This window comes from Bos indicus x Bos taurus, chromosome 15 (assembly GCF_003369695.1).
Source record: "Bos indicus x Bos taurus breed Angus x Brahman F1 hybrid chromosome 15, Bos_hybrid_MaternalHap_v2.0, whole genome shotgun sequence".
NCBI lineage: Eukaryota > Metazoa > Chordata > Mammalia > Artiodactyla > Bovidae > Bos > Bos indicus x Bos taurus.
Window position 1 is genome coordinate 52,008,078 of NC_040090.1, and position 288,358 is coordinate 52,296,435.

The 288,358-nt window shown below is 45.8% G+C and overlaps 1 protein-coding gene and 1 pseudogene across 1 annotated transcript; both read right to left on the reverse strand.

Moving 5' to 3' along the window:
* Positions 1–67,876: 67,876 nt before the first annotated feature.
* SORL1 (sortilin related receptor 1) lies at positions 67,877–237,767 on the reverse strand. The gene is made up of 48 exons (XM_027563453.1): positions 237,389–237,767; positions 219,785–219,901; positions 211,640–211,765; positions 203,392–203,553; positions 201,700–201,767; positions 195,253–195,433; positions 183,251–183,352; positions 182,072–182,241; positions 173,737–173,929; positions 171,096–171,213; positions 170,812–170,885; positions 165,207–165,295; positions 152,527–152,705; positions 150,597–150,783; positions 147,365–147,493; positions 146,462–146,547; positions 141,750–141,922; positions 140,578–140,709; positions 137,025–137,116; positions 135,115–135,361; positions 134,294–134,432; positions 128,375–128,548; positions 126,006–126,119; positions 121,649–121,771; positions 119,132–119,251; positions 113,503–113,628; positions 109,712–109,819; positions 108,422–108,553; positions 107,455–107,586; positions 106,355–106,489; positions 105,412–105,567; positions 103,224–103,373; positions 101,422–101,553; positions 100,096–100,222; positions 99,764–99,933; positions 97,153–97,265; positions 96,797–96,901; positions 95,920–95,992; positions 92,120–92,202; positions 89,797–89,893; positions 87,317–87,501; positions 83,771–83,890; positions 82,652–82,816; positions 81,196–81,370; positions 80,088–80,194; positions 76,289–76,481; positions 73,305–73,517; positions 67,877–71,937 (listed from the first exon to the last, which is right to left on the reverse strand). The coding sequence occupies exons 1-48, from the start codon at positions 237,662–237,664 to the stop codon at positions 71,870–71,872; spliced, it is 6,636 nt and encodes a 2,211-aa protein (XP_027419254.1). The 5' UTR covers positions 237,665–237,767; the 3' UTR covers positions 67,877–71,869.
* A 36,665-nt stretch (positions 237,768–274,432) lies between these two features.
* On the reverse strand, positions 274,433–274,954 carry LOC113905113 (annotated as a pseudogene).
* Between the last annotated feature and the right edge of the window lie 13,404 nt (positions 274,955–288,358).

Genomic DNA, 288,358 nt, shown 5'->3' on the forward strand with positions numbered 1-288,358 from the left:
TAGGGTTAGAAGAGAAATAATTTCCTTTGCCCCTCAGAAAACCCTGTGATATCAGGTAAATTAGGCTGAGTTCAGCTTTTCTGGTTTACTGTCAATATATTGAGTATCTTTAGAATCCTGCTTTGTTCTCAACAATGCCTGACATCTTCTGGCAGCAGATTTGGGGATTGAAATGATAAATCACAATACCCAGCACGGTTCTATTTCACAAATGAATATGTCTATTTTGATATAAACAACTCATTCATTCATTCAGAGAGAATCATAAGGGCCAAGGATGATACTACAATCTGAGGATAAACGGGATGGGAAGGACAGGAAAGGAGGAGTATTTGACATTCTTTACTGTTTCTAGTTTTTTTGTGGTTGTTGTTCACCAAAGTCAAATGTATATTTTTTCTTATTTCCTCTACTTACTCCTTTGCCAACTCACCAAACTCTCATAAAGATAAGATCCATGCCCAGAACATCACAGATAACAGCAGAGGCTCACAGAGCAACAAATTCAGGTCCACTTGTGGCTCCTTTCAAGTTCAGGAGGGCGTGGCATTGGCTCTGGCCAGTCGCCATCTTGCCCAGTGACCTACAAGCTCAGGAATCTGATCAGGCCACTTTGCAGAGGCTGTCCACGCCACCAACTGCCCATCAGTTTCTGTTCTGACAGCCAAGAACCAGAACAAAAGAAGTGAAATGCCAGCAGCTTTCAGTCTCCTCACTCGATTCGATGGCCTTCTTGTTTTTTTACCTCCCAGATCTATTTCGGGAACTGTTTAACCAAAAGAAGCTGATTCTCTCAAACTGCCTCTTCTTAACCCTTAGGAAGACAAAGGCTCTCACCGTTTTCTGCTTGCACGGAGTGGAGGATGAGAAATAACTCTAGATTCACCAGTACAGGTGGCAGCCACTACCACCTAATAATCATTACAATTCCTTACGGCAGTGCCACACATTTCAAAGTGTTTCCATCTGCACAATAAAATCTCATAAGAGACAGGAAACACAGGCAGTATTATTGGCAGGAGGCAAAGAATCTGAATCTAGGTATAGGTAAGTAAGTATAAATAAATAAATTGGTATATATCAGCCCTGCCCAGACATAGAACATGAGGCACACATAAAAGTTACAAATTTTCCAGTAGCCACATAACAAAGAGAAACAGGTGAAATTAATTTTAATGTTTTTGCTGTAACCCAACATTTTAAAATTATCACTGCATCATGAAATCAATATACAAATTTTAACACGCTACTTTGGCCTCTTTTGTACTAAGTCTTGGAAATCTGTTGTGTGTTTTATCACTAGAAGACGGCTGAATTTGGACTAGCCCCATTTCAAGTACGTAATAACCGCATGTGGCTGATGACTCCCATATAGGACAGCTCACAGATGTAGCCAAAGGGAGAAAGCTAAGATGGCAGGTGCTAGTGCAAATCCAGTGGAATCTATTTAAAAGGGAAACTGGGTTGTGGAAGTGTTTCACCAGAAAAGGTGCTGAGGAAAGCCAGCATCAGCCCAATATGTGGAATCCAGCATCACGGGAAACCCAGAAAAACAGTGTCTGGCCATAAGTAATAGAAGCAAGGACTTCCCTGGTGGCTCAGTTGTAAAGAACCTGCCTGCCAGCGCAGAAGACACAGGATGTGGGTTTGTGACTCCCTGATCCCTGGCTCAGGAAGATCTCCTCGAGGAGGAAATGGCAACCCACTCCAGTATTTTTGCCTGGAAAATTCCATGGACTGGGGAGCCTGGCAGGGTCGCAAAAGAGTCAGGAACAACTTAGCAACTGAACAACAATAGAAGCAAGGTCTGGAAAGGTTAGGGAGAAGTGCTCCCTCCAGGAGGGAAGCAGGAGCAGACATACGGGGGGGCGGGGGGGGGGGACGGTGCTTATAAACCCCCATCAATGAGAAACCAGCTCCACAATAATTTTAAACCACAGTGAGCCCTGACAGGAAACTGACCTAGTAAACCAGACAAATTACTACTGCAGCCGGCCCTGCCTGCTCTCACCCCATCCTCCCCCCACCCCACCGTGAAATTCGAGCTTTTTGGATGCTTCTGCTCAGCTTTCTGGAGGGTAAGAGAGGGAAAGCACACAGAGAGTCTGTGAGAGCTCAGACAGCCCAAGCCACAAGCCCTGGAGGTCTAGGTCATCTGTCTGAGAGCAAGTACTGGTGTGTGCTTTTGATCTCAACTTGCTGGGTGTCCCTGAACTGGTTGGTTCCCCCTCTGACCTCTCAGTTATTAGGAAGTGCCCATCATAATGCCTGATCATGGGACTTTCCTGGTGGTCCAGTGGCTAAGATTCGCACTCACAATGCAGGAGGCACAGGTTCAGTCCTCGGTCAGGGAACTGGATCCCACATGCCACAACTGAGACCCAGCACAGCCAAATAAATAAAGATTTAAAAGATAAATAAAATAATGTCTGGTCATCTGGGACCACATCTGTTCAGGACAGTGAGTTCTCTGGTAGCAAAAATCATTTGTTGCCATACTATGTGAGCTACCTTTGGATAAAAAGGCCTGTGGTGGTCACACTGGAACTCTTGGGACTTGATTCCTGGCAAGGAGACCAGAGGGACATGGGAGAAACCACTGGCAAATGAAAATTTTAATATAAAATCTAAAACTTGGGATCTTCTGAGAAAATAGATTTGGGAGGCATCAGCAAGCCAAATGGATAAGAAATAGTCTCTGGGGCTGCAGTTTACTCCACCTCTGTCTTCAGGGTAGATAGGAAGCCTGTGCACCTGCTGGATGATTACAAACAACAAACTGCAAACTCAGACAAAAGTGGAGTCCCATCAGTCTTAAAACAGAGCACTTGGGATTATTCAAATAGCATGAACCTGCTCAGTTTGGAGCAGTCCCAGCACCTCTCTGAACCCCAGTATGTGTCTACAACACAAGTTAAGATGCCCTCTGCCTCCAGTGTCCTCTGAATCTGAGTCCTCTGTATATTCTGTCTGTGCCACAGGCTCTTAAACAGACACTAAAGGGACAAGTCAGCACATTCCATGCAGGACAGCAAGGGGACTCAGTGATCACTTTGTCCTGATGCTTGCTCAAAATGCCAAGGTGCTCAGATCCATCCTATGGGAAGGACCAGGGAGGCAGGCGCATGCTGGAGCAGCACAGAGTGGAAAAGAAGGAGCCCCATCATTTAGCTTCCCTGGTGGCTCCGATGGTAAAGAATCTGCCTGCAATCAGGATACCTGGGTTCAATCCCTGGGTCAGGAAGATCCCCTGGAGAAGGCCATGGCAGCCCACTCCAGTATTCTTGCCTGGAGAATTCCATGGACAGAGGAGCCTGGAGGGCGACAGTCCATGGGTCACAAAGAGTCAGATGCAACTGAGTGACTAACACACACACACTCACGTCATTTAGAGAGCTCTGGACCTTCGCTGATTCAGGTACGGCTGCACCCCCACCCCCTCCCCCGGCTTCTACTTGCACCTGGGTCTTGAGCGCCAGTGCTGGGCTCCTTCCAGTCCATTTCTGTCCCCTCGATCTGTGGAATTTCTCAAACGCTCCAGATTTTCTGGCTGGTTTAACAGCCTTATGGAGGGGTTAAAATCTCAAATTTAAACTGTCAAAGCTGTTTAGGGTCAAACAAAGCCTCAATGATCTAACTGAATACAGGTTCCTCTCAAAGATGCAACTGTACACCATCATCATTTGGTTTTTGCACACTCCCCCTTTTCTGTTGATGCTAAGAAACCTTGACAATATCCTAGAAGGCAACTACACATGCAATGAAAATAAAGTCAACGTAATTTCTTAGCAATACCTCATGCTCTAGTTCACTTCAGTCAGGGGAGGTCAAAACAGCGATTCCTGAAGGGACCTGCTAACATAACCTGCCGAGACCAGGCTGGGAGAGGCTGTCAGGACACCCACATTTCTCTTGTATCTTCACCCTGATTGCTGATATAAAACTGAGTGGTTTTCTTGAATCTCTGAGCCTCCATTTCACTATTTGTAAAATGGAGAAAGCAGCTTATTTTCTGCCTAGCAAACTGTATCAATAATCCAATACTGGAAAACCTTGAATTGGGAGGGAAAAACAGCAGAATAATAAGGACTGTGTTAGACATATATATATTCTTTTTCATATTCTTTCCATTATGGTTTATCACAGGTTATTGAACATAACTCCCTGTTCTATACAACAGGATCTTGTTTATCCATCCTATGGAGAATAATTTGCATCTACTAATCCTAACTCACAATCTTTGCTGTACAGCGAAAATTACACACAACACTGTGTATCAACTATACTTCAACAAAAATTTAAATACATATATAAAAATAAGAAGGGCTGTGATAGGATTATAGATGGATTTTTTTCTCTATCCTTTATTTTCCAACAGTTTTGAAATTTGATTATACTAAAGAAAATTTTTAATTTAGTGTAAAACTTAACATAAAGTAACTTGAAATTGATGAACTCCATGTGAGGGCAAACTGCAGTCAATTCTTAATTATCCTGTGTCACTGAATCACAGAGTATTTTGTCTATACTCCATTTTTTAAATCCAAGTGGGACTCCCCCTGGTCACTAAGAACCCCTCTGTGGTTGCCTTAATCAATGCACTCATCAAAAAATGTAGATGTATGTAATATTTATATTGGGAAACTGTAAACTCAGCATTGTGGAAAACACTTGGGAAATATGAAGGGCTCTGGTCTTGCCCTGTCACAAAGATGTTAGGAAAATAAGACTAATATGTGACAAAATATTGTACAAGTGACCAAACTGTGGCTACGACTAAAGAGCCAGGCTGCAGGGAACAAACTCTAGAGATAAATGAATACCCAAGGTGACCAATGCCAATGTTACGGAAAATTGGGACTAAGCGAAACCTTGAAAAATAGATCATATCTATCTGTGAGATAGAAAGGAGAGGGGAGAGTCCTGGGAGAAAAAACAATGAAACAGGGAAGAAAACTAGTATTTGCTGACACCTACAATCCAAAGGGCATTGTTGTAGGTACTTCACTAAGTAATCTGGTGGATTCCATACAGACAGCATGGGAGGAAGTCTCTCAGTAACCCCATTGGCCAGACAAGCAAACTGAGCCTCCATCATTGTGCTCTGTTCATGGGATAATACAGAAACCTGCCTGATTATAGGTGGCAGGTGTGCCTGGTGACATAATGGAGCATACCCTAGAAGAAAGAGGGGCCAGATGATAGAATTATGCCTTCATTATAGCAGTCACAAGCCAACATGCCTACTCATAACTGGAGACAGCTGGTGTGACTAAGGAATTGAAACAGGGTGAAATATTTTTCTGCTTTACTCTCTGGTATGACCACATTTCACTTTAACCTTTGAAAATGCAGCTTCCAAATTGAGATGTGTTATGAGTATGAAACACATGCTGAATTTGAAACACTGCATGTGAGAAAGGAATGTAAAATAATTCATGAATAATTTTTAAGATTGATTAAATGTTAAAATAAGAATGTTTTATATACACTAGGGTAAAATAATATATGGTAATAAAAACATTTCATTTATTTCTTTTCATGCTTTTAATATGGCTGCTAGAAAATCTTAAGTTACAAATGTGACTCTCATTTCATACAGTGTGGTAGCACTGACACAGAGCTTTGAAACCCTGAGCATCAGTAAAATACATGTTAGATGCCACATTTTTCTTTTAGTGTTAGCCTGAGCTAACATTCCCTTGGATTATAAATTAAAATATTCTCCCAGTGATTTTAATTGCCTCATGTTTAGGATCACATGTAATTTTTTTCATATATTACACTTTGCAAAGAAAGCATTTTCACACATACTATGTGAAGCCCTACATCTCTGTGATGAGATAGAGCAAGTGAAATTGTCCCTATTACAGAGCAGGACACCAAGCCCAGTTAATCCATTTGCTAGTGAAGGGCAGAGAGGGTTTCAGCAGTTTCAGCACCAATTTCTCATCTTTCCTTGGCCAGAGGCTACCTTAATACCCCCTTGTCCCCATCACTCTCACTTGCAAATCCCTGGGAGGCCTCCCCAAGCAGTAATATTGCTCAACAAAGGAGCCCAGGTGGACTTCTAGGACGTTTTCTGTGCTGTGCTTAGTCGCTCAGTCATGTCCGACTCTTTATGACCCCATGGACTGTAGCCCACCAGGCTTCTCTGTCCATGGGATTCTCCAGGCAAGAATACTGGAGTGGGTGGTCTATCCCTTCTCCAGGGAATCTGCCCAACCCAGGAGTCGAATCCGGGTTTCCTGCTTTACAGGCAGATTCTTTACCAGCAGAACTACCAGGGAAGCCCAAGGACATTTTCTACCAACACAAAATGTAGCGATGCATTAACTCTCAGTATGCAAGAACTATTACAGTCTCTGCGCCTCAGGTGCCAGCCTTCTGGATGCTCATATATGGATATACAACCAGCTGCATGTCCATCCCCTGTGACTCCAGCAGGCATCTGGGAGCTGGCGGTACTGCTTCAACAGGCTGTTCAGACAAGTGCTCTCAGACGGCGAGAAACCACCAGCACCATGTGTCTCTCTTCTCTCACGCTAAGTAAACTGGCAACTTACCCAAGACCTGCTCTGATGTGCACAACAGCCTCCTGACTTCTGAAGCTCTGATTGCTTACCCAGCTCTCTGTCTCCCACAGCACCCTATTGATAATTCCTGGCACAACAGACAGGTTTAACAAAGGTCTACTTTGACAGGTGGTGGACAGAGTAAAGTCAGCAGCTTTAAAAATTTTTTTTTTACTAATTTTGTTATGTTTGGCTGTGCTGGGCCTTCGTTGCTGCATGAGAGCTTTCTCTATGTGTAGAGAGCAAGGGCTACTTTCCAGTTGTGGTACACGGGCTTCTCATTGCGGTGGCTTCTCTTATCACACAGCATAGGCTCTAGGGCTTGTGGCCTTGCAGCTTGCCAGCTCTAGAGAGCAGTCTCCGTAGTTGTGGTGCATGGGCTTAGTTGCTCTATGGCATGTGGGATCAAACCCATGTCCCCTGCATTGGCAGGAGGATTCTTATCCACTGTACCATTAGGGAAGTCCAGCAGCTTCTTTCTAATGCAAATCCAGGGAGGCTCTGTGGTTCAAAGGAGGTTAAGAGTAGCCATGTTGGTTACTGATCCAAAGTATATGTTTTGAAGCTAGATGGGAGCTTGAGCCAAGGTTCTCATTTAGCTGCTTGGTGCCTGTGTGACTTTGGGTAGGTGGCAAACCTTTCTGAGCTTCATTTCCCTATTATTAAGATGGGGATGATAATAATGGTTGGAGTTGGTACCTATGGCTGCAGAGGTAAGGTAGGGCTCCAATCTAGCTGGTACTCTTATCACCAGGCCACGTACCATGGTTTAAGGCAGTGTGGGCTAGAAAAGAGGGTCACCATTCTTCAAACTACTCCATCTTGATAGTGGAGATGCTATCTGTCCATTGAGCCTGAGCCTGCAAGTCTACCCAGACAGGAGGTCTTTTTACTGTTGTGAAAATTCACTGTCCTATATGATACAGGGAGTACTTGGTCAGAAATGGCCATCTCTCAGGATGCCATCATTCAGGGTCTGATGAAACATTTTCCGCATTTGATGTCATGGAAAGGAGATGACAGACTGGGGCTCACAGCCTGGTTCACCCATTTCATTTGTGTCTGCTGAGCTTCTGTTTCTCACTTGTAAGACCGGGACAAGAATAAAATAGGACTTCTGTGAGAATGCCAGCAAAGGGTCAATGGTAAAGTGGTGGGCATATGGCAGCCTTGTGATCATTTTGAATGACCTTCCCACTTGCTGAGAGAGAGGGGGAGAGGGAAGGCTCAGGGGAGAGGAGCTGGACCATCACACTGATCTCCCTGACTTAGTCTCCTTTACTGATTCTTGATTCCTATGCTACCAGCCATCTGTGGACAGTCTGGAGGCTTACGACCTTGTGTTTGTCCATTAGAGAAGTCATCTACTAGCTGGGCTTCAATCTCTACATCTTTGCACATGGTGCCCAACTGTCTCCTTGACTGTAGTCACTCGAGTCGTAGCCACATTTCTTGAACTGTCTGCTAGGTGTTTTCATCTGGGAGATCAATCAGCTCATATTAAATTCAACTTGGGCAGAAACATATTGACCATCTTCCTTCCAAACTCTCCAAATATCCTCCTCTCTTCTTTATCCACTGGTGACCTTGATCCTTATTTCACTGAGGAAGCAGCAATCAAAACAGAACTTCTACAAGTCCCACCACCAAATCTACTAACCTAGTTGTACCCGCGGGAGAAGGCACTGGCACCCCACTCCAATACTGTTGCCTGGAAAATCCCATGGACGGAGGAGCCTGGTGGGCTGCAGTCCATGGGGTCGCTAAGAGTCGGACATGACTGAGCGACTTCACTTTCACTTTTCCCTTTCATGCATTGGAGAAGGAAATGGCAACCCACTCCAGTGTTCTTGCCTGGAGAATCCCATGGATGGAGAAGCCTGGTAGGTTGCAGTCCATGGGGTTGCACAGAGTTGGACACGACTGAAGCGACTTAGCAGCAGCAGCAGCAGTTGTACCCGCAATCACATCATTGCCTGGAACAGCAGCATCCCCATTATCTGTGGGGTAAACATTCCAAGACCACAGTGGATGCTTGAAACCATGAATTCTACCAAACCCTGTACATACTATGTTTTTCCTATACATACATACCTATGATAAAATGTAACTTACAAGTTAGGTACAGTAAGAGATTAATAACAATAATACAGAAAATATACAACAGACTATAATAAAAGTTACGTGGATGTGGTCTCTCTCTGTCTCAAAATATCTTCCTGGACTGTCCTCACCTTTTCTGTGATGACACAGAAACACATCTGTATGATGAGATGAAGCAAGACGAATGAGGTAGGTGTTGTGAAGCAGCATCAGGCTGCTCTTGACCTGAGGCTACATCAGGAGGAGGACCATCTGCTCTAGGTGAATCTGGATCATCAGTCATGACAATATTGAGGTCAGATGTCAAGAACAGACTGTGTCAATGTCAGGGATCCCAGGTAGGATGGAGTGGGATGGCCTAAGATGTCATCATCCTACTCAGAATGGTGTGCAACTTAAAACTTCTGAACTGTTTATGTCTGGAATTTTTCTATTTGAGATTTCTAGACCATAGTTGACCATGGATAACTGAAACCACGAAAAGCAAACCTTCAGATGGTGGTGGGATGGAGGGGACTACGGTATCTTTCTTACCATAGTGAATTATCCCTGCTCCTGTCTCCCAGGACAGCCCTTTCAGTTCCCATCCTTCATCAATCCTGTCCTCTCTCCTTAATATTTCCTTCTCAAATGGACTGTTATCATCCCCTTAACCTATAAACTTATCAACAAATCCCCTTCCCATTAAAAACTCCCTTGACCCCACATCACGCCCATTCCTCTGCTCTTTCCTAACAGACATTCTCAAAATAATTGGCATCTGTGTTGTCTCTACTCTTCCCTCATTTTTTTTTTCTAGAATCAACTTCTACTAGGCTTTTTGGTCACCATCATCCAAGAGAATTGTTCTTGTCACCAAGGACCTCCAAATGGTCAAATCTAGTGGCAACTTCTAGTCCTCACATTACTTAAGACTGGCATTTGACATAATTAATTGCTCTTTCTTGAAACGCTTTTTTCATCTGGCCTCTACCATGGATCTCCCTCGAATCCCTCCAGTTCGTTGTCTATTCTTGCTCAGGTTTCTTTGCTGGTTCTTCATCATCTTCTCGACCTCCCAATCTTAGAACACATGGTTCTTTTTCTCTTTTCACTCTCCTGGTAATCTCATCCAGCCTTGTGGATTTAAAAGCTATCTAGATACCAAAAACTCCAAAAATTGCATTTGCAGGTTAGAATGCATCTCAAAACTGCACAAATTCACACATACAACTGCCTACTTGATATTTTTTCTTACTAGTCTCAAATTTAATACATCCACTTTAGACACAACTTCCAACACACACACATGCCTGCTTTTCCCTGAAATATCTCCATTTCAGTTTGTCAAGCCAGAAATCTTACAGATAACCTTGACATCTCTCCATCTCTTATACCTAAAATCCAAATCATCAATTCTACTTTCAAAAACTATTCAGAAGGTAATTCTTAACAGTTCTGTCACTATCACCCTAATCTAAGCCACCATCCTGTGTTCCTATCTGCACATTAGCGTAATAACTTCCAACAAGATTCCCGGCTTCTCCCACTAAAGTTTATCTTCCCCACAGCAGACAGAAAGATGCCGTCAATATAAGTCAGATCATAACACTCTCCTGTTCATACCTTCCAATGGCTTCCCCTCAGCACAAAATTCAAGGTCCTTTCCATGACCTACTAGCTTCCACATAACCTCCAGAGAAGTTCCTGCTACACGTTTCTGATTTCAAGGTCATTGCCTGTACTACAATCTCCTGGCCACATGTATGACCTCCTTGCTGTTCTGCAAATATGCCATGCCGATGCCAACCTCAAATCCATTCTATTTGCAGCTCTCACTCCCTGCAGGGTCATAGAGAGCTGTATGGCCTGCCCCCTCCCTGGTTTCTCTCCCCAAAGGCCAACTTGTCAAAGAGGTTCCCCCTGATTGCTTTATACAAATAATACACATCAGACCATCATTCTTTTATTCCTTACTGGACTATTTTCTCCAACATACACCCACCACCATTTGACATGTTATATGCACATTTGTTTTTTTCTTTTTATCTTTTTATTGAAGGATAATTGCTTTACAGAATTTTGTTGTTTTCTGTCAAACGTCAACATGAATCAGCCACAGGTATACATATATCCCCTCCCTTTTGAATCTTCCTTCCATCTTCTGCCCCATCGCACCCCTCTAGGTTGATACAGAGCCCCTGTTTGAGTTTCCTGAGCCATACAGCAAATTCCCATTGGCTATCTATTTTACATATGGTGATGTAAGTTTCCATGTTACTCTTTCCATCCATCTCACCCTCTACTCCCCTCTCCCTATGTCCATAAGTCTATTCTCTATGTCTGTTTCTCCATTAGGGCTTCCCTGGTGGCTCAGAGGTTAAAACATCTGCCTGCATTGTGGGAGACCTGGGTTCAATCCCTGGGTTGGAAAGATCCCATTTCTCCATTGCTGCCCTGTGAATAAATTCTTCAGTACCATTTTTCTAGATTCTGTATATGTGCATTAGAATATGATATTTAGCTTTCTCTTTCTGACTCCCTTCACTCTGTATAACAGGTTCTAGGTTCATCCACCTCATCAGAACTGACTCAAATGTGTTCCTTTTATGCTTGAGTAATATTCCATTGTGTGTATGTACCACAACTTCTTTATCCATTCATCTGTCAATGGAGATCTAGGTTGCTTCCATGTTCTAGCTATTGCAGATAGTGCTGCAATTAACAATGGGATATAAGTGTCTTTTTCAATTTTGGTTTGCTCAGGGTATATGCCTAGGAGTGGGATTGCTGGGTCATATGGTGGTTTTACTCCTAGATTTTAAGGAATCTCCATGCTGTCTTCCATAGTGACTGTATCAGTTTATGTTCCCACCGACAGTGCAAGAGTGTTCTCTTTTCTCCACAACATCTCCAGCATTTATTGTTTGTGGACTTTTTGATGATAGCCATTCTGACTGGTGTGAGGTGATATCTCATTGTGGTTTTGATTTGCATTTCTCTAATAATGAGCGATGTTGAGCATATTTTCATGTATTTGTTAGCCTGTAGAGTTGGACACGACTGAGTGACTTCACTTTCACTTTTCACCTTCATGCATTGGAGAAGGAAATGGCAACCCACTCCAGTGTTCTTGCCTGGAGAATCCCAGGGACAGGGGAGCCTGGTGGGCTGCCATCTATGGGGTCACACAGTCGGACATGACTGAAGTGACTTAGCAGCAGCAGCATACCTTCTTTGGAGAAATATCTGTTTAGGTCTTTTTCCCACTTTGGGGTTGGGTTGTTTGTTTTTCTGGCATTGAGTTGTAAGAGCTGCTTGTGTATTTTGGAAATTAATCCTTTGTCAGTTGTTCCCCTTGCTATTATTTTCTCCCATTCTGAGGGTTGTCTTTTCACCTTGCTTATAGTTTCCTTTGCTGTGCAGAAGCTTATAAGTTTAATCAGGTGCCACTTGTTTACATTTGTTTTTATTTCCGTTACTCTAGGAGGTGAGTCATAGAGGATCTTGCTTTGATTTATCTTATCAATTGTTCTATGTTTTCCTCTAAGAGTTTTATAGTTTCTGGTCTTACATTTAGGTCTTCCTTCCATTTTGACTTTATCTTTGGGTATGGTGTTAAGAAGTGTGCTAATTTCATTCTTTTATATGTAGCTGTCAACTCTTCCCAGCACCATTTATTGAAGAGGCTGTCTTTGCCCCATTGTATATTCTTGCCTCCTTTGCCAAAAATAAGGTTCCCATAGGTGCATGGGTTTATTTCTGGGCTGCCTATCTTGTTCCATTGGTCTATATTTCTGTTTTTGTGCCAGTACCATACTGTCTTGATGACTGTAGCTTTGTAGTGTAATCTGAAGTCAGGAAAGTTGATTCCTCCTGCTCCATTCTTCTGAAGACTGCTTTGGCTATTTGGGATCTTTTGTGTTTCCATGTGAATTGTTAAAATTTTTGTTCTAGTTCTGTGAAAAATGCCATTGGTAATTTGATAGGGATTGCATTGAATCTGTAGACTGGATTTGGTAATATAGTCATTTTCACAATATTGATTCTTCCTACCCAGGAACACGGAAGGGTTATGTTGTCTGCTTATGTTGCTCCATCTGCTTATGTTTTTGATTTCTTTATAAATTTTAGTGTCTTATAAATTTTCTGTGTACAGCTTGTCTTCTTAGGTAAGTTTATTCCTAGATGTTTAATTCTTTGTGTTGCAATGGTGAATGGGATTGATTCCTTAATTTCTCTTTCTGATTTTTCATTGTTAGTATGTAGAAATGTAAGGGATTTCTGCATATTGATTTTGTATCCTGCAACTTTGCTAACTTCACTGATTAGCTCTAGCAATTTTTGATACTATCTTTAGGGTTTTCTATGTACAGGATCACGTCATCTGCAAACAATGAGAGCTTTACTTCTTCTTTTCTGTTCTGGATTCCTTTTATTTCTTTTTCTTCTCTGATGGCTATAGCTAGGATTTTCAAAACTATGTTGAATAATAATGGTGAAAGTGGACACCCTTGTCTTGTTCCTGATCTTAGGGGGAATGTTTTCAGTTTTTCACCATTGACAATGATGTTTGCTGTAGGCTTATCATATATGGCCTTTACTATGTTGAGGTAGGTTCCTTATATGCCCATTTTTTGGAAGAGATTTAATAATAAATGGGTGCTGAATTTTGTGAAAGGTTTTTTTCTGCATCTATTGAGATAATCATGGTTTTTGTCTTTCAATTTGTTAATATGGTGTATCACATTGATTAATTTGCATATATTGAAGAATCCTTGCATTCCTGGAATAAACCCAACTTGATCACGGTGTATGAGCTTTTTGATGTGTTGCTGAATTGTTTGCTAAAATTTTGTTGAGGATTTTTGCATATATGTTCATCAGTGATATTGGCCTATAGTTTTCTTTTTTGTGTTGTCTTTGTCTGATTTTGGTATCAGGGTGATGGTGGCCTCATAGAAAGAGTTTGGAAGTGTTCCTTCCTCTGCAATTTTTGAAAAAATTTAGAAGGATAGGCATTAGCTCTTCTCTAAATGTTTGATAGAATTCTCCTGAGAAGCCGTCTGGTCCTGGGCTTTTGTTTTTTTGGGGAGATTTTTGATCACAGCTTCAATTTCAGTGCTTATAATTGGGTTGTTCATAATTAATGCTTCTTCCTGGTTCAGCCTTGGAAGATTGAACTTTTCTAAGAATCTGTCCATTTCTTCCAGGTGATCCATTTTATGTCCACATTGTTGTCCATAATAGTCTCTTATAATCCCTTCTGTTTCAGCGTTGTCTGTTGTAACCTCTTCTTTTTCATTTCTAATTTTGTTGATTTGATTTTCTTTTTTTCTTGATGAGTCTGGCTAAAGGTTTGTCAATTTTATTTATCTTCTCAAAGAACCAGCTTTTAGTTTTATTAATCTTTACTATTGTTTCTTTCATTTCTTTTTCATTTATTTCTGCTCAGATCTTTAGGATTTCTTTCCTTCTACTAATTTTGGTTGTTTTTTGTTCTTCTTTTTCCAATTGTTTTAGGTGTAAAGTTAGGTTGTCTATTCAATATTTTTCTTGTTTCATGAGGTAGGATTGTATCACTATAAACTTCCCTCTTAGAACTGCTATTGCTGCATCCCATAGGTTTTGAGTTGTCCTGTTTTCATTGTCATTTGATTCTAGAAATTTTTTAATTTCCCTTTTGATTTCTTCATTAACCTGTTGGTTATTTAGAAATGTGTTGTTTAATCTCCATGTGTTTGGGTTTCTTACAATTTTTTTTCTTATAATTGATAGCAAGTCTCATAGCATTGTGGTCGGAGAAGATGCTTGATATGATTTCAATTTTCTTAAATTTACTGAGGCTTGATTTGTAACCCAAGATGTGGTCTATCCTGGAGAATGTTCCATGTGCACTTGAGAAGAAGGTGTATTCTTCTGCATTTGGATAGAATGTCCTAAAGATATCAATGAGATCCATCTCATGTAATGTATCATTTAAGACCTGTGTTTCCTTATTTTGTGTTTTGATGATCTGTCTATTGGTGTGAGTGGAGTGTTAGTCTCCTACTATTATTGTGTTACTGTCAATTTCTCCTTTTATGTCTGTTAGTGTTTTGTCGTATGTATTGAGGTGCTCCTATGTTGAGTACATAGATATTTACAATTGTTATGTCTTCTTCTTGGATTGATCCCTTGATCATTATGTAGTGTCTTTCCTTATCTCTTGTAATCTTTATTTTAAGGTCTATTTTGTCTGATATGAGGATTGCTACTCCAGCTTTCTTTTGCTTCCCACTTGCATGGAATATATTTTTCCATCCCCTCACTTTCAGTCTATATGTGTCTTTAGGTCTGAAGTGGGTTTGTTCCAGACAGCTAAATATGGGTCTTGTATTTATATTCATTCAGCCAGTCTGTGTCTTTTGGTTGGAGCATTTAATCCATTTACATTTAAAGTAATTATTGATATGTATCTTCCTGTTGCCATTGTCTTAATTGTTTGGGGTTGATTTTGTAGATCTTTTTCCTTCTCTTGTATTTCTTAACTGTATAAGTCCCTTTAACATTTGTTGTAAAGCTGGTTTGGTGGTACTGAATTCTCTTAACTTTTGCTTGTCTGAAAAGCTTTTTATTTCTCCATCAATTTTGAATGAGATCCTTGCCAAGTACAGTAATCTTGGTTGTAGATTTTTCCTTTTCAGTACTTTAAATATATCCTGCCATTCCCTTCTGGCCTGCAGAGTTTTTGCTGAAGTGTTAAGTGTATAGGGTTTCCCTTGAATGATACTTGTTGCTTCTCCCTGGCTGCTTTTAATATTCTTTCTTCGTGTTTAGTCTTTGCTAGTTTGATTGGTATGTGTCTTGGCGTATTTCTCCTTGGGTTTATCCTTTATGGGACTCTGCCTCTTGGACTTGATTGACTATTTCCTTTTCTATGCTGGGGAAATTTTCAACTATAATCTCTTCAAAAATTTTCTCATACTCTTTCTTTTTCTCTTCTTCTTCTAGGAGCCCTATAATTCGAATGTTGGTGCATTTGATATTGTCCCAGAGGTCTCTGAGAGTATCCTCAGTTCTTTTCATTCTTTTTTTTACTTTATTTTGCTCTTCAGAAGTTATTTCCACCATTTTATCTTCCAGCTCATTGATTCGTTCTTCTGTTTCAGATATTCTGCTATTGATTCCTTCTCGAGTATTTTTAATTTCAGTAGTTGTGTTGTCTCTGCATGTTTATTCTTTAATTCTTCTAGGTCTTTGTTAAATTGATTCTTGCATTTTCTCCATTTTCTTTCCAAGGTTTTTGATCATCTTTACTATCATTATTCTGAATTTTTTTTCAGGTAGTTGGCTTATTTTCTCTTCATTTATTTGAACTTCTGTGTTTCTAGTTTGCTCCTTCATTTGTGTAGTATTTCTCTGCCTTTTCATTATTTTTTTTTTAACTTATTGTGTTTGAGGTCTCCTTTTCCCAGGCTTCAAGGTTGAATTCTTTCTTCCCTTTGGTTTCTGCCCTCCTAAGGTTGGTCCAGTGGTTTGTGCAAGCTTCGTATAGGGTAAGTTTGTGCTGAGTTTTTGTTTGTTTGTTTGTTTTTCCTCTTAAGGCCAAGGCTGAGTGAGGTGGTGATCCTGTCTGCTGATGATTGGGTTTGTATTTTTGTTTTGTTTGTTGTTTAGATGAGGCGTCCTGCACAGGGTGCTACTGGTGGGTGGGTGATGCCGGGTCTTGTATTCCAGTGGTTTCCTTTGTGTGAGTTTTCACCATTTGATACCCCCTCGGGTTAGTTCTCTAGAAGTCTAGGGTTGTGGAGTCAGTGCTTCCACTCCACAGGCTCAGGGCTTGATCTCTGGTCAGGAACGAAAATTCCACAAGTGGTTTGTTATGGCATTAAGTGAAATTAAAACAAATATCCAAAAACAAGAAACCAAAGATGAACCCCAAATGGCAGTTACAAAATCAGGCAAATAATAATTAAAATAATGGAATATACACATATACATAAATACCAACGAGCAAAAGTCAAACCAGTCCAACAAATATAAAGTAAAATAGATTGACTTGGGAACAAAGGAAATAAAAAATTATATTTACCAGTTAAGAACAAAACTAAAGCACAAACTGGAAAACAAAAGTAAAGCAAGGTGCCAAGTAGAGAATAAAGCAATGAAAATAAAATTAACAAATATGTTGAGAGGAAAGTAAAGAAAGAAAAGGAAGAATAAATATGCAAAGTTAAATAGAGGTAGATGAAGAAGATTTATATACACTTAAGATTAACTGCAAGGAAAAGAACATAGCAAAGGCAAACAAAGGAATAAATGTAGAAAAATATAATAGGTTTTTAAAAATTAAAACTTAAAATTATAGAAAAAAGGAAAAAACCATGAAAGAAGAAAGAAAAAAGGAAAACTCCACAGAACTGCAAAAGCCCAATGTAGAGGTAGAGGTTTACAAAAACAATAAAAAGTGTGACTGAATATACACATATACATATATACCCATAAGCAAAATCAAAACAGCCCAAGAAAAATAAAATACAATAGACTGACCCAGTGAACAAAGGGAACCAAAAATTATGTCTACAGAACAAAACTAACTAAAGCACAAGCTGGAAAACAAAACTAAAGCAAGGTGTCAAGTGGGGAACAAAGCAATGAAAATAAAATTAACAAATATGTTGAGAGGAAAGGAAAGAAAAATGAAAGAAAGAAGAGATATGCAAAGTTAAATAGAGATAGATAAAGAAGATTTATATATATTAAAGATTTAATTGCAAGGGTAAAAGAACAGTAGGAAAAGCAAACAAAGGGATAAATGTAGGAAAAATAATAATAGGTTTAAAAAATTAAAATTAAAAAAAGAGAAACAACAACAAAAAAAGGAAAACTCCCCAGAACTATAAAAGCCCAATATAGAGGCAGAGGTTTATAACAATAAAAAATGTGACTGAGAAAAAAAATTAAATTAAAAAAAAACAAACTTAAAAGCTTAATTAGATTTCATAGTGCCAATAAAATTGACAAATACAACGGGGTGGGGGTAGGGAGGAAAGAAAAGGGAAAAAAAATCCAAAAGAATCTACAGAGCAAAACATAAGAATAAGTCAAAACATAAGAATAATAAATGTTTTTCTTGAGTCACTGCTGTCAGAGTCCTTTCCCTCACTGGGAGTCACAGTCCACCTCACCTCCCTAGAATGCCCTCTAACCCTGTGCTGATCTCTGGACCTGCTATGGGGGCAACTCAGATTCTAATCTAGTCCTACCCCTCTGTGTTCTTGCCTCCATTGTCCACAGCTATCAGAACTAGTGTGTTTTCTTTTGTGGGAGCTCTCAATGACCTTTTAAATATTCCATAGACACAGAGTCTGCCTAGTTGACTATGTGGATATAATCTGCAGCTTGTACAGCTGGTGGGAAGGTTTTGGGTCTTTTTCCTTAGCCACACTGTCCCTGGGTTTCAACTGTGGTTTTATTTCCACCTCTGCATATGTGTCATCCACTGGGGTTTGCTCCTGAGGCTGCCCTGGAGGACTTGGGTTTGCCCCTGTGTGGGCCAGGTGTAGAGGTGGTGCAGCTGCTTGGGTCACAGGGGTTCTGGCAGCACCAGATACTCAGGGGAGTTGGTGGCTAGGGTAGCAGGAAATATAGTGCTCTAGAAGGGTATGGCAACCAGTATTGGCCAATACGCTCCAGTATGCTTGCCTGGAGAACAGCCCTCCCTGACAGAGAAGCCTGGCAGGCCGCAGTCTACAGGGTCACAAAGAGTTGGACACTACCGAAGTGACCGTGTGTACCTAGACACAAGATTTTTTCCCTGTGGCAGCACTGCCCCAGTGAGAGTTGACCATGAAGGTGGCGCAGCTGCTTGGCTTGTGGGGACCCTGGCAGCACCAAGTGTGCACGGACACGGACTGCCTCTGCCCCAGGAGTTATGGCCCTATCAGAGTCTTTTTTCCAGCCTCTTGTAGCTGGTGATCAGAAGGCCTCTTTGGCCAGTCTTTCTCCATAGCTCTGCCCATACAGGCATTTAGAGGGCTTCCTTGCCTGAGGTCCTTCTCTGTTGTTTGACGTCAGGCACATAGAGGGGGCCCCCCTGGCTAGGGTCCTACTCTGTATTTTGGCGTGTCAGGCACTGAAACAGGCACCCTGGGTGGGGTCCTACTCTATAGTTCAGTGCATCAGGCCTTTGATAGGGCTTCCCTGGTGGCTCAGCTGGTAAAGAATCTGCCTGCAATGCAGGAGACCTGGGTTCAATCCCTGGGTTGGGAAGATCCCCTGGAGAAGGGAAAGGCTACCCACTCCAGTATTCTGGCCTGGAGAATTCCATGGACTGTATAGTCCATGGGGTCACAAAGAGTCAGGCACGACTGAGTGACTTTCACTTCACTTTCAGGCCAGCCTCTCTATTGTTTAGCTGCCAAGGCTGGCGTGTCAGGGTAGAGAGGCTATGGTGATGGCTCCACCCATTGTGACTCAGCAGTATCACCTTGCTTCCATGACTGCCTGGCTTTTCTCCACAGGCATTTCCCGCCACAATCTCCTCCCTCACATCCCTTCCATACATCTCTCCACACTCAACAGTGGCCCTTGCCCAGGAATTGCTCCACAAACCCTAAATTCCAGCTCCCAGCTACTGCGCTTTCCAGAGGATCTGCATCCCTGTCTGGGGTATATATGGCTGTGCCAAGGACTGTCTGATTCTCACTCTATCTAGGCTGCCACAGATCAGCTGTTTCATTCTCAGCCTTAAATACCTCTCCTCTGACTCAGACAACTGCCCCAGTGTGGGGATCGGACCCCTACTTCAGTTCCCCCACCTTCCGAGGGCAGGTCCAATCCTATGAACACTCCTGTTTTTCCCCCTAGCTCCTTTGTCCTACCGAGTTTTGCGTGGGTCTATATATTCTTTTCCTCTGGTCAGGTACTCCTGTCCACTCTCAGCTGGTGTTCTGCGTGCGCTTCTGTGTCTGAAGGTGTATTCCTGATGTATCCGTGGAGAGAGATATACTCCAGGTCCACCTACTCCTCTGCCATCTTGTTCTCTCTCCCCATGTGATTCCTTTCAGTTGGGTGTCCCAGCTGGCCCAGTGGGAAAGAATCTGCTTGCCGATGCAGGAGATGCAAGAGACATAGGTTCAATCCCTGGGTCGGGAATATCCTCTGGAGGATGAAATGGCAACCCAGTTCACTATTCTTGCCTGGAAATCCCATGGACAGAGGAGCCAGGTGGGCTACAGTCCATGGGGTCGCAAAGAGTCAGGCACAACTGAGCACACACACACACTTCTCCTACTAGAATTTAAGCTCTGTGAGAGTAGAGGCTTTGCTTCTGCTCACTGCTGTATCCTCACACATATTAACTGATTAAGAAGTGTTTTTAAATGTTTATTTATTTGGTCCTAGTTGTGGCACCTGGGCTCTTCGTTGCAGGGCTTGGGCTTTTCTCTAGTTGTGGCATGCAGGCTTAGCTGCCCCTTGGCATATGGGATCTTAGTTCTCCAACCAGGGATTGGACCCATGCACCCTGCATTGGAAGGCAGATTCCTACCTAATGGGCCACTAGAGAAGTCCCAAGAATTTTAAGAATTGTTTTAATGTGTCACATTATTTATAACTCATCCTAGTCCATAAATAATGAGGGTGATGCCATGGACTATAGCCCACCAGGCTCCTCTGTCCATGGAATTCTCTAGGCAGGAATACTGGAGTGGGTAGCCATTTCCTTCTCCAGGAGATTTTGACTACACTAAAGCCTTTGACTGTGTGGATTACAACAAACTGTAGAAAATTCTTCAAGAGATGGGAATACCAGACCACCTGACCTGCCTCCTGAGAAACCTGTATGCAGGTCAGGAAGCAACAGTTAGAACCAGACACGGAACAATGAACTGGTTCCAAATTGGGAAAGGAGTATGTCAAGGCTGTATACTGTCACCCTGCTTATTTAACTTATATGCAGATTACATCATGCAAAATGCCAGGCTGGATGAAGCACAATCTGGAATCAAGATTGCCCGGAGAAATATCAATAACCTCAGATATGCAGATGACACCAACTGTATGGCAGAAAGCAAAGAGGAACTAAAGAGCCTCTTGATGAAAGTGAAAGAGAACAGTAGAAAAGCTAACTTAAAATTCAGCATTCAACAAACTAAGATCATGGCATCCAGTCCCATCACTTCATGGCAAATAGATGTGAAAACAATGACAGACTATTTTCTTGGGCTCCAAAATCACTGTGGATGGTGACTGAAGCCACAAAATTAAAAAACACTTCCTCCTTGGAAAGAAAGTTATGACAAACCTAGACAGCATATTAAAAAGCTGAGACATCACTTTGCCAACAAAGGTCCGTATGGTCAAATCTATGGTTTTTTCCAGTAGTCATGCACAGATGTGAAAGTTGGACACAAAGAAGACTGAGCACCAAAACATTGATTCTTTCAAATTGTGGTGCTGGAGAAGACTCTTGAGAGTCCCTTGGACAGCAAGGAGACCAAACAAGTCAATCCTAAGGGAAATCAACCCTGAATATTCATTGGAAGGACTGATGCTGAAGCTCCAATACTTTGGCCACCTGATGTGAAGACTCACTGGAAAAGGCCCTGATGATGGGAAAGATTGAAAGCAGGAGGAGAAGGGGGCAACAGAGGAGGAGATGGTTGGATGACATCACCAAATCAATGGACATGAGTTTGAGCAAACTCCAGCAAATAGTGAAGGACAGGGAAACCTGGCAGGCTGCAGTCCACAGGGTCACAAAGGGTCAGACACAACTTAACAACTGAACAACAAGACCATGAATGTTGCCCATAACACTTTGAGGATCCTTCACATACTACAGGACAAACTTGAAACTTAACTTAGCTTTTATGGCCCACCATGATCTAGTGATGCCTACCTCATGGTCTCCCCTTCTCTATATGCATCTCTCCCTGCCTCAGAATATGACTTTCTCCTGCCTGCTTCTGCTTATACTGTTCTTCACTCTCTTGGGACACCTTCTCTCATCTACTTCCCAAAATCTACCCACCCTTCAAAGTCTAGATCAACCCCACTTCTCTTTCAAGGACTCTTCTAATCATGCTACCCAAAATGAATAGCCTCTGCTCTGTCTTCCCATTGGCATTAGTCATTTGGCATTTAGCACACCCTTGTGTGCTTGCATTCCTACAAGGGACATTCACTTGTAGGGTTTCCCAGGTGATACAGTGGTAAAGAGTCCACCTGCCAATGCAGGAGATGTGGATTCGATCCTTGGGTTGAGAAGATCCCAAGGATCTTGGGAGTAGGAAATGGCAACTCACTCCAGTATTCTTGCCTGGTAAATTCCATGGACAGAGGACCCTGACAGTCTACAGTCCACAGGGTCACAAAAGAATCAGACATGACTGAACACACACACAGCTTGATATTCACTTATTATTATTTGATAGTTATCTCATCAAATCTCTATTATATATTAGTGATACTCTCTTTCCATGCTTACAGTTGATCAATTTGATCTATTTGTCTATGTTATAAACCCTTTGGGGAAGAAAATTAAGATTTTTAACCTTATTTGACTGGTCTGTGAATATATATGTATGTCTATATACATATATGTATAAATCAAAAAGAATGTGGCCTGTTTCATGCCTCTGTATTGTTATACATATTGTTCCATTAGCCTGGAATGCCCTTGCTCCAGCTCTTATTATTCCCATCTGTCAGGCAAATTCTTCTTCATCTTTAAATAGAGGAGTTAGGCTGATCTGTCCTTACTCTGGGTCTCCTCTGCCTCTAACATATTGCTCTTGTCTGGGTCTCACGATTTTCTTGTCTGTCTTGTTTGGTGAATGACTTCCCCTCCTAAAACCACTAACAATAATATTCTATGGTATATTTAAGTACTTTCCATTCTTCACAAGAAAAGCACTAATTAAATCCATGCAGGTGTTGTACTCATTGTTTTGCCAAATATATCCATGAACTTTAAATGCACATTCTCATAATTAGTTCCTTATGTATCCAAAATGTTTCCTCTTTTTTTACCCTCACAACATCCATCTGAAGTTACCATGAAACATCCCCATGTTGCATTTGAATTAATGAGTTCCACAGTTTTGTGTCCCTGTTGCTGTCTTACATACTGTTCCGCTTGCCTGCAATGCCTTAAGACTAGAAAGAGATGGAGTGAATTAATCAGTAGAACATACTCCATAAACACTAAAATCCCCCATATTGCTGCTCATATTTGCCATTCCTTGGGTATCGCAAATGATATTTAGAAGTAAAGAAGAATTAAGAAGCTTGATTATAATACAAATTCTGAGAAATCATGAAGATTGAGAAAGGTGATGCTAAGGATAACGTACAGTGGCTAATCTGGCATTTTCTAAGCAAACTACCTTGATTTGAATTCCAGCTCCACCTTTTTCTATTTGAGTCCCTTGGGTGTTATCTTATATATCTTATTCTCAATTCCTTTGTCTAGTGTCTACCTAGTAAAGATAACAGAAGAAATTGATAGCATTGTGATGAATAAAAAAGATAATGTACATAAAATACTTAACATGCTGCCTGGCACAAAGTAAGCATTCTATAAATAAACTCATGCTATTTATAAATATTATTATATCAAAAGACTAGAAATAGACAAATATTTTCATAATTGAAAAGAAAAATTCTGGAAACAGCTTAATAGTAAACATCATATAGGCAGAATCCTCAAAAATATTATTAAATAATAAAGAGAAAGGTTAGGCTAGTGTTCATTATGACTAAGTCCACTAATCTTGTTTCCTAGTTGAAAAGGATTATTAGAACAATTGTGTACTAATGAATGTGCTGTATCTTCATTTTTTGTAATGTTTTATACTTTTGGTCATTTCTTTAAAAGAATACATACAAAATGAGAATTCTTTTATGTAACCTGGTTAAAAACGTATCAATTGCCCTCCTATGGTAAATAACTAGAAAACTAGACAAAAGCAAAGAAAACTGTCATTTTCAGACATTAGAAAAGAGGCAGTGCTTGATTGTGATCCCTAAGAAAAGACATACAAGCTAGACGAGTCCTGTGGTAAGCTAGGCATTCTGTCTGAAATCATTTTCAAGGTCGAGGTATGGAGAGAAGCAGCTCAAGCAAAGCACAGTAGTCTTGCTGAACTGAGGAGATAGAGATCAGAGTTTCAATAGATTGAAGTAGCTAGAATTTGTGGAATAGAATACCGTAGAAAAGGAATCTAAGAAGGAAGGAGATCCAGATATTTGCATAGCAATCCTCTTGAGTCTTTCATTAAGTACTAAGCTTCACATGCTCAAGAAGAAATGGTATGAGGTCAGGCAAAGAACAAATACTGATCAGATGAAAGCTAAACTTTCTAGAGTTCACATGAGGCTAGGAGATAGTCAAGTTCCAACCAGCCCCCGTGGAGAAAATGTGTTGATTCTTGGGGACGTTCAATAGATACTGAGAATGGTCATAACTTAGCTATGGTTAAATTATCCCATGGATAAATTTTAAAATAAATAAGCCCACTTTTAAAAATTATTTAAAAGGATCAGACTGTTCCACAAGTAACCTAATGGCCTGCCAAAAGAAGATTGACCATTCCTTAAAAGAAAACAATATATAACTGAACACTGTTACAACCACAATCTCCAATACCAGTTGCCCAACACCAAGAATTGCTAGATAAATAACCCATAATCAGTAATATTTTGAAAAATAACAATAAAAATGGTGACAGAATAGACATTAAACAATGCAGGTAGCAGATGAAAACTGTAAAATGGCTAATATGTGTATGTTTGAAGATTTAAAGAAAACATAAAAGTAATGAGATAAATTAAAGATATAAAAAAGAAGCATAATGAAACTTCCAGAGTGGAAAAATATATCTGATATTAAAAATTCATTAAGTGTACTTACTTAATAGCAGATTAAATACTGCAGGGGAAAAAAAGACCAGTGAGCTTTTAGACAAGAAGCAGAAAGAGAACAAAAGATTGAAAAAATTGCTTACAATATCAACTCTGAAGACAATATAAATCAGTCTAACATATGTATAATTGAAAGTCCCACAAAGGGAAGCATAAAAGAATATTTAAATAAATAAGCCAAAATTTACCCAACTTGGTAAAAATTATAAACCCACAGATCCAAAACATCCAACAAAGAGCAAGTAGAAAGGGAAAACATTAAAAATATCATATCAACTGACAAACCACTAATCTCAAAAATATACAAGCAACTCCTACAGCTCAACTCCAGAAAAATAAATGACCCAATCAAAAAATGGGCCAAAGAACTAAATAGACATTTCTCCAAAGAAGACATACAGATGGCTAACAAACACATGAAAAGATGCTCAACATCACTCATTATCAGAGAAATGCAAATCAAGACCACTATGAGGTACCATTCCACACCAGTCAGAATGGCTGCGATCCAAAAGTCTACAAATAATAAATGCTGGAGAGGGTGTGGAGAAAAGGGAACCCTCTTACACTGCTGGTGGGAATGCAAACTAGTACAGCCACTATGGAGAACAGTGTGGAGATTCCTTAAAAAACTGGAAATAGAACTGCCTTATGATCCAGCAATCGCACTGCTGGGCATACACACTGAGGAAGCCAGAAGGGAAAGAGACACGTGTACCCCAATGTTCATCGCAGCACTGTTTATAATAGCCAGGACATGGAAGCAACCTAGATGTCCATCAGAAGATGAATGGATAAGAAAGCTGTGGTACATATACACAATGGAGTATTACTCAGCCATTAAAAAGAATTCATTTGAATCAGTTCTAATGAGGTGGATGAAACTGGAGCCTATTATACAGAGTGAAGTAAGCCAGAAGGAAAAGCACCAATACAGTATACTAACGCATATATATGGAATTTAGAAAGATGATAACAATAACCCTGTGTACGAGACAGCAAAAGAGACACTGATGTATGGAACAGTCTTATGGACTCTGTGGGAGAGGGAGAGGGTGGGAAGATTTGGGAGAATGGCATTGAAACATGTAAAATATCATGTATGAAACGAGATAGCAGTCCAGGTTCAATGCACGATACTGGATGCTTGGGGCTAGTGCACTGGGACGACCCAGAGGGATGGTATGGGGAGGGAGGAGGGAGGAGGGTTCAGGATAGGGAGCACATGTATACCTGTGATGGATTCATTTTGATATTTGGCAAAACTAATACAATTATGTAAAGTTTAAAAATAAAATAAAATTTAAAAAAAATAATAAAAAAAATAAATAAAAATATCATACTGAAACTGCTGTAAATCATAGGTAATGAGAAAATTGCAAAAGCATCCAGAAGAAAAAGATATATCCAAAGGCTGCAGACTTTCCCCAGAAATAATGTAAGCCAGAAGCCAAGTGAATGACACATTTAAAGAAAGTCAATCAATAATTCTTGCCATTAAGGGTTGCCATTCCTTAAAAATAGAAGCAAAATAAAGGCTTTTTTAAAAAAGCTAAAAAAAAAAATGTCACCAGCATATCTGCATTCCAAAAAAATGTTAATGAAATTCAGACTGAAAAAAAAAAATGACACCAGATGAGAACTCAGATCAACATAAAGAAATGAAGAATGCTGAACTAGTAAATGTATAAGTAAACACAAAAATATAGTTAAATAGATTGAATTTAAATTAAAACATTCCCGCAAATAATCTCCAACCTCAGATGATTTCACTGGTGGGTTCTAACAAACCTGTAAGAAATAACCATCTCACAAAAACTTTTTCAGAAAACAGAAAAAGAGGGAACATTTACCAACTCAGTTTACAGGACAGCAATATTGATAATGAAATTGCAGGGGAAAATTTCAAACCAATATCCATCAAAAATATAGACAAAAAACTTGACAAAATATTAGCAAATTGAATTCAGTGATGTATAAAAATAAGTGTGTCATGACTAAATGAGGTGTATATCAAAAATGCAATGTTAACATTTTTAATTGAACCACTAATATCTACAAAAAATAAAGGAAAAAAATTTATAATTGTCTATATTTCTTATAGAATTTGACAAGCAGATTCTAAAATTTATATGGAAATGCCAAGAGTCTTTGATATATATGGTATAATTTTAGATAAAGAACAAAGTTGGAAGATTATATTGGTTTCAGTTTCACTATAAAGTCCCACTAACAATGCAATGCAGGATTGGTGTAAGGATAACCATACAAATCAGTGGAGAATACAGAAGGTCCGGAAATAGACCCACACATTATTTGGTCAGTTGGTTTTTCAACATTTGGGGCAGTTAATTCAAACAACTGAATTACCAAGGTAACTCAATGGAGGAAACAGACTTTTCAAAAACTGGTGTTAGAATAACAGGAATTTGTGCAGAAAATCATAAATCTTGACTTTAACATCACACACAAAAAGGAACTCAGAATCAATCAGAGAAATGATACAAATGTAATTACAAATCAGAAACAGACTCACAGAGAAGGAAATTATGATAGCCAGGGGGAAGGATGGAAGGAAGGGAGAGTTAGGAAGTTTGGGACAGACATGTACACACTGCTATATTTAAAATGGATCACTAGCAAAGACCTACTGTTGGACAGGGAACTCTTCTTGATGTTCTGTGGCAGCCTAGATGGGAGGGGAGTTCAGGGGAGAATGGATACATGCATATGTATAGCTGAGTCGCTCTGCTGAGCACCTGAAAATATTACAGCATTGTTGATGCGCTGTGCGTGCATGTGTGTTCAGTCGTGTTCAACTCTTTGCAACCCCATGGACTGTAGCTCCCCCAGGCTCCTCTGTCCATGGGAGAATACTGGAGTGGGTTGCCACTTCCTTCTCCAATTCATCAGCTACACTCCAATATAAAATAAAAAGTTTAAAAATAATAAATGAATCTGAACCTAAAGCATTCAGAAGAAAAAGACATATTACAACCACAAAACTTTTAGAAGGAAACATGAGAGAAAACTCTTATCACTCTTAGGGTAGCAATAATTTCTCAGGGCAAATAATGTATTCACCATAAAAAATGATATATTACATCCATCAAAATTTTAAATTTCTGCTCAGTTATTTGAAAGACACTGTTAAGAAAATAAAAAGAAAAGCCACAGACTAGGAGATAGCGGTAGATACAGATTTCTCTTTCTTTCTTTCTTTACAGTTTGATATGATGAATACAAACAACCTTTAAAATTTAAAGGTTGGACACAAAATTTAAAAATGGACACAAAAGATTTGAACAGACAATTCACAAATGATGATATATGAATGGCCAGTAAGCTTATGAAGCTCAAAATCATTAGTCATCACCAAAATAAAAATCCACTGTACAATGAGATACCACTACACCCAATAACAGATGTTGCTAAGTGTGTAGAACAACTGGAATGCTCATACATCACTGGTGGAAGCACAAAACAGGACAACTCTTTGGAAAACTGCTTGACAGTTTCACATAAAGTTAAACACACACTTACCTTAAGCCCTAACAATTCCACTCATAGGCATTTACCCAAGAGAAATGCAAGATATATTCATATGAAGACTTGTACAGAAATGTTTGAGACTGATTTAACCACAATATCCAAAATTGGAGATAATTCAAATGTCCATCAACAGATGAATGAATAAATTGTGATAGATTCATATAAGGGACTACTCTTCAGTAATCAAAAAAAAATACTAAACTACTAATATATGCTGCCACACGAACAAATCTCAAATATGTAACACTGAGTAATAATAGCCAGATACAAACAGTACACACTGGATGATTCTACTTATAGGAAATTCTAGAACAAGCAACACTGTACTAATCGGGCTTATGGTTGCCTAGGTCCAAGACGGGTGAAGATTGACTGCAAAGAGACGTGTTAAGTAATGAAAATGTTCTAGACCTTGATGGTGGTGGTGCTGACATGGGTCCATACATTTGTCAAAACTCAAAACTGCCCACTTCAAATGGGTTCATTTTAATGCATGTAACTTACATGTAAGTTATACCTCAATAATGTTGATTTTAAGTAATCAAAAAAGATCATATAAATTGGATTAAAAGTTTTGGACTTTGTCCTCAAACTTGCCTGCTTATGCAGTCTTATATAGCAAGAAATCATGTTTATTATATGGATTGGTGACACATAGTTGGGTGAGTGTCTTGTCTGTCCAAACAATATTCTTTAAGCACCTACTGTATGCTAAGTATTTAAGGCTATAATGGTGAAGGAAAAAAAAATAAGGTTTCTATTCTCATGGTACCATAGTCTTATGGATATTGCTGCTGCTGCTAAGTCACTTCAGTCGTGTCCAGCTCTGTGTGACCCCATAGGCGGCAGCCCACCAGGCTCCCCTGTCCCTGGGATTCTCCAGGCAAGAACACTGGAGTGGATTGCCATTTCCTTCTCCAATGCATGAAAGTGAAAAGTGAAAGTGAAGTCGCTCAGTCGTGTCCGAGGCAGACATTAATTAAATAAGTGGAATGCACAATTTTAAGCTGAAACAAGCTGAACAGCTCTGGGAGAACACACAGAAAGGAACCTGGCTGAGACTAAAGAGGGCAGAAGAGGCTTCCCCAAGGCTCCCATCCAGTTGGGAGCCTGAGGCTGAATGGGTAGAATCTATCTAATGGAAAGGTGCATTTTGCAATAGGAAGTCCCTAAGTGGAGGAAGGAAGCATATTCAAGTGACTAGAGGAAATTACTTGTGAAGAGCCCTAAGAACAAGAGCAACTGTAGAACAAGATGAAGCACAAAAGACAGGGAGCCAGGTCAGAGGACATCCTGAGAACAAAGAAAGCCTCAGAGGGGTCCTGGGCAGGACCAATGAGGCCAGACCCTACAGCAGTGGTCCAGTGTTGACACAGGCATCCAGGTGAGACGACTGAGTCTTATACTCAGTCAATGGCCACAGAAAGGCAGAGGAGTGAGTGTATTTGCTAAATACGAGGCACCAGGTGCAAGTTGGTGCAAGTTGAACTTGGGAGATAAGGGAGAAGGAGAGTTGCTCAGGATGCTAGCCAAGTTTCCACCTTGGACATTTTTAGGGGTGGGAGCATTCTTCACTGAGATGACTACACAAAGGTGAAGAAGCAAATTGAGGGGAGGGTGGAGAAGATGGGAGAAGTGCAGAATCTAAAGTACATGCAAGGACTTCCCTGGTGATCCAGCAGTTAGGAATCTTCCTGCCAATGCTGGAGACAGGAGTTTGATCTCTGGTCCGGAAAGATCCCACATGCCGAAGGGCAGTTAAGCCCGTGCACCCCAACTACTGAGCCCGTACTGGAGAGCCCAGGAGCTGAAACCACTGAGCCCACGTGCTCTAAAGCCCGTGCTCCACAACGAGAGAAGCTCATGTACAACTAGAGAGCAGCCCCTGCTCACCACAACGAAAGAAAACCTACATGCAGCAACAAAGGCCCAGTGCAGCCAAAATCAAATAAACTAATCAAGTTTTTTAAAATCTGAAGTACCTAGAGGACCCTGATATGGGAAGTCCCCACTCCTGGAACTCCCTGAAGTGTGGGAGTGCTGGGCTTAACTGTACTGGGTTATCAGGATAGAATAAATTACCAAAGCCTTTGAGAGTATGAGATCACCAAAGCAGAGGTTGCAGAGAATAGGGCTCAGGATAGAGCCCAGAGGACAACCAGCAGGTAAGACTCAGCCAGAGGAAGCAGATACCACCAAGAACAGCGACTGAAGGAGCACCCAAGAGGTTGGAGAACAGACCAACTTTACACCACAGGAGCCAAGGGTGGGAAAAGAGCTTTTCAAGGAGGATGCAACTGGGGACGGCTCCCTTAACTCAAGGTTCCAGACTCACCCAAGAGGCCAGTGGGAAGGTACTGACATCTCACCTGACTGACTAGGGTTCTAAGCACCTTCCAAGAACCATCTGATTTGATCTCCACAACAGCCACAATGGGTAGCAGCCGAAACAGCACTGCTCTAGCTCTCCTGCCGGAGCCGGAACCAACAAGAGACCCCAGGCTCCCATTCCAGTGCTGCTTCCTCTACTGCCTTCTCCTCCACCCAGTCCAGTCCAACCATCGCTTTCTCCGAACTGCCCCCTCCTCACCCCTGCAATTCTCTGCACCACGGAACGTGTGACACAGACCAAGATATTTGAAGCTCTGGACCTCTGGGTCTCCGTCCTGGCCCGCCCTGAAGCCAGGTGACGCTCAGGCCAGAAGAGCAAGAGGCAGCTGTCCAGTAGGTCCCAGGGAATGAACATCTTTCCTGCAGACACCGGCGCAGCGCCCCGCCCAGCCCCGCCCCTCCAGGACGTGTCATTATTCCACAGTTCGCAGCAGAACTTTAGCTGGAGGAGTTATTATCTCTGCAACGTGTCGGGGGCAGGGGAATGGGGTTGGACAAGGTGGCGGGGGTGAGGGGAGGGTGGTGGGAAGGGGACAGCTCTAGCTCAGCCCGCTGCACTTCCTCCTCTCCCTCGCCATCCTCTCCCTCAGGTTGGCATCCTTCTCTTTCCTTCCCCGGCCTTATATAGTCATGCGGTTTCACAAGCCCCAACGCAGAAAGTCTGCCAACCCCTCTAACCACTCCGCTGCCAAGGCAATGGTAGAGGCGAGCTTCAAACTCCGCATCGGAGCCAGGCACCGAATGTATCTGTTTTCTGCTTCTCCGGCAAGGCGCCCGAGGTGGCCTGGGGGCCCGGGGGCCCTTCCCAGTTCATGCCACAGGCACCACATAGATGCTTACAGGACACTGGGATGGTGGGGGTGGGGGTGGGGGGAGGACCTTGGGCCGCGGAGCAAGCGGTGCACTTGGACACCTGCAGGTGCGAACCTCCGCCCTCTCCCTCTCCCCGCCGAGCGCCGCTGCGGCTCTTTGTGTCTGCGGCTCTGCGCTAGACTGGGTGGGGTGGGCAAACCGGAAGCGGCAAATCAGCGTCTGGGTCTTGAAAAATGCCTCGAAGGGTGGACATTTTCATTAGAAACCCTCGCACATTTGGAGAGAACAAGTCTGCCTGCCCAGAGGCCTTCCCCTCCCGGGCCCCCCTCTTTCCTCCCCCGGCCCACTCCCTATCGCCTAGCCTCCCCCTCGGCGGTCATCTGGATCTCGTTGTTCTTGCATTTCCCCAGCTGCCTGTCTGCATTTGCAACCGTGCACGTGCGCAGACACACCAGTGCTCACCGCACCCACCCTGCGGCCCCCTTACTGACCACCTCACACAGCTCACAGATTCGTAAGGTAATTCCTTCCCTGGCTCCAACCCCCGTAACAGAATGAGCCCTTTATTCCAAAGTAGGAATAGAAAGGGCCTTGGGTGTAGTTAACAGGAGCAAGAGAAGCCACCACGAAGGCTTTGTGTCTGGGAGAGTAGGTGGGCAGTTTCTGTGGTTTGGGATATTTTAATCGCACCCCCCCCCCCAAATATAGTACATGAACAATCTATGTCTCCACTTTGGGGGCTTCCCTTAAGAAGAGGGTTAAAAGGAATGTTCAGAGAACACAGTTAACAAAATGTTTCTCCCTCACTTCACCTAACGGCCTTTTACAACATACAGTTACTGTTCATTAGCTATTTTATAAATGTGAACCCAAGTGCTGAAAAAAGACGCAAAACTCTAGGACGTTGTCGCTTTAAGAATCTAGACTAAAACACCTTAAATGAACTCTGCAGCAGACAGATGAAAAAAAAAAAATAAGTCCCTTCTCTGGCCCTTGCTGCTTTTGCCATTATTCATGATGTAATTTTTCAGGTGTTAGTTTGGCAGAGAAAGATTGGAACTGGGCTTGTTGCTAGGACATGAATGAAGGAGCGGAATCCCATTGGTTCTCTGGGACTTCACAGGAACCAATGGGAATGAAGGGGATGGAGGTGGAGGGGGCGGGGAGTCACACACACACACACAAAAAGACTCTCCGGCTGGACTATTATTATTTGCGATGTTAAAGTGGGGTACTGTAAATTTATGGGGGGAGGCGGTTACGTCTGTTTTAGAGGTGTAGGTGGGTAGTGTTGTCTGAGGGACTAAAGCTGCAGAATGAGCAATTAAGGGGCAGCTTTGTTCACAGTGTCCTGGGTTTCACTAATAGCTCACAGTCACCAGTAGTCTGGAGCAGTATGCAAGCAAGAGCTGGAGTCGGGAGGTGGGAGCGTGGGTGGAGCAGGGCTGCATGCTTTCTTTGGTCTTAATCACCGTTAGGTGAACCCCAAACAACCTTTAGCAATGTAAGTGAAACAGTTTGGTGTAAGTAAAAGGGGGTGGGGGGACAGTCATCACGTTCTCCGCCCAAGGCTTCGGACCTCCCAACCTCCCAAGTCGCTGCCAGGCCTCAGCGCGGGTCTGGTAACAAGCACGTGTAGGCATAGTTCGGCACAGAATGTCACTGGGCATCCAGACCCGGGCTATAAAACATTCACCCACTTAAGCCCTTTGAGTATCAGCCTGCCGGCTAGCAAAGTAAGCAGTTTTGTGTGCCAGTCATTCTCAACTGCTGGATTCTAGGCAGTTCCTTGCAAACCTACGCAGGAAGAAAAGCTTTGATCCCCGCAGGGCCCCTTCTTTCCCTCCATTGACGGCACAGACTTGACAGGCATCCACCTCCCTTGCCATATTCCATTGTCTGGGCTCAGGCTGTAACCCACACCTTTTCTTTAATAAATGTACAGGGTATGCGCTGGGTGACTTGAAACACGCATGCAATAAACTCACTTCTTATTGGGTTACAGACCTAGCCAGTTTATTTACACCCTGGAGGGGGCTCTACATCTTGCCAGATTCCTAACTTCAGAGATTTTGTGGCTGGAATCCAGCAACATAAAAGGATTTCTTCTTGTAATCGGAGGACTTCCTAAGACCACAGGCAGTTTCAACCAATTAACATCTCTGATTGCCAGAGAACATTTTAGGAGACTCAGAAGGACCAGGAGGGTTTTCAACCATAAGCCTTTATTGGATTCATGGCAGGAATTGATCTGATTATTGATTTCTTTCTTGTGGATTTCTGTGACTTCCCAAGATTTGGGGGGAAAGAGGGTGGGACATGAGCAGTAAATGGGAGGAGATAAAACAAAAAGGAAGATTTTTAAACAGGTCTTTTTCTTTCAGCCACACAAATCCCAGTCTCTGCCTCCATCCACCCCTCAGCATTGATAGAGAACACAGCTCCAAGTGCAGACCCTAATTGCAATGCTTCAGGTGACAGGTAGCTTATATGCTTCAGTTCAAAGCCAAAGTGGAGGCTGAATAAATCTGATTTCAAACAGTCAGCATTTCAAAATAAAAGCGTTCAAACTTAAGCCCCAAACAGGAGGCCTCTTTGCAGCCTTTCACCAGGAATCCTGTGAGATGTACTTCAGTCAAGGTCTCAACTCAAATCTCACTTTGTTCTCAGTCCTCGTAAAACCTCAGACTGCTTACAAAGCTGCCCCGCCTGAACCAAGCAGAGGCTCCAGAGACTAGTGCCAGGGAGTGTGAAATGCATGGGAACGAAGTCACAGGCAGCCAGCCCTCACTGAGGGGTGGGGGGCCAGGCAGCCTCCAAGGGGGGACAGAATGTCCCAGAAAAGAACAGGGAAGGTTACATGGTGTCCTCCTTCCTTATATCTCAGTTCACTAATTAATTGGGGGCCCTTTTATATTTATTAGGAAAATGGATAAAAATCATAAAATCTGAGCTCTCCCTTTCATGGAATAAAAAGAGGGGTGGGGAGAAGGGGAGAGGGAAGAAAGAAGGGAGGGAGAGGGAAGAGGGGAGATGGAAGGAGAAATATGGGGCCAGTTAAGCAATCAATATTATAACTCTGTCATTTAAGTAGTACAGACTGTATTCAAGGCCAGGCTCTAATTTCAAGCCTCTGCATATCCAATTTATGTATTATTTCTGCTTTATTGACTATGCCAAAGCCTTTGTCTGTGTGGATCACAATAAACTTGGAAAATTCTGAAAGAGATGGACATACCAGACCACCTGACCTGCCTCTTGAGAAATTTGTATGCAGGTCAGGAAGCAACAGTTAGAACTGGATATGGAACAACAGACTGGTTCCAAATAGGAAAAGGAGTACATCAAGGCTGTATATTGTCACCCTGCTTATTTAACTTATATGCAGAATACATCATGAGAAACACTGGTCTGGAAGAAGCACAAGCTGGAATCAAGATTGCCGGGAGAAATATCAATAACCTCAGATATGCAGATGACACCACCCTAATGGCAGAAAGTGAAGAGTAACTAAAAGACCTCTTGATGAAAGTGAAAGAGGAGGGTGAAAAAGTTGGCTTAAAGCTCAACATTCAGAAAACTAAGATCATGGCATCCGGTCCCATCACTTCATGGCAAATAGATGGGGAAACAGGGGAAACAGTGGCTGACTTCATTTTTCTGGGCCCTAAAATCACTGCAGATGGTGATCACAGCCATGAAATTAAAAGACGCTTGCTCCTTGGAAGGAAAGTTATGACCAACCTAGATAGCATATTCAAAAGCAGACACATCACTTTGTCAACAAAGGTCCATCTAGTCAAGGCTATGGTTTTTCCAGTGGTCATGTATGGATGTGAGAGTTGGACTGTGAAGAAAGCTGAGCACCAAAGAATTGATGCTTTTGAACTGTGGTGTTGGAGAAGACTCTTGAGAGTCCCTTGGACTGCAAGGAGATCCATTCCATCCTAAACCAGTCCATTCTAAAGGAGATCAGTCCTGGGTGTTCGTTGGAGGGACTGATGTTGAAGCTGAAACTGCAATACTTTGGCCACCTGATGCGAAGAGCTGACTCATTGGAAAAGACCCTGATGCTGGGAAATATTGAGGGCCAGAGGAGAAGGGGACGACAGAGGATGAGATGGTTGGATGGCATCACCAACTCAATGGACATGGGTTTGGGTGGACTCCAGGAGTTGGTGATAGACGCCAGGGAGGCCTGGTGTGCTGCGGTTCATAGGGTCACAAAGAGTCGGACATGACTGAGTGACTGAACTGAACTGAAACTCTATATAAGGGCTCCCCAGGTAGTTCACTGATAAAGAATCTGCCTGCCAATGCAGGAGACACAGCTTTGATCCCTGGGTCGGGAAGCACCCTAGGAGAAGGAAATGGCAACCCACTCCAGTATTCTTACCTGAGAAATCCCATGGACAGAGGAGCTTTGCAGGCTACAGTCGATGGGGTCACAAAAGAGTCAGGCACAACTTAGCAACTAAACAACAACATAAGGGCTTCCCAAGGGGCTCAGTGGTAAAGAATCTGCATGCCAATGCAGGAGACATGGTTTCAATCCCTGGGTCGAGAAGATCCCCTAGAGAAGGAAATGGCAACCCATTCTAGTATTCTTGCTTAGGAAATCCCATGGACAGAGGAGCCTGGTGCGCTACAGCCCCTGGGGTTGCAAAACAATTGAACATGACTTGGTGACTAAAACAGCAACTCTATATAAAAGCACTGTTGGGACTTCCCTGGCAGTCCAACAGTTAAGATCCTGTACTTCCATTATTGTAGGGGATTCAAGTTTAATCTCTGGTCAGGGAACTAAGATCTTACATGCCATGAGGTATGGCCAAAAGATAAAAAAATATAAACAATAAAAACTAAAATAAAAGCATTGTCATTCCTTGGTGCAAAGAACTACCAAGGGCCCCTGAAAGTTTAGAGATCTGCTTAGTGACCACCCTCTCCAGTCTGCCTGGATCTGGAGCCTTGAGGGGACATGCCCACTCTGAGCAGGAAAGGACCCTTTACCCACAAACTTCAGCAAGGAGAACATTTTCATTGCCACTGTGTGAACTGTAAGCTAATTATGCTTTCCTGCAAGGGAAGCAAATTATATTGATTGTACAATAAAAGCTATTGTCATTCCCAGTATATTCATCATGACTCAGAAAGATGCAAAAATATTGACTTGCTATTTTTAAATAGCATTTTACTTTTCTCTCCAGACGGCAGTTTTTAAGACACAGAATGACCAGAGATAGTTTAGTTAACCAGTCACAGGGAGTAAATGTGACAGAAGAGATGCGAGTTATGGCTATAACCTAAGCCACCATTTGTGAATGACAGAGCACTCTCAGGGAAGAATACACATCTCAGACGTTACGAAAGAGTTAACCTGGACTATTCCATATATTTAAAAAAAAAAAAGAAAATTCCTGAAAACTCCCAACAGTACCTACAGTAACAAGAAAATAACAAAGCTCACTGACACATCTGAAAAGAAGGTGATTAATTAAAGTAATTAGGCTGCACTGAATTATTAAAATATGAAATCTTCTGTGGGGATGACCAAAAAAGGCAGAACATTTTTACAGTTCAAAAATTAAAACCATATTCCGGTTCATTAGCTGAGATGGGAACTCACACGTTTTAGTCTACAGTCTCATTCACAGATGTGTAAGTGTCTAATATTGCACACCTTTGTAATGGTTCTTGTAAAAATAAAGAAAGAAAACAACAACCTGAATGCAATTATTTGATGGCTTGTAGGGCAGGGGAGATCTTATGAAAGAATGACAACCAGCCTCTCAGGTTTACTTTGAAAATGCCCCCAGGCTTTGAAATGCCAGGTGTGTTGGGGCCTGTGACGAGAGTCAGACCGGGGACAGTGAAGGGCAGCAAGGCACCTCCTGACACATTCCTCAGCTGTGTCTTCAAAGCAGTTGATGTCTCTCTCTTTCCTACTAAATCAAATCAAACTCCTTGGCTTGACATTAAAATCCCTCACCGAGTGATGCTCTTCCCCATCCATCCTGACCCTAGGAGACCGGTTCCAGGTGAGCCAGGCAAATCCCACTACCTCTTCCAAACCAAATTCACTCCTCCTTCTATATCCCAGGTAGCTTGTCCTCTGCCTACAATGTCCTTAATTTCTCTCTGATCCACCCTAGTCACCCCACCTCTCAGAACCTAGCTTCAGGTACCCAGAAGGCCTTCTGCTTTTTTCTCCTAGATCTTCACACACACGACCTAAGCTGTCTATGTGTGCGTGCGTGCTCAGTGGTGTCTGACTCTTTGCAACCCCATGGACTGTAGCCCACTGGGCTCCTCTGTCCATGGGATTTCCCAGGCATGAATACTGGAGTGGGCTGCCATTTCCTTCTCCAGAGGATCTTCCTGACCCAGGAATCAAACTGTGTCTCCTTTGGCTTCTGCATTTTTGGTGGATTCTTTACCACTGAGCACCTGGGAAGCCCAACTTGTCCATGACTTTATTGCAAATCTGATCAAGCCTTGCCCCTGCTTTAAAACCGTCCACGGAACACTCTGCCTTCAGAATAGATGCTCAGGCAAATTTGATCCTCTGAAATCTGGCTCTTGCCTATTCCCCCAACCAGTGGATAGTGGTGGTTACCACTTTGGAGCCAGACTTCCTGGGTGAGGACCCAACTTTGCCATACTCGGGTGTGACCTTGGGTGATTACTTCACATCCTTGAGCCTCAGTTTTGACAAAGGATTATTGAGATGATTACAGACTTAATACATGTGAAGCACTTAGAATGGAACCTGTCATATTCTTGGCACTGCCTGTGTATTTCCTATTACCATTATCATTAATATTATTTCTCCTCCTCACAAATCCTGCCCTCCAGCAAACTCTTCACTGTTCTACTTGGCTTTCCCACCAGCAACCATTGTTTAAAGTCTATCAAAACCTACTAATCCCCAGGCCCCACTCTAATACCATATTCTTCACAATTCTGTCCTGGATTCAGCCCCACTAATCTATCAGGCCTGAATGTCCTCCAGCACATGGTCTGTGTTTCTCTGATGAGGCTTAGCATCACATCACCCACTTTGTATCACAGCTTTGCACAGTAATCGAGGGAAGAGGTTGTGTCTCTCTTAATATCCACTCCCTACCTGTAGCAGAAACTGTTAGCGCTCATCAAATATTCCAGGTGTTCTATGTTTTCCAGCCTCTCTTGCATAATTCTGAGGTCATATGACTAGTTAAGTCAACAAACTATAAGCAAAAGTGGCAGATGTCACTTCTGGGCTGCAGGTTGAAAGCCAGTATGCCTCATCCATTTTTCTCTTCCTTTCCTTGGAAACCCTTAGGTCACATGCCTCCCCAAAGTGCAGCTGCAAGAAGGCAAGCTTCCGTTCATATAGGTCCCTGAAAGACTGCATGGAGCCTTGTCAGATGTGTTACCTGGGCAGGAAATAAACCTTTGTCATGTTAAAGCTCTGAAACGTGGGCTTTGTTGTTTAGTCACTCAAGAGTGTCCGACTCTTTGCGACCCTGTGGACCATAGCCCACCAGGCTCCTCGGTCCATGGGATTTCCCAGGCAAGAATACTGGAGTGGGTAGCCCTTCCCTTCTCCAAGGGATTTTCCTGACCCAGGGATCAAACCCACATCTCCTGCTGCAAGCGGATTCTTTACTACTGTGCCACTTCAGCATAGCCTAACTTAGTCTACTGTACCACCTCCACTTTTCAACACTAGATATGGGAAATTTAGCACATAGTGGGTATATAACATTCAAATGCTGAATTAATAATGTACAAGATGAATACCAGACAACTGACTCTTAGAATGCACACCCTCTGTGGGTTTTCTCTGTTGGCCAAAGAACTTAGCATGGCACTGAACAAGTGCTCAGTAAGACCTGGTGATGAATGAAGGGTCAGCTTCTGTTCACCAGCTCATGAGAATCCACCCCATCTGAAACCAGGGCTCGGTAGTAAGAACCGATTTCTCTGGAACTACTTCTGACTCTATGCCCTGTCGGGGTTTAGTGAGAGGATGGCTGAGCCATGCAGTGACCATCTCAGCTCCAGAGACCACAGTTCTTCAGTCAAGATGAAAAGAGATCACTGCTTTTCAACACATTTTAACCCACAATTCATTAGTCAAGATTTTATTAGGACTTTCGCTAAGCAGTTTATCATACAAACATGCACTTTCTAAACATGAAAGTCTAATGAATATTTCTGAAGATTGCCCCTTTTGTTCCCCCTTTGTGTGCTCTAAGGATTCTGATGCACACTGGATTGATAGAGATGTTGCTGAGCACCTTTAACAGTGCAGTATTCTGCTATGTCCCTCCCAGAAGGATGGATCAGGAATCACATGTGATTGCTCCACCCTCAAAGAACCTCTGCCCTTTAGTGAAACAAAGAGCCAGGTTCAAGTCCCAGATCCACCCAGAGGGTAACTTATCACTTTATGCCTCAGTTACCAGCTGTAAAAAGGAAGGGTAAAAAGGGTTCTCTTTCTTTCCCTTTCCACTAGGATAACAAGGGATGCAATGGGAAAATGGGTTTTCTTTTTGGTTTCTTAACAAAAGCCCCCATTCCCTAGAACATTCATTATAAATATACTGGTCAAAATCTACCTTTTAGGGCTGTCCATATATCCTAGACAGCATATTAAAAAGCAGAGACATCACTTTGCTGACAAAGGTCCATATAGTCAAAGCTATGGTTTTTCTAGTAGTCACGTACAGATGTGAGACCCTAAAAAAAGGCTGAGCACTACAGAATTGATGCTTCTGAATTGTGGTGTTGGATAAGACTCTTGAGAGTCCCTTGGACAACAAGGAGATCAAACTAGTCAATCCTAAAGGAAATCAACCCTGAATATTCACTGGAAGGACTGATGATGAAGCTGAAGCTCAAATACACTGGCCACCTGATGTGAAAAGCTGATTCACTGGAACAGACCCTGATGCTAGGAAAGATTGAGGGCAGGAGGAGAAGGGGCTGACAGAGGATGAGATGGTTGGATGGCATCATTGACACAATAGACATGAGTTTGAGCAAGTTCCAGGAGATGGTGAGGGATAGAGAAGCCTGGCATGCTGCAGTCCATGAGACTGCAAAGAGTCTGATACGACATAGCAACAACATGTCTCTGGATTGTATGTTTTATCTCCCAATGAGCATTTGACACTCAAAAATCTAGGCATCATGGTCCTCTTCATCATCAGAGACATGGAAATTTTTCCCACATAAGCAAAGACTAAGATACAATAAAAGCAACTCAATCCAGAAGGGTAAACTCTGGGGTTTCTCTTTGGGAGTTAAAGAAAAGGCATTAGTTACAAGGAGGCATATTTATTCAGCTCAGCTGGGGCAAGCTTTGCACTCTAGGGTCATGCCACAAAACCAAGATGCCATAAACCCAAAGTCACCTCTTCCACTTGAAATAGGAAAAAAGGCTGAACTTCTTTAGTGGGAGAATCATTCAAGGACAGACATCATCTGGGGTGAGATAAACCAACTAAACCAGGTTCCTTTCTAGAATGTCAGAAGTATATACAGAGTATCCAGTATTCGGGTAATTACCATCATCCTGACTTGGAAAATCCACCCATGGTAGATTAGGCCATGGGTCCCAGGCATCTCTCAACTCTCCATTTAATTGGTTTTTCTCCTGAGCCAGCTGCTCTCGGAGCTAATAAATGCCAGTTTGTCCTATGGGGCATTGCCCCTGAGTGGACAGAACCAGCTTAGAGCTGCCAGGGCCACCAGGATGTCTGACTGCTCTAAAGCCCTACATGGGCAATCAGGACATCTCAGAGGGGAAGGACTGGCTTAAGGCGAGCCCTATCAGCCAGCAGAGATGGGCTCATCAGGTCACTGCTTAAAGTGTAACAGGGAAGCAAAGCTGGTCTCGTGAGCCAGGTGGGAGCCAAGGCTGGTAATTAAGAGGTAAGTGACACTGGAGCCAGTGGGCTGGGAATTAACCAAGCAGATGGTGGAGGTGGAAGAGCAGTTGCTCGGCAGCCAAGTGCCCCTGTGCACAAATGACATCGCTGGTTCAGTGTCCCACCAAGGCTCCGGCTCTCTGACACAGCATTGAAAATGTCTTGCCTCCTGCTGTATGGAGACAGGTCATACCCCCTCCTTCATCTCCCCAAACTCAGGTCAGAAGCAGTGCCTATCTCAGCCATAGAGGTCTCTGCTTAGAGGGCCTCTTATTCTGCTGCTTGATCTTTGACATTTCTTTCCCCCATTCATTAGATGATGAGCAAGTACCAACCATGCGTCTGGCTTTGTGCTCTACCCTAGTGACTCTAAAATAAATAAGACATGATTCCTGCACTCAGGAAGTTCAGTCTACTCAGACAGACAGACAAGGAAACTGTATCATTCAGATGATATGGTTTCCAGGAGAGAAACTTGGCATGGCTGACCCCTGATTTCCTCTGAACACTGTCTTCTCTGGCTCTAAGAATGCCACACTCACCTGCTTTTCCTCCTCAAACCATGGCTCCTCCATCTCAGTTTCCTTTACTAGATCCTATTCCTCCATATCTCTACATCTCAGAAAGTCTCAGCGTGCTTTCCCTAGCCTTCTCCTCCCGTGGGTGCTGTCTGACCTGGTCACTTTAAGTACCATGTACACACTGACAATTCCTGAATGTCCGTCCACATCCAGCCTAGACTTTTCCCCTGAGCTCTATTTTGTACTTGCAGCTGCTCCCTGGCGTGTGTGCTTGGCTGCCTAATAAACATCCCAAACTTTCTTATTATTTACCTATTGATTCCCCTCCCCCAAATCTGCTCCCACCTCCAGCACCAAACCCTCCCTTAATAGATGAAAAAATTCAATTGCTCAAATAGAAAACCCCAAAGTTATCCTTCCTTCTTCCCCAGTCCAACAATAAATCTAGAATAAAATCCACAATCTGCTGCTCCTTATTACCTCTTCTGCTCTTATTCTCATCGTGGCTGTGGACACTATTCCCAGATTATGCATGTATGCAACTTTTTCCATATACTTTCAGAGGTTTCATGGGGAAGGGGTTTATCAATCGATTCCAGGTTAAGAACCCAGGTTATTGGCTGCTACAAAAGATTGTTTCTATCTGTTTAACAGTTTTAGATGTTAAGCTACTTAAGGACAGGAATCCTTCATGTAATTATCTCAGGCCACTTGGCACAGTGCCTCATACGGCTAATCCCTTAATGAAGTCTTTTCAGATATAACATGGAGAAGGAAATTAAGCATCCATCCAATAAATATTTATTGAACATATACCATGTGCAGGACCTGTGCTGGTTGTCGTGAGGTTTACAAAGATTCAGGCAAAACAAGATAAGACAACATAATAATGGCAAGGACAGAAAGGAGAAGCTGCACTTGCAGCTTCAGGGTCCAGCATTAGCAAGATGTAGGGGTGAACAGGACAAGATGGGTTTGTTGAAAATTAAGGCAGTCCAGGGCTTCCTTGATGGCTCAGAGGGTAAAAAATTTGCCTACAATGCAAGAGATCTGGGTTTGATCCCTGGGTTGGGGAGATCTCCTGGAGAAGAAAATGGCAACACACTCCACTATTCTTGCCTGGGAAATCCCTTGGACAGAGGAGCCTCGGGGGGCTACAGTCCGTAGGGTCGCAGAGTCAGACACGACTGAGAGACTAACACTTTCACTTTCAAGGCTGTCCAATGTGGCTGGAACAAAGGGGATTTTACAGGGGCTCAGTGGGGCCGAAGCTGGGAGGTGAAGAGCAGTGGAAAGAACTATCAAGCAGCACGTTCTTATGACTGAGTTGGCAGGAAGGATAATTTGGCACTATTTTTTTAAGTTGGAATATAACTGCTTTGCAATGTTGTGTTAGTTTCTGCCATACAACAGCATGAATCAGCTATAAGTATACATATATCCCCTCCCTCTTCAGCCTCTCTCCACCTTACCTCCCATCCCACCCCTCTAGGTCGTCACAGAGCGCCAAGCTGAGCCCCCTGTGCTACAGCAACTTATGCCACTAGCTGTCTGTTTTACACATGGCAGTGTGCATGTGTCAATACCACTCTCTCAGTTTACCCCACCCTCTCCTCCCCCACTGTGTCCACAAGTCCGTTTTCTATGTCAGTATCTCAAAAAAATATCAAATCATTGAAAGGTTCCATGGAGCCTCCTTTATTGCCCCATTCCCATGTTGCAAGAGGGAATATGGTTTAGGCCAAACCACGTGGAGGGTAGTGGGGCATTGGCGTCCTCACGGAGAGCACTGGAGCATTGAGGCGCTTCGTCATATACGTGTCACAAGTGTGCATCACGGCCTTCCAGCACGACTGCAAGCTCTTTGAGGGTGAGAATAATAAATTATCATTACTGCAGTCTTGAGCACTTACAAAACAATCTGACAAGCATTTATATTTGGGTGCACTGGGCCTTTGCTGCTGTGCACAGGCTTTCCCTGTTCGCAGTTGGGGCAGGGGGTCTGCTCTCCGTTGTGGTGGTTCTCTTGTTGCAGAGCTTGGGCTGTAGGGGACTCCGGCTTCCGTGGTCATGGCACATGTGCTCAGTAGCTGTGGTTCATGATCTTAGTTGCTCCAAGCCACATGGGATCGTACCAGATCAGGGATCAAATACATGTCCCCTGCACTGGCAGGCAGATTCTTAACCACTAGACCACCAGGGAGGCCTGCATGCTTTTTCTTAATCTTTAAACTTGAGAGAGCGGTTATTCTATCCACACTTTGCAAGGAAGAAATTCAAATTGAAAGAAAGAAAGGGAGAAGGAACTCAAGTTATTGAGTATCTACCAAGTACCAGGGTTTGTCACACCTTTCACTTACTCTTCCTTGAAATGCCACAAAATAGTGTGAACATTCCTGACTGACAGGTATAGAAACCGAGGTGCAGAAAAGTTGAAGAACTTGCTGATACAGAAGGTAATACAACCGGTCTACGAGGATGGGGCTGGCCTGCTTACCACTGGCAAGGAGTGCAGGCCAGACATCTAGCAGAATAAATAAATACCTGAATAAATACCTGAATTGGTGGATTTAAGGATGACAGGGTTGATATGGCTTGTGGGGAGCCCCTTCTTTATTACACAAAACACAGAACCTTCTAGAGTCACAGTAACTCAAGAAAAGCCCCCCATAGGAAAATAATCCGGGATATTTGAGCAAAATTAACTTCAAACTTGTCACTCCCTTTCACCTAGAGGCACTGGAGTTCCCATACACAATCTTACCTACCATGTTCCTCTAGCCACTTAGAGAATCCTGCTTGTCTGTCTTTGAATGGGTCTTTACCAAGTGCCCACTGTTTCAACTTTCTGTTCTGATGAACTGCGGACCCTTGGCATCTAAGCCAAGGGAAGAGAAATATCCCAAAATAATGAAAGTAGACCATTTATAGCCTTCTTACCACCAGACCTCTGAATGGCAGACAGAAGAATGGCTGTTTCTGAAGCCAGAGAATTTAGACAGAATATTTCTAAGGGAAAAGGCATCTTGCAAAGTTGAATTTACAGACTCTTCTTTTACGTAGCACCTTTCATTTAAGGTACCCAACTAAATATAATTTCTTATTCCACCCATACTCCTCCTTCCTGGGATCTCCCTCTCTCTACTAATTTATCTGATAGAATCTTAGGGTGAAATCCGTTCTCCAGTCCTACAGAAAGTGGGGGCAGAGATGGGTTACAGATCTAGAGAGCCTTGAGGAGAAGGGTCAGTGTCTAACATTTAATTTCACACTCTCATAGCAGCTGGCACAGTGTCTCATTCATAAGAATCGCTCAGTTAATAAACTGAATTCCACTGAATTGAAGTGACCGAGAATGGCTCTATGTGCAGTACTCAGAAGAGGGTATGGTATGTGATTCTTTGGCCACAGACTTAGTCATCTGTAGGGGGAAGACTCTTGTGCTTCTAGTTTAGGAAGATGGATAAAAAGCTAAGAGGTCTTCTCTGTCTCAGGGTGGAAAACCCTAAGCCAAATCAGGTAGTTAATGGACTTAGTCACCAAAGCTACTTCATGTTGTTCTTCATGAGATTTAAGCTGCTATTGGATCCAGCATGAAACCTTTATTTTCTACAAGAATCCCACAGGCATGGTCAACTCAGTCCTGAATTTAGAAAGCACTGGAGACTCATTGCCTACCTTACAGAGATAGAGCCTGGGGCTAGGGGGTGGGGGGTGGGTATCAGGGATAGAGAGAATATTTTGAAAACAGTAATCAAGGAACCATTGCCAGGACAAAACATACATGCCAACACAATTACCCGCCATCTGTTATAGGGACTAAGGATGGTTATTTAGTGATCAGAACAGACCCCATGGTTCCTGGCCTGGGCTCTTCGTGGAAACTGCTCTGTGTTCTGAAAGTGTTTTTTGTTGTTGTTGTTTTTAATATTTATTTGACTGTGCCAGGGCTTAGTTGCAACACATGAGAATCTTTAGTTGCAGTATATGAGATCTAGTTCCCTGACCGGGGATTGAACCAGGGCCGCCTGCCTTGGGAGTGTGGAGTCTCAGCCTCTGGACCACTAGGGAGGTCCAGAAGTTGGTTCTTTTGACTCTGTGGTGTGTAACAGAGAGGTGAAATGGCCATGCCTCCGTAGATGTGATGACAATGCATTTCCCATACAGACAGAACAGGAATACAACTCTAGTAATCCTCTGATTTCAATTAGTGTTTGTTGTCTATGTGGTGGATCTGCTAGTGAAAAGGGCTGCATGTAAGAGCAAAGTCTGATTACTATGGTTTATGACTCAACTCCTTTCCCAAGCTCTGTGTTGATACAACTTATAATCCCACTGCAGTTTCAAAGGGAGAGTTGATCTCTTTTACATGCATTGGAAAAGCAGCTCCCCAGAGGAACACAACTGGAGATTGTCACTGTCTAAGGAGCCATACTTAAAACTCATACTAATACAAATAAGCCCAGAGATAGAACTTCAATAAGGCATACTCTCTGTGACCTATTTATGGCTGGTCATTCCTACAGAAATCCTCAATTCTCAATTAGATACTCAAATAAGGGACTGATAGTGCAAAAATCTAAAAGGATGCCAATTCAAAGATAGTCCTCTTTGCCCACTGCTTCATCTACTGATTTCTTCATTAAGCATTTACTGAGGACCTACTAAGTGCCAGGCAGTATGCTAAGTCCTAGAGATTCAAACTAAGATGTGGTACTTGCCCTTAAAGAATTCCTGATCTAGTAGGGACAAAGAAAACAATCTCAGCGCAATAAGATAGATACCATATAAAAAACAGGTACATAGATTTGCTGAGAACGTAAGAGGAATACTCTTCTCTTCTGTGGGATTCTTGTAGAAAATAAAGGTTTCATGCTGGAGTTTAATCCATCTGAGTTGGGTCCCTGGCATGAGCTGGGCAGTAGCCAGTCCACTTTCCTGCAGCCATGATCCATGGAGCCAGCAAACCTAGCTAATCTGAAGAAACCAATGAACCCTGAGAATGATGACTGGCTATGGTAGCAAGCAGTTTGAGGCAAGGATTGGGAGCTGAATTGTGCTATCTCTGGACTGAAAATCCAAAAAGGAAACAGATAAGGAGCAAGCGGATTAATTCTAGAGAAAGTAGTTGCAACTGGCTATTGTCAAGAATGGCCTTCCATGCACCTCGCTACATGATCAATGAGCATGAGTGATTGCCAAGAATAGGAAAGAGTTTCTATCTACAGAGGGTGGAGAAAATTTTAGAGTTGAGTCATATATGCTTGTTGTGAAGAATCACTACAAGTTTTGCCACAGAAAATTCATTAATTAGATAACCATGCCGATGCCTGAGAGGTGGCACTAATAGGAAAGAACCCACCTGCCAATGCAGGAGACATAAGAGACACAGGTTCGATCCCTGGGTTGGGATCTCCACCCCTGGAGAAGAGCATGAAAACCCAATCCAGTATTCTTGCCTCGAGAATTCCATGGACAGAGGAGTCTGACAGGCTATGGTACATAGGATCACAAAGGGTTGGACATGACTGAATCAACTTACCACCATGCTGATGCCTATATGGCAAACAGCTGTGGATGTAAGATGAATATATTTCATTTATCTTTTCTTGAGAAGGTCAGATTTGGAATTTTTTCTTATGGCATTCAAGGCCACCTATCTTCTGATATCAATTACTATTTAAATTCCAGGGCATCCCTCACACATTTATTATCTTCCAATTATACTGGATGAAGTTCAGCTTTGTAATTTTGCTTCTATTGTCCTCTCAGCCTAAAATCCCCTCCCTTGCCTCTTTCCTATTGAAACTGTACACACCTTTCTATACCCAACTCAAATTCTACCACAGAAAGAAGACCCCCCCTCACCACCACCAACACCCTAGGGAAAATGAGTGATTCTTCATTCTGGGCTTCCAAGACTCACTCCTTATACCTCCACTGGCCATCCATTCTACTCTGCCTGGGATTAAACACAGTGATTCACATGTCTTTTAGCTCTTGTGTGCTCAGTCACTCAGTCGCATTTGATTCTTTGTGACCCCATGGACTGTAGCCCACCAGGTTCCTCTGTCCGTGGAATTTTCCAGGCAAGAATACTGGTGTGGGTTGTCATTTTTGCCCTTGGTAAAGAATAAATGGTAAGTAAATGATAAAATCCTTACAGACACAGACATTTCTTTTTGGTCTTTTTACTTTTGAAAATTTTTCATCTATAGAAAAATTGAAGAACTCGTCAATGAACATTCAATATACTCTATCCTTGATTTACCAACTGCTAACATTATTGCTCATTTGCCTATTTTTTCCCCTTGAATCATCGGAAGACAAATTGCAAACACAACAACACTCATCCCTAAGTCAGCATGCCTCTAAGGATGAGGACTTTCTCCTATAAAACCACAATACTATGATCACATCTAAAAAATTACCAATAATCCCATTATGCAGTCTACATTCAGATTTCCCTAATTGTCTTGAAAATGTTTTTTATAAGTTTTCCCTCTTGGATCTAGCATCCAAGATCACGTTACATTACATTTCATTATAATGCTTCATTATACACATTACATTTCATTATAATGCTTCCTTGGTCTCTTTTAATCTGGAAGAGTTGCTCTTGGGTATAAGCTTTTCTTACTCTATTTTTTTTTTAACATACTAAGTACTTCATAAATGTTTAATGATACCAGGTGGACAAATGAACCCCAGTGATGCAAGATCTCTGGGTAGTTCCTCCAAGAAGGGACAGAATTCTACTGAAGCGACTTACAAGTGTCCTTTGTGAAATCACCAGGTAGGGGACCAACTCACTGTGTGCCTGTGGCTGCTTATCCTCAGATTTCCATTTTAATCATCATGAACTAGTTCTTAGGCCACTGAAGAAATGGCTCTAGAGTAATTGACTTATGGAGAGAAGAGACTCTGGTCCCTCACATCTGATTAAAGATGGGAGCAGGGATTCCCTGCCTCTCATGGAATGTCAGAGTGAGAAGAGGTCTCAGAGGTGATGTCCAGGAGAGAGAACTCAGGCCCAGAAAGGGCAAGGGCTCCTTCAAGGTCACACAGGGAACCTGCAGCTTCCTTTCTACTTGACCTGGTTACCACTGTGATATCCTGGATCTTTGCCTGTCTTGTTTTCAGTGACTTGTGGTCATTCACTCACCCTACAAGCATCACAGATCTCAGAGTATTCAAGGCACACCTATTCCCTGAAACCTTACCTCAAGGGATGAGTTAGTGATTATTCCTTCCCATGCAAGATGGAGTTATTTCAGAGGGTGCTTGTTGCCCCCAGTGGGGAAAGACTGAGAAGCAAACAACATCATAAACAGTCACAGAGGAGGCTGGCAAGAGACAAGCCCTGGGTCTCAGCAGGGTGAGAGGTGGGACGGCTCTGCATTGGCTTCATCTCTGCCATCTATTTAACCCTAAACATGAGACTGAACTTTCCGAGAGCCCTCTTGCCTCACCCATAAAAACAGATCGCCGCAGAGCAGTTATCACATGACGGCCATTTGCAAGTGTAAATCCCATTTGGAAACATAAGCGATAAAAGAGAGAAATCAGGGTGCAGGTGATTCTCATTTCTAATCTTTTTATTCAAGCCAGAAAAACTGAAAATTTCTCAGAAGTATTTGCTCTTTCCCAGTTTCTTAGAGGCAACAGTGGCACAGGTTTGCGGTGGTCACTGGAGAGTTTCACTGAACAGAGCAAGGTGGCAAGAGTAGGGAGGTGATTGTCTCAGTAACTGGAGGAAGAACTTCCACCATCCCTGAGAAGCCAGAGGCATTATCCAGGGATTCCAGACTTGAACTTGTGTGATCTTTTCTGAACCCCTTAAACTTTCCTTTTAGGAACCTTATCTGTAAACAAAGGAAGTTGGGATAGAATCAGTGATTTTTTTTTTTTTTTTTACTTCCAGGTAGTGTATATTACAATTACAATCATCTGGGGGAGGAGATTTAAAATTATGATGCCTAAAAAAAATTAAATTATGATTCCTGTCTCCCACCTCTTTTCCATTCTGATTTCAACATCTCTGGGGCAGCATCTAGGTGATTCTTAAGCAGCCAGATCTGAGTAGTCTGGATTATAGAACCTCCAAAAGCTGATTCTCAGAAGAGAATAAAGTTAGAGTGGCAGTGGAGAGAAATACTGGAATTTCTCAACTATTATTGGTGTACAAAGACCATGGTAAGTATTGTGCTCACATGGCTGCCTGGCTGGATTATTTCCCCAAGCCGAGCATCTGCTAGGACCGAGTGTGGCTCTTACTACTGACAATTAGCATCTCCCCAGCAACCTGTAGGGACACATGCATTTTCCAAACTGAGAGGAAAAGAGGTGGCAGCTTGGACCTCTAAACATTCTGCTGGTGTTTGCCAGCACTGTGGAGGTCCCACTGGTGGCTCAGCAGTAAAAGAATCTGCCTGCCAATGCAGGAGACATGGGTTCCATCCCTGGATCAGGAAGATCCCCTGGAAAAGGAAATGGCAACCCACTCCAGTATTCTTGCCTGGGAAATCTCACGGACAGAGGAGCCTGGCGGGCTGTATTGCCCATGGGGTCTCAAAGAGTCAGACACGACTTGGAGACTAAACAACAGCAAGAACATCATCATCCTTCCTCTGTCTAATCCAGGCAGTGGGGTGGCCGCTGGAGTGGGGAGGGAGGAAACCCAGGTCCCAGCCACATCTAACAAGATGGCTGATCAGCCTGCCTGCCTGCCGCCAGCACCAGCCACCAGCTTCCGACACGCAGGACACGCAGCATCTGCCAGACGCTTGCTGGCTTTTGATCAGGAGCGTGTCGAGCCTGAGGCCTGCAGGGAATGGCCAGGCTCCCCATAGTCGGCTAGCAGGAAGCTCTCTGCAACCTTGAAAGAGGTACTTGAAGAATCTGAGCACGGATTGAAAAGCAGGGTACAGGCGGGAGGAGGAGGACTGCCCGACAGAGGTTGCCTCCCAAGACCAGGCTATTCCATCTCCACTAAGGGAAGCAAGACACTCTTTCGTGTCTGGTCATCGGAGCAGGATTCCTGAGCTGCCTTGTCACATGTGCTACTCTGCCCCCAGGCACAGTGAGTCTTAGCCTCAACTGACCTGTCTATAAAACCCGAGACCCCCAGAGCAGGTGCCCGGCATCCGGGGTGCTTGACAATGTCTCCAGGGTATGGCAGTGACCGAGTGCAGCAGGGCTGTTTACAAGACACTTGAGGCCTCTGGCAGGTCCCCTGGCCAGACGCCTTCAGGCCGTGCTGCGTTTTCTAACTGGGTCCTCCAGGCCCTTTGGCTGGTGTCCTCAGGCAACCCAGTCTGTGTCCTGAGTTGGTGACTGGGGTGCCCCTCACAGCTGTGTGTTAAAATACAGCCCCCCGCCCCGGCCCCCTTCCTGAGCGGCCAGGCCAAGAGTACGCAGAGGCCCATCCACAGGCCGATAGCTTGTGTTTTGTGTCTCACAATAGCGGCTACGTGATTCGAAGGGCTCTTCTCTTAGAAAACCAAATGCCCACCAGTTCTGCTTATTTGCTCTAACCTTCAAAGAGCCCAGAGGTCCCTTCCTAGTTCAACAAATAAATCCAGTTCCATTCTAGCAGACTTCGACCCACAAAGTTCTATTGTTACGCCTTCCCTGAATTTCCCCTATTCTGTCCCTCTCGGCCACCTCAGCCCCAGGCGGCTCACCCTTCTTTCATTTGGGGGATAAATCAACCTCTGGGTTTTTGTGTGCGTGGGTTTTTTTTTTAATTCTTTCAAAGGGTAAGGAATGTTGACACCCCCTGAAACATGCCTCTGATGTCTGGTTAGACTTCAGACGGCTGTATTTGAACGTGTGCTGACGCAATCGGGCAGATTGGGTTAAACCAAATATTACAATTGCAAGAACTCATCTGGAACTAATAATTTTGAGGCCACCGAAAGTAACAGGGCCCGGCTTTGGGGCTGGCCAGCGGCAGAGACCAGGCCGGGCCGATGCTGCCACCTGCCGGAGGTTCGGGGAACAGGGCGCGCCGCCCCGGCCTTCCTGTTTTGTTCTGGACGCACTGGCTCCCACGCACACGGTCCCCGGCCAGCCAGACCAAGGCTATTTTAAAAAACTAGCGCCTCTCCCCAGCCCTTGCTGTAAAGATAGCTAGACTTGCCGCCCTGGCTTTGTGCTGGGGGCGGTCGGGGGCGGGGGGGCAGTCTCAATTATAGAGCCAGGACTGGCTACAAAGGCAGTTGCAGTTGGAGCCATGCGCCCTTGGATTCAACAGACCTTATGTCAGTGGCTCACTTAGGAGGAAGGCTCGTTCAAGTCAGAATTTTTATTTTGCAGGGGATGAAGGGAACGCACAACTCTGGGTTATGTCGGCACACTGCTGAACTGCAAGTCACATGCCAGATCCAGAAATGATGAAAACATCTGTTTTCGCTTTAGACCAGGGAGGCTCTAGTGGTGGGGAGGGGCGGGGGAGAGAAGGGAAGGGCTTTGCTCACCAGCGCCATCTGCTGAGCCTGGTGTCGAAGCGCATGCATGCCAAGCACAATGCGGGTTGTTGCTCACCCCCGGAAGGGGGAGATCAACAGGTGGAGGGGGGAGGCGGGGGTCTCGGGCTCAGCGATCACTCTCCTCGGCGGACAGCCTTGATTTTGCCCTAGAGACTTTGCAATTCCATATTGCCCTGGAGTGTTCACAACAAAGAGCTTTGTCCCTGGGGACTGCTCTGGGGCAGAAGAAGAGGAAAGAGAAGCAGCAAATGAATTCCCAGGTTGGGAAGGATGGAGGTGAAGGGGGAAGGGAATAAGCTCTTTGGTGGTTTGCAGACAGTAAAATTTGCTGTTCCTTCTGGCTGAAACCTACCAGAACAAAGGAATTGCACCTCGTCTCTAGGAAAACTCCCAAATGTACTCCCCCCCCAGCCGTCCCTCTTCGCTGCCATGGTGGCTTGTACTCTGCATGCTCACAGAGACCGTCCTGGTCAGGCCGGGCACGATCAACCCTTAAACGAGAAATTCATCTAGCCCAGTATGAATGGAGCACTGGGGATGGGCTCTGAATAGAAGCCATACTGACAGCCAAGCCACTGCATTTTTTCACTGTTCAGCAAATATTTACTGCCTGCCTGCTAGGTGCCCGGCACTCACTCACTCAGCACAACTATCTGTCATACAGTTTTTAAAACAATACAAATATGTCAGAGGAAGATGTGTGTTTAATGTCGAGTGAGCGTCCAGGACAATGACAGCTGTGAGTTCAGAGAGGGGAGGGGATTCCAGACCCTCAGTTAACTTTTTCTCAGTGTTTGGGGGCAATTCTGAGAAGTCCCATTCTCCCAGTCATTCCTCCTGTAGTCTAATCCCCTAAATAACTGATTTCAGTTGACATGACCTGGCCTTGACCTCCATTCATCCAGCCGTAAATCCTTCTCTCTAGTTCCTGGGGAGCTCTTTGCCAGAGGACAGCCCTCCTAGGGGACCATCCAAGCTGCATCCTATCACCCGAAATCAGAATCAAGTGGATCCTAGACTTGACTCCCAGGCCATCCTTGGGAGAAGCAAAATTCCAAAATACAACTAGGTGAACAGAGCTTCCCGACAAGACACAGGCTGCAAGGGGATAGTCTACAGGAGACGGAACTTTGATCAAATAGAAAGGTCCAGGTTGGCAGCTCTCATCAAGTCCCTCTACCCCTCTCAACATGCATCTGCTGAAAACACCCTCAGCTCTCTACTGCCTACTTCTGAGGTTTGCAGAAGAGGAAAATCGGCTAATACAGACTGGAATAAATTGTCTGCTTATCTTTTCCGAAACTCCCCAGTTCAAAGGGAAACTGAGGTTCTCTATTAGGGCTCATTCTTTCCTCTTCTTTCATTTCACTTCCAAATAAATATAAAAAAGAACTGCCTTTTGCAAAGTTCATTTGAGCACGAACCAATCTCCCTGCTTGGCGTCTTGCAAATAAACACAGGACTTTCCTTCACCACAATCTGGTGTCAGTAAATTGGCTTTGTTGTACAGCAGGTAAGTGGACCCCAGTTTGGTTCAGTAACACTACCATCTAAGAGGTAAGTCAGAAGAAGGTTCATTTCCATTTCACAGATGGACAAATAACATGAGAACCTCCTCAGTCCTCAGAGATCTTGCCTTACAGTAGCTGCATCTCCAGCGCCCACATCTGTTTCCATGGAACCGAAGTTCTTCAGCGCTTAGGGCCCAAATTCATCCTCAAAACTACCTGCAAGACAACGCCCCCTTGCTCTGGAGATGGAAGAAGCATGCAAATTTTTACAATCAACTTTACTTTTTGTTGCAGGCCTTCAGAGATTAGAACTTGAGACTTTATTTTAGTCTAGTTTGATACTTATCTGCTTTGCACAGTTCTGATGAATTTTTTTTTAAAAATAAACAGGCAATTTGGTCACTGGCCCATAATTCCTTTCTGGACATTTCCCTTGACTTCTTCTCATTTCTACCTGGTTTTGCAACAAGTCTGTGTTTGATCCATGGTGGGGCGGTGGGGGGGAGGGGTGCAGAGGAGCTGGATCTAGAATTTGTTATGCCACAGGGACATCTTTGAGCTCAGAAGTTTGGGTGTTTTGGTAACATTCAGCCAAATAAAATCTCTGAACTAAACTCAAAAAATAAAGTAGAAAAGCTGCAGGTGAAAAGACATGGCACGAAAATAAACAGTAGTCGTTCTCTGCTTTACCAGGTATAAGATGCCAGTCTTCCAAACTATTCTTTCAGTCCTCCCTTTTTCTCGTTATGAAAATAAACTCTACGGCCCCACTTCGCTCCATACATCTCGGTGTGATTCTGTTTGCACAAGAGAAATAACCTTTGTTCAGAGCTCCGCTTTTCTAAGCTGTGCTGAATTCTGCAAGATCACTCTCCACACACAAGATTAGCACCTCCTTGCCAGCTCCAAATAAGACTATCATCCAAAAGCTGCTCTTTTAAATAGAGGCTTCTTTTATGCTTAAATTCCTAAATAAAAGAAACATCCATGCTACTGTTACTCTCCCCAGTTAAATCCGATTTGCAAGATGTGCTGCTCTGCTCAAAAATCTGGGTGTGAGCTGGAGTCTGAGCTCGGGAACACATTTGGGATTCTCCAGTCATTCTCTATCTGGAGAGCCCTCCAGTGGCCAAAAATATACCTGATCTAAACAAAGACCACCAAAGCGACTGGTTACAACAAAGGCGGGGGATGGACATTTGCCTACCATTGAAAAGGCTGCCTGTAAGCCCCACATTTGCCCCATAGAGGTGTGTCTCATTTAAAGAAAGTCAAGACAGGATACCAGCTCACGAATAGAAGATATTTGCATGACAAAAGGATCCTTCAGTCGGTAAAAAAAAAAAAAAAGAGGCAGGTTTGAACTCCATGAAATGACAGCTCCCTCTAATTTCTTTAAGATTCTATTGAATTTGCAGAAAACAGATTGACACGAATTTCCAGAATGCATCTGGGGCATGAAACACACGGTCTATGTGAACTCCATCTGCACTACTCAACCCACCTCACCCCCATTTCCGTGTCTGAAAACCTCATAAACACCCTGACCATGAGACATGGGAGAAAGTGGGGGTCAGATCACCTGGTAAGACCTGAACACTCTGTGCAAGTTCAAGTTCCTCTCTGAGCGCAGAGCTGCCTTTCTGGAGCACTATGAGAAAAACAAGAAGTTGTTCCAGTTGGCTTCCCTCTCGACTTGGAAGGTACTGCTGGTGTTCCAGAAGAGTCCAGAAGCTGCTTTTCTAGAAGCAGGTCTACCACATAATACAATGTCACTGAAACCGAGCACCTCTTGGGTACAAAAGCCCCTCTACACCACACATGTACGTAGACAGACACACACACACACCTGTTTATTATTTGCAGTAATAAAAATAAAAACCTTTCATCTCCTAAGCCTTTGTTGTGTTCCAAAGAGCAGATTCAAGCAATTACGAATTAGGAAAGTGAGGGAATGCAGAAAGGAAGGAAAAGCAGCCAGGAGACAATAATTCAGCGATAAAACAGAGTCCTTAGTTCCTCCTCAAGGGATATGCCTGACATCGAATGCAAGTGTCTGAGTTGTTCTGCGGGAACCCAGGTGGAGGTTGGTGACTGCTTGCTGACCACAAGCACTCAGACCCCAGACTGGCTGGAACCAGAGGGGTGATGATGGAGATTTCTGAAACACAGCCTCTTCCTCACCACCAACCAGTCAGAAGAAAGTCATGCCCCCTGCAGCTCTCACCCCAAATGTTGGCTTTAAAACTCTTCCCTGAAAACCACCAGGGAATTTGGGTCTTTTGAGCATGGGTTGCCTGTTCTCCTTGCTTGGCGTCCCACCATAAACCATTCTCTGCTCCAAGCGCCAACCTATCCGTTTGTCAAGCCTCGCTCTGCTTTGAGCACACAGACGTGGGTTCAACCATATACCCCTCACCCGGAACTCTCCTCCACCCCCGCAGCAGCCGCCCCACCCAACTTACCTCCTCCTGCCACAGACCACAATCTTCACACACTTGGTCTCCCCACACCAGCTGGGCAAACTCCTACTCCTTCACAAGGCCTCGGTCACGTGCCAACTCCACTCGGGCACCTTCCCCAACTTCCCCAACCCTACAGCTGTTCCATCCCCTTCAGTTGCCATAGCATCACGCCCCTGCCTCTCTCACAGCACCAGGCAGTGCTGAGCCCTTCACCTTGTGGATGGCAGAGGGCCTAGCACCTCCTTTGTCTTGACATCCCCAGTGCTTAGCAATGGGTGCTGCAGAGTAGACATGGAGGGGCTGATGTTAATGCCAGAGTCCCCTCCCCAGGGCCACTGCGTGTCACTGCCAGGTGCTGAGAGAGGCAGAGTGGGAGTCCCTCCCTCCCAGTGGAGTGTGCTGGTGATGGAGGACATCCTCCCCTCCCCAGCCTCTCCCTCCAGGTCAGGCACCCACCATCCGCCAGTTCCCCGTCTGCATCCCATCTAGTGGCTTGGGTTATCTCTTTGCACTTTCAGCCGCAGCAGCAAACATTACGGAGCAGCAAGTGTAACCAAATCAAATTTGTGTCCACTCACCTTCCATGCAGTGACGCCCATCCACTGACGCCTGGTTGTGGGGAAGTTAAGCCCCAAAACTCAGGCGGAAAAACTCGAGATCCCCAGTGGCGTTCAAGGAAGGGGTTTTTTTAAGGTAACGTTTGGGGGCGGGGGCTGTAGGGGGCGTGGCTTTCTTCTGATTGGTTGATGGTGCAGGTAACAGTGTGTTATTCAGGGGGTTTTAATCATTAACCTCCTGGTTTCAGTCTTCTGCTTGTGACCAGCAGGTTATCACTCTCTTCCACCTGGGTAGGGGTCTTGCTGCTGCTGCTAAGTTGCTTCAGTCGTGTCCGACTCTGTGCGACCCCATAGACGGCAACCTACCAGGCTCCCCCATCCCTGGGATTTTCCAGGCAAGAACACAGGAGTGGGCTGCCATTTCCTTCTCCAATGCATGAAAGTGAAAAGTGAAAGTGAAGCTGCTCAGTCGTGTCCGACCCTCAGCGACCCCATGGACTGCAGCCTTCCAGGCTCCTCCGTCCATGGGATTTTCCAGGCAAGAGTACTGGAGTAGGGTGCCGTTGCCTTCTCCGGGATAGGGGTCTTAGTCCCTGCTAATCAACTCAAAGATACACATCAGGTTTTGTGTATATTCCTCCAGGAGGAGTTAGGACCCTGCTGAACAATTACCATGACTTTTCTTGCATAACTGATTTTCCTTCGTTTCTGCTTGACCTCACCTCCCTAATTAGTAAGTGCTTAAATCTGCTCTTGGTAACTCAGGAAAGGCCTAGGAAACTAAAGCCTTTTTCTACAAGCAAGAGTCACGGACATGGAGGGCCCCATAGGTTCCTGCCCTTTTTTGATAGCCCTCAATCTCAAGGGGAACAGGGATGGGACAAGAAGAGTAACCGAGTTTTGCGTAGAGACATTAATCATCAACTCGGCAGGGGGAGATGATGTGAGGGGGACTCGGTTTGAAGGAGACTCTGTTTTACGAGTATCCATCTGGATGCTGTGCAAGGTTGGGCCCAGCTCATGCTAGGTCTCTAGATACTATAGACAGAGGAGCCTAAAGATGGCTCCTCCACAGCCTAACGCCCTGCTCATCCCGCACTAACCCACCACCGCTGCTGCTGCTGCTAAGTCGCTTCAGGCGTGTCTGACTCTGCGCGACCCCATAGACGGCAGCCCACCAGGCGCCCCCAACCCTGGGATTCTCCAGGCACTGGTCTCATCTAAAATCAGGGTTTGCCTCACAGGGCTGCGGGGAGGACAAGAGTCATTCTCCTAGACAGCGTTCATGGTCATGACATTGCATAGGCATTACCTAATGTATCTAATTATCTAATTTCATCCTTGCAGCAATCCTATGAGGTAGATGCTAAAGAATCCTTATTTACAGGTGAGGGAACAGCAGCACAACAGGGGACATTACACTCAGTCACCAGCTCCACAGGGAAGGTTCCAGCTCAGGACCACTGAGCTCAGATCCTTGACCACATGCAACTCTGCATGGAGGGCTGCCAAGCACAGAGCAAGAGCCCCCAAATGTGGGTCATGGTGCCTCCCTTGCAGCATTTGCTTCTTCCTGGGAGGGCACCTGAGGGTTCCAACCTGCCCCTCGCACTTGTCCCACACTCATCATCTTCAGGTGTTAGTTTGAGATCTCACTTCTGACATCTCTTTCTCTCCCACACTTATATATCCATCAACCCCTTTCACTCTGATCATCCTAGATGTACTTCTCCAGCCAACATCTCCAGCCCAGCTTGGTCTCTGAGCTCGAAAAACTGCCTAAACCTCACTCCTACATGCCCAGTGCTCCCTTCTGAGTTCTACTGTTTCCCCCACAGCACTTAACACCTTCCAAGTACTGCATCATTTAATAACCTTTTGCATCTCCCTCTGCTTGAATCTAAGCTGCACCCAGTGTGCATGTGTGCTAAGTCATTTCAGTGTGTCTGACTCTGTGACCCCATGGACCGTAGCCTGCTGGGCTCCTCTCTCCCTCGGATTCTCCAGACAAGAATACTGGAGTGGGTTGCCATGCGCTCCTTCAGGGATATCTTCCCAATCTAGGGATTGAACCCAAGTCTCTTATGTTTCCTGCATGAGCAGGCCGGTTCTTTACCACTAGTGCCATCCAGGAAGCCAAGCTGCACCCAGACACAGGGGTTTTGCTTGTTCTGTTCACTGCAGTATCTCCAGCACTGGAAGGCACCTAGTACATAGCAGTCGCTCAATAAATGTCTGCTCAAAGAAGCCAGCTATCAACTAGTTGCCTCTGCTTGGATGTGCCATTAGCCCTTCAAACTTAACATGTCCAGGGACTTTCCTGGTGATTCAGTGGCTAAGACTCCATGCTCCCCAATGCAGGGGCCCTGGGTTCGATCCTTGGTCAGGGAACCAGATCTCACATGCCACAATTAAGAGTTTGCATGCCATGACTAAAGATCCCATGTGCAACAACCAAGTCCCAGTGCAGTCAAATAAACAAAAATATTTTTTTTAATGTCCCAACAAGAATTCAAGAACCTTCCCAACCCCTGTTTTCTCCCTGCCTTTCCGGTCCTGGTGAAAAGCATCAGGCAGCCACAGGATCTGACATGCAAAATCACCCTGAACATTACTCTCCCTTCCTGACCCCATCTCTTACAGGAGCTGCATGCATCCCCTGTGAATTGAGTTCTCTCCTCAGCCTCATAGAGGGGAAAAAGTTTTCCTGGATGGAACAATTGAGGATCAGTATAAGACTGAAATGTATGGTACAAATGGTGGTCAGAAACCAGTCCCAAGAGAAATTAGCCTGGACTAATATTACCATCTTCTGAACATAGCCTCCTTCCTCTGATCACCTGTCGAAGCTAAAGCTCTGGTGTATTTGTTTCTTTACACCTCCCAGCACCCTGTGGCATTAGCTTTGGTACCACTGCACTTCATGGATGAGGAAACTACAGCACTGAGGAGACTGGACAAACTGTCACTGTGGTCACGTGGCCAGAGCTGCAGCACCAGGCCGCCACGCCCTTGCCCTGCTCTTTCTGCAGTTACACCTATCTCACTGGGCTAGGATTCGTCCACTCATCCTTTCTTCCACTGAGGAAGTCTACAGACTTTCCTGGCAGTCCAGTGGTTGAGACTTCTTGCTTCTGCTGCAGGGGGCATGGGTTCGATCCCTGGTCAGGGAACTAAGATCCAGCAGTAGCTCAAAGGAAATAAGGTATCACATTGTTCGTAAAATGTGGATACACAACCAATGAGATAACTGGATGGCATCACTGATTCAATGGATATGCACTTGGGCAAACTCCTGGAGACAGTGAGGGACAGGGAGGCCTGGCCTGCTGCAGTCCAAGGAGTCACAAACAGTCGGACACGAACTGAACCACAACACAACCAATGATACACTCTCCTACCTCAAGTATGGTTTCTCTTAGAAGCTGAACTGCAGCTTCCTTCCTCCCACAGTGTAATCATGGGATTCCCCTAGCATAGGCATGACCTCAGGCTTTTAGAATTAAGATGGATTAGCTTCCCAATTCACAGAGAAGGCGATGGCACCCCACTCCAGTACTCTTGCCTGGAGAATCCCACAGACGGAGGAGCCTGGTAGGCTGCAGTCCATGGGGTCGCTAAGAGTCAGACACGACTGAGCGACTTCACTTTCACTTTTCACTTTCACGCATTGGAGAAGGAAATGGCAACCCACTCCAGTGTTCTTGCCTGGAGAATCCCAGGGACAGGGGAGCCTGGTGGGCTGCCATCTATAGGGTCGCACAGAGTCGGACACGGCTGAAGTGACTTAGCAGCAGCAGCAGCTTCCCAATTAGCAGGCCTCAGTTTTCACTTTTATGAAACCATATATGCCACCTGCACAAGACCCATGAGCGACCTCCCAACCTTGAGGTTTTATTCTCTGTTGCTCCAGAACTGCTCCAGAGGGCAGAGGAAGTGCTCCAATAGTATCTGTTTTTTTTTAATGTGAACGGTGTATTCTGTTTTATATATAATTTATCTCTTTAGTTTCGGCTGTGCTTGTTCTTTGCTGCTGAGTGGGCTTTTTCTAGTTGTGGTGAGTGGGGGCTGCTCTCTGTTGCAGTGCGCCAGCGTCTCATCGTTGCTGTGCTTCTCTTGTGGAGTGTGGGCTCTAGGGTGCACAGGCTTCAGCAGTTGCGGCTCCTGGGCTCTCGAGCACAGGCTCAGTAGTTGCAGAGCATGGGCTTAGTTGCTCCATGGCATGTGGGATATTACCAGACCTGGGATCGAACCTGTCTCCTGAATTGGCAGGTGGATTCTTTACCACTGAGCCACCAGAGAAGCCACAATAATACTTTGAATGAGTGTTACTCGGGTCTGGCAATCAGGTGCTTGACTGGCCAGGGAGGCTTTTTTCTCCTAGTTATAAAATGTGATACATGTTTATTGCAGACGTTTTAGGAAACTTAGAAAAACACAAAGAAGAAAATTTAAAATGTCCCTAATTTATCACCAGGAATCTGCTTTTAATATTTTAATGAAACTATAAATTCTGGGAATAGGCTGTTTAGGTTTAAATCATGGGTCTGCAACTTGCTAGTTTAAGAACAATGGAAAAGTTATCTTACCTTTGTGGTCTGAGTACTTATTTTTTTGTCATTCTATTAACTTTTTAAGTGTATAATTGACGTGTAGCACTTAATACACTCACAATTTTGTGCAACCTTCCACCACTGTGTGGTTCTGTAACATTTTTCAAATTGGAGTATACTTGCTTTACAATGTTGTGTTAGTTTCTGCTGTATAATAATGTGAATCAATAATATATAATCGATAATTCAATAATGTGAAATCGGCTACATATATACACATATTTCTTCCCTCTTGAGCCTCCCTCCCACTCCCACCAGCCCACTCCTCTAGGTCATCACAGAGTCTTGCCAGCCTTGAACTTGAGACCTAACATTAATCTTTGATTCCTTCAGGAACTGCCCCAAACCTCAGAATTCTCTCTTCTTCCTACCTGATCTCTCTGTATCCTACAGACCTGCAGATATTAACAAGAGATTCCAATAGGGGGAATCTATTCACATAAAATCCACGTTCTACCCTCCATTTCCTGTATATCTGGGCAATGAAGTTTAATATTTAGGAAAACTATTTTGCCACGGAACACATCCCAGTTGAAATGGAGAATGTGTTCACCATCCAACACTAAATACCTCCAAATCTCCCTCCAAGTCCTTCTTTTCTTCCTACGCCATCCCCCAGAAACTCACAAAGTGATCCCACCACCTTGCTTTAGACCATCCACTTCTCCTCTTTAAAGCTTAGACACAGCCCTCTTGGTTACTCAGGGACCAAACACACTCAATTTGACAACCATGTTTGCAAAGCATCTTCGGCTTATGTGTCTGACTCGTGCTCACTTACGTCTACTTAAGCTGCCCATTTTCTTTGATGAGAAACACTGTAGCTATTCATCCCATATTTCAAGCAACCAAAAACTCAACAGGGAAAACTTAGTGAGCCAGAGATGACGAAGTGACTCAAACAAACCCTCCTATGAGTTTCATTAGTGTGGAAGATGAGTCAGAGCACTTGACTGTGAGGAAATGTAAAAATGCCGTTGAGAGCGTGGTGGTCCTCTGATGCTGCTGGTCCTGAGTATGTCTGTGCCAAAACCGCTTACAGGGACAAAGGGGAAGAGGGTATCACTCTGGTTTTGAGATCTGCAAAGTCACCTTTGTGGTTGGAATCAAGACTGAACAGGAGTAGCAGAGCCTTGGGAACTCTCCCACAGGAACTTGGTCATATTCACAACAGAACTGTAGCCAGATACAACTGCTCATATAAAATAAAGTGATAAAGGTATCTCTGCGATTAACAGGAAACCTCATTTCCTTCTTAGTGCTTCTTTCATTTTTCCCAAATTTCTATAGTGGATATGAAGGCCTTTTATAATCCAAAAAACAATGGTAAATTGATTAAAGTACATTCTAAATGTCTACACCCAAATCGGGCTCTCCAAGGGTCACTTGGAGTGTTTGAAAGACTTAAAAGCACAGATTCAGAAATCAGCCCTGCCTCTTACTGTTGTGCACTTGGGCAAATTTCTTAATCCTTCTGTGCTTCAGTTTCCTTGTCTATTGTTGTTGTTGCTTTAATCTTGAAGTTGTGTCCGACTCTTTTGCGGACCCCAAGACTCTCTTGCCGGGCTCCTCTGTCCATGGGATTCCCCAGGCAAGACTACTGGAGTGGGTTGCCATTTCCTTCTCCAAGAGATCTTCCTGAGCCAGGGGATCAAACCAATATTTCCTGCATCTCCTGCACTGGCAGGCAGATTCTTTACCACTGAGCCACCAAGGAAGTCCTTCCTTATCTATTATAATAATAGTATCCTCGTTATAGAATTATTGTGAGGATTTAATGGGTTTATATACAAGAAACCCCCAGAACAATGCCCAGCATAAAACAATTACTTATTTGCTATTGTGACTTATTCCCACAGACTACCATTACTCAAAATATTTTTGGACTATCTTTTGGGAATTCTGTGTTCAGGGTCTTAACCGCAATCCCTTAAATCATTTCAATGCGAATAAAATTTCCTCCCTTGAAGATGAGCCGATTCTTGGAAGTCGTCGTTTGGTGTTCTAAGTAAGGTGTGTTTACGAAGTCGAGAGCTTGATGTTCTTGCACTGCTCATCCACTGCCTATGAAGAATTCCATAAAATACACGTGCACACATATCCCTAGATAATTCAGTACCACCTAGGGTGTGACCAATTCCTGTGTAACTAATAGATTCTGTTTCTGCTACAGAGACTAAAACATAAAGTTTAAATATGAGACCTTCAATTATCTTGAAGGCTTTATGTAAGAGCATACAACCAAAGGGCACATTTCCTAAAAGGCTGATTTACATTTAAATTCAAGCCTTTTTTTCTTCCTCAGAGTTTGTGGATGCTGAGTTTTAAGTATGATATGTCATTGTTTTCACACAAATATTCCCAAACATTACCAGTTGTCATTTGTCATTAAATAGAGTTGCGACATGATGATGATAAGATTAGCATTTTTTTAAGTGTTAACTTTTAAACTTCATTGTTCTTCTGTAAATTGTTGCAGGTTCAAATTATCCTACACATAATCTTTTTTAAAAAAAGTAATGGTGCACTGGCATCCAAGCCAGTTAGGGTTGTATGAAAAGAATGACAGCTACCTCCTTTTGCTGGGACCCGAAACCCACGAATGGAGAAGCCTGGTGGGCTACAGTCCATGGGGTTGCAAAGAGTCAGACACGACCGAGAGGCTAACACGAAGGGTCCTGTGCGAGTCTAACCAGCACCCTAACGGAACATGGTGCAATGGTGTGCCCTCCCCCCCCCCTTTTACAGAAATAGAGGTGACTAGAATGTGCACTGAACACGGGCTCCCTCTGGCGGCCCAGTGGCTAGGACTTGGCGTTCACCGCCGTGAGCCCGGGCTCCACCTCTGGCTGGGGAACTAAGATGCCACAAGCCACACAAAATGGCCCAAAAAAGAGGGGAAAAAAAAACGTGCACTGAACATCCTTTCCCAAGACGCAAAGGATTTTGATAGAAAATCTAACTGGGTTGTTACAAAGCAAAAGAATCCTTTGTGTTTCTGATTACTGAATTCTTAAAAAAAATTTTTTTTCCCCAATTTTATTAAAAAGGCTTCACTGATCTAGCATCAGTAGGGAATATTGTGTTCCACATAAATGATTTTGCAAAGAACTTTAAGTGTACCTCTGTCTCCAAATGTCATTTTCAATCTTGCCACTGGAAAGCGTTTAAAAAGGTATTACCTCTACCCTTGATTCCTTGAACGGTATTACTATTACAGACCTCTAACATGGTACCAAAGGGCAAAGTAGCATGTAAGTAAGAAAACAAACAAGAATGGACTAAATCTAGATTTGAGACTTGATTCTGCCACTTACTACACGTGAGATCTTGGATGAGTCGCTCGTCCTCTCTATGACCAACTGTCCTCATGTCTTAACACACTGTGCTGACCTGAGAGGTAAGAAAGGCCCAAAGGGAGGGGATACAGGCACACATGTGGCTGATTCACTTTGCTGTTACAGTGGAAACTAACACAACTCACACTCATGCTTAGTTGTGTCCTACTCTTTGCGACCCATGGACTGTAGCCGACAGGCTCCTCTGTCCACAGGATTCTCCTGGCAAGAATACTGGAATGAGTTGCCATTTCCTCCTCCAGGGGATCTTCCTGACCCAGGGATCGAACCCATGTCTCTGGCATCTCCTGCACTGGCTGCTGCTGCTAAGTCGCTTCAGTCGTGTCCAACTCTGTGCAACCCCATAGATGGCAGCCCACCAGGCTCCTCCATCCCTGGGATTCTCCAGGCAAGAACACTCGAGTGGGTTGCCATTTCCTTCTCCAATGCATGAAAGTGAAAAGTGAAAGGGAAGTCACTTAGTCGTGTCCAACTCTTCGATCCCATGGACTGCAGCCTACCAGGCTCCTCTGTCCATGGGATTCTCCAGGCAAGAGTACTGGAGTGGGGCTGCCATCGCCTTCTCCATCCTCCACTGGCAGGTGGATTCTTTTACCACCGAGCCACCTGGGAAGAATTATAAAGCAACTACACTCCAATAAAAATTAATTTTTAAAAATTATCTAAATCACAGGATCAACTTTAGAATTAAAACAAAAAATTAGAGTTTAGCACAGCAACTGGCAAAGAACAGGTGCCAAACAGCAGGAAACCATTAAAACCATTAAAAACCATTTTAATCAAATGGGCTATGGGACAGGTAGGACTCCATCCCTTGGGGCCAGTAAGGGCTCTACTAAATAGCCCCAAAATCTTCCGTTGAATTCCTGTATCTCTAATAGAGGTTTTCTGATAGTCTACATTTTCTGATAGCTTTTCAACTTTGCTGTTAGGGCTTCAGCCTTGGTAGTCTTCTGTCTTTAACTGGAACTGGAGATTCACAGGCGACACACGTAGGCAGAGTTTGGGAGCTACCCTGTGTGCCCAAGGACTCAAAACCAGCGTCCTTTCAGAGTTACTTTCAAACCAACACATAATAGAATCACCTTAGAGAAATAACAGCTCTCAAGCCAAGAAGGTATCATAGCCCAGTCTGAAAGCACAGTTAACATCACTATAGAATGTTTTAGGGCAGAGAGGCGTGAACTCAACTGCATAACCAAAAGATAAGTCAGGGTGGCAGACACAGGTGATGCCCAAGCCCAGTCCAGGGGAAACTTCAGCAAAGTGGGAGGGAGGTTCAAGAGAGGGGCTGCTGCTGCTGCTGCTACGTCGCTTCAATCGTGTCCGACTCTGTGCGACCCCATAGACGGCAGCCCACCAGGCTCCCCCATCCCTGGGATTCCCCAGGCAAGAACACTGGAATGGGCTGCCATTTCCTGCTCCAATGCATGAAAGTGAAAAGTGAAAGGAAGTCGCTCAGTCGTGTCCGACTCTTAGCGACCCCATGGACTGCAGCCTACCAGGCTCCTCTGTCCCTGGGATTTTCCAGGCAAGCGTACTGGAGTGGGGTGCCAGTGCCTTCTCTGTCAAGAGAGGGGAGATATATGTATATTTATGGCTGATTCATGTTGATGTATGGCAGAAACCAACACAACATTGTAAAGCAATAAAGCAATCATCCTCCAATCAAAAAAAAAAAAAGACCGCACTGGCAGGACATCCCTGGCAGTGCAGTGGTTAACAAATTTTGCCTTCCAGTCAGGGGAACTAAGATCCCACCTACGATGTAGTCAAAAAACCAAAACATGAAACAAGTAATGCTGTAACACATTCAATGAAGACTTAAAAAAACTGTCCACATGAAAGAAAAAAATCTTAAAAAAAAAAAAAAAGGACCCAATTGGCACGACCTTTTTAAATAGAAGTGGACACAGACTTGTATCAAGGTTTCAAATATTAAGTTCATATGGAGTAGATTATTCCTCTAGTGGACTGTCAATCACTCATTGCTGTCCATTCAGTATTCACTGGATAACTGCTATTTATGCCCAGCCCCTTCCGACTTTTTCTCTGCGCCCCAGCTCACCAAACAACCTTCTTGTTGCAACTGGCTCCTCCCAGTAGAGCTCCCATTGTGGGGAGAATGCACGGGGCACACTAACCTGCTAAGAGACAGGGCGATTTCCTGAGGTGAGTTCATGGATTATTTTGTCGTGAATCAGTCTCATGAGCTTGTTGAAGGTGCATTTGTCCTCAAGAGATTGACTATCATATGCCCACTATCTAAGCCTGGAAACCTAAGAACTACACTATGACCAGGGGGTAGATATCCCCTTGGGATTTTCCAGGGCATAAGACACTGGATTGAGGGTGTTTATCCTGACACTGAATGGTGTCAGGAGGCAGACGGCACAGTGATACAGAACAGGACTATTATTCTATTGAAGGATGGTTTTGGCATTTTACTTTCTGGTTAGGCAAATTCCCTAACTTCTCTGAGCCTCTTTTTCCTCATCTACCAAACAGGATGATAAAACTTCAGAGATTGATTTTTGGCTCAATATTTAAACAAAGAGCAACATCCCAGAAGATGTTACACCAGATTACCCGCCCTGCCCCACCTGTTCCACACTACCTCCCCTGACTCTGCAGGTCCACCCGCTTTTCATCACCAATCAGAGGCAAATGCAGCATCCTTGTCAGACTACGTTGCCTCCAGAAGCCTTCCAAAACTGTTCTCTACACACAGCTCATTGTACCGCTTCTCATCTCTTCTCTGATTTGAAAATTGCCCTCTTAGCAAATCATCTCTAGGAAACGTAGTTATGGCTTGAAGGGAGCCACATTAGTCTTTATCCCTGTGGAACAATTTTATTTACTTCAAAACAGCCATCATGTCTCCCCCCACCTCAGCCACCGCAAAGACATCATGTTCTTCAAGGATCCACCGTCTGAGAACCAGCTTGTTAATAACAAAATTATTCCAGGTCTTAGTGTTCTCTCATCTATAAAATAAACATGCTTTTAAAACATGACAAATCAAATGGTGTTTGGAGACCGTATTAACCATCTTCACTGCACTCCAAAGAACAACTCGAGACGCGAAGAGAGCGGATTTTCAAAGAAGTGTTTTCTTGACCCAGTTAAATTTTTATTCAGTGAAAAAAGTTGACATTGAGACAAAAATGATCTTAAGACTGTGTGACAATAGAGTAAAATCTTCAGCATAAACCAGTGATTCAGAAACTTATCAAGGCAACTGAAATCATAAATATCTAATTTCACTTTGGAGAGAAACAAGTATACAGTGCTTCACTTGAAGAGCAGAGTAGGCCTTTATTTTGCTGCAAATACTTTTGATTTTTGCCTAAAGGTTCTAATAAGTCATAACGAGGTTTTAAGTGAGAAATGACATGGAATGTTGGAGAACAATGTTACATTTCAGCATTCATATTTGTTCCATTTGAGCTATTACACAGGAAACTAATACCATTCTCGGGTTACTTGGCTCTGATGATTTAATTCAAAATATGGCTGCTCAAAGTTAGTGGGCAGAAACATACACACAACCCATCCTCTCTCAAACCGTGTTCATTGGGGGTACCCCTTCTGAAAACACGCTTATCATCTGTGTACCCAACAGCACACACAATCTCTTGCTATCTGCTCCTACCGCAGACTTGCATAGAAAGTAGTCTATATAAACTTAATGCACTGGCTTTAATTACACAAAAATTGTACCTGAAAGACAGCACACACTTCAAGAAAAATAATGCAATAGCAATGTCATGATACTATCCCCACATGAGTGGAGATTCTGCACAGAGTTTTATTCAGAGTCAATTCCTAAAATCAATATGGAGGTGGCATCCAGTTTGCTGACTTGCCTGGGTCTCTTCTCGGAGGGACCCCCCCCCAACTCTGCAAAGAAGAGAAACATCTCAGGGATTCACCATGACATTCTTAGTGGGAAAGTGACCAACCTATCCTGACAGGATGGGGTTTCTGCCCTTAGGGAAGTGCTGAGAACATGATCTCACTAGATGGAGAGTGACCGCTGGGTGAATACTCAGAGGAAGGGTTCTCCAGTCTTCCTCCCCAAATGTCCTTACATGGTTGAAGCAGAGCTTCATCTAGTGGGTCACACATGAACATGCAGCTGTGTCCCCCATGTGTCCCCCTAAAATATCCCACAGTACTAATACACATGTACCCTCTTCCCCAAACCAGAAGTTTCAACCAGTTACCCAGCTTCTTAACTATACACCCAGCTGGCCAGGGCAGCCAGCAGTCATGGGAGCATCTCACCTGTCTGGAAAAGGTTCTGCATAGGCGTGGCTTCTCCCTGGACTCCTCTGCAGGACTCTCCTCTCTGTTATTTCATCCACACAGACCCACATCTCCTAAGGCTCGAGGGGCAGTCAATCCATCCAGGGGCAAAACTGGCTTCCAGAGAAAATCTGTATACAGTCACCCTGCCCGCCATACTACAGCGGTGCACTGGCGGTCCGCTGTCGTCCATGTGGACGTGGGCTTCTGACATTCTACTGCATCCTGGGAGAAAATAAAGCCTTTTATCCTGTGCAGTGTGAACTCTGGAGGTGGCGTCTCCAACGAGGTATGAAAGCCCCTTCTTCAGGGGCTCCAATTGGTCACAGTGAAGACAGTTATCCGGTCACCTTCAAAGGCTCCACGGAGTCTCTGCTCTCATGTCCTCTTGTCCCTCCCACCTCGGGACTCTCACAGGCGGCTTATATACATCAAAACCTCACAAAGCTACGCAGAGCGAGGTGACGGTGCGTGCTTCAGTAGTTCATAAAAATATACAATTTACACATAGCTGCATCTGTCTAGCTTAGTCTTCGGGAACTTAGCTCTTCTGTTTATAGAAAATACTCTAGCCCTAAAAGGCTGCTTGTTCTCAAACAGCCCAGTGGCGTTTTCCAAGGAGAGGGGTGATGGCCAGTCTATACAGTACGGTGCACTAAGCATTGGCAGGCACTGGGAACAAGACGCGGACGCTCAGAAATATCTCAAGCTGCCAACTGGAGACATGTGCTCGGTAGAAAGGCTTGCCTATGGAAGAACTAAATATAAAATCTCAGCGCCTTTGATATCAGCTTTCACAAATGCCCCCCAAATTTGGCAGGGAAAGAAAAACAAGAAAATAGACTTTCTACTGGTTCGATTAAATGACTTGCCTCCCACGAGATCATTCATCTTTCAGTTACTTAAAGTGCTTATTTAAAAGGGAAGGTGGTAGGGCTCAGAGTTTTGAACGAAACTCCAAGGCAAGACACAAGATAAAGCCAAAGAAATTCCAGTCTTTCAAAACATAACACAGGAAAGAGAAGGAAATCATGCTGGAAGAAGGCTAGTCATTTACCACCATTCGCAACATCCTAATATCTACAGTTGAAAATACTCCTCAAGCAAAACATAAATATACACAAATAAAAAATTTTTTAACTAAAAACACTTTAATTGGCTCTTTGTTTCCCAAACACTCCCCAGGTAGAATAAAACTATGTTATCAGCCAAGAATGATACTCTTGGTTAAAAGAAAGCAAAGACTTGCGAGAGGATGATGTGTTGCATCAAAGAGGAGACAGGGTTTTGACAAAGTCTGCAGGTGAGGGACACTATGCCAAAGCATGACTTTGGAATAGATAGCCCCAGAGCTCACTGCTTCTCAGCTGGGAAGAACTTCTGCAGTGAGGTGCATACAGTAGGCATCACAACAATGCCACACACTGGGGCTGACAACAGTAGGTCTCAAGAGTGGGCATCAGTCCCCACTGGATCTCACATACCTACCAAGAGGCCATGGTTTGAATACAGGGGAGGCATTGAAAGACAGAAGGATACAGCACAGCTTATCTTACAAAGAACATCAATTCTAGCACTGCTGCTACTGTGAGCTAGATTGAATGGTCTCGAATTTACACATCTCCTGTAACAGTGCATAGCATTTTCTCTTAAAATTGGGCAGGGGTACAGGCGAGGGAGGTGGAAGAAGAGAATTAAAAAAAAAAAAAAGAGCGAGAAGGCACTGACCCAATTCAAAGTGACTGCATATATCAGTGTGGATTTTTAAGGGCAGTAAGTGGCCACCTCAACACAAACATAAAACTTTCCATTTGAGATTTGGTAAATAAAAGCAAACCAAAATAAAATAAAATAAACCCCCCCCAAAAGGAAAAATTAGGTACTATATCTGCCAGTGTAGCTATCATGGCACAGATCTAGAATTCTCTCCCACAGCCAGAGTAATTTTTTGCAATGACAATGATACCAGTGTAGAATACAGCAGTGTTATCATTTTGTAGCTGTGAAAGCTGTGTCTTGCACAGAGGTGTGTGCAGCGAGAGTCCATCCATTAGCATAAGCAAAGAAGCGCGGCTTGCAGGGCTTCCCAAGCTACAGCTCTGTTTAGCGGAAATGGAGCAATGACTCAACAGGCTCTTCTGCCAAACACCGTCGTGTGACACACGAGCGAATAAAAATGGATTGTTTCCGGAATGGCAAAAAGACTGCTTCTGTTCCTCATCGTCCAACCCTGCAGGCGGGGCTGCTCATAAATTTTGTGGTGTCAGATGACCACTGAAGCCTGGCCCTACACAGAGTCCCAATAAATTAACAAAATAAAAGAAATGTCCCCCCTTCGTACACTCAAACACTTTCGTATAAACTACCTGCAAACAAAAATTTAAATTTGAGCTTACTTTCGAGGAGGAGGGGTTCTACCCATCACTCTCTCTTGAAATCTTTATTAAATACATTTCTGCATCTTAGAAAAATAAAAAGAATGGCCAATTTATTGAACCAAAATTATCTCATAGACTTAAAAGCATGCCCAGTAAGCACAGCCCTGTAAGACTATATTAATATCAAATCAAAGCAATTTCATTACTAAAATCAACCTGGTTTGAAGTTCACAGTTGATTACGACAAAGTTTATTCATTCCTTTCTTTCCTTTTTTTTTGTTTTTTTGTTTTGTTTTTGGCCCATATAAAAATAACATATTGCAACTCAAAGTGCATCTTTTAAAATAAACCATCAACTATCTTTATCAAATAAAATATTTACAACATTTGGTTTCTAGTGAGGAAAGCTCTTTCAGGCTATCACCATGGGGACGTCGTCGGAAAATCCAGTTATCATCGGAGCATCTTCGTCGTCCTCCCCTAAAGGCAAGACAGTCAGTCTTTGGTGAGTTCTGGGGCACTTCTGCGTGACCCCCACCTCCCACTACTGACCCCCATCCCTACATCACAAGGCCCAGCTAGAAACGGCAGCAGCAGAACCAGCCAGGCACAAGAATCAGTGCTGAAACCAGCCCAGCTTCTGACATTCTTGGGTCACCTGCCCCCATCAACAGGTGGCCAACCTTCTTTTCATGGTAGCTTGAACTTAACCAAAAAAGGAAAATAAGTTTAAAGAGGAGGGATCTTATTATCCATCCCAAATTCCAATGGGTGGCTTAGGTGCCCAGTTTGAGTTATCCGCACCCTATGCTAGCATGGTGAAAATCACCGTGTGTATCATACACGCCGGGTTGGCCGAAAAGCTCCTTTGGGCTTTACAGGTGTGTCAGGTATACCTGTTAATTGTAGTAACTCACAAAGAAATAACCAGAATTAATCTTTGGCTGGCCAAAATAAAAACTGCCGGTCACAGGCATTCGTTTTGCAAAAATCCCCCGGTCAGTAATGAGTTAATTGTATTTATCAAGTAGTTTACTCCCTCCATGAGCGTTTTGGAATTTGAGCACGCATACATTTATATAAGAACGGGGACATTTCCTTCTCTTCCCCAGGTCATATACCACCAATACATAAAAGAAGAACGGCCAGCGAGGTTGTGCTAGCCACAGGACAGAGAAACAGCATGATGGGAAGGGTCATTTAGACAGAGACCAATGAAGAAAGCATTGCTTTTTGTCAGTCAAGACAAACATCTCCAAAGATGTCAGACCTCCAACCGTGAGGGATGAGAGGGGTCGGAAATTCTTGAGAATCTGCTGCCACTTTGGAAACACCCAAAGCCCAGGCAGGGTCCACCCACCCTTTGTGTACAAGGCAAGCTCCCACCTGTTCTTTGACAGAACTCCCTGGGCATGCTATCAAACAGTTTTGTTCAGTTGCTCAGTTGTGTCCAACTCTTTTGTGACCCCATGGGCTGTAAGCCCACCAGTCTCCTCTGTCCATGGGCTTTCCCAGGCAAGAATACTGGAGTGGGTTGCCATTTCCTTCTCCAGGGGATCGTCCCAGACCAGGGATCAAACCCACATCTCCTGCATTGGCAGATGCATTCTTTACCACTGAGCCACTGCGTTCAGCCACCCCACTGAACAGGGGACTGGTATTTTAATTTAGAAGCAACTACAAAGTAAAGGGCTCCAACTGATTCACCCCAAAGCAGTGGGATTATCGGTTAATGAAGAACTCTGCTAGCATCAAAAGATGAGCTCAAGGTAGGCAATTCCTCAGCAAGCCCCTGGCCTTGTGGGGTCTGCCCCAGGAGGGAGAACCTTGCACCCTGCCCCACTCACCCAGGTCATCCCCCGAGGAGAAGATGGCCGAGCCCAGCCTGGAACTGTAGTGGCTGTTGGCGAAAGCCGTGAAGCTGTTCTGCAGCCTCCGATGCTTTGTGTATAGGATGGCGAATCCGACACCCAGGCTCAGCAGGATCAGGAACAAGATGGGGACTACCACGGCAGCTACGTCAGTGGATCTGGCAGCCTGGATCGTTGATGCATCGCCACCTGCCAAAGCAAGACACCAACCCATAGGGCTCCCATGGGAGGGCAGGAGAAAGGACCAGGTAACCCCTCGCCACCCTAGCCACCCAAATGATGCTGAAGAGTCTGCAGCAGCTCCCCGACTCGCCTGTCCCATGTGGCACGTTCCTGCATGTGACACCCGAATGTTTCCCAACTCCTCACCACGAGCTGATGGAGGACAGGCCTCACGCGTGCAAATACGGTAATTACATCAGGCTCCTAATCACTGCCTCGTTGGTTATTTAGATAATCTCTTGGAAGGGAGACCTTTGTTGGGGTATCAACACTGATTTCATTAGCATTATTACTTAAGACCACTTGCTTGCCTTACATAAGAGGATGTGAAATCAGACCACTAATTAACGAGATTGCAATTATTTCCCCCTACTTGGCACCAAAGTCACTCTGAACTGCAATTACCTGAAGCTCCATTAAGTGATACAAACGAGATTCCTTTACTGCAATACTGACTTAACAGCTCGTGAAGTTTTATGAGGTTTATTTTTTACTTAAAAGAGAAAGAGGGAATCTTTCCATATACGTTTAACATTTTTTAAAAGCTCTCTGCAAAGCCTTTTGGGTGTCTATAACCTATCAGTGATATTCCCTTCCCATTGTCTTCAACAAATACTAGCTTTATCATGATGTACTGATACGGTTGTAGCAACAGGACTCTGTTGGGTTTGTGCCAGTTTTTCTGGAAAGGGCGGACTTTGCACAGCAGAAATCCTGGGGAAAGTCTGAGCCTGCAGCAGGAACACAGTCATATAAGTCAGTTTTAGCTAAGGAAGCAAAGTGGACATCCTTGGTCTCCATGAGAAGCCTCATTAGCCTTGACGCTGTTCCCTGGTGCAGGGTGAGGAGATGGGGCTAGGCCTCCTCCTCATGGGGAAAGTTCAGTAGTTACACAGGGATTCATCACAACAGGTCCCCATAAAGATGAGTCAGAGAATAGCCATTTCCTGCAAGCCTGATATAACAATTCAATATCCGTCTTTCATTTCCTTCACTATTGACTTTACTAGACAAAACTCTCCCCAATCTCAGTCACGTGTCCCAACCTAATCTCAACTGTGAAGTGGTAACCAGGGGGAAAGCTCTGGGCTGGAGCAGTCAAGAGGAAGCCAGCATGGCGGAGGTGACAGAAATGGAGCTCGTTCCCACCCCCACCCACCTTCAAGGGGATGTGAACATCACAGGGCAGGATGTGGTCCAAGGAAATGTCTACCCGAGCAACTCTCCCACCTGACAATCCTGCTGGCACATGTCCTCACGGCAGTTTTCCCCAAAGTCTATTTCACAGGTGGCTACTTGGTTTTACTTAAAAAGGAGGCTCTGCTTAAGACACACTAAGACAGGAGTTTGGTTGGTTGTTTTGTGTAGGAACTTTACAGAACTGCGAACGGGCTACAATTCTCCAAAGGGATGCGATGTACCAGGTTTCCTTTTTAAATTTTTATTTATTTTTTATTTTTGGCCCCGCTGGGCCTCTATTGCTGTGCATGGGCTTCCTCTAGCTGTGGAGAGCAGGGGCTATTTTCCAGTTGCAGTAGGTGGGTTTCTTACTGCAGTGGCTTCTCGTGTCGCGGTGCATGGGCTCTAGGCACACAGGCTTTAGCAGTTGCATCGCTCGGGCTCTAGAGGGCGGGCTCAGCAGCTGTGTGTGGTACATGGACTTAGCTGTTTCTCAGCATGTGGAATCTTCCTGGCCCAGGGATGGAACCTGCGTCCCCTGCACAGTCAGGCGGCTTCCCCTCCACTGCATCACTAGGAAAGTCCCAAGCTCTCCCTCTTTTAGAGAGATGCCAAGGATAGGTTATTCCACTAGAAGCCACCCCGGGAAGGGTGATGGAACAGACAAGAGGTCTAACATAAGATTCTGAGCTTAAGCACTGGTTGGTTGTTGACTGGGAGTAAATGTAACTAAACAGACCAGTGGCAAAACATTTGTTGAAATCCTGGGTAAGCTATTACGACCTGAGCAGAATTTCTGTGTAAATGGGAGGTTCCTCCTCCTCGTCATAAGCATGGCCCCACACTGCTGTCTGTCAGGGTCCAGAAGACAGAGATCCCAGACTGACCTCAAGATGTGATCTGAGGGTGACGGCAAAGATGGAGGGAAGGCTGGGAAGTCAGTGAGGCTGTGATGAGATAATCTATTGACTTGCAAAATCATGGGGAATATTAGCATACTAGAGGCTCTGAAAGGTCCTCCAGAAAATAAAAACAAAACTCATTAGGCTACGGCTTCTCAAACAGAATCTCCTTTTTAAACAAAACATTTCCTTTCTTCTGACTTACATTCAGAATATGGTCACCTTGTAACCCTAGCACCTCACACCATGCCTGACTAAGGAAGGATTTGTTAAATAAATCAATGCCTGATTAAGCTGATGCATAAACGATTTTCTTTAGCACTGCAAGAATATTTCACATGCATTTTTAGAAAGACACATGTTCATCAAGGGTTTCCCAGGTGGCTCTAGGAGTAAAGAACCCACCTGCCAATGCAGGAGACATGAGATGCGGGTTCAATCCCCGGGTCAGGAAGATCCCCTGGAGGAGGACATGGAAACCCACTCCAGTATTTTTGCCTGGAGAATGCCATGGACTGAGGAGCCTGGAAGGCTATAGTCCACAGGCTTGCAAAGAGTCTGATATGACTGAAGCGACTGAGCACGCATGCACATGTTCATCAAACCACGCTACATCCTTGATATATTTCCCGGAAAATGGCAGCAACAGTGACTTACCAGACCCCAACTCATCATAAAGCAGGACTGCAGGCTCCCCACAGATCTGGCTGCCGAAAAGACATCGTGCTTGGACAGTGAAAGTATAATTATGACCCAGTTTCAGGTTGGAAATTTTAAAGAAATTGTCCGTAGTATTCCCAAGGTAAGCTGAGATATTCATGACACTATCAAACATGTGTATCTCGTAGCCCTGAAAACAAACACAGGAGGGACTGCTCAGGAAGTTAAGCAAGGAAGCCGACAGCTTCTGTTATGGGTTACAACTTTATATGAGCTCCTTCCTGCAGGGACTGATAGATGTTAAAGCACCGTACCAGTTTTTTATATATTGTAACTGAGATTAGATTCAGAAAATAGGCATTTTCTCATCCCCAAAGTCTCAAATAACTACCACATCTGCTTCTAAGCCACACAGCAGAAGTGGAAAAACAAAAGTCATTTTAACAAACACTGATTTTTCAAAGTTCTGGTTGGTTCACTCATCTCCAGGAATGTTTAAATGCCACAAAGAATCCATATAATTAAAGCAACAATTCACTGTAATGGGATTGGACTAATCCAGGTAGCAGTGGATTTCAGCCATGAGGTTAAAAAAAAAAAAAGGAATTTGCAATAGTGAAAATGAGACATTGCTCCTTCAAACAGCCTGTGGGAACTCCCCTGTCAGCTGCCAGTTCACTTCCTATCTCCTTTCTTTCCGACTCTTCCAAGATGATCTTAGCCCCAGTCCAGCCTGGCCTTGAACCCAGCAGCACTGCAGCAGCTCAGATCTATTCACTGGGGGAGTATGGAATAAGCCTCCTACTTAGGCTGGCTCAGCGTGAGTCCTTGGCTCCTGTGCTGGAAAAGTCCCTCTTGGAACAGCCCGAACCCAGCATGCTGGCTGGGATCAGGACTGACTTCCAGACTTCTAGGTCAATCTCCAAGTTTTCCAGCGTCAGAGCTACCGGCACCCCTCTGTCCCTGTAAAACCCCTTCTCCTCTCTATCTCTACTCACATATTGGGCCCCACGGCATAATCATGATCTCCTGGTTCTTGTCCTGTTGACCTGCACCTTCTTTGAACTCCAAGTCAGGTAGCAGAAAGAAGGACTCGTCCAGCTTAAGCCAGATCCCTCCGATGGGAATGGAATACTGACTGCAAGCCCAACCTTTATAAAGCTGGGCTCCTGCCACCCTGATGCCAACTGGGTGTCCTGGACCACCTGCCTGGAGTCCCCACTCCTACATCCTTGTTTAGAAACTAGTAACTAGCATTTATTATCTTCTAACATATATGTGATATAGGACATTTGCAAAACACATAAAGGTATTTTAAAAAATGGAAAATGATACAAATGCTAGCCACCCAAAATTTACTGGACTGATCCTTTTCTGGTGGGCATTAGGGTGTCTCTTCTTAATTACTGTCATAAATAAAATTCTTTGTGCACATTTGTTTCCTTAGAGTAAAATCCTAGAAGAATTACTGGATCAAAGGATGTCATATTTTCAATGTTTCTGATACCTACTGTAAGGGCCTTACAGAAGGTGGAGCCCATACATTCTCCCAGGGGGCTCCTCTTTCCAGGTATGACTCTCTTACTGGTACTGCTGCTGCTGCTGCTGCTGCTAAGCCCCTTCAGTCGTGTCCAACTCTGTGCGACCCCACAGACGGCACCCCACCAGGCTCCCCCGTCCCTGGGATTCTCCAGGCAAGAACACTGGAGTGGGTTGCCATTTCCTTCTCCAATGCGTGAAAGTGAAGTCGCTCAGTCGTGCCCGACTCTTAGCGACCCCATGGACTGCAGCCCACCAGTCTCCTCCGCCCATGGGATTTTCCAGGCAAGAGTACTGGAGTGGGGTGCCATTGCCTTCTCCGCTTAACTGGTACTATCCCTCCCCAAAACTTTTGTCAGTGTCATGTGAAAGTGCTGTATCTTTGCTGTTTAGATTTCTAGTGGGGCTGAAACTATTTCCTTTTGCTCACTGTTGCTTGAAACTTTTGTTACCTGTACCTTATTCAAAATGAAAATAAGTTGACCCTTGAACAATGTGGCAGCTGTGGCTCTGACCCTCAAAAATCTGAGAATGACTTAGAGTGTATCCTCTGGATTTGTGGTTCTGCATCTTTGGATCCAACTATCTGCAGATTGTCTGGTATATTAAGTCCCCTACACATGAACGAGTTCTATTCAGAGAGTGCATCTGTAAGTCCAATTTGTTCATTAAGTTCAACAAAGTTAGCCTAGGTACCCGACTAACACAACTGGCTCTATATCACTACTTTTACGCTTCCTTCTGGCCATTCCAGGGCTTCCCTGGTGGCTCAGTCAGTGAACAATCTGCCTGCAATGCAAGTGGTCTGGGTTCAGTCCCTGGGTGGAAAAGATCCCCTGGAGAAGGAAATGGCAACCACTCTAGTATTCTTGCCTGGGAAATCTCATGGACAAAGGAGCCTGGTGGGCTACAGTCCACGGGGTCACAAAGAGTCAGACACAACTTGGCAACTAAACCATCCACATCTGGACATCCTGGGCTGGAAATAAAGATGCTGTACTACTGTACTCTACACAGTGAAAAGTGAAAGTGTTAGTCACTGAGTCGTGTCTGACTCTGCGACCCCAATGACTGTAGCCTGCCAGCCTTCTCAGTCCATGGAATTCTCCAGGCAAGAATACTGGAGTGGGTACCAATTCTCTTCTCCAAGGGATCTTTCTGACCCAGGGGTTGAACCTGGGTCCCTTGCATTGCAGGCAGATTCTTTACCATCTGAGCCACCAGCGAAGCCCACTCTATACAGAACTGTAAAGTACACAAAAGCACAACCTCTTGCAGAGGACGCACACGTGACAACCAGGCCAGACACGTGAACGAACTTACGTGACTGGACGTGTGAACCCACGCTCGCATCTTTGCAAGTTCACAAACTGAAGGTTCACGGGAGGGGACTTACTGTACTGTAGGCTATCTGTGGACGTGCACAGCTCAACTCTGCATTTTTCAAGGGTCGTATTTCTGTTTTGAATTTGTTTGAAAGCCTTCTTTATACTTATATATATTAACCATTTATACGTCACCGTTGTGAGAGTTGTGAAGAATTTTCACATTTAATTTCTCTTTGCTTCTGGCATTACACTGTGATGATTTAAAGCCGTTGGGGTCTTTGCGGACATCATACCCCAAAAAAGCCGTTGTTGATTTTTATTGTGTCTCTATTTAGCTCATGCCCTGCTCACAATGGAGCCAACCAGCTTCATTCAAGACCCTTGGGTGGCAAATCTGTTTCCAGGTGCCACACGCCTCCTCCTATCTCCTGCTGCGAATATAGTAATTGGCCTGCTAATAACAAAACACGATGTTTTTCGTATGTCAACAGACTATCTTCGAGCACTTCCTGTTCACTGGAAAGAAACTGACGAGGTTGGCAGCACAGCTCAGTTCCCCTCTACTGAAGCCATACCATAACCCTGCCCTCAGACTATCTGGGAGAGATGGGCCCTGGGTGCTGGTGCTGAGTCCCAGTCAAGCCCTAGGAAGCACAGTGAGGACTCCAGCCCATTTCCCCGTCTTTCAGGGGACGACCAGTTCACGACTGAAAAGTGCTTTGTGCAGAGATTCGCATCTTTAATGGGCAGTATAAACATTTGGCTAATTAGCAATCCCATCGAAAATGGTCCTCTAATTCTCTCGTTCACTCCCCTGCCCTATTCTTTCTTTTGACTCCGTCTATGCCAGCAGGCTGTTAACGAGCTCATCTCCAAAATGGCATTTCAATTAGATTTCCAAAGCCATTGAAAAGGAGGGAGGAACTTACCCTGCTTTCATTAAAATACTTTTCTTTCAAAGCTAGGCTTTTCCAAAACAGAAGGACGTGGTCATTTTCTGTGATGATTTTTAAGGCATCAGGTGCTAATAATGAAACTGAAAATGAAAGATGAAGTAGGAGACAGTTAGCGGCTATACACGTGAGTCTCTGCTTTTTTGTCCATCAAAGGTTGATGAAATAACACTAACCCTGAAGGAATTAGTTAAGGAAGAAAAAAAAAACACATATATCCACTTAGTATAGAGCCTAGCACATTCTAGACACTCTGACATCTACTTTGCTGTTATAATGTCTTTAGCCAAGAAATTTGGATGGTGTCTAATTTAGTAGCCCTTAGACCAAAAGATGGTCGAAAAGAAATGCGGATGGGGTGAGGCTGGACTAGTTCAAAGCCTGCCAGCACTTCTGCTCTGGTTCCAGTCTGCTTTCCTGCCCCAAATTCCAGGGGGGCTCAGTGAGGGCCTAGAGAGCTCAGCCCGAAGACAGAGCTCCGGAATGACCAGTATGCTGCAGGCCCACAGTCCACACTGCCAGCCTCCGATACTGTCACTCCTGATGTCGTCTGCTGCTGTCCAAATAACTGCACTTACTACCTGCTCTGTGAACTTGAACCTGACCTGAGCCAGCCTAGGGCTGGAAGCAAATCACCCTTTAAGGTATTACCCAACTCCTGGTCTCTGTCCATTTCTATCTGATATTGCCCTAGGAACCACGATGACTTTAGTCCAGGTACACATATGCAATGTTTGGCTTTATGGGGCAAAGAGTCAGTTTCATTTCCTAACTCTCTTGAAAATGTCAAAACCAGCTAGGGGAAGGGAGATCACGACAGAGAATATAGAAAACGACAGCCACTATCCTGCCCACGGTGCCCCTGCCACCACCTGCAGCCCAGAGCCTGGGACCCCTGCACAGCTCTGCCCCAGCCAGGATATGCAGGGTCATCTTTGCACTTCCTGGGCAAGTCCTGATGGAAATCCCATGTCTTCAAAAAAATAAAAGCGAAAAAAAATAGAAAACGCCACACCTCGAGAAGTCCTAGCAGCAATGGGGCGCCCTGCTGTGTGAGAAGGCCTCTAATCTCTTGCCAGCTTACCCGTGGTAATTTTGATACTGGAGTCTTTGCTCATGTTCCCCAGCTGGACAATGATGTGATATTTCCCTCCAGGCTCCAACTTGTTCAGCGTGTATTCCACAGTACTGTTGCGGGATTTCACCTTGTAGCTCCTCTCACTCTTTCTTATTAGATCTTTAACTGCAATTGCATATAACTGGGACAAGAAAAAGACATCTTAATGGTAATCAGAAACCTGGCCTTTTCTATTCTTTGAAGTTCAGTGGCGGCCCATGCGACAGAACTATGTCAGTGGCTGTGACCCCCCAAAATAATATTCTGGGTCACAACATCTGACTCTGTTCTTTGGAAAGCCTCTGGGGTGGTCAGGTCCAACTTTACAACAAGTATTCATGCACAGAACTGCACACAGAATTATCAGTATGATCCCAGAAAACCACCCAGCCCTGGGATGACAGGGAGGGCGAGGGGATGGAGGTCAAAGCAGCCTGGGAAAGTGAAAGTGGGAGATGTTTCTAGAATAAGTGATTCTTCTTTTAGGGTCAGCTGTTTAATTGCCAAGTTATATCAGATTCTTGCAACCCCAAGGACTGCAGCACGTCAGGATCCTCTGTCCATGGGATTTCCCAGGCAAGAATCCTGGAGTGGGTTGCCATTTCCTTCTCCAGGGGATCTTCTGAACTCAGGAATCAAACTCGTGCCTTCTGCACTGGCCAATGGATTCTTTACCACTGAGCTACCAGGGAGCCCTCTCTTAGGGCTGCTGCTGCTACTGCTAAATCGCTTCAGTTGTGTCTGACCCTGTGCAACCCCATAGACAGCAGCCCACCAGGCTCCCCCGTCCCTGGGATTCTTCAGGCAAGAACACTGGAGTGGGTTGCCCTTTCCTTCTCCAATGCAGGAAAGTGAAAAGTGAAAGTGAAGTCGCTCAGTCGTGTCCAATTCTTAGCGACCCCATGGACTGCAGCCTACCAGGCTCCTCCGCCCATGGGATTTTCCAGGCAAGAATACTGGACTGGGGTGCCATTGCCTTCTCCGTCTCTTGGGGCAGAGGCCAGCGAACTTTTTAAATAAAGGTTCAGACAGTAAATATCTTAGGCCTTGAAGGTTAGATGGTATGTACCACAATTACTCAGCTCTCTTGTTTGTAGCATAAAAGTAGCCATAGATAACATGTAAACAAATGGGTATAACTTGGTTCTAATAAAACTTTATTTAGAAAAATAGGCAGTGGGCTAGATTTAACCTACAGGCCAACTGTTGGCGAAGGCAGAGAAAAGGAGGAACAAACCAATACAGCAGCCAGGACATGACAGCAAAGAGGAGATACCTATGAGGACCCTGTCTTTGGCGGAAATGGCGGGGCGGCGGGGGGGGGAGCTCCTGCTGAGCTCCACGCACCAGGCCTCGGTTTCCTGCCCCCAAACCAAACCACGTCCAGAATAAGCAAGGTCGCCAGCACGCCTGGCCTGCTCACCAGGTCCTGGTCTGGAGAATCGTACGGGGATTCCCACTTGATGACAGCAGAGGTTTTGCCCATACGGACCACGTGCAGGTGACGGGGAGGAAGCCGGCTATCCGGGATCATCCTCACCACGACATAGTCAGAGGACGGCCCCTGGTAAGGCACCACCACCCGGACCTGAAACAAACACCACACACACTCACGCAGTGGTCAGCAAACTATTTTTTCCCCAACAAGACAATGACACTTGTACACAGTTAAAATTCAAGGCATACAAAACGATGCAGGGTAAGCCCCACCTACCCCAGATCTCTCATCCATTCCCACAGGCAGTACTAGTAATGATTTTACATGCTTCCTTCCAGAAATGTCCAATGCAAATATAAGCACAGATACACAGGGATGGGAGGGTGTGCGTGTAGATACATACATACATACATGTGTGTGCTTATGCATGTGTGTGCATGTATAACTTATTGCCCTTAACTTTTTTACACAAATGGAAAACCATTACACACATAATTATGCTCTTTGGTTCCTTTACTTAATAATACAGCTTGGGAATTTTTCCAAATCAGTACATTTAGTTTGTTGTATTTGTGTTGGATGACTGCCCTGTATTCCATCTCAAAGATAAGCTGTAATACTTTTAATCAGTCTTCTCCCGATAGATGTTTGTTTCAAATCTTTTGTTTTCACAAGTAATAGTAGTCCAAACATGATTTTCCATATACCTTGGCACACATGTAAAAGCATGGCTAAATTCCTAGAAGTGGAATCTGATACAAGCTTTATCTATTCCTGAGGCCCATTTACCAAGTTCTCAGTCCTGCACAAGGAGCTGCAGATGGTTAAGTGGCCGTTCATTCTGTGCTTCAAGTAAAAACCTGATGCTTGTGGAGAAGAACTATCCTCTCATCTCTCTCCTTCCCTCCTCCCACCCCCTCACGCTGAACACACACACACGTGCGTGCATGCACACACACACACACACACACACACACACACACACGGATCCTGGAATCCGCATCTCCAGCTCCCCAGGTCCTAGGTCTGAGCTTGGAGCCCAGCAATTAAGACATCCTCAAAAAATAAAACATTCCTCTGTGTTCCTGGCATTAGGAAACTTACCAGAAACAAATATTGCTCATCCCCACTGACAAGGACTGTTCTGTTGTGCTGCGAAGTAGTCAAGCTCTTGGGATTGCGATAGAGGTCAAGAAAGGACGTGGCATAGAAGATACCGTAAACCTGGTAAAAGGAGAGATCAGAAAAGGGCACCAGTTCAACGGCCGGTGACCTCACTCCCATGAAAGCCCTGATTTAAGACCCTGGGAACCGCTCCACATGAGCGCACAAAGAAGTCTTCACTCGGCATCTATTTCATCAGCGTTTACAGAGAAGGCACCCTGGGCCAGGCAGTGGCTTCCCACCTACGAAGATAAATAAGATGTGGTCTCTGTCCTCAGAGCTCGCTTTCTTGAGTAAAGCCAGGCAAAGAAGAAAAACAGATTTATAAATAACAAGTTGTAAATACGAAACTCCTGGAAGCTATACTAGAAGACTGCACGATAAGCTGGGGAAAAGAGGGAATGACCAAAAGTGGGGACACTCTTCTAGTGCGATGGGGATAGCAAGTGTGCAAGCTGGTGGAGATAGCGTGTGGCGGGAGGGGGGACACTGCCGGCTGCCCAGCAGGTCCCTGTCTTCCCCTCCTCCCGCAGTAGAATCCTGGTTCTTAGTGAGAGTTGCTACCTGGAAACAAGCCTGCATCCCACCTCCCTCCTCCAGGCAGGAGAGGCCAAGTGACAGGGATGCTCACCAAGATGCCAGCAGACATCCTGGGCGGGACCTCAGTGGGGGCTCAGGGAAATGCAGGGAGAGCACATCTTCCCCCTCCCACTGCACGGAGTACACAAGGCGATGGGGTCCAGTCCAAGCCCTAGGCTGCAAGGTGGTGCCACAGGCAAGGCTGGCAGGGGACTGGCTGTTGTTGTCGTTCAGTCATTAAGTTGTGTTCAACTTTTGCAACCCCATGGGCTGCAGCACGCTAGGCTTCCCTGTCCTTCACCACCTCCTGGAGTTTGCTCAAACTCATGTCCATTGAGTCAGTGATGCCACCCAACCATCTCATTCTCTGTCGCCCCCCTTCTTCTTTTGCCCTCAATCTTCCTCTCAATCTTTTCCAATGAGTCAGCTCTTTGCATCAGGTGGCCAAAGTATTGGAGCTTCAGCATCAGTCCTTCTAAGGAATATTCAGGGTTAATTTCCTTTAGGATCGACTGGTTTCATCTCCTCGCTGTCCAAAGGACTCTCAAGAGTCTTCTCTGGCACCAAAGTTTGAAAGCATCAATTCTTCAGTGCTCAGCCTTCTTTCTGGTCCAACTTTCACATCCATATAAGAAAAACCACAGCTTTGACTATACAGACCTTTATTAGTAGGGCATGGGAAATGGGTCAAACCATGCTGCTGATATAGAAGCCCTAGATGGCTGAATTCCAAACTCTGAACAACTCATAATTAGGAGGGAAATAAACTGTTGAAAGCCACTCCTGTTCTATGCAGCCATTATTAACCCTAAGTGATATACATGGAGTTTAAAGCAGGAGGTGGGAGTCTGATGGCCCTTGTAGTGGGAAAAGTGAAGGCTGCAAGTGTTTATAACAGGGTAAGTGTAAGGAAGCTTTCTTTGTAAGGTAGAGACAGAGGGCATTTCCTCCACGAGCATATAAGCAGGCAAGACAGGGGACTTGAAAACCGTATAGGTCTGGAGAAGCCCCGGGGGTGCAGGAAACCCATCAGGGATTCTCATTCCCAGATAAACAAATAGGAATGGAGCAGGAATAGGGGAATGAGCAAGCTCAGATGGGACAGCAGAGGGGGACTCAGGGTGCAGGAAGGTCTGACCCTGGAGAGGATGCGCCTGGGGCCACCATGTGATGGGGGCTCCAGCCAAGGGCCAGGAAAGGGGACCCCAGAGCCCAGGGAGCCAGGGTGTAAGAAGGCCACACTTGACAGTGATGGGAACAGCTCTTGTCGGGGAGACAACAACTCTGGGTGAGACTCCAGCATCCACAGTGAGCTGGAGACACGTGGGAGCTGAGGGCTTCATTCAGGGCACTCCACGGGCCCCTGACCCTCAGAAGGCTACCATGAGTGCAAGCAGACTCTCAACATGGAAGAGGCTCCTTCTCCAAGTTCACATGTGATAAGATACCAAAATCAAGTCGCAGACCGGTGCTCTATACACAACACCCCACTCTGCAGATGGCTGGGTGTGACAGGTAGGCAGGCCTGAGTTGGGCACATAAACCAAAGAGGCCCCTCTCTGAGGAGAGTCCGGTTCCAGGTAAAACGGAGCCCTGAGCCTGGCTCTGGGCATCTCATCCCCGTCCCTGCCTCAGAGTGAGGTTCAAGAGTGACAGAAGCGCCCAGGCTGTTACTCCAGCCGGACCTGAGCTCTAACTCAGTCTGCTGCTTACTAACCCTTGACTGTGGCCAGTGACCTCACCCCTCCGAGCCGTGGTCTCCTCACTGGTAGAGCAGAAACATTTACCCCACAGAGCTGATAAAAGTAGGAAGTAGGAGATCGCGGGTGGAGGGTGGGCATCGTGCCTGGCACACGGTAGGTGCTCAACAACTCTCACCTCCCCTTCCTTCTTCATGGCTGAGCTCACAGACAATTCCTGGCAAACCTTGGTTCTTTCCCCATGAACCAGTGCTGCCCGCATTGCACAATGGATACGCCCTCAGAAGACAGAGGCCAATTCCTCCTCACCAGCCACTGAGGATTCTTACAGATTTAGTCCCACACACTTTTCCATTTGGAAAACTCAGAAAATGACCCTTCCCTTCAAGATCTTATCAACTAGTTAGGGAGATGAGAGTAGACAGAAGATATCAAATCAGATTCGCAGGGTCTGATGAAACAGGCTGCATGGCACCAACTCTAAGGATTCAGTTCTTAAGGGAAGGAGACCGAGTAGAAGAGCTAGGAGTTGACTGCACAGCAGGTGGGGGAAGGATTCCAGGCAAGACAGAGCAGAAGCCATGGGGCAGAGGCAGGAGGCGGGTGAAAACAGCCCTGGGAAGGTGTGCCTAAAAGCAAAGGAAGGTGCGCACTGGGGAGGGTGGGAAGGCAAAACCAGACTCAAAAAGAAGCACGGATCTAATCCCAGTGCATCAGATGCGTTAAAATGAATAAATAAAAGAAAAAGACCCACGTACAAGTGCAGTGGGGGCCCTGGAATGAATAGGGAGGCATGTCTGGGGGGGGCGGGGTGCCTGAGAAGGCAACCTGTGAGTGGGGGATCCCCCAGGTGGGGAGGGGCGAGAGGAACCCCGGCATGGTCCTCAGGTGCGATAATCATTGTCAAGGCAACTGACTTCTCACCCATCCCCAGGTAAGACCCACCCCCGCCGCAGTGCCTGATCAGGAATGTGACCCCTCTTCATACTCGGCTTAAACAGGGGTTCTTTCTTCTTAGATGCCAGGCCAGGTTGTAGAAAGGGATGTCAGGTGCCTCTGGGAGGCAATCCAGAGCTGACCAAGAGGGTAGCATGTGTTTGGGATAAGGAAACAAAGCAGCGGCGGGGGAAGCCCTGGGGGCGGCCGGTGGTCTACTGCCAGGCGAGGGTCCATCCTCACTCTGCAGAGGTCATCCGGGCTGACTTACCACATTCCTGGGGCCGGTCCAGGTGCATTCCACTGCCGTCTGATTGATGGCCTTGGCTTTGAGGCTCGGAGCGGGGGGGCGGACACCTCTGGTTGTGACACGCTTGAATGCCAGAGGACTGTCCCCCAGGTCGGTCTTGGCCCAGGCAGAAATCTCGTAGGGCGTATGAGCTGTCAGGTTGCCAACTGGGGAACAGGGACAAAGGGCTGGAGCCGTGGTCTTTATACGCACACTCAATTTTTAAATTAAAAAAAAATTTTTTTTTCTTTTGCACATGTCTTTATATGTACACAGTATTTTTTTACATTTTTTTTCCCTTTTATCTTTTGACTGTGCCATGCAGCATGTAGGATCTTAGCTCCTCAACCAGGGACCGAACTCTCACCCACTGTGTTGGCAGTGTTGAATCTTAAACTCTGGACCACCAGGGAAGCCCACCTAGTTTTTCAGTGTAACCTCTCCATTTAAGTGAGTCTCTCATGTTGTAGGAAGTTTATGATTTTATGAATTCACTCGGCATGCTTTATTAATGAAAACTGCAAATAACACAGCGCATGGGCATGGAAAAATTCCTTTAAAGCCGACCATCTGCGGATATAAAGTGGTACGATCCTTGTGGAGAGCCATTTGGCCTTGTGAGGGTCTTGGAATCCTTCATAACCTTCAATCCAGGTACAAGAGAAGGATCCAAAAATGTGTGCAACCAGGATGTCTGTCACGGTATTTGTTTCAGCAGGAAAAATTGTAATCATCTGACCACCCGACAAGAAGGCAACAATAAGGTGCATCCATGAAATTCACGTGTATCCACGAACTGTTACACAGCCGCTCTAAGTTGTTCCCAAGAATACATAGTGCGACTAGAAAATTCTGTGATTTAGGGTCAGTAAAAAAGGCAGGAGGTAAAAGTATATGCAGTATATATAAAGAAGTCAATGAGGAGGAAAAATACGAAGTTAGGAGTACTCAAAATTATTAATAAAAGTGGTTTCCCTAGGAAGTGAAATTACAGGAATTCAAAACTTTCATTATACATTTTTTTGTTTTCTAAATTTTCTGTAATAAAGATGTGCCCCTTTCTAAGTCGGGAAAATGTCATCAGAAACTAAAAGAGCAGTGAGCCATAAGAAGGATATGCTTAATGGGAATTTAACATTGTAAATGTAACGTTGCAAATCATTGTTATCATTGTAAATCAACTATATTTCAGTAGAAATAAATATCAAGTAGAAAAAAAAAAAGAAAGATATGCTAAGAGGACAGCCTTTGGAGTCAAGAGGACTTGGGTTCAAAGCCTGACTCTATGCCTCATGGTTGCATAAGCCAAGAATGAAGTATTCAGACTCTCCAAGTCCATATCCTTGTTGGTAAGGTAAGATGTAGAATAACAGCACTTACGGTGGCTGGCTGTTGCAGGGAATAAAAAAGAAAATGCTCGTCAACAAGTGCTTTGCATGACCCCTGGCAAGAAGCAGGTCTTTGTGGGTCTCAGGCAATGGCTCGTAGGACTTTTGTCCCTGACTCCGCCAGTTTCTCTTGGTGTGATGTGGGGGCAATGAGACTGCAGCCTTCGGAGTTAAGAGATGTGGCTTCCAATCCCGGCTCTGCTGCCTTCTGAGGGAACCACTTGATCCCTGAACCTTATGTCCTGATCCATAAAATGAGGATATCCCGCAGCATCATTTTTGAAGTGTTAGGTTAAAAAACACACACAGAGTGCCTGCCAGGTAAATGCTTGCACAAGCTAAGTGCCCAATGATAGCTTTACTCTTGCATAACCTCCTTGGGCAACCTATGTATGTGTATACATATATTATAGAATACTTGTTAGGATTGGAAGCACTTTGCAAACAGGTTAGAAGGGAAAAGAAGCTCTCATGTCCTTCTCTACATTCACATGCAGCCTTGGCCATTGAAAGTTCTGTCTTAGAAGCAATTAAAATCCTTCCTTTAGCCTATTTTCAGATATGAGGACTTTGAGACTCACTATTTGCACAGATCCAAAAGGAACTGGAACCCCTTCTTCTCTCAGTCTGTTGGCCCATTTGTTCAACAAATATTTACAAAATATAATTAAGCAGCAGCCCTACACCACCTTGTATTAATATCAGCAAAAGAGGAGCAAACCAGAGGAGTAAATAGAGAGGTAACTAATCCTGAGAATTCTCTCTTTGGGGAGGGAAAACATCAACTATAAAAGGTTAATCTGGCTTCTTTCCAGCGTTTCATCCTTTTTAAGCCTCCAACTTCCCTGAAGAGCCATCAGATTAGAAGAGGGATTTGGGGAACCACCCAGTGGATTCCTCACCTGGGCTCAGGAGCCACTGACAGGATCCTCCATGGACAACACGGGCCCACTCAGAACAGCTGCAGAGAAGACCCCTCGCCTTTCCCGGCCCCCTACACGAGCTCTACTGCCAGGAAAGCCTGTCTAGCCTTCCTCCTTCCTGCTTACACACCGACTAGCTCCAGGACACTACCTTTCTGCGACGCGACGATCCCTCGGAAGTTCAACGTTCTCTTCTCCTGTCTGTGGGTGTCAAATGACCAGAAGAGGTTCACCACATAGCCATTCACCTGCCAAGAATCAAGAGCCATGTTACATGGGCAGTGCTCACGCACAGACCTCACCAGACACGAAAGGCAGAACTTTTCTGCTGTTCCCTGGGTATCTCCCTTCTTATAAAGGGCTGGTCCTTTGGATCCTTAGACCAGTTCTATTTGTGCTAACACTGAACAATCATACTCCTCCCTACTTCTAAAAATGAATGTGAAACTATTTATAATATAAAATATAGATTCTATTGTGTATTAACATGTATATATATACACACACACACACACACATATATATATATACACACATATATAGGGTCTTCCCTATAGCTCAAACAGTAAAGAATCTGCCTGCAATGCAGGAGACCTGGGTTCGATCCCTGGGTCAGGAAGGTCCTCTGGCAAAGGGAATGGCAATCCACTCCAGTATTCTTGCCTGGAGAATCCCATGGACAAGGGAGCCTGGTGGGCTACAGCCCGTGGGATAGCAAAGAGTCGGACACAACTGAGCAACTAACAACTAACATACACATATATATATGCAATCTAGAAAAATGTTACTGACGAACCTATTTGCAGGATGGGAACAGGGACGCAGACATGGAGAATGAGCTTGTGGATACAGGGGCAGAAGGAAAGGACGGGCCAAACATATGCACAGTACAACGTGTACAACAGAAAGCCAGTGGGAAGCTGCTGTACAGCACAGAGAGATTACCTCAGTGCTTTGCAATTACCTAGAGGGGTGGGATGGAAGGAGGGAGGCTCAAGAGAGAGAGGATATATGTACACATATAATTGATTTAAGTTACTGTACAGCAGAAACTAACACAATTATACTCCAATTTTAAAATATTTTTAAATAGATTTAATGAAACAAAAAAAATTAATGCAAAATAAAAGGACAAGAACCAACTAAAAGGGAAGAAAGAAGAAAATTTGAAAAGGTAATTAGGTTACAGTAATTAAGGATCCATCTTGGCTCAGATGGGCGTTCCTGGTGGCTGAGCAGTAAAGAATCCACCTGCCGTGCAGGAGCTGCAGGAGACGTGGGTTCGATCCCTGGGTCAGGAAGATCTCCTAGAGAAGGGCATAGCAACCCACCCCAGTATTCTTGCCAGGAGAATCCCATAGACAAAAGAGCCTGGCAGGCTATAGTCCATAGGATCGAAAAGAGTCAGACACGGCTGAAGCAACTTAGCACACACACATGCATGCATAACTCAGGTAGTCCCTGCAGTCAAGGCCAAGAGGTCACAACAAAGGTGGATTGGTCAGATCTCATGGGCTTCTCCAGGCAAGAATGCTGAAGTGGGTTGCCATTCTCTTTTCCAGGGGATCTTCCTGACCAGAATCAAATCCAGGTCTCCCACATTGCAGGCAGATTCTTTACCATCTGAGCCATCAGGAAAGCCCCCACTGTCTAACAGAAGCAAATATATCCATGAGTCAGGAAAGACTACTTCTTCTGAGTCCTGAGCTCACAGAAAGATTTGACCTAAAAGTCTTTAAAAATATTAGACAATGACCCAAATTAAAATGTGTTCAAGACCAAAGACTAGAGACACAGGGTCCACGCAAGGCCATTTCTGGCATCAGCGGTCCCAGAAGCCAAGAGCATTGAGACCACACTGTAGCTCAGTCGGTGGCACGAGGACTCTGCAGGCCTTTGGTCCCACCACAACTTCACAGACTGGGACAGATGTGAGGAAAAACAAAGAGGAAAAAACACCATGGAAGGTGAACGGCAACTTGAGAAACCAGGGGACACAGATGACTACGGGGAAGGTGGCCACGCTGATGGACCAAGCGGAGGGGATGAAGGTGCTGGAAGGGGAAGGACGCTGGGTGCACACTGGTGGATATGTGTCCGAGGCATCTGACTCTTCCCTAAGACCCTCTTCCACTGCGGGAACCTCTGCATTAGCGCTCAGCAACCAGGAAATCCAATAAAGCTGAAAATTACAGGGCAAACATATTCTGTTAACACCAACTCTTTATTTGCACTGTAGCTGTGAACCATTTAATTATATGGTTAAAAAGAAAAAAAGGCACCAGGCTGAGGCGGAATAATTACATGGGAAGGCTCCAGTTGTTCTTCATGGGGGAAGGAGCCAACCTAGGTGTGGTATTTTAGCTTCGCTGGAACAAGTCATTCTTTTCTCTTAATCTTCCTGTCCTCTGCTCTATCGGTTCCCATGCAAAATAAAGCCCCACCTGACTGCTGGTTTGAAATGTCCACGTTACCTTGATGTCCGTGTCCATGGAGAGAGTAAAGCTTAGAAAATTTTCACCATAGCTGTCAATGCGGATGTCTGGTGGTGGGATCACTGAGAACAAAAAAGGGATCCAAAGAGAGAAACCATGTGATGAAAAGTGAAGAAGGCAGGACTTCACAGTTTTCAACTCAAGGGACAAAGCAATCTTTCAGCTGGGAAAGAAAAGGCTTTGCTTTGGCAGTTCTGACTCTTCTAATGCTTTGACCACTGTTGTCCTGAGGCTGGGGCTGGGTCCACAGTTGCCTGGTGAACACAGAACTATCTCGGCTGGGTCAGCTATCCTGGCAATTAGGTGGAGCAGAAAAGTCCCATTATGTAAATGCCCCGAGTCAGCCCAGCTTCAGCCTGGTTCTGCAAAGTCTGGGGGTCACACTGGGAACCACCTTCACTGGCACCAGTGAAGTCCCAGCGGCCTCAGGTCCTTTTTGAAGGTTGACAGCATGCTAAATCTTAAGTCCTAACTTGTAGACGTATGTGGGACGAAATGGAAAGAATCTGGGCCCTGGAATTCAAATTCCTGTTGAGACACTTAGAAACCGTGTGCCCTGGGGCGAGTTACCTGTCCTTGCTAAACCTAGAGATACCATCTGTACTTGACAGAGATGGCAAAATTCAGTAAAATAATATGTGTCTTGATACTCAAAGTTCCCTTTCTTGTTTTCTGGTAAAGTCCCACCCACGACAGATTAAAGACCTGATGAGATACTGGCATCCTCATAAAGACCAGAGCTTGGGACGTCCCTGGTGGTCCAGTGGTTAAGAATCTGCCTTGCAATGCAGGGGATGTGGGTTCAATCCTGGTCGGGGAACTAAGACTCCACATGCCACGGAGCAACTAAGCCACACACTACAACTAGGGAATCTGTGCGCCCCAACAGAACATCCTATACGCCACAATTAAGACTCCATGCTGCCTAATTAATTAATCTAATTTAAAAACAATGCCAGAGCTCAGCCTGGGAGCTAAGGGGGCAGGGAAAGGGTAGCAGAGAGAAAAGGGTTCCTCTTGGCTCAAGTGAATAGCACCACCCTGGTCATTTTGAATGTCTACCCACCAGAAACCCAACAGTGTCCCACAGGTGTAAGCTAAGAGGGCTTGATGGGGTCAGCTTCATCAGAATATAATATTCAAATGGATTAGATTCTCAGCACATATGCCTTTTATATTAGCAAGGCAAGAAAGACCCAAAGGAGTAGCTAAGACTTGGTGGCAAAGAGATGGTTCAAACATTACAGGAGTCTCTCTAGATGTTCAATAAAAGTGGGCTTGAGGAAAACACAGCATGCAGAAGAAGAAAGGGTATTAGGAGTTGCAGGCAGCCAGCTCAGAGCAAAATAGTTCAGGTGCTGCTATAAACCTGACCTGGGTTATAATCATAGTGGTGGGAGTTACAGCACAATCCTCGCCAAGTCCCAGTGTCCTCAGCTACCAAATGAGTATAAGAATACTCACTGGGTTGATAAGGATTCGGAGAGATTAATTCCTATAAAAACAACCTGCAAGGTGCTTGCTGCAGTGCTCAAAATATGGTGGCTGTTGTTACCATTAACCCATCGTGTCCACTATGACGGTGGTCATTCTGGGTGACGCTCCTGCTGTTTCAAATCCCATCTTCTTACATTACTAGGACCCGAGGTCACAGACAGATCATAACACACGCTTTTTGACTCTGCACACAGTTGCCTTCTAACCAATACACGTATGACGAGTTGAGATTCATCCTAAAGATCACTGTTGTTGCTGTTTAATTGCTAAGTCATGTCCAACTCTTTGTGACCCCATGGACTTGTAGCCCCCCAGGCTCCTCTATCCATGGGATTTCCCAGGCAAGAACACTGGAGTGGATTGTTATTTCCTTCTCCAGGAGATCTTCCCGACCCTGGGATCAAACCCAGGTCTCCTGAGAGAAGTAACCAACCTCCAACCACTGAGATTTTCAAATGCAGGTGTGAACTGTGATGAGGAATTCAAGATGCTACCTGTTTTTCTCATGAGTTTCCAATGTCCCTCCTTTTCAGTAGGTATGGTCAGTATGTTCTGACTGATTGTAGAGGAAAATAATACCACAATCAAAACTCTAGGGGAGGAGCTTCTTTGGTGGCTCAGTGGTAAACAATCCACTTGCCAATGCAGGAGAACAGGGGTTCGATCCCACATACTGCAGAACAACTAAGCCACAGCTATTGAGCCTGTGCTCAAGAGCCCATGAGCTGCAACAATGGAAGCCCATGTACCCTAGAGCCCATTCTCTGCAACAAGAAGATAATGCAATGAGAAGCCCAAGCACAGCACTATAGAGTAGTCTTTGCTTGCTGCAACCAGAGAAAAACCCTTGCACCAACAAAGACCCAGCACAGCCAAAAATCACTAAAAACAAAACAAAACACAACTCTAAGGAAGTGTGAACTCAACACACATTTTCCAACATGTACAATCTCCCTGCTTCACGGACTGGCTGGCTTCATGAAGTTCAGCTTGGCCCCTGCACTGATCTGAACCACCCCATGTTTTTAAAGGCAACCAGACAGTGATTCTTCAAGACCCAGAGCCTATTTCTCACAGACTCGGGTTAAAGCAAAATCCCCTGATCACATTCCTGGTGGCATTTCCAGCTTTTGCACCCGCCCGACAATCCAGAAACGAAAGTGCCAAGGCTAGGATCAGGAAGATGAGCTGGTGTGTCTCCCACTGAGTGCCAGAGCCTTCCGTTCACTTGCTTCAATTCACTCACTCATCTGTGACTTCATTGGCTCCTACTCCACACCGAGGATGGGGTGGCGGCACATGTGAGGCACGCGTGCCCAGGGAGGAGCCCCGCCCAGAAGGCAGGCCCTGCAGCGGTTCAGGGCTCAGGTTCTGGAGTCAGCAGATCAGGTTCCAACCACAGCTCTATGTGCAAATGACACAACCTTTCCACTCCCTTATCTGTCCTTATAGTTGTTCTGAGGGCTCAATGAGATAAGCTGGTATATGCAGAGCAGCTGGCATGACAGCCTTCCACGTCCATGACTTTGATCAGCTCTAGCGATAGAAAAACAGAAGCTGCCACCTATGTGTTGTTGTTGGCTTCCCCAGGGCAGTAACGAGTGTAGGCATGGCACTCTCTTACAAGAGAGTATATGGGCTACTCTCTTACCCCACAGACGACATGGACGAGACCATCTTTTATCTTGGCTGAGAAAGGAGGACTCCTTATGTCACGGATACTCCGCAGAGAAGCAGAGTCAGGCGTGGCGGCCTTCAGAAATCCACCTGTATGCTTTGGCTACAACAGATGCCCAGTTCTATATAGGAGGACGGAGAAGGCAATGGCACCCCACTCCAGTACTCTTGCCTGGAAAATCCCATGGGTGGAGGAGACTGGTGAGCTGCAGTCCATGGGGTCGCTAAGAGTCGGACACGACTGAGCGACTTCACTTTCACTTTTCACTTTCCTGCACTGGAGAAGGAAATGGCAACCCACTCCAGTGTTCTTGCCTGGAGAATCCCAGGGATGGGGGAGCCTGGTGGGCTATAGGGTCGCACAGAGTCGGACACGACTGAAGTGACTTAGCATCGCATAGCATATAGGAGGAGGAATGATCAACAGTCCCCCCAGAAAGACTTCATGTCTAAAGCATTGCAGAGACACCCAGAGAAGTTCACCTGTTGTGGGGAGGGAGGTTGTGTGAACTATTCTGATCTATGCGTCTTCATCTGCCAGTCACACAGAGTTTTTTCTAAGGGTTTCTAGCTTCTCTAAATCTGCAAATGCTGGAATCATTTACCTTGTCCTTTTATGGTGGTAATGGATTTAGAATCGCTCCAATTTCCTATTCCACGACTGGTCACCGCAGCCACCTTTCAAATCAGAGTGTGAATTAGTATGAAATAAAGGCAACATGCCACACAGCGAGAATCCCAAGTGGACAAAAGGGGTGAGGCTTTGGCAATATGGGTGGAAGAAATACACACAGAGGGATGCAAGACAGTCTGAGGCGCCTGCAAGGGAAATAAGATGGGGAAAGAGAGCACAGGAGGGAACCTGGGGAAAGGGAATTGGGACAAAGCTGAATTTATGAAATTTCTGTTGATTGACAGGTGTCAAAGTTTTTGTAAAGGGCAGGGGTGTGAGAGGGAGTGCGTGTGTGTGTGCATGCATATGTCCACATATATGCATAACCATACACGGGTATGAGACTCTCAGTGTAAGGGAGCTTGCGAATGCACTCAGTGGTCTCCAAACATGTTTTGCACCAACTCCTTTTTCTACTGAAGATGTTGACAATCTATTTCATAAGAACTCCAGAAGATCATTTCATACATGCCACTTATCACAGCTCTGTCTCTCCCTGCAGCTAAAGATAAGCAGAAAAGAGGTGGGTGCAAAAGAAATTGGAACTGGAACGCTAGCAGAATATCTGGGTTAATAGCAGGGAGAACTGCATTAATAATCAATTCTCAGCTATTTGAGTGAAGGCTGATTTGAGGCCTCGATTTGAGAGACTAAAAGAAAACGAGCTCCCAGAGCAAGGGGCGGGGTATTGAGCAGACCACTAGTCAGCACCTCGTCAAAGAAGGCATGGAGTTCTCATGAAAGTGCAACCATCTCCCCATGTTCCCAGGCCACCCAGCCAGACGGCTGAAACGTGTGCGGACACTCACTCTGACCGTGTACTGAGTGTTGACCAGTAGGTTCTTTATTTCTGTAAAGTTGCTAACAGCTCTCTGGGAAGCCCACATCTTGGAACCACTCCTGCTGTATTCTACCTGAAGAGAGAGAAAAATAAAAATAAAAATACTATACCATGAACAGGTACCAAAGGTCTGGGCATCGTAACACCTTACAAAAAGGCATAAGGAGAGAGGGGAAGGTGGGATGCAAAGTGTCCCAGCGGATGGATGATTATAAGGCGGTACCAAACTGAGTCCGCATCACACAGAACATGATTCTGCTCCAGGAGACCCGGCCATCTCCCACGCTCACCCACACGCACTGCCCACTCCTGGGAGGAACTTACGATGTACTCCCGAATGAGGCCGTGGGTATGGACGGGAGGGGCCCAGTGGCCCATGATCACTCCTTCTACTTCCCTGTGGAGCGACAGCTGGAGGCTCTGAGGGGCGTCTGGCACTGGAAAAAGAAGCCATGTGGGGTTAAAATCCATCTGCATCCTTGTCAACTGGAGGAACTTCCCTGAGCTTAAAACACACACGAGAAAGCATCCAGGGCCAGCGTGGGACCTGAGCACCAGAAAGGGGTGTTAGCTTGGTCTTCCCGCTGATGGAACATCTTTCCTCCCTGCTGTCCACTTGTCAGACCAACAATGGTTCAGAGAGTCTGACATAGGTTGGGGGGCTCCTAAGGGCTGCAGGATGGAATCACCTGGGTAGGTTAAGTCAGCACTGGCCCGGGGCTTCCAGGCTGAGATTTTGATTCTCACAGGTAGCTGCCCTGAACGCTCATATTTACGTATGTGTGCGTGGGTGCTAAGTTGCTTTAGTTGTGTCTGACTCTTTGCGACCCTGTGGATTGTAGCTGCTGTCCATGGAATACTCCATGCAAGAGGACTGGAGTGGGTTGCCATGCCCTCCTCCAGGGGATCTTTCTGACCCAGGGACCGAAGCCACATCTCTTATGTCTCCTGTATTGGCAGGAGGGTTCTTTACCACTAGTGCCACCTGGGAAGTTCATTTATGTGTGTGTGTGTGTGTGTATACACACAGAGATACATATATATACATATATATTTTTATATGTAAATACACATACATATACATGTATTTTTTAGATCTTTTTCCTCTATAGATTATTACATTATACGAAGTATATTTCCCTGTACTATGCAGTAGGTCCTTGTTGTCTATCTGTTTTGTAGTGTCTATCTGTTATAGTAATAGTGTCTGTTAATCCCAACCTCCTAATTTATTGTTCATAAGTTGATAAGTCATAAGTCATTAAGTCAGGTCAGACTCTTTGTGACCCCGTGGACTGCAGCATGCCAGACTTCCCTGTCCTTCACTATCTCCTAGAGTTTCTTATACCCTTAATTTATCAGTTCAGTCGCTCAGTCGCGTCCGACGCTTTGCGACCCCATGAATTGCAGCACGCCAGGCCTCCCTGTCCGTCACCAACTCCAATTCCCCAGTTGGGTTTCTATGTTTGTGTGTCTATTTCCGTTTTGTAAATAAGTTCATTTCTACCAGTTTTCTCTTTTCCACACATAAGCATTATCACGTGACATTAGTCTTTCTGTCTGGCGGCCTTCACGTAGTAAGCACGTCCTCCCTTCCTGGCCAGACCACCTTCCGGATCTCCTTCCCCGGCCTGGACTCCTTCAAGGGGCCCTGTGTCCTTTTACTGATGAGCAGCATTAGAAACCTGGACTGAGTGACAGGCGTGCTCAACACTATCCAAGTTTTTTCAGCCTTCCCAGTTGAGGAAACAAGGAAATGCATGCTTACACTAACTTGTGCAGATACATATACCTATAAGGATTTTATGTGTAACCACACGCATGCACATACAGATAAACATGAGTTCATATTAACATCTCCGAATGTAAACACGGTTCTGATGGCAACTGAGAATGAAAAGTTCACAAAACCTGGGGAGCAAAGGTCATGGGAACAAGTGCAGTCACCCAACGTCAACTACTGTGAAGGAGGAAGCAGGGAACTCTCTAACCCTCGAGCTTCAGTAAATTTCTTTATAGTGTGCCCCAAATACTTCTGACATGCTTCATGTGTTAATGATGCTGATCTCCTAAGCACTAAATACTGGGAAATACCTAGAGATGGAAGGCAGAGACAGAAATTAGATAAGAAATGCAAAAGAGGGCAGGGATGGGGAGATCAAATTAACTTCCTAAGAGAGAAAAACATTATGCATGGTGATCGGTTTGTAATTATACAATATCGAATCACTATGTCGTACATTTGGAACCAACACAGTGTTGTGGGTCAATTGTACTTCAATTAAAAAAAAATTGTGTTAAGATGTCAAAAACAAATGCACGGTTACGAAAGGGGAAAGGGATCAAGGGATAAATGAGGGTTTGGGGATTAACAGATATACACTGCTCTCTATAAAATGGCTTCCCAAGTGTCCCTAGTCATAAAAGACCCGCCTGCCAAAGCAGGAGACATAAGGGACGCGTGTTCAATCCCTGGATCGGGAAGATTCCCTGAAGAAGGAAATGGCTACCCACTCCAGTATTCTTGCCTGGGAAACCCCATGGACAGAGGAGCCTGGGGGGCTACAGTCCAGGGGCTCACAAAGAGTTGGGCATAGTTGAAGCAATAAACAACAAGGACCTACTGTATAGCACTGGGGACTATATTCAAGATCTTATAATAACCTATAATAGAAACGAATCTGAAAAAGAAGAGAGAGATCCATGCATAACTCAATCACTCTGCTATGTACCTACCTAAAACACTATATATCAACTATACTTCAAAAACCAGGATGGTGTTTTTTTAAAAAAATTACGTGCTATAATAAGGAGAGTGGCTCAGCCAGGACTATAAACTTAGATACATAGACGGCACATGTAGTGACGTTGCTCTGCCCCTGAGCATCCTGGGAAACTGAAAATCCACAGAAGTGCTTGTCCCTGTGGCACTCACATCCTTCGGGAGTCCTCAGGGTCACGAGGTCGTTGGTACTGTGCACCTTGCTCAGACACTGGACCTGGACTTTGACCTGATATGTGGTGTCTGGCTTCAAGACTTTCAATACTGTGCTCGTTTTATTGCTGTGGGTCTCCAGGGTATTCCATATGCTCTCTCCAACCACCCTGGCCAAGAGAACAAAGACAGCATTGCATCAACGCAGCATGGGGTGGCCAAGATGTCTGAACCTGTCAACGGAGTTGCTTGGTGCACACACAAGAGTTTATGGAATACCCGGTGGCAATAAAAACATCATTTTCTTCTCCCGTGGCAAAGAAGGGACCCACCTGTAGTAGACGTTATACACACAAGAAGCAGAGGGCATCTTCTTGGGCCGTATCCAGGTCAAAGTTACATCCCCAGAGAAGTCTGCTGTCCACTGAAGATTCTGTATTTTGTATACATTTAATTCCTCTAGAGAGAGAAAAGGGGGGGAAAAGCAAGTGATATCTTACAAATCTCTGCGTGTCAAAGGACACGGGGTTCCTTGGTTTCAGGCAGACCTACTGGGCTCTGCATGGTCTGGCCACATCATCTTAAAACACCCCAGAAAAAAGAAAAAAGAGTTCAAACCTTCCTATCCACCCTTCCCCAGGGTCTCCTAAATTTCCAGTTGTGATATTTCTCCTTGCATTTCACCTCCTTGTCTGCACTGAGACAAACCTGATTCTCAACAGAGAATACCGCAAGTCCAAGGACACTGCCATGACGGGATCCGCGACTGCTCGAGACTGAGATGCTCATGTGCCCCAGAATCCACACGCTGATGCCTCAACCCCAATGTGATGGTACTAGGAGGCGGGTTCTCGGGAGGTGACTAGGTCCTAAGGACAGAGCCCTAGTGAACGAGGCTAGTGTTTTCATAAAAGAGACCCCAGAGCACTTCCTTCCACCATGGGACAACACGGAGAACACGGCTGTCTGTGGACCAACAGGTGGGCCCTCACCCGACACCGATCTACTGGGCTTCAGTCTCAGACTTTCCAGCCTCCAGAACTGTGAGAGATAAGCTTCTGTTGCTTTCATGCCACCCAGTCAGTGGTGTTCTGTGATAACAGCCCCCAAAAGATTGCTAAATGCATTTCAGACAGAAGGATGGAGTTCACCCCACCGCAAAGCCTGAGGCACTGCAGGAGCAAAAATGCCTCAACGCGAGGTGCTGATGGGCTAGTCGCTCAGTGGTGTCCAACTCTTTGAGACCCTGTGGACCACAGCCCGCCAGGCTCCTCTGTCTGTGGAATTCTCCAGAAAAGAATACTGGAGTGGGTTGCCATGCCCTCCTCCAGGGAATCTTCCCAACCCAGGGATCGAACCTGTGTATCCTGCATTGCAGAGGTTGATTTTTTTATTGTCCGAGCCACCAGAGAAGCCCACCAACACAAGGACTAAAGCAAAAAAAACAAAATGAAAACCCCAGTCTCGACCAGCATCTCCCTGAGAGGGGCAAGGTGAGCTGGAAGCCGTATCAGAGGTGGGACTGGCCTCCTCTGGAGCTCCAACAGTGAGCGAGAATCTTGGCATGTTCAGACTGAGGCAAAGCTCGAAGAGGTTCTGCCCTCGGCATGCCCAGCGGGGTGGAGGATGAGCCAGGGGTCCTGGGGGGCCACACTCACCACTGCAGGCATGCTCATCACTCTCGTCCGAGCAGTCCAGGAAGCCGTCGCAGCGCTCAGAGAGCATGATGCAGGCCTCACCGTCCTGGCACTGGAACTCCAGGGCCGTGCAGGTCAGCGTGCTGTGCGTGGCTGCAACACGTGAGGGTCCACAGTCACAAAAGCGTTCCCAGGTTCTGGGAAAGGGAACTCATCAACTAGCGCTCCCCGCCCCATGCAAATATGCACACGATGCGCCATGACTCTACCCATACGCAAAGGAAGCCAAACAGACCACTAAACCAGGGTGGTGATCCAGCAGCAGAGAGTCTACTAACAACGGGTCTTTATAGCCTTCTGGGGAACTTGTGAAGCACAGAGATTTGCTCCAAATACTGAGGCAGAAACACAGCACTGGGCACGTGCAGGATTTACAAGCTCCTCAGTGATTCCTCAGAACTGGCCAGCCCTGAGAACTTCTGCTCTAGAACTAGATAATCCTGTTTTCTGGCTGAGGCACTGCACCCACTTCTGAAAACCACATTTCATTGGCAGGCAGATTCTTTACCACTGAGCCACCAGGGAAGCCCTTAGAAAAGGTTTTAGAACCACTAGTGAACACCCTCAGAAGCCCAAGATGGGATTCATCCACCCATTTATCTATCTATCCATCCATCCATTGAACTTTTAGGGAGGTTCTATCATGAATCAGATACTGTTTAAGATGCTAAGGATATGGTGATACCTGAAACAAAGGACCTACCCTCACAGAGCTTACTGAGAGAAATAGCAAACAAGTAAACAAACAAATACATTATTTTAGACAGTGACAGGACTACAAAGAAACACACTGAGAGTAACTGGAAGAGACTGACGGGGATATTATACAGGAGAGTCAGGGAAGGACTCTATGCTCAGAGGGGACTGTTATGGAAAATACCAGGAGCCCCATCACAGAATTACCACCCCTCCACTTGCTAAGAACGTGGTAAAATATAATCAAAAAACAGATAACAGTCAAGCTGAAAGATGTCTGACGTTTCTTTAGGAAACATCTCAATATTTACAAAGGAAGAAAACATGGATTTTAGAAACTGGGAATAAGGTTGTCTGAAAATGCTTAAACTGGTTCTTAAACAGATGATTAACGGGCACTTAAAACAGAATGTGGTAGCCTTCAGGAGTGCTAATCTCATTTCCTTTGTTGATGGGGTTATCCGATTAACGGATTGAGGAAAATTGTAGATAGAGCACATCTTGATTTGAAGCCCCTTAACCAAGCGATTTTCTTATGTACAAGACAGATTTGAAACAGGCAAAAGATATTTATTTCAAGAACACCCATTAATGAATTAATCTCACCCAAGAGGAAGGTCCTATTTCATTTCCTCTTTGTTAATTACGGTTAATGTTCTTACCGTACTTATCTGGCTCAGATGTTCCTACTATGATTTTGATGAGTGTTGGATCAACCTGCCCTGTTATCTGAATGTCCCAAAGGTGCACTTTGTTCAGTCTTTTCATGTAAATGCAGGATTTTATGCTAATCCCCATTTAATTTCTGTGTTGTTTTGGAGTATTCCTCCTTACAAGAACTTTCCACATGGTTATGATGAGAAGATCACGGTTTTGTACAAAGAAAATACTAAGTAAATGCTCCAATCTGCTGCGGACGAGGTGACCCTCTTTGAAGCTTAACTTTCCTATCTCTAAAATGGAGGCATAAGGCCAGAATTTATTAATATGAGACCCAAAGCACAAGCACGAGCTGTCCTGCTCTCCTGGAGCCTCCCCAGGGGCAGACGGCCCTGCCGACCACTCACGGCAGTTGGCCTCGTCCTGGCCATCCTGGCAATCCTGGTGGCCGTCACAGCGCCTCCAGTTGGGGATACACTTCTTCGGTTGACGGCACTCGAATTCAAACCGGTCGCACCGCCCGAGCTGGGTAGGCGTGGAGGCAGCAGTCACATTGGCTAGAAGAAAAGGTTTTTAAAATTCACTTTTTTAATACTGAGGCCAGCAACAGCGACCTGTTAGATGTGCTGGGGATGTCGGTGCTCTGGGAATTTCGATGGGAACCCAAACAGACATGTGAGCTCTGGCGAAGATGGCAGATTGATAAGACACGAGCATCTCACCCTGCTTCTCTCCTGGGAAGCCCCTGATGGAGACAAAAGCAACAGAACCTTGGAAACTGGGAAGCTGACAGACAGGGCTGAGTGGCTAGAGACTTCAGAGAAGAGAGGACTCTATCCCAGGCTGTCACGGGAGAAAGCTAAGCTCCATTAAGACCAACTTCACAGAATCTGCAAACAGACTGGAAAATGGTATCCTTTGGCCAGGAGAGAAAAGGGTGAAAATTATATAAGGGAGCCATTGAAAGATGTTAAAGCAGCCGTGAGACTCCCCACTCCCCCGCCTCCCTATCCCCACAAGACAATCAGTCAACCTGTCATTCACATGGGGAGCTCATGGGCTCCAGGCAGAAATTCTGATTCTGCATTTTTTTAAACATAGAAAAAATATATATAAATACATAAGATATTCTACACTTTTTAGAAACTACCCAAGTGATTCCCTACAGGTGCTCTACATGCTGTAATGCAAGACATAGTGATGACATATTGGCATCCCATGCTTCTGTCTGCCCTGATGGACAGTGGGCTTCACAGAAGGCAAGAAGGGGGTCAACATCAAGGTGGAGAGGGCACAAGTTCTGCTGGAGGAATCTAAGTAAACAAGAGGCAGGTCTGTCCACAGCAAGTGAGGAGCCCAGCGTATGGAAGTGATAAGTCATGGCAAGCACCAAGGGTCTGCTGCTGCTGCTGCTGCTGAGTCACTTCAGTCGTGTCCGACTCTGTGCGACCCCACAGACAGCAGCCCACCAGGATGCTCCGTCCCTGGGATTCTCCAGGCAAGAACACTGGAATGGGTTGCCATTTCCCTCTCCAATGCATGAAAGTGAAAAGTGAAAGTGAAGTCGCTCAGTCGTGTCCGACCCTCAGCGACCCCATGGACTGCAGCCTACCAGGCTCCTCCATCCATGGGATTTTCCAGGCAAGAGTACTGGAGTGGGGTGTCATTGCTTTCTCTGACAAAGGGTCTAACAGGGCTCAAACAGGGCCTTGAAAATAGGACTCAAGGGTTAGGGTCTATCTTCTGGACAAGAGGACAAGCATAAACCAGTGATGAGCCTTTTAAAAAGTTACTTTTTTTTTTTTTTTTAAAGATTTTTTGATGTGGACCATTTTTAAAGTCTTTATGGAATTATTACAGTATTGCTTCTGTTTTTTACGTTTTGGTTTGGTTTTTGGCCACAAAGCATGTAGGATCTTAGCTCCCCAACTAGGGATTGAACCTGAGCCCCCTGCATTGGAAGGTGAAGTCTTAACCAGTGGACTGCCAGGGAAATCCCACCACTCACGATTTTAAACAGAGAAGAGATGGGATGAAAACAGTCTTAAAGGATCTAGGAATTTGCTGAAAAGAATTATATAAACCGTGGCAAGTGATGATCTATTCTCTTATTATAACTGACTCTGAAATGGAAACCTGTTGAGAAAAATACACAGTTCTGCCTGCAGTTACCGGGGCGCCTTGACGAGGGTCTCAGGGTTTATCCCGGCTTCCAGCAACAAAGTGAAAGCACAGACCTCCAGGTGCCTTGCCATGTTCAGCCACTAGATGGCACTGCTTACCCTTCTTTTAATAGGATGGCTGCCAACTAGCAAACCAGAGATTTAGCACAGTTTAGTACAGAGACCTTCCCTACAATCCCCACGGTAACCTCCTGGGAGAGGAAGCAGCCACGGTGGTCAGCCAGGTACAGAGGGCAGTGAGGGAAGATGACTTCTGAGTGCCCAGGGATCTCCCTGTTCTGGAGGTGAGAAGGAGCCTGGCCACAGAGCAGAGTCCCCCAGGGCAGGGCACTGCCCTGGGCCACCCAGGGTGCAGCCTCAAAGGTCCTCTCCTTGAAGCAGGTGCCCGGGTCAGGACTGGGGCCATACTTACAAGGCGAGGGGCAGGCCTCCTCGTCCGAGCCGTCTATACAGTCTCGATATCCATCGCACACCCAGCTGTCCATCACGCAGGCCCCACTGCTGCAGCGGTAGTAATTGGGCAGACACGTGGAGGGCCCGGGAGTGGGGGAGGGAAGAATATGTGAATCTGAGGAAAACACCAAACAAGGAAACCCAAAATGTTACAGGAAGCTTGAGCTCAGACCCCGACGTGTCCCAGACCAGGATGATGTCCCAGGTTTAGCTGCACAGCTGGGGGGCAGTGGGGTGGGAGGCTGTGTGCCAGGACTGCTCTGAGCAGTGGCTCATCTAAGAATCACGTATGGAGGGGTGTCAAGACACACTGTTCCCTTCCCTTCCGTGGAGCAGATTCACCTCACCTATTATATTTGCCCTGGGCTAGTATTCAGATGCGTTTGCTTCTGCAGGGCCTTGTGCAGGCTGGTGCAAAGATGGGAGAATTGATTCCTATCCAGGTTAAACCAGTTCTGGTTCACTCAACCCCAACCACTTCAAGAGCAGCTCAGGGACAAGAACACCAAAAAGGAAAGGGACAGTCCTGTGTGGCCCCTCGGCATGTATCACGTACACATGTGCGCATCATGGCCCAGGCGTCACCCAGAGCGCCTGTTACACTGCGGGACACACTGCAGGAGGGAGGCTCGGGTGGGGTCAGAGGCTGCTGTTCTAACAAGGAGCTGTGGGTCTGCAGCCCATACTTGCGGGACCAGTCTCTCAAGTGCCCACTGTGCCCTGGAAAGAATAACCCTGGGAACAGAAGAGGCCAACTGTGCCGATTTCACAATGGGAGGGGGACAGAAAACAACTCAGTTACCCGCCCGACCCACCCACCCAAAATCACTGCCTAAGCCAGACGCTGAGGAGACAGGTGAGTTCTATGTGGTCTGGGTGGCGGGGCCGTCCCCAACCCTCACCTCCGCAGTCCTTCTCGTCAGACCAGTCCCCACAGTCGTTCTCCCGGTCACATTTCCACCTGTTGGGGATGCAGTGCCCGTTCTCGCACTGGAACTGGAAGTAGCGGGAGCAGGTGGGGGCCTCCGTGGGGTTTTCTGGGGGATGAACCGCAGGGTCAGTTGTATGGCCTGCACGGCGTGAACACAGGCCTCCAAGGACCCACAGGCTCCTCACCCAAGCCCCAGGGCAGCCCGCGTGACCCTCCCAGAGGACAAGGCAGCTTCCCGGACCGGAGGGAGACCAAGAGCATATCCACAAACTGGACAAAACCTTGCCTCCCTGGACCCGAGGTCATATTCTCTGACCTATGCTTCTACATCTTGCAAATGACACCCGAGTGGGTTGTTAATATTTATCCTTTTATTATTTTACTTATTTCTGTGTCTGCACCAGGTCTTAGTTGCAGCACATGGGATCTTATGGTTCTAATCTTATGCAAACTCTTAGTTGAGGCATGTGGGACCCAGTTCCCTGACCAGGGATGGAACCTGGGCCCCCTGCATTGGGAGCAGAGTCTTAGCCACTGGACCACCAGGGAAGTCCTGATACCCAAGTATGAATTTTGATAGTCTACTGAAGGAATGCCCTAACTGTTGATGATAACCCATTAGTAACAATGATTCCATCATGCTGTGACATCTGTAACATTTAGGGGGTGGGGGAAATATACTCCAAAATATTTGCCATAACTCCTCTACCATATTCCTTATACACAATGTCAACTTCCTAACTGGAGAAAGAAAATAGAATAAATACACCCTAACGTCTGCTGGTGGAGAAGGAAATGGCAACCCACTCCAGTATTCTTGCCCAGAATATCCCACAGACAGAGGAGGCTGGTGGGCTACAGTCCATGGGGTTGCTAAGAGTTGGGCATGACTCAGTGACTAAACCAACCAACCAATCTCTGCTAGGGGGTAGGTTCTCACTTTAGGACTCAATTTGTTACATGCAGATTCAAGACCTGGAAGGAACTATGGCTGAAGAGGGAGAAGACAAAGCCAAGCACCATGTGACCTGGAGCCTGGGATGCCCGGGGGCAGAGCTGAGGTCTCCTTACCACAGTTGGCTTCGTCGGAGTCATCGCCGCAGTCATCCATCCCATCACATTTCCAGATCAAACTGATGCACACTCCGTTCTGACACTGGAAGCTGAACTCGTCACACACCTTGTGGAACTCGGGGTCTCGGGCTAGGGAAGGAACCAACATACATAAGTCCAGGTTACTCCCACACTGGAGAGCTCAACGCGGCACTGTTGTTTGGAAACAAGAGGCAAGAACAAAGGCCCTCCACCAAGAGATGGCCCGGCTGGAGGATTCCTCGAAAGCCCCCGGCAACTCAGACTGCAACAACATCTGCAGATAAGGTCTTTGAAGGGGTAATTAAGCTAACATGAGGTCATTACATTAGGATGGAGCCCTAATCTAACAGGACTGGTGTTCTCATAAGGAGAGTAAGTGAAGACACAGACAGAGGATGGCCGTCTACAAGCCAAGGAGAGGCGCCTCAGAGGAAACCAACCCTGCCGACACTTTAACCCCTGATCTGCAGCCCCCAGAACTGTTAAGAGATTAAGCCCCCCTGGGCTGTGGTCCTCTGTTTGGGCAGCCTGAGCAGACTGATGCAAGTCCCTACTATCATGCAGGCAGGGCAGTCTTGGGGACAGGGCTGTAGCCGTGAACGAGACAAGGACCGGCTCTCGGGCACCAGCTGGGGAGGCCGGCTAAAATAACTCCAGTGTGCAGAGTGGAGGTGAGCGGGGCACAGACACTGCGGCAAGGTGAGGGGCCACTTCGGGGCACAAGAAAGGCTGCGAAGGAGGTGACACGTGGGCCAAGACCACGGTCGACCTTGACCCCGCCCCCCTGAGCTGTGCACCAACGACTAACAAGCAAGCTTCCAAAGCAGCCAAGGTGAGCCTTTCTTAGAAAACGCAAGTCTGGACCCTCAGTGGAGACCTGAAAACTGGACGGAGGCACGTGCCTGGGGTGGCCCACCCGAGTCTCTCCAGCGCCCCGACTCACAGCATCCTGCGAACTCCGGGTCCTCATCAGAGCCGTCCCGGCACTGGATGATGCCGTCACACACCATGGACTGGAAGAGGCACTGCTGGCGGTTCTTACACACGAAGTCCATGAAGCGAGTACACAGGGGCTCTGAAAGGGACCAGGAGGGGAAGGGGCCGTGAGCCCCTGGAGCTGGGGGCCTCGTGGGCCACAGCGGGATGCGCTCTGACCGGACGCGCGTTCAGGAGGCAGGGGTAATGGACGCCACTACCAACCACAAGCTTTGAGCAAACCCTGAGCTTCAGGACCTCGTTAAGCTCCCAGCACCACATGATGAGAGGTTTTACTGTCCCGTGTCGCAAACGAAGCACAGGGGACGGCAACATTATGTATTTTGCCAAGAGCACATGACTGATGAGGGTGGAGCCAAAACTGAAGCCCAGGGCTGCCTGACATCACAGCCCACGATCTTAACACTATCACAGAACACTGACTCTCGAATATGGGGCCTGGCAAACCCCTTCTATAAAGGACCGATGTTACCCACTGAACTGTACCTGCCGCCAATTTATATGGTGAAGCCCTCATCTCCAATGTGACTGCATTTGGAGAAAGGGCAGTGCTTTTTTTAATTAATTGGTTTTTTTTTGGCTGTGCCACATGCCATGTGGGATCTTAGTTCCCCGACCGGGGACTGAACCTATGCCTCTTGCATTGGCAACACAGTCTTAACCACTGGACTTCCAAGGAAGCTCCCTGATAGAGCTTTAAAGAGGAAATCCAGGTTAAGGGAGGTAGATAAGGTTAAAAGGATCTATATGAGTAGTGTCCTTCTAAGCAGCACCAGAGATGCAGGCAAAGAGGCCACGTGAGGACATGGGAAGAAGGTGGCCTTTACGCCTGAACTGCCACACTAACTCATCCTTGGATCTCTAGCCTGCTTTTCCCAAGGATGAACACCACTGACCCCAGACTACCTTTCTGGGTCCAAAGAAAACATGGCATAGAGAGTCACCATGCCTAAAACTGTTAGCCGAGTGATAATCAGCAACTAGCAAAACCAATGAAGGAGGAGAAATAAGTGTCCAATTCCAGATCATTGGTCCATTCACAGGACATACTGCAGCTGAACAGTGATGATCATGGACCATGACCTAATTCCACGGTCACCCTACGTGGCCCCCTGCTTCCTCTCCCTCACCCAAACCATGCTTCTCTGCCTCCACCCCCTCAGGGTCCTGGCCGTGCAGGACCTGACGCAGGCAGGTACCAGGGGAGGAGAGGATTTAGCCCGACGTGAGGACTCACCGCAGTGCTGTTCGTCCGAGCCGTCGGAGCAGTCGTGCAGACCGTCGCAGTGTTTGCTGGATGGGATGCAGGTGCCGTTCGGGCAGCGGAACCCATTGCACTTCTTCTCTGGAAAGTGGTGCAAGGAGCAGCAGAGTGAGGAAGCAGGCAGACATTCATATCACTGCGGCGCGGATATTTATACCCACATGTGTGTCTCCCTATGGAGGGCTATCACAATTACAGATATACACATACTCTGACCCAGAAATGTAATCTACCCACATGAGTGAAAAGTAACAGAGCAACAAGCTTATTCACTGCAGCACTGTTTGTAATAGATTGAAAGCCACCTACGTATCCATCCGCAGGGGACTGTGAAATAAGCTACTGTACACAGGAACACCAGACTGGTATAGAGAGACTGAAGAAGCACTCGGTGAACACATGTCCTAGATAGACAGTTATCTGAAAAACCAAGGTACCCAACAATGTGCGTGGCATGCTGCATGTGTAAAAACGGGACAAGTACATGTCATATATTTAAATTTGCATATATGCACAAAAGCATTCTGAAAGGATACACAGCAAGCAGGGAAACCGGCAGATGGGAGAAGAACATCTACTGTTCAATCTCCTTACACTTGTCCACTGTGAACCGTGTGAATGTGTCATCTACTCGAAACTTTTTTATGAAAAGTAAAATGAAAGCACCAAGTGGATGGGAAAAAAGAGGACATGAACCCTGATTTTATAGACCCTGGGGTTTTTTAAGCTCTCTTACATCACTCAGCATTTTATGTCTTCAGAAATTCTAAACCAAAGCCCTATTGAAGAACCTTTACCCCATAAATGTTAAGAATCTTAGGTTTTGCACTTAGTGGAGAACTTTTAGTACTAGGTCATCCATTCTCCTGAACAGAAAGCAACTGCCAGACATTTGGCTTAAGAATCACTTCTAGTAGGTCAGTTGTAAACCCAACTCTTGGCAGAATAGTTTCAGGAGGATCAGGGATAAGGCAAGAAAATGTGTTTTAATCCTGTAAAAAGTCATCATCCCCAGGACAGTGTTCAAAGGACATCAAAACAGAGACAGTGAATGAGTGCCACGAGATGGGGAAGTAGATTTCGGCATGAAAAGGTTTTTCAAAAGTATAAAATTTAAATTGTACAAGACAAGTTACCACTCACTCAAGTCAAAAGGTAAAAATCAAGAGAGGCTTGGGGAAACATCCAATATGTTACTAATGGAGATCCATTTGGTATAATCGCTTGGAAATAAAATCTGGAAACAACAAGAATCATGGAAATGGATCAGAACCTGCAACCCAGCACTTCCATATGGAGGGATAACGCCAGGAAGTAGTATCTCAAGAGAAAACTAAGCCTTCATTTCCAAGGACATGAACAGTTTTTATGACACATAACAGTGCAAAAGGGATGTGTGTCTGGAAACAACTTGAACACTGTGCCATGAAGAGAGCAGAGCACACAGCGGCATGCAGACGACTGCAGTTCCACGAAAATTAGGGATGTAAGGCAGGAAAGAATAGAAAATGTGGATAGTGGCCTCTGCCCTTGGTTTCTGGCATAAGGCTCCTAAGGAATAAATGTGCTCAGTCACTCCGTCGTGTCCAACTCTGTGGACCCACTGACGTAGCCTGTCAGGCTCCTCTGCCTATGGAATTTTCCAGGCAAGAATACTGGTATGGGTTGCCATTCCTTCTCCAGGGGTTCTTTGTGACCCAGGGATTGAACCCACATCTCCTGGTTGGTAGGTGGGTTTTTTACTGCTGAGCCACCGAGGAAGCACAGGATTAACATGTACACACTACTGTATATAACTAAAACAGACATACTGTATAGCACAAAAAATTATACTCAAAATTCTGGAATAACCAATATGGGGAAAGAACCTGAAAAAGAATGCATATATGTATATGTATAACTGAATCAAGCTTCCCTGGTGGCTCAGTGGTAAAGAATCCACCTTCCAAGCAGGAGACATGGGTTCGATCCCTGGGTTGGGAAGAACTCCTGGAGAATGGCAGCCCACTCCAGTGTTCTTGCCTGGAAAATCCCATGAACAGAGGAGCCTGATGGGCTACAGTCCATGGGGTTGAAAAGAGGTGGACACAACTTAGTGACTAAACAACAGCAAAACAGAATTACTTTGCTGCACACCTAAAGCTAACACAGCACTGTAAATCAGCTGTGCTAAGTCGCTTCAGTCGTGTCCGACTCTGTGCGACCCCATGGACTGCAGCCCACCAGGCTCCGCCATCCCTGGGATTCTCCAGGCAAGAACACTGGAGTGGGTTGCCATTTCCTTCTCTACTAAACAGCAGCAAAACAGAATCACTTTGCTGCACACCTAAAGCTAACACAGCACTGTAAATCAGCTATGCTAAGTCACTTCAGTCGTGTCCGACTCTGTGTGACCCCATAGACGGCAGCCCACCAGGCTCCCCCGACCCTGGGATTCTCCAGGCAAGAACACTGGAGTGGGTTGCCATTTCCTTCTCCAATGCATGAAAGTGAAAAGTGAAAGTGAAGTCGTTCAGTCGTGCCTGACTCTTAGCGACCCCATGGACTGCAGCCTACCAGGCTCCTCCATCCATGGGATTTTCCAGGCAAGAGTACTGGAGTGGGGTGCCATTACCTTCTCCATAAATCAGCTATACTCCAATATAAAATATATATTTAATTTGGTGTGAAAAATCATTTTATATATTATGTTTGTGTGGCAGCTATTTTATGTTTAATTTCTATTAACCATCTCAGAGTCCTTCTTTAAATCAACTACACTGAAAAAGTTCTGGCTTATGCTGCTGCTGCTGCTAAGTCGCTTCAGTCATGTCCAACTCTGGGCAACCCCATAGACGGCAGCCCACCAGGCTCCACCATCCCTGGGATTCTCCAGGCAAGAACACTGGAGTGGGTCACCATTTCCTTCTCCAATGCATAAAAGTGAAAAGTGAAAGTGAAGTCGCTCAGTCGTGTCCGACTCTTCGAGACCCCATGGACTGCAGCCCACCAGGCTCCTCCGTCCATGGGATTTTCCAGGCAAGAGTACTGGAGTGGGGTGCCACTGCCTTCTCCGTCTGGCTTATGAGTGGTACCCGTTTTCCCAAGGGACCATCACAGCACCCTCTCAGCCATAAAGTATGCCGTTTATACAGAAACTGTTGGCTAACTTCTGGCAGAACACTGGTAATGTGACCGTGTTTAGTGTTCTGGGTGGGTTAGTGGGTTTCCCATTTCTTTTCATGTTTTTATGGAGGCAACCTGCTTGCACAAGAATTAAAATTACAGGACTTGCTGGTGGCTCAGTGATAAAGAATGCCCCTGCCAATGCAGGGGACACGGGTCCGATCCCTGGTCTGGGGAGGATTCCTCAGAGCGAATAAGCCTGTGTGCGCCACAACCACTAGAGTCCACCGGCAGCAGCTACGGAAACCCGCACGCCTAAAGCCTGTGCTCCGGAAAACAAAAGAAGCCACTGCAACGAGACGCCCGTGCACCTCAATAAAGAGCAGCCCCTGCTCGCCGCAACCAGAGAAAGCTTGTGCAAAGCAATCAAAGACCCAGTACAGCCAAAAATTAATAAATAAATAATAATAATAAATAATTAAAATCACATAGCCCAGACCTACACGTCAAACAGCAGTGCCACACAGCAAGGGCGAGCTCACTAGTGCGCGCCAGGCACAGTGGGGACTCTGGTCCATCTCCTGGCCCATCCGTTACCCCTCTTCCTGAACAGCAGACATGGGAGACGTGCGGGTTGGGGCCAAAGCACCTACACTTACCACAGTTGAGTGGATCCTCGTCAGAGCCGTCTTGGCAATCCATGTCACCATCACACGCCCAGCGCTGGGGGATGCAGTGCCCGTTTCGGCACTGGAAGTTGGAGGCCTCACAGGTGTGATAGATGGCTGCCAACGAAACAGGAGAGAAACATGGTCAAGGCCTCCTTCACCTCCGCAGCCCCATCACCCTCAGCAGCTGACTACAAAGCTGGCGTGTTCTAACAGGTATGACGGGGGACTACCCTAAAGGCAGAAGGCAGTCTCCTGAAGGGGCATTAGCTCAAGCCTCGGGGTTCACCAGTGTCACACAAGCACAGATGTACACGTTAAAAACTCAGTCACTTTCACAGCAACCTGTGAGGTCAGGACTACCCCCCATTTATAGATGAGAACGAGGTTTAGGACTCTCAGAAGGTCACCGAGAGTAACAAAGATAATGAAGTCATAGCACCAGGGCTGTCCAAGTCCAAAGCCTAGGCTTTCTCCAGTCCACCTGGCTACTTAATCTTCTCAGTCCTCCAGATTCTGCTGGACAAGAACAGGCCGTGGGTGCTCGGGGCACTGGGTCCTAGACCTGCTCCAGACACTGTAGGGACCTTGATGTCATCATCTGCACTGATATCTAAAGAGCCCTGTAAGTTGTGAAAGGGCCTGATTTTATCATTCTAAATGAACTGCCCAGTTTCCTAAGTGGAAAACCTCCGGTCCAAAGAGCATAAAAGATGCATCTAAAATCACAAAGAAAGCAGGCCCAGAAATCTAGAATTCCTTAACTTTCTGGATAGCCAAGAGTGACATCTACCCGCTAATAACACATGGCATCCTCCACAATCATTAAAAGAAAAAAAAACTAAAATGCCAGGGAAATAGTCACTGTTATAACCGAACAGGCTCATTTGCATACACGGGCTGAGGCCACCTGGAAGTCATTTAGAAAATGTCAAAACTTCAGAGACTATTTCAGATGCATAATATCTGCCTGCAACCCAAGCAACACTACTGGCCACCTTCTCCATCAGATTTCCCTTCCCTCCTCTGATGCAGAGAGCAGTTTGTGTCTGTTCACTGCTGAATGCAAGCCAGGGCTGGCCTTGTTTGCAACCAGCATGAAATAACATAACCAAGACAGACAGGCTCTCTTGGTTGAACTGTGTGGACAGGGTGTCCTTGTGATAGGAGCAGGCAAAACAAACAAAAGTGGGTTGTTGAGTGCAAACCATAGTTACCTATTCAGTTGAGATGGTGGGTAATAAGTGACTCAAGGGTTGGGAAAATGGGCTTCCAATGCCCTCTAGAATGGCTACTGCATTTGAGGCTATTTTGGGCTATAGTCTGAAATACAAAGCCCCCGATTTTTCAAACCACTTTACAACAAAAGGTGGTCCATCGTCTGTTGCCTTCTCAAAGACCAATGCTATGTCCAGTCACATGCAAATAAATCTACAGGAAGTTTCAGTATTTACAATATTGGCAGTCAGGATCCATTAAATATCTTTTTAAAATATACTTATCTCTGATAAGAAAAATAAATGTGTCCCTGCATGTTAGATGAGCTTTGTCCCGGTAACAGCCATTGCCTGGAATACTTCTGATTTATTGGTTTTACAAATCTGATAGCCCTTTGAAAAATTCCTCACCAAAGCCCTGCTCGCTATCATAAAAGATACTGTCACCTAAACCACTGCCACACTGAAATACTCACTATTATTCAGCCTATGGATTTCAATTGAAAACAATTTCAGAGTGCTAATGGAGTTTCCAAGTGGACAACACTGAAGGGCATGTTTGACATCTCCAGATTCTATCACTGATGCTGAGCTGAGAAAGACTAATTAATTTGCACAATTTCATTCAAATGGGCAGGAAGGGCTGCAATGCTTAACACAGTCTCTTTTTCTGTCTTCTGAGTAACTTACTAGCTCTCTGACATTGAGTGTCTGATGAATGATATATGTTCAATTGATAATATTTAACTGTAAGGATGAAAGAGATGGACTTTAAAATAGACTAAAGAATTTGAGGCAGATAAAAAAGAATCCTTTGGATAGCAGGGTCCATCATGACTAAGAATAGAAAGGCTACTGAGGCAAATCATCATGAAATTAGAATATCAGAGTTTCTAATAAAGGCCACTATCCTATGGCTTACTCTTTGACATGAACACATCTCTCCTGACTCAGCAAGACCCTCTGTGATACCTGATCAAAAACATTAGCCAAATAAAAGTGGGGCAGAAGAGATGAGTTAATTACTGTGACAAGAAAAGCACTGCCTTATTATAAAGCACTGGACTCTTAGAAAATGAAGGAGGAAAAAAATGCAAGTACCAACACAACTCGCATGATTAATAATGTAAAAAATAACACAGAGCATAAAGGACGGTCAAAAATAAAAGGCAAATCTGAAAAAGAACCAAATAGAAATTCTAGATATAAAAAATACAGTCATGGAAATAAAAACAGCTCAGTGGATGTGTGAAATAGGAGATTAGATTCAGCTAAAAAGAGGACTGTTGAACTGGAAGAGAAATCTGAGGAAGTAACTCAGTCATAAGGAGACAGCAAATCTAAAGACCAAAGGTATAAATATCAGAATGAGAAAGTCCAGTGAATGGCTGAGAGCTGCTGCTAAAGACAAGAGAAGACAAAGCAGCAAATAGACACAGCAGAAAGATAGTGGCTGCAGCTTTCGAAAACTGATGAAAAATGTAAATCCTCAGATTTTAGAAGGACAACGAACAGGATAAATAAAAATAATTTCACGCCTAGGTAGGTGAAACTGGGTAACAAACAAAATATAAAAAAACCTAAAGGCAACTAGAGAGAAAAGAAGGTCAGTTATTATTGGAAAAGATAATCTGACAGGAGAATTGAAATCAACACAAAAGAGGCCAGAAAGAAATGGAATAATTCCACCAAAATACTTAGGGACAATTACTACAAATCTAGAAAACCAGATGCATCAATTTCAGTGTTGAGAATGAAAGGAAGACATGGTTATATAAGCAAAAACTTTTAAGTTTATGACTCATAGACTCTGCTACAAACGCTGAAGGCTGAACACAGGAAGGAAGCAGTGAACACAGGAAGGTGAAGTGACAGACAGGTAGGTATCTACAAACAAGTTTGGTTACTAAAAGATACTAACGAAGACTGATTTTAGGATTTTTTAAAATGTAAAATTAAACTATGAAGTATTTCATGGTTTTATTTTGGGGGGCGATGGGGGCCATACCACACAGCATGTGGGTTCCTAGTTTCCCGACTAGGGATTGAGTCCGAGCTCCCTGCGTTGGAAAGGTGGAGTCTCAACCATTGGACCGACCACCAGGGAAGTCCTCATGTTTTAAAATACTAAATATATACTGAGTTTGTCAATATTGACATTATGGGCAGAGACTGGAATCAAGGCAGGTCCAGGAGAGGGGAAAGATATTAGGAATATGCATAAGATGCCTAGGGCAACAGTTAAAAGAACAGAAATGAAATGTTTAAGCTCCAAATCAATGTGGGGCGGGGGGTTGGGGGGTGCAGAATAAAAGGCTCAATTCCATGAAAAGCAAAACAAGAGAGGGGAAGAGCCACAAAAAGGCCCAGTACAGACCATGCATGAGAGCTGAAGCCCACCAGAAGTCAGCAGGCCCTGACCCACTTCTTCGGCTCTGCACATGACTTAACTTACTAGGCCAGGAAATGAAGCAACCACACAGTGAGCGCACATACTACCTCCAACTAATCTACGGAAGAAGATGGACAATCGCCTTTAAAAGGTTTGGAAGCACAGCCATTGGAACAAGGCTGCAGTGGCCGTGTAGGCACTCTACATTTCCCCACGCAGTCCTGCCAGAGGAAACCAGAGGTAAAACCAGGGTCAGTGACAAGCCTACCCACAGAAATGAAGTTGTTAATTCACTGTGGAAGACCAGCTCATGCAGCTGAAACACAAGTTTGACTAATGTGGTTGAGCTAATAATATGTCCAGTCATCATGAAACTTACAAATGGAAATGCTCAGAGGCACCCCTCTAATTTATCAATCAATGATCCACCCAAACCAAAAGCTTCCAAACAGCCCTTGTGTGCTTACTGGGCTGATGGTGGTTCCTTCCGAGACCTTGTTTATCCCTCCTTCTGCGAGCCAGGCTTTCAAAGAAAGTAATACCTGCAGTCTTTCCAGAAGCAGAGGGGCACACAACAAGACTGCCAGAGAGGACACAGGGATGGGGAGTTGACGAGGTGGGCAGGAATCTGGCAACATCACAGATCACAGTGTGATATATTTGGCCTTTGAGTAGGTCCATTTATTCCTTAAAGCCACATAAGGGCACCTCTAAAATAAAATGGAGTACTACAGTTGTGTCAAATTACCCAATCAACAAAGGTTCTCTGAACTGGGCACTGGGAGAACATAAAGGAGTAAAAGATCATTTCTGTCCTTCACAAACCAAATCTAAACCAAAGCAGACCACAAGGGTGGGATATAACAGCAGATCTACTTTTTCCTTTTTTGCTTTTAGAAATTAGGAAGCATGCTCTGAGATCCCAGCTGCTGGACAGTGTAGGAACTGCCAGGATACTGCTGGGGTCAGGACAATTAAGATACGGGAATGAGGGACTTCCCTGGTGGGCCAGTGGTTAGGACTTTGCCTTCCAATATAATGGGTGCAGGTCTGATCCCTGGTCAGGGAGCTAGGATCCCATGTGGCCAAAAAAAGAAAAGATGGGACAGAAGCAGTGTTGTAGCAGATTTAATAAAGACTTTAAAAAAAGGTCCACAACAACAACAAAAAATCTTTAAAAAAAGAATGAAAAGTGATTTAATTCACAAGCATGAAGATCCATTAACAATAGATGGCAAAAGGAAGCCTGAAATACCAGCTCCGCCCTCACTTGCCACAAAAGGGTGAAAGGAAACATCGTTATTCCCGTCACTGGAGGGATTTAAGGTAGAATTGAGCAACAATTTCTAAAGGAGGGGGCAGAGAAAATGTACTCATCAGCTAGTAGGATTTGTTTTTCCGCCTCTACAACTGCCCCAACTCCTTGCTCTCCCCGACTCCATCACAACGTACATGCCCTTGTTTGTTCATTCATTCACTCATTCACAAAAAATAGTGGCATGAACATGAGTTAACCTAACACCAGCAGAAGAATTAGAATCTTAGACCACTCAGCCTTCTTCTCATCGTCTCCTGCTGTTTCCAGCTTTATCTTTAACGAAATCTTACCCCAAACAGGTGCAAGCACAACTTAAGTTTTCAATGTTTAGGGAACATCGTGATGCTCCATTCCAAAACATGAGCTAGTGCACTGCTCCTCAGTGTATGGGCCCCAGACCAAGGGCCAGTCTGTAAACTCTTCACTACTGTTCCTAGGAAAATAAACTTGAGCCAAAATGTAAAACAACTGTATCACTCGTGACATTGCTCAGTTAATATTCTTCCATAGCAAGACTTTCTCAATGAAGGAAGCAAAGAGCCCGTAACATTTTGGCACAAGGTGATCACAGGCCAGCTCTTAGTTTCTAAGGTCCATTTCTTAGAGCCTTGATTCTGCAATCGTGTAGGGCGGTAATGCTACCCACTAGATGAACGGGTCAAGTGCAGCTCAGGGAGTCCAGGAAATACTGACCGGTACAGTTGGCTTCATCAGACCAGTCCCTGCAGTCGTTGTCCCCATCACACACCCAGGAGGAGCGGATGCACATGCCAGAGCTGCAGCTGTATTCGTCACCCCGACACTGGTGCATTTCTGCAGGTGAGACCACAGACAAGCATGTGAGTGCAAAAGCTTGCTCAGAATTCTTTCTCTGATGTCAGGGTTCCTGGTAGTTAGAGATGCACCCAATATCCCCATCATCACTGATGATCCAGAACGCACAGAGGAAGACTTAAACCAGGGATGGAAAATCATGAGGAATGGTGCCCAAGTATAGTTGGCCCTCTGGACCTGTAGGTTTTGCATCCATGGATTAAACCAGCCATGCACCGTATATTTCCAAGGTAGCTGAGTGATAAAGAATTTGCCTGCCCAACAGGAGACTCATGTTCCGTCCCTGGATTGGGAAGATGCCCTGGAGTCAGAAATGGCAGCCCACTCCAGTATTCTTGCCGAGAAAATCCCATGGACAGAGAAGCCTGGCAGGTATAGTCCATGGGGCCACAAAGAGTCAGACTCGATCTAGTGACTACACAACAGACAACAGCATCGGGCACTCCATTTATGATCCACGGCTGGTGAATCTAGGGATGCAGAGTCCGTGGACGTGGAGGGCCTTGCGCATCCATGGATTTCGGAACCTGTGGTGGGTCCTGGCACTGATGCCCTGTGGATACCCAGGGACAACTGCAGTGCACTGTGAATGGGGCACAGGTGCGCTGAGATCCTGACACCTCACACTCAAGGCCTCTAGGCCACAAAGGCATTGTCCATTTATCTTGGTACACTTTACAAATATTTTCTATGCTTCCCTTGATGGGCAGAAGGTTGGGGAAGCAATGCTCTGGTTGCCCAGAAAGGCACAATTTCAGAAGACTTCTAGAGACAGAGCCTGTGGTTTCAGAAAGAGTGATGAGAACCTTGAAAGTGCAGATCAGTGTGAGGTGCTCAGCAAGATCAGTGCTGAGCTCTCTGAATGGAGAGGCTGGGGACTTTCCATGAACAGAGCTTCAGGGATGCTGGCCTGTGGACTGTCTCAGGGAGGGTGGGGGCTGGAGGCAAATGAACCCGGGTAGCCTGACCAAGACAGGAAAGGTGGCTCTACTGGCAGAATCGTACTTAGACCCTGGAGACAGCAGCAACACAGGACTTTCCCACGGAACTGTAAAGAGTCCAGGAAAACAGGAGTAGCCAAGACGACTGGGGTCCCAGCGTGGCAGCCTCAATGAGACAGACTGATGATGAACTGGGGAAGCAGGTATTCACGACGACACAGTCTGGAGACTCTCAGAGAGGACCTGGATCTGAGGAGGGGACCACCTGAGACCCCGAGGTGGATTCAGGATGCACCAGCATGAATAGGCCACAAGCAGAGACTCCGAGGGACAGACACTATTTAATGGTCAAACGTGTGTCCAGTGACGGGCTGAGAGGACCCTGATATATGGGTGACCACGTGATGATTCCTCCTTGAGAGAGCAAAGCTGGCCACACAGCTGGGCCCTCTGAGTGCAGATGGGACAAGGGAGGGATGCAGGGAAGAGTGTGAACCCCAAGGACTGTTTCCTGGAACTTTGTGTTTTACAAAAATGAAGGAAAACAATGTAACCATCCCCCAAAAAAAACTGCTCTGAGGGTTCCCCTTATCTCAGTCCCAGTGAGTCAAAGCCCTGCCCGTAGTGACTCGGGCCCCATCTGGAAGCACAGGCCAAGCTGGACCGGACGTGCCCCTGTGGACAGACAGGGCCCCCACAGGGCCTCGCTGACCCTTCACAGTGGTGGGGTCAGCATCTGGGCCCAGGCTGACTCCCCTCCAGGCTGGGGCACTCTTCCCTCCCACAATGATCAGCAGCTACGGGCTTGGCACCAGAGCCCGTCAACTAAGACAGGCCTCCTGCAACGGATAGGAGAGGATTATAAAACAAGAATTCCAATTCCCTTTTCTGACACAAACTAACAGTATCCCCCTGAACAAGCCCCCTAACCTCTGTGGACCTCCGCTGTTTCCCCTGGAAATCAAAGAAATGAAGTAGAGAATCCACCACTGCTTCAGTTCCAACACACTATTTTCCTAAATAAAAATTTCGATCCAGAAAACAGGTGCTCAAATAATGTTTGTGCCATCTGCTGACTTCTAACAGGGTTTCCTGAATTACATGAGTTTTAAAAAAAAGGATTCACAAAGGTAGAGCTCTGGGTCTACAAGAAGCTCATCTCACAGCCACCCAGAAATGCGGGCTAAGGCTGGAGAGCCGTTACTAAACGCCTGAATTCATTTAGGAATCTTCCCTAGTCTTACACGCATGTGCACAGCAGCACTGCAGAGTGAAGGAAGTTCTATCCCCTTATGAATGAATCACTCCTACCATGTGTATGGAGCTGGCCGTGCAACTGACATCACAAATCCCACACTGATGTTCAGAAACCCTCCCTTTCCAACCCTCCCCGTGAGCAAGAGCGCGGGCCCTTCTGAACGTCATGCCCCCTTACCACAGTGACTTTCATCGCTATTGTCGCCACAGTCATCCTCAAGGTCACACTTGTAGGAGAGGGGGATACAGGTCCCAGACTCATGGCAGCGGAACTGGGTGTCCAGATCACAGACGGTGGTTGCTAAGATGTGAAAGAGAGACAACAGGCTCAGTAGATCCAATCAGCTCCCCGAGACATCCCAGTGGAAAGTGAAGGAAGCAGGTTTTCATTGTAATATCAATTTCAACAACAGAATTGAAACCTCAATGTACAGAAAAACTTAACTGCGTGATAGCCTGAAATTTACAGCCAAGGGACATAAAGGCCTGTCCTTTCATGGACGGCTTCCAGATGCCAACGGGGCTGGGCAAAGTGAGAAGCCGTCATCTAGCTAGGAGATGGTGTGATGCACTAGATAAGCCGCTAGGACCACCCCCACAGATGTGATGGTGTCTTTCTAAATAACTAGCAGATATACCATTATCCGGAAAACTACCATTAGGAGACCCACCTTCACCCACAAAGCTGGCCCCTCACCATACAGATGACAGAGAGAGGGTGGAGAGAAAGTCCTACAGCAGGAGCAGGGGCCCTGCAGTCAGGCGGGACTGGTTTTAAATATTGGCTTTATTTCTTCCTTCGAAATTAATCTTAACCTCCCTGAGCCTCAGTTTCCTCCACAGGAAAAGGAAGATAAGGTAATGTGAGCAGGTGCTTGTGATGACAAACACAGTGACGAGACATGGGGATGGATTCTGCCACCCACAATTCACTCTACCCAACCTCTCTGGGCCTCCGTTCCTGCTCCTGTGAAATGGAGACAATACCTACCCTCCTGGCATCATTATGAAAGTCAGTAAGGAAACAACTCTGGGACCAGCGCCCATCATTAGGACGAAATACTATGGGCTCTAAACAAATGCAACTTCTCTTCCCATCCATCCTCAGGCCCTTCTGCTCAGAATGTGAACATAATTGCTCCCTCTTCTCAATAGAAATGATCCAGGTTTAGGCATAAGCCATAGGACCCTGCAGAAAAGGCTTCAGGAAAGAAGGCTGCTCTCAGGAATAGAACAGAATCCTGCAAAGAAAATGGGGGGGCGGGTGCCAGGAAGTGAGAAGCGGGTGGCAACCCCACAATCAGACGTCCCTGGCTGCTCTTATTTGAGGCTCCATTTCTTCTCCATAATTGAGCTCGTGGTGGGAGGCAGGGGATGAATGCAAAACTGACAAGACTGCAGGGGATTTACGTCAAAACCCCCAGTGCCTGACAACCACCCAGGGCAGGAGCCTGCCGTAGAGGAAAGGGGATCTGCCAACAGAATCCCTCCCACACCTGCCTCTGTCTCCACGCCTCTTCTCTTCCCTGGCAGCTGATGGGAGTGGGGGGCCTCGCTTAACTTCCAGACAGCGCTGCCCAGCCATGGCCTGACCCCTCCTGTAGCCCTGCCTGGACCAGCATGTCCCTCGCCTCCTCCTCTCCCCTCCTCCTTGATGACAGAGACCCTCAGGAAGACTCAGATGAGCACCGCTCTCCTGCTCCACATTTCATCTCCTGCATCCCTCACCTCCACATCTGGCTAGTCGGGACCCGAGCACATGGAATCATGAGAAAGCAGAGCAGAACTGATGCTTTCAAACTGTGGTGCTAGGAAGACTCTTGAGAGTCACTTGGACTGCAAGGAGATCAAACTAATCCATCCTAAAGGGAATCAACTCCGAATATTCATTGGAAGGACTGATGCTGAAGCTGAAGCTCCAATACTTTGGCAGCCTGATGCCAACAGCCGATTTACTGGAAAAGACCCTGATGCTGGGAAAAATTGAGGATAAGTGGAGAAGGGGACGACAGAGGACAAGATAGTTGGATGGCATCCCTGACTCAATGGACATGAGTTTGAGCAAACTCCAGGAGATAGTGAAGGACAGGAAGGCCTGGGATGCTGCAGCCCATGGGGCTGCAAAGAGTCCGACATGACTGAGGGACTGAACAACACAAGAGCAGAAAGCAAGTCTCAGGGTCTTGAGAGGGTCAATTACAGCTAACATTTGCACCAAACCAGGAGGAGGGCAGAGCTGGCTGCAAAATTCAGCCCTAGGAGAAGCTTAAACTCTTCAGAGAAACCTGTGAGCTCAGGCGCTGGTGGGGAGGAGATTGAGGGAAACTTCCTAGCAAAACACTGAACCAACATGAGAGCCCACCATGTACATCTAGTAGAAACCAAAGTCCAGGGACCCAAAGAGGAACCCTTCACCAATGGACATGAGGCCATTCAATTTATAGCTTTCTGCTTCCACTATGTCTCATCACGTCTGGTCAATTTTCTTGCAACGTGTTAATTCTAAGATGTGTCTCCTTGCCCACCCTGTTCTGTAACAAACTCCTTTCCAGCATCTGCTCTAATGATGTTAATATTAACTAATGTTTTCAAGGAGCTTTGGCTATTTCCTCACACATATCACACCTTCCTGAGACCCTGGTCAGTAGAGGAGGTTTGATCAATGCCCCTTCTGCAGAAAAGAAGAATACACAGAGAGGCTACCGCTCTCTAAATTAATTAGATTTTTATCTAATACTCCTCTCCCTGGGGATGAAAGGCAGCCTCGGAAGTCAAGGAAAAATGATTAAGGAAGGTTTGGTAATAACCTCCTACATGCTAGAAAAGGCAATTCAAGGGATTGCAGGGCCCAGGTGAGCTGAACAAGTTGACTGCTTCTAAAGTGGCTTTCTGGAAGAAGCTGTGTGGGAACTGGCCCAGGCTCTGCAGATAGCTGGCGAAATAACACCCACCAGGGGCAAGGGCTACAAGACAGGACCCAGCCATTAATCTATGCTTACAACACAAAATGATAAACGAGCTCATGGATTTCCAAAGGCAAGATATTTAAAAGAGAAGGCTTCAGATGGGTGTCTGGCTTCCCTGCTCTGGCCTTTCTCTCATCTCATTCATTCTGCCCACGTCTTATCTTTCCAAAGGCAAAGTCTAAGCCTGTCATTTCAAGGGTTGCAAGCTGCTCTTCCTAAAATTCAAAGGTCTCGTGCACCCGCTCACCCTCCTACTTGCCCCCACTGCTCCCACTTGAGTTCTTCATGACCCATGCCACCTGTGTGCCCACACCACGCACACACCAACCTCAGGACTTTCGTCCATGTGAACACCTTGCCTGGAACCTTCCTCCCTGCAGCTCTGCTTGGCTCCCCTCTGCCAGCTTTTCCTAAGACCCTCCCAAGGTCTGACCTGGGTGCCATTCTTAAGGCTCATTAAGGCTCGTGGCGCTGCCCCATTACAGGGCCCATGGCTCACATGTGCTTGGTTGGTTACTTCTCTGACCACCCTCTTCAGACTATAAACTCTTGTGCCTACTTTAATCACCAGTTTATCTCCAAACCCAGCACAGAGCCTGGAACACCAGGGTCCTCAATATACACCTGTTGAGTGAACAGGTCAACACGTTACTGACTGACTCCTCCTTAGGAGATGATGTCAAAGCCACTAAAAATTAACTGAAGGAAAGACGGCCAAACCTGCAATAAACAGAGTATCTACTATAAGTAGTTATTTGTTTGTCCTAAATGCTGCTAAACAGAATCACATACTTTAACAGTTAGACCTTAGAAATTACATATTCCAAAGACAACACTTAAATGCACACAAACCAATGTTCCCACATCACAGGCCAAACCTGGCATCACTACTCAGTTTGAACAACCCTCCTGAGCCTGGCAGGCAGCTGGCATCCCCTAATTGGAGGTAACAAGGGAAAACTTGTTCCCCATCCCTGAAAAGGCTGAACATTGAATTTAAATTCAAGGGCTATCACTTGGTCACCTGTTTCAGGTCACCAGCTCTATCTCTGGGAAAGGACCACAGTCAAGAGCCCAGACTGCCTGTCTCCCAAACCAGCTCAGTTTCAACCATGCAATGCTTATTTGTAAATCTCTTCTAATGAGTACCTAGCTCACTTACGTGGCTTTGCTTTTAAATAATAATATATATCTAATGTGCTCACGTGCATGCTCAGTCCTTCACTTGTGTCTGACTCTTTTGCAACCCCATGGACTGTACCCCACCAGGCTCCTCTGTCCATGGGATTTCCAAGGCAAGAATACTGGAGTGGGTTGCCATTTCCTCCTCCAGAGGATCTTCCCAACCCAAGCACTAAATCCGTGTCTCCTGCATTGGCGGGCGGATTCTTCACCACTGAGCCACCTGGGAAGTGCATATATGTAATAGGGTATGCAGTATGTTTTCTCTAGCCACTTAAATGGGCATCACTGATCACGGGGGCCCTAGACTCCAGGCCCCGCCCAGGAGGTGCTGATTGCACCAGGAAATGCCTATCCTCCCAAAAACTCTGCCAAGCGGGGACTCACGGCAGTTTCTCTCGTCGCTCATGTCTCCGCAGTCATTGTCAAAATCACACCACCAGATGCTGTTGATACACTTCCCGTTGCTGCACCGATACTGGTTGCGGAGACAGGTGTTCTCTGGCCATGGAGGGAGGCAGAAGAGAAAACGAAACCAATGTCATTCTTCCTGCTGGACCAAAAGACTTTCTGTTCTGAGTTTCCCTTCATCTTCCTCAAATAACATGCCTCAGACAGCAAAGGGGAAGTGGGATGCTTTGCACAGGTGCCTGCAGGGAAACCAGCATGCAAGGAGACCTCCTTCTCTCCTCTTTTAATTAAAATTGAAGGAGGAGAGGCCTCTAGGAGCAGCAGAGGGGGTTACAATGATGAAAAAGGAGAGTGATGATATCAGGTGGATCTAGCGGGTAGAGACGTATAAACACTATAAAATATTAATTCCAGGGGCTTTCTTCGCCATTCAGTGGCTAACATTTTGCACTTCCAGTGGTTAATACTTTGCAGAGGCTGTGGGTTCAATCCCCAGTCTATGATCCCACATGCCATAGCCATAAGAAAACAAAAAAAAATACTAACTCCACAAGGAATTCCTTAAGGGACTGTGTAGCCATAGAAGAGAAGTGAAGTGAAAGTTGCTCAGTCATGTCCGACTCTTTGCGACCCCATGGACATCCATGGAATTCTCTAGACCAGAATACTGGAGTGGGTAGCCTTTCCCTTAGGGGATCTTCCCAACCCAGGGATTGAACCGAGCTCTTCTGCATTCCAGGCAAATTCTTTACCAGCTGAGCCACAAGGGAAGCCTGTGTAGCCATTATTCAAACATCCATATTCAGTATATCTATACCTATATAGTGAAGTCGCTCAGTCGTGCCCCACTCTTTGTAACCCCATGGACAGTAGCCTGCACCAAGCTCCTCTGTCCATGGGGTTTTCTAGGCAAGAGTACTGGAGTGGGTTGCCATTTCCTTCTCCAGGGAATCTTCCCGACCCAGGGATCGAACCCAGGTCTCCTGCATTGTAGATAGATGCTTTACCGTCTGAGCCACCAGGGAAGACTACCAGAGGAGCCTGGTAGTCTACAGTCCACAGGGTCGCAGAGAGTCGGACATGACTGAGCGACTTCACTATCACTACACCTATATAGTTTATCTATACCTGAATAGTGTATCTATACCTGTTCAGTTTATCTACACCTATAAGGTTTATATACACATGTTCAGTATATCTATACCTATAGTTTATAGTTTATATACGGTCATATATGTTCAGTGTGTGTTCAATTTAACAACCAGGAGGATTATGGAGATTTGCTTTACGTATTTTTGAGGATTTTTTCCTACCCCATGACTCCTTCAAAGTGAGCAGTCATAATTCCTCAAACAGACAAAAAAAAAAAAAAAAAAGTGCACCGTTTAGTCAACTGGGTTAAGAACACGTGATGACTGGCCTCCTGTCTGGATTAAGTAAAGGCTTTCTGACAGGGATAGAGAAAGGCCCTTTTCTCCTCCTCCTGGAATTCAGTGTTAACCCCATTTCTTTCCAAACAACTTTAAGATGATGACCAGAGCCTGAAAGAGTGCCCCTGTGTCTTAGACAAAAAGGCTCATTTTTTTCCATCTGTATTTTTTAAGAGGGCCCAGAAGGCCACTTTGCAGTTTTTGCTTCCCTGGACTCAAAGGATGCTGTGAGAGGGGAAGTTATGATTACAAAGCAAATATAAGCTTGAGAATAAGGAAAGGTAGGAATCCAGGCTGTGTTCATCAACAGGATACTTTGTGGCAAGGCCCCTCCAGGGGCTCACCTCCCCGAAACAAATGTGAGGCTGGGGACTGGGGAAGTGGTAAAAGGAAAAACTCAAGGTGACATGTTAGAATTTGTGTGTTCAGATTCCAAGAGGGAGTAGGGTGAGGCTGCTGCAGACCTCTGGCTGTGGTCAGAAAGTTCTGATGTTTCTAGGCTGGGCGGGGGCAGGGGGACTGCTGGATGAGATGAGGTGAGCTCTGCAGGAGTCCTTTGCTGAAGTCAGGGTGGGCCAACTGTACCCTGCACACTTACAGAAGCAGGAGGAGCTGGGGATGATTGGTGTGGGGTGGATGAGGAGAGGAAGAGGCAGAAACAGAAAAGACAGGTGCACTCACAGAAAGGTCTGCATCCCCCGACATTTAACCCCAAAGCAACTCATCTTTAAAAGAACAGTGTGGGCCTGTTCTGGATGAGGACTGAGGGACCACGGGCCTTGGAAGGTGAACTAGGATGCCCGTGTCTAGAGGGTTTTATTGTCTACCTTGGATGTTTTCAAAAACCCCAAACACGAGTGCATCAAAGACACATCAAAGGGGGAGGATGGGCAGAAAAGGAAGAAGGAGGCATACCTTCTTTGACACACGTGTGGTTCTTCTGCTGGTAGCCAGGAGGGCACTCGCACATCAGGTCTCCGGACGGGAGGACACTGCTGGACACACCGTCTGGACACCTGCAGCTCCTGCTGCCGTCGGCCTTGGGCAGGCACAGCAGGCTGCAAGGCCGGGACGCACAGGCATTGCTTCCTGGAGAGGAGACAGGTGGCAGCGGCCGGGTTAGCAGACACCAGGGGGCGCCAAACGCAGGCCTGAGACCCAGGGACTCGTCCTTTTACAGACTCACGGACCCCACGATAAGCAGCTCAGGAAGAGAAAGGTGCAGTGGAGAGCGTGAGCAGGGCCCCAGCTGGATCGGATGGCCCCGAAACCAAGCCCACCGGGAATCTGGATGGAGGACAATGAGACACCACAAGATAGGCGGGGAGCTGCAGGGGGGAGGAGGGTCGTCGCCCAGGGGTGTCTCAGGGGATGCAAGGCAAAAACCTGTGCCAGTCAGAGGCGGGCAGGTAAGTCTGCAGCATCAGGAGGATGAAGCCGACTTAGGAAGAGAAGAAAGGATGACACCGGTACCCGGGGTGCGGGGGTTGTGGGGCTCGGCCAGGCCCGGCCCCAGTCCCCATCAACACACCCGTGCCTCCTCTCTTGGGTTCCTTCCGATCTCCCTGCATTCTTTCCATAGCACTTTTAGCTGGAGTGGTTTTCTGTGCCTTGTGACCCAAAAGCCCTTAACTAGAATGAACATACACCCAAGTACCTGCAGGCCCCAAACAAAAATCCAAGTCTGCTTCCTTAATTCCTTTGTGCTATCAGAGCACAGCCGCTGAGCTCAGTGAGGAACCGACCAGATACCCATTAGGCAATAAACCCATGGGCAATGGGCTAATGTTGATCTAGTCCACTATTTCCAGTCTTTTCTGTGGTTCAGCTTCCCAAAAAGAATGCCAGCTAGAGTCCATACGATTCTTCACTGCACTCTCGAGAGAGAACGTTTGTGGATGCACAGTGACGGAGGTGTTTTCTATCCCCCGCATCCTTCTGGGAAGGAGACAGAGGAGCCATAACAGAGGAAACCATTTCCCAACAGCTGAAAATGTGATACAGTGATCAAGCAATGTGAAAGTCATGTAAACTAAGAAATGTGTGTTTTTCTTTTTGCCTGTGACTATTCATAATCAAAACTAAATAGGGGCTTCCCTGGTGGCTCAGTAGTTAAGAATCCACCAGGGCTCGATCCCTGATCCAGGAAGATCCCACATGCTGTGGAGCAACTAAGCCCATGTGCCACAACTACTGCAGCCCACGTGCCTAGAGCCCGCGCCCCGCAACAAAAGAAGCCACCTCGATGAGAAGCCCGCTCGCCACAACTAGAGAAAAGCCCAGGAAACAACAAAGACCCATGTGTGCTAAGTAGCTTCCATTGTGTCTGACTCTTTGTGATACCACGGACCACAGCCTGCCAGGCTCCTCTGTCCATGGGATTCTCCAGAGAAGAACACTGGAGTAGATTGTCATTTCCTCCTCCAAGGGATCTTCCCCACTCAAGGACTGAGCCCGTGCCTCTTCTGTCTCTTGCACTGGCAGCCATGTGTCTTCCCACTAGCACCACCTGGGAAGGCCAACAAAGACTCAGCACAGCCAAAAATGAATAAATGAATAAATAAAATTTTAATTGGGGAAAATAAATGTAAAACGCTTGGGTAAAACTCAGCTGATACAGATTCTTCAGTTGTGCCCTGAATCAAATCTAAGTAATCTGTTTCCAGCCAGCCAAAGTTTAGCCGATGCCATCCTGGCCTGCAGGTAGGGAAACAGGGTTCATTCATGACAACTGGTAATGAGACGAGTGAGGACATACTCGTAAGCTGCAAATGTGTCAGCATCTCCTTGGTGTTTAACTGGTGTAAACTACATGTAAAAAATAAAATTCCTCATGATACAGCAACAGTGTTGCTTTGATGCTAAGGATCCAAGAGCACAAGGCATCACCAAGTGGATAAAATACACACAACCGGGGGATACATGTTTGATGAAACATTCAAAGGGGTCTGCAACTGACTCCATCAACCAATAGGCTGGATCATCACAGTGAATAATCTGCTGATGGGAGTAGAAATGCCAGGAACCAGCTCCCTCTCATCTGTTCCGTGGGCAGATGCCTGTCCCTTTATCTCAAATGCACCTGCCGTGGGCTGCAGGAGGGAATGCCGAGCTGCCAATAACAAGAACAACCCCATCTGGGGTTCTGGAACATGTTCTTTGTATTCAAAGGACACCATGCCATCCGACGTTCCAAGAAATTGAACAATAATAGAATATTTAACAAATACTCATCAACAGGAGTTATTTTCACATGGACTCTGTCTGTGAAATAGCATTAGTGACATTTTCACATGCAGGGTAAGTGTTTCCACCCAAAGAAGAAAACTGAAAGTACAGAACCCAAAGGGAGCTGCAGTATTTCTAGAGACTGGCACCCATAGGCATGAATGAAACTGTAATCTGAGAGGCACGGCCAGGGACAAACTCCAAACCATGCGACCAAGTCACTGATCCTAAAGGAGTAGGCAGGGCAGGCACGTGTGGGTAGGTCCAAAGCCGTGGCACAGGGACTTCCCTGGTGGGCCAGTGGCTAAGACTCTGCATTCCTAATGTATGGGGCCTGGGTTTGACCCCTGGTCAGAGAACTAGATTCCACACGCTGCAACTAAAGACTCCGAGAGCTGCAACGAAGACCTGGGGCAGCCAAAGGAATGAATGAAGAAATAAATAAATATATATATATTTAAAATAAACACACATGCCACAGTACAGAAAATGGGAGCCCTGGTCGAGAACCTGGGAGAACATAAGGAAGATGTGGCAGAGTTCCATCAGAACACAGCCAGAGACCCCTGCCCGAGGACACCGTCGTCTGGTGTGGGCCATGGGGGGCCGTGTGAAGACAGGGCAGCTGACAGCCTCCGTCTCCAAAGACGTCCATTCCGAAGACCAAACGTTAGCCCCGTGAGGCCTTCACTGGGCACATCCAGGACACTTACAGATCTCCTCTTTGGAAAATTCCTCCAGAACCCTCTGAGGAGCCAACACTGCTATTATCAGGCTTAACCATCCACACACTCGACAATATCAAAATCAGATCCACCTTGTATGGTAAATAGTTACCCTCATGATAGACATTGAAAACTGTGTGTTTACTGCAGGCTCTGAAGAAACAGTCCAAGAACTCCAAAACAGTTTAACCCATCGCAGCATCAACTGAATACACTATAGCCCTGCTGACAGAGTTGTTTAAAGAAAAGAACACTCTCTATGAAGAGTAAATTCCAGGAACACTGTGTAAGAACAACCAGGTATGAAGACCGAAAAAAATGCGCCTGTTTATAACTAAATATTCTAAATTGACAACACTGCACGTGAACAAAATTCTAATCATCCTAAACAAGAATCCACTAAAACCCACAACTCCTAAATCACTGTCGTTCACTGGGGCACTGTTAATCCAACAGCAGGGGAGAGGTGGAACAGAGCCTGGGGGTTTCCCGGACGTTCAAGCTCTGAAGTCAACTAGGCCATGGCTCAAATTCCCACCACTAACTAAATGTGTGATGGAGAGATGTTACTGAACCTCGTTTCCAGGTTCTCATCTGTAAAATGGGACTATTAATAATACACATGGACTTGGGGGAAACTGTTAAATCATGACAACTCTGATGTGACCCCCATGGACTGAAGCCCACCAGGCTCCTCTGTCCAGAGGATTTCCCAGGCAAGAATACTGGAGTGGGTTGCCATTTCATTCTCCAAACTGAGGTTATACAAGCCCACTAAGGAAATCAGTGTGGTGCTTATGACACAGCAAAATCCCTTAGAGTAAATGTCCTTTATCACTGCTGTTATTACCTTACACATGGCTTGTACAAAGTCCTGGATGTGTCAGGAGCAGACAACAGAGGTAATAAAGCTTGCTTGGCACTGGGGATGGCCAATACCATCATAAACTTGCAACACTCTCAATGTCCAACAGAGCAGGCAGGATGGAGCAAACAAGTTCAAGGCCAAGAGGCACCCAATTCAGACAGGCAGTGCTGGCAGCCGGAGACCACTGTAAATGCTTGAACTCATACAGGCCTGAGAGATGACAGACATGCTTCCCTGGCCTTGCATCTGTGGGCAGGGGGGCCCCTGGAGGCAGGAGACAGGCCGGTATTTCCCCTTGATGACTTATTTAAATTCACCAGAGCAGCCTCCAGGTCACAGCATGGCAGCTAGGATGAAGTGACCGGCCAAGCCTGTGGGTGGGAAACCAGGGTTCTCTGGTTCATCTGAACATGGAGTTGCAGGAGCTGAGGCTGTGTGCTCAGCCAACAGGTGCTCACAAGCACATGTCAAAACACAGACCTGCTCTTCCAGACGGGGAGGTAACCTGGAGAAATGTTGATTGTTCCCTCGGCTTGCCAGCGGGCCCGATCAGTAGGGGTGGGTGTCCTCCGTCAAAAGCCCTGGGATTTCAACCACTAGAGCTGGAAAGCAGGATTCCTCTCTCCCTATCGCATTTATTTCTTTTGTATTTTTTTTGTTTTTTGTCTCTTTCTTCTTATTTCAAAACAGGCACCTCCTCTAGGAAAGAATGTGACTTCTTCGGTTTATGGGAGAACTGGAACAAAAAACTCAGCTCCTAAATAAGAGAGGGGCCTTTGGGAAAGCTTATTCATATGTGAGATTCCGTTCCCTAATTGAGAAACCACGATCCTAATACCATCCCTGCCCACCTCACAGGTCAGCTGTGAAGGCACAACAATAATACAAACTTCCATCTCTAGGATTCTTTATAGTTTTCTGAAAACTATAAAGTTTCCCCTTTCTCATGCTCCGCTCTCCAGTCCCAAAAGCACAGCAGTGATATCTATAGCCGTATTACTTCCCCTGAGAGTCAATTTTCTCTTAGCACGGGGCCAGCCAAAAACCGCAAGACAACATCAACGTCCTAGTTCAAAACAGGAAGCCCAGCAGTCTGTCAATAAAGGGCCGTCAGCAGACCCAGGATGCTACTGAGTCCTGCTGAGATAAAGAAGGTCCTTCTTAAGGGGACTATTCTTCTCGGGGGGGCTGGTGGGGGTGGTTTGTCCTGATCCCTCTCCTCCATAATTAATAGTGTGACTGGGAGATCCACAAAGGGAATGGGCAATGAAGAAGGAAGAAGGTGTCCTACTGAACAGTCTCAGAGCCCAGGACAGCCAGGCAGAGCCTGGCAGCAGGTCTTGAAGCCTCACCCCATCATCTTTCAGACACTCATTCTCTACAGGCCCTGGCAAGGCTTCCCCTGCCCCACCCCTTCTTCTTTCAGCAACTGTGAAGTGAGCAGCGACTGACTGCTGGGCACTGGTAAGATTACTGAGCAAAAAAGACAAAACCTCCTTCTTCATGGGGTTTAGAGTTTCACGGTGAGGACAAGAAATAAGTCATCCTATAACTAGACTCTGCCGTGCAAGGGAAGCAGGTTTCAGTGAGCGATTGATCCGTCATCTGAGCGACCAGAGAAGACCGGACTCCTGTTGGGAACCAGCACTGGCTGTGCACCCAGCACAGCATGGCTCCCTGTCCAGGTGCCAAACGAGGATGCAGTGCACGCTGGGCCTCTCAAGCTGCGAGAGAAGCCACACCGCCCAGCAGTCAGGGGCCAGAGGCAGGAGGAGGGTGTAATTACCCACCAAACACCAGCGTTCCAGGCAGGCAAAGACACACTGTCTTCCAGCTGTTTGTGTATCATTAGAAAAGAAATTAAGATGTCATTAGGAAGAAATTAAATAATGTGCATGTTGTCGTGACAACAAAGACACAGGCTGCCAGACCCTGCTTCAGCAGGGATTGCCCACACCCAGCCCGTTTCGAGAGATCAATGCGACAGAGATGAAGGAGGGCATGCTGCCTTACCAGTTGTCTTGCCCCGGTAGAAAATCTTCAAGTCCATAGGCCCCGTGAGCCGGCTCGCCAGAATGGCCATGTCGGACCCGCTGTATTTGGAAGCTCGGAAGATGCTGAGCTGTGACCAGTCATCCCAGTATATCTCATTCTAAAAAGATGAGATTAGATTCGCTCATTAGTCAGCTCTTCTGTCTTTCACTCAGAACCCGCATTAAGAACAAGAACTCCACTGTGGAGTGGACACCTGACATTCCCTGGATGAATGATCGGTGTGAGCAAGATGCCAGTTAAAGGCAGGAATCAGTGCTTTTATCCAAACCTCACCAAATATCCACACTGAAGGAACCGCCCTAAAGAAGCTATCCGATGAGTGTTAGAGTCTGACCACAAGCTCAACCCTTGAGTTCAAAATCTGAAGAACTACTTTATGTTGCAGGGTTGAAGCACAAATGACAAGGCCCCCAGGAGGCAGGGTGGGACTCATCTCAAGACATCAGGAAATGAAGAGAGCAAACCTCACAACAGACGGGAACTCGGAGCCCAGCGGAGGCTACCAACACCGAAAGGCAAGTCAGGAATTTTCATCAGATGCAACCTTGAACTTCAACCTTTTGAAATGAGAATGACGAGCACCCTAGATCCCTGGCAGCTGGGTCTGGAATCCCTCCCTAGGTGCCAAAAGAAACTGCCTCCAATTCAGAAATGAGCTGATTTTCTACAAGTTAGATAAGCATCTCAGTAAAAACCCAGAGACAGCAGGTTCTTTGCCTCAGTCTGCTCCTCGCCCACGTAGACAGGTTGCCCAATGCTGGGAACAAGTGAGGTCCCACCTTAAAGACAGCAATAGCGTAGGGGTGCGGGAGGTTGTCCAGGATGACGGAGCGCTGCTGGCCACTGAAAGTGATCCGCTCAATACAGTCCAGGTAGGCATCCGTCCAGTAGATCCACTGCTCGTCCACGGCGATGCCGTTGGGCCACTTCACATCCTCTGATACAAGGCGGTAGGCAGCTGAACCATCCATGTTGCTCCGGTAAATGCCAGGCCTCAGGTCCCCCCAGTCGGTCCAGAACATCACCCTGGGCGAAACCAGGGAAAAACACACATCCCATCAGAATGGGGAGTGTGCGTGCTCAGTCGCTTCAGTCATGTCCAACTCTTTGAGATCCCATGGACCACAGCCTACCAGGCTCCTCTGTCCATGGGATTCTCCAGGCCAGAATACTGGAGTGGATTGCCACGCCCTCCTCCAGGGGATCTTCCCTACCCAGAGATGGAACCTGAATCTCCTACACTGCAGGCAGACTATTTACCACTAAGCCATTGGGGAAAGAATGGGGAGATGGACACTCAAATACTCCTCCAAAGTGCCAAGCATTCAGCCAGTTAGTTTGGCCTTGTTATTGTAATCTCTAATTATACTACTTAAAGCCAGTTAACTACCTGACCCAGAAATTCTTCTACTGGAATTGATCTATGGATAGAATCAAGTTATGCAAAGAGAGTGTACAAACATGTTCATCATCAGCATTGTTCACATTTGTTGCTGTTTAGCCATTAAATTGTGTCAGACTCTTTACGACCCCATGGACAGTAGCCTACCAGGCTTCTCTGTCCATGGGACTTCCCAGGCAAGAATACTGGAGTAGGCTGCCATTTCCTTCTCCAGGGAATCTTCTTAACCCAGGGATCAAACCCAGGTCTCCTGAATTGCATGTGGATTCTTCACCATTGAGTCACCTGGGAAGCCCACTGTCCACACTAGCAAAAAATATACATATATAGGTAGATGTGCACACATACATATATATCTATTTAAGTGTGTGTGTGTGTGTGTGTATATACACACAAAAATATTAATCTGTAAATTGTTACATTATGGTACATAGAAAAGAACCATAAAACGTCTAAGGATCTACATGCGTTCAGATTAAAAAATCTTCCAACCATATTAATATTTTTAAAGCATGCAGAATAGTAAGTATCCTATGATCCTCCTTGATGCATGTGTGTGGATATGTGTCTCTGTGTGTTAAAGGGTGTACACAAGTACATGGGTAAAAATAAACTCTGAATGAGACACAAGAAAATATCAACCATGATTACTCCTAGAAAATGTGAACGCAAAAAGAAGAAACCAATTATTTTTCATTTCATAAATTTCTACTTTCTTTTAATATTTTTAACCAAGTGCATATGTTACTTTCAGAATTTTCTTTTAAAAACTGATTTCTCAATCACAAATGCTAGAAAGACTAATCCAGAATTTCCCTTTTTAGGTATGTTTCCTTAAGTTAGCAATAAATTAGTGAGAAGCACCTCTGCATTTCCCATTTTCCAGTTTGCATGCAAATTGCTGGTAAGAAAACACAAGCTGGGGGCAGGAAAAAGAAAGAATGGTTTAAATATTTGTATCACATGTGAAACTCAAGATAAAGGCTCCTTACAATATTCAAGCAGGGCTGATTATGACCAGAGAGACTTTAAATACTATTTTCTGTTAGGGAAACATCCCACAGCTGCAAGACATCTGGGTGCCTACAGACTGAGATGCTTGCTAACAGAAAGGGGATGGAGTGTGCAGCCCAGGATGACTAAGCTACAGCTCCAAGACTTGCAGGTCCTAGATTATTTCAACCACAATGATAAGAAACAAGTTTTTGGCCAGCAGTTTGCATTACCAAGAGACTCTATCTGTGGCAGCCCTGGACCCACATGGATCTTCTCTGGGACCACACTTACCCATCTTGAGGTACGAGGACCAGAGCCCTGGGTCGATCGAGCACAGAGGAATTGACAATAGTGAGGCGGAAGTCGCCGTCTGGATGCCCCACCTGACAAATAAAGGAGAGGGAATGGCTTAGAGGGGTCTGAGCTCCTGATGAGACCCACGCTGCAAAGTTTCCTTCTTGGTTCCCACCTATGGTCCTCTATGGTGGCTGGATTCCCCTGTAGACTGATTTGGGAAACCTGCCCCATTCTCCAGCCAGATTGAGTTGCTCCCTCCTCGGGCTCAGGCAGCAATTCTCAAAGGGTCTGACAGAGGAGCCACCATCACCTGCACCCCCAGTTCTGGGGGTGGGATTACCTGCACAAAGTAAGTGTTTGCTGCGTGTTTATTTACTCCACCCGCCTCTGCCACTCCAAGCTCCAAAGCCACCAATGTCTCTGCTTTATCCATAAAACAAATTCTCAAAGTCACCACCTCACCAAATGAGAGTCCCCAGATTCTTTTCTCTCCACATTCTCTCTCCTCCATGTCAGCCCCTACAACCTCAGGGAGACTGGTCTTCTTAGGGATCCCCAAGCCTGATATACCCACTCCTGTCTGCTCTTGCCATGTATCCCCCCAAGACCTGTCCTCTGCTTTTTAATCAAATCCTATCCTTCCTTCAAAATACCCCTCCTCTGCTAACCTTTCTGCTAACCTTGATCAATGGGCATCCACAGTTCTCATCACTGACTCTTCTTTCACCATTTCACACACAGTATTTGAGTTTACACTGTGAGCCTATAGACACTCAAGCTTTACCTGCATCCTTCTAGCAAAGTGCTAAGCACACTCAATTAAAAAAAGAAAGAGGAAGAGTAACGACAAGACCACCAACGCACGGCTCAGAATGTGACCAGTGCTATGCATCCTTCCACCCTTTCTTGTTGGGGGCCAGAGTGAGGTACTCTGCCCGTGACAAAGGTCATGAGGAAGGAGGCTCGACATACGCAAAGGCGGGATCGAGCCTCAGGAGTCCCCCTGGAACTCCTCGAGCTTCTACCCCCATAACCAGAGCCTGCCTACTTTACTACTTTGTGCTCTCACCTACACCTCTGACTTTACGGGGGGCTGTCCCCCACCACCTCTTTCGGAGAAGAAGTTGACTTAGAGCTCCAGTTAATAAAAACTCCTGGGTGTGACAAGAGTGTTTTAACCCACAAACTCCTCTGAAGGTTCTCTGGCCTGCCTGACAGGCTTGTCCGGCCACATGTGATCGCTCACAGCCTCCCAACCGTGAGAGGCACAGATGCTTTAAACCTTCTAAAAACAGGTTCCTTAGAAAAGTTAGAAAACTATTAGTATAAGTATAATGGGCTGATTAGAAATTGTATTGGTGAAGGGTTTTTCATTTGTTGAGCCAATGTTTGTTGCTAAGTCTCCACATCCCCTGCCCTTACACATGTTAATGAGTATATAGAAGAACTAAGTATTAACCTTTGATATTAATCACGTTAGACCTTAGGCTAAGTAAATTCTTTCCTTAACTAAAACCCACTACACTCTCACCCTATAGGAATGTAACTTTATTTGGGTGGCGTCTGTTTTAAGAATAATCACCCCTGGAGAAATAAGTGTCCTGTTTGACTGACCGTTGTCACAAGGAGAGGGTCGTAAATTGTCAGCAGGCCCCCCCTGGCCAGAAGATGATGTAACACCCCTAAGACCTCTGTATACATTTGTATGAAGCACCTGACTTTAATAAAAGTCAGGACTGCTGTCCCCACGTGACTTTTGTATAACATCTCAGTGTATAAAAACAGACTCTGGAAAATAAAGAATTGGGATCAGTGTCTCGAAATACTGGTCTCCCCATGTCTCTCTCTCTCTCACTCTGGCTGAGTCTCCATCTGGAGTATGGAACCCACCATGCTTACTAATTATGCCTGGGCTTCTAAGATCCGACCGGGGAGGCCTCAGTGTCTCCTCTCCTTTGGGAGAACGGAAGGACGCCTGTGGCCTACGTAAGTGGTGCAAACTTCTTGTCTTGAAGTTTTATTGGTCTCCCACGTAAACCAAGCTATTCAGCCTCTTTTCTCCACTGAATTTTCCTACTGAGCTATCCTTATTCTATTACTCTTTATATCTTTAATTAATATCTAATTGAAGCTATTGTATCCTGACCCTCGCCGACGCCGTCCCCGCTTCGAATACCCTGGATCAGCCGGGGCTGGACCCCGGCACTTTCTCTCAACCGTCCCATGAGGGGAACACTCCAATGATCCTTGCTCGGTCACAGCTCATCTCAGATGTCACCTCGAAGACACCTCCTCTCCCCCGTCACGCAATCACATACCCTGTGTGATGTTCACCACAGCACATGGCACCAAGAGGACAGATAGACTTATTTCTTTGTTATTTTGCTTCCTCCACTAAAACCTAATCTCTCAGCACAGGGACCTGCATGTCTTGCCTCCTGCTGTATCATCGTGATCTAAAACCAGACCCGGCCTGCAGTGGGCCAGGACACAGCACCTGCCAAACGACTGACTACACAACGGAATCTTCATCTTACGGATGAAGACACTGGAGCTTAGAGGGGATAAGATACTCTCCTGAGTCATTTAGCTACCAGAATAAGGACTAGGGGACTTCTCTCTGGTCCAGTGGCTAAGATCCCAAACTCCCAATGCAGGGGGCCGGGGTTCGATCCCTGGTCAGGGAACTAGATCCCACACGTTGTAACTAAAGAGTTCACATGCCTCAACTAAATATGCCACAGGCCACAACGAAAGAAGATCCTGAGTGCTGCAACTAAGATCTGGTGCAGCCAAATAAATAAAAATAAATACTTTTTTTTAATTAAAAAAAAGGGCGGGATAAAGACTGAACCCAGGTCCGTCTCTCAAGTTTGTGGCTTTTGCTGGTGATCTGTCCTGTCTCTCTGGGTCTCCCTGTTTCTACCGCGCCTTACACAAGTCATGCCTCCCCAGAAGTCAGTGTAAAGAGGTATTGAGATGGTGCCCCAGGGCCCCAGCAGGAATAGGCAGGAGTTGAGCATGCCTAGGAGCCCATGATCTCTTACCCCTCTCGGTCCTGCAGAGCTCAGGTGCAGACAGGTGAAGTGAGGAGGTGAGAGGACCTACCTTACAGGGCAGCTGTGAGAAGTGAATCAGAGAATTCACGCAAAGTGGTTCCAACAGGGAACGACCACGAGAGCATGGCAACCACATTACAACCACAATGAGGATGGCAGTCACAATATTATCTACATCACATTACACTAAAAGCGTAATACTGGAGTGTGGATGTTACAGCATTATAGCAATGCTGTAACGGTATCATTATCATTACGATTACTATGCTGTGCTGCTGCTAGCCCCAATACAAGTGTTCAGGTATCTTAATGAAATCTCTGTTTGACAGATGCAGACATCCTGTTTGCACATGGGACCCCCTTTCTCTGCAATTCTCAGGGAATCTCCAGAGGAGCTGGACACACTGGCTTCCCCTCTGTGTCAAATTTGGCTCCCAGCCAGGCACCTCCCTGCTTGCTTAATCACAGACAGCACAGAAGGCACGTACCTCAATCTTTTTGAAGCCAGAATCCACCCAGTAAAGTAACTGGCTGAGGGGTTCAAAAGCCAAGGCTTCTACTGTCTCCAGGCCAGAATTGACGATCACCTCCTGCCCCGTACTCCCGTTTAAACAGAGGCGCTAAAGAGACAGAAGAAGAAACACTGTGAAATGCGCACATGACCTCCAGCCAAATCAGTTCCATCGATGGGAACCTGCTTATTCAACTGGCTTGACTGGCAAGGGCAGTGTTCCACATGCATGAAGCCGTTTTTCACTAAAAGCATTTCTTAAATGGATTACAGCTTCCTGTTTAAAGCAGGATAACTTAACAGAACCAAGTCATTTATATCTGCCTGCATGATGGTCGTGAACACTGGTCACTGAGCTACGTTGTATCACAATAATGAGGTAGAGATGACCAAGATGCATGAGTCTGCTTGCTTTTAAAATAAATGAAACCAGATTGCTGTTATTTCTAAGATCCTGTGTCTGCTTTTTATAGTCCTTCCTCCCTCGGAGGCTCCAAGTCATCAGGTACTACCACTTGGACAGCCACGGGCAGCAGCCCCTTTCCCCACCTCCCTGTCCCCACCTCCTCAAATACCCAGGCCCTGTAAAATTTCTATTGGGTTGGAAGTCCAGATAAAACTTGTTAGAATTGCTTTTATAAAAGGATTAAATAGGCAATGAAAAAAGATCAAAGAGCTCTCTTTAAAATGCATGGGTCTGCAAGTATGGCCAATTATCTGGCCTGCCCAGCGATCTTTACAGCTTACTTTCTGGTTCTTGACTGTGCTCGGAATAGCTGAAGTGGATAATTACGTGAATTACAGAGAAGTCAAGAGTTACTATATCAGGGCTTGAAAAGAAGGACATGAACGAGGCAGTGGGTATGATAATAGGGACATAGAGGGCTACACACTGAACCCTAAAATCTTCCCAGCAGGAAAAGGGAGACCTCACTTACAAGCAGGAATGCAGATTTGAGGGCTCCCTCTGGTAGGCAGGGAAAGAAAATACTAGAACATAAAACTGGAAAGTGTCATCCATTGGCCCTGAGATGAGATAAAACTTAAAAACCTCAAATACCCATCTCCTTAGAACACTCTGAAATAGGTTTACCTGGACTCAGCAGTCACAAGGCAGGGCCCCCACAAGCAGACCCAGGGAAGACGCACCTGGATGACGTCCAAGGCCAGATCGGACCAGTACAAGCAGTTGCGGTCATAGTCGAAGTCCAGGGCCACCGCTGACCGCAGCCCGGTGAGGGGCAGCTGCTCGGTGGCCCCCGAGGCCAGGTCGTAGCGATGGATGGACTTGCGCATAGCGTACAAGATGAACTCGTTCTCCTCTGCACAGACACACAAGACAAGAGGGCGGGTGGGCCTGGGGGTGCTGAAGGGGTCCTCGCACGTCCGACCTACCTCTTTCTCACCCAGAAGCCTCAGAGCCATGGATGGCACAAGGCATGAATCAAGTGAGAACTTAGGGATCGTTACTTAGAAGGAGGGTAAAGCAATAACATTTCTGCCTCGGCCAAGCTACTCAGACATTCATGAATCTCTGCTTTTTACTGCTACATTTTTTTTGTTTTTTCCCCAAATCTGTGTCCTCCACAGCCCTGCCCTCCATAGTAGGCATGCTCCAATATCCAGCTTCAGAGCTCAACCTAAAAGTTTTGGTCACATATGAAAATAGTCATACCACTCAGCACATTCCTCCTGATCACAGGACGGGCCGCATCATGTGGCACCGTAATCTCACTGACTAGGGAACTTTCCACTGAAGACTTATAGCTAAGTTTTCTAATCTATTTGCTCACCCATTCAATATTGTTCATGATACAGAGCAATCATATCAACCTATTCTATTTTTAAAGTAATAATATATATGTTCCTGGCCCTGGTGGCTCAGATGGTAAAGTGTCTGTCTACAATGTGGGAGACCCGGGTTCTATCCCTGCGTTGGGAAGATCCCCTGGAGAAGGAAATGGCAATCCATTCCAGGACTATTGCCTGGAAAATCCCATGGACAGAGGAGCCTGGTAGGCTACAGTCCATGGCATCGCAAAGAGTCGGACACGACTGAGTGACTTCACTCACTCACTTCCTGGCCACCTACAGAATGTATTACAACACAATCATCATGAAGATTCTCCTTCTACTTAAATACTTACACAACATACATACTATGTATCAGGAATTGTTTGATCCCAGTAACAACTACATAATGGGCTTCCCTGGTGGCTGAGATATGAAAGATTTGCCTCCAATGCAGGAAACCCAGGTTTGATCCCTGGGTTGGGAAGATCCCCTGGAGAAAAGAGTGACTATGCATTCCAGTATTCTCGCCAGGAGAACTCCATGGACAGAGAGGACAAGTGGGCTATAGTCCACAGGGTCGCAGAGTCAGAGACGACTAAATGAGTTTGAGAGAGAGAGAGAACAACTGTATAATGGAAGAACTATTAACTCGATTTTATAAGTGAGAAAGCTGAGAGCAGAGGTTAAGTAACCCATGCAAGGCCACACAACTGCTAAGTGGCAGAACCAAGAACCGAACTCCAGTGGTCTGGATCCAGAGTCTAAGCGTTAATACCCAAGGCTGTCTCTTGCAATATAGACACCAATCTCTCAAAACAGAGAAACAGAAGCTCAGAGTGCTGGAGAGACTGATTTAATGTCAGACAACTAAGAACAGGAAGAGCTGGTGCTCTTGGCAGTCTCTCTCTTCCTCTTAGGGACCGGCTTGGAAAATACCTGGAGTTTCCCGAAAGAATGAAAATTAGCAACACAACCGCATCCATTTCTGAGGTGTCCACTGTGACAATATATTGCATCTGCAAGTGACAAATCTGGGTCCCTCTGCTGCAAGCCTGCATGGTGACGGGTTTGTGTTTGTTTGTTTGTTTTTGCCTCTCTCTCATTCCATTCTTTCAACATGTTAGCCACCTCTCAGAGAAGGCAATGGCACCCCACGCCAGTACTCTTGCCTGGAAAACCCCATGGACCGAGGAGCCTGGTAGGCTGCAGTCCATGGCGTGGCTAAGAGTCGGACATGACTGAGCGACTTCACTTTCACTTTTCACTTTATGCATTGGAGAAGGAAATGGCAACCCACTCCAGTGTTCTTGCCTGGAGAATCCCAGGGATGGCGTGGCACAGAGTCAGACACGACTGAATCGACTTAACAGCAGCAGCAGCAGCCACCTCTGCTTTATAAAGCTCCAATATAAATAATGCACTCAAAAACTTAAATCTACCTATAATTTTTTTTAACCAAAGGTAAATCTTCCCTGTTTTCCTTTGGTCTCACTTCAAAAGGATCTGAGCTACCCCATGATAACGAATCACTCCCTTCGGTTTTCAAGAAAACCATCCCACTGTAATTCCCGGGAGACCAGGCAGTCAGATGAAAAGTGCTGAGTTTGTAAACAGTGCTGGAATCACAGACTCGTTGTGGCCGTGCCACATGGAGTTGTGGAGACACATTCACAGCAGCAAGCCCTTCGCCGCACCTCTCTCCAGCATTTAGAAACCTCATTCTGTTGCTTTGGGATTTTTTCTTCTAACCGACACTGCCTTTTGAGTCCAGAAACACCTGCCTTACGATGGGGAGTAGAGAACAGAGAGCATGTTGTGTGTTAGAAAAGAAACAGAATCGGTCAATCCCAGGCATACATAAACCCATCCTAGAAATGTATCATCATCCTAATCTTGAAGGAAGAAAAATTTCTTCACGTTTAAAAATCCTTCCAGATGACCAGATTATCTCATCTTTGCAAACACATTATGGTTCCATGTTAGTCCTATGAAATATCTTTTCCTTTCGTGGTACATTCCTGCCTTTGCTCCAAGCTTTGAGGAAAAAAAAAAAATTGGAAGGTAGCCCACCCTACCCTACAACCTTCCCTGGTGGCTCAGATGGTAAAGCATCTGCCTAGAATGTGGGAGACTCGGGTTTGATTCCTAGGTCAGGAAGATATTCTGAAGAAGGAAACGGCAACCCATTGCAGTACTCTTGCCTGGGAAATCCCATGGATGGAGGAGCATAGTAGGCTAAAGTCCACGGGGTGGCAAAGAGTCGGACACGACTTGGCTGAGCAACTTCACTTCACTCACTATCCTACAAGGGCTTCCTAGGTGGCACTAGTGGTAAAGACCCTACCTGCCAATGCAGGAGACATAAGAGGCTCAGGTTTGACTTCTAGGTCAGGTCAGAAAGATCCCCTGGAGGAGGGCATGGCAATCCACTCCAGTATTCTTGCCTGGAGAATTCCATGGATAGAGGAGCCTGGCAGGCTATGGTCCATGGAGTCCCTGAAGTGACTTAGCACACATACATGCTACACTACAAATGAGATTGTTTTTACTTATTCCCTATACTATCCTCTCCTATCAGAGGAGAAAATAGCTTTCCTACCATTTTAGACAGCTCTAAACAAACTGTTTTGTCCCTTGGTGACATCTTCAGAAATATTTATCACCAAAGTACATGCTTCAGCCCCTTATGAGTGATCACTCAAACCCTGCTCACCTAGGCCCTCATCAATAACAGCTCTCATGAGGGAAGTATCTGAGTATTATCTGCTCGTTTGCGGTAATCTGCTGAAGCCATGTTCTTTTTAAGTCTCCACGGTGAGGGATGTTAATTACTTGGGTAACGATGGAAGATTAAATTAAGGGACTAATGAGCTTAGCATGAAAAACACCAGGGCGAGCTGGCAAGCACTGAGCAAGTGAGAGGGCTGCTCTCCCCCACCCACGCAGGACGAGGTGGTTCTCTCATGATTCACGTGGCGCTGATGGCTGTTCCATGAACGCCACCTCTGCTGAGGGAGTCTGCCCTAATCAGGCACCTTTCCCAAAAGGCACAAGCAGGAGGCGGGGCTCAGAGGGAAGAGAAGCCCTATATGAATAAGACTAGAACAGAACGAAGAAAGAAAAGGCACTAAGAGATCAGCTCTTCATTAAGGTATCATAATTTCATGTGTGCGTGCGTGCGTACTAAGTTGCTACTCTTTGCAACCCTATGAACTGCAGCCCACCAGGTTCCTCTGTCCATGGGATTCTCCGGGCAAGAATACAGGAGTGGCCTGCCAAGCCCTCTTCCAGGGGATCTTCCCAGTATATTACAAATACCTCAACATGAGCCATCACTACCATATCAGCTTGAAACATTTGGGACACGCTATATCTTGACAGCATATTCACTTGCTCCAAAGGTTTCCCCTAACAAGCCTGCATAAAGGATGCATGGTCAAGGAATGGGCATGATGCTTGAGAGATTGCCAAGGAAGAGCATGGAGCTTAGAGTCTGAACTTTTGCTCTGTTGCTGACCAGATATGAGACCTTAAATAAACTGTTTGACTCTCCTCTAAACATTCTTCTTCATATTAAAAAGAATGGAGCTAACAATATCTGCTTCATTGGGTAGTTATAAAGATTAAATTGATAACACATGGAAAAGTGAATTAAAATATGTAAAATTCCATTAAAATATCAGTCACAGTTATCATTACAAAAATGAAGACAGACCACTTAGCTACTTCCCAGAAAGCCGTGAGTCTGTTTCTATGACAAATGGATTAAGAAGCACACAGAAGGTCTGTGGGTATCCCTCAGCACCTCCTCGCCTCACATACAACAGATGCCAAATAAACATCTTTCAACAAACAAAAGGGCTTTCCCTCCAATGTCTTCCATTCCTATAAAAGCATAAGGCCATAAATAAATGTCGTTTAGAGACCATGGTTTGGGGCAGCCAGGAGCTCTGAGAGGCCTGTAATGTCCATTCTTTCTCTCCATTAAGTTGGAAGAGCCCGGTGAGATCACAGTAATACTTCAACAATGTCCCGACGAGACAAAGGGAAGAAACCACGTCTCTCACCTGCCAAGGGGCACGGCACCAGCTCTCCTTCCAGGCGCATTTCGACATCTCCTCCACTGCAGGTGTCCCCAGAAATCTTCCGATATCTGTCACCACCCCCCCCCCAAAAGCAAGAAGTCAGAAACATCAGAGTACAATCATGAAGGAACACGGACATTAGAGCTTATCTATTCATTTTTCCTACAGAGCACGGAGGAGGAGGTCGACTCACTCTGAACTGCTTCTGTCTGTAAAGCAATTAGGCAGCCCAACATTCTGAAGCACAGTCCTAGGTGGGTTTCACATACACTGTTGACCCTTGAGCAACTTGAAGGTTAGGGGCACTGACACCCCTCCAACAGGTAAAAATCTGCATAACTGCTCTCTCTCCCTCAAAATCAAAGAAATTCATAAATAACTCCCCCAAAGGTAGGAAACTCAAACAGTCTGAAGAGAATTGGGGCTAGAATCCTAGTTCTTTTGATTCTATGTATTGTGATCTCTAATAAACCACAAACGTTTCCCCACACTTAGTTAATTAAGATCTGTAAAATGAAAATATGGGTGCTATATTTATTGATTAAAATCCACCTATAAGTGGACCTGTGCATTTCAAATGTGTATTGTTCCAAGGTCAACCATATCTCTTCAACATGCCACTCTGAAGACATGCGTTGGCTGAAGTTTATGACTTAAGAAGCAACTGGAATTTCAGAGAAGCTTACAGACTTGCACTGTTTCCCCATGGTGGGTGGGGCAGGGAGAAGAGTTTGCGAACATCACAATGTTGAATTTTGTGCAAGCTACCTGAAAGGTGTCAATGTGGAATTCTGTCATTGAGAGTATGAAAGGAACCCAGGTGGTCCCCTACACTCTCCAGCCAAGCAGACCTGATGTGTCCCGGACATGGCAACTGTGACCTACCCTCTGGTTCTCCTGTAAGTAGAACCCACAGGACAAGGCACGGGAGGGGCGAATGAATTCCCAGAAAACTCCGGATCCGGAACACAAACCTCCAGTGACAAATCTTCACTCATCTTGAAGCCGAAGTCACTGAAAAGACAATCAGGGCTTGCCAAGGCTGTTGGTTTACACACTTCAGGTATTTAAGACCCTCCCGTGTGACATCTACTCTACTGCCCCACACCAGCTTTATAAATCACTTAGGGACTTCCCTGGTGATCTAGTGCTTAAGAATCCACCTTGCAAGGCAGGGGATGTGGGCTCGATCCCTGGTCGGGGAACTAGGATCCCACATGCCGCAGTGCAACCAAGCCCTTGGGCCACAACTACCGAGTCTAAGCACTGCAACTAGAGAGAGCCTGTGTCCTGCAACAAAGATCTCGCGTGTCACAGCCAAGATCCAACAATGCTGAATAAACACCTAAACATATACATATTTAAGTTACTTACCATGTCCCTTTAACAAATACTCATTTTTTTACACCAGTACATTTCAAAAAAAACTTTGTATCAGAGCCATAATTGGAAAACCAGTATCCATGCCATAAATGGACAAAAACAAGACAGATCATGATATCCAAAACAAGATAATACTGCATTTTTTAGCTGGATCCAGTTCCCCACCCAAAGACTCTGTGCCTGCCCTCTTTGTCATTAAAATGAATCAGCAAATGTGAAAAGTTTGCTGCATCTTACCCAGTGAGACTTTCTCCTTGACACTATTGGGGGAATTAAAAGAGAAATTTAAAAGAACAGCCTTTGTTCTAAACTAAGGATTTGCTGTTATTTAAGACCATGTCCACTTACGAAATAAAATCACCCTGGCTTCCTCCTCATGTACTTTGGGACTTAGTCCTTTAGTCCATGAGACCTCCTGCTCGTGGGGACCACATCTCTGCCGCTCCCACCTGCTAGCCGGGTAAAGCCCTGGGGTAGGAAGCAGCAGCCCCGGGTCTAGTCTTGGCTCTGTCCTGTTACTGCCTGTCAATGCCTGAGCTGACAGCTCTGAAATGAGGCAGCGGTAATACGTACTTCCCGAGGTCTGGCCCAAACCACCAACTAGAAATCCAAAGGCATTTTCCAGGTTGGTGTGCTTTACCCAAAAGATTTCATTGACTCTATTATGTGTAACACCTACTACAGGGAAGGTATTAACAGGGACACGGCAGAGCGGTTCACGTGTACATCGTGCCACAGTCCACACCAAACCCTCTACACGGAATTACTCAGAAGGGAGGAGCTTCACTACTGTACCGAACAGGTCCCACTTGTCAAATCAGGCAAATTTTTATGGAGTGGCTGCTTTCAGTCTTTTGGGGGACTGCTGCTGCTACGTTGCTTTAGTCGTGTCCGACTTTGTGCGACCCCATAGACGGCAGCCCACCAGGCTCCGCCGTCCCTGGGATTCTCCAGGCAAAACACTGGAGTGGGCTGCCATCTCCTTCTCCAATGCATGAAAGTGAAAAGTGAAAGTGAAGTCGCTCAGTCATGTCCGACTCTAGCGACCCCATGGACTGCAGCCTACCAGGCTCCTCCATCCATGGGATTTTCCAGGCAAGAGTACTGGAGTGGGGTGCCATTGCCTAGACAGAGCATTAATCACTCCAATAGCCAACTACCCTTCATAGGCAGTTTCTTCAAACTGTAGGTCATAAACTAGCGAGCCTGTGAAAGCACATTGGAGGGTCTGGACCTGCTTCCTCCCCTCCCCACAAAGAACAGAAGACTGTAAAACTCATCACACTTGAAAGTAGGCCTTAGCTCACAAAACTTTTGTTTATATAGATGTGTGCCTGCGTCTACATACACAAATACATATAGGTAAAAAGGTATACCATACAATACACTCTTACTAGGGACTGCAGTCAAGAGTCTGAAATCCACTCTTATTGGCAACACTGGAGAATATAAAGATGTTAAAGAAACATCTGATGCTTTCAAACTGTGGTGCTAGAGAAGACTCTTGGTGCTAGAGAGTCCCTTGGACAGCAAGGAGATCAAACCAGTCAGTCCTACAGGAAATCAACCCTGGATAGTCATTGGAAGGACGGATGCTGAAGCTGAAGCTCCAATACTTTGGCCACTTGATGCAAAAAGCCAGCCCACTGGAAAAGACTCTGATGCTGGAAAGATTGAGGGCAGGAGAAGAAGGGGGCGACAGAGGATGAGGTGGTTTGGATGACGTTACCAACTCAATGGACACGAGTTTGAGCAAACTCTGGGAGATAGTGAAGGTCAGGGAAGCCTGGCGTGCTGTAGTCCATGGGGTCACAAAGAGGCAGACACGACTGACTGACTGAACAACAACTGCAGCAAATTATAGTCTCCTCTTTCCTATCAGTAATCCCAGGAAAAACACCCATTCCTCCTCCAAGGTACCTACATCTTTCCATCTCCCATTACAATTATTTGTGTGCATATTGTTTCTTCTACATTCTCAGGCAATGCCTTAGATATTTTACTCAAGGACTAATTAACAAATATACATATGTATGTGTATTTACACACACACAAATATATATATGTGCATGCATGCGAAGTTGCCTCAGTCACGTCCAACTCTTTGCAACCCCATGGACTGTAGTCCATCAGGCTCACTATCAGGCAAGAATACTGGAGTGGGTTGCCATGGGGTGGGTTCCATTTCCTGGGATGTTCTCGACCCAGGGATCGAACCTATGTCGTCTCTAGTGTCTCCTCTATTGGCAGGCAGATTCTTTACCACTAGCACTACCTGGAAAGCATATATATATATATATATATATATAATATACAGACACATACACACACACACACACTCTTATTTCAGATAGAGAAGCAAATTTCCTTGAAAATAGGGCTCCTAAGGAAAAGGAGTTATCCACAATGGAACCTTCAGCATGTTCCTTTCTTGCTTGCCCTTGTGAAAATAAATCCCAGAGTAATCTATTCCTACATAAATTACTGCAGCATGCTTGGTTGGGGGAGGGGGGTGCTCACACCTCCATCACATCACACGGCTGAAACAACCAAATGGAAAAACCAACATAAAAAGTGCCCAGCACAGCTCCTGGCTCCTAAGAGCTGCTTGATAAATACTTGGTTCCTGCGAGCCGCTCCCTCTCTTCAGGGGAAGGCATACGCCCTAGCCTGTTGCCCACAGTGCTGAGGGACCAGAAGAGCACTCGGTCCCTGGTGTGGATGGACAACCAACCATTCATAGTCCTCTCGGGTGCAGGAGCAGTTGGACACAACCACCGGCCGGTCGAAGTCTTCTCCGTTAAAGCACGTGGCGTGGGGGGTCCTCCGCTTGAAAACAGTCTTGTGCCCCAGCAGACACTCGTTGCCCCGCTCATCGGATGGGGACCACAGCTTGTAGTCGTTTTCTGTGCAGGGGACCCCTGAGAAGGAGGAAACGTAGCATTACGGGCATGCCCACGCAGGGTTTCCTGTCCTGCCTGCCCCGTGGCCTAGCCACCCACTTCCCGGGCCTCTCGCTGCCGCCCAGCGAGCGTGCAGGCCCCTGGAGCCGCCCTGACCCCCTCACTGGCTGGCTCTGGGGCCAGGCAGCACCTGCCTCTACTGTCCCCAGAAACACAGACATCCACCTGAGAAAGCGGGGAGGGAGCAAGCCCCCCTGGCGCTCACAGTCTAAACTTCTGAAAGATTTGAGCAGATTCTGCAGTTTCCTTTAGAACCAGGTCCCCAGAGGTGTTTGTCTCTGGGGAGTTAGGTCAAGGCTGGACTCCCGAGAGGTGGCATCACTGAGGAGCAGTGTTCCCTGTCAGATTCCCAAGACGGCATGGACGCATCTGAAGTGTGGCCCATGAGCAAGAGAATCCACTGTCACTGCTTGGAAGGTGCAGGACCTTCATGGAAGGAGGCGGAGAACTGGTCAGACAGGCTGGTCACTCCATCTACCCACATCCACTCAAAATTTAAAAAGACTGGTTTCCATAAGAATTCCAAAGTACACCAATGTCTATCCTAGCAGTTTATGTCTTTTTTATATGTGTGTCTTTGGTTACATTAAATGCTGCCTGAAAAGATTAACTACTGTCAACTCAACACCATCCCAATCAGCAAGCATTTATTAAACCCTTACTGATAAGGCTATCAGGCCGTCCAGTGGGTAGAAGATAAAGATGCACAGAGCAGGTTCTTATATCTAAAGACCTATGATCCAGGTGATGAGAGACGACTCACAAAGCGTGGCAGCTACAAATCTATAATCCAAGGTGTGAAGAGTACACGCCCGTTTTGGACACAGAGAAGAGGGCAGAGGTCCGGTTGGGTTATAAGCAGCCAAGTGCATTGAGTCCTGATCCATGAAAAGGATTTCAACTAGCAGAAATTGAATGGGTAGGCCACAGAGCATCCCAGGCAACTGGAATAACGTCAGCCACGGCAGAGAAGGCGCAGAGGGCAGGGTTACGTGGGGCCAAGAAGGATGCTGCAGAGGTTTACTCCCCCTGCTCCCTTACTGGCAGGTCCTGGGCCTGGAACAGCAGATAGAGACGAGATCCCAGACAGCTGTGAGAGGACCCTACACCATTAGGAGAGTCTACCCACCGAATGTGCCAAACTGGAACTGCTAGTTTGGAAGAATAATTTTCAAGCATTTATTCATTCACTTGTTCAGCACACATACACCTAAACCCAGCCTGTGCCCATGACTGCACAGGAAATGAGGATACAGAAAACGCATGGCCCTGTTAAGAAGTGCCTGAGTAACTGCCTCTGAATATCTCGTTTACTTAATGCATATGTGCTGTCGTCAACGGATTACAGACCCTTCTGAGAATATCTAAGCTGCTGCTGCTGCTGCTAAGTCGCTTCAGTCGTGTCCGACTCTGTGCAACCCCATAGACGGCAGCCCACCAGGCTCCCCCGTCCCTGGGATTCTCCAGGCAAGAACACTGGAGTGGGTTGCCATTTCCTTCTCCAATGCATGAAAATGAAAACTGAAAGTGAAGTCGCTCAGTTGTGTCCAACTCTCAATCCAAAAACGAGAAGATCTCTGTATACGAATAGCTGATTCACTTTGCTGTACAGTAGAAACCAACACAGCATTGTAAAGCAACCACAGCCCAATTGTTAAAAAAGGTACTTCCATGAGAAGGGCCAAGGGGGCAGGGGCTTACCCAAGGCACTTGTGGCATTGACCTGGAGGATCAGCCAGCTGTGGATGTTCTCCTTGTTGGAGCCGAAGATGGTGAAGACAGTGCTCTTCTCGCCAGGCTCCGTGAGGAGCCCGTACACAAACACGGGCTTCTCCGAGAAGACGAATGTTTTCCAGGTCTCCCCTTCATTGGTGCTGTACCTGCCCAGATGTAAGAAGAGGATCCTTGCAGTTAAAGTCTGGGGGCAAGACCTTGGTTTCCAGATAACAGTCACCTGTAGCAGGAACCGGAGCTCCTTGGGGCAGCGGCTGATCCCGGGACAACACCAGGGAAGTTTAAGGTTGTGACAGAAAGCATGGAAACGCTCAGAGATTGATGCTGTCAATGAGAAAGGAAACAGGAGCCAACTCCATGGGGTTCCAACTGGCCAGGGTGGAACAATGTGAACTTAAAAAAAAAGAGAAATGATGATAACAGATAATACAGTGAATGAAAACAGGGCATGGGTCTGTACATGATAAAGAAAAAAGGGCAGAGAAGGGAAATTATTATATCACAGTACTACCTAATAATTGTTAAAAAAACAATGACAGAATGAGAAAAGTGACTGTGCTGTAACCCTATTGCAACAACCAAGTCAGACAAGATTATCTCTGGATGCCGAAAACACTGGGTAAAAGAATGTTGGGGACCAGAGCGTCTACATGGTCTAAAGGAACCAACTCACTCACTGCAGAGGAGGAAACATAATTTACAGCGGATGATCGGAGTCACAACTCTTGCAAATTTAGCAGCACTCGAAGTGGGACAAGACAACCTGATGTCATGTACCTCTCAGACAAAGCACTGAGGATGATGCATCATCTAGGCAGGAGTCCCTGCAAATGGATGAATTGACAATGTGGAATGTTCTATGCGACAACTGGCCTGGAATCTTCAAAACATCAAGGCTATCAAAAACCAACCAAACAGCCCAAGAGGCAGAGGACTTGTTATAGATTAAAAAGAGACTAAAGACAAATGCAAACCCTGACTGAATCCTAGATTAGGAAAAAAATCAACAGCTACAAATAATATAGGACAACTGAGAAAATATAACAGTCTATAATACTTATAGTAATGCCATCATCAGTGGCATTGGATGGCATCACCAATTCAATGGACATGAACTTGGGCAAACTCCAGGAGATGGTGAAGGATAGGGAAGCCTGGCATGCTGCAGTCCATTGGGTTACGAAGAATCAGACACAACTCGGTGACTGAACAACAAAATAAGTCGTACTAAGTTCATGATCATTTTCTTGGGAATGATAACAGCATTCTGACTGTGTAGGAGAAGACCTTTATTTATTTAAGATATGTGTATTGAGCTATGAAGGGGTACAATATCTGCAACTATTTTTCAAATAATTTTCCCCAAAACGGAGGGATAGATGGATGGAAAGATGGCAGACAGGATAAACAGATGACAAAAGCGAAGCAAACAAAACATTAACAACTGGTGATTATTACACAAAGTGTAAGTGAAGGTAACATGAGTACTTTTTTACACAACTTTTACAACTTTTCCCATAGTCTCAAAAATTAAAAGCTGGATGAAAGTGTGTCCTGAGAAAAGGCAGACTACATCAGAAAAAGAGTGCAAGCCCTCTTGGGAAAAAAAGCAGCACTGAATTCAATGTATTGATTTTAAATTAACTTTTGTATTAAAGAGGAGGAGGAGGAGGAAGAGGAGAGGAAAATGTGCCTGGTACTGGCTTCATCACCCAGCAAGCTGGTGAGATGCTCACCATAAGAAACCTCTCAACTCGAGTGGGCTCAATTAGGGTCACAGAGCTGCTGGGTCTCTCTGAAATCCAATTTAAACACAGAACTTTTCTTTCACTTTTCTCAAGTTTTTGAGATTTTACTTTTACTCAGGATCTTAATACTTGATGTAAATCTTTTTTATGTCATTCAATTCAAGCACTTCCTCTTGAGATTACTAAAACTGGTACTTCTGCAAGAAGGCTACGGGTTAAACCGTGGTCATGGTGGGTGTGGGGTGGGGACAGGGCAGAGAGAACTGAGCAATCTCCTCTATAGATCTTCCTAAGAAGGGAAATTCTCTTCCGGCTGACATGCTTCTGGTTTAAGCTAACCTGAAGCAGATAAGGAGATAAGTTAACTTCGTCTCCTTCTTGCAACAGGGTGATGAGCTAAAGGCTTTCAAGCTCAGTCACATCTGATGCTTATCGACCCCAGTTGCCCACCAGACTCCTCTGTCCATGAAAGTTTCTAGGCTAGAATACTGGAGTGGGTCGCCATCTCCTACTCCAGGAGATCTTCCCAACCCAGGAATCAAACCTGTTTCTCCTATGTCTCCTGAATGGCAGGCAGATTCCTTACCACTGTGTCACCTGGGAAGCAAAGGCTCAGTAGCATCTTTAAAGCATCCGGAACCCGCAGAGTCGGTCTATCCACCAACCACGATGGGAACTACCCCTCTGCTCTGCGATCACAGTGGAAGTCTGTCTACTTGCACACCATGTAGGTAATTCTATTGAATAGCTCCTCGAACCCAAGATAACCTCAGGAAATGAATCATCCCGTTTCTTGAGAAGTCCCCAGCAGACTCTGACAACAACGTATTACTGAGACTAAAAGCAGGTGCTCAGCTGAGTGCAGCTTTGTACTGAAGAATAAACTGTGCCTTTAGAAAACAGTGCTTTTCAGAATTTTGGAGAAAGGGCAGTCACATCATCAGCTCAACAGTTAAGGGATCACCTATTCTGGGCTGAATTCTGATCTCTGAAGGAGAACTTGTGTTGGTGAAGTGAAAATGACATGAACCTTGCAAGAAAACAAACCAAGACATCTTTATATTCCTAACAGTCATGGAAGAAGATGTAGGGCCTCGGCCCTTAAGAAGGGAGAATTCAAAACATTCAAATAAAATACAGACATAATCTCATGGCCAAAAGTCTCAAAAAGATGAGACTATATACACAATGATGATAAAAATATAATATAACCAAGATACACTAAATAAGGGACGCAGGGGTAGAAACTCAAAACACAAATCTATGGTTCCACAGAAAGGTCCTGATGAGCTCAGACTTTTAAAGAACATATCTAAGATGAGAATAGAGTCATATAACCAAGGGCAAAAACTTAAAGAGCCATAGCAATCTGCTAATTAATTTTAGCTGTAATTCTTCACACTAGTAATCTGCAGGAACAGTGACCAAACAGCTCAAACTCAAAATAAGCCAAAGGCAATGCTTCAAATTACCAAAATAATTGGCAGATTAGTGGGCAATCTAACTTGGTTACCCAGCAAGTTCTAAAAAGAATCAGAATGGAATGGGATCATCCATCTGATGGTTAATGGTATAAATAGCAATGACAGAGAAAAGCAGAAGAGGTTAGTCAATTTCTATGTTGGGTTTATCTTTATTAAGAAGAATGATCTTCAAACTGGACAAAGCAGGAAAAAAAAAGGAAGTTACAGGAAAATGAATACAAAATAAAGCACATTTGAGGGAACTGAAAGATTTAAAGGAATGATTGCAAAGTTCCTTTTAATAATCTCTAAAAAGAACCACGAGAACAGATAAAGATCTCAAAACTAGATGAGAAAAAAGTAGTTTTATTTCCCTTAAGAAGAAAAAAGTGGTTTCAAGAATGGACTATGAAACAGCTGATTTGAGAGAACTTAGATACGAAGGAAGGTGGAGCTGGGAACACACACGGTTTCACACACAAGTCACAACAAACGAACCCTGTTTCTTTTCCTCAGAGTTAATTCTTGATTTGAGAACAAGGTAATGGTAAGGGTCTACTTTTCATAAGGATATTCGTGGCAGTGGGCTGAGGGGACAGTATTGGCTGGGGAGGGGCATGTGGATATTTTCTAGGATGATGGAAAATTTCTCCATCTTGACATGCAACCTTCAGAATGGATGAAATGGTGTATTTAAGATAAGAGCATCTCATGGTGTGTAAAGGATATCTCAATTAAAAACATAATTTAGTAGGAGCTACCAGCTTGAGAAGGCTGTCAAAGTGTAAAAACAGTTTTAGGTTTTTATTACCAGAAATCAAGTCTCTAGGATCATGTGGGTATCAATGCCAATGGGATGTGTGTTTCAGGCTGCTGGAGGCAGATCAGGCCCCCTCATCTTAAAGCCCTGATAGTGTGAAAAGGACCCAAGGGAGAACCTAGAGGGTGCAGATTCAGGATCCTACAGCACTGGAGGGAAGGAACTGGGGCTGTCTGCCATGGATGGGAGATGCTCTCCGGAGAACAGGGAGGGGTCCTCAAGCATCTGAAAGGCTTTCAGCAAAAGAGGAAATACCTGTTGGGTGTGTCTCCTGGAAGCAGAGCTGAGCCCACTGCATAGAAATGGGAGTGAGGAAGATTTAGGCTCTCTCTGACTTGAGAACTTCCACTCGTAAGGGAACGGATAAATAAATAGAGTGCATGAACACACGAACAACAAATTGTCCCAAGGTGAAATAGAAGCTTTTTATTTTTCAATTTGGCGAAGTCTCCATCACTAGAATTATTCAAGCAAAGACTGGGTGATCATCCATCACTGATGACAGGCAATTCCTGCAGTGGATGGTGGAAGACGGAACTAGAGGATGTAATGTTGCCAGATTCCTGCTGCGTATCTCCCTGTGGACATCCCACAGCCATGTCAGTTCACCCTGACCAAATCTGCACTCATCCCCCAGTCCTTCCGGTCGACTCCTTTTCCTCTGTTTTTCTGTGAATGATGTGCTCATCTTGACCTGTCACCCGCCCCAGCCCCTGCAAACTGTCTGGTCAAAAAGCAACTCCTACAGACTTAGTCCTGAAAATGCTTGGTCTCCATCTAAGCAACATCTCTCACCTCCAGTCTTGGTCCTTTGAAAATTCATGCTCCTGGGTTTCCCTGGTGGCTCAATGGTAAAGAATCCATCTATCAATGCAGGGGACATGGGTTGGATCCCTGGTCTGAGAAGATCCCACTTACCTTGGAGCAACTAAGCCCATGAGCCACAACTGTTGAGCCTGTGCTCTAGAGCTCAGGAGCCACAACTACTGAGTCCTTGAGCTCTAGAGCCCATGCTCCTCAATGAAAGAACACACAGCAATGAGAATCCCAGGCACTGCAATTAGAAGGTAGCTCCTGCTCACCCCAACTAGAGGAAAGCCTATGCAGCAACAAAGACCCAACATGGCCAAAAATAAATAATAAACAAAAATTTAAACAAAATTTAAACAAAAAATAATACACAAAAATTAAAACATTCATGCTCCTCAACCTTGCCAGAGCCATCTTTCTATACAAGCCATCACTTCAAAAGCAAAGTCCAGTCTCTCTGGTAAAGCACATAAAGTCCTGGGGGGCTCTGGCCCCTTCTCACACACCCACCTCAGGCCTCAGTCTGCATACCTCCACCCTGAGATCTACATTCTATCAACACTAAAGACTTGCACCTTCCACTGATTCATGTTGGTCTCCTCTCCCCTAAAGCTCTTTCTGACCCTGGGACAGTACCCCAGCATTGTTATTTACCCTTGAAGTCTCAGCCCAAGGTTCCTCTCCTCCCAGCAGCCTGCCTGGCCCTCCTTCTGTGGTTTCCCCTAGGACCCTGCGCTCCCCTCGGCTTTATACCTGTAACCCAGCAAGACTCCATGATGCCTCCCCCAGGCAAACCCCTCCTCCAGGTTCTCTGCTGCAGTTCCTTTCTGAAATACCTAGATAAGAGTATCTGATGCACATTTCCTGAGCTGTTTTCAGCTCAGTTCAGTTCAGTCGCTCAGTCGTGTCCGACTCTTTGTAACCCCATGAATTGCAGATGCCAGGCCTCCCTGTCCATCACCAACTCCCAGAGTTTACTCAAACTCATGTCCATTGAGTCGGTGATGCCATCCAGCCATCTCATCCTCTGTCATCCCCTTCTCCTCCTGCCCCCAATCCCTCCCAGCATCAGTCTTTACAGATGCTAAAACTACCAGCAAATGGAAGATGTTAATGACTTGATGACAATGAGCGTAGCTACTGGAGCCTAAGGATGGATAATGCGAACCCCTGTGACACCACACTGTTATCTCAACATCAAGCAATCAGAGAACTTTGCAGGGCTGGTGTGTATGTGTGTCTCTGTATGTGTGTGTGTCTATGTGTGTGAGTGTGTGTCTGTGTGTGTCTCTGTGTGTGTGTGTGTGTGTTCTCAGTTATATCTGACTCTTTCAACCCTATAGACTATAGCCCAGCAAGCTCCTCTGTCCATGCAGTTCTCCAGGCAAGAATACTGGAGTGGGCTGCCATTTCCTGATCCAGGGATCAAACCCGCATCTCTTCTCCCCTGCAATGGCAGGCAGATTCTTAACCACTAATGCCACCCGGAAAGCCTCATCTGGTCTTTACACACTGCTACATCTAAAATGGATAACCAACAAGGACCTACTGTATAGCACAGGGAACTCGTCTCAATGTTATGTGGCAGCCTGGATGGGAAAAGACTTTGGGGGAGAATGGAATATGTATGGCTGAGTCCCTTCGTTGTCCACCTGAAACTATCACAATATCGTTAATCAGCTATACTCCCACACAAAATAAAAATTTAAAAAAAAAATGCTCTCCTGCAACCCATCAGGGAGCTCAAGCCTCTTGAGCACTAGTTGTCCTGGACTCCTTGTCTGATGCCTTACAATAAACGCCGCTCTTTTCTCCACCCAGTGTCAGTAGATGGGCAAGCAGACCCAAGTTTGGTTCAGTAACATACCTACTTATTTAATGACCTGATTTTTCAGTATCTTCTACGACAGCTACCATTTATCAGGAATAAGACTTCTTACTCACTTTTCTGCCCCTGGCACACAGAAGGGCATTAATTAATATTTACTTTCAAGGAAATTAAATGAACCGCATTATATATATATATATATATATATATTTTTTTTTTTACCCCATTTGTCAATTTCTCAACAGTTAAAGACTGATAAGAACACCTCCTCCTCTATAACTCAAGGGGCTGAAGAAATCACATGGGGGTAAAAATGAAGTGGGGGTGACTTTCAACCATTAAAGTTACTATGAGATCAGGTTCTACAACCAAACAAACTGGTTATCTGCCACCTCCCACATTCTGGAACTGTGAGGCTGCTTGCAGAACTCAGGTCTAGAAAAGACAGCTGCTCTGCTGGGCGGAGTCTTTGCAGTGGCTTTTCAGGACTCACAGAGGAAAACCCTATGAAATCTGAAATCTCCTAAATAAAAAAAAAAAAAAAAGAAGAAGAAGAAAAATAAAAAAAATGAAATCTCCTATGAGGAAAGAGGCTTTGGGGAACATCCAAGGTATTAGTAACTACTGATAATATCCTTATGCTGATAGGCGAACCACCGGGAAGAAACAAAACTGATTGTGTCCCTCTAGATCAGACCGACAAGCTAGGGTTTGGGTTTGTTTTTGGTCAGAGTGTAAAAACACAACACCCCCCGCTCTCTGAAGAATACTGATTCTACACAAGAAAGACCTGCAAACCCCTGAGCAGGCTCTCGGTGACAGCATGCTGAATGAAGGGGTGAGTGACTCCCAGAAGACACGCAGGAGCAAAAACAAACTGTTCCTCCTCTTACTCTCAATTTCAATTAACAACAACAAAGAAAACAGCCTCAGTGGAGAATCTCAGCAGAAGCTGAAACAAGTAACTGTAAACTCTTAGTTAGCCGTGCTAATTAGGGAGAGAAAGACATGAATAATTAAAAAAAAAAAAAACAACCAAAAAAAAAAGAACCCACCAAAACTTAATTCTTTCATTAAGCAAGGTTCCAACCTCTGTTCCACCAAACCTCTTACTAGAGTTAGATGTTACCCCTTACTCCCTAAGGTTGGGGAAGCTTTGCATCAGAAAGCTTGTCCCCCAGTCTCTCCCTCCAGCTGGTTCAGAAACATCTCGGAGCCACAGTGGGGCTGGCCGGCTCCCAAAGGATGCCTCACTAACCTCTGCATCCTCTCTTCCTAGAACAACAACTGGCTTCTCATGGATATTCAACAAATGTTTGTGCAATTGATCTAAAATGATGCCTAACAGAAATATGTTCAATTTCTGTCCAGCGTGAACCTGAACTCCTGACAGTCACATTCTCACCAGGCTGCACACATCTGGGGGCCCCCCGCCATGCACATCTGCATTCCAGGGACTGTCATTTACCATAGAACACCACAGAACTGCCCCAGACCCCCAGGGGTTTGTAAGACTGTTATGCCACCCCACCTCTTCCAGTTTTATTAACCAGGAAAAAAATTAAGCAGCGCTGGAACACTAAGTGTGCATGACCTATTTATCGAACAATCTAACATTTACTAAGTGCCTGCTAGCCTGCGTAGAATAGAAATCCTCGTCTACAAAGACCGTGTTAATGAGTTGAGGAATTCAGGCATATGATGAAAAGGTAACTAACAAATGGAGGCAGTATGTGCTGAATGCCAAATCAACGAGACGGCTGCCAATAAACGCCATGAGACTCGAAGGAGGGAGCGAAGGCTTCGGCTGGGGACACCAGACTTGGAAGGATCTGAAACCCTAGACCAGCAACAGAAGTCCAGTTGAGTCAGAAGGAGCCTCCACTCACGTGGTTTAAAGATCTGAACTAATTACAATAGGATTTTCTGCTTCTCTTCTGATGACCTGATAGCTCAGAAGTCAGAAGCAGAGCAGCAGGAGAAGCAAGGGAAAAAACAAAACTCTGTGAGCAACATACAAATGCCAGGTGGCTGCACTACACAGGTTTTGGCCCAGCTCTGGCTGATATTTGGGACACACGCACCTGTCAATAGGAGGCCTGAACATATTCTCAATTTGCAAATGCGTTATTTGAACCACACCTACAGACACCTCCAAATGAGCTGGGCAAACAAAGGAACACTAGAGAGCCCATCTCCCACATGTCTACGACCCCAGAGTCATTGTTCAACGTCGGCGGAGGGCCCTGTGATCTCCTGGCAGCAGGTCTCATTTCCGGATCATGTTTTGCTGCAACTAGCTAGCAATGACTCTGCGTCCCCTGAGCACATATGCACCGACAGATGGTGTAAGAGGACCAGAATCACGTTAACTGCTTCAGAAAAGCTAGTTTGGAATGCAAATATAGTCTGGAGGAGAGTTAAACAGGGAAAATCAGGAAGTGTGTCTCTGCAGTCTGACTGCCACACACAGAATAAAATGTATTCCCAGGCGGTCAAACTACCACGGAAGTCCCCTACCATACTCCTCCCAGGGTGTCCTGGATGTCACACTGTATTTATGTATCTTAGCGGATGGACTCCCTGCAAGTGGAGGAAAACATCCTATTTCTCTTTAGACACACGGCACCCAGCACTATCAGTGCTTGAGAAATGTGTGAGATGGGAATTAATAAATTAGTGGATAAGGGACTTCCCTGGCGGTCCAGTGATTAAGACTCCATGCTCCCGATGCAGGAGGCATGGGTTTGATCCCTGGTCAGGGAACTAAGATCTTGCATGCCACATGGCATGCCAAAAGGAAAAAAAAAAACACATGCTACAGAAAAATTAATGGATAAATAAATGATGACATGAAGGCGGGAAGCAGGTGCCCTCTGACTGTCCTCCTCTTTACAAACATCAATCTGAACGTGGACACAGCATGCTGCGTACAAAGAGGGCTTCTTCTGACTGCTGGCTCTCAGGCAGCCTCTGACCAGAGCTGCACAGACTAGAGAGCAGCCGAGTGAACGGCAGAATGCCAGGACTTTGGTTCTCCCTGTTTCTTGGAGGCCAGGCTGCTCAGCACAAGTCCAACTACCCACAAGGGAAAGAAACCAGCTGTTAAGATCTCTTTTTTCAAACCACCCACCTCTCTGTCTTGCTGCTGGTCCTGTTTCTAAAAGGAGTAAAGGAAAAGAAGGCTCTCTTCCTTGCATTAAATGAGATGATTATAGAAGCCCTTTCCTCATCCTCCAGCAATCTGTCTCGTGAATTCAGCCCCATAACAAGAAGTGAGAGCTCGTCTGCCCCAGCCTAATGTTGACAAAATTAACCTTTGTCACAACTTGGACCAAAGTAATGAAAGAACTGGTCCTGATAACATCAAATTCAAGAAGGCAGAGGCTACTAACTCTTGACATTTTTGCTTTTCAGAGGAATGTACAGCAAAGAATACAGAATGTAATTTAAAGACCTGAATGCTAGTCTTGCCTGTTACGAACAAAGTGGTACTTTGAGCAAGGTACTTTCTGAGCCTCGGTTTTCTCATCTATAAAATGAAGCCATTAACCCCAAATGTCCTTTGCAGGTCCATCTGTAAAAACCCCAGAACCAAAGGTTATCATAGTAAAAGTCACCTGTTTATCAAATAACATGCATTCCTGAAATTATTACTCATGTACTATTATTAATTATTATTATTACTCATTCTATGAATAACTGTGTCATACACAAAGCTAAGAAAGACAAACTGAAGAGCCTCCAGTTAATTTTTTAGTCATTATTAATTTATATTTTATAATATAGAGTTGCACTTTTTCAAATCAATAAAATTATTTCTTTCGTTCCTCTCTGAGATAGGAAAGGCAGATTTTCTTTATAAACAAGAAAATGTTTAAATAATTTCCTTAGTCACACATTATGCGGTCAATAACCTAGTAAAACAAATAATCCACTTATAATCACAGAGTTAAATTTCTGGAAGAACAGTATAATGTTAAAAAGCTTCATCAAAAAATCCAGAAATTAATCATACTAAGTGAAGTAATTGACTATGCCAAAGCCTTTGACTGTGTGGATCACAATAAACTGTGAAAAATTCTGAAAGAGATGGGAATACCAGACCACCTGACCTGCCTCTTGAGAAACCTGTATGCAGGTCAGGAAGCAACAGTTAGAACTGCACATGGAACAACAGACTGGTTCCAAATAGGAAAAGGAGTTCGTCAAGGCTGTATATTGTCACCCTGCTTATTTAACTTCTATGCAGAGTACATCATGAGAAACACTGGGCTGGAAGCACAAGCTGGAATCAAGATTGCCAAGAGAAGTATCAATAACCTCAGATATGCAGATGACACCACCCTTATGGCAGAAAGTGAAAAGGAACTCAAAAGCCTCTTGATGAAAGTGAAAGAGGAGAGTGGAAAAGTTGACCTAAAGCTCAACATTCGGAAAACTAAGATCATGGCATCTGGTCCCATCACTATAGATGGGGACACAGTGGAAACAGTGTCAGACTTTATTTTTGTGGGCTCCAAAATCACTACAGATGGTGACTGCAGCCATGAAATTAAAAAACACTCCTTGGAAGGAAGGTTATGACCAACCTAGATACCAAATTTAAAAGCAGAGACATTACTTTGCCAACAAAGGTCCGTCTAGTCAAGGCTATGGTTTTTCCAGTGGTCATGTATGGATGTGAGAGTTGGACTGTGAAGAAAGCTGAGTGCCAAAGAATTGATGCTTTTGAACTGTGGTGTTGGAGAAGACTCTTGAGAGTCCCTTGGACTGCAAGGAGATCCAACCGGTCCATTCTAAAGGAGATCAGTCCTGGGATTTCTTTGGAAGGACTGATGCTAAAGCTGAAACTCCAGTACTTTGGCCACCTCATGAGAAGAGTTGACTCACTGGAAAAGACCCTGATGCTGGGAGGAATTGGGGGCAGGAGAAGGGGACAACAGAGGATGAGATGGCTGGATGGCGTCACTGACTCGATGGACGTGAGTTTAAGTGAACTCTGGGAGTTGGTGATGGACAGGGAAGCCTGATGTGCTGTGATTCATGGGGTCACAAAGAGTCGGACACGACTGAGTGACTGAACTGAACTGAAATAAGCCAAAGAGAGAGAGATAAATATTGTATGATATCACTTATACCTAGAATCTAAAAATGATACCAATGAACTTATTTACAAGACAGAAACCGACTCACAGACACAGAAAACAAATTTATAGTTCCCAAAGCAGGAGAAGGGATAAATTAGGACTTTGGGATTAAAATACACACACTACTTTGCATAAAATAAACAACAAGGACCTACGGCATAGCACAGGCAACTACATAGTAAGTCCCCTACATACAAACCTTCAAGTCGTGAACTTTCAAAGATGTGAAAATGCACGTGGTTCCAGCAAGGAACCAGAACCTGAGCCATCAACGTCAAGCATGAATGAAATTGCGGCTTGCCCTCCGTCTCCTATTGCCGATGATCCTTCAGCTCCACCATCTCCCACCTCCTCTTCCTCCTCCAGTCGGTAACTCTTCTTGCCTGCTCACTCGATGCCAGCCCCTGTATGACAGCTGTTGTGCTGTACTATTGTACTTTTCAAGGTACTAAACTGTAAGACTTAAAATGTTTTCTTCATTTTTGTGTTTGCTTTTTATGTATTATTTGTAGGAAAAGTGTTATAGACCTATTACAATACAGTGCTATATAGACGATTGTGTTAGTTGGGTATACTGAGGCTAACTTTCCTGGACTTAGGAACAAATTGCTCTCAGAATGTGCAACTTATTCATATGTAGGGGCCTTACTGTACTATTTTATAATAACCTACAATGGAAGAGAATATAAAAAAGAATTTATATAGATTTATATATACGTATACATGTATAACTGACCACTCTACTGTACACCTGAAACTAACACAACACTGTAAATCAATCAACTGTATTTCAATAACATTTTTTTAAGGCTCCATGGAGACACTTACTTCAGCTCGTTGGTTTCCATACCCTGGGCAATGGCCATGATGATGCCGCCATGGTCCCCCCACGTGTAGTAGTGAGGTCCGGGCAGAGCCTGAAGAGAGAGACAGACAGTCAGTGCTCATGCCACTGCCAGGAAGGTGGCCAGGAAGAAACAGTGCACACCTTGCACACATGCACAGGCACACACAGCAGGGATGTCCCCACCTGAGTACAAATTCCCATTCCCAGAGCACTTCACAGCCATTATCTCACCTGCTCCACACAGCCCCAGGGAGGAACAGAGCGAGTACTCACATCCCAATTTTTAAATTTCATTTATATATACCCAGCTGCACTGGGTCTCCGTTGTTGCATGTGGGCTTTCTCTAGTTGTGGTGAGTGGTGGGGCCGCTCTCTAGTTGTGGTGGGTGGGCTTCTCATTGGGGTGGCATGTGGGCTCAACAGCTGTGGTGCACAGGCTTAAGTTGCCCCAAGGCATATGGAATCTTCCCAGACCAGGGATTGAACCTGGGTCCCCTGCATTGGACGGTGGATTCTTAACCAGCAGACCATGAGAGAAGTCCCCAATTTTTTTTTTGCCAAATGAAAAAACTGGAGTTTCTACTAAAAGTGGCAGACTGTAAACTGCAAAGATAGGAATCAAACTCAAATCTCTGACTGTCACCAAGCTGTGATTAAAAATAACCAACTAGGGACTTCTCTGATGGTCCAGTGGTTAAGGATCTGCCTTCCAATGCAAAGGACACAGGTTTGATCCCTGATCAGGGAACTAAGATCCTACATGCTGAGGGGCAACTAAGCCCACGCACCACAACTACTGAGCCTGCACACTCTAGAGCCTGGGCACCTCAATGAGACCCAGCACAGCACCCCCAGAACAAACCATTAACCAACTGGAATTCGGGTTCTATTGTGACAGAATAAGCCCACTACAGTCCATCTTTCCTACTAATTACAAATAAAAACCTTTGGACAAAACACAAAAAGATAGCTACCTGAGGATGCTGAAAAGTAAACAAACTCAGGCAGCTTGTGAAGGGGACTAAAAACCTGGAGAAGCTACCCAAATGACTGAGGCTTCCTGGTACACCTTTGCCCCAAGGGAATGCCCCAACCTAGGATACTGCAAGCCCAGGCAGGTGGCTAAAGTTTTATAGAAATTTTCTGCTTAAGTAGACAAGAAAATAAGCTCCTGCAATTTTCCTACAGAAAAATGTAGATGGAATCCCAGAGAGGGGAGTTTGAGGAAGTAAACCTTCTAATTCTGTATATAGACTCAGACAGATTTCAGCTTGACCCCTAAGCTGTACGTGTGTGGAACAGACCCACACCAGCACAGAGAAGACTCAGCACCTGAATCGAGGTTTCCACAGAATGCAAGACAGAACTTACAGTCCGCACTGAACAGGTTCATTGCATGCTAAAACAAAAACTGCCACATCCTCCAGAAGACTTCACGTCGTGTCCCGGATACAATCCAAAACTCGCTCAACATACATACAGATCAGGAAAATGTCTCCAATCCTCCAGGGAAAAGACAATCAATGGGTGCCAAGCTCAAGATAATCCAAAGATTGGAATTACCAAATGCTATAAAACACTTATAACTGTGTTTCAGAATGTAAAGGAAAACAAACCTGAAATGAGCAAAAGACAAGAATTCTTCCCAGAGAAGTGGAAACTACTTTTTTAAAAAAAAAAAAAAAGGAAAGAATTCTAGAACAGGAAAATAAAATGTTTGAAATAGGAAAGTCACTGATGGGCTCAGTGACAGAATAGAAATGACAAAGGAATTCGTGAATTTAAACATGAATATACAGGAGTAAAAATGATCTATTCTAAAGAATGTGCAGAATAAAAGACTTAAAAGAGAAAAGCCCCAGAGACTTGTGGGACAAAAGGTCTAACAGGTATAACTGGAGGCCAAGATGAACAGGAGAAAGGAACTGAAGCAGAAAAAATATTTGAAAAAAATAACGGCCGAAAATTTCCCAAATTTGATGAAAGAGATAAATTTTATAGATTCAATATAAGTGTCCCCCAAAACACTAAGCACAAAGAAAATTAGACCTAGAAACATCATAACAAAACTGCTGAAAACCAAAGATAAGAAAACAATATCAAAGTATCTTAAGAAAAACGACATGATACATACACGAAAATGATAACCAATGAGTATAGATCTCACATCAGAAGACAGTACGTCTTCAAAGCACAGACGCACCTCGGAGATACTGTAGGTCCAGTTCCAGACCACCACAGAAACACAAACCACCGTGAAGCAAATCACATAGCTTTTTGGTTTCTCAGTGCTTATTAAAGTCATGTTTGCACTAAACTACAGTCTAGTAAGTGTACAATAGCATTACGTATAAATAAAACAGTACATACTTTAGTTTTAAAATGTTTTATTGCTCAATGGAGTAGAACAGAAAGCCTTAAATTAGACTCACACATATGTGGCCAATTGATTTTCAAACAGGCACCAAGGTAATTCAGTGGAGGAAAGAAAAGTCTTTCCAACAGGGCATACTGGACCAACTGAATGTCTATAAAGAAAAATGAGTATCAACCCTTCTCTCATACCAGATACACAAATTAACTCAAAATAGATCATAAACCAAAACCCTAAAACTATAAAACCTGCAAAAGAATAAATAAGGGAGAATCTCTGCAACTGTGGAAAGGACAAACATCTCTCAGAACAACAAAGAGCATAAAACACTGAAGAAAAGAACTGATAAATTAGACTTCATCAAAAGCAAAAACATCTACTCTTCAAAAGATACCATGAAGAAAATTTTAAAAAAACAAGCCACAGGCTGAGAAAATATTTATAACACACATAAAAAGACTTAAATCCAGAATATGTTTTTTTCAGAAAAACCTCTTACAGCTCAATAAGACAACCTAATTTTTTAAAACAGGTAAAATATCTGAACAGACACTTCAAAAAATATTTTTAAATGGCCAATGAGCACATGAAAAGAAGTTCAACATCATTAGTCAAAGAAATGCCAATTAAAACTACAATGAGATATCAAATGCACTTATTAAAATGTGTAAAATTTAAAATGCTGACCTTATCAAGTGTTGGCAAGCATCTGAAGCAATCAGAACTCACACACTGCTGGTGGAAATGTGAAATGGCACATCCACTTTGGAATACAATTTGACATTTTAAAACAATTTAGTAATTCCTTTAAAAGTTAGACATATACTAATTAGGTTGCCCACTCTTTCCTTCCTGCAATATCTACCCATGAGAAATTAAATATATATAATATATAAATTATATATATATGTATATATTTATATACATATATATGTATACAATTATACATTTAATTAAAAAAACATGTAATTAAATGTTTGTAACAACTACATTGTAATCAGAAGAAACAAGAACATCCATCAACTAACAAATAGATAAAGAAATTGTGGAATATCCCCACAATGGGATACTAATCAACAATGAAAAAGGAAAGAACCGCTGATGAATGAAACAACATGAAAGAACCTCAAAATCCTCACAATGAGAGCTAGCAGCCAGGCCAAAAGACCGCACAGTGTATGAGTCCATTTATACAGAATTCCAGAAAATGTTAATAATCTGGAGGGATGAGGGTAGAGAGAGGGATGAATCACAAAAGAGACAAGATACTTTGGTGGGGCGATGAAGGGGTCTTAATTGTGGTGTGTTGGTGACGACGGAGTGAGGGTGATCAATTCTGGTCAGATTATATACTTCAAATATGTGCAGTTTATTGTACCTCTATATGCCTCAATAAAGTTATTGTTGTTGTTTTTTAAGGACCTCTATGAATCTGAGGATTTGCCCACTTAATTAGTAGTATGAACAGAAGGGAAACAAGAATTCTAGTCATCAGTTTTCTAGGCAGCATCTGTCAACTGCATCCCATTTCTTCTTCGCAGGCCACCATCGATCCCCTTCACACAGTAGAGACTGTCCCTCTTAAGAGAAGGCTGCCCATGGGGACTCAGATGCCCCCTCACACAGACCCTCTCAATTTTTTCATCCCCTCGTTAGTTTTCTGCTAGTTCCAAAACTATGGTCTCCTGTGGGATGGCCACCTCTTGGCAGGCGGGGAGTGTGCCCGGCGGGAGGCACTGACAGCTGCGCCCACATCAGCCAGATGACCCCACTTCCCTGCAGGAGGAACAAGACACCGCTTTCTCCCCAGAAGGAAATCGCTTGCAGATGTTCAAATTCCAGATTACACCAACATCAGAAGGTACAAACCAACCACAAGCCTATCTGCAGAGGAAAGAACACCCAATTTCAAAAGGAATGTCCGGCTCCAGGGAAGAGGAAAACCACTGCTTAATCGTTCCCATGGGGGCGGGACAAGGATGCCCCCAAAATTCCAAATTGTTCACACGGTTTTTTACTACTCTGGACTTAACAGTCTCCTTCATCCAAATACAAAATTATGTTCTCTACCATGCTGTTGAGCTGTATCTCTGTCTCTCTTTCTCTCTCTTTCTCTCACTCTCTCTCTCTCTCTCTCTCTCTCTCTCTCTCACACACACACACACACACACACACACACACACACACGATGTCTGGGTCCTACATCTCTCAGCTGGAGGAATGGTGAGCCCTACCCCAAATGAGGTAAGGTACGTGACAGGCCTCTGTAAACTGCAAAGACCCAAATAAATGTTGGGTATGACTACTGCTTCACGTAAGGAGCATTTCTCTATGAAAGTGCACAAGTCGCATTCCCAGGAAGGGCACCGTGAGGATGGGAGCTGCCTGCTGGCTCTGCTGACAACCCCTCAGCCTTCCTGAGGTCACGCCCGGCTGGCAGGAGATCTGGAGGGTTCTACCCCAGCAGCTCCCCGCACGCACAGCAGAGCATCACTGACAGCGGCACCTACAGAACAAGACCAGATGCCTGTATCCCTGGTGAGGGAAAAAACACTTCTTTGTTTTACAAGTTTGGAAATTCTCTAATGTCCAAGGCTGAATTAGCATTTGGGGACTAGAGTACTAGCCCTTCAGAACCGGTATAATCGATTGCTGAGGATCCAAGTTTAGTCATACGAACATTAGGCAGACACAGCTTCCCTCCACAGCACAGAATGTGCCATAGCACAGGATGAGACGAAGGACCCAGTGATGGGGGGACGGGCTTGACTCAAACCTTCAATAGCACGCAAAGAAAAGTAAGTAACGAGGTTCAGACAGGACACCACCACATTACAATTTGCTGATGGATTCAGCAGACCCTTCCTGAGCACCCGGTGTCCATAATGGATGCTGCTAGTCCCAGGAGTAAAGAAGTGACAAAACAGACACCACTTTATCCTCATGGAACTTGTCATCTTGGAATGTTTACACAAATTCACAGTTGTTTTTTTAAGTCTGTTTTTGATTCAAAGTAACATTTTTAGCAAAATCACAAGCCCACATTATGGAGTGTGATAACAAATCTATGCAGCTGACCGTGTGTGGCTCCTGGTATCTCTCTGAATTTCATAACCACACTTGGCTTTGTGGGCCCCCCCCCCATAGGCCATGTGTGTCCCTGACACATTCTCACACTAACAAGAACAGGGGTGCGGGATGAGGGAGCTGACCTCTCGCCACCGGGCTCCAGCACTGCTAGAGATATATACGTTCGTCTTGCTTGCCAGGTTCTTCCCCACCGAACCTAAAATGCAAGAAGAGCAATTATTCCTAAGGTCAAGAATACATCAGTTTATCACCTGGCCCAACCAGAACTGCTGAGTCCTCTAGCAACCAGGACATCTCAGGACCACGAACAGACAGGGCTGCCCTAGGTGGCAGGGGTCCCTGTGTATGCAGCTGCACGTAAGCCAGCAGCTAAACCCATCAGTGACGACAGGCAAAGCCAACTCACCGGTGGCGATGATGAGCCCGGGCGCTGACTCCTTGGATAGGATGGGCATCCGCCGAAGCTGGAGGCTCAGCAGCTGGCTGAGCCGCTGGGCCAGGTGGAGGGAGCAGCCCTGGGAGAGCTGCAACACAAGTTCAGCTGCTGTCATCACGTGATATGCCCCCCAGTCTCCCTCTAAAGGCCGAGGCTTCCTGTGCCCATGCTGCAGTTGGCACAAAGCAAGGGGACTTGGCCCAAAGGAGACCAGAGCCACAGCCAGGCTGCCCCCACCCTCGCCCCAGATGGATATGATCATCTGAACCATGTAAACGCCACTTATGGGAGACAAGAGAAAGATACTAAGGAAAAAAAACCCTTCTGAGACTCTCAGAGAACAGCAGTTAGAAATCAGAGCTATATATAAACAGGTAATCTCAGTTCAGTTCAGTCGCTCAGTCGTGTCCAACTCTTTGCGGCCCCATGGACTGCAGCACACCAGGCCTGCCTGTCCATATCAACCTACAAGGAACTACTGTATAGCACAGAGAACTATACTCAGTGCCAAAAAGGGAAAAGAATCTAAAAGATATATACAGGTATATATCTATGTATGTATGTATGACTGAATCACTTTGCTGTATGCCTGAAACTAACACAACATTGTAAATCAACTATAATTCAATGAAACTTTTGAAAGAAAGAAGTCAGTGCCAACTTAAGTAGATGTGAAAGCTATCCCTCTCTCAGTGTTACCCAGCATTTCTCTCACATCACTCAGAGAAATGAAATGATTTCACGGTACTTATTTTCTAAGTCACTGGAGATGCATTTCAAATATGATTTAAGCAAGTCAGTCAGAAGGAAAACCAAGACTCAAAAGTCAGAAAGTCTTACTGATACACTTCCAGATGTACAACATATGAGATATAAACACCAAAAGATCCACATGAAATGTTTTTAAGTAGTCTGCATTTGTACAGAAAGTCTTCAGGTGTCCTCTGCGAGACTTGAAGTTCTTCCAACTGGCCTCCAGTACTTATGTTCAAATTTCAATAGCTCTGCAAACAAGGTCTTTTGCTATAGGATCAGGTCATGCCCAGGGACGGGGAAGCCTGGTGGGCTGCCATCTAGGGGGTCGCACAGAGTCGGACACGACTGAAGCGACTTAGCAGCAGGTCACGCCCAATTCTCCAGCTAGAAACTGACTGTCAAATGTTACTTAGCCTTGTCTAAGGAAATGGCAACCCACTCCAGTGTTCTTGCCTGGAGAATCCCAGGGACGGGGTAGCCTGGTGGGCTGCCGTCTATGGGGTCGCACAGAGTTGGACATGACTGAAGCGACTTAGCAGCAGCAGAAGCAGCAGTATTCTAGATAGGGTATCTCTAGTTGTGCTTTTTTTCCAGGTCAAAACTGACATGATTTGCTAGATATACTTACTTTTATAACAAAAGGATTTCTCTAACGAATATCTGTCTTAAAATAACGAGGGGGGACCTTTCCCGGTGGTCCGGTGTTTAACACTCTGCACTTCCAATGCGGGGGGCACGCATTTGATTCCTGGTCAGGGAACTAGATCCCACATGTCACAACTGAGACTTAGCACAGACAAAAAAATAAATTTTTCTAAAAGAAAAAGAAAATACAAGAGTAGGGCATCATATAAAGCCAGGGATCACAGTCACTGACTTCTTTCCAGGAAAAAGGAAGCAGCTGCTTAGGTGAATGGGAACCCTGAATGAGGCCAAATAACACATTTGAGGATTGTGAGCTTTTTAGATGAACCCACAGGTAAGGAAAATGGTAGAATCCTAAATTATATTCAGGAAAGAATTTTATAAGACATTCCTCAGAAATAATAACATATGGCATAGGTTCCAAACACAACCAGTGTCTCAGTAAATTATTTTTATAACAGCCTCAGATCAGAAGAAATACTAATATTTGTTTTTCACCACAGTTAAATCCATACAACCCAATAAGTACATGTCCTAATAATTTAGCAGCAGCAGTTTGAAATAATACTGTATGTGTTTATATTTAAGCTGAAAAAAAACATAAAACTTTTATTTCATCCTTGCTGCTGCTGCTAAGTAGCTTCAGTCGTGTCTGACCCTGTGCGACCCCATAGACAGCAGCCCACCAGGCTCCCCCGTCCCTGGGATTCTCAAGGCAAGAACACTGGAGTGGGTTGCCATTTCCTTCTCCAATGCGTGAAAGTGAAGTTACTCAGTCGTGTATTTCATCCTTACATAACCACAATTACTTAATAATAGGATGTAAACACCTGTTAGGCACTGCACAGCTTCTCAAACTTCAGAATCTAAGCAGATACCACTACTACCATTTCCTAAACCAGATAGATTTTCTTACTTGCTTTGTACCATGTAAACTGCCAAGCAAGAGTCCAGCTTCACAAAGATATATCATCCAAAGACATATAGCATGAGCTAATGTTGAAACTATGAACTAACCCAAGAGAGTAAATCCACATGGTGACCAACAGATGTCAAGTACCCTTCAAAAATTTAAAATACCCCATGGTGCCCCTGCGAGTTCATTACAGCACCCCAAGATAACTCGGTGCAGAGTTTCAGAACAGTAAGAGTAGAACTACAGTTATAAGTGTTTTTTAAAACAATCCAAACAAGAGCGTAGCATCTATACCTCACAATTGATTTTCTCTCCATATTCGGTGAAGGCTGGGGCCTGAAGGAACTCCCAGGTCCCGCCTTTGTCAAAGGTGATAACGGATCTCATGTTCTCCTCATTCATGGAGCCACTGATGAGAGTAGCAATGTAGACCCCTTGTAACCCCTCCACTCGGTGGAAGTCAGCAAATGGTTCATTGGCAAAATACCTACAATAAGATAAAATAAACAGTGTTATTTGCTAGGGATATTTTTATTTTAAATAACAAAATTTAACCATTTTTTAAGATTTTTTTTTATGTGGACAATTTTTAAAGTCTTAATTGACTCTGTTACAACATTACTTCTGCTTTATGTTTTGGCTTTTTGGCCGCAAGCCATGTGGGATCTCAGCTCCCTAACAAGAGATTGAAAACTGCACCTTCCCTGCACTAGAAGGCAAAGCCTCAACCCCTGGACCACCAAGAAGTCCACACAAAATTTAACCATTTTAAAGAAGATTCACTGGCATTAAGTATCTTCCTAATGTTAGGCAACCATCATCACTATGTAGTTCCAGAACATTTCTATCATCCCAAAGGGAAACCCTGTACCCCCGGTAGGCACACCCCACTTTTCGTTCCCATTCCAGATGCTGGCAACCACTGATTAGCTTTCTGTCTCTATGTGTTGCTGCTATTCAGTCACTAAGTCGAGTCCAACTCTTTGTGACCCCATGGACTGCAGCATGCCAGGCTTCCCTGTCCTTCACTGTCTCCCGAGTTTGCTCAGACTCATGTCCATTGAGTTAGTGATGCCATCCAGCCGTCTCATACTCTGTCGTCCCCTTCTCCTCCCACCTTCAATCTTTCCCAGCATCAGGGTCTTTTCCAATGAGTCAGCTCTTTGCATCATGGCCAAAGTACTGGAGCTTCAGCATCAGTCCTTCCAAAGAATATTCAGGACTGATTTCCTTTAGGATAGACTGGTTTGATCTTCCTGCAGTCCAAGGGACTCTCAAGAGTCTTCTCCAACACCACAGCTCAAAAGCATGAATTCTTTACCACTCAGCCTTCTTTATGGTCCAACTCTCACATCCGTACACAACTACTGGAAAAACCATAGCTTGGGCTTGCCTATTCTGGATATTTCATATAAATGTAATTATATAATATACGACCTTTTGTATCTGGTTACCTTCCCTTACTATAAAGTTTTCAAGGTTCATCCATGTTGTATCGGTACTGTATTCCTTCCTTCCTGTGGCTGAATAAACTGCCTTTTTTTTTTTTTAACTTTGAAGGCCAAGATGCTCATCTGATCAATCACTCCTCACATGGGGTTCAGAATGATAAATACAACACAGAAAAGTTGATGTGAGAGTTACATTTATTTCTCACTAGGATATTGACCCCAAATCCTCCAGTGAGCCTGGATAAACAGGAAACAATAAACCAAACTTACCAGATTCTAAGTACAGTACTGGCCTGTTCACAACAGCCAAGACATGGAAGCAACCTGAATGTCCATCCACAGATGGATGGATAGAGAAGATGTGGTGCATATACACAATGGAATGCTACTCAGCCATGAAAAAGGAATGAAATCATGTCATCTGCAGCCACATGGATGGACCCAGAGATGACCATAAGAGAAGTAAGTTAGAAAGAGAATGACAAATACCACTTGCACGTGGAATCTTAAATGTGACACAAACAAACCTATCTAGGAAATAAAAACACACTCGCAGACATGGAAAACAGACCTGTGGCTGAGGACAGGGATGGGATAGGGAAGGACTGAGAGTTCGGGGTTGGCAGATGCAAACTATTTTATTATAGGCTGGATAAACAACAAAGGTCTTACTGTATAGCACAGGGAACTATATTCAATATACTGCGAGAAACTATAATGGAAAAGAATACGTGTGTGTGTGTTTGTGTACATGTGTGTATACAAATGAATCACTCTGTCACACAGAAAAAATTAACACAACACTGTAAATCAACTAGACTTCAATTTAAAAAAAAAATTACAGTGTAGTGCTGGGGCTTACAACTTAACCCAGTCTATAAGGCGATGGCAACCCACTCCAGTACTCTTGCCTGGAGAATCCCATGGGCGCAGGAGCCTGGTAGGCTGCAGTTCATGGGGTCGCACAGAGTTGAACACGACTGATGCGACTTAGCAGCACTAGCAGCAGCACAGAAATATAGCTAAAGGGTTACATTGTCCAGATACTTACAACTAATTAGCCAACACCCTGATCAGACAGAAGCCCATAGGATTTGTCAGGGAACAGAGCAGAAGCCTTCCCAAAGACACAGTACATCCAACAAGGATGGCTCTGGAAACCGTGAGGTTATGCTTATTAACAGGGAACCAGAGACAAAGACCTCGCTGGCCTTAACTGCTACGTTAGTTAAGGAAGGTCCAGATCCTGCAACTTCCCTGAGCAGTAGTTTTGCACTAACATGGTACACGTTCTAAGGACTCACCCCCAAGAAAGGGTAGCCACAGTTCACACGTGGCTTTTAAAACTGGAAGCATGTCCTTTATTTGGGAGAGTTCTGAGCCACCGGGCTTTATTAATTAAAAACAAACAAACAGAAATGCACTTTCCTGTCATCTGTCATATAAATCTGAAGCAGGAAGACTGTTTCGCCAGTTCAGACAGAAAGATGCCCACAGAAGTGGCAGAGCCACCCCGCCTGAGACAGAGCAAGGTCCCCCAGAAGACACTGGCGCTGAGACCAAATGTTCTGACACGTGGTTTCCTCAGTTCCGGCTTAGTTGGTTTTCAGTTGCTTCCGTAGGAAGAAGCCCAGGTCTGTTACCCACCTTGCCCTCTATTCACACGACTCTCCTGCTTGTGATCCTACTACTGTGAGGGCCACCACAGGCTTCTTCCAATTTATCTGGGAGGTCTGAGTTTTTCTCCTCTCGAGGAGCCCTGTTTCTTTCCTCAGTCTTTCTCCTGGCATTTTATCTTTTCAATCCAAGCAGAAGCCTGTCCCCCGTACCTCCACGCTCCTCCGGGCCCCGGTCCATCCTGTCATCTCTCCTTCTAACACCTTGCACCCTGCAACCACCTGACTCACCCAAGCATCTCTCTGCAAGAGTCCGTATTCTTCCATTTTCTCTCACTGGCTCTCACCACTTGCTTTTCCCTCTCACCAGGCAGCTCACCAGGTCCCTCCCAGCCACCTTCAGCCCAGAACCCAGCAGTCCTCCTCAAAATGCCCTGCAGGCAAGCCACTTCCGTCCACTCCACGTCTGTCCCTCCATCTAGACAGTGCCTCCCTTCGGCACCTCTCACCGAGGTCAGGGCCACCCCTGGGAAGAATTCCTCCTCCAGGTCTCTAAGTAATGGGACCCAGGTCCTTGGCACCCACTTCCCCACTAGGCACAAAGAATAGCTTGTTTTATTTGGTTTTCCTTTCTAAGTTAAGCCAGCCTGCCCACATAAACTGCTCACTCACACTTCTCCCGTGTCATCACGTTGAGATGGAGATGCAGATGACAAAGGTCATTTAAGTGAGCACATCTCCAGTCTCAAGATAAAAATCTGAAGAAAGAAATGAGAAAGTCAAAGAGGAAATAAGTCTATGAATCTTGATGTAAATCTATTTTCAATTTCATAACTGGACTACATGCTCAGGCGGGGCGGGGCGGGAAATGCCGTAACTTCATAAAGGGCCATTTGCGTGCTGGCGTTATGGACATTCCCACCCCGCAGAGAGCCACACTCTGCAGCTCTGGGCTCCCCTTCCCATCTCCATCCTGAAGAGCTGACAAATGCAGAAGTTGAGGGAACTTTGACCAAGCTGTGACCTATTGGCCCAAAGCCAGAGTCTCTTAAAGGTGAAAAAGAATCAGTAAGAGGCCAGAGAGAGAGTGGTTCGTGATTTTAATTACAAGTCAGTGACTATCCAGATGTTCAAGCTGGATTTAGAAAACGCAGAGGAACCAGAGATCAAATTGCCAACATCCATTGGATCACTGAAAGAGCAAGAGAGTTCCAGAAAAACATCTATTTCTGCTTTATTGACTATGCCAAAGCCTTTGACTGTGTGGATCACAAGAAACTGTGGAAAATTCTGAAAGAGATGGGAATACCAGACCACCTGACCTGCCTCTTGAAAAATCTGTATGCAGGTCAGGAAGCAACAGTTAGAACTGGACATGGAACAACAGACTGGTTCCAAATAGGAAAAGGAGTATATCAAGGCTGTATATTGTCACCCTGCTTAACTTAGATGCAGAGTACATCATGGGAAATGTTGGGCTGGAGGAAGCACAAGCTAGAATCAAGATTGCCAGGACAAATATCAATAACCTCAGAAATGCAGATGACACGACCCTAATGGCAAAAAGTGAAGAGGAACTAAAGAGCCTCTTGATGAAAGTGAAAGAAGAGAGTGAAAAAGTTGTCTTAAAACTCAACATTCAGAAAACTAAGATCATGGCATCTGGTCCCGTAACTTCATGGCAAATAGATGGGGAAACAATAGAAACAGTGACAGACTTTATTTTGGGGGGCTCCAAAATCACTGCAGATGGTGACTGCAGCCATGAAATTAACAGATGCTTGCTCCTTGGAAGAAAAGTTATGACCAACCTAGACAGCATATTAAAAAGCAGAGACGTTCCTTTGCCAACAAAGGTCTGTCTAATCAAAGCTATGGGTTTTACAGTAGTCATGTATGGATGTTGAGAGTTGGACTATAAAGAAAGCTGAGCATTGAAGAACTGATGCTTTTGAACTGTGGCGTTGAAGAAGACTCTTGAGAGTCCCTTGGACTGCAAGGAGATCCAACCAGTCCATCCTAAAGGAGATCAGTCCTGGATGTTCAATGGAAGGACTGATGCTGAAACTGAAGCTCCAATACTTTGGCCACCTGATGTGAAGAACTGACTCATTGGAAAAGATCCCGAAGCTGGGAAAGATTGAAGGCAAGAGGAGAAGGGGACGACAGAGGATGAGATGGTTAGATGGCATCACCGACTCAATGGACATGAGTTTGAGTAATTCTGGGAGTTGGTGATGGACAGGGAAGCCTGGCACGCTGCAGTCCATGGGGTTGCAAAGTCAGACACGACTGAGCGACTGAACTGAACTGAAGGCGACTATTGGCTCACTGCTACAAAGGAATGACGTACTGACACCTGTTGCTGCTGCTGCTGCTGCTAAATCGCTTCAGTCATGTCCGACTCTGTGCGACCCCATAGACAGAAGCCCACCAGGCCCCACCGTCCCTGGGATTCTCCAGGCAAGAACACTGGAGTGGGTTGCCATTTCCTCCTCCAATGCATGAAAGTAAAAAGTGAAAGTGAAGTCTGCCAGTCGTGTCCGACTCCTAGCGACCCCATGGACTGCAGCCTACCAGGCTCCTCCATCCATGGGATTTTCCAGGCAAGAGTACTAGAGTGGGTTGCCATTGCCTTCTCCAACTGACACCTGTTACACATGGATAAAATCTGAAAACATTACCCAAAGTGAACTAGACACAAAGGTCAGGTGTTACGGTATGATTCTATTTATATGAAATAGCCAGAAAAGGCAAATTCAGAGAGACATAAAGTAGCCTGGTGACTACCAGGGGCTTAGGGGAGAGAAATTACTGAACAGTTAAGTGATTTTCTTTGGGAAAAATGTAAATGTTTGGGAATTAGGTAAGGCTGGTGGTTGCACAACACTGTAAATGTGCTATATGCCACTGAGTTGTTTACTTTAAAACGGATAAGTTTACGTTATGAGAATTTCACTTCAATAAATCATTAAAAATAAAAGAAAGCCACTGGGAGCCAGCCTGAGGAGGAGTGACTGACCAAACCAGAACAACCTGAGGATGAGTCACGGCAGGGGTGGTTTATAACACATTACAAGACACTGAATAATAAATAACCTCTGAGTCTATGCTGGGAAACAAAGTTAAGAAGTAAAAGATGACAGCACCTCCAAAGGAGAAGAAATAGGGTGTGGAAAAGTGTACCAGAGCACATAGAAAGTTCTCGACTTGGTATCTAATAGGCATCCTCAGATGGGAACTCGCCCAGCCCTCCCGGACAGTCTGAAACCATCACTGTGCCAGCTGCTCCAGCCAAGCAGTGGTGGGTCCCTGACTTCCCCTCCTTCTCTCAAACCCCATGTCCAATCCATCAGCCAAATGCATCAGCAAACGGGTCAAAGCAAAAGTGACAGTCGCTCCTATGCGACCATATGGACTGTAGCCCTCCAGGCTCCTCTGCCCACGGAAATCTCCAGGCAAGAATACTAGAGTGGGTAGCCATTCCCTCCTCCAGGGGAATCTTTCCAACCCAGGGATTGAACCCACAACTCCTGCGTTACAGGCGGGTCTTTTACCGTCTGAGCCATCAGGAAGCCTCTGACCATTTCCATCATCTCCACTGCTACGGCTCCAGGTCCCGCCAACCTCAACCACTGGCCCGGATTTCGGCAGTGATCTCACAGCTGGACCCCCCAGTTTGCAAGTCTGCTGTCCAATTTCCACACAGCATCTAGCATGGCTTCTTTAAAATATAAGTCACATGAATATCCACTGAAAATAATCTATAACACTGCCTATTTATGTTTTATGCACTTTTCTTTACATAATGCAATTCACATTTTTTTAAAATGGTGTCCAAAAAATGTAACAGGTTAAATCAAGTGATATCCAGCTTCTGGTCAAAACCCTCCATTATGCTTAAGAGAAGAAAAAAGATCTTGCTATGCCCTTGAGGGCCCTGTACAATCTAAACCCTGCTTTCTTGGTTCCTGTGTCTTAGGGATGCTCTCTCCCGTCCATCAGCTGGTTGATCCACCCTGGCCTCCACACTGCTCTTAAACCACTCAAGTCCCACCCCAGAGCCCCTGTACCTACTGTTCCTCCACCTGCAAAGTTCCTCCCCAGGTTATGTGCCCAGCTCCCACTCCTGTGTAACTCAGGCACCTGCTCAAACATCAGCCTCCCAGAACAGCGTTCCATGACCGGCTCATATAAAGCATATGCCCTGGTAACCCTCTGTCCTCTTATCTCACTTTATTTTTCTTCTCCACACTCAGCATTATCGGCAGAGTACGTATTTGTCTCTATTTTGTCTTCCCACAATTAGAACAAGAGCTCCATGGATCAGGGAGCTTGTGTCAAGTTTTCCTTGCTGGACACACAATACAGCACGGCTGTACACGCAAAGCCACCAGGCAGTGAACAGCAGCATCCTTGCTGAATGAACCGGCAACTTGAAGAGGGAGAGCGGGCAGCAAGAACGTGCCCTCTGACCTGAGGTTCACGGCGCTGTAGCTAGACCTCACTGCAGACCAGCCAGTTCCGCCAGCTGGCTCTTCCCAAGAGCAGAGAGCAGTCTTAGTCACAATGAGACGCACACAAGAATGGTCTGTCACAGACAAACGAGAGAAAGTGACCTCGCACCACTGATGGATCACAGTGCCACCCACATGGCATGGCATCCACCCCTTCCCAGTCCTGGACTCCTCCATGGCCCCGAGAACACAGTTACAGCAGGACCACTCCAGGCATGTGACGTACTGATAAAGGACTTTTCCACAGATACCACAGAACAATACCTTGCAATTACTGGGGGATGGTGGTGGGGAGGATAATGATGTTAATTAACCAGAGTCACGTGGAGGAAGGGCCTTGTAGACACACACGCCAGCTGGCCCAGAGGTGGTGGTGACGTTTTGCCAGTGCTCCTTCCTACTGGGTCTGAGACCACAAAACCAGGTAACTGAATGAAGGAACCCCAAAGGAGTGGCTGACACGGTGGCAGTGATCCTAAGGGTCGCCCAGTGCAGCGGTGCTCAGCCTCTGCACCACATAAACATGTGGGCACCTCCCTGGTGGTCCAGTGGTTAATGCTGGGGACACAGGTTCGATCCCTGGTCTGGGACGATCCCACGTGCCTCAGGGCAATTAAGCCCGTTCACCACAACTACTGAGCGTGTGCTCTAGAGCCCTTCTAGCCACAACTACTGAGCCCATGCTCTAGAGCCGGTGCTTCAAAACAAGAGAAAGCCACTTCAGCAAGTAGTCCGTGCACTGCAACTAGAGAGGAGCCCCCACTCTCCACAACTGGAGAAAGCCCACCGGCGGCAACGAAGACCCAGTGCAGACAAAACCGAATTAGTTAAAGTTGTTTTAAAAATTAAAAAAGATCCTCAAGTGCCTGGCATACCTCAAACCAGATAAAAAAAGTAATGTCTGGGAAGGTGGACCAGTAATCACTGGGGCTTCTGAAACCACCCCCAGGGGAGTCCAAATGTTCAGGGGATGTTGAAAACCACCCAATGAGAGGTCGTGCCGGGTAAGAAAGCAGGAAGCAGCCCCGCCCACCGGTCTCCTTACCTCACCAAGGTGTCACTGCCTGCCCCCGCTGGGCTGTAATAGAGCACGTTCTCCAAGGACAGTGAGAACTTCAGCCCCTCTGCCTCCGAGATATACAGGTTGGTGCGGTTGTTACTGTGACTGACACACACAAACACCTGGTCCTCGGAGGCGTCCGCGATGTAATATTCCTTTGGCATCAAAAAATTAAAAAGACACAAGTCAAAAAAAACACATATGCCCTGTGGAAGGTCCCTTTGCACACGCAAGCAAGGGCTTCTCAGTGTCCCAGGGAAGAGGGCAGTCTTGGAGCCCACGAGAGCCTCCTGGTCTTGGGAAAGAAGCTTGGCTGACTCTCTTTAGAGACCCTAAGGCTGTTCTGTGGCTAAAGCAGACCCCTTATTGGCAGATGGGGCACAAAATAAGAACGGGCTTTGAACTCCAAAAATGACCTAGAAATCACTTTTAACGTAATGATGTCTCCCTATCGTTACTACAAAGCATAATGCAAATTAATGTGCATTTCCTTCCCTCTCATTTCCTCTAAGATGACCACAGGAAGGCAGAGCCCAGAGAAAGCAAAGAACTGACAAACGTGTTCTCCATCACATACTCCTCTGAGCTACTAATCCTCCATCACACCAGGCCCTGGCATCAAGGCCTTCAAATGCCACCTCCTCCCCATGGTCACTTCTCCGATGACCCAGCTCACACTGACCTTTCCTATGGTTCTCTATGTCTTAACACAGGCTGCACAGTCAAGCCTTTGACTGTACATGGTTTCTTTCTCTGCTCTGTTCTCGGACTCTCCAACCCATCTGTTTCTAAAAGGGTGAGACTCCAATTCTGTCCCCTTATGGAACCTCGCCATCTGTGAGCAACACAGCAGGTACTTAATGAATAACTGCTGCTGTCCCTACCCTCCCATTCCTTCAGCACAGGCACACTGAGCCCATTGACTCTGGCTCCAAACCTCTCTGCCAATCCTTCTCCACTTCAAGCAAATTAAGGCTCCCATTCAGCTCCACTTCAAAAAGTGAAGAGGGGAAAAAACAGACCAAGATGCCCAAAAGCATAGAGACTAATCTAGAAAGTGACTCCAGGGAGCCTCCATCAAATATCCTCCCCCCATCACCCTCCCCCTGACCTCTGCCTGAGGACACCAGCACTCCCCCGCCCTCCACCGCAGACCCCACTCACATTAATAGGATGTCTTGTGACAAACTGGGCTGCTCGCATGGGCTTCCGGCCAAAGGAGACCCAGAGCTGGACAGAGGATGGTTGTGGACTGCCGAAGAGATGCTGCCAAGGAAGAGGAGGAGAAAAATATCAACTGTACCATATGATAATCATTCAGAACAAGTGTAAAAGGAAACAGGAAAGTCAGATCCCTCTGATTCTACTAAAAACACTAAAGAGTGTTACCACAAATGCACATTTTGCAATGTTTGCCGTCACTGGGCAGCCTGGGCTGTACCACTATATCCTAGATACCTGGTCTGCAATAGATACAGACACTTCAGGCACTACATGAAGAGAAAGGACAAAGTATGAAGGGAGAACTTGAGCTTGGGGAGGGGGCAGGGGCTGCCAAAGCTTAAGCAGAGAGCGAAAGGGAGAGGGCTGTGTGATGAGGCTGGAGAGACAAGCTGGGCAGAACATACAGCCCCCAAACCACCAGAGGGTGAGGTCCGCCACACACCTGATATGCATACAAAACACATCCTCTTCCCCTTTCTACTATTTCTAGGTCGCAAGGATCCCCGAGTCATAGGGCTTTAATTTTTACCAACAGTTGAAGGAATTGTCACTGATTCTATTTTTCAGTCTTTTAATCCTTCTCATTGATTAGGGTCTCTTGCTACAATATATTTTCTTTGGTAGAGACAGAGTACTCCATGGGATGCCGACCACGCACGTGACGCTGGTTACACTGTGTTTCAGGGATATTAATCACAGCTGGGAGCTTGCTCATGTGTGTAAAAGCGCTAGATTCAGAGTTAGCGCTCAATTTCTCTATGTTCCAATTTCTGTGTGCTTAGTCGCTCAGTCGTGTCCGACTCTTTGCGATCCCATGGACTGCAGCCCGCCAGGCTCTGCTGTCCGTGGGGATTCTCTAGGCAAGAAAATAGGAGTGGGTTGCCATTCCCTGCTCCAGAGGATCTTCCCAACCCAGGGATCAAACCCACGTCTCCCACATTTCAGGTGGATTTTTTACCATCTAAGCCACCAGGGAAGCCTAGGTTCCAGTGTATCCCTCTATAAATTGAGAAGCTGATTTGAATGAGGACTTTGGGTACGGGTTTAAATGATCCAGGAACTCCATAAATATATATGCAAATTTTGCATGTGGATGCACTCACTCACTGTGCTGGGAGGATACAGACATTTCAGAAGTTTCTCAAAAGGGCCAGTGATCCAAAAGAGAATAAGAAACACTGCAAAGGCTCTACGTGTCTCTTTCCAGTTCTACAAGTCTGTGACTGGAAACTTGAAGGCCAATATTGCACGTCTAGGAGAACAGACAGGGAGGCCCATCCTCATGTGGACATCTTCATGGGCATGGCTATCATCCGACCTGAATGTCAGGATCCCCAGCCAGAAATGGTGAGTTTGGCTTCACTTATCCTTGACTATGTTGCTACTGTTTATTACAGATTTTTAACTCCTACAGAGTATAGAAGATTTCAAGTTTCCCTTTTTTTTTTGATGTCATGTTTCCTTGACTATGACAACTGCTAAATACTCCATGCCCATGGATGTCTAACAAATTTTGTGAAGAGCAAGCTGATGAAGGTGAAGTTGTTTTCTATTCACCTGAGCAGCTGAATGTACACACACACACACACACACACACACACTTTTTCCAAGCCACCACTGAACACTGGTTAAAAGTAGTTTGTTTTAAAGAAGCCAGGCCGAGAAGTACAGAAGACTGCCTTCCCAAAATGGCACCCTGAAAACTGCATAATAGCCTGTCCTCAGTATGGGGCTATAGAAACAATGGATTGATTAAAAACACAAAATGCATCACCTGAGTGAGAGAGTTCCAAAAATTGCTATGTATAAATTCCAAAAGCCCTCCTTAAGTCAATAAAGTTTTATAGCTATGTATCAAGGTCAGATGATTTAAGCCACCCTATATAAATCCTTAGAATATATATAAATAAACAGAAGCAGAAGATAGTAAGAAGAGGCGGCAAGAATACACAGAAGAACTGTACAAAAAAGATCTTCACAACCCAGATAATCATGAAGATGTGATCACTCACACTCACCTAGAGCCGGACATCCTGTGAAGTCAGGGGGGCCTTAGGAAGCATCACTATGAACAAAGCTAGTGGAAGTGACGGAATTCCAGTTGAGCTGTTTCAAATCCTAAAAGATGATGCTGTGAAAGTGCTGAACTCAATATGTCAGCAAATTTGGAAAACTCAGCAATGGCCACAGGCCTGGAAAAGGTCAGTTTTCATTCCAATCCCAAAGAAAGGCAATGCCAAAGAATGCTCAAACTACCACACAATTGCACTCATCTCACACACTACTAGAATAGTGGTCAAAATTCTCCAAGCCAGGCTTCAGCAATACATGAACCGTGAACTTCCAGATGTTCAAGTTGGCTTTAAAAAAGGCAGAGGAGCCAGAGATCAAATTGCCAAAATCCACTGGATCATCGAAAAAGCAAGAGAGTTCCAGAAAAACATCTATTTCTGCTTTATTGACTATGCCAAAGCCTTTGACTGGATCACAATAAACTGTGGAAAATTCTGAAAGAGATGGGAATACCAGACCACCTGACCTGCCTCTTGAGAAATCTGTATGCAGGTCAGGAAGCAACAGTTAGAACTGGACATGGAACAACAGACTGGTTCCAAATAGGAAAAGGAGTACGTCAAGGCTGTATATTGTCACCCTGCTTATTTAACTTCTATGCAGAGTACATCATGAGAAACGCTGGGCTGGATGAAGCACAAGCTGGAATCAAGATTGCCAGGAGAAATATCAATAACCTCAGATATGCAGATGACACCACCCTTATGGCAGAAAGTGAAGAGGAACTAAAGAGCCTCTTGATGAAAGTGAAACAGGAGAGTAAAAAAGTTGGCTTAAAGCTCAACATTCAGAAAATGAAGATCATGGCATCTGGTCCCATCACTTCATGGCAAAGAGATGGGGAAACAGTGGAAACAGTGGCTGACTTTATTTTGGGGGGCTCCAAAATCACTGCAGATGGTGATTGCAGCCATGAAATTAAAAGATGCTTACTGCTTAGAAGGACAGTTATGACCAACCTAGATAGCATATTCAAAAGCAGAGACATTACTTTGCCAACAAAGGTCCCATCTAGTCAAGGCTATGGTCTTTCCAGTAGTCATGTATGGATGTGAGAGTTGGACTGTGAAGAAAGCTGAGCGCCAAAGAACTGATGCTTTTGAACTGTGGTGTTGGAGAAGATTCTTGAGAGTCCCTTGGACTGCAAGGAGATCCAACCAGTCCATCCTAAAGGAAATAAATCCTGAATATTCATTGGAAGGACTGATGCTGAAGCTGAAACTCCAATATTTTGGCAACCTGATGCGGAGAGCTGACTCATTTGAGAAGACCCTGATGCTGGGAAAGATTGAGGGCAGGAGGAGAAGGAGATGACAGAGGATGAGATGGTTGGATGGCATCACCAACACAATGGACATGGGTTTGGGTGGACTCCGGGAATTGGTGATGGACAGGGAGGCCTGGCATGCTGCGGTTCATGGGGTCGCAAAGACTTGGACATGGCTGAGTGACTGAACTGGAACTAGAACTAGACACAGATATCAGTGAAACATTTTTTTATGCTTTATGTTTTTTCACTACTTCCTACTGCAGTTATACCTGAGAAAGGAGCCATTTCTCTCAGTGACACTCAAGCCCATCATTAGCTTTTGTTTGTTTCTTGGGTTTGTTTTGTTTGGCTGTGCCACACAGCGTGCAGGATCTTAGTTCCCCCGCCAGGGATCAAACCCATGGCCCCTGCATTGGGAGCACAAAGTCTTAACCACTGGACCAACAGGGAAGTCCAAGCCCATCACCAGTTATATGTTCTTAAAGATGATTGCTGGGAGACCTGAGAAGTGAGAATAGATAGCAAGATATAAATGCAAGAGTACTAAGGTCATGAAAAACCTCTAAATACATCCATCCCACTTTATTCTGAGAGAAGTATTCCTAAGTCTGGATAGTTAGATTCACTTCTAAAGCATTTGTAGGCAAGTTAGTGTAATATTTTACCACCACCAAGAAAAGTGTTAACAATAAAACTATGACACACTATTAACTGTAAGATGTATTTCTTCAACCATTGTCGATGCTGAATTTCTCTTTATCGTTATTATAGGAGTAAGAGACTGTATGCTCACGAAAAATCCAACAGTACAGACAGGTATAAGGTAAAATGCAGATCCATTTCTTCTCATAAGATGCTCTGTGCCACCACCCGTGAGCATATTTACACAGTGACAGACGTTGTGCCACTCACCACAACATCCACCAGCCCTTTCCTCCTTAGCAAACCCTGACAACCACCCAAATAAAAGCCGAAGGCTCTCTTTCTTTTGGACAACTCTGTGTGGTCGTGTTACTAAGGACCAGTCAATGAGACATGAACAGACTATTGTGCTGGGTTTCAAGGAAAGCTGTTGAAAGGGACTGAACCAGCTGGGAGGGTCCTATTGCAGCCTTTCTATCTGTCCTCATTCTTCCCGACTCCAACAGACTCGAAGCCTAGTGTAAATGTCAGGGACCATGAGCGAGAGTGTGGAAATTATTCCTTTGGATGGTCAAATAGCAAGATAGAGGCTTGGGGACTTCCCCAGTGGTCCAGTGGTCAGGCCTATGCTCTTCCAATGCAGGGGACACAAGTTCAATTCCTGGTCAGGGAAATGCCACATGGGCGGCCAAAAAATTAAGAAAAAGAGGCCTTGGTCCCCAGGAACACCTGGGCACCAACATGCCAGCCCTAGCTTCAGGCAGCACTAAAGAGAGAAAAATAAACCTCCGTCTTGGCGAAGTCGCTTTTATTTCTAGTCTGTTAAGAGTAGCCAAACACATTGCCAAATTGATATATGCAAATTTCTTTTTCACATACAACTGGATCATGATAGAAATTGGCTGTGTAACTCATGAGAGAAATGGTATTATGTAACACTTTTTTCATTAACAGAGTATCTTACTGTTCTACAATTTAACTTTTTCCATCAGCAGTGTATCTTAGACATCTTTGATTTAACAGCTATTAATGGCCATTTAGGTTATTTCCAGAAGCACTCTTCAATGAACGTACTTGTATGAATTACCTTTTTCACAGCTACATGAGAAAATCTGTAAGATGCATTATTAGAATTCCTAGGTCAAAATTTCCATTTTGACAGGATAAATGGCCTTCCTGAAAGGCTATTCCAGTTAATACTTATCTACCAGCACACATACTGTCACCAACAACTAGGAATTATTTAAATGTTTTAATTTACAGCAATATTATAGGGCCTGTGAATTCATAGCAAGATATTTTTCATTTGGTGTTTTCATTTCTGATAAGTAAAAAACAAATATAAGAATCTGAATAATCTGAATTTCAAAGCCTGAGTTTACATTTATGCTTCAGATTAAGTCAATAGCCAAAAAAAAGGGGGGGGCTGCGGAGAAGAGAGCAGAAGAGAACTAAATATGATATATTCTTGCCAAGGGAAGGCCAAAAGATGTCACAGTGATCTATTCAACTGAAAGTTTCAGATAAAATTGGTGGGAGAAATGAGGGACCCAAGGCAGGTGGCAGACAAGGACATGGGGGCAGAAGCACCTGGGCTGTAACACTTGGTGCCACTTTCTCTTCGAAGCAGTAACAAAGTTTCAGCAAAATATCATTCCCCTTCACGTTATCTATGCCTAACAATAGATAAAATGATATAGCTGAGATTTAGTTTAAAATAGTCCAAGGAAAAATAAGTAGTGCATAGACAGTTGAAAAGAGATTAGCAAACGCAGATACTCTTGAGACTGAATAAAGGCACAAGGAGAGGTCATATCAACACAAAAAAAAAATTTTTTTTTTTTGTAAATTTGGAAATAATAAAAAGTTTGCAGAGTTAATATTAACTGAAAGCACTTCTGGAATGGCAGAGGAAAGAACTCTAAAAATCCACTCATCCATGCGAACAACAAGAGCACTGACAAAAATTCTCAAAATCAACTTTTTCAGAATCCTGAAAATTAAATAAAAGCTTGCAAAAATTCAAGAGGCATTTATTCAAGACAATGACTGAAGCTCAGCAAGAACGGTGAACTTGGTGATGTTTCAACTTGTCCTAATCCCAACCCTTCTTTCTCTAGCTGAGGTACTAGTAGCGTGGGAAACCCACAGCGTCACAGCCACAATCGCTATGAAAACCAGCAGCCCAGGAGAGGACAGAACAGGTTTGGAGCTCCCCAAATGCCCCACAGCCAGAGGACTGTCAGATTTTATCTGCCTGGTGCCTCGCTTGATAGCTGCATTCTCAGGTCGTCTCCTTAAATAACCTGACTCAGTTCTCTCTACACCCAGACCTACAGCCTGGGCATTTACGGGAAACACCGACAAGTGGTGTTTTAACACCACATCTGCCAGAGAAACATTATCACTTGGAGCTCACAAAGGGTGAACTAAAAAGCATAAAAGGAAAAATGGGAGAAGATGTTCATAAGAGGCCTTGATAAGCTCTGAAACATTCCAAGGAATTTACAAGGTCACGCGCATGCAGGGCTGTGTTTTGCTCAGGAAAGAATGGAAAGGGCCTAATTCCTCACGTCTGGTTAATAATCTTGGGTCTCCACACAAACAAGAAGTGAAGACTAAGGCAGCGCTGGAGAAGGCACCGAAGGCATGCCGCCAACGCACACTCAGAGGCCTCAGCAAAGGCCAACAGACTGGCTGAAAGCGCTTTAGGAAATCACTGCTCACCAGCTGAGCACTAATGGTCAGGACTTCACTGCCACACCCACTGACGGATGCAAACTTTACAAAATTAATGCAGGAAACTCACAACACAAAACCCAAAAAAGGCAACAACAAAAAGCCCTGGGAAGGACTTACCCTGATGTGAAGCGTTGCCACAGTATATCACTTAAAATATCTGGTTTTTTCAAAAAATTTTTTAAAAAATGAAAAGCAAACACAACAGTCACTACAACCTATTCTTGAGGAAGGCCAGATGCCGGACCTAACCTTCAAATCCTCCATCCTAAACGGAAATAACACATCAAGAATTTAAGAGAGGGGCTTCCCTGGTGGCCCAGTGGTTAAGACCCAACACTTCCAATGCAGCGGGTGTGGGTTCAATCCCAAGTCAGGGAACTAAGATCCCACATACCTCAAGGTGCAGCAATTAATCATAATAATGTCGAGAATAGGCAAATCCATAAGGCAGAAAGTAGATTCCTGGTTGCCAGGGGCTGGAAGGAGAGAGGAGTACAAAGTATTGCTAGTGGGTATGAGGTTTCCTTCACAGGTCACGACAACGCTCTGGATTTAGATGGTGGTGAACAATTCCTGACCTTATGAACATACTAAAAATCACTGAACTGTACACTTTACAAGGGTAAATGTTACAGGATATGAATCATATCTCAATACTGGTATTATAAAAAATCAATTTGAAATGTATTGGTATTATAGTCTCCTTTTTAATCCGTAAACACGTTTGAACTTTATTGTTGCATATGGAGTAACAAGCATTAGGTACTTATACCTATGTCTATGTTCGGATACACTTAAGCAATGTCATAATTATAATAATTTGTCAATGCTTGGATTTTGGTTGGTTATCCTAAAAGTCACACTTCAATTGTGGTCAGTTAACCTCTCATGTAGAAGCCCACAATTCTGAGGCAATTACTAGGTTTTTGTGTTAACTCTATCAGCATTAGGGACTTAAAAATAGCATAACGATGGTTAGAAGTTGGTTTCCAATAGTGAAATTAGTGGTCGGTTGGTCAGAATAGTGAAAGTACAATTGAGTTCTCTCAGGAAATTTGTGGCATGCAAGATGTCTGAATGAGCCATAATATCACAAAGACGGGGCTTCCCAGGTGGCTCCGTGGTAAAGAATCTGCCTGCCAATGCAGGAGACACAGGAGATCCAGGTTCAGTCCCCGGGAAGATCTCCTGGAGGAGGACATGGCAACCCACTCCAGTATTCTTGCCTGGAGAACCCCATGGACAGAGGAGCCTGGGGGGCTACAGATCATGGGGTCACAAGAGTCAGACATGATTGAGGCAACCGAGCGCTCACACACCCATCCCAAAGATAAGACCATGGCGTGTAAAGGGCACAGCAACTTAGGGAGGCCTGTCGCCTGAACTCTCGGGGGATACACTGCAGGTTCATCTAGTGCAAGCTCCTGCACTAGAGGATTCTAGCTGCCTAACGCCAACTGAAAGGGGAACAGAATCCTGCCTCTACAACAATAGTTGGCAAACTTTTTCTGTTAAGGTCCGCACAGAAGTACTTTGGCCTGTGTGGGCCATCCCGCCTCTACGCAACGATTCATTTCTGCCACTCTAACATGAATGCAGCAATGGATGACACACACCAAATGAGCATGCCTGTGTTTCAATAAAACTTTACTGACAAAACCAAAGAGCATGTTTGCCAAGCCTGCCCGAGAACACCGTCTGCACCCTGCCAAGCTGTGGCTGCCATCACTTGTAAGGAGACTGCATCAAGCCCATGCATCAAGCATTGGCTCACTGCTGCACTTCGGGCAAGAAATGTCTGAGCCTGCCTTTCAGGAGAGGCTGGGAGTGAAGCTGGAGAGTGAAGCAGCCAAGCCTCACATCCTTCCAACTTTTTGGCAACTACTGTTACCTACAGGAAGCACCTACCAGCTGTGTCTCACCAAGTTCACAAACTAATGTTAGTCCCTTTGCAGAGGTGCCTCTCTGTTGCTTTAAAGGCCCCATCGGAACTTCCCTGGTGGTCCAGTGGCTAAGTCTCCGTGGTCTCAATGCAGGAGCCCAGGTTTGATCCCTAGTCAGAGAACTGGATCCCACACGCCACAACTAAGAGTCTGCATGCCACAGCTAAAGAAAGATTCTGCCTCCTGCAACTGGAAGATCCCACATGCTGCAACTCAGATGCTGCATAGCAGCCAAGTAAATAAATATTCTTAAAAAATAAATCCCCCTGGAGGAAACATGGCAGCCCACTCCAGTATTCCTGCCTGGAAAACCCATGGACAGAGAAGCATGGCTGGCTGCAGCTCATGAGGGCACAAATTATTAAAGGCCCTATCATTTGGTGTGGACTAGTAGTAAGTATATGAACTTCATGTCAAAAGCCAAGGAATAAAAAAAATTGATGGGCATCAGATACAAAGCACTCATGAAATAAGAGCCAGGCCAGGAGGGCCCCAGGGGGTTCTGGAGACTTGGAAACCAGCCCCAGTCCAGAGCCCAGTTGGCTGCCCTGACATTTCTAAAAAACTAACTTGCAAGCAATTGGAATCAGTCACACTGCTAGAAAAAGGCAAAAAAGTTAATCACCCCAAAGCAATTTTCTGTCATTTTGCAATTATTTTCTTGACTTTCCTAAATTGATTTGAATCCGGTTAACATTAAAGTCGAATCATTGGGAACTCACTGGAAAAGACCCTGACGCTGGGAAGACTGAAGGCAGGAGAAGGGGATGACAGAGGAAAGGGGACGACAGAGGACAAGATTGTTGGATGGCATCACCGACTCAGTGGACACGAGTTTGAGAAAACTCCGGGAAACACTGAAGGACAGGGGAGCCTGGCGTGCTGCAGTCCATGGGGTCACAAAGAGCTGGAACAAACATTAAAGTCATTCGGAATTCCCCAAATCCAGCACCTACAGTGCTGGGAACACCCCAGAGAAGAAGTAAGGTGGAGGTGCAGACCTCAACATGCCTACTGATAGGGTTATCCAACCAGGGCCAATGTCATATATCCTTATGGCTTAAGACTCTAATATATTAAGCAGAAAAATACCTATTTTCTCATCCACTGCCAGTGGCATCTCTCCTCTCAACCTACCCACTGAGAAATGTCCCTTTGATGATATAATTACCGTCCAAAGCTCCTGCATATACAAGTCTTCAAGGAAGAATGTCTCAAATTTTAGAGATTCTTGGGCATCCCAGGGATTCTCAGGGGGGTAGGGGGGAGAATATGCATGGGGGCCAAGCCATCTGCATTTTTAACCAGGGCCCTTGCTGATGCTGACGCAGGTGATTCTAAGACATCACTTCCAGGTGGTAGCCTAGTTTGTCTCACCTGGAGCCTCCAGCTAACACCACTGACCTTGGAATCTGGTGGTCCGTCCATCTGCTGAAGGAAGAAGTCAACACAACTACAGTTTTGCCACCAATACCATGTAAATCAATAAGCCACACACAAGAGGGGAGAGTTATAACAAAAGAACCAATAATTTAATGTCCCCCAACCCTATCCCAAGCTCCCAGTAAAAAAGCCCAGTAGCCTAATCTTTCTAAATTAGGCCAAGATTCATTCAACTCTATTGTACATGTTATATATCAAGCATTGTGCAAAATACTGGGTACTGTATCAGTGTGGCTCAGACAGACATGGCCCCTGATCCTACCACTGGCCAGAAACAGTACAGAAACCACCATCGGCACTCGGCAAAGCAGGTATGTCTGCAAAACAGATGGAGCTTTGAGGTCAGAAAGAAGAGTACAGAAAGCGCCAAATGGGATATATCTTATTCTTGGGTGTGAGATCTAGAAATAATAGGGATAAAGGAATGCAAGATAATGCTCTACCTCAGCCCCACTCGACTCAGTCTGTAAAAGAAATCTGGGAATCACTCCTTGGGCCTTAAAATTAAGAAATTAAAATCACAAAAGGCACAAGCCCAAGAAACTAAAACAAAAAAGACCTATGAGGCACCATACACCTGGAGGTATCAGTCCTCAGGCCTGACCTCTCACCTCCGCATTCCCAGCACACCCCAGCCCCAAGCAACTCAAGGATGCTTGTGTTCCTGGGCCGCTCTGTGTACATGTGCACATGTATGTGTGTGTAAGAGAAAGAGACAGGCAAGGCAGAAAGCAAATGATCCAGGGAGTGTCTCAAGGCAAACAGCCTGTCAGAAGAAAATCTGCCGTAGTTTAGTGGTTTTAAAAAACCTTGTTCAAGGTGTGTAATGGGGAACCCCTCTGGCCTTCAGCCTCTCGCCTCTTCTCTCCTGATTTCAACCTCACTCCCTGCTTTCCCTTTAGGGGAGATCCTCTCTCCACCCTAGAACCTACCAAGGGGACTGACCTGCTTCTGCTTGGCCAGCTACCAATCATATAAATAAGTGAGAACCTGAAGGAAAACATGACATCTGGTTTTAGCCCTTAAGGTTTAACAGCGAAAAGAGTAACCTCTCAGGCACAGAGGAGACTGTCAGAGCCTGAGGTCAAGGAGGCACCAGCCGCAAAACGCATTACGAAAGCGAGCTCACCTCCCTCCAGCTAGAGCAGCCCAACTGACTCTTGGCCAGGCCTGGCTTTTTCCTTTACTCAAGAGGAAGTATGGTTGCAACTTGATACAGCTGCAAGGCAAGTCCCGTTAAATAATCAACTGTGGTTTTGAATGAGCAAGCCCTCCATTTCAGCATGTGGCTCCAACACATAAAATCAAGGAGAAGATTTTCCCAAAGGCTGAGAGTTAAGCTACTTACTGACAGCTGGAAGCTTAATTACTACTTTTCTTAGAGCATTAACTCCCACTAGCCAATGACTACACATTCTATTAGCCATGTAGATGAACATGTGTCCAAACCTCCCGAAGAAATGGGCCTGAGTTGAAGAGAATTCAGTAGTAGGATTAAAGAAAAAAGCCACTTAGCCCCATCCCTCCTTTCTGTGTTCTTCCATTGGGATTTCAAGAAATGTGTGTTTGTCAAGGATGCTCGGACCAGGAAAAGACCAAATTCCTAGCGCCCAGAGACCCTCTGAGTGGCTATATAAGTGTTTCCACCCCTTGACTTTCAGAACCTTCCAGGCCCCTTGGGAACGTCCATCTATGTCCAGCACCTACAATTAACCCCCACCCCCACATCCCTGCTTGTACGAACCCCACCCCCCCCAGCCCGATCCCAGAACGCCCAGCCTCAGAAAGGAAACACAAAAGCAGTTTAATCCTTAATGCTTTCAACTCACCACCACCTTGGTGGCAAACATGTACTTGTCCCGCAGCTGGAAGTCCCTCACTTCCTCCAGGATCACCTCCAGGTTTTCCCGAGACTGGAAGAAGTCTGTGCTTCGGAAAACTGTGGAATAGCCAGAGGGTTCGTGCCGTTCCACATAGATGGTGTTTGGCTTGTCGTAGGGATCGATTCCCCTGGAAGAAAAAACAAAGTGGCTGTCATCATCTCCACGTTGAGGCATGGAGGTCCAGCCATGCAGACCATCAGCGAGGACTCGGGGCCACCGTGGTGGCAGCTGCGAGTGTCTGTGGCTCTCTGTGCTGCAAACCCTGCCCTTTGGTGGCTCCTTGGCTCAGGAAAGAGGGGAAGAAACTGCCACTTGTGCACAGTATCTTCTGCTGGGACGGTTGTTCACAAGGCAGCCTGGGTTTTGCTCCAGGCAAGCCTGGGCTGTGCTGGAGTGAAGGGAACGGAAGGAAAAGTGAAAGGCAAGTGTTTCAGAATCAGTGAGCAATGAACTGCTTGCACGAGGCTGTCACCAAGCTTCTGGCCTCAAGCTGTGAACTGCAGAGGAATGAAGGAGCGTTTGTCCCCAGGATGCTATGTCCTCAGTGGAACAGCTCTGGAGGAAACCACAGGAGGAACCTGTGACCCGCCCCCCTACCTTCTAACAGACGCTGCCCTCCCTGTCTGTCCCGTGCCATTGTCACAGATCTGTGCAACCAGCGTTCATCCGATCAGCGCAGGTTCACCTCCCACGAGGCTCCTTCACAAACTCTTTCTCGCACACGCTGATCTTCAGTAACGCAGGGCTCACCCCTCCCTCTGTGCTCCCGCCACACCATCCCCCTCTGCCCGGATGTCCTCTGCACAGACACTGATCTGCACACCTAAATCCTACTTGTCTTCTGAGGCCAAGTGCAAGTCCCCTTCCTCCAGGAAGCCCTCCCTCATGCCCTCTTCCTTCTCCCAAAACTAGCAATGCATCTCTGTAGCACTCAATTCCCAGTCTTTTCTATGAGTTTCAAACAAAGGCAGACACCTAGATTAAGTGGATTTTGGGATCAGACTCCTCACTTTACACACAGTCTCATTTCTCTCCCACTGTATTACATTGCCCACCATAATGTTTCTGTCTGAGCTTCCTAGACAGAGAACATACTCCTTTAAAGGCCAAGTCTTACATTTCTTTTGATCCTACAGAGTTCCTAGCTGCATTGATCTTTGCTGCAAGGATCCATGGACACTATACAGAAGCTCTTCCAAAATGAAAACTGTAGAGTGATCATATCAAACTACGTCGGAGAAGAATCTCTGCACTGGTGTGCCCCCAAAGAAGGCCCCCAAGAGCAGCCTGGGAGGACAGCTAACCTGCCCGAGTTTCCTGACATGCACAAGAAACATGGAAGCCAGGAGGACCTTTCAGCAAGTGGGAAAAACAGTTGAAGAAAACTGGAAGAGAGCTGCACATGAGGATGCAGTGAAGACCCAAGGAGAAGCAGGAGGACTCATTAATGTTAATCATTGCAAATGCCTCTGTACGGTCCTGTAGGCACGAAGGTTCTCGGGATAATGAAGACAATGACAAGAAATTCCTTCAAAGATGCATTGTCAAAAGCAAGTTTCAGGGACTTCCCTGGTGGTCCAGTGACTAACACTCCGTGCTCTCAATGCGGGGGTGGGGGGTGGGGACCCAGGTTCGAGCCCTGATCAGGGAACTAGATCCCACATGCCACAACCAAGAGTTTGCATGCAGCAACTAAAAGATTCTGCATACCGAGGGGAAAAAAAAAAGCAAGTTCCAAGGCAAGAAGCGAATGAAAAGAAAAGAAAGGAGTGAGGAAAAGAGAGAAGAAAACAAAAACAAACAGCCTTTTTTCCCATCGGGGGGCAGGGTGGGTAAGACTTCCCTTTGGCCCTACAATCTGGGGTCTTGGTTGGACACTAGAGAAACCAGCCTGTATCGACGTGAGAAACTAATGCTCATCATAAGATGCTCTGTGTGCACAGTGGGATTGGGGTGGGGGAGGACATGTTCTCTTTTCCACAATTAGAAGTACTGATTAAAGTACTTCCTCTACTCTAGAGGATATGCAAATTACAACACACAGGATATTTTTAAAAAGGCAGAGAGGAAGGGACCTTTATTCAGATATCTTGAGGCAGAGCTCATGCCTACTGTTCTTTCATAACCAAGAGCAGCAGCCAACAGCTAGAGATAGAAAGAGCTGTGACTTTCATACCAATTCTCTTTCGTATTCCACATCTGAACCTCCCATTTCGGAGAGCTGCTCCCCCTACAAATTCTTGTCCTTGGAAATCACTGGCCTCCCACTTTCCAGGCTCACTGACCCGGACTTACTGTTCTCTTTCCCCTCATTTGGAAATTCCAAGCCTTGCTCTGTGTCTGAGCACAGTCATTGGTCTTCGCCTGGCCTCCCTTGCCTCACAGCCCTTCTGGGATGCTGCACGGGGCCATCTCGGGAACCCACCCCCGTGGCTCATCCTCTGTCCTGTCTTGCCAATCTCCAGCTCTGGTTAACATGAATCACTGGTTTTCCCTCGCTGCTGCTGCTCCCAGGCTGCCAAGCCTTGTGAAACAAAGGGTGCTGTTATTCTCTGAGAGGTTAGCTTATGCGCTCACCTATTATGGCGAGTCCTAGGCGAAAATCCCCCCAAACAGCCTGAAATTTCCTGACTCCAGACATGTAATTATCTACAATAAGCCAGGCCAGCCCTTTCCCCTAAGATAACTATCTGCATGTCTGCACAGAGGCAGAAGGTTCAACACAAATTCCCAGATGTGAAGTTTTTCTGTTTAATAATCCTGCTGTTTTGCACTCTTAATACATGATTCTCTAAACTGAAAATAGAACAATTTGTCCCTTTAAAGTTCAAAGAAAGCAAAAAATAGTTTTAATGGTATTCCATGGATAAAGGCTGTACTTGGATGAGATTGTGATTATAATTTCACTTATTCTACAACCTCTGCCCAAGGAAAATAATGAAAAAGTCAGAAACAGCTGCCTTCTATAACAAGGAAGTCAACTGAAGATACTCAGCTCTAAGGACCCTCTCTGCTCTATCCTTCATTATTGTCCTTAATTACTAAGGAAGAAATAAGAACTCACTGACATTCCTCTTCAAAGTGACAACAAAAAGATGCAGATAGGATCCATATCTCATGGGAGACAACATTTAAAGAAGATAAAACTACATGTAAAAGTCAAAAGACAAAGGACAAACTGGGAAATACAAATGAACACATTCATAAAACCTATCTCATATCACAAAGGACCAATCTCAAATACATAAAGAGCTCTTAGAAATCAATAATAAAGAGATGAACAATCCAATAGAAAAAGGGCTAAGGGCATGAACAGACATGTCCCCAAAAAAGAAGTAAAAGCAACCCTTGGAAGGAAAGTTATGACCATCCTAGACAGCATATTCAAAAACAGAGACATTACTTTGCCAACAAAGGTCTGTCTAGTCAAGGCTATGGTTTTTCCAGTAGTCATGTATGGATGTGAGAGTTGGACTGTGAAGAAAGCTGAGCGCCGAAGAACTGATGCTTTTGAACTGTGGTGTTGGAGAAGACTCTTGAGAGTCCCTTGGACTACAAGGAGATCCAACCAGTCCATTCTGAAGGAGATCAGTCCTGGGATTTCTTTGGAAGGAATGATGCTAAAGCTGAAACTCCAGTACTTTGGCCACCTCATGTGATGAGTTGACTCATCGGAAAAGACCCTGATGCTGGGAGGGATTGGGGGCAGAAGGAGAAGGGGACGACAGATGATGAGTTGGCTGGATGGCATCACTGACTCGATGGGCGTGAGTTTGAGTGAACTCTGGGAGATGGTGATGGACAGGGAGGCATGGCGTGCTACGATTCATGGGGTTGCAAAGAGTTGGACACGACTGAGCAACTAAACTGAACTGAACTGACTTAAAAGATGTTCAAACTCACACATAAAAAGAAAAATGCAGGGACTTGACTGGCAGTCCAGTGGTTAGGATTCTATGCTTCCAATGTAGGGTATGTGGGTTCAATTCCTGATAGTGGATCTAAGATTCCACATGCCACATGGTGTGGCCAAAAGACAAAAAAATTTTAAAAAGAAAGAAAAATGCATATTAAAATTAAACTGACACTAAAAGACTGACTGGACAAAGGCACAATTCTATGTTGTTGAGAATAAGTGAAACTTCTGACACTTTCTATAGGAAATTTGGCAAAGTTACAATCTCAATGATCCATTCACTGGGGATATACCAGTGCAAACCTGACAAAAGTCCATGCCCTGTTGGGACTTTTATTCTATTGAAGAAAGACAAATAAACAAGCATAATAAGAGTGTATTAAGATGTGATGAGTGCTGTGCAAGAAAAGAACAGATCAGGCTACGGCAGATTGGGAATGAGAGGGGAACAGTTGCAATTTTAATAGGATCCTTAGGAAAGACCCCCATCTAGAATGTTAGTCATTTAAGAAGACCTGAATGAGGTAGAGGAGCAAGTGTATCTTCAGCAAAAGCTTTCCAGGCAGAGGAAACAGCAAGTGCAGAAACTCCGTGGTGGGACTGGAGCTGGCATTTCATCTGAGAGAAACGATAACATGTAGAAGGGTTCGAAGCAGAAGACCATGATCTGACCTGGTTCTTTTTTAATATTTATGTATGTATTTATTTGACGGTGTCAGGTCTCAGCTGCAGCATGCAGGATCCAGGATGCATCATGTAGGATCTTTCTTTGCAGCACATGGACTCTCTAGTTGCAGCATGCAGGCTCCAGAATGTGCGGGCTTAGTTGTCCCATGGCATGTGGGATCTTAGTTTCCCAACCAGGGATGGAACCCACTTCTCCTATGTTGCAACGTGAATTCTTAACCACTGGTCCACCAGGGAAGTCCCCTGATCTGACCTATTTCCTAACAGGATCAACATGGCCATGCTCTGAGAATGTTAGAAGAACAAAAGAAGCAGCAGAAAGACCTGCTGGATGACTAGTGAGTGACAGCAGTGGTTTGGAGTAAAGCAGTAGCTGGGGAGCGGATCTTGCATATGTACTGAAGGCAGAGCCAACAGGCTTTCCTGAGGGACTGAACGTGAAGCAGGAAACAACAGAGAATCCGGGACGACTCCCAGTTTTTGACCTGAGCACCTAGAAAGTGAAAAGGGGAAATGGAGAAGACCATACGAGTGGAGCTGATTAGGGGCAGCAAGATCAAGACATAACAAGTTTACCAGGTGTGAATGGCTTGACTTTCCCCACAGACCCTCCAAGTCCACTCCTGGGAATCTATTTTACACATTTGTCTGCATATGCACAAATTCAAGACTATAGGGAGCTCCCTATATAGGGTGGTCTACTGGTTAAGACTCCGTGCTTTCACTGCCAAGGGGGCAGGTTCAATTCCTAGTCAGGGAGCTATGATCCCGAAGGCTGCATAGCACAGCCAGAAAAAATCAAAAAACAACAAAACAAACACACAAAAAAACCTTTAAAAAAAAAAGGATTATATACACCATCTCGGTAACAGTAAAATATCAGAAGTGACTAAAACCAAAAAAAAACTGTGCTTCTTAAAGGGTAGTCATGTTAATTTCACTTTCTTTCTCAAAAACTGACAAAGGCTCCCCACTGCTTTCAGAATTCAGTCCAAATTCCTTTATCAAGCCCTGCAGATTCTGATACCAACATCCTTTTCTGAACTTCTCCCAATACACTGTCCAAGGATAAGATTCAGAGTTCTCTGCCCAGGCACCACAGTGCCTCATCTCTGCTACGAGCCATGCTGATCCCGTCTGGAATTCCTGTTCCGCATACCTCGGCACAGCCACGCCCCACCTGGTGTGCACATCCTGGATCAACAGTAACCTCCTCTGTGGAGCTGTCTGTGGTCCACCTGGAAGGACCATGACCCACCTGTGGCTTCTTGTGCTATGTCTGTGGGACTTCGTGCTTCTTTCAGGATGTGTGTTATATGCACAAAATGTCTTTCCTTGTCTCCTAAACTGCAGTCTCCTTAATATCTATCAATTATTCAGCTTCTTACTCCCTAAAGCATCTGGAATGCTTTGTATTCAGCAGACATTCAAAAAATGTTATGAATGAACAAATGAGTTTTAGAGAAAAACCCTGGCTTCTGATATGATGCTCTAAAAATGAAGGTATTTTAGAAATTCTTATACATGCAAGAGCTTCAAGAGTCCCCTGGATTCCCTGATGGACTGGAAAATGCAAAGGCTCTGTCACTCCTCCCACAAGTTACCTTCCTTCCTCACCCCCATGGTGAGCCTATTACACTTGCAGTTCTAATTCTTGGGCCCGGAATGTATATTTCTTGAACCAGACGCTTCACCATTTTTGGAGAAGGGCAGATTTGCCCTGCATGGAGGAGCGAGAAGCTGAAGCAAAGAAACTATATAATTCCAATTTCTTAGATGGTATGACTTACCAAGAAACAGACTTCACATGTTCCTGAATCATGATCCAAGTCTGGCCAAAGTCATCTGATTTCCATAGCTGCAAAGACCAAAGCGACAAGTGGTCAGGATGCAAGAGGCACAACATATGAGCCCTGAATGGCCTGGCCAGCACACACCATGGAAACCCCACCCTTCACAATATGCCACCTGTGAAGACAGGTAAGATCACCTCAGCCAGCTCGGTTACCCACGTGCCAGCAAGGGTGGGAAGGACAGGACAGATCACCTCTGTGCTCTTTTCCACAGTCACTAAGGTCTCAATGCATTCATATCAGAAGGAAGGAAAAACAAACATGACTTTTCTTCCTTTTACAGATTATCAGAAATTATACTGCCTTGGCCAAAAAGTTCGTTTGGGTTTTTGGTGCCAGCTTACAGAAAAACCTGAGTGAACTTTTTGGCCAATCCTGTATGTTACTTAAGATCCTCAAGTGGTGGTTAAAGCAAAAGGATTAAACCTAGTACTTCTCATCTGAGAAACAATGTCCTTAAAAACCCATATGGGCCACAGCGATGAGAGCTGAATGGAAAGGACTTTGGCTAGTGCAGAATCAGAGCACCAAAGGGAATCACCTGAATACACAGGGTGTGGCCAGGAGAAACTGACTTGCCGATCTCTGCAAAAGCCCCTCGACTTCCAAAGACAAAAACTGAGGGTTCCTGGGGACCAGGGAGTGAGAAACAGGAGATCGAAAAGAACAATCATCCACCTATACTGGTAAACCAACCCAGCCTGAGCTTAGGTTACTTCCCACGGCAAGTAAAGATAAACAGGTCATGTTTTGGTTAAAACCTGCAAAGAAAAAGAATCGTTCCAAGGTTCCTCTGAGCACAGCCATTTGAAACTCATTGTGAACCCAATCCCACAGGACTGACAGGTTTCACAGAATTATGCCAGATCAATACTCTTGACATGGCAAGTTTCAACCCTGAGACAGAAACTTACCTGGGCTCTCTTCTCATCTCTCACCTTTCCTTCAAACTTGCTTACAGGAGGAAAATGCACACAATTATATTACATGCATATGTGTGTGCTCACACACACACAGGGAGAATATTTAAGTTAATGGTAACATCAAATAAGTGTTTCCCTGGCAGCTCAGTGGTAAACACTCTGCCTGCAATGCAGGAGACGTGGGTTCGATCCCTGATCCAGGAAGAACTGCTGGAGGAGGAAATGGCAACCCACTCCAGTATTATTGTCTGGACAAAGAACCCTGGCAGGCTATAGTCCACGGGGTTGGAAAAGAGTCAGACAAATTTAGCGACTAAACAACATCAACTAAATGATAGGCATGGGCAGTATGCTGAAGGCCGAGGATGGGAAAGGTAGAACAGAAATTCAACAAGAGGTCCCAGCAGAACTGCCATCAGCCTTCTCTACCTAGCTCTCTGATCCAATTCCAGAGCCCCAATCTACCCCCAGGCCTAAGAGACGCACCCGAGCAGTGAGAAGGGCCTGATGTATAACTAATGGGGCCACGGAGGGGTGTCACTCCCTGGCCAGGATGCAGACCAAGAGCGCCAGGGAGATATATTTTTCTGTAGCCGTGGGAAGTGAAATGGTAGCTACACAGGTCACCCAAAGGACAGGCGAACCCCCCGGGCAGAACAGAAACCTCTGGAAGCACCACCTGACCGCGTTCCCGAAGCTCTCTTACCTGCTTGTTGGGGTGAGACCTGTCAAAGCCCAGGAGAAGGTTGGAGGCCTTGCTGTGCAGGAGGAGGTCGGCTGCCCGGAATGGGATGGAGAAGCCTTGGATGGTGTTGCAAAAGTCAAACGTGGTCCACAGGTACTGGGCATAAGCATCTGTAAAAATGTACTGCGAGGAAAGGAGAGGGGCTCAGAGCAGGCCTGGCCAGGCCCCTGATGCCCCCTCCTCAACCCAGTGCCCATGCATGGAAGGCCTGGGATGGTGCCCTTGAATGTGGCTTTCTTGCCATCTGCTGCCAATGAAGAGACTCTGGTGCATACCACAGAAGGCTTGGCAAAGGAAGGGTGTGGACAGGCCATGGTGAAGCCAGATGGTTCTCCTGTTTATCCAGGTAATGAAGCTAATCAAGTCTTTCCATCCTTTCTTTCCACTGACTTGGCCTTTCTCACTCTTCGGGGGCGGGGGTTGAGGGGGGGGTGGTGGTGGTCACCAGTCATAGTCAGAGCGTGGCTCTAGGAAAGGGGACAGAGGGTTGCTCTCCAGACTGACTACGTGTGGACCAGCCTGCTCATTCTCTGTGCATACTCCGACAGGCCTTTCCGGGAGGATACCTGACATCACGCCCACCCAGGAAGCTGAGCTTCCCCATCATGCCCCGGTGCCAGGTGCCAGGGCAGCTCTGAGGACTCAGCTGCACTCGGGCCAGCAGACTCACCCTGGGGCCCAGTGGGCGGGCAGGGGCCTCAGCTTATTTTGCTCCCACGTGGGTGAGCGACTCTGAACAAGTCTGGCTGGAGAGGGACTGCCGGCCTAAAGAGTTTTCTACGGGAAAGGACCAAAGCAATTCCACTGAAGAAATGTGCCCTGAATATTCCCCATGGACCAGATGCCAGAGGTACCCCAGAGAAAACAGATGATGCTTCCTCTTAAGCACCTTCCAGCCTGATGTGGGAGACAGCCACATCCACGGCCAACTCCAGTTCAAGGGGAAATGAGAGTAACTGAGAAACCAAGGACAGAGTCCTGAGGCAGCACAGGCCATAGATGAGCTGCAGTTGGGGAACAGGACACAACTCCACGGAAGATTTAGGCCTCATAGTGCAGGCAAGACTCCCACCGGGAAGGAACACGCCGTGGCCAGGGCAGTTTGACTTGGAGAATCAAACAGGAGGGGAAACACAGAGCACTGGCGTGACGACAGTCTTGAGGGCCCGAGGGGAACGCCAGGGAATGAGGCTGGTAGCCCCGGAAGGTGGCTGGACCTGCGCGTGCGTGCACACACACACTCACGGCTAGAGGCCGGCCCAGCTCTCAGGAGCACGGCGTGGCTCCAAAGCTGACTGTGAACCAAACCTAGAGCCGAGGGACCCAGCGCCACCACCACCGGCCAGCCAGCCAGGGACGTCCCAGAAATCAACGATGCACGGGAATCAGGCCAAGGACTCGTTCCCTAATGGACCCCACCTGCTCCAGACCCCGCTTCAGCTCAGAACCCATTCAGCACTCAGAGCCCCAGCCTGCAGGAACACCCTGCGCTTGTCTGCACATGGCTGCCATAGGTTCCTGCTCCTGTTCCCTCCCGCTTGCTCCCCACATCCAGACTGAAAACTCCCTGGGCATCTGTTTTATGTGTTGTTTCCCCCATAGCATCTAATGTCAAACTCCAGACTCTGGAGAAGCCTAATTAAATCTCACTCTAAAGGGTAATACATGCTGTGAGAGCAGAAACTATCCGCACCACAAGCACAGTGATAAAAAACAATGATGACCCTAAAAGGACCATCATAATTTGGGGTATAAAAGTGTCCCTCCCCCACTAGAAATGACACGGCCCATCTTCCTGCTCTGAAACCGTCTTGGTTACTGGGGGAGGGAATGTTCTCTCAGTTTCAAAAGTTTTCTCCAGAAGCACTCATCAGATGGCTGCTTGCAGTTTCACATCTGAAGGCCTGGAAGTCACACGCCCGGTCACGATGTTCACGATGACAGCTCCAGTTTGTCAAGGGCACTGGGTCTGTACCAGGAAGTAGGCTGAACGCTCGCACACCTTGCCTCCGTTCACCCTCAGAGTACCCGCAGCACCTCCCGGCCGTGAGAGTGTTATCTCCTCTCTTACTAAGGGGGACACGGATGCTGAGAGCGTCAGCCCCCCAATGTGACTAGGAGGCAGCAGCACACACATCAGCGTCCGGCTGGTTCATCAATCCTCACCACTCTCCTTCCAACAACTAGAGCCTGTTATACAGAGTGAAGGACGTCAGAAAGAGAAAAACAAACATCGTATACTAACACATATATATGGAATCTAGAAAGATGGTGCCGGTGGACATACGGTCAGGGCAGCAATGGAGACACAGACATAGAGAATAGATTTCTGGACACAGGTGGGGACGGAAGGAGAAGGTGAGACGAATGGAGGGAGTGGCATGGAGACGGGTTCGCTACCATATGTGAAACAGACAGCCAACGGGAATTTGCTGCAGGACTCAGGGAGCTCAAACCAAGGCTCTGTACCAGCCTAGAGGGGTGGGATGGGGAGGGAGGTGGGAGAGGTTCAAGAGAAAGGGGACATATGTATTCGTGCATGTGTGCTAAGTCGCTTCAGTCGTTTCCGACTCTCCACAACTGTAGCCTGCCAGGCTCCTCTGTCCATGGGATTATTCTCCAGGTAAGAACACTGGAGTGGGTTGCTGTGCCCTCCTCCAGGGGATCTTCCCAACCCAGGGACCAAACCTGCGGCTCCTGCATTACAGACGGCTTCTTTACCGCTGAGCCACTGGGGAAGCCCAGACATGTGTGTGCGTGTGTGTGTATATATATATATATACACACACACACACACATGGTTAATTCACGTTGATGCATGATAGAAACCAACACAATACTGTAAAGCAATTAGCCTTCAATTAAAAATAAATAAATTTTTTTAAAAGGCAGACTTCCCAAATTGAACCCATAGGTCTCAGCCTGGACTGCTAGGCGCAGTGATGTGCCTCCTCTCTTAATCCATTCCTCACACTCCCCTGGAAACCCTCTTGCCTTCTGGATACTGTCTCATCAACGCTGCACACCCCACCCCTGCCCATCTGTCTCTGCTTCTCTCTCACCAGCTCCTCTGTCTTCTTCAGCTTCTTGCCCTTGGGTGACCTCCTTGACTCCTCCATGCTTGGCTAAGACCTTGGTTTATGGTTCATCCTCCCACAAAGCTTCCGCCACTGCCTCCAAGAGCATGCTTTCCGAGACCCTCAAATCCCCACCTCTACCCTGACATCTCCCAGAAGAGTCTATTTCAGGTCCTTCTTGTACCTTCTCAGCACCTCCATCTGGATGTGCCAAATACTCTACTCTGTCCAAAACCAAATTCTTTGCCGCCTTCCCCCAAAACCCACTTCTCCCTCCACACATGCCAAGTCCTGCCCACGTGACACCTTGCGCAGTCCCAGCACTCATGTGGGGCCTCTTTCCCACTGCCTTCCTCTGGGCCTCCCTCTCAATCAGTCGCCCCCCTCTTATGTTTTCCTCTAAAATGTTTTTCACCATGAGTGCCTTCCTTTCTCTTCCCAGGGCTCCTAGTGTGGCCTGCGGCCCTACTGGACACTCCAAGGAAACTGGGGGTCAGCACGGGGTTTTATTCATCCTCCTGGCTTCCAGGACCATCAGGGAGTGAGACCCTTAGAGGGTGATCCTCGGTTTGGTCGGATGACTGGGCAACTTCATGCCTAGGCTAGCCATGGGCTCCCCTGCTGACCCTTCTCTACTCTTGCCCGTCCAGGCCATCCTGCAGCTGTCGGCAGACACATGTTCCTAAGAGACAGTATTCACAGTAACTCCCCACCTCAGACCACTCCACGGCTCCCTCCAGACCTGCAGGCAGAAGGCAAGCTGCTCCCTCTTCAGATGGGGCCCCAATGACATCACGAAGCCATTCAGTGCAAACTCTCCCCTCCCCACCTGCAGGGAAACCACATTTGGCATCCTGAAGCCTCTGCCCATGCCCTTCTCCCCAAGAGCTCCCACCAGGCCTGCTCCAGCTACAGAAATTGTGCCCATCTCTGAGGCTCCAGGCCTAATCCCGAGCACCCGCGAAGCCTTCACATCTCTGGTCCCACCTCACTCGATCCCCAGCTCTAGTGACCAGCAGCTTCCATTCTGCCCTTAGGCACGTGTGCCTCCTACCCGAAGTAACCTTATCATGTGTCCACAGAACATCGCACTCTGCTTTCAGTCCTGGGACTGCCTGGCTGTCAGGTCTGCTCAGGTGACCCCATGGATTGGCCAGCAGAGCTGACCTACTAGGTAAGTGCTTCCTGAACTGGGCAACTTCAGGAGCATTCTCACCTCCTAGTCTGTCTGCAAGCACCTAATGTTCCAGAGGTGCTTCATCCTTTAGCTTAAAGCTACGTTTCCTCCTAAAATACAAAGACCTCCAGAAAGAAAACAAAAGACAGCACAGAATTCATCTCCGTGTCAGCATAAGTGACTCTCTCTGGTTCTGAGTGGAGAAACCAAGAGCACAGTCAGAGGAGGCAGTGAAGAGACATACTCCCAGGAGGTGGGAACCAAGAGAAAGAGAGGGCATGGTTCACCCTCTCCCCCAGGACCACCCTCTGGATAAAGACAGGACCCGCTCCCACATCAGTGGAGGCTGAGAAACCCGACTGCACGTCCAGAGACCTTAAAAGAGCCCAGACACGTCTGGACACTGCTGACTGGTCTCGGGTTCCTCAAGAAGCTGGTGGAACTGCAGGGTGGTCAGAGCCACACGCTGGTCCAGGCGTCAGCACACGGGACCAGGAAGAAGGAAGTGGGACGGCGGGCCGGTTTGAAAATAGACCCAAACTCTCACATGACCCCACAGCCGCTCCATTTGCCTAAAGCAACACCATCTTTCCCCTTCCGCAGGCCACGCGCCCCCCCAACCAGACTTTCGTGTTCCCTTTCGTGACATCTTGACCTTTCCTAGCAGCTGTTAACAGTCATTTCAACCAGTTTCAATTGCCCTCTGTGGCAGCCATGGTGAAAACATTTGTGCACAGGTGACTTGCCAGGACCCAGCACTTTTCAGGGTTGGGGGGTGGGGTAAGCAAAGCATTTAGACCTGGGTGATGTTTCTCAGGAAGGGGCAGGTCTGGAGGGGGCAATCTGCCTTCCAAGGCACAAAGGCAAAAGTAAGTGAAGTCATCGCACAGTTAGAATCACTTCCTACCTGAGAGGTCTGAGGAGGGCTAACAGCCTCCTCTGGGCAATCAGGCACCCCAGGCCTAACCTCACTGAGCCTGCTCTGGGCCACAGGTCCAACCACCAACAAGTCCTCCAAGGAGGCAGCCCTCCGCACCAACTCCGAACCATCCCCGGCTCAGCGCCAGGAAGCAGCCCTGCCCTTCAGGGGACAGCTCTGAGGTCACGGGCCCACTGCTTGCACCTCACCCACGGCCCCTGGAGCTCCTGCACTGCAACCACTCCCCCAGTCCTCCTCCCGTCTCGCCCCTAGGCCCTGGGCCCTGCCCTGCTGCTTCTGCTCCAAAGGCCCCAGATCCTCTTCCTGCACTAACCCCAACACCCTACCCCGCGAGCCCACAATCTTTCCTGTCTTCTGACTCTTCCAATGGGCGGACTTAGCAGGTTGCTCACCACAACCTGAGACAAGCAGGAAGGGAGACAAGCCTGCTCACAGACAGCTGTGCCCTGCGGTTGAGGTGATGAGGGCACAAGATGGGGCTGAAAACAGAGACTCTACGGGGACAACCAGGCAGCTTCAAGGCCACAACTTCAGCAAGAGTTAATTCTGGGACACAGCTTCCCTGGTGGCTCAGATGGTAAAGAGTCTGCCTGCAATGTGGGAGACCTGGGTTCGATCCCTGGGTCAGGAAGATCCCCTTGAGAAGGAAATGGCAACCCACTCCAGTCTTCTTGCCTGGAGAGTTTCATGGACAGAGGAGCCTAGTGGGCTACAGTCCATGGGGTCACAAGGAGTCGAACACGATTGAGCGACTAATACACACTAACACTTCCCTGGTGGTTCAGTGGTAAAGAATCCGCCTGCCAATGTAGGAGACACAGGTTCAATCCCTGGTCCAGGAAGATCCCCTGGAGAAGGAAATGGCAACCCACCCCTGGGAAATCCTATGGACCGAGGAGCCTGGTAGGCTACAGTCCATGGGATCACAAAGAGACACGACTTAGTGACTAAACAAAAACAACTTTGGGACAATGTGTAGTAATAATAGTAATAACAATACTAGATACATACAACCTCTCAAAGGAATTATCCCAAGGGTTGTATGATTCTTGAGAGGTGGGGCCAAGGGTTGTATGATTCTTGAGAGGTGGGGGGCACACAGATGGATCCACGGGAGATGCAGCCAGGGAAGGGAGCTGGACTCTGGGGCAGGGCTCCTCAACCACTCAAGGTACTGGGAATACTGGGAATCCGCAACCCCCGGCCTGCCTGGCCCCAGTGCAGTAGGGGCAGGGCACAGACAGCCAACTCCCTTCAACACCTTTCTGCGCTTTTCCCCATAGAGAGGAAAACTGCTCTGTCACCCTGGAGTCAGGTTAGAGGGGCATCTGTCCTAACTGCCCCTCAACTTTGAGATCATCATGCAGGGAGCTTCCCTGGGTGGCTAAGATGGTAAAGAATCTGCCTGCAATGCAAGAATCAGCAGGCAAGGCTGATATCAACTAGAGGGTACCAGTAATAACTATTCAAGTTGTTTTAAAAAAAAAAAAAAAACAACTGCTATGACTTCCTTGGAGGTCCAGTGTTAAGACTCCATACTTCCAGTGCAGGAGTTGTGGGTTTGATCCCTGGTCAGGGAGTTAAGATCCCACATGCCCCGTAGCCAAGAAACCAAAACAGAAAACAGAAGCAATATTACAACCAAATTCAACAAAGACTTTTAAAATGATCCACATCAAAAAAATCTTTAAAAAAAAATTGCTTCCTGCTATACAGCAGATATTAACACAACACTGTAAATCAACTATACTTCAATTTTTTAAATAAAATAATTAAATTAAAATAAAAACACAATTGCCTCTTGCTGTACAGTTGAGATTGGCACAACAAACACTATAAATCGACTAAAACTCAATTTAAAAAAGAAATTAAATAAACAAAAACACAATTGCTTCTGTTAATAAACAGCCCATTTAAACCCATGAGAGGCCCCGTCTAAAGTCCCAATGGCTGGCCCCTTCCCCAGGATCTGCCCACAATCCAGCAACTGAAAGGTTAATGCCTGGCTCAGCAGGGTGGCCTTCAGGACCCAGCTCCCTTCAGATCCAGTCTGTTCTGATTGGTCAGTGCCCTTCCAGTGGCTAAATATTTTGAATACAGCCCTTGCTCACAAACCACAGGCAACCTGAGAAGCCAGTGCTGGGAGGGAAGAGGGTCGGGGGAGGGGGGCAGGGGACCTGGTCAGAGGACCCTGTGGATTTCTCACTCTCTTTCCTTCCTGGATGAGCAAAGAGCAGCAGCTACCCACTCCTGCACTTTTGCTGCTAAGGGGCTAGTTTTTCAGCATCCTTTGAAGCAGCCATCCATCCTATCCTGGGAATGAGTGGGGGATCACTACAGTGGGAAAGAAAGCAGCCACAGACAAGTCTGCGAGCTAAAGCTACCTAACCAGAAGGCTGCCTGACTCCTGCACACACACCCCGCTTCCTTCCTGGGGCCCAAAGCAATCTCAAGTCAAGGCTTCCTCCAAACCAAATTGCCCGGCTACCCCTGTAGGACCACAGCCCCGGGCCAGCCAGCTGGGAAAACAAATCAGGAGCGCCAGCAGTATCAGCTGCCCTGGTTTTCCTTTCTAGACCCAGTATAGGTTGGAGGGAAGGCAGTGCACATACACACACACACGTGTGTACACACACTAGTGATGCCCATAAAACCAAGACTTTGGCAGCCGCCCTGGAAGACCTAGATTAGACCTCAGTGCCAGTCCCAGTGGATCCGGGCTTTTGCCACCTATGAGTCAGGCAATTTATTTGGCAGCTGGCAGATTTTCTGTGCTTTAACCTGCCTTTGTTTGTCTAGAAATCCTGCCTGGCCAGGAACCCAGCCTGCTTGATTATGCACAGTCCCACCCTGAGAGTGACTTTCTGTCACCGACTCCCAGGTGAGCAGAAAAACAGTCCTCAGACACCAGTCACGCTGCAAAGATGCCCCAAGAGTCCCATCTCCCAGCCCGCCTCTAGTCAGCCACAGCCCCCAAAGACAGCCCTACACAGTCACAAGGGGTGACATCCTTACACGCTTGTTGTCCGCAGGGCTGTGGTAGAACTGGGCAATCACAGCTTCGCTGCTGTTCCCCTCACCGAAGTTCAGCTTCTCTGAGATTCTCTTGAATGACCTTCCGTAATCGTAGGACACGTACACCTGGAAGAAGGAGGTGAGAAGGAAGAAAAGGATCAGTGAGAGATGCGGCAGAAGGGCGGTTCCGTCTCTGCTCGCAAATACGCCCCCCAGCATCCTGCATGCTGGTCCTGATGGGTCCCCGATACCACGAAATCACAGATGTGAAGACAACCCACAAAGAAGCAGCAGACGACCTCTGTGTCTGTCCCCACACTGGTGGCCACGATGATTCCCTAGAGGGGAGACGTGTGGACAGAAACCATGATAAGCTCCTCACCACGGCCAGGCTGAGTGTTTTAACAAATTACATCCAGAGGCCCAGACCGGAGAATGTGGTTGACTGAGGGGAAGGGATTTGAGAATTTGTTTTGCCATCTGTTGAAATGTCCCCAAAAGGTAATCTAATTCTCGTCCCTCTGCTGGGAAGTTCTGTCCTTACAGCATTCCAGAAGATTAAAAAAAAAAAAAGAAAAGAAAACCTTCATAGGTTTTCACAGAGTAGCTCCAGAGATATTAAAAAAAAAAAGAGGGCAGTGCTGAGTGACTAACCACGCATGGAGGCTGCATACAGGGTCCCAGAGCCCCGCTCCAGCACTGTGTCTTCTAACCTTGTAAGCAGGGGACTGATTCTGAGTTTAGGGCAATAGCAGCCAGGTCTGTGCAGGTGCCAGTGGTATTTATTTCTCTGCTGCTTCCACATTTCCAGCTCCCCGGTAACCACAAGTATGAAACAGAAGAGTAACTCGTGTGCCACCCTCTCTACATGATGAGCTCAGAGAGCTCTCGCCCCCACCCTACACAGCAACCGCAATTATTAAAGCCATCTTACAGACAGGGCAACAGGGGCTGATGAGTCACTTGCCAAAGTAAAAGTAAGCAGCAATGTGGCATCTGGACCCGGGCTGCCTGCCTCTAAAGCCAGAAACCTGATAGCCGTACCACCTCCAGAAACGGATGGAAGAAATGGAAGCTGTCAGATATTCTGACCCTAGACTTCCCTACCCCATTCACTGTGAAATTAATATAATCAGTGGGTTAAAAAGGAGCCTGACAGCTGAAGATAATACTAACAACACTGACTTAGAACTGAGAAAAGCATTAAAAATAAAGGACAGGTGAGGCCCAGGAAGGAATGGGAACTTGGGATGAATCCCGTTGACTTCAGCAGCAACACATTCTGAGGGCTTCACACGAGCCAGGTCCTGAGCTAGACACCAGGCGTACAAAGACACAGCCCTTCACAGAGCATGTGAAAGCGTCACTGCTTGTGAACAATGACGCCAGTAAACAATGAACGGCACAAGGTTTGTGCAAAGAAAATTGAGCGCACACGTGGGTCATTAATATTTATTAGATGTCGAGGTTGGAAGAGCACAGTAAGAGTCTCTGCCAGTATCTGAAGAATCCCTGTTACAAACACACACGCTTAAATACAGCACACGATCCCAGCTACTAAACACAGAGTAATGGGCTGCTGCAAAAACAGCTTCTGAAAGTCAGCAGCTTGAGAGCTCACAGATCACCTGAGAGGTTGGAAGAAAGTAGTACTTTCTCACTTCTACCCTCCAGGCCAAGAACAGAAAGAAGGGTCTCTTCTGACACTCAAAGTCACACGGAGCAAACTGACGGCTTCTCCAAAAGGGAGCTCGGGCCACTTCTAGCCCCAGCATCCCCTAAATGGAAAATGCACTCCGAGTCACCTTCTCAGAGACACCAGTGTAATAATAAATTCATATCAGGGCAGCATTTTTCAGTAACAATACTCTTTTGTATGAGCTTCCTAGGTGGCTCAGTGGGTAAAGAATCCACCTGCAATGCAAAAGACAAAGGGGACGCAGATTTGATCCCTGGGTCAAGAAGATCACCTGGAAGAGGGCATGACAACCCACTCCAGTATTATTCCCAGAGAATCCCATGCACACAAGAGCCTGACAGTCTACAGTTCATGCGGTTGCAGAGTCAGACGCACCTGAAGCCACTGAGCATGCACACATGCACACTTTTTTGTATGCATCATCTCTCTGCATCTTTAAAAACCCTGTTGAATGAGTCTCTTTCCTGCCCTCCATGGACTTGGAACATAGCAGGTGCTCAGGGAAGATTTCTGGAATAAATAAGCGTCATTATAAACCACAGCATGAGTAAACACACGTGCTCCATAAATGAACAAGAGTGAAATGAATGGATCCTTAAGTGACCGAGAGAACGACCACTTCCTTATATAGGAGATAACAGAATCTAAGACTCCAAGAAATGAACCACGAGTCCAAGGTCAAGCTGCTTGAAAGTGACAAAACCAGGACAGGTTCCTTCCGGCCCAAGTCCCACTGACTTTCCACGCTCACAAGTCAGCCTTCTGGGTGAACGTCCTCCTCTGTCTCTCTGCTCAACAGAAAGAAAGGCACCAAAGCTACAGCCCAGGCAGTGGAAGGAACGCTGGATGGAGGGAGAAACACTACCTTGAACAAAACACAGGGCCTTCCCTGGATTCCCCAACACACCTCCCACTGGTGGTAGAGGTGCAACCACCCTCCGACCAAAACGCCCCTCCTTAACATTCTGGTCTGTAAGCAAACCACATCCCTTTGGGCTTATACTAAACAGAAGTTACGACTGGGAATGCAAGGGTCCTTGCTATGCCTGCGGCTCTCAAACTGCTCATCAACCTTCCTTTCTCCAGGCTAACCAATTCCAACATGGTATTTTGATCCTATGCTCACAATTCTCATTCCTATTTGATCAAAGAATCAATAGGGCAAATGCAAGCTCGGGGCCATGCACAGCTATCTGCCTTCCTCCCAGAAGAAGGACCTGGAAGGACCTCCACCAGTTGTTCGGATAAGAAGACCAAGCAGGTTGATGGCCTCATAGCATCCACACTGCACCCCCGCTGCTACATTCTGGGTCGGGGTCTTTTCCTCGTGGCAGCCCTAGCCTGCTGCCTGGCTCACTGCCCACAGTGAACTCCAGGTGTATAGGGCAAACTGCCCAGGCTCACTCACCTTGTGCTTCTACAGTCGGTTTTGCATCCAAACACAGGTTTCTGCCCTAATTCATCCTCTCTGGCCTTGAAGGGACACAATTCCCTAAGAATTAAAGCGAGGAAGGATTTTTTCTTTTCCAATTGAAGTATAGTTGATCTACAGTATTATACTAGTTTCAGGTGGACAACATCAGTTCAGTTTAGTTCAGTGGCTCAGTCGTGTCCGACTCTTTGTGACCCCATGAATCGCAGCACGCCAGGCCTCCCTGTCCATCACCATCTCCCGGAGTTCACTCAAACTCACGTCCATCGAGTCTGTGATGTTATCCAGCCATCTGTCATCCCCTTTTCCTCCTGCCCCCAACCCCTCCCAGCATCAGAGTCTTTTCCAATGAGTCAACTCTTCCCATGAGGTGGCCAAAGTACTAGAGTTTCAGCTTTAGCATCAGTCCTTCCAAAGAACATCCAGGACTGATCTCCTTTAGAATGGACTAGTTGGATCTCCTTGCAGTCCAAGGGACTCTCAAGAGTCTTCTCCAACACCACAGTTCAAAAGCATCAATTCTTCGGCGCTCAGCCTTCTTCACAGTCCAACTCTCACATCCATACATGACTACTGGAAAGACCACAGCCCTGACTACACCAATCTTTGTTGGCAAAGTAATGTCTCTGCTCTTCAATATGCTATCTAGGTTGGTCATAACATTTCTTCCAAGAAGTGTCTTTTAATTTCATGGCTGCAATCACCATCCACAGTGATTTTGCAGCCCCCAAAAATAAACTCTGATACTGTTTCCACTGTTTCCCCATCTATTTCCCATGAAGTGATGAGACCAGATACCATGATCTTAGTTTTCTGAATATTGAGCTTTAAGCCAACGTTTTCATTCTCCTCTTTTACTTTCATCAAGAGGCTTTTTAGTTCCTCTTCACTTTCTGCCATAAGCGTGGTATCATCTGCATATCTGAGGTTATTGATATTTCTCCCGGCAATCCTGATTCCAGCTTGTGTTTCTTCCAGCCCAGCATTTCTCATGATGTCCTCTGCATAGAAGTTAAATAAGCAGGGTGACAATATACAGCCTTGACGTACTCCTTTTCCTATTTGGAACCAGTCTGTTGTTCCATGCCCAGTTCTAACTGTTGCTTCCTGACCTGCATATAGGTTTCTCAAGAGGCAGGTCAGGTGGTCTGGTATTCCCATCTCTTTCAGAATTTCCCACAGTTAGTGATTCCATATTTTTATAGATTATATTCCATGTAAAGTTATTACAAAATAATGGCTACATTTCCGTGTGCTGGACAATATACCTTTGTGGCTTTTTTACTTTATATATAGTGGTCTGTATCTCTCAATTCCATAACTAGTTTCTAAACCGCCAAAAGTTGCTAGTTAAATCAGTCTTAACTATAAAGATGGCCTTTTGAGGTGAACTTTTTTAAATTATTTCTCCTGTACATCCAAACTATATAATAAAAAGGAGGAGTAGGGGTAAGAGAAGAGTGGGAAAGGGAAGGGGAGGGAAGGGTTAAAACATCCAGAAAACATCTCCATGTCTGGTGCCGTTCTAAGTACTTGATACCAGTGCTTCTCCAACATGCCTACAATCCACCCCGCAGGACACAGGTCAAAATGCAAACCTCAGATTCAGGAAGTCCCAGGGTGAGAACTGAGATTCTGCATTTCCAACCACCCTCCAGAAAATCCCCATGCTGCTGATCAGCATACCACCCTTTGGGGAGCTAGATGTCACAAGGACGAAATCACAAGATTTCTCATTGATGGATGAGAAAACCAAGGGGAAGTGAAGGGTTTGGCTGAAGGTCAGACAGCTGATGAATGGTAGAGGATTCAAACCCACGCGCTCAGTTCCCAGAGCAGGGGCTCAGCTAGACACCGGCTCCCATAGGCTACCAAGTTCTGCGCTGTGGGCAAGTGAAGGTCCTGCTCCCCGGCCAGCCCCCGGGGGCAGCAGCTGCAATGCCACACAACTCTGGGTACAAGGGCAGTGATCCCCACCATTCCTGATGCCTGTGCCGGGTGATTCTGATCTTCTAGCGGACAATATCTCTGGAAACTTCTTTGGTCAAATTATGTGGCAACTGGGGGTTATTTGCTAAAATAGGTCAGAAGAATGCAGAAAAGAGAGGCAGGGACGATCAAGAAAAACACCACCTACGGTTTTCTTTCATCTCCAGACTTATCAACGGAAAAGAAGGGTCCTGCAGGAGCCATGCTTCACGGAATCACTGGCCACAAGTTCCCAGGATATTATTTTGTTTTTTTCTGCTTAAGAGCAAATATTCTGGGATTCCAACTTCCAGATCATCCCTTTTTTATACACTGAATATGTATGAGTTGGCCATTCTCCAACACTCCCACTGCTCCTGATCTGTATACATCCTTTACCTTCTGGACGCTGATGGGGCCCTGGGAACCATGCTTCCAGTCTTCAGAGAAAATTTAGATTGTTACTACTCTGGCACCACCTACTCCTGCCTCTGAGTCAGAATTTATTTTTGAATTAACTTTTCACATCAGACCATCTCAGTTTCATCTGCCAATTCTTTAATGCAGCTGATATACTGATGAGAGAAATCTCTGCCATCCTGATTTATTATCTCCAAGCATGAAGTTTCCTTCCCACTTAATCTTAGCGTACACTTCATTCCAGAATAGGTTCTTGTTTCAAATGTTCAATCAGTCCTTGGTAAGAATCACCCAAATATTTAGGCAGAGTGAGAAATAGGTTCGGATGTTCTTGACACTAAGTCATGTCCGACTCTTTTGCAACTCCATGGACTGTAGCCCTTGAGGCTCCCTCTGTCCGTAGGATTTCCCAGGCAAGGACACTGAGTGGGTTGACATTCCCTTCTCCATTAGGTTTGGATAGACTGGCAATGTATGTAGGGTGACCCTTCTTCCTGGTTCATCCATGACTGAGGAGGGGCCCAGGATGTAGGTCTTTCAGTGCTAAAGCCAATGCTGGTCACCCTGGCTACATTATATTCTCACACATTAAATACATGATCAGGTCGTAGCCCCAACCCTCCCACACACATGCTAAGGGACCCCATGCAAATCACTGAATGCCTCTGGGCTCCTGTTTGTCCAGCAAAACAGTAGAAAAATAGGTCTTCACCTATCTTAACAGAAATACTATCTAGACAAAGAATTCTTAAAATAAACACCCTAAGGAGGATTTCTCAACACAGTAGGCCAGAGAGCTGCTGCCTGTGCTTAAAAGAGATGCCGCTGGATGGTGACCGTGCTGAACACAGCAGGCTAAAACTCTCTCGGGCCAACTGTCATCGATACACTGCAGTCTGTGCTTGCCAACCCTGATCAAATCTATAACTGGGCCAACCTCACAGCCCCGGACAAGCTCAGCCCTGCCCCACATCACTGCACCCAGACCAGCTGTCAGCTGCAGTGGCTTCCCACTACCACTGCTGGGCACCCACCCTGAGCCCAGTCACACATGGTTATGGCCAGTCCTTGGTCTGCCCTCTCCATCTGTGGCTGCCCATACCTGACCCACTAGAAAACAATCCCTGGGGCACCTCTGGTCCCCGACCCTGGAGCACATCAAACCCAGATGGTGGACACAGAGCGAGGGGCCCCTCAGAGACCAAATCCAGGCTCCAGAATTACAAGCATGTCCGCTGGGCTGATGGGACAGGGCTAGCAAACTCTTCAGGAGTTTTTCCCTGGCCTGAGTGCAGAGTGACCCAAGCTCCACAGTGGGGTTTTCTGTCCACAGCCTCACCCTGTGGCCACATCAGACCCTGACCTGAGGCAGGCCCTGTTTCTCTTCCCCACAAGTGGTGGGGGTGGGGGTGGGCAGGCGTGTCTGGAGCGGGGGCTACAGACTGGTGACCCAAGGGCTCACTCTGGTCCTCATATATGTTTTACTTGGCCCACACAGGGTTTATAAAAACTACCCGTCAGCTGCCAACTTGTAAGACTCAGCAGTTTCTAGTAAAGATCCCCACCTCTGGGAAAAAAAAAAAAAACACCTCACCTCTGAATTTCTCTCGAAAAATCAGATCCAGCCGCATGGCAACCAGAGCTGAGAGCTGATAACAGCAGCCCAGAAGCTCCAAGTCCCTCCCACTTTCCAGAGTCTCTCGTAAACTGAGACCAAGAAGCAAGCATCCATCACCACGCACCATGTTCAAATCAACACAGGAGACTGTTTCTTGAACCTGCATCTCTATAGAAAGTGGGAGAACGAAATAATATCCCAGAAGGTTGCAGACTCCAAGAATAACGGAAGAGACCCTTCTTCCTCTTGGAGGTAAAGGGTGGTGTAAGCCTGGGGGCAGCTTCACCCCTGACCCTTACCTACAAGGCCCCTATAACAGGTCTTTGCGTGTGTGTTCCTTGGTCTAAAGTCTTCAAAGCACCTAGATGATTAAACATCATAAAGAGCCAACTGCGGAAATTAAAAGGATGAGCAATTCAGATTGAAGGACTCGCCCAACTGTAATGAGTTAGCAGAAATCAGCACAAGGAAAGACCAATTCGATTCCACTGGGCTCGGTTGCGATGGGCAGCTTTGCCCAGGAACACGCTTCTGGCATTCTGCTGGGCAGATGCACGATCCAGATCACACCCTTGCTGCTGTTGTTGTTGTTTAGTTGCTAAGTCGTATTTGACTCTTTGTGACCCCATGGACTGTAGCACCCAGGATCCTCTCTGCATGGGATTCTCCAGGCAAGAATACTGGAGTGGTTGCATCTCCTTCTCCAGCAGATCTTCCCCACCAAGGAATCAAACCCAGGTCTCCTGCATGGGCAGGCAGACTCTTACTGCTGAGCCACCTGGGAAGCCCCCGAGCACACCCTACCATTCCACAGAAGTCACCACACATCACATGGGTCTCACTGCAACCCTGAGTGCAGCATGCTGTGTTCAGCAAATTAGGGTTATATATGATTTTCCAGATTTCTCAATTACTTGATATTTTGCCTGGCATGATAATAACCCCAGTGGAGGAGAAACAGGCACCCTGGCACCTCAGAGGGACCGCCAGAGCAACAACAATACTCACGTCACTGCTCTTGGGCTTCGCCAGCGCCAGGCTGTCCCGGGCCAAGGCCACGATGACATTGCTCTTCTCACCGGCCCAGTGGACCACCATCTGATTGTGGGAATCATTGAGACTAACCTGAAAGAGATCAAACCAACACAGGAATTAGGACCCAGGATGAGTGACGGCCATCACCATTCTGACTCTCAGGACTTCCCTGGTGGTCCAAACAATCACTCCTAAAGGAAATCAACCCTGAATATTCACTGGAAGGACCGATGCTGAAGTTGACGCTTCAATACTTTGGCCACCTGACGCAAAGAGCCAACTCACTGGAAAAGACCCTGATGCTGGGAAACATGGAAGGCAGGAAGACAAGGGAATGACAGAGGACGAGATGGTTGGATGGCATCACTGACTCTAAGGACATGAGTTTGAGCTAACTCCAGGAGATGGCAGAGGACAGGGAAGCCTGGCGTGCTGCAGTCCACAGGGTCACAGAGTTGGACATGACCTAGTGATTGAACAAATAAAAGAAACAATGGTTTAGACTCTATGTTTCCACAGCAAGGGGTACAGATTCAATCCCTGGTCAGGGCCCTAAGATCCTGCAAGCCACACGGCATGGCCAATACAGAAAAGGAAAAAAAACAATAATAATAAAGCAAGACTCTCTCTCCCCAACTGTAACTCAGAAATGCCTAAGATGCTTACACCTGGAGCATGAGGCCAGGATGGCCTGTATCTCCCCCTCTGCTGACTCCACCAGATTCACTTTCCGAAGAAGAAACACTAGTCCTCTGCTATTTGATATTAGCCAGATTGCAAAAAAAAATATCATCTTCTCAGGCTCTCATTGGCATAACTAATAACTTGGGTTATTTTTGTCCTTTATGAAATCAATCTCTGGTTCCTCCCATCCTTACTCCACACGTGGGACATGCACTTGTCAGATCTGAAACCAAAACACTGAAGCACCTTCCTCATTTAAAAAAGGGCACAAGCCAGAAAGACCACATGCTTGCCAACCCCCGTCCATACTGGTTCTCTCTGGCCTACAGGTGATGTTAGTTATCCTTAGCTTGTAACAAGGAAGAACAAAGGAAAAACATCAGCTTTATTTAGTTATGAAGTATTCCAAGCAAGGAAATATCTTCCAGGACTCCACAGAAATGACCTTTGGCTTATTGCAAACAGTAGTTTCCAGGCTTCTGGATCTTATAAACCAGTAAAATGCAGATGAACTAGGCAGGCCAGCAGAGGGCTGGTTGGCCACCTCTATTTGGCCAGGTAAGGAAAAAACAAAACAGCCACTGTGCCAAGGGCATGGCTGGCTGGTCTCTGAATCTCCTGAGGACACAGCAGACTGTTGCCCAGGGTTTACGATGGGGCGTGGAGCCCACACGGCCCCGTTTTCCCTCCGTACCCACAGAATGCATTTAGGACCCCAGAGTCCCAGAGAAGAATGGGGCCATAGGACAGAAGGAGCCCGAACCCCCGAGGAGAAGTTCCTCCGCTCATCTTGAACTCCTAATCACGAAATGCATTCACCCCACTGAGCTCCTGGGACTCACCTATTATGTGGCCACCCCTCACCCAAGCAACAAGCTACCATCTAGAATCACTGTCATAGTTCAAAGCAAGGACGTTTTAACACTGAAAACTGAGGACAGAAAGACTCTCAGAACCAAGAACAGTTTTTTTATGAGAGGCTTTGCTTTATGGAAAGCTAACTCCATTCCTCTTATTTTTCCCATTTCACCCGTCACTGATGGACAGTTCAAGGGCTGGCATTCTGGCACACCATTTCACCCCTTTCGGGTGGGAACAGCCAACTGATGACCATACTCACAAAAATTCTGAGAGCTGGTGTGAACATTCAGGACAAACCCCCAAAATCCAGAGCAGGAGCAATGCCTGGGAGAAGCCTATTCCACCAGCCCCTTCAACCGTGGCTTGTCTCGGGCACATGGAAGAGACTAACCTTCTGGACCCCAAGGGGTCTCTATACAGTCCACCTGCACGCTTCCCCACCCCCCTCTCCACCTCCTGGACTGATGCAAAGGACACACTCGAGCTGATGGGCCCTCCCAGCTGTCTTCCCATCAAGGGTCTGAGCAGAAAACCCTCCACTCCCCTCCCCCACCACCCAGAGGGGCCTTCTCCTTTACCTTCCTCCTCCCCCCAACCCCACCGCCCACTCAAGATGCTCTCAGGAGTCCCAAGGGAGAAGGGAAACACCTGTGTCACCAACTTGGCTGACGGAACAACAAAGGAGCTAATCCTTCACCGCCCTGCTTCAGCTCTTAAACACCTGCATCTAATTTGATCCAGGATCCAGGCTCTTGGAAAATAGGTGAAATGAGGCCTCTTTAAAGGAAAAGATTTTTTTCTTTTAAGGAAAATACATCATTCCAAAACATTCCTTCTGACTTCCAGGGAGGTAAGTCCAGGCAAACATCGGCAGAGATGTGCAAAGAAAAAAAGAGAAATAAGTAAATTACTTAGCTTAGGGTATGCAAGGGCGAAAGCAACTAAGGGAATCACCACCAGCCACAGAGGCCTTCTCCCAGCCCACCCTCTCCCCCTCTCTCCTGCCGGCCCTCACCTCTGGGAAGAATCTGTAAGCATCTACAGATCAGAAGAAGCCCACCAGCGCAGGAGCCCAGGAATCTGGGCTAAAGGCCTTCTCCTTCCAAAACGTCCTCACCCTTAGAACCAGAGGGGAATAAATAGATGATTTATGCAAACATCAATACGATCAAGGATTTGGAGCCTGAAAAAAATCACTAAGTTCATCCAGGGTCTGGCATAAGAAAGCCCAGCAATGCTGCACTGGGGGCAACCTCCTAACAGCCCCTGAGGCAGGTTCCTAAGCAAATAACGCTCGGAACAGGTTACAAAGCCTACGGTGATCAGAGTGGGCTCGAGGTCTGAGCACAACTTGCTCAAGTCTTTCTGCTCGGGGGACATGAGATTTACGGGGCCCCTGAACCAATCCTAGGAGAGGTGAAGGGGTAAGAGCAGCACAAAGGGGGCACCTGAACATCCAAGGGCTTTCTGACAAAGGAAGCCGAGAAGGCGAGCTTGCTGAAACACCTTTAAAAAAAAAGAAAAGATTTTATTAAATGTCCCTTTCATTCCTAACAGCAGACTGTAAAAGGGCAGCACAGTGGAGAGAAAAAAAAATCTCAGGCAAGGAACAGCTTGTCCGAGGGCCACCAGACAACTCACACGAACAGCCCAGTGCCTTCCCTCGGCTAGACGTCAGCATGGGCACCTCCTGGTCAGACGAGTAACTCTCCAGGGAGCCGCCGGCCTGGCTGAGGCTGACCCCACCGCACCCCACGTGCATATTCCCCCAGCAAAGAGCAGAGTCAGCTGCGGGAGTCCACCACCAGGCAGGCTGAGCATGTTTATTAAGGCAAAGACATCATGGTGCTCTCTGGTCTCGCTTTCCTCCTCTCCATTTCCCCTTGGCGTTCATTCTCCCGGCTCCTCCCCAGAAAGGGAAGAGGTCAAAGCAAGCTGTCCATGAAAAGTGACCAGGCAACCAGAGGTCCACAGTAGCCCCTTCTCCTTCCCCTGTGATCATAGTACCCACAGGTGTCCAGGCTGGATCCCCCACTGTGTGGCTGGTTGCTGGCTTGCTGAGGTCCTTTTCCATCCCCAGGGACTTCCTCCTGGCCTCAGCCCCTGAGATTCCCCCATGCCCAACCCTCTGGGTGCAGCTGCAGGCTTCCCTACATCCCGCTCACTCCTCTCAGCCTTGCTCACTGGGTCCCACAGACCACATGAAGAAGGGTGGGCACACAGGGCCCCGGGGAGACGCTGATCTGGGAGGGAGTGAGGGCGAGTGGGAGGGTGGCTTTTCCAGAACGTAACCTTGATGCGCAGTCAGTTGTAACTACCACCCCGGGGCGTGAACAACCTTCCCTCTCCCATCTCCAGCTCACAGGGTATAGCTGGCGCTTGATAAATGAGCCACAATTAATTGGGGCCGTAAAAAGCAGCGGGGAGGGAGCCCTGCGCCTCCCCTCAGAAGGTGAACAGGGAAATCGCAAGCCACAGAGGTCTGGGCACAGAGGAACTGCCTCATGAACAACAAAGAGTATGGTGCGTGGGGTTCAGGCCTCTGCTAAGATCACAGGCAGGTCGTTAAGAGTCAAGATGGCCCCCGAGAGGTCTCCTGGTTCGGGGTCCCACACCCAGAGAGCTGAAAATCAGCAATCCCAGAGAAACCCCTGACCTACTGATGCAGAACCCTCCGAGTGGAGTCCAGGAATTGGTATTTTTTAAAGACATACCCCTGGAGTCTCCAATGCAGCTTATTTCAGGAACAATGAATCTAGTTCATTCCCCTTTCTCTGGCAGAAACTGGGGCTTAAATGACAGTGGCTAGAAGGAGCGCTCTTCTTCTGCAGGTTTGTCTTTGGGTATCTTGCATGCATGCTCAGTCACTCAGTCATGTTTGACTCTTTGCGACCCTATGGGCTGTAGCTTGCCGGGCTTCTCTGTCCATGGGATTCTCCAGACAAGAATACTGGGGTGGGTTGCCATGCCCTTCTCCAAGGGATCTTCCCAACCCAGGGATCGAACCCACATCTACATCTCCTGCATTGGCAAGTGAGTTCTTTATCACTGCGCCACCTTGGGTATCTTGGATAGTTGTTAAAACTGTATGATCTACTGATATATGCCCCAATGTGGACAAACCTCAGAAACAATATGTTAACTGAAGGAAGCCAAACACAAAAGGTCACATATTACATGATCCCATTTATATAAAATATCCAGAACAGGTAAATCCATAGAGACAGCCTGGTGGTGGTTGCTAGGAGCTAGGGGGAGCAGGGAATAGGTAGTAGCTGTTTAACGGGGAAGAGGTTTTACTCTGGATGAAAATGGTTTGGAACCAGAGAGAGGTAGTGGCTGCACAGCACTGTGAATGGACAAAATGCCACCAAATTGAATCATTCCCTTTAAAATGGTTACTCTCACGTTACATGAATTTCATCTCCATTTTTTCAAAAGCCTCTGTCTATGACCTGCAAAGAACATCACACTTCTCAAGTGCTGATTCAATACCTAAGAGCTCCCACTCATAAGAAATGCTCCTTTCTTCTCATGTCAAGCCTTCATGTTACTGAAATATGCAGCTCAAGTGAGTCATAGAGGAGGCAGGCTGAGGAGTGGGTCTCTGGCCAAGGCAATCCTTCAAAATGCTGTCAGCGGCATCTGCAAAGCCACACCATCCTCGCAGGCCTGCTCCCTGCTCCCTGGTTCCTGGCTGGACAAATGGCCAGAGGCTCAGGACTAGCATCCACTTCCAAACTCACAACAATCATCTCAGTCTCCAGGCAGACCCGGATGCTCCAAAGAGGTTATGTGTTTTGCTTCATTATTCAGAGAGGGGGAAGACGCCAGGGCCGCCCAAGCCCCAGGCTCTGGCTTATTATAAATAGAAGGAGGATGAATAAACCGTATAAACTACTTGTTGTGTGAAGGCAGGGCTCACTTATATGCCCCAAGGCCCCAAAGGGACTAGGTATCCTTTGAGGCTCCTCAGTCACTTCTCACCTGTCAGTCCCCAGAACACTTCTGGAGGAAATCAGAGTGACAAGTCTGATGAGTAGTAAGACATTTACAATAAAACCCACCAAGATCTGTACAGTCATTGAGTCTTACTCAAAAAGACGGGGGCCCCTTAATGGAATAGCTCTGACACCGCCTTCATTCATTTCTTCCTCCATTACATCTCTCAAATAGGTCAAACGCGAAGATCAGGACGTCCCAGACACCCACGGCCAGTCGTCCTCACCACTCCTACACTGCTTCTTCCCAGAACACAGGACGAGGAGGACAAATAAGGCAGTCTGGCTCATTCCTCTGCCTCACCAGCAGTGAAATACACAGAAGCATTTTAAAAATTCTACAGTGAAGTATAAAGCAAATATCGTGTCCTTCAGCTCCGAGGACAGAGGCAGCTGCTAAATCCTCGGACTGCAGGACAGGCCTGAGGAAACCAAAGGCAGACACCCGAGGTCCAAGAATAACAAGGTTCCTCCAGCCGTCCGTGTGCATGACCTAAATGCTGGTTATGCAAATCAGCCCTCCGTGTCCCCTTTCGAGACCGTGTCCCCACTATATTTAGTAAGCTCATTTTCCTCCCTGGACGCTCCACCTCAGAAGGAGAGCTGAAATCTAGTTTAATTGCTCCCTGCAGAGAAGCCCTATCCTGGCCTCTCATCTGACTTTTCTCAGTGATGCTTCAGCCAGAGAACTCATTAACTACTTCACTGATCAGCACGGGCTGCCCATTTCACAGACCAGGAAACAAAGGGAGAATGACCTCGAACTAAAAACTTAGCATTTCTCTATATCTCCTTAACTAGAGTCATGAGTGGTCTTTAGATTACTTATATGCCGCGTCCTGACTTATAGTATCAGTTCAAAGAGACTTTATTTCTGATAGATCTTTGGCAAGCAGAATCCACCCACTGTTGACCTCTACCTGCCACTCCCTCCTGGGGAAGCCCACTTTGTCATTTAGCAAATAGCCAGCTCTGCTGTTCTGGGAGGGCTCCCTGTAAAAAAAAAAAAGAACCTGTGAAAAATCTCTTTGTCATGAAAATAATCGCCCCTTAATTCACCAGCTGGCAAGTAAGAAAAAAAGAAAATATCCAGGCCAGAAGAAACCTCGGGGAACATGTAAACCATCTTCCACACCGTGCAGATGGGGTTAAACCCAAAGATTTAGAGCTGGGGTTTCCATCCATCTGCCTTAAAACTCGGGGGCGCAGAGCACTGAGAGCACAGCAAGCCCCTCACTGGCTGCTGGACACCTTGAGCCAGTGTTGGTCACTCAGTCGTGTCTGACTCTTTGCGACCCCCTGTAGCCTGCCAGGCTCCTCTGTCCATGGAATTCTCCAGGCAAGAATACTGGAATGGGTTGCCATTCCTTTCTCCACAGGATCTTCCAGACTTAGGAATTGAACTTGTGTCTCCTGCACTGCAGGTGGATTCTTCACCATCTGAGCCACCAGGGAAGCCCAGAACTAGGACCAGCCTTAAATTAGGATTCACCTCCGTAGGATGGTTCCAGAGTATCCCCTTTCCTTGACTCTCCTCTTCGGCTCTACGGCTTCACCATAAATAGCCCCCCACCTCATTCATTAAGTACTTATTGAGCACTTGCTGCATATCAGATACCACGAGAGGTGTTGAGAAAACAACAGACTTCTAGGTCTTGCCTTGTGGCTCTCAAATCATTAGGGGAAACAAACATTAAAGAGTTAATTTCATGAATAATGCTTACAGTTGTCAAATGGGTGGAGGGCATAACCAAGTGCAGGGCTGCACTGAAGACAGGATCCCCAGTGGGCACCAAAAAGATGAAGAGGAAGGAGTCCTGGCAAAGAGGATGCGGAACAGAGAAGAGAGATTGAGAAACTGAGAGGAAGAACAGGGCGAAAGCCAAGGACTAGGGGGGACCCGCAACTTGACAAGTTTGAAAAGTTAAAAGAAAATTCATGGAGCCAGAAGAGCCAAGGAGAGGGTGGAATTATACGAGACCTCTTGGCTTTTAAAGGGGAACAAAAGAGACCGCAGCCACTGGACCCCTGGCTGAAAGCAAGGCCCTCACTGGAACATTTACAAAAGGCAAAGACCGTAAAGTTGAGACAAATCAGAGACTTGGGTTTGAATCTTGGTCTCTACGACTGACCAGCTGTACAGCTCTGGGGACGTCCCTTTGCCTTTTGGAGCCTCAAGATACTCATCTGTGAAATGAGCAGAACAATAAGGCTGTAAGATGCGTGACACCACAGAGCCAGTGGAAAGTTATACTTTAAACCACCCCCTCCATAACAGCAACAACCACACAATTCAGGGTCTCTACGACCGCCAGAAAGGCAGGGACATCCATCTGCCCACCAGCCCATCCACAGAAGGTGCCTGGGGATGCTTTTGCTTTCTTACCGAAGGAGGGAAAATTCACTGTATAGACATGAATTGGAGAAGCTCTGCAGGGCAAAAGGTATTCTTTGGCAAACTGCATTTCTTAGGGATGTCAAAACGTGGAAAGACAAACTTATGACAAAATAAAATTATGTGCTGTTTTTTTTAAATGTATGAATGCCTTTCATTAAGATTTAGTCTTTAACAGTGATCCTGCTACCAATCCTCCCTAGGAAAGAAAGAAAGGCTTCTTTTCATATTGCTAAAATAATAATAAGGCTTGCCTTACTAATTTTACAGGACAGCTTTAAGATTCAAATGAGATGATATCCATGAATATATTTCATAAACTTCGAAATGCTGAAACATGTCCTCTTGTTACCAGTATGGTCTTTATACCAAAATAAACCATTCTTCACAAAATGGCAACACATAGGCAACTAATGTGACATTGCAGGGGACATGGATTTGATTCCTGATCTGGGGAGATTGCATGTGCCACGAGGCAACTAAGCCCGTGGCCACAACTGCTGAGCCCGAGCACCCTAGAGCCTGTGCTCTGCAACGAGAAGCCAGTGCCACACAACTAGAGAGCGGCCCCGCTCGCCACAACCAGTGAGAGCCCTCTCACAGCAGCAAAGACTCAGCGCAGTCAAAAATAAAAATAATAAACCAATAAAATGTTTAAAAACTACTGTGCGCGTGACCAGGTTTGGAACACTGAGGCCTAAGAGCGGGAAGCAATGACATACCTACCCTGATGAGACACTGCATGTCTGGATCAAGCTCAGAAGCCAAGCATGGCCAAGCCCTGCATTCCAGCAGCCTTCCCCTCACTCCACGCATTCCAGCAGCCTTCCCCTCACTCCACACCTGAGATCCGCAACCTGCGGAAACCCAAGTTCCAGCTCCCAAAGCTCCAAGGAACCAACGCAGACATGACACTGATTTCTAGCACTTTCCTCGCCCCAAGAGTAAAGCATTTACATTACATGCCAGAACCAAATGCCTCAAGACCTCACCTCACGTGAATGCTAAGTCACTTCAGTCGTGACCAACTCTTTGCACTCCCATGGACTGTAGCCCACCAGGCTCCTCTGTCCATGGGATTCTCCAGGCAACGATACTAGAGTGCGTTGCAGTGCCCTCCTCCAGGGGGTCTTCCCGGCCCAGGGATTGAACCCATGTCTCCTTCAGCTCCTGCATTGCAGGTGGATTCTTTACCGCTGAACCACCAGGAAAGCCTGACCTCACCTTGCTGCTGCTGCTACTGCTGCTAAGTCGCTTCAGTCGTGTCTGACTCTGTGCAACCCCATAGACGGCAGCCCACCAGGATCCCTGTCCCTGGGATTCTCCAGGCAAAGAACACTGGAGGGGGTTGCCATTTCCTTCTCCAATGCATGAAAGTGAAAAGTGAAAGGAAAGTCGCTCAGTTGTGTCTGACTCTTCGTGACCCTATGGACTGCAGCCTACCAGGGTCCTCCGCCCATGGGATTTTCCAGGCAAGGGTACTGGAGTGGGGTGCCATTGCCTTCTCTGCCTCCTTGCTGTGGGCTTAAACCCCACAGAAAGGCTGACCTCTCAGTCACATGAGATGTCTCTGGTACCAGGAGGGCAAGCAGAAGCCCCTGGGGCAACTCCCCACCCTCAGCTTAACTCCCTAACTCTGTGATAACAGCCCTTTCTCCTCCACCCAGCTATCCACATCCACTGCTGAATTCTTCCCTCTCAAGGACGGAGGAGGCCTCATCTCTGCAGGAACCCCGGCATCACCTCCAGCAGCAGCTCGCCTTGCCAAATCCAGCGAACCGTGAGCATGGTTAACTACAGGATTTTTTTTTAAAGAACTCCTCAGTTGAGAGAACTTCAGGGAACTAAATATATACAGATGAGGTAAGTCATAGGTACACAGTCTCATGTTACTTGATTAATTGAGCACAGGTTTAAAACATTTCAAGTCTGTTCCACACCCTCCCCCAGCCTCACAGCCCCTCACTCATCTCTGTCTGCTGCTGTCCCCACCCTCTGCCATCGGCAGGGTCCTCTGGGGGACCCTGGCGCAGGTCTTGTCCCCAGGCCCCTGGGGTAGACCCACATGGAAGTGTCTTGCCTGTGTCTTCTGGGCTAACAGAGAAACAGGGTCCTTTCTATCTGGGCCCTTCCCCCATGTATGGCTCATCTCGGAGGCACCCACATGAGGTTCTCGGGAGAGGGTCCCTAAACTGGCCTTAGTCCCAGCATTGTTTTTAACCCCCACCCCACCAAACTCCAACACATCATCCTAGCTTCTCCCCATTTCTTCTGGGCACAGAGGTTTCCTGCGAGTGAGAAATTTCACCCTGACACTGTTCGGCTCCTCAGCCCATCAAGTAAGCTGGCTCTCACCTCAGTCCCAACTGACACATTACAATCTCCATTCACCCCACTCACGGGCTCAAACCCTCATTTATTTTATTTCCGAAGCACCCCATCCACCTTCCCCGCTTTGATCCAGTGCTTTGGGGGCAGAGGGTTTCTGCTCAACAGAATAGTCTCTTTTCTAAATAAAAGAAGCAATGTTGCTTACCTTCCTCACTTAAAAAAAGGAAAGGAACAATACATCACATGGTGGCCCCTACAAGGCACAAAATACGGATGATATAAGCACATCTTTTTATTGCTCTTGTCTACCACTCCGATGCGGGATGCAATCACATCAGCCTGCCTTTCTGAGAATTCGTAGCAGTATGTTTAATCTAATTCAGGGCACTGGAGATAAATCATAGTGAAGGGTCCTGATTTGCTGAGTTGAGTGGAGGCAGCAGCAGCGACAGGCAGGGTTAGAGGGCGGGGACCGGGGTAGGGGGGTTCCCACCCAGGCCATGATGAAGACTGCACGCTCAATGTTTGTCTTTGTGCTGGCCTGCAGGGCTGCAGGGATGAAGACAGACCTGACTGCATTGGGGCACAACAAGGCGAGTCCGGGACGTAGAGGGCAGAGGTGGGGAGGTGGCCCCCAGTTCAGGCATCATTACTGCTTTCTTGGCTCAACAGATGGGTAGGGTCTGCACACCAGCCAGGGCCATGTGGGCTGCTGTGTGGGCAAAGACACAGCAAAAGCGAAGACACACGGGTCCGCCTTCAGCGCCCAGGTCCCCAGTGGGAGGAAGCATCTGCACACAGGCTGCCGCTAAGGTGAACAGGACACCCAGGGCACCCTCCAGCACAGCCGGCTGCCGCACCCGTACCACGGAAAGAAAGGCCAGGGTCTCCTGACACTCTCCCTGGCAGCCAGCAGCCACCAAAGCCTCAGGTTCAGACAGCAGCCCTCAACCCTCGCTTTCCTTCCCCTGCTCATGGTGGAAACAAAGACAAGCCTAGCGGTGCCTACAGCTGCTCCCTGGGTGAGGCAGCGAGCACAGTGGGAAAGGGAACCACACACCACCCGGGAAAGCTATGCTGTCCGTGGGCCACATGCAGCCATTCAAACTTAAATTTAACTTGATTAAAATTCAACGAAAGGAAAATAACTTCAATTCTTCGGTCATCCTAACCACATTTCAAGTGCTCAACCCCCACAGACGGCTCATGGACACCCTGACCAGCTCAGATACAGAATATTTCCATCATGGCAAGAAGACCCATCAAGGAGACCTGACATGAGGCCAAGAAGATAAAGTCTTCGGGCTCCTGGCTGGTAGCAGTGACATGACCATGGATGTTACCATTATGATTGACAGTTACCCAGTAGACAACAGAATTTTGTAATTATTTTTTAACTCCCTGTTGGGGTCCTCGCTGCAAGAGTTAAGTCACTTATGAGGTCCTATTTTATGGAACCCACCCCAAAATGCTCAATGCGTGCCTCATATGACAATAAAAAAACTTAGGGTTTCACAATAACATGGGATGAAACCCAAATCTCGATCATGATCAGCAGCCCACCTGCCTTCTCTGATTTATAGCACCATCAGCCACTTCAATGCTAGAAGGCTGCCCATGCCACTTCTTCGAAGGCCCAAGGTCCACAGGTCAATAAACCAATAAATTAGGTCGAAATTAACTGTGGCTCATTTTAAACTGAGGGAAATTGATTTTTGCATCTACGTGGTTGGACTGAATATGCCATATGCCGACGGATTCTGGCCTGAGAATGCACACGAAGGTTCTGTACTCGACAAAGAGGACAGCTCAGCCCTGCAGCCCAGACCACTTCTGCTGAAATACTGATCCCTGAATATTCAAACCAAAATGCAGCGAGTTCTCCTTTCCTTTCCATCATACCCAAACCTAAAAAAAAGATGGAGGAAAGGTTATTATAATACCTCAGCTTTAATATATTTCTGTGCAGTCAACTCTCAAATTATCTGCATCTGAATTATTGTCAAAATTTCTAAACTCCAAACTGGCTTTCCCTAACACATGTATGCCAGCTGTTTGCTTATCAACTGCTCAAAGAATACAAGCTCATTTTAATATGCACCTAAGCAAACTTTAATTAGGAAGGTAAACAGATGCTTTAAAAGACTAAATAAACAAATAGCAAAGGCAAATAAGCTATTTTGGGGGTTACCCGCTCTCCAGATTATTTGCAAGCTCCTGTGTCTGTCCATTACAGCCGACAGTATGACGCTCAGCTCCATGGATCCCTGGCCCTGGGATTAAACAATGACACTACAAAGATGGCAGTCATCTCTTAAGGAGGAAAATCCAAAATATGACAAATGAAATGTTCCTACAACATCCATCTTTTGCTTGGGGATGCTCATTGCTGTTAGAATCTGCCTCCCCGGATCCCAGCTCTCAAAGCAATTTATTAAGCATACTATTAACTCCACTTTACAGAATTTAAAGAAAACATTCTCCAAAAGAAAATGAGTTAAAGCCAAGACCCACGATCTCTGTATTCTGTTGCTCTCACACACGTGAGCGCCACATCTCCAGGGAACTGCCCTCCAGCACCTTTCAAATGACAAGGCTACAGAATGCTGTTCTCCTGGCCTCGGCCCACAGGAAGCCTCCAAGTGGAATAGTATTTTCTACCCTGGCCTGGAGTAAAAGTACAATCCATTTTATACTACGACACTTCAGGTAACTCCCCTCCTATTGCCATAAATATACTTTGGAGCTAATGTCATTAGTGATGGTATTAGGGGCTACGATGAGAGAAAGCCTTTCAAGTTTCATGTCCATATGTTATATATACATAGAACGTTTTTGGAAGGACACACAAAAAAACTGATGACCGTGGGTGTCCACTGGGAAGGGACACCAGGGGAATGGGGACACAGGAGGGAAGGAACTGTACATCTCACTATATACTCTTCTGAACAAATACTGTTTTGCAAACACACGTTACCTGCTGACGGCTAAATAAACAGACTGGATGGCTTGTCATTTCACCCCTTTCATTCTCCATCTCCTCGCTCCTCTTCCATGTCCCTTTTCCTCCCATTTATTCCACCTCTCGAAGCCTCCATCAAGGCTTGCCCCTAGACAGGCAAGCTGTTAAACAGTGGCCAGAGACCGAGACAAGAACTGTGCCCAAGACAAGATGCCAAGCGAGACCAGGAAGTCTTTCAAGGTCACACCCTTCATCAAGCCAACCCAACACACTAAGGAACTCTTCAGCTATGTAGAAGCCAACCTGACACCACAAAGGCTTTGCCTTCTCATCTTTTGGAAGCATACAGGTCAAATGTCCTAACTTCAGAATCAACCAGCCAATTCTTTCCCAAGCAAGTGTATCATACAAGAATCTACCTCAAAGAGATCTAAAGCTACAGTCTTCCATCCCCCAAAGGAGGCTCTTTGTCTTGGGTCCTTGTACTGTAACAGACACTTTATTTTCAGTCTCAAATCAGGACACTGAATACTCCCTGGCCTCTAAAAAGCAGGAATTATGAAGAGAGAGCTCATTGGAAGGAAAATAAACCTGTAAATCCTGTTAGGCTTTGCGCTTCATTCCAAAGGCTTTTTCCCCAAAACAATACCATTAGCATTACCATGATAGCCCTAAAAGGGAGCATTCTGCACAACAGAATTGCAGCTCTTCATTCAAAATAAACCCCCAGAAAAGCACAGGAAAATCAGGGCTCCCTAACCCACATTCTGAGCCAACTCATTTCCACTCTCCATTTGTGGGCTCACCACAGTCCTCCTTATAAATACCTTTTCTATAACTTGGATGTGCTTCCTACCCTCCAGGCCTTTCACCTTCCAGGTGGGCAGCGGGTCCACGAATATTCATTAAGGGCCTCCCAAGTGCCAGGGACACGGAGGAGAGGCTTGATCCATGCCCTCAAGGAGCAAACTAGGAGATGAAACACCAACACAAGCAGTGAGAACACAAGACAGTCGGTGCTGGAACCAAGCTCAAAAGAACTCTTCCCACCAGAGCCTGGGAATACTGAGAGACATTCCTTGGATGGTGAAAAATGGAATAGAGGTTTTGCAGACAAACAGAGAAACAGGGGAAGAATATTGGAGGCAGAGGAAAAAGCAGGTGGCACAGAGGCATGGAGTGGACATGAAATCAGGAAGAAATCCAGTGTGGCAAGAATGTTGGAATCCCCCTTCTTGGATCTGGCCTGTTTTAGAAGAGGCACAACAGCTAAACCTAGTTTACTCCAAAGGTTAGCAGCACCAAAGGAAAAGAATGACACCGACTCCAACACAGGGCTCTTTCTCAGATGCAAAAGCCCTCTGACTCCCCTCCCTGAAGCTGGCAGCCTGAACATCACCCCGAGGGTCTTTTTCCATCAGGCAGTTTCTGCTTCTAGCCCCGATCTGTGGTGCCCAGCAGCATCCCCTCAAATGCACTCAAAGGTTAGAGGATGAGAAGCTGCAGAGTGTCTGAGCCCACTGACCCTTTATCACTTCATCTCCCACACCTTCCATGTCAAACAACCCACTCACACCCCACCAGAGAGTTGTGGCCGGTTTATCACGTCCCTGCTTCCTTGTCCCTGTCTGGTACATTTCCATGCCTGTACATTTATTTGCATCTGCTTTATCTGCTCCTTAAATTCTAAATTTTCTGAAAGCAGTGATGAAAACTCCCCCTGCCCCTTCATTTGCACTCCATCCCTACATAGAATATACTGAATTCAACTGACACTACTGAAAAACTTAAAGTGTGGGGGTTGGGGGGAGTATTTATACTCTCACTTTAGTGAGAACTGGCTTAAGGCTAGAAGCAGAATGTGTTAGTTGCTCAGTCGAGTCTGACTCTTTGTGACCCCATGGACTGTAGCAGGCCAGGCTCCTCTGTCCCTGGAATTCTCCAGGCATTAATACTGGAGTGGTAGGTAGCCATTTCCCTCTCCAGGGGATCTTCCCAACCCAGGGATCAAACCCCAGTCTCCTGCATTGCAGGCAGATTCTTTACCATCTGAGCCATCAAGGATCTAATTTATAGTCTGCATCCTGACCCTTTTGAGAGTGAACACAGCACTTTTCATATCCAACAGGGACAACTTCTAAACCAGGTCTGTCCCAGGGGAAAAAAGAGGCCAATGGTCATCTTTACTAGAAAGATCCTTCCAAAGAGTCCCGAGGCCCTTCAGAGCTGCAAGACGGACAGGCCAAACCCCTTCAGCTCGATTCCTGCGCTTGGGGTCTGAAGGGTCTGCACCAGACAGTGCTTGTAGCAGAAAGCCCAGGAAGTCCTTCCTTCAATCTAACTCAGACCCTTACAGAGTCAAGTTAATCCCACTTTTATTAACCCCAGGGCAACCAAGAACAAACACACAGGGAGGCAGCCTCGGAGAAGACGAAACACTGCTCTGGGTCCTTACCCTTGATAGGAATTCCTCATTAAGAGTTCCACAGCTAGTTCTCCATCCTTCCACGGAAACAAATTCAATCTGGCTGACTCAGAAATATGAAAGCCGAAGGTTTTTTAGTCACTCCTAAGGAGAACACAGTTTAACTTGTCCCCAAATCTCCAGGAGCTTTTACAAATGGCAACTGCGTGCATATTTTTGCCACCAGGAAGTTCTTCTGGCAGCCCAATCTATATTTGTGGGGGACCTGAGATCCAGAAGGGATCGTCTTCCGTTGCTCCCCATTCCCAGCCCCCAGAAAGCTGACTCAAGTCCACAAGAGAGCTGGGCTGATGGGAAGATTCAGTGAACAAGGGAGCCTCTCTCTCGCCCTCCCCCATCCTCCATCAGGATGCTGGTGTCCCTGTGGAGAGCAAGGACCCTGCTGACTTCTTTCACTAATACAAAAAAGAAGTTTCAGAAGGGAGTGGAGAGAGCAACAAGGATCTGGACCCTCGGGGAACCCACACAGGCAAGTTCCAGCAGCCCATGCCAACCAGCCATTATATGCCCACTGGCACATGCTCTTGCCTTAGGGCTGGTGGTGGATGGAAGTTAAATGCTCCCATCCTCGAACCTCCATCCCAAGCCCCTTTCTTACCAATACATTTTTCTTTAGAAAGAAGTTATTTAAGAAGCACTGTATAAAGAGTGAGTGACTATTTGATCTCTCAAAGATCACTGAGACAATGCAGACAAAAACTAAAGAGCCAGCAACCCTGCCCCACATGACCTTGGGCTAGTCACTTCACCTTTCCTGGCTCTGGTGGCTTCGTCATCAAAATGACACAATAGGGAGAGATGGTTTATAATGTTCTTCCGGCTCCAAACGTTGAACATTAAACTCTGTATATTTCCTGAAGAAATGGCTAAAGGAAAATCAGCGAAGAGATGCAGAATTCAGACCAATCTTTTAATTTCTACTTTGAAGGGAACATTTTGACTCGAGAAATCACGTAATTGACCACCTCCACTGTTTCCACTTCCTTTCCCCCACCGACCTGCCAGCTTTGTTAATGTCAATCTCAACCACAGGACTGTAAGTCTCATGAGGCAATAACATGGACAAATTAATTTTGCCAACACTGATTCTAGCCCACAAACTTGGTTTGCAATTGCCAGCAGTAAGTCCGGCCATAAAAGTGAAATTCATGTTCCTCATGATCTAATAAGCCCATTGCCTGAAGAAATAAATCATCTACTGAATAATAATACCTACCAAACTCCTGCAGTTTTTCAAATCCCCAAGTGTCATGAGAGAGATTCCTGTCCAACATAAAATCAGTATTTTGAAAGGGGTAGGATGGATAGAACCTCACCCCGCCCCCCATCACCACCAAAATAAGAATTCAGCCCTTACACACACACACCTCTTGTTTGACTATATACCCAGAGTCAAGATTTCAGGTTTGCCCACCTTAATTGTGGTTTAAAACGGTAAGTGCGGAAACCCCCTCCTCTGACTGTTCTGGGTAAACGTACAGCAACTGCAGGGTGCTCGCCTCCACTGCTAACTGATGATACAAGAAAGAAAGCCCGTTTGCTATCTACACGTAAAATGAAGCTGCACCCTTCCGATACCTGCCAGAAACTCCACCGGAGAGCACACAGCCTGGGGGAAACAGTGCACCCCACGAGTGCCCTGGAATCCGTTTGCTAAAATCGGCAGGAAGAAGGAAAGATCAAGGCGATTCAAGTGCTGACGGTTGTACTCCTGCGTGCGGAGGGGAGAAAAACAAACGCCAGCCGGGAAGTCCCCAGCGGTGCCTGCACCTGGAGGCGACAGCTAAGGATGGATGCGGGGGTGCGGCGGCGCAGGGAGAAGAGAGAGCCAGAGGGAAGGCGGGGGCCGACCGCTCACCTGTCCGTACACCTGGATGGGCTCCTGCTGCAGAGCAGCGCTCCGTCTCCTCCGGAGCGGCTTCTCGTCCGCCCCCCGGGGCGCCCCGCGCGCCCCCAGCCGCAGTTCGAACGGGTCGCCCCGCACCACGAGGAAGCCACGGTCCTGGGGCCCAGGCGCGCGGCCCCCGGGCAGCGTCTGGGGCCAGATCTGACCGACAGCCCTAGAGGGCAACAGCGCGATCAGGACGAAGAGGAAGGGGAGTCGCGACTCCCTCCTGCTGCTCCGTGTCGCCATGTTCGGGCGAACGCGACCGCAGGTGGCGCCGCCGCCAGGAGAGAATGTGCAGCGCGAGGCCGGGACGCCGGCCGGGCCGGGGCCGCGCGCGCCGCTCCCGGGGCTCCAGGCCGCCCCGCTGCGCCAGCCGCCGCCGCCGGGTCCCGCTCGGCTCGGCGCGGCGCCGTCACGTGGGACGCTCGCCGCCGCGGCCCCTTCGCGCACTTTCTCCGCCGCGGCCCCTCCCCCGCGCGGCGATGGGGAAGTCAAGGCAGCGGGCGCGCGGCCCGGGCCCCGGGCGGGCGCTCTTTGTCGCCCGTGTGCCCTGCGGCAACTGGGAGTCGCGTGGGGCTCGCCGGTCCTCCCTGGAGTTCTCGCCTCCTCTGCCAGGTCGTGCCGAGGTCGCCCTCAACCTCGGCCAGTCTCCTTTCCCGACTGCACAGCCCCGGGTCCCGCCACACGACCACCTCGTCCGCCCCCTGTCGCATCCCCACCTCGAGGGAGCGTGGGGAGTCCGAGGAAATTAGCGCGGAGAACGCGGCGGGCACGTTCGAGTCCAGATGAGCCCGCCCCCATGGTGCAACTCACAGTTTCAATTACTCTGGGCACCAAACTACTGTTGCTCGAACTAAACTGCCCCTGCCCGGAACACAGTAAATATATTCCTGGCACAGAGGCCTTAAAAACAAGGATAGTCAGACAAGAGACTCGCCACACCTGAACAGTCACCCAGTTAGTTACACAGTGGTTCCTTGCACACACAAGAGCTGCGCGGGACACACGGCCCCAGCACAGTGGCTTCCTTGTGACCCTCGCCTGGGTGACCGAGCACCGAACCATCCTACCTAAGCCCCCAAACTTGCACACACACCCCAGCCCCTGCAGCCCACAGCCAACGCTGTTACAAGTCCTCTTCCCAGGGTGGAGGAGGCAGACACCGGAGAGTGGGGAGGACACATTTTAAATTAACCCTACATGCAGCTGGAGGATCCAAGACCTTGTTCAAAGCACAAGGAGATAAACGGTACGGGGGCGGGGGGGTGGGGAGACAAACCCAAGGTCAATATTTGTCTGCAGGTTTGTGGGAGCCGCCAAGGCCTATCCTCTCTTTCATTTTATGTTTCGCTGTGCTCTGGACTCAGACCCTGGTTCTTGATAAGACAGAGGAAGCAGGGCTGAAGGAGAGACTTCAGGAGTTTCGTGCAAGCCCTTGAGAGGCTGAGAGGAAGGAGAGGATGGTCATTTCAGTGCCCGCTAAATGCTCCTGGTCCTCAGTTCAGTTCAGTTCAGTCGCTCAGTTGTGTCCGACTCTGCGACTCCATGAATCGCAGCACACCAGGCCTCCCTGTTCATCACCAACTCCTGGAGTTCACTCAAACTCACGTCCATCGAGTCGGTGATGCCATCCAGCCATCTCATCCTCTTTTGTCCCCTTCTCCTCCTGCCCCCAATCCCTCCCAGCATCAGAGTCTTTTCCAATGAGTCATCTCTTCACATGAGGTGGCCAAAGTACTGGAGTTTCAGCTTTAGCATCATTCCTTCCAAGGAAATCCCAGGGCTGATCTCCTTCAGAATGGACTGATTGGATCTCCTTGCAGTCCAAGGGACTCTCAAGAGTCTTCTCCAACACCACAGTTCAAAAGCATCAATTCTTCGGCGCTCAGCTTTCTTCACAGGCCAACTCTCACATCCATACATGACCACTGGAAATACCATAGCCTTGACTAGACAGACCTTTGTTGGCAAAGTAATATCTCTGCTTTTGAATATGCTATCTAGGTTGGTCATAGCTGTCCTTCCAAGGAGTAAGCGTCTTTTAATTTCATGGCTGCAGTCACCATCTGCAGTGATTTTGGAGCCCAAAAAAATAAAGTCTGACACTGTTTCTACTGTTTACCCTTTTGGACTCTCCAGTTAGCTTAGCTCACCCTCTTCCCCTACCTAGCATCACCCTTGGGGACAACCCACCCAAAGAGGGACAGCCTTTCCTTGCCTCCCTAAATCCAGTCTTCTACCCCCTCTCATACCCCATGCCAGACTCTCTGGGGACCTGGGTCAGATTCTTTAGTCCCCAGCTTCCTCTCACCCCTTCCTTTCTCCCCCCAGTCTTTCTATCCATCTCACCATAATCATAGAACCACTTAGTTCTCCCCCACCAAACAAATCACCGATCCTCTGGGAAAGCCACGGATCCACTATCAGCTCCAACTCCCCATCTGGACCAGCACTGTCTGGTCAGTATCACCTGACCAGGCATGGACCACTCTGTGGCCTCCCCAGACCATGAGCAAAGACACATCAACACCTATTTAACCCTCAAGTGAAAATGAGAGGAACAGAGCTAGAGTCAGAACACCCTGCAGGAGTTTCAATTGTTGTTTATCTCAATATATATTTAATGAGAACCTTCTCTATAAGAGCGAGTGTCAGAATCCCAGCAGAAAACACGTGTCCCTTAAGTGTGGACTTGAAGATGGAAAGCTGCTTTTCCAACAAAAACCATTGGCTTGAGGTGCAAATGGCAATTTGCAGGGAAGGATTGGTAGGGCAGAGCCAGCTACTTGCTGATTTTGATTTTGATTTGCAGCATGGATGCTGGAGAACTGGCAGGAATGATCAAACATGGATAATTTGCTCCTTGAAAGCCCTCCTCTGTAATCATTATGTACCTTCCACACTGTTCTAAGGTGGATAATCAGCAAACCCTGAGACTGTGTGAGCCTCATAACCACACTACCTCTCCAACTGAACGTCAGTTTTCTCATCTGCAAAATAAGGATCTTAATTCCTGCCTATCCACACAGATATGCTGATAGCATCACAGGAGATAATGTAAGTGAACTAACATTGCCATGCAAATTGTGAAGACCCCAGACAGAAGTACTGTACACAGGTGGCATTAGAGACATGCATTCTAGTTTTGCTTAGCAAGTAAGTTACTGTGTGATTTTTGTTCTTGATCATCTGGTCTCTCTGGGCATTGGTATCTTTGTATGTGAAACGAAAAGAGACCTCACAGCCCTGACTATGCCCCACCCCTTCAGGACCTCCACCTGGGCACAAGATGGGTGCAGCCACAGGCCACGGCTGACTTTTGCAATTGAGCAGGACGTTCCTCCTAGCTTCAAAACCGGATCTGGATTGTAAACAAGCCTCCACTTCCTCCATGCCCCCAAAACAACATCCGTATTGGGGTGGGAAGGTAGATGGAGAGAATGGAGGATCCCCATCCCCTTTCACCCCAACTTGCATGGCCTTTGTCTCGATGCTGCTCCACATCAGGAGGAAAACCAAGATGCATGGGAATTTTATACTAGACTCGTTACTGTGTATAAAAAGGTCTTGAGCCTGGGGGCAGACTTTATTTTTTATTATTTATTTATTTTGGGCTGTGCTGGGTCTTTATTGGGCTTCCCTGATAGCTCAATTTGTAAAGAATTTGTCTGCAATGCGAGAGACCTGGGTTTGATCCCCGAGCTAGGAAGATCCCCTGGAGGAGGGAAAGGCTACCCACTCCAGTAGTCTGGCCTGGAGAATCCCATGGACTGTATGCCATGGGTCTTTGTTGCTCCATGGTCTTTCTCTGTTTGTGGCAAGTGGAGGTCACTCTTTGTTTGCAGTGCATGGGCTTCTCATTGTGGTGGCTTCTCTTGTTGCAGATAACGGGCGCTAGATACTCAGGCTCAACAGTTGTAGCGCTCAGGCTTAGTTGACCCGCAACATGTGGGATCTTCCCCTTCTCAGATCAGGGATCAAACCTGTGTCCCCTGTATCGGCAGGTGGATTCTTTACCAGCAGGGAAGCTCCAGGGTCAGCCTTTAAACTGCACTCCTCTGTCCTTCTGCCCAACCCAGGCCATCCTAAAATAGAGCTGAAGACGGGGTTAAGGAAAGATCACCCAGAGGTCACCAATGTCCCACATCTTTATCCAGATGGAGTCACTGTTAATATAGCAACAAGGACAGCCACAAAGAAGGAAGAAAAACTCCTAAAGCCAAACTGGACTTTTTTCTGTTCTCTCTCTCTCCCCTCCTGGCCTTTTCTAATGCTGGCATCTGACATCTCACCCTCCCTCCCTACCCAGTCCCTGGCCTAGCCAACTTCTGTGCATCCTTCAGGTTCCAAGAGGCCTCTGGACTAGCCTAGGTTATGCCACGTTGCTTAGATAGAGGCCCTAAGTCTCTTGCAATCTTTGGTACTTTCCCTCTGGTCACATTACTTATTTAACCTCATTTTCCTCTGAAACTGTTACCAAGTCCACCAAGAAGATGGCAGACTAGTGTCTCAAAATAACTATCTTAGCTATTGGGGTCTAGATACCAGTATCTTTTACAGAACACAGAGGTAGAGGAGGTGAGGATGTAAAAAAAGCCATTAATCTTACGAATGTCTCCTGAAATGGCCGGCCTCAAGGCGAGGATATGTACAGTTCTTTTTTCTTGGAGCCATTCATAGGTGGACAGCATCAGGATGTCTCCCTGAACAAACGCACTTGGGTTTAACCTTCAAGAAGAGGGGCTGTGTTCCCTATGGCAGGCCGTTGTGTACAGACAGTATCCTTTCAGTGAACAAAAGCAACAGGAAGCAAAGGTTAAAGTAAAAGGAACAGATCCAACATGTAGTCAGATTTTCTTCTGGATGGCTAGGTGGTAAAGAATCTGCCTGCCTACTGTTTACAATAGCTAGAAAATGGAAGCAACCTAGATGTCCATCAGCAGACAACTGGATAAGGAAGTTGTGGTACATATACACAATGGAATGTTAGTTAGCTATAAAAAAGAACATATATGAGTCAGTTCTAATGAGGTGGATGAAACTGGAGCCTATTATGCAGAATGAAGTAAGTCAGAAAGAGAAACACCAATACAATTTATTAACGTTCATGGGGTCAGAAAGAGCCGGACACAACTGAGCGACTGAACTGAACTGATATATGGAATTTAGGAAGATGGTAACAATGATCGTATACACAAGGCAGCAAAAGAGACACAGGTGTAAAGAACAGACTTTTAGAGTCTGTGGGAGAAGATGAGGGTGGGATGATTTGAGAGAATAGCATTGAAACATGTATATTACCGTATGTAAAATAGATGACCAGTGCGAGTTGGATGCATGAAGCAGGGCACTCAAAGCCAGTGCTCTGGAACAACCCAGAAGGATGGGGTAGTGGGGGAGGTGGGAGGGGGTTCAGGATGGGGGGGCCACATGTGCACACATTTAATTAATTAAATTTAAATTTAATTTATTTATTATAAATTTAATTTTAAATTTATAATTCTAAATAAATAAAAAAAAAAAAAAAAAGAATTTGCCTGCCAATGTAGGGGACACAGGAGATGTGAATTCGATCCCTGGGTCGAGAAGATCCCCTGCAGTAGGAAATGACAACCCACTCCAGTATTGTGTAGGAAATCCCATGAACACACAGACTAAGGAGCCTGGTGGGCTACAGTCTGTGGGGGTCACATGACCTAGCAACTAAACAATAACATAACATAGCAAAACTATAAGCAAAACCAGATTTATCTTACTCAATTTCTGTGCTTCCAGTGCTTACATGATTCTTGCATATAGTGGGTACCCAGTGACATTTATAGAATGTCTGTAAGAATGAAGAGTTTGAAAAGACACCCTATGTCTCGTGGTGAGGGTTAGGGAGTGGTAAGGAGTAGATGTGATTGTGAAGGAGGAAACAAACAGAACAGACTCTATCCTGAAAGCAGGACTCCATTTTGGGCTGGACTGTGGACTTTGAGCTATATGCCCAGTATCTATAGAAACAACATACCAACTGGAAAACCAGGCCCCGGAAGGAAGAGCCCAAGGGCTTGTACCTAGGCTCTCCTTCGCAGAGAAGAATACTCTAATTATCTGTGTAACTAAATAGAATCACACATTCTATTATGTTTATTGGGGTATGGCCTATTGATAATTGTCCACTCTTAACTACCTAGGGTTAAGGCAAATGAATCACGAATTCAGACTAGTTTCAGGGAATTTGGGAAGGTGGGTTTGAGCATGTACAATTAGGGTATATAAGGTTTTCACAAAAACTGGTTGGGGTCCTTAGCTAAGAGGAGAATCTGCCTTGGGCCAGCCGGTGTAAGAAACCGCACTCCACTATCTGCATTGTCCTTCTGAGTCAGTTTGTTTCCCAGAACTCGTGGCTACAACAATTAAATATCAGAACTTGACCACCATCTGCCCTCCACCACTTCTTTCTCTCAAAGCTGCCCGACCTGAGTCAGAACCAGACTTCTGAGTTGCTGAGCCACAAAAGGGACCCACCTCCCCCCACCCCCCCACCCCCCCACTGCCTCCATCCAGTGCCCAGAGTGGTGAACTTTATTCCCACTGCTGTATCATTTTGGTCAAGTAACTACCATTTACCTCACCAGTCAGGGTGAGGTAGAAATACCCTCCGACCCCAAAGAAATAACTTTTTCCTGCTGTTGCCAAAAATGCCTCTAGTTAAGCCACAGTGTAGGATAACTGATGAGGTTTAAAATACAGATGCACCCGAACATAGAACAAGTAACATAAAGACTGTCACTGTGGTTTGTTTTTTTTAATTCATTTATTTTTTAATTGAAGGATAATTGCTTTACGGAATTGTGTTGGTTTCTGCCAAACATCAACATGAATCAGCCATGCTGCTGCTGCTACTAAGTCGCTTCAGTCGTGTCCGACTCTGTGCGACCCCACAGACGGCAGCCCACCAGGCTCCCCCATCCCTGGGATTCTCCAGGCAAGAATACTGGAGTGGGTTGCCATTTCCTTCTGCAGTGCATGAAAATGAAAAGTCAAAGTGAAGTCGCTCAGTCGTGTCCGACTCCTAGCGACCCCATGGACTGCAGCCTACCAGGCTCCTCTGTCCATGGGATTTTCCAAGCAAGAGCACTGGAGTGGGGTGCCATTGCCCTCTCCATAGGCATAGGTATACAAATATCCCCTCCCTCTTGAACCTCCCTCCCACCTCCCTCTGCATCTCACCCCTCTAGGCTGTTACAGAGCCCCAGTTTGAGGTGGCATATAAGGAGAGAGTAACATGGAAACTTACATTACCATATGTAAAAGAGATGGTCAATGGGAATTTGCTGTATGACTCAAACTCTCACTCTTGAATACATTAAATTCAAAGAGGAGGTTCTGAAAATAGTTGTAACTTACTTTCACACAGCAGTGATTTCTATTTGCATTACAACGGCATTGTCTAACAGATTTCCTCTCAAAGCAACCCTCTAAATGGGGGTAAAAGCAGACATTTTATAGATTTGGGGGATTAAGGCTGAGAAGGAAGGACTTGCCCAGAGTCACATGGTTTATAAGGGTTAGATTCAAACTGAGGTTCTCTGACTTTCTCTACTGCATCTGATACCTCCCTTAGGAAGACAGAAGAGCTGGTGTTTCAAGTCCTGGGTGGAGCAGGGCAGTGAGAGCCAGAACAGAAAGGAGAAGACAGTTGCCCAAGTCCCCACCTCTTGCACAACTCAGCCCTGCATGAACCCTCCGTAAACCAGCACTGTCCTGTCCCACGCCTACCCTGGGTGCCTCGCCGAGGCATGGTGCTCAAGTAGACAGTAATATTACAGAGCTCATGAGTCAAACTCTGTTTTCCCCGATTTCTAGAAGATAAATGGAATGAGAGATTTGGTTTCAAATTTTCAAAAGAGGACTTTGGGTTCAAAACCCGGTGAAGGAGGAAGCAGGTTTTAAAGGCTTTCAATTCCACTGCTTCCCCTGGTCATTTGGCTTCTATCTCTCAGAAACTCAACTTCTTGAGCTTCTATAAGAGGAAAGCATTTAGACTTTTCTCACAAAGAGTGTGAAAGGAAAACCTGGAAAGGTCCTGATTGTTATGTAGATACCAGGACAAACACTCCAGTTGGAAGACAATGGGAAATTATCTTCCTCCCCGGGAATATAGAATAGGACTCAACCTCCTGGATTGGGAGTGAATGGGAGGAAGTAAAGCTGGAGAGTCTCTGGAAACCCCTGAGTAATTACATATCAAAGGCTCCGGTAGCCTTCCCTTGGAGCATTTGCAATACAATAATGGGGCAAGCACAGCTTTAGGTGCTAGAGAGCCAGGTGGCACTGCCCTGCCAGGAGTCTGTTTAAGTCTGTGATGCTTTAGTGCAACAGATGGTCTGAAGTGGTCTCGGGACCATCCAGACAAGGGAAATAGGCAGGCTGACTGGCTTTGAGACCCACCTGGTGGCTCAGATGGTAAAGAATCTGCCTGCAATGCGGGATACTTGGGTTTGACCCCTGGATCTGGAAGATCCCCTGGAGAAGGGAATGGCAACTCACTCCAATCTTCTTGTTTGGAAAATTGCATGGACAGACGAGACTGGTGGGCTACAGTCCATGGGGTCGAAAGAGTCAGGTACGACTAAGGGACTAACACTTTTTTCACTTTCTCTTCTAACAGAGACCCAGAAACCCTCCTTCGGTTTTCTTGCATCAGTGAAAATGAGATAAACACCACACCACTGTTAACTCTTTTACTAAGTCATTTCTTGATTCTGCCCAGATCTCTCCCCAATCATCCCAAAGCCCTGCTGTCTTGGATTTATGCCTTCCCAGGTGGTTCTAGTGGTAAAGAATCTGCCTGCCTGCCAATGCAGGAGATGTAAGAGACACAGCTTCAATCCCTGGGTCAGGAATATCCCCTGAAGTCAGGAAATGGCAACCCACTCCAGTATTCTTGCCTGGTGAATCCCATGGACAGAGGAGCCTGGTAGGCAACAGTCCATAGGGTCTCACAGAGTCCGACCTGGCTGAAGTGACTTAGCGCACACCTGAGATGTTGATAATGTTCTGCCTTTCATTACAGCAGCTATCTTGGTACTAAACCTTTTCTAAATGATAATAATGTCTTTAGATCTGTCCTCTAAGCTTGCTCTTAATAGAGTCTATCCTGCTGAGTTGAAATGAACAGCTGGGGTGGGGGTGGGAATGGGGTGGCGTACCCTCACCCCTGCTACTCCCAACTTGACAGTTGGTTCTAAGTTTGAATGACTGCTCTCGGGAGACTGAAAGTTCCCATCCTAACGTTTACATCAAAGGATGCTGGAAAGATAGCTTGAGGGTTCCCTCAGCACCAGATGAGAAGTGAGTCCTTCCCTTGACACAGTTGTATGTTTGACCTTATCATTACCTACTGCCTGAGGATGGGGATAAAAAGTGTCTGTAAAAAATCCAGCCACTACCCCCAAGGAAAGACAAACACAAATAGCAGCAATATGAGGAAACAGCATTAAATTAATTAAACAAGGAAGCTATTTGGCTAAAGTGGCTCTAATGTTTGTGACCTTGTAAGCAAACCAAAATCAGTCTATACACGCCTTGAAGTTAAGAAACGGAAAACTTTGTTGTTGTTTCTGGCTCAGTGGTAAAGAATCCACCGCTAATGCAAGAGACATGGGTTTAATCCCTGGGTCAGAAAGGTCCTACTCCAGGTGTGGAGTAGGAAATGGCAACCCACTGCAGTATTCTTGCCTGGGAAATAGACCTGGTGGACTATAGTCCATGGAGTCACAAAAGAGTCAGACACAACTTAGCCACTAAACAATAACACATGTCTTGAAGTTAAAAAAAAGGAAACCTAAGGACAGCGAACCACAAACAACCAACTAAACATTCAGTTCAGTTCAGTCACTCAGTCCTGTCCGACTCTTTACGACCCCATGAATCGAAGCACGCCAGGCCTCCCTGTCCGTCACCAACTCCCAGAGTTTACCCAAACTCATGGCCATCGAGTCAGTGATGCCATCCAGCCATCTCATCCTCTGTCGTCCCCTTCTCCTCCTACCACCAATCCCTCCCAGCATCAGGGTCTTTTCCAATGAGTCAACTCTTCACACAAGGTGGCCAAAGTATTGGAGTTTCAGCCTCAGCATCAGTCCTTCCAATGAACACTCAGGACTGATCTCCTTTAGGATGGACTGATTGGATCTCCTTGCAGTCCAAGGGACTCTCAAGAGTCTTCTCCAATACTACAGTTCAAAGCATCAATTCTTTGGTGCTCAGCTTTCTTCACAGTCAAACTCTCACATCCCATACATGACCACTGGAAAAACCATAGCCTTGACTAGTCGGACCTTTGTTGGCAAAGTAATATCTCTGCTTTTGAATATGCTATCTAGGTTGGTCATAACTTTCCTTCCAAGGAGTAAGCGTCTTTTAATTTCATGGCTGCAGTCACCATCTGCAGTGATTTTGGAGCCCCCAAAAATAAAGTCTGACACTGTTTCCACTGTTTCCCCATCTATTTCCCATGAAGTGATGGGACCAGATGCCATGATCTTCGTTTTCTGAATGTTGAGCTTTAAGCCAAGTTTTTCACTCTCCTGTTTCACTTTCATCAAGAGGCTTTTGAGTTCCTCTTCACTTTCTGCCATAAGGGTGGTGTCATCTGCATATCTGAGGTTATTGATATTTCTCCTGGCAATCTTGATTCCAGCTTGTGCTTCTTCCAGCCCAGCATTTCTCATGATGTACTCTGCATCTAAGTTAAATAAGCAGGGTGACAATATACAGCCTTGACATACTCCTTTTCCTATTTGGAACCCATCTGTTGTTCCATGTCCAGTTCTAACTGCATATAGGTTTTTCAAGAGGCAGGTCAGGTGGTCTGGTATTCCCATCTCTTTCAGAATTTTCCACAGTTTATTGTGATCCACACAGTCAAAGGTTTTGGCATAGTCAATACAGCAGAAATAGATGTTTTTCTGGAACTCTCTTGCTTTTTCCATGATCCAGCGGATGTTGGCAGTTTGATCGCTAGTTCCTCAGTTCCTCTGCCTTTTCTAAAACCAGCTTGAACATCCGGAAATTCAGGGTTCTCGTATTGCTGAAGCCTGGCTTGGAGAATTTTGAGCATTACTTTACTAGTGTGTGAGATGAGTGCAATTTTGCGGTAGTTTGAGCGTTCTTTGGCCTTGCCTTTCTTTGGGATTGAAATGAAAACTGACTGCTGCTGCTGCTGCTGCTAAGTCGCTTCAGTCGTGTCCGACTCTGTGCCACCCCATAGACGGCAGCCCACCAGGCTCCCCCATCCCTGGGATTCTCCAGGCAAGAACACTGGAGTGGGTTGCCATTTCCTTCTCCATTGCGTGAAAGTGAAAAGTGAAAGTGAAGTCGCTCAGTCACGTTCGACTGGTAGCGACCCCGTGAACTACAGCCTACCAGGCTCCTCTATCCATGGGATTTTCTAGGCAAGAGTACTGGAGTGGCTTGCCATTGCCTTCTCCGAAAACTGACTAAGCTACAGAAAATAAATTAATTTCCTTCCTTTGCTTCCTTACCTTCTCTATATGTCTTTTCTGGTTTCTTCCACCAAGTTCTTCTAACCATTTCCAGTTTGGTGCTGCCTGATTGAGTCAACTTTTGCATGTATTGCATGCCCCAGTTTATCATTTAATAACAGAAATAGCTCTATTTTGAAAACAAAGATGATCAGTGAGTTTGGGGAGAGTGAGCCAGGGAAAATTTTTTAGAGAACCAGAGCTTTGGAACCGTAGTCTCTAGTGTGTGTCTGGGGGTGGGATGTGGGTGGGGAGAAGGCTGCAATTGCTGTGTCCAGGAGGAATAGGAAGGTATATGTCTGAGGGAACGAGGAAAAGCTACAAGGTAAGAGGGTGGTAGCAAGTGAAGGTGGGGTGGTGCCAGCTGCCAGAGGATAGGAAGGCAAAGGGCATGAGAAACCAAGAGAGCCTCATCTAACTGTGTAAGTATTTAGGGAAGCACACTGATTGAAACTGCCCATCCTGGCCAGACACCATCGTAACCATTTGCATGAGTTATTTTACAACAGGAGGTCCTGGTAAGGAACACGGAACTAATAAGCCACCACCAATAGGAAGAGTTCGGGAAAGGTCTAAAGGATACACCACATGTCCAACCACCTCCCAGAATCCTTCTCACTGGCATCCATCTTGGCTGAACAAGGTGTGCACCACCAGCAAGGACTCTGAGTCAGAACAATTGACTAACGACAACCCAGAAACTAATCCCATCACCATAAAACCTGAGACTGTGAGCCACGTGGCAGAGTAGTTCTCCTGGGTTCCCTTACCCTACTGCTCTCCACCTGGGCGCCCTCTCCCAATAAAATCTCTTGCTTTGTCAGCACATTCGTCTCCTTGGATAATTCATTTCCGAGTGTTTCATTTCCAGTTTTGGGCCCTGGAAGGGATTTCCCCTTCCTGCAACATAAGGACTATGGTCCAGGAGAGTCACAGATGCTGTGCATCCAGGGCAACTGTTTCATCAGGACCGTAATCTACACTCCACAATCGCTGCTTTGTTTACCTCCTGCTTCTGGGAGGCACCTGTTTATCGCACATGGGGATCGTTCATGGGTCACCGGGATCATATCTCTCTCGATGTCTGCCATCTCAAAATCCATCACACTGGAAAATTTACGTGGTGTCATCAGATGACTTAGTATGTGTTAAACTGATCATTCCCACTGGACTCAAAGCTTCAAGTGCTTTTAATGAGGCCCCGGATAAAGGAATACATTTTCTCAAAGTCCTTAAACAATTCTATTAAATCCTCCACACCAAATAAATGATTGAAACGGTGATTAGAGCTTGGAGCCTACCAAAAGATCTACAGGGAGGCAAATATTGATATGTTCTCATCTAGGGTTTGACCCACTGCCAGAGTTCATCCCACCACCTAAGCTGAAGGATAAGTGAAAAATCCTTTCCCTTTCAGTGCTTATTTCAACAAGAATTTCTATGCCAAATTAGCAGTGGATTTTGTGTATGAATTTTCTTTGCATTCTAACATTATGTAAATGAAAAACTCAACGAAGTGCGAATTAAGACTATTCTTAATTCTAAAAGGCTGCTCTTCTGTGATAATGACGCCATGGAATACTTCACCCACTGCCAAGCACGGTGTGTGGTTCCTGCTCCCCCATCTGCCTCATGCGCCTCCCAGCAGAGGGGCACCCTCTGTGTCCCCATTTTTTTCTGCTCACTAAAATCAGACCTGGCCCTCCACCCCTCTTCCTCCTCACAATCTAATCTCGCCAAGATCATTTCATCACATAAACGGAACAGGACTTAAAAAATATTCACAGCCTAAAAGTTGAGAGTTATGTTTTATTCAGTGAGAATTTTTAGGACTTCCACCCTGGGAGACAGCATCTCAAATGATCATGAGAGAACCGCTGCCTAAAGGCAGGTAAGGGGAAGCAGGTTATATAGAAGCTTTGCAACAAAGGGCAGGTAGCCTGAACTCCAAAAGATTCTTGTTATTAAAGAAGACCAGAGGGACTTCCCTGGTGGTCCAGTGGCTAAGACTCTGTGCTCTCAAAGCCAGGGGTCTGGGTTGGATCCCTGGTCAGGGAATAGATCCCACAGGCCACAACTAAGAGTTCAAAGGCTGCAGCAAAGGCCCAACTCAGCCAAATAAGTTTTTAAAAAAGAAAAAGAAAACCAGACATATCAAGTGAAGGAATTTAGCACTTTTCTAGATATGGGAAGATGCAAGAATATGGGCTCTCTGAAATCATCCCTTTGATATGCACCTCAGCTAGATGGGGCCGGTTTCCTGTGTTTTCACATCCCATTTCTCAGGAGATTGACCTGGGAACAGCAGCAGAGGCCAGAGTTTGGACATCAGGGAGCCAGCTCACCTGGGTTTATTCCCCCGGTTTTCCCCTGACCTGCTGGATCATCTCAGACACCTTCTCAGACCCTGTCTTCATCTGTAAATGAACTGGCTACTTCTGCAATTGTAAAGAATTAAGTGAGATTGTGCATGTCAACGGCACGTAAAACTTGTTCAGTAAGTGTTACCTTTGGTTATTATGGAATATTCAAATGAGAGATTGTGGCTAAATCAGTTTGCCATTCTGCCAATGTCGTGGTTTTATTCAGGTTTGCCTGTGTCCTCCCTACCCAGTGACAAGTGGCCACATAAGCAAGACCCAGGTCTGGTTCAGTCACACACACAAGCATTTCTTAACAAACGGGCACAGAAGCATTCCTGCAGCCTGTTCCTGGAGACTCAGGACAGGTCATCCTCTCACCCTCACCCCTTGCAGGAAAACATGGGCCCTATGAAGATGTCTGACTGTTCTGGGGCCAACGATTTACTAAACTCCTGGTCAAATCTGGTAACAGAGTTTCCCATTAAGCACAGGTACAAGAGACGAGACGCATGGCACCTGGTGACACAGCTCTGAAGCAGGAATTGGCCTGCTGTTTGCCAGGTTCTTACAGCTTGTTTGCTCAAGCCCATCCCAGACAACCATGCTTCTTAGGCAGCATCAAATTCACCTGTGAAAAATAATTCCTGGTATTCCTTATGCTAATTCCTGCATCATTGGATTCAAATTGAGATCATGTTGCAAGATCTGGGTGGAGGGAACCACCTCAGCAGCATGGATTCTACCCCACTTAGAGTGTCAATCCTGACTTCATCAATATGTGCGATTGTGCTCAGTTGTATCCGACTCTTTTGCGGCCCCATGGATTATAGCCTGCCAAGCTCCTCTGTCCAGGGGATTCTCCAGGCAAGAATATTAGAGTGTGTTGCCATTTCCTCCTCCAGGGGATCTTCCCAACCCAGGGACAGAACCTGAGTCTCCTGTGTCACCTGCATTGCAGACGGATTTTTTTATTGCTGACCCATCTGGGAACCTTGGATTCTTGACTAGGACCCTTTAAATGTTAACAGTATGCCCCAGGCAGGGATTAAAATTAATTTATACACTCATACTTGACTCTGTTTATATTAAAGTAGTTAAAAGTCAACTAGAGATGAATAAACAAAAGCTTCCAACAGCAACAGAACAAGAGACAGACATAAACTATTGTGATTGATAATAAGAAACACATAATTTTGTCTTCATCCTATTTCTAACACTGAGTTCCTAAACCCTTGTATCTAAGTGATAGGCTTAAGAAAGTTGTCTTTTGTTATTCCTAACAAGCCCCCTTCAACCACACCAGAATTTATGTTAATGAGGTGACTTTTGGAAAGTCCCCTAAGGATGGGAGCTGGTTGCCAAGGGAACCAGCCAAGATTAAAGGGCTGGAACTATCAATCCACCTCCCCACTCCTGACCTCTGGGGAGGGGAGAGGGGCTCGAGGTTAAACGAACTGTGGGCAGCCAATGATTTAATCAACCATGCCTATGCAATGAAGGCTCCAGGAAAAACCCAGAAGGATGGGGTTCGGGCAACTTCTAAGTTGGGGCATTCGTGGAGATGTGGGTGTTCCCAGAGAAGACATGGGACTCTGTGCCCTTACCCCATGCATTGCCCTAAGCATCTCTTCCAACTGACTGTTCCTAAGGTTTACCCTTTTGTAGGAAGCTGGTGATCTAGTAAGTAAAATGTTCTGAGTTCTATAAGCCATTTAGTCAATTTGATTAATTTACGGAACAAAATTAATCAAACGTCAGGAGGAGATGGTGGGAACCTCCAATCTATAGCCAGTTGGTCAGAAGCATGGGTAACAACTTGGATTTGGGATCTGAATCTGAAGTGGAGGAGGGCAGTCTGAACGATGAACCGGGGGTTCTGATTCGATCTCCAGGTAGATAGTGTCAGGACTGAGTTAAATTGTAGGACACTCAGCTGGTGTCACAGAACTGCTCAATGTTTGGAAAACTCACATATCTGGCATCAGAAGTGAAGGATGGGACTTCCCTGATAGACTGGTGGTTAAGAATCCGTCTTGCAATTCTGGAGATGTGGGTTCGATCCCTGGCCCAGGAATTAGGATCCCACATGCCACGGGGCAACTGAGCTTGTGTGCTACAACTGCAGAGCCCGCACACACCCTAGAGCCCATGCTCGGCAACAAGAGAAGCCACCGCAATGAGAAGCCTGCACGCTGCAGCAAAGAGTAGCCCCTGCTCCTGAAACTAGAAAGCCTGAGTGCGACAATGAAGACCCAGTTCAGTTAAAGAAAAATTAATTAATTATTATTTTTTAAAGTGAAGGAGTGTTGTAGCTGAGTGTGGAGTGTAAAGTAACACACACGAGGAGAATGTTTTTCCTTTAGAATCATGTCATGGATTCTCTTTCAGTGAGAATTGCTCATGTCTGCCATTTACTTCGGAGAAGGCAATGGCACCCCACTAGAACTCTTGCCTGGAAAATCCCATGGACGGAGGAGCCTGGTAGGCTGCAGTCCATGGGGTCGCAAAGAGTCAGACACGACTGAGCGACTTCACTTTCACTTTTCACTTTCCTGCATTGGAGAAGGAAATGGCAACCCACTCCAGTGTTCTTGCCTGGAGAATCCCAGGGACGGGGGAGCCTGGTGGGCTGCCGTCTATGGGGTCGCACAGAGTCGGACACGACTGAAGCAACTTAGCAGCAGCAGCAGCCATTTACTTAGGAGTCTCCAAACAGGCTTCCCTGGTGGCTCAGATGGTAAAGAATCCATCTACAATGCAGGAGACCTGGGTTCGATCTGTGGGTTGGGAAGATCCTCTGGAGAAGGGCATGGCAACCCACTCCAGTGTTCTTGTCTGGAGAATTCCATGGACAGAGGAGCCTGGTGGGCTATAGTCCATGGAAACGCAAAGAGTCAGACATGACTGAGGGACTCAGCACAGCACATGGTGGACGGTGAGATAGTCGGTGTTGTTTGGGCAATGCCCTAGGACAGTCATTTGCCCTCATCAGGAGTTCATACCTTTGGAGTAGTCAACTAGGTTCTCATCACAAAGTCCACACTCTGGAGGTAGCTATTACAAATGTTTTGGTTTTTCTAAGTCTCAGTCAATACAAGTGATATACTAATTAGCATAACAAATGTTAAAAATTGATTTTCACTACTGGCTTGTTAATGAGCTTAATGAGTATTCAAACGGACATTGGGTAATGAATTCGGAAGTATTTATGACATACAGCTCATCAAAAAGATTTCGTAGACACACCCAGTCATTTTGTGAGCAGGTGCAAGAATATAACAAGTCCTGCAGCCTCAGAGCTGGCAGAATATTGTTCATGCTCTGTGTGCTTGGTCTGAGGATTCTGGTTGCCTGTTATGACTGTCTAATTAAGCACATTCAAATAAGGTGTGATGAGAATACGTAAGAGAGATGACACAGGGTGTGTCCTTTTCCTTGTCGATGTGTGATAAATGCCTGTGTGTACAGCAGAACCTGCCATGAGATTTGCTGTCGTTAAAATCTGGCAGTGAGGTTACAGGGAGTGTGTTTGTTTGCTAAGGCTGCCATAACAAAATACTACAGACAAAGTGGCTGAAACGACAGAACTGTACTTTCTCACAGTTCTGGAGACTGGAAGCCCAAGCTCAAGGTATCAGCAGGGTGGGTTTCTTCTGAGGCCTCTCTCATTGGCTTCCACATGACTGTCCTCTTGCTGGGTCCTCCTATGATCATCCCTGTGTACACATCTGGAGTCTCTTCCTCTTCTTGTGAGGACACCAATCATATCAGATTAGGGCTTACCCTAGAGGCCTCAATTGGGCTTCCCTTGTGGCTCAGCTGGTAAAAAATCCACCTGCAATGTGGGAGACCTGGGTTCTATCCCTGGGCTTGGAAAATCCCCTGGAGAAGGGAAAAGCTACCCACTCCAGTATTCTGGCCTGGAGAATTCCATGGACTGTATAGTCCATGGGGTCACAAAGAGTCGGACACAAGTGAGCAACTTTCACTTCACTATAGGCCACAATTAACCTAATCACCTCTTTAAAGACATTATCTTCAAATATGGCTATCTTCCAAGGTACTGAGGGTTAGATTTCAACATACAGTTTGTGGGTGGACACAGTTCAGCCAGTAACAAGGAGTAGATAATCTGTACCTGCTCCAAATTGGCAGCTACCTTATCCATCAAAAAGAACTAATGATTATGCATGACTAAACTGATTTAGGCCAGTTTTCACATGTGGCTCAAGAGCGGTCCTGTTGGGAAACTAGACTGAGGTTGAAGGTAGCAAGTCCAAGGTTCCGCAGTACATGAGTTGTGACAAAACTTTAGCTGCCTGTCACAGAGTTCCAAAATGATGGTGGTTCACACACAACTGAAGTGTATCTCTCTCTTGTAAACTGGTATTTCAGCCTCGCCCTGGGAAACTGCCAGGTGTCCATGCTGCTTCTGTCTCATTGCTCTGCCGTCTCCTCCTTTGTCTGCATGGTCCAAGGACACAAACCCAAAGTGCACACATGGCCAGAATAGTCACATGGTCATACCCACCTGCCAGGGATGCTGGGAGGTAGGGGTGCTGTTCTGAGCATCCCTGTGCCAACTTACAAATCAAGGGTTCAATTCCCAAGGGGAGAACAATACTGGGGAACAACCAACAGTCACTGCTTAGAGCATAATGGAGGGAATGTGGCTGAGAACAAGCAGGCAAGCTCCAGTACTGGTGCTCTGGTTCTAAAAACATCAAATTATTTGCCTGAGCAGACCCTCCTTCCCCGCCTCTTTCCACCCAGGTTACCCTCTAACTCCACCAGGACATCGTGGTCTTCCCCAAGGACTCAATAACTAAATGATTGATCAATGCCTGTGCCACAGGGCCCTCCCAGACCCCAATTCTCCCCAATGGCTTGTGCCTAGTCTGAGTGGTCCATGCCCTTGTTTTACTGATTTTTAAATGTTTCAAATAGAACTTCTGGGAACAATGTCTGGAAATCACAGTCCAGCTTAAAGGAGATGAGTCCTGAGTGTTCATTGGAAGGACTAATGTTGAAGCTGAAACTCCAATACTTTGGCCACCTGATGCGAAGAGCTGACTCATTGGAAAAGCCCCTGATGCTGGGCAAGATTGAGGGCAGGAGGAAAAGGGGACAACAGAGGATGAGATGGTTGGATGGCATCACCGACTCAATGGACATGAGTTTGGGTAGACTCCGGGAGTTGGTGATGAACAGGGAGGCCTGGTGTGCTGCTGTTCATGGGGTTGCAAAGAGTTGGACACAACTGAGTGACTGAACTGAACTGAGGGATATTTAACCTGAAATAGAGGATATTTGGAAGGGGGAACAGTTCAGTCATCACCTTTAAACATTTTTAATAATAATCACTACCTTTAAGTTCTTTTATTATGTGCCAAGACCTGAACTGGGCTCAGTACTTTATATGTTACTCTTTCAAATACTCAAAGTAATCCTGTATCATGGAAATTATTTTCATTTCACTGACAAAGGCACTGAAGAGCAGAGATTTTGAGTTACTTGCAGAAGACATATAACCAGAGTCAAGCTTCAAACCCTTGGGTGCCTGGCTCCAAAGGAGAAGCTCTGTCCCCACAGTCATGCTGCCTTCTTTGTGGAAGAGGAAGTAGTAATACTCACATTACTTTATAGAGCAGAACAAAGCCATTACAGGAGAGTCAGGAAAGATAAGTTCAAATAAAGAATTCTGGTGGCTCAGACAGTAAAGAATCCACCTGCAATGCAGGAGACCCTGGTTTGATTCCTGGGTCAAGAAGATTCCCTGGAGAAGGGAAGGGCTACCCACTCCAGTATTCTTGCCTGGAGAATCCCATGGAGAGAGGAGACTTGCAGGCTATAGACCATGGAGTAGCAAAGAATCAGACACGACTGGGTGACTACCTTTCTAATGACAGAGTCATTAAAAAAATGAAATGTATTGGTGAGCTAATAATAGATTTTATATAGAAATGTAAAGGACCTAGAGTAATCAAAGCAATTTTATAAAAGAACAAATTCAAAGGGCTTATAATACATGATTTTGACACTTTCTATAAAGCTATAGTTGGAGAAGGCAATGGCACCCCACTCCAGTACTCTTGCCTGGCAAATCCCATGGATGGAGGAGCCTGGTAGGCTGCAGTCCATGGGGTCTCGAAGAGTCGGGCATGACTGAGCAACTTCACTTTCACTTTTCACTTTCATGCATTGGAGAAGGAAATGGGAAGCCACTCCAGTGTTCTTGCCTGGAGAATCCCAGGGATGGGGGAGCCTGGTGGGCTGCCGTCCATGGGGTCGCACAGAGTCGGACACGACTGAAGTGACTTAGCAGCAGCAGCAGCATAAAGCTATAGTAATTAAGAAAGTATGGTATTGGCATAGATAGATGAACAGATAGATGGGAAAAAATAGAATCTAGAAACAGAATCATACACAGAGTCAAATGATTTCTGACAAAGGCAATTCAGTAGAGGAAAAATCATTTTTAAACGGTACTTGAGTAATTTAATATTTATATAAGCTCAGTGATCCTTGGAGAAGGCAATGGCACCCCACTCCAGTACTTTTGCCTGGAAAATCCCACTGGCAGAGGAGCCTGGTAGGCTGCAGTCCATGGGGTTGCTAAGAGTTGGACACGACTGAACGACTTCACTTTCACTTTTCACTTTCATGCATTGGAGAAGGAAATGGCAGTCCACTCCAGTGTTCTTGCCTGGAAAATCCCAGGGATGGGGGAGCCTGGTGGGCTGCCATCTATGGGGTCTCACAGAGTTGGACACGACTGAAGTGACTTAGCAGCAGCAGCAATGATCCTCAATCTCCATTTCACACCATATACAAAAATTCATTTGAGATGGATCATAAACCTAAATGTAAAAACTAACCTATAAACCTTCTAGAATAAAATATGGGAGAATATATATGCAAAGACTGAGGTGGAAAAAGATTTCCTAGGCCACATAAAAATATAACAAGAAAAGAAAAAAATTATAACTTCCCTGGAGGTCCAGTGATCAAGACTGAGCTTCCAATGCAGGGGTGCAATCTGATCCCTGATCAGGGAACTAAGATTCCATGTGCCCTGTGGTGGGTCCATAAAGAAAACAAAAAATAGATTCAATGTACTTTATTAAAATTAAAATGTCTAATTATCAAAAAGCATTGGTAATAAGTCAATAGGCAATCCCCAGACTGGGAGAAATATGTGTTTCTGACAAAGGACTCATAAACAGAATATGCAAGAAACTCCTAAAAGTATACAATAAAAAGACAAAGAATATTTTTTAATGGGCAAAGAACACAGACATGTTTCACAAAAGAGAATATATGTGTAGCCAATAAACATAAAAAAGACACTCAGTATTCTTGATCAATAGTGAAATGCAAATTAAAACCACAGCAGGATACTACTACAAACCCACTGAAAGGGTTAAATTTTTAAAATTGTAACAATACCAAATATTAGAGAGGCTATGGAGCAACTGGATCTCTTGTACACTGATGGTGAAAAGATAAAATGGTACAGCCGCTTTGGAAAACTGGCATTTCTTATAAATATTCAACTCTCTTGTGATCCAGGAATTTCAAAAGAAATTAAATCATATGTCTACTAAAAATTGTATAAGAATGTTAATTGTGGCTTTATTTCTGATAGCCAGACCTTGGAAACAATGTAAGTTCATCAACAGGAGAGTGAATAGACAAACTGAGATATATTTGTACAGTGGGATCAGTTCAGTTCAGTCCAGCTCAGTTGCTCAGTCGTGTCCGACTCTTTGCAACCCCATGGACTACAGCATACTAGGCCTCCCTGTCCATCACCAGCTCGGAACTTTCTCAAACTCATGTCCATCGAGTCAGTGATGCCATCCAACCATTTCATCCTCTGTCATTCCCTTCTCCTCCTGCCTTCAACCTTTCCCAGCATCAGGGTCTTTTCCAATGAGTCAGCTCTTCTCATCAGGTGGCCAAAATATTGGAGTTTCAGCTGCAGCATCAGTCCTTCCAATGAATATTCAGGACTGATTTCCTTCAGAATGGGTTGGTTGGATCTCCTTGCAGTCCAAGAGACTCTCTTGGACTTCTCCAACACCACAATTCAATAGCATTAATTCTTTGATGCTCAGCTTTCTTTATAGTCCAACTCTCACAACCATACATGACTACTGGAAAAACCATAGCTTTGACTAGACTGAACTTTGTTGGCAAAGTAATGTCTCTGCTTTTTAATAAGCTGTCTAGGTTGGTCATAACTTTTCTTCCAAGGAGCAAGTGTCTTTCAATTTCATCACTGCAGTCACCATTTGCAGTGATTTTTGAGCCCCCAAAAATAAAGTCTCTCAGTGTTTTCCCATCTATTTGCCATGAAGTGATGGGACCAGACGTCATGATCTTAGTTTTCTGAATGTTGGGTTTTAAGCCAACTTTTACTCTCCTCTTTCACTTTCATCAAAAGGCTCTTTAGTTCTTCCTTGCTTTCTAGCATAAGGGTGGTGTCATTTGCATATCTGCGGTTATTGATATTTCTCCTGGCAATCTTGATTCCAGATTGTGCTTCATCTGACCCAGCATTTCTCATGATGTACTCTGCATATGTTAAACAAGCAGGGTGACAGAATAAAGCTTTGACTCACTGCGTTCCCGATTTGGAACCAATATGTTGTTCCATGTCCAGTTCTGTTTCTTCTTGACCTACATATAGATTTCTCAAGAGGCAGGTCAGGTGGTCTGGTATTCCCATCTCTTTCAGAATTTTCCACAGTTTCATGTGATCCACACACTCAAAGGCTTTGGCAGAGTCAATAAAACAGAAGTAGATGGTTTTTTTTTTTAACTCTCTTGCTTTTTCAATGATCCAATGGATGTTGGCAATTTGATCTCTGGTTCCTCTGCCTTTTCTAAATCCAGCTTGAACATCTGGAAGTTCACGGTTCACGTACTGTTGAAGCCTGGCTTGGAGAATTTTGAGCATTACTTTACTAGAGTGTGAGATGACTGTGATTGTGCAGTAGTTTGAGCATTCTTTGGCATTGCCTTTCTTTGGGATTGGAATGAAAACTGACCTTTTCCAGTCCTGTGACCACTGCTGTATTTTCCAAATTTGCTGGCATATTGAGTGCAGCACTTTCACAGCGTTATCTTCTAAGATTTGAAATAACAACTGGAATTCCATCACCTCTGCTAGCTTTGTTTGTAGTGATGCTTCCTAATGCCTACTTGACTTCACATTCCAGGATGTCTGGCTCTAGGTGAGTGATCACACCATCGTGATTATCTGGGTCATGAAGATCTTTCTTGTATAGTTCTTCTGTGTATTCTTGCCACCTCTTTTTAATATCTTCTGCTTCTGTTAGGTCCATACCATTTCTGTCCTTTATTGTGGCCATCTTTGCATCAAAAGTTCCCTTGGTATCTCTAATTTTCTTGAAGAGATCTCTAGTCTTTCCCATTCCATTATTTTCATCTATTTCTTTGCATTGATCCTGAGAAAGGCTTTCTTATCTCTCCTTTCTATTCTTTGGAACTCTGCATTCAATTGGGTATTTCTTTCCTTTTCTCCTTTGCCTTTCGCATCTTTTTTTTGCTCAGCTATTTGTAAGGCCTCCTCAGACAACCATTTTGCCTTTTTGCATTTCTTTTTCTTGGGGATGGTCTTGGTCACTGCCTCCTGTACAGTGCCACAAACCTCCATCCATAGTTCTTCAGGCACTCTGTCTATCAGATCTAATTCCTTGAATCTATTTGTCATTTCCACTGTATAATCATAAGGGATTTGATTAAGGTCATACCTGAATGGTCTAGTGGCTTTCCTTACTTTCTTCAATTTAAGTCTGAATTTGGCAATAAGGAGTTCATGATCTGAGCCACAGTCAGCTCCTGGTCTTGTTTTTGCTGACTGTATAGAGCTTCTTCACTTTGGGCTGCAAAGAATATAATCAATCTGATTTCGGCATTGACCATCTGGTGATGTCCATGTGTAGAGTCTTCTCTGTGTTGTTGGAAACGGGTGTTTGAGATGACCGGTGTATTCTCTTGGAAAAGCCCTGTTAGTCTTTGACCTACTTTATTTTGTACTCCAAAGTCAAATTTGCCTGTTATTCCAGGTATTTCTTGACTTCCTACCCTTGCATTCCAGTCCCCTATAATGAAAAGGACATCTTTTTTTGGTATTAGTTCTAGAAGGTCTTGTAGGTCTTCACAGAACCATCCAGCTTCAGCTTCTTCAGCATTATTGGTTGGGGCATAGACTTGGATTACTGTGATATTGAATGGTTTGACTTAGAAACGAACAGAGATCATTCTGTCAGTTTTGAGATTGCATCCAAGTACTGTATTTCGGACTCGTTTGTTGACTATGATGGCCACTCCATTTATTCTAAGGGATGCTTGCCCACAGTAGTAGATATAATGATCATCTGAGTTAAATTCACCCATTCCAGTCCATTTTAGTTGGCTGATTTCTCAAATGTCAATGTTCGCTCTTCCCATCTCCTGTTTGACCACTTCCAATTTGCCTTGATTCGTGGACCTAACATTCCAGGTTCCTATACAATACTGCACTTTATAGCATAGACTTTACTTCCATCACCAGTTACATCCACAACTGGGTGTTGTTTTTGCTTTGGTTCTATCTCTTCATTCTTTCTGGAGTTATTTCTCCACTGATCTCCAGTAGCATATTAGGCACCTACCAACCTGGGAAGTTCATCTTTCAGTGTCCTATCTTTTTGCCTTTTCATACTGTTCATGGGGTTCTCAAGGCAAGAATACTGAAGTGGTTTGCCATTCCCTTCTCCAGTGGACCACATTCTGTCAGAACTCTCCACCATGACCCATCCATCTTTGGTGGTACAGTGGGATGTTGTCCATAAATAAAAAGGAATAAATTATTAATACATATAGTAATAGCAACATAGATGAATATAAAAAATATTACATTATGGGGAAAAAAACAGACATGAAAGAGTACATACACTGAATGACTCATTTATGTAATGCCCAGAAACAGGCAAAACTGCTCTGTGCAAAGGGAAATCAGAATTCTGGTTATTGGACATCTCTGGTGGTCCAGTATTTAAGGCTCCACACTTCCACTGCAGGGGCCCAGGTTCAATCCATGGTTGGGGAACTAAAATCCTGCATGCTGTGCAGCATGGCCAAAAAATAATAAATAAATAAAAGGTTTAAAAAAGAAAGAGATAATTGTGGTTGCTTCTGGGAGGGTGGAGGGAGGGTGGTTAACCAGAAAGAATCATGGGGAAATTTTCTGTGCAATAGCAATCTTCTGTATTTTTATTCAGCCATTGGATGCACAGGTATATTTGTCAAAACTCATCAAATTGTACACCTGAGGTCTGTGCACCTTACTGCATGTAATTATATTTTAATTTAAAATGAATTTAAATAAATAAAAGGAGAAAATGAGTTGCATCTCCCAGTATTTTGCTCCTTGGCATTCGAAGTGTTCAGGCTAAACTACATGTTGTTGGAGGTATTGTGGATGGTTGAGACTAAGTCATTTAATAAAAAGTAAACTCAGATTTAGGTCATACCCGAATGGTCTAGTGGTTTTCCCTACTTTCTTCAATTTAAGTCTGAATTTGGTAATAAGGAGTTCATGATCTGAGCCACAGTCAGCTCCTGGTCTTGTTTTTGTTGACTGTATAGAGCTTCTCCATCTTTGGCTGCAAAGAATATAGTCAATCTGATTTCAGTGTTGACCATCTGGTGATGTCCATGCATAGAGTCTTCTCTTGTGTTGTTGGAAGAGGGTGTTTGCTATGACCAGTGCATTTTCTTAGCAAAACTCTATTAGTCTTTGCCCTGCTTCATTCTGTATTCCAAGGCCAAATTTGCCTGTTACTCCAGGTGTTTCTTGACTTCCTACTTTTGCATTCCAGTCCCCTATAATGAAAAGGACATCTTTTGGGGTGTTAGTTCTAAAAGGTCTTGTAGGTCTTCATAGAACCATTCAACTTCAGTTCAACTGGAAAAGGTCAGTTTTCATTCCAATCCCAAAGAAAGGCAATGCCAAAGAATGCTCAAACTACCGCACAATTGCACTCATCTCAAATGCTAGTAAAGTAATGCTCAAAATTCTCCAAGCCAGGCTTCAGCAATACGTGAACCATGAACTTCCTGATGTTCAAGCTGGTTTTACAATTGCCAACATCCGCTGGATCATGGAAAAAGCAAGAGAGTTCCAGAAAAACATCTATTTCTGCTGTATTGACTATGCCAAAGCCTTTGACTGTGTGGATCACAATAAACTGTGGAAAATTCTGAAAGAGATGGGAATACCAGACCACCTGACCTGCCTCTTGAGAAATCTGTATGCAGGTCAGGAAGCAACAGTTAGAACTGGGCATGGAACAACAGACTGGTTCCAAATAGGAAAAGGAGAACATCAAGGCTGTATATTGTCACCCTGCTTATTTAACTTCTATGCAGAGTACATCATGAGAAACACTGGACTGGAAGAAACACAAGCTGGAATCAAGATTGCCGGGAGAAATATCAACAACCTCAGATATGCAGATGACACCACCCTTATGGCAGAAAGTGAAGAGGAACTAAAAAGCCTCTTGATGAAAGTGAAAGTGGAGAGTGAAAAAGTTGGCTTAAAGCTCAACATTCAGAAAATGATCGTGGCATCCGGTCCCATCACTTCACGGGAAATAGATGGGGAAACAGTGGAAACAGTGTCAGACTTTATTTTTTGGGGCTCCAAAATCACTGCAGATGGTGATTGCAGCCATGAAATTAAAAGACGCTTACTGCTTGGAAGGAAAGTTATGACCAACCTAGATAGCATATTGAAAAGCAGAGACATTACTTTGCCAACAAAGGTTCGTCTAGTCAAGGCTATGGTTTTTCCTGTGGTCGTGTATGGATGTGAGAGTTGGACTGTGAAGAAGGCTGAGCGCCGAAGAATTGATGCTTTTGAACTGTGGTGTTGGAGAAGACTCTTGAGAGTCCCTTGGACTGCAAGGAGATCCAACCAGTCCATTCTGAAGGAGATCAGCCCTGGGATTTCTTTGGAAGGAATGATGCTAAAGCTGCAACTCCAATACTTTGGCCACCTGATGCGAAGAAATTGACTCATTGGAAAAGACTCTGATGCTGGGAGGGATTGAGGGCAGGAGGAGAAGGGGACGACAGAGGATGAGATGGCTGGATGGCATCACTGACTCAATGGACGTGAATCTGAGTCAACTCTGGGAGTTGGTGATGGACAGGGAGGCCTGGAGTGCTGCGATTCATGGGGTAGCAAAGAGTCGGACACGACTGAGCGACTGAACTGAAGTGAACTGGACTGAAACTCAGATTTTCAAAACCTTGGTGTACATGATACCATTCTAATCATATACTTTGTAAAAAGCAGTACCTGTGTTCATCTTCTCCTTTCAAGTACTCATCATAGATAAGGAAATTTATGTTGCTAAAAATTTCAAGGTGTTTTAAAATGTTTTTGTTTCTTTTTATTTTCTGGAAGTCTCCCCTTATCTGGCCTTATCTTTACTCCCCTCCTAACACCCAAACCCTTAGCCATTCTGTGTTCCTATCTTAGAACCTGTGGTGTTTGCACATTTCCTTTGTTAAACATCCTCCCCACCCCCATTTCTCATCAACTTCTTCCTCTCCTTGAAGAGTTCATGCAGAAGTCACCACACCAGCAAGATTTCCCAGTCAACACCTCTCACTCCCCATAGTTTGAATTCTGTGCTTATTCTAGGTTTATCTGTAACATTGCCTTTACTTCAGGTTAAATGATGCCAAGGTTTCTCCCGGCTCAAAAATGTTAGCTGTTTGAACAATTGGTTCTAGACTGGAAAGAAGAGAAACAGTCAGGTCACCAGCAGTAGCATCTTCATGAGGTTGCACATGAGGAAGACAAATGAAAAAAGAGAACCTGGGGACACTTTTCTACGGGAACCACAGCACCTACATTTAGATTGGAAACTATGGTCTCCACTGAATGACAAGAGCAGGCTGAGACTGTTAGACTCATGAAGAGATGGATACTTGAGGCTTTGGGGTCTGATATGAAAGAACTCAACTTGGTGGTGGCGGGAGAGTGGGTCTGCATGAGTGCCCTGGTGGTGGGGGTTTGAGAAAAAAGGATTAATACAACTCAAGACTAAATGCTGCTGCTGCTGCTAAGTCACTTCAGTCGTGTTCGACTCTGTGGGACCCCATAGACGGCAGCCCACCAGGCTCCCCCATCCCTGGGATTCTCCAGGCAAGAACACTGGAGTAGGTTGCCATTTCCTTCTCCAATGCATGAAAGTGAAAAGTGAAAGTGAAGTCACTTAGTCATGTCAGACCCTCAGCGACCCCATGGACTGCAGCCTACCAGGGTCCTCCGTACATGGGATTTTCCAGGCAAGAGTACAGATACTCCAAATATTGGAGTATTGCAGTACTCCAATATTTATGGAGTACTTCTCTGGTGCCAGATTCTATGCTAAACACTTTGAATCCATGAATCTTATTTAATCCTCATTATAAGTCTCTGCAGAGAGATTAAGTAGTGTGCCCAAGACTTCAGAGCTTGGAAGTGACAGAACTGGGTCTCGTTTCTTAGTCTATTTGACTCTAGAGTCCATACTGTCAATCACCAGGCTCTTCTGTTTCCTAGGAAAAGAACTGCCAAAATCATTTTGCCCTGTCTCTTGGTTTCAGGTACCTCAAGCAGCCCAAACAGACAATCCCTTCCCCATTATTTTCAGGTTATCTGGGAAGGGGAGTCTGCAGCATTCCTCAAAAACCTGTTCCAGCATCTCTCACATCTCCAGCCAGGGAGCCCTTTTTTGTATGTAATCGGAATCTCTACTCTTATTGCATGATTAGTAGATAAGTTTAAATTATAATTTCATCAGAAGCAGGAGGATGCAGAAACTGCTACAGTAAGAACTTTAAATATTCTTTATCTGTTCTATTCATCTGAGTTTTGTCAGATTTCTATAGCAGGGTAGCCTGGAGTCATATAAAAGAAGACTGATGAGGGGACAAGGTAAGACAAGAAACAAATATTCATTAAAGAGATGGAGAAATGGATTTATTCTTATTAAGGTGGAATGAGACCTTACATAGACCATAGAGTCAACTGCACTATGAAACTATGGTCTAGCCAAGGGAAATGCAGGAACTAAGTTAGTAGGCATGGAACCAGGAGCAGAAAACCATAGCAATGTTATGCTGGTACTCTGCAATAGTCATCTACCTTGGTCACTTGGTCTAAATAAGCAAAAATTACGTCAAACACATTCAGCACCTACTAGGAACTCATTTCTCCATATTTTACTCTTCCTTCTCTTGGGCACACGTGACTGTATTATGGAGAAATATTTGCTCTCAAAAATAGTGCTGTGAATACCCAGAATTCTGGGTCTTTCTTACTCAAGAGCCTAACCTCAAACCTCAGAATTGAAACCTAAAACGTCTCAGTTGGAGAGTGAGAGGTTTTAAAGCTACAATATCAAAGTTAGTAAGGGGCAGAGCGCATATTGAGAACAACATCACTCATTTAGCAACAGATAGCTGGTTCATTTCTCTTTATTCTTTTCCCATTTTCTTCAACTCGGTGCGGGAAATGAGACTCAGGACAAGTACAGTTGACCTTTGGATGACACTGTGGTTCAGGGGACCCACCCACTGAGGGACTGAACATCCTCCTATAACTCATAGTCAGCTCTCCATACCACAGGTCCTCTGTAGCCCATGTTTCGCATCTGCTGACTCAACCAATGGCATTGATATTTGCTGTTGAGAAAAAGCTGCCTTTAAGTGAACCCATGCCATTCAAACCCATGTTGTTCCAGCCAGAGTCCACTGCACATTTTTATAGAGACCAGAGCTGAGAGGAAGAACCCGTGCCTCAAGTACTATCCAGAAAGCAAAGCTCAGCCAAACATGACAGTGAGACATCCTGGTGGGGATGAGCCATAGAGATCAGGTATCCTTAAAGGAAAAAAGGATGGACTATTCATGTGTAATACTTGCCTTGAGTGGTTTCTAAGTAAGGCTCAAGAAAGGAAGCTGAACTGGGCTAACGTGTTGACACTTTCCCTCACCCGACAGCTTGAATAAACACACCACCTCCAGCATCTCTTCTGGTTGCTGGTGCAGCAGAAGAGATGTACTTTGTACAAGTCTGGGAACAGAAGCCAGGTTTTCTGACTGTTGCTTAAGTCTGTAACTTTTCCAAACTTACCTCAGGGCAGATATCTGTTGAGCAGATGGGATTGTGAAATTTCCCGAGGAAGCCTTTGGCAAGAACAACAAACGGGGCCACCCCAGAGGTCAGAGCAAAGTGTAAATACTGAGCTGGCATTGGCCCTCATTGGAGGGACCTTCAGCAACTGGCACCTTGCTGTGCCAGCTGGTTAGGAAGCGCATAAAGGGGACCAAAGCCAGGGGCTGGTCTAACTTGGGTCAGAGGCCTTTTTGAATTTAAGTGATGGAGAGAGGGATTGAGAGAGGATTACAGTAGTCAGACTGACCACATTACTTAGGCTGGTGCAGGGATCCATACTCAATAGAGATTCTCTAGATCTGGGAGCTGGTTCTTAATGTGGCATGCTCAGAAATTCAGTTTTATCAAAGCATAAGGACTGATTTGGCCCATTTCTATTTCCTGGATATGGTCCGTTGACCTCTAGCATGGTCTCCGTTCCTACTCAGCCTGCTCTGTGCTCCAGAGGCTGGCAGTATGGTCCACGTCAACAGAATCCCTCATCCCCTTTGTCTTTGGCCAATCAGAAGCACTGGCAGTAGATCACCGTGTAAACAGAGAGAGGTGATCAGCATGAAATGGAGCAGGACTCTATGGTCCAGGTCCTGTGCCACGTCCTGTGCCTGCCTTTTGTGTGTGGAAAAAATTTAGCTAAAGAATAAATTTAATCAGAGCAGTGAGAAATCAGAGAAGATGTGAGAAATCTGAGAAAATGCAGAAACAAAGGAAAACAGTCAGAGGAGACCAATAATAATAATGTTGCCATTAAGTATAGTCAAGGACCTTTAGTTCCTATCTATCCCATAGATAATATTCTGAGCCATATCCTGTGACCTGTTTTATAGATACTGAAACTCCTGGCAGGTGAAAAAGTTAACCACATTATGACCAGACTGTTGCTGTGATGTCAGCTGCCACAATTCTGAGAATTGAGCTCAAAGAAATGGAAACAAACCAATTCTGGAACTGAAGATTAACTGTACCTAAAACAATCAGGATGACGCTAGTCAGACCTCCCATGACCAATTTCAAGATGCCTGTCAGAGCTGACTGTACTGTTTCTGCATACAGCGCCCACCCCCCGCCCCCATCTATAAAATTGTTGCCCACTGATTGTCCGTTGTGGGACTTGGCCTTTGGACAGACATTTAGCTACCCCTCCAGTTGCCGGCATCGGAAATAAACCAAACCTTTCTTTCCACCAACCCAGCCTGCTTATTGGTTTTTGAGCATCAAGCAGCTGGAAACCACTCTTTTGGTAACAAGATAGTTACTCTCTCAATTTCCTGCCTTCCAGGTCGCTGTGGATTAGCCTTGTCCCAGGTCCTGTCAGGCAGCTCTCTTCCATTCAAGCCTAAGGGATGAGAGAGTTTCCTCACAGTTATTAGCCCAGAATTCTGTATTATTCCTTGCAAATGTTCCATACTTGGTAAATCATAGCTTAATTAAACTCTCTTTAAAGGATAGAATTGCATGTGTCATCTCAGAACACGTCTAATGTTCAATCAACCTGATTTTTAATGAAGAGCTGTCAAACTAACAGCATGGAAATGAAGATCGGAGTAACTGTCCCCAAGGCAAGTTTATATACTGACTACTATCTTATCCTCTAACCTTATGAGTTTCTTGTGTTGCAAAGAGAACTTTGAAAAGTTCTTCATTCAAACTGCCTCCAGTTTGAATAAGTTGCCTTTAGATACAGGCTTCCTGGAAGGCTCAGTGGTAAAGAATGCACCTACAATGCAGGAGATACAGCTTCGATCCCTGGGTCAGGAAGATCCTCGGGAGGAGGAAATGGCAATCCTCTCCAGTATTCTTGCCTAAAAAATCCCATGGACAGAGGAGCTGGGCGGGCTACAGTTCAAAGTGTTGCAAAGAGTCAGCCACGATGAAGCGACTGAGCACACAGGCATTCAGATGGGTGTTAGCACTTGGTAATAATGTTGTTAAATATGTGCTATATTTAAATATCGGAGAAGGCAATGGCACCCCACTCCAGTACTCTTGCCTGGCAAATCCCATGGATGGAGGAGCCTGGTAGGCTGCAGTCCATGGGGTCGCTAAGAGTCGGACACGACTGAGTGTCTTCACTTTCACTTTTCACTTTCATGCATTGGAAGAGAAAATAGCAACCCACTCCAAAGTTCTTGCCTGGAGAATCCCAGGGACAGGGGAGCCTGGTGGGCTCCCGTCTATGGGGTCGCACAGAGTCAGACATGACTCAAGCGACTTAGCAGCAGCAGCAGCAGCATTAAATATGCTTGCTTTTTAAACTCAAGTATGTGAGCCTATAAACTAAGATCGTATAAAAACAGTAAAAGATTAAGAGTAACTGAGTATTGATAGTCATAGTACAGCAATTTAGAACACAGGTTTTAAAGTTAGATATTCAAATCTTCTACCTACTAGCTGTGTACCTTTTGGAATGTTACTTAACCTCTCTGTCTCTTTTTTTCTCATCTATAAAATAGTCTTAAAAATTGTACCTATGTCTTATGACTGTGGTAAAGGTTAAATGAAATAATATAAGGTATAAGTACAGTAAGCACTCGAAAATGCTATCGATCATAATTATTACCATTAGTAAAATGTTAAAATAATGACGTGCCAACCATAAAGTAAATGATCTCATCAGGCTGTTTTGAATGTTAAATGAGTGACTATTTTTAAAGTGCTTAGAACAGTACCTGGCACATAGCTCAGAGCTCTGTGGTGTTAATTAATACATAAATACAACTTAAGTACAAATACTAAGTATAATTTGATCTCGTTCTCTTTGCCTTTTAATTATTCTCAGTCTCTTCTCAAACTACTTTTGGTTTTCCCTCCACATTTAAATAGAAAAGAACCTTTTAACTCTATCCTGAAATTTCTCTTGGCGTCAAAAACATTCCTGAACTTATGTACGGTTGTTTCAATTTTCGAATTTTTTTTTTTTTTTTTTGGCCATGCCACAAAGTTTGTGGTATCTCAGTTCTCTAACCAGGGATTGAACCCAGGAGACATCAGTGAAAGCCCAGTATTCTGATCAATAGGCCACTCCAGAACTCCCCAAGTTCTGATTTTTAAGCATCTGTGATTTTAAGCCAGTTTTCTTGAATATTTTATTCCTCACACTCCTGAAGGAGCTTTTAGATAATCTTTTTGCCACCATGGTAGAGAACCTGACTTTCCCCACCTAGGCCAGCCTCTCAGCTTTACCCTCTTGAGAAACAGAACTTGTGGTCTGGAAGGAGTGGCCTGGGCCCAGAGCTGTTTAAAGTCTGCTTATTCTGGGATTTTGGTACATTAAATTAAGATGTAACACAGGATAGTAAAGAGATAAAGTCTTTCTTAGTAAAATGAGGCCAGGATTATCACTCCCACTGTGTCAGATTTATGCTAATAGGGGAATATGCATTTCTTTGGTAGACCAGATAAAAGGTTCTTATCCTGCATCAGTTCTTGAATTCTTGATGTGTGTTTGGTTACAGGTGCCCCCTGAGGAAGGCACCCGCAGCCCAGTGTGGAATATTACTGTCCTGCTCCCACCCATCACCCTTAGGTCTGATGCATGCTAAGCTGCCTCCTTTCCTGGGGAAGCCAGGGAACCCTAAGTCCAGAACCTTCCCTCCTTGCTACAGAGCAGTCCTGCTGAGGGTACCAGTAAAACCATCCAGAACCGCAAAGACTGAGGATGTGGAATTTACTATACACAAGAAAAAGGCTTAGAGGAGTTGAAATTTAACTATTCATACTTTTCTTGGGAAGGTAGTGGATTCCAGGAGTAAAGCGGGATTGAACGGGGAAGGGAGAGGAGAAAAGTGTCAAAGGGGCAATTTGTTTATCTGTTCTCCTGTTGATGGACATTTGCATTGTTTCCAAGGTCTGGCTATGAGAAACAAAGCCACAATTAACATTCTTATACAGTTTTTTTTAGTAGATATAACTTTTCATTTCTTTTGGAATTCCTGGATCACAAGACAGGTGAATACTGATAAGAAAATGCCACTTCTGAGTTCTGTACGCAGAAAAACAGTTCGCTTGCTAGATTATCAGTTGATTACAAAGGATGTTAAAGGGTACAAATCAACAGCCAGATGAAGAGATATCTATAGTAACATTTGGAAGGGGACTGAGCACAGAAGCTTTGTGCCCAGGAAGTTTGGGGTACATCACCCTCCGGGCATACAGATGAGTACTTCCTCAACCCAGAAGCTCTCCAAACCCCATTCTTTCAGGGTTTTATGGAGGCTTCGTTCAGTTCAGTTCAGTTGCTCAGTCGTGCCTGACTCTGCAACCCCATGAATCGCAGCACGCCAGGCCTCCCTGTCCATCACCAACTCCTAGAGTTCACTCAAACTCATGTCCATCGAGTCGGTGATGCCATCCAGACATCTCATCCTCTGTTGTCCCCTTCTCCTCCTGCCCCCAATCCCTCCCAGCATCAGAGTCTTTTCCAAGAGTCAACTCTTCCCATGAGGTGGCTTAAGTATTGGAATTTCAGCTTTAGTATCAGTCCTTCCAAAGAACACCCAGGACTGATCTCCTTTAGAATGGACTGGTTGGATCTCCTTGCAGTCCAAGGGACTCTTAAGAGTCTTCTCCAACACCACAGTTCAAAACCATCAATTCTTCAGTGCTCAGCTTTCTTCACAGTCCAACTCACATCCATACATGACCACAGGAAAAACCATAGCCTTGACTAGACGGACCTTTGTTGGCAAAGTGATGTCTCTGCTTTTGAATATGCTATCTAGGTTGGTCATAACTTTCCTTCCAAGGAGTAACTGTCTTTTAATTTCATGGCTGCAATCACCATCTGCAGTGATTTTGGAGCCCAGAAAAATAAAGTCTGACACTGTTTCCACTGTTTGCCCATCTATTTCCCATAAAGTGATGGGACCAGATGCCATGATCTTAGTTTTCTGAATGTTGAGCTTTAAGCCAACGTTTTCACTCTCCTCTTTCACTTTCATCAAGAGGCTTTTTAGTTCCTCTTTACTTTCTGCCATAAGGGTGGTATCATCTGCATATCTGAGGTTACTGTCATTACATAAGATTAATTGATTAAATCATTAATTGTTGGTGATTAATTCACTCTCTATTCACTCTCCCCTCCCCAGAGGTGGCGGGGGTGGGGGGCAGGGATTGGGGCTAAAAGTTCCAACCATCTAATCACCATCTAATCACATGGTTGGTTCCCTTGGCATTGAACCCCTACCCTTAGAGGCTTTCCAAAATCACCTCATTAACATAAACTTAGGCACAGTTGAAAGGAGCTTGTTATGAATGACAAAATACACCTTAATCTCTCCTATCATTTAGGAAATTCCAGAGATTTTAGGAGCTCTGTGCTAGAAAAGGAAATGTCCACACCCAGCTGTGCTCGTGACTGCGCCTGGGAGACTCGAGGGCCAGGTCCTCAGAGAGCCCAGGACACGCTCAGCACTGCCACTCACGTCTCTGGTCTGAGTTGTTAATCAGCAGCAAAGCACGGAGAGATATAAACTCCGTGCCCAGAGTTAACCATGTACACGTTTTGAATTACATATTTTAATTAAAAAGGCGTTGCAGAAAAAAAAAATAGAAAAGGAAATGAAAATCAAATATATCTTATTGCAAATTGTTATGTGCTTAGTTGCTCAGTCGTGTCCAATTCTTTGTGACCCCATGGACTGTAGCCCGCCAGGTTCTTCTGTCCATGGGGATTCTCCAGGCAAGAATATTGGAATGGGTTGCCATGCCATCCTCCAGGGAAACTTCCCAACCCAGGGATGGAACCCAGGTCTCCCAAATTGCAGGCGGATTCTTTACCGTCTGAACTACCAGGGAAGCCCATGAATACTGGAGCAGGCAGCCTATCCCTTCTCCAGGAGATCTTCCTGACCCAGGAATTAAATCGAGGTCTCCTGCATTGCAGGTGGATTCTTTACCAGCTGAGCTACCAGAGAACCCAATATAAATTGCTATACTACACTTCTATAACCAAGAAATCCAAAAGCTGATCTAAGTTCAGGTCCAGTTGGACCCAAGGTTTCAAATTACAACATAAGGACTATGGTTTTCACCACCCCTTAGTTCTACAGGCATCTAGTTCTGTTGTTGTTTTAATTGCTCGGTCATGTCTGACTCTTTTGTGACCCTATGGACTGTAGCCTGCCAGCTCCTCTGTCCAGGAGATTTCCCAGGAAAGAATACTGGAGTGGGTAGCCAGTCCCTCCTCCAGCGGATCTTCTCGACCCAGGGATTGAACCTGAGTGTCCTGCATCGGCAGGCAGATTCTTTATTGCTGAACCACCTTGGAAGCCCAGCTAGTTCTGTTGGGCCCAAGCAAATTTTCTCCAGGTGACAGTTAAGATGATCACAAGTTGTCCCTGGCTGGTGGCATCTATATACATAAAGAGAAAAGAAAGAACTTTCTCTTCCTAGCATAACGTTCAGTCCATGTCAATTTCTAAACAGGACCCTGGTGAGGTTACATGCTTATCTTACTCCATCCAGGAGGATGGGGAATTCTGACTGTTCAGCTGGAGACACATACTCATGGTAATCACATAGTGTGATTGCTATGGACGATTCTCAGGGCATTTCTCAGATGGATGGCTTGAAGGACAGCTATTCACTCTACCCCTAATTCCATTTGGCTTGAACATTTTCCTAAACTCTCCAATACGAAGCTGTTTTTGCACACATAGAGTTCAGTGTGTATTCAGCCTGAAAAAAAGGAGCATTGCAGGCTTGACAGCATCAAGGATAGGTCAGAGGTCATCTTCTGCCCCATCACCCTCAGAACTCTTTGTACTTCCTGGAGGACCACTGGTTGATGATAATCATCTAGTGAATACAATCTAGATTTTATTTTATTTTATTTTATTTTATTTTCCAGAGACTTCAGCCATCATTCAGTCACACAGAGCTGATGTTTATTATGTTTTTTCATGATCTGATTATGCTCAGTGAACAGCACATCTCCGGGAACCTCCCAGAGCCTGGGGATTTGGGCCGTGGTCACAGACCATGCAGGGGTCTTCAAGGGGGTTGGGAGGCTGAGGGCTTTCCCCGGGCCCATCTACGGATGGGAAAGGAGCAGAGGCTGCAAGCATCACCATTTCTTAAATTAGGGCTTTTTCCTTTCTGTCCTTCCTCCAGGCCCTGTTAGTCGTCATCATCGTTGTCCTCTGGTACAAAAATGTCATGTTCCTCAAGTAGAGCAGCAAAGTTCTTGCTAATGAGCGTCCCAACATAGAGAAAGGGGATCACAATGGAGAACACGCGGAGAAGGCCGAAGGAAATCTGAGCAGCTCCGTCCGGCGGAGACATCATCACCTTTCCTCAGGCTCAGCCAGCTCCGGGAAGCCCCAGATCCGACGCATACCAACGCCAGCCACCGAGCTGCTCCGGACACCATCTCCCAGCTCCGCCCCTAGTCTGGGCCCCAGGACCCCACTGCCCGGCCCCAGTGACACCCTCAGGAAGTACAATCTAGATTTTAAAAACTGGAAGGCTCACTCTGCTGCACCACCTCCCCAACTAACCCTCCGGCCTCCCCAGATCGTAGCTAGAGACACACCTGTGAGACAGAAAAAGAAAGCATTTTCACACAGATTGCTCATAAGCAACAGCTGCATTTATTCTTTTCTACTCTCAGTTCCTTAATCTGCGTTCTCTTTCCACTGGGGTAAAGCCAAAAAGACAATGAAATGAGATCATAGCCGTATTATGCATCGTTCTTCTGTGATAAAGTCACGAAATCTCTTACTTTTCAATGAGGGTGTTTTCTGACAGCTGGCTTTTATAATTCATCTATTAGACAGTTTCAATGTAATGACCAATTTTTAAAAATAACTTTGGCAGGCCCCCTAGAGTTTCAACTATTTAAATAAAACATAACAGAATTTTCCAAAGAAATAAAAGGTGATGCCTTCATACAGCTTCTCACATTCAAACAGTCATCTGGAAAGCTAGAACTCACAAACTTATGAGTGAAAGTCTCATTTTCCTGTTTTCAGAATCCCTCCCCCCATTGTATCAGCACTCTTTCAAAATCCTAATATGAAATTATTCCCTCCAGAAAGTCTTCCTTGGTTAATTACTTCCAGATCTAATTATTGATACATGTTTTCCATCATTTAAACAATAATTGCTAGTACAGTTCCGGTTAGGTTCACCTTCTCTCGTCTGTATATGGATTGAGAATTTCATGAGTCTTGGGTTATGAGTGTACCTCCTGCTTTCCCAGGTGATGACTCTTGGGCAGGGATCTTCTTTTTTGTGTCTATATAATTATCCCTTTACTCTCCCCTCATCCCCAGACTGCTTTTGCTGTTGTTCAGTCGCTAAGGTGTGTCTGACTCTTTGATGAAGAACAGCTGTGACAGTGTGCGACTCCAAGGACTGTAGCATGCTAGGCTTCCCTGTCCTTCACTATCCCCAAAGTTTGCTCAAACTCATGTCCATTGAGTCGGTGATGCCATCCAACCATCTCATCCTCCTGCCCTCCATCTTTTCCAGTCAGCTGGCTCTTTGCATCAGGTGGCCAAAGTATTGGAGCTTCAGCTTCAGCATCAGTCCTTCCAATGAATATTCAGGGTTGATTTCCTTTAGAATTGACTAGTTTGATCTCCTTGCTGTCCAAGGAACTCTCTTTAAGCAAAGACAAATGAGGAATTTATTTGCTGGTGTAGTGAGAGATCCTGGGCTCTGAAAAATCGCAGAGGTAAAATTCCAGCTCTCCTATTCACAGCTGCGTGGGAGGAAAGGATCAATATTTAAAAGCTTAATTTTCTTCCATGAAAACATAAAACATGATAATAAATTATTGAGGGTTTGTGCGATAATTAAGTCAGATCTGTGTTCAAAAGCACTTAAGGATCCTTGAAGATCCTTCAAAAATTAGTGATAGGATTGCAGAAGCTGCTGAATCTATGAAATATCTTTCTCCTTTGTTGGTGGCTTTAAAAAATTTTTTCCAGAAGACAAAACCTTTTATACAAGATTAGAAAGAAGATGGAGGGAATTGCCTGATGGCCCAGTGGTTAGGAGTCTTCACTTTCACTGATAAAGGCTCAGGTTCATTCCCTGGTCAGAAAACGAAGATCCTGAAAGCTTTCAGGATCTTAAATAAATAAATAAGGTTGAAATTGTAAGTAAGCTTGAGGATAAGGAACAATCAAGTCAAATATATTCACTCTGCCACAAACCCCATGATGCTGAAGCTGAAGCCCCAATACTTTGGCCACCTGATGTGAAGAGCTGACACATTGAAAAAGACCCTGCTGCTGGGAAAGATTAAGGACAGGAGGAGAAATGGGCAACAGAGGATAGGATGGTTGGATGGCATCAACGCTTCACTGGACATGAGTTTAAGCAAACTCTGGGAGGTATGTGAAGGACAGGAAAGCCTGGTGTGCTGCAGTCTGTGGGGTCGCAAAACGTTGGGCACAAATTAGCAAATGAACAACAACAACCACGTCCTCCATCACTGCTCTTTCCCTAACCGTTGCTGGACACTGCATTGGTCAAAGCAGAGTATCCCATTCAATCTGTGATATTAATACATCTGAGAATTCTCAACAAAGGGCTCTAGACTGACACTGGCAACAAACTGGAGTTTGTCCACTCATGCTAACAAATACTACTGACACCAGGCTACTTTCAAAAGGGCAGGATTTGATTAGACACTTGGGGGACACTTGGAGGAAGAGAGTGAGGGGGCATTCATCACTGGATGTAGATGTGAAAACGGGAAAGGGAAAACAGAGGGAAAAAAGTGCAAGTTCTGCGGCCTGATATCTTTTGTTATCAGTACCGGTAGAGGTATTTCTCGGGGTCCGTTTGAAAGAATTGTTCCACAGACAACTAAATAAAATCATTGCCAGTTATGCAGTATTTATCTGGGTGGTGTGGTAGGAAATAGTGTGAGCAGTCCTGCTGCAGACAGACTGGTCCGTGGAGGCCCCTCTAAGAAGGAGTCACGGGGGCTGAGACGTAAACCATGGTCTTCAGGAGCCAGCCCCACACAAAGGAGAGTTTCAGGCCAGGAGCAAGGAGCAAGGGGGGGTGGCAAAGGACAGTATAAAGGGGAGCAGTGCTGGGTCACACCTAATTCTGGGGCCTAAATAGGGAGTTTACATACACGCTAAAGGGCTTTTAGGGTCGTTACAAGATCTTAGGTAGACTTATTTTATCTTCTTTTTTAATGAATTAAAATTGCTTTACAATATTGTGTTAGCTTCTGCTGTACGACAAAGTGAATCAGCTATGTGTAAACACACATCCCCTCCCTCTTGAGCCTCCCTCCTACCCCACCCTCATCCCACCCCTCTAGGTTGTCACAGAGCACCCAGCGGAGCTTGCTGTGCTATGCGCAGCTTCCTGATAGCTATCTATTTTATACATGGCAGTGTGTATATGTCAACGCTATTCTCCCAATCTGTCCCACCCTCCCCTCCTCTGTGACCACACGTCCGTTCTCTACATCCGCGTCTCTATTCCTGCCCTGCAAATAGGTTCATCTGTACCATTTTTTTAATGTGTTAATGTATGATATTTGTTTTTCTCTTTCTGACTTACTGCATTCTGTATGACAGACTCAAGGTCCACCCACATCACCACAAATGACCCAGTTTTGCTCCTTCTTATCACTGATTAGTATTCCTTTGTTTGTAAGTATGATCTTAGGCAGATTTTAAAAGCCCTCTCTGGTTACTGTGTACAAACCAGGTGGGAAGTGGAGATGGGTCAAGATTTGAAGAGAAGAGACAGATTAGGAGACTGAGTGAAAGAGGACCATGGTAGTATATATCATACATTCAGGGGACAGTGTCTGGGAGGTTGACACTCCAGGACTTGCTGATATGCTGAGAAGAGGGTAAGGAGAAAAGAGGAATCATGGGTGACTGCATTCTTGATGATGGTGCCTGTTATCCATCCAGATAAGGGCCAATAGGAGGAGAAACTTAAGTGTGGAGGGTGGGAGGCAGTGATTTTCTTGCAGAACAAGCTGCATGTCATTCAGTAGCCACTTACTCTTATCTAGTGGGGAATTCTGGGCATGAAATTGAGAAAAAAAAAAAAAATAGAGCGAGAACAAGAGGAAATGTGTGCTCTTATGAAGACCATTCATTCACTCAACAGATATGTGTCATACGCCAGACCCTCTTCTAGGTTTTGTTGTTGTTGTTTCGTTGCTTCAGTTGTATCTGACTCTTTTGTGACTCCATGGACTGTAGCCCACCAGACTCCTCTGTCCATGGGATTTCCCAGGCAAGAATACTGGAGAGGGTTCTCATTTCCTCCTCCAGGGGATCTTCCAGACCCAGAGACTGAACTCAAGTCTACTGCATTGGCAGGTGGATTCTTTGCCGCTGAGCCACCAGGAAAACACTCTCCTAGGTTTGGGGATTGCCAAAGTTCTCGGTCTCATGGAATTTCTATTCTACTGGGTATGGTGTATACATGTGTACACACAAAAAGTACATAATATACCAAATGGTAATGAGTACTATGAATAAAATGAAAAAATATAAAGGATAAAAAATTAAGTGTATCTATGCATATGGGAGAAGGCAATGGTAACCCACTCAGTTACCATTGAGTACCCACTCAGTTACCATTGAGTACCCACTCAGTACTCTTGCCTGGAAAATCCCATGGGCGGAGGAGCCTGGTAGGCTGCAGTCCATGGGGTCGCTAGGAGTCGGACACCACTGAGCGATTTCACTTTCACTTTTCACTTTCATGCACTGAAGAAGGAGATGGCAACCCACTCCAGCATTCTTGCCTGGAAAATCCCGGAGACGGGGGAGCCTGGTGGGCTGCCGTCTATGGGGTCGTACAGAGTCGGACACGACTAAAGCGACTTAGCAGCAGCAGCAGCATACGTATGGGGAATGGTTTGCTGTTTGATATATGGTAGTGCTATATATGTGACTCATATATGAGTGGTGGCTCAGATGGTAAAGCGTCTGTCTACAATGTGGGAGACCTGGGTTCAATCCCTGGGTTGGGAAGTTCCCTGGAGAAGGAAATGGCAACCCACTCCAGTACTCTTGCCTAGAAAATCCCATGGACGGAGGAGCCTGGTGTCCATGGGGTCGCAAAGAGTCAGACACGACTGAGCGACTTCACTATCTACTATCTAGTGCTATATATATATATACATCAAAGCCTCTATAATAAGGTGACATTTGATTAGAAAACTGAAGGAGATGATGAAGGAAGCTACATGGATACCTGGGGGCGTTTCAGGCAGAGGAAGGGGAAATGCAAAGGTCCAGGAGCTGAGAGGAGGCCTAAGTGACTGAGCAGAATGATGGAGGGAGACTGCAGTGAAAAAGGAAGGTGGAGAAATAGTGCGGTGGGGTTTTATATGGCTGGTCGTGGCCACTTTACAAACTTTGGACTTGACTGTGAGCCAGATGAGAGCCCCTACAGCATTTCTACCTTTACTGGAAGACACACTAAAGATTCCCATGTGTAGTCCTTATTCTTATTAAATAAGGAAACATTTTTTATATCTGGCCAGTTTGTGGTGAAGCATAAAAAACAGATCAAGAATAAAATGAGCATGGTGGTATCGTCTAGCAAAAATCACCTAGCCCAAAAAGCTATCAACATTTCTCTCACCCAGGCCATTTTATCCCTGAGCATCTGGGGATACAATCCTTGCAGCTTGCAAATTCTGCTGTAGGTGGGGCATGATTTAGGGAAAATAGGGAAGGGACACCCTTCTCACTCAAAATTTCTCAACTACCAAAAATCTTATCCATCCATCCAGCCAGTCAATATTTATTGATCTTGGTAGGATGGCATCACTGATTCAATGGACATGATCTTGGCTGAACTCCAGGAGATGGTGAGGGACAGAGGGGCCTGGTGTGCCGCAGTCCATGGGGTCTCAAAGAGTCGGACACAACTTAGCAACTGAACAACAGTAACAAATACTACATGTACAGTGGTGAACTGCTGCTGCTACTGCTAAGTCACTTCAGTCGTGTCCGACTCTGTGCCACCTCATAGATGGCAGCCCACCAGGCTTCCCCATCCCTGGGCTTCTCCAGGCAAGAGCACTGGAGTGGGTTGCCATTTCCTTCTCCAATGCATGAAAGTGAAAAGTGAAAGTGAAGACGCTCAGTCGTGTCCGACTCTATCGACCCCATGGACTGCAGCCTACCAGGCTCCTCCGTCCATGGGATTCTCCGGGCAAGAGCACTGGAGTGGGGTGCATTGCCCTCTCCGACAGTGGTGAACTAGGCACTATGAATACACACAGATGGATGACTCCCAAGATCTGTGTTTCCTCAGATTCTGTTTGTCTATTTGCATCCATTAATCACAGGGTCAAATTATAGCCAAAGTATTAATAGTTTATGTCTCTCTAGTGATTCAGCTTAAGTGGGTTCACAAAAATCACATTTAAAACTAACCAACCAATCCTGAGGCCATACTCCCAATCACCTTCTCTAACTCTCCCACATCAAACCGGCGTTTGCCCTGCCCTGAATCAATCAACACAAGGCCAGGGACCAGGAAACTAGGGCCCGTCCCTCTGCCCCAAAGCTTACAGGAATGATTCAAACTAGCTGAACCTCAACTGTTTTACCTTGTCCAACCCAATCTTTCCCACGGGAAAAGAGTGGAGCCTGTGCTTTCCTTTAAGTCCTATTTCTGCCTCATGACCGAATCTGGTGCTTCTCCATGTGGCCCTGTGTGGCACCAGTACCTCCTACTCGCAGGAATTTTAATTCCCAGGTGGCGCTAGTGGTAAAGAACCTGCCAGCCAATGCAGGAGATGTAAGAGACATGGGTTCAATCTCTGGGTGGGGAAGATCCCCTACAGAAGGAAATGGCAACCCACTCCAGTATTGTTGTCTGGAGAATCCCATGGACAGAGGAGCCTGGAGGGCTAGAGTTGGACATGGCTGAAGTGACTTAGCATGCACATGTCTTTCAATAGCATTAACCTCTTCGTGTTGACACGCAGTCACCTTACAACTTCCTTCCTCTTCTCCCTCTCCTTTCTTTGAGTCAAGAAATCTCATCCTTCCCTTTGTCTCTTACCTAATTTCCTGTTTGCTTTGCCTAAGGTATGGTTGCTTTGCTCAAGCAGACTGATCCATGTTCTTCCTGCCCTCTGAGACCTGGAACATGGGCACTGTGTGATTCTTGTTTCACTTAGGTTCACCTGGCCTCATCGCTTACGGACAGCAGGCTCCCTCTTATTTGCCTTTTGACACTGCTTCAATGCCCCTTGCTCCTGATAGTCCTCAATGAAAATCTAGCATATCTTCAAGCCACTGCTCAGTCTTATAAATACATTTCTATTTAGTGCCTCTGAGAAGTTATCATGGTTAATGTCTGTGCTTTAATATTCCCTCTTGAGTGATGGTTCATCCAGCTAAGTCATACATTTGTTTTAATTACAAAAGAGGTGACCAACAAGGGGATTTGATTTGATGGCTTAGATTGGGAGAGCAATTTTTCTATTATTAACTTATATGACAAATCTAGAGGTACTCTTGGCTAGCATTCATTTAAGTGGGTGAGAGGTTGTGTTTTTCTGTTTAGTTGAGCTTGCTGACCTTTTTAAAGTCAGCGAAATCCAATAATATTGTTTAAGCATCCTTGTAGAATCTATGCTAAACACTAGCAATTGAGTTCAAGTGGATATAATTGGTGTCCTCTGAATATTTATATTCCAAAGCTGACATGAACACAAAACAGTTTAACACAGTACTGTGAAATATGCTCATGTGTCAAAATGATTAATACACAGTTGCTTCCTAGCTGAAGTTTGAACAACTAAATGCTGAGTCTCCCCTCCTACTAGATCTACTGAAATATGCTAGAGCTACCTGGTGCTCAGAACTGCCTGATCCCAATAACAGTAAGAACATTGAGTGAAAGCTTTTAAGCTTTCAACAGCAACAAAAATTTTAAAATTTGTTGTATTCCCCTCTCCCCAGGGGCACTAGTGGTAAAGAACGCACCTGCCAATTCAGGAGATTTGAGAGACGGAGGTTTGATCCCTGGTTGGGGAGGTCCCTGGAGAAGGAAATGGCAAAACACTCCAGTCTTCTTGCCTGGAGAATCTCATGAACAGCTGGCGGGCTACAGTCCATAGTGTCGCACAGAGTCACACATGACTGAAATGACTTAGCATGCACCTTCTCTCCAGAAAACATCTTAGGCTTTTTCCTCCTACTGCTTTTATTCTGAATTTCCCTCCTCAATGACTGGTGTTTTGATTCAATATTAAGTTTGAACTGACTAGAATGCATCAGGAAACTCCATTCTCCACAACATACATTTATTGAACACCCTATTCTTATTCTTCAGGCATCATTTAAGAGACCCTGCAGTGACATGGGAAGTCCATCTGTCTTTACAGCACAAATCTGAATGCACCTCTCCATCCCTCAGGAAAACTGTAACTCTCCATCTTTTCGTAAAGCCAGTGGGAGCAAATCTTGCTGCTGCTGCTGCTAAGTCGCTTCAGTCATGTCGGACTCTGTGTGACCCCATAGACGGCAGCCCACCAGGCTCCCCCGTCCCTGGGATTCTCCAGGCAAGAACACTGGAGTGGGTTGCCATTTCCTTCTCCAATGCATGAAAGTGAAAAGTGAAAGTGAAGTCACTCAGTCGTGTCCGACTCTTAGCCACCCCATGGACTGCAGCCTACCAGGCTCCTCCATCCATGGGATTTTTCCAGGCAAGAGTACTGGAGTGGGGTGCCATTGCCTTCTCCGTGGAGCAAATCTTAACGACAACTTAATCCTGCATTTCACAGGTCAGCTGGCATTTATCTGAGTAATTAACAAGCCCAGTTTCCTGCTGTGCTAAGAAGCTTTCAAAATCCTACAAAACTGGACCTGAAAATTCCTAAGCCCACAACCACACCCTGGCACAGAACTTGATGTCAGTCATTTTGTGTGAGATTATTCTTTAGAGTACAATAGGAAAATCATTCTGCACTTTGGGCAAGAAATCTCAAGACAAGAAACTGAGGTAGGGGGAGAGAGAGGTCCTTTGTGAATCTACTAAAGAAAAACCTCAGGCTGCCAACTTCAGCTCTGCAGGGAAATGGTGACTATGCCAAAGAGATGGATTTCAACCCTATGTCAGCTGAAATCTAAAATGCAGTCAGTTGTTTGAACTGTAGCTGCAAGTTAGTTCTATGTATTCGTAACTTTGAAAAGGCAATATAAATTGTGATGCTATTTCCCTTAGACTTGGGGCAAAAGGACTTTAGTGTAAGGTTTCAATTACTACAGCAACATTTGAAGGGGGGAGAAAGAACAGTACATTTCTCATTTGGAGATTTTATGTACGCCTCAAGACTGATCTTTCTTATTCCTTATGCAGTGGTCTTGCAAACTGGCCATGAAAAAGAAAACCTCACTATGTCTTACAGTGCCATCAACTCACACTTTGAAAAGAGAAAAAGTGTCTTTACTAGTATGAAGTTAATTAATTAATTAATATATATATATACACACACACATACACATTGCTGTTCAGTCATTCAGTCATGTCTGCCTCTTTGCATGGATTGCAGCACGCCAGGCTTCCCTGTCCTTCAGCATCTCCCTAAGCTTGCTCAAACTCATGTCCTTTGAGCTGGTGTTGCCATCCAACCATCTCATCCTCTATCATCCCCTTCTCCTCCTGCCTTCTATCTTTCCCAGCATCAGGGTCTTTTCTAAGGAGTCAGCTCTTCTCATCAGGTGGCCAAAGTATTGGAGCTTCAGCTTCAGCATCAGTCCTTCAAATGAATATTCAGGGTTGATTTCCTTTAGGATTGACTGGTTTCCTTTAGGATTGACTGGTTTGATCTTCTTGCTGCCCAAGGGACTCTCAAGAGTCTTCTCCAACACCACACTTCAAAAGCATCAATTCTTTGGTGCTCCCTTCTTTATGGTCCAGCTCTCATATCCATACATGACTACTGGAAAAACCATAGGTTTGACTAGACCTTTGTTGGCAAAGTAATGTCTCTGCTTTTTAATATGCTGTCTAGGTTGGTCATAATTTTTCTTCCAAGGAGCAAGCGTCTTTTAATTTCATGGCTGCAGTCACCATCTGCAGTGATTTGGGAGACCCCCAAAATAAAGTCTGTCACTGTTTCCATTGTTTCCCCATCTATTTGCCACGAAGTGATGGCACCGGATGCCATGATCTTCATTTTTTGAATGCTGAGTTTTAAGTCAGCTTTTTCACTCTCCTCTTTCACCATTATCAAGAGGTTCTTTCATTCCTCTTCGCTTTCTGCCATAAGGGTGGTGTCATCTGCACATCTGGGGTTATTAATATTTCTCCTGGCAATCTTGATTCCAGCTGGTGCTTCATCCAGCCCGGCATTTCACATGATGTACTCTGCATAGAAGTTAAATAATCAGGGTGACAACATGCAGCCTTGATGTACTCCTTTCATAATTTGAAACCAATCCACCATTTCATGTCTGGTTCTAACTGCTACTTCTTGACTTGCATACGGGTTTCTCAGGAGGCAGGTAAGGTGGTCTGGTATTCCCATCTCTTTAAGAATTTTAAAGTTTGTTTTGATCCAAACAGTCAAAGGCTTTAGTGTAGTCAATAAAGCAGATGTTCTTTCTGGAATTCTCTTGCTTTTTCTATGATCTAACAGTTGGCAGTTTGATCTCTGGTTCCTCTGCATTTTCTAAATCCAGCTTGAACATCTGGAAGTTCTTGGTTCACGTACTCTTTAAGCCTCATTTGGAGAATTTTGAGTATTAATTTGCTAGTTTGTGAGATGAGTGCAATTGTGTGGTAGTTAGAACATGCTTTGGCATGCCCTTCTTTGGGATTGGAACGAAAACTGACTTTTTCCAGTCCTGTGGCCACTACTGAGTTATCCAAATTTTCTGACATATTTATTGCAGTACTTTAACAGCATCATCTTTTAGGATTTGAAATAGCTCAGCTGGAATTCCGTCACCTCCACTAGCTTTGTTCGTAGTGATGCTTCCTAAGGACCACTTGAATTTGCACTCCAGGCTGTCCGGCTCTAGGTGAGTGATCACACCATCATGGTTATCTGGGTCATGAAGGTCTTTTTTGTATAGGTCTCCTATATAATCTCATTACTTCTTTTTAATATCTTCTGCTTCTGTTAGGTCCATACTATTTCTCTCCTTTATTGTGCTCATCTTTGCATGAAATAGTCCCTTGCTATCTCTAATTTTCTTGAAGAGATCTCTAGTCTTTCCTATTCTATTGTTTTCCTCTATTTCTTTGCCTTGCTCACTGAGGAAGGCTTTCTTATCTCTCCTGTTACTCTTTGGAACTCTGCATTCAAATGCATTCAGATGGATATATCTTTCCTTTTCTCCTTTGACTTTCACTTCTCTTCTTTTCTGAACTATTTGTAAGGCCTCCTCAGACACCATTTTGCCTTTTTGCATTTCTTTTTCTTGGGGATGGTTTTGATCACCACCTCCTGTACAGTGTTACGAACCTCTGAACCTCCATTCATAGTTCTTCAGGCACTGTCTATCAGATCTAATCCCTTGAATCTATTTGTCACTTCCACTGTATAATCATAAGGGATTTGATTTCAGTCATACCTGAATGGTCTAGTGGTTTTCCCTACTTTCTTCAATTTAAATCTGAATTTTGCAATAAGGAGTTCATTATCTGAGCCACAGTTAGCTCCTGGTCTTGTTTTTTCTGGCTGTATAGAGTTTCTCCATCTTCAGTTGTAAAGAACATAAACAATCTGATTTTGGTATTGACCGTCTGGTGATGTCCATGTGTAGTGTTTTCTCTTGTATTGTTGGAAGAGGGTGTTTGCTATGACCAGTGTGTTCTCTTGTCAAATCTCTGTAGTTTTTGCCCTGCTTCATTTTGTACTCCAAGGCCAAACTTGCCTGCTACTTCAGGTATCTCTTGACTTCCTACTTTTGCATTCTAGTCCCCTGTAATGAAAAGGACATCATTTTTTTGTGTGTTAGTTCTAGAAGGTCTTGTAGGTCCTCATAGAATCACTCAACTTCAGCTTCTTCAGCATTAATGGTTGGGGCATAGACTTGGATTACTGTGATACTAAATGGTTTGTTTGCCTTGGAAATGAACAGAGATCATTCCATCATTTTTGACATTGCATCTAAGTACTGCATTTCGGACTCTTTTGTTGACTATGAGGGCTACTCCATTTCTTCTAAAGATTCTTGTCCAGAGTAGTAGATATAATGGTCATCTGAATTAAATTTGCCCATTCCAGTCCATTTTAGTTCACTGATTCCTAAAATGTCGATGTTCACTCTTGCCATCTCCTGTTTGACCACTTCCAATTGCCTTGATTCATGGACCTAACATTCTAGGTTCCTATGCAATGTTGTTCTTTACAGCATCATACTTAACTTTCACCACCAGACATCCACAACTGGGCATTATTTCCGCTTTGGCTCAACCTATTCATTCCTTCTTGAGCTTTCGGTCCACTCTTCTCCAGTAGCATATTGGGCACCCAGGGAGTGCCTACTGACCTGGGGAGTTCATCTTTCAGTGTCATATCTTTTTGTCTTTTCATACTATTCATGGGGTTCTCAAGACAAGAATGCTGAAGTGGTTTTCCATCCCCTTCTCCAGTGGACCACATTTTGACAGAACTTTCGATGACCCATCTGTCTTGGATGGCCCTACACAGCATGGCTCATAGTTTCATTGAGTTAGACAAGGCTGTGATCCAATGTGATCAGTTTGGTTAATTGTCTGTTTGTGGTTTTCATTCTGTCTGCCCTCTGATGGATGAGAATAAGAGGCTTGTGGAAGCTTCCTGATGGAGGGGCTGACTGTGGGGGAAACTGGGTCTTGCTCTGGTGGATGGGGCCATGATTACTTCAGTTCAGTTGCTCAGTCATGTCCGACTCCTTAAGACCCCATGGACTGCAGCACGCCAGGCTTGCCTGTCCATCACCAACTCCCCGAGCTTGCTCAAACTCAGTCCATTGAGTTGGATCCCATCCAACCATCTAATCCTCTGTTGTCCCCTTCTCCTCCTGCCTTCAATCTTTCCCAGCATCAGGGTCTTTTCCACTGAATCAGTTCTTTGCATCAGGTGGCCAAAGTGTTGGAGCTTCAGTTTCAGCATCAGTCCTTCCAATGACTATTCAGGACTGATTTCCTTTAGGATTGACTGGTTTGCTCTCCTTGCAGTCCAAGGCTCAGTAAATCATTTACAAGCCTTGCTCAGTAAATCTTTAATCCAATTTTTTGCTGATGGGTGGGGCTGTGTTCCCTCCCTGTCATTTGGCCTAAGGCCAAACTATGGCAGGGGTAGTGGCCACCCCCTTCAAAAGAACTTAGGCTGTGACTCCCAGGACTATTGTAGTCCGTGCCCCTGACCCCGCAGCAGGGGACTGTTGACCCACACCTCTGCTGGAGACTCTTGGACACTCACAGGCAAGTCTGGCTCAGTCTCCTGTGGGGTCACTGCTCCTTTCTCCTGGGTCCTGGTATGCACAAGGCTTTATTTGTGCACTCCAAGAGTTTGTTTCCCCAGTCCTGTGAAAGTTCTGCAATCAAATCCCATTGGCCTCCAAAGTCAAATTCCCTAGAAGTTCTCAGTCCTCTTGTCAGATCCTCAGGTTGGGAAATCTGTTGTGGGCCCTAGAACTTTTGCAACAGTGTGAGAGACCTATTCTCCAGTTAGTGGGTCATCTGCTTGGCAGCGCTATGGTAGTGCTAATGGTGATCTCCTCCAAAAGGACTTATGCCACCCACCGCCTCCCAGGTCTGCTGCAACCAGAGCCCCTGTCCCCATGGCAGGCCACTGATGACCTGTGCCTCACAGGAGACACTCAAA

What these genes read in the sequence shown, in the direction of transcription:
- SORL1 (XM_027563453.1), bottom strand. Translation starts at nt 237,664, where the DNA reads ATGGCGACACGGAGCAGCAGGAGGGAGTCGCGACTCCCCTTCCTCTTC. An exon ending in CTACCGGGGCAAGACAACTG is followed by an intron (nt 128,549 to 134,293) that starts GTAAGGCAGCAT and finishes TCTCCTCTCCAG; the next exon opens with GAAGCAATGCCTGTGCGTCC. An exon ending in GGACCGGCCCCAGGAATGTG is followed by an intron (nt 83,891 to 87,316) that starts GTAAGTCAGCCC and finishes TCCTTTTACCAG; the next exon opens with GTTTACGGTATCTTCTATGC.